Source organism: Epinephelus fuscoguttatus, linkage group LG23, assembly GCF_011397635.1.
Source record: "Epinephelus fuscoguttatus linkage group LG23, E.fuscoguttatus.final_Chr_v1".
NCBI lineage: Eukaryota > Metazoa > Chordata > Actinopteri > Perciformes > Serranidae > Epinephelus > Epinephelus fuscoguttatus.
Window position 1 is genome coordinate 17,005,688 of NC_064774.1, and position 243,582 is coordinate 17,249,269.

At 41.3% G+C, this 243,582-nt stretch overlaps 12 protein-coding genes and 1 long non-coding RNA gene across 22 annotated transcripts; all 13 read right to left on the reverse strand.

The window, feature by feature from the left end:
* Window positions 1–5,463: 5,463 nt before the first annotated feature.
* On the reverse strand, window positions 5,464–14,633 carry LOC125883934 (lymphocyte antigen 75). The gene is made up of 7 exons (XM_049568597.1): window positions 14,485–14,633; window positions 12,059–12,234; window positions 9,419–9,796; window positions 8,406–8,741; window positions 7,313–7,395; window positions 7,071–7,159; window positions 5,464–5,969 (listed from the first exon to the last, which is right to left on the reverse strand). Exons 3-7 carry the CDS (start codon window positions 9,669–9,671, stop codon window positions 5,939–5,941), a joined length of 792 nt encoding a protein of 263 aa, XP_049424554.1. The 5' UTR covers window positions 9,672–9,796; window positions 12,059–12,234; window positions 14,485–14,633; the 3' UTR covers window positions 5,464–5,938.
* A 2,009-nt stretch (window positions 14,634–16,642) lies between these two features.
* LOC125883940 (fucolectin) lies at window positions 16,643–20,995 on the reverse strand. Its single transcript, XM_049568604.1, has 3 exons — window positions 20,940–20,995; window positions 18,604–18,752; window positions 16,643–16,968 (listed from the first exon to the last, which is right to left on the reverse strand). The coding sequence occupies exons 2-3, from the start codon at window positions 18,716–18,718 to the stop codon at window positions 16,694–16,696; spliced, it is 390 nt and encodes a 129-aa protein (XP_049424561.1). The 5' UTR covers window positions 18,719–18,752; window positions 20,940–20,995; the 3' UTR covers window positions 16,643–16,693.
* An 8,350-nt stretch (window positions 20,996–29,345) lies between these two features.
* Window positions 29,346–54,206, reverse strand: LOC125884332 (uncharacterized). Its single transcript, XM_049569228.1, has 8 exons — window positions 53,859–54,206; window positions 40,975–41,122; window positions 35,432–35,803; window positions 32,797–33,135; window positions 32,472–32,525; window positions 29,828–29,916; window positions 29,656–29,743; window positions 29,346–29,511 (listed from the first exon to the last, which is right to left on the reverse strand). The coding sequence occupies exons 1-8, from the start codon at window positions 54,204–54,206 to the stop codon at window positions 29,486–29,488; spliced, it is 1,464 nt and encodes a 487-aa protein (XP_049425185.1). The 3' UTR covers window positions 29,346–29,485.
* A 6,738-nt stretch (window positions 54,207–60,944) lies between these two features.
* On the reverse strand, window positions 60,945–81,667 carry LOC125884422 (mucin-5AC-like). Of its 2 annotated transcripts, XM_049569363.1 has the most exons (24): window positions 81,516–81,667; window positions 81,218–81,390; window positions 78,887–79,123; window positions 76,615–76,857; window positions 75,990–76,223; window positions 75,030–75,269; window positions 74,400–74,636; window positions 73,775–74,005; window positions 73,128–73,382; window positions 72,504–72,734; window positions 71,393–71,563; window positions 71,099–71,269; window positions 70,888–71,007; window positions 70,080–70,250; window positions 65,908–66,078; window positions 65,603–65,773; window positions 65,392–65,511; window positions 64,288–64,458; window positions 63,371–63,541; window positions 63,160–63,279; window positions 62,756–62,902; window positions 62,551–62,679; window positions 62,212–62,297; window positions 60,945–61,951 (listed from the first exon to the last, which is right to left on the reverse strand). In XM_049569363.1, exons 1-24 carry the CDS (start codon window positions 81,644–81,646, stop codon window positions 61,850–61,852), a joined length of 4,233 nt encoding a protein of 1,410 aa, XP_049425320.1. In that variant the 5' UTR covers window positions 81,647–81,667; the 3' UTR covers window positions 60,945–61,849. The 2 variants fall into 2 exon arrangements, with proteins under 2 accessions (XP_049425320.1, XP_049425321.1); XM_049569364.1 differs by lacking the exons at window positions 63,160–63,279; window positions 63,371–63,541; window positions 64,288–64,458; ... (2 more) ...; window positions 65,908–66,078; window positions 70,080–70,250 and adding exons at window positions 69,564–69,683; window positions 69,775–69,945 and having other exon boundaries at window positions 62,756–62,875.
* Window positions 81,668–87,699: 6,032 nt separating this feature from the next.
* Window positions 87,700–107,968, reverse strand: supt16h (SPT16 homolog, facilitates chromatin remodeling subunit). The gene is made up of 24 exons (XM_049567673.1): window positions 107,534–107,968; window positions 106,355–106,447; window positions 105,998–106,168; window positions 105,649–105,801; window positions 105,403–105,549; window positions 102,518–102,669; window positions 102,106–102,278; window positions 100,754–100,844; window positions 100,587–100,660; window positions 100,354–100,466; window positions 100,171–100,236; window positions 97,408–97,506; window positions 96,880–96,995; window positions 94,831–94,984; window positions 94,606–94,733; window positions 94,218–94,480; window positions 93,976–94,094; window positions 92,714–92,952; window positions 92,530–92,605; window positions 91,503–91,672; window positions 91,213–91,342; window positions 90,634–90,760; window positions 90,267–90,341; window positions 87,700–88,642 (listed from the first exon to the last, which is right to left on the reverse strand). The coding sequence occupies exons 1-24, from the start codon at window positions 107,597–107,599 to the stop codon at window positions 88,533–88,535; spliced, it is 3,105 nt and encodes a 1,034-aa protein (XP_049423630.1). The 5' UTR covers window positions 107,600–107,968; the 3' UTR covers window positions 87,700–88,532.
* Window positions 107,969–109,166: 1,198 nt separating this feature from the next.
* On the reverse strand, window positions 109,167–124,347 carry tox4b (TOX high mobility group box family member 4 b). 4 transcript variants are annotated; one of them, XM_049567675.1, is made up of 10 exons: window positions 124,243–124,347; window positions 120,564–120,632; window positions 118,070–118,120; window positions 114,868–115,155; window positions 114,526–114,786; window positions 113,846–114,172; window positions 113,559–113,639; window positions 111,738–112,385; window positions 111,438–111,592; window positions 109,167–110,447 (listed from the first exon to the last, which is right to left on the reverse strand). In XM_049567675.1, the coding sequence occupies exons 1-10, from the start codon at window positions 124,330–124,332 to the stop codon at window positions 110,390–110,392; spliced, it is 2,028 nt and encodes a 675-aa protein (XP_049423632.1). In that variant the 5' UTR covers window positions 124,333–124,347; the 3' UTR covers window positions 109,167–110,389. The 4 variants fall into 4 exon arrangements, with proteins under 4 accessions (XP_049423632.1, XP_049423631.1, XP_049423634.1 ...); XM_049567674.1 differs by lacking the exon at window positions 124,243–124,347 and adding an exon at window positions 120,822–121,589; XM_049567677.1 differs by lacking the exon at window positions 118,070–118,120.
* A 3,447-nt stretch (window positions 124,348–127,794) lies between these two features.
* LOC125883629 (solute carrier family 12 member 6-like) lies at window positions 127,795–168,321 on the reverse strand. Of its 3 annotated transcripts, none has more exons than XM_049568068.1 (26): window positions 168,178–168,321; window positions 163,027–163,252; window positions 151,581–151,675; window positions 150,792–150,920; window positions 148,402–148,548; window positions 148,241–148,295; window positions 145,698–145,828; window positions 143,463–143,704; window positions 143,253–143,380; window positions 142,964–143,161; window positions 141,507–141,671; window positions 138,609–138,707; window positions 138,181–138,238; window positions 137,900–138,074; window positions 136,519–136,637; window positions 136,333–136,431; window positions 136,136–136,255; window positions 135,811–135,915; window positions 134,824–134,992; window positions 134,520–134,715; window positions 134,233–134,402; window positions 134,001–134,132; window positions 133,279–133,386; window positions 129,443–129,675; window positions 129,231–129,364; window positions 127,795–128,890 (listed from the first exon to the last, which is right to left on the reverse strand). In XM_049568068.1, exons 2-26 carry the CDS (start codon window positions 163,241–163,243, stop codon window positions 128,799–128,801), a joined length of 3,516 nt encoding a protein of 1,171 aa, XP_049424025.1. In that variant the 5' UTR covers window positions 163,244–163,252; window positions 168,178–168,321; the 3' UTR covers window positions 127,795–128,798. The 3 variants fall into 3 exon arrangements, with proteins under 3 accessions (XP_049424025.1, XP_049424023.1, XP_049424024.1); XM_049568066.1 differs by having other exon boundaries at window positions 163,027–163,851; XM_049568067.1 differs by lacking the exon at window positions 168,178–168,321 and adding an exon at window positions 167,423–168,134 and having other exon boundaries at window positions 163,027–163,851.
* Window positions 129,729–133,253, reverse strand: LOC125883631 (uncharacterized). Its single transcript, XR_007448583.1, has 3 exons — window positions 132,011–133,253; window positions 131,862–131,885; window positions 129,729–129,900 (listed from the first exon to the last, which is right to left on the reverse strand). It is a non-coding gene; the product is annotated as an uncharacterized LOC125883631 (long non-coding RNA).
* Window positions 168,322–169,383: 1,062 nt separating the features above from the next.
* On the reverse strand, window positions 169,384–172,927 carry nop10 (NOP10 ribonucleoprotein homolog (yeast)). The gene is made up of 2 exons (XM_049568168.1): window positions 172,707–172,927; window positions 169,384–169,827 (listed from the first exon to the last, which is right to left on the reverse strand). The coding sequence occupies exons 1-2, from the start codon at window positions 172,758–172,760 to the stop codon at window positions 169,687–169,689; spliced, it is 195 nt and encodes a 64-aa protein (XP_049424125.1). The 5' UTR covers window positions 172,761–172,927; the 3' UTR covers window positions 169,384–169,686.
* An 11,081-nt stretch (window positions 172,928–184,008) lies between these two features.
* On the reverse strand, window positions 184,009–201,671 carry lpcat4 (lysophosphatidylcholine acyltransferase 4). Its single transcript, XM_049568953.1, has 13 exons — window positions 201,205–201,671; window positions 198,977–199,340; window positions 195,498–195,610; window positions 193,390–193,450; window positions 193,111–193,169; window positions 189,879–189,913; window positions 188,506–188,560; window positions 187,288–187,370; window positions 186,112–186,237; window positions 185,867–186,023; window positions 185,447–185,539; window positions 185,176–185,311; window positions 184,009–184,632 (listed from the first exon to the last, which is right to left on the reverse strand). Exons 1-13 carry the CDS (start codon window positions 201,292–201,294, stop codon window positions 184,463–184,465), a joined length of 1,542 nt encoding a protein of 513 aa, XP_049424910.1. The 5' UTR covers window positions 201,295–201,671; the 3' UTR covers window positions 184,009–184,462.
* A 6,061-nt stretch (window positions 201,672–207,732) lies between these two features.
* Window positions 207,733–212,307, reverse strand: emc4 (ER membrane protein complex subunit 4). 2 transcript variants are annotated; one of them, XM_049569073.1, is made up of 7 exons: window positions 212,152–212,307; window positions 211,224–211,368; window positions 210,804–210,848; window positions 210,394–210,508; window positions 209,041–209,194; window positions 208,791–208,951; window positions 207,733–208,022 (listed from the first exon to the last, which is right to left on the reverse strand). In XM_049569073.1, exons 2-7 carry the CDS (start codon window positions 211,325–211,327, stop codon window positions 207,987–207,989), a joined length of 615 nt encoding a protein of 204 aa, XP_049425030.1. In that variant the 5' UTR covers window positions 211,328–211,368; window positions 212,152–212,307; the 3' UTR covers window positions 207,733–207,986. The 2 variants fall into 2 exon arrangements, with proteins under 2 accessions (XP_049425030.1, XP_049425031.1); XM_049569074.1 differs by lacking the exon at window positions 210,804–210,848.
* A 1,152-nt stretch (window positions 212,308–213,459) lies between these two features.
* Window positions 213,460–223,604, reverse strand: si:cabz01101003.1 (ubiquitin carboxyl-terminal hydrolase CYLD). Of its 3 annotated transcripts, none has more exons than XM_049568749.1 (17): window positions 223,514–223,604; window positions 223,056–223,291; window positions 221,821–221,938; window positions 221,004–221,161; window positions 220,034–220,558; window positions 219,738–219,843; window positions 218,058–218,515; window positions 217,678–217,843; window positions 217,354–217,495; window positions 216,696–216,818; window positions 216,478–216,569; window positions 216,322–216,385; window positions 215,920–216,124; window positions 215,710–215,818; window positions 215,419–215,537; window positions 214,319–214,526; window positions 213,460–214,229 (listed from the first exon to the last, which is right to left on the reverse strand). In XM_049568749.1, exons 1-17 carry the CDS (start codon window positions 223,539–223,541, stop codon window positions 214,045–214,047), a joined length of 3,042 nt encoding a protein of 1,013 aa, XP_049424706.1. In that variant the 5' UTR covers window positions 223,542–223,604; the 3' UTR covers window positions 213,460–214,044. The 3 variants fall into 3 exon arrangements, with proteins under 3 accessions (XP_049424706.1, XP_049424707.1, XP_049424708.1); XM_049568750.1 differs by having other exon boundaries at window positions 223,387–223,589; XM_049568751.1 differs by lacking the exons at window positions 221,821–221,938; window positions 223,514–223,604 and having other exon boundaries at window positions 223,056–223,184.
* Window positions 223,605–223,786: 182 nt separating this feature from the next.
* On the reverse strand, window positions 223,787–240,243 carry LOC125883922 (adenylate cyclase type 4-like). Its single transcript, XM_049568561.1, has 26 exons — window positions 239,956–240,243; window positions 236,779–238,171; window positions 234,550–234,747; window positions 234,302–234,463; window positions 233,539–233,688; window positions 232,882–233,036; window positions 232,540–232,651; window positions 232,294–232,421; window positions 231,509–231,667; window positions 231,266–231,425; window positions 230,533–230,709; window positions 230,367–230,395; window positions 230,080–230,133; window positions 229,803–229,866; window positions 229,563–229,660; window positions 229,322–229,406; window positions 228,717–228,854; window positions 228,514–228,591; window positions 227,979–228,154; window positions 226,796–226,880; window positions 226,544–226,702; window positions 225,895–226,041; window positions 225,698–225,805; window positions 225,442–225,556; window positions 225,168–225,292; window positions 223,787–225,078 (listed from the first exon to the last, which is right to left on the reverse strand). Exons 2-26 carry the CDS (start codon window positions 237,763–237,765, stop codon window positions 224,944–224,946), a joined length of 3,984 nt encoding a protein of 1,327 aa, XP_049424518.1. The 5' UTR covers window positions 237,766–238,171; window positions 239,956–240,243; the 3' UTR covers window positions 223,787–224,943.
* Between the last annotated feature and the right edge of the window lie 3,339 nt (window positions 240,244–243,582).

The window sequence follows — 243,582 nt, forward strand, 5'->3', positions numbered from 1 at the left end:
CACTTGGTGAAGTGCGCTCTGCCCCTGCCATCGGACCACATCCACCTGGGAGTCGTTCCTTTCCGAAGCCCGATCCAGCTGTACGTCACATGACTGCCCAGCACACTGACCAGCTTGTTCTTGTTGCTCATGTTGTCCACAGTGGCCAGGTCGGTGAACTTGAGTCTGCAGAAGCTCTGAGCTTCATACCAGGTCAGGGCGATGTCGATGTGGTGGTACTGCTGAGGTGCTTTGGGTAGAAGTTTAGACATTTATGAAAGGAAGCACATCCAAACTATAGTTGGTATACATTTGTGCCGATTTTAAAAACTTTCCCTTCAGATGTTCCTTAGATAGCAAGTTCACAAGAACAGGACGGACAGACAGATAACCCGAAAACATGATGCTATGTTGCGGAGGCACAACAAGGGAATTGGGGTGTCCTGAAATACCGCAGAATCAACACCTCTGTGACAGTCTCAAGACAAACTTTGTATTTACTGTATTTGGATCATGTTTTAATGAGGGCTTGCCTTCCTCTCCAAAACAGGTGGACCAGGCGATTATTGCCGCTTGAGTAAAGCAATTTACAAATCATTGCTCCTCTGAAGCTGTTCGGCATCTTGGAGGCCCACCTACAACATGCTACTGTGTGCTCACCAAAGTGTGGATACCCGACACGACCCGTCAGACCCAAAGGGGTCGGGCCAGGTTCGGATAGTAAATAAGAAATTTGGCTCGGGTTCAGCCCACTTGACATGGTGCTGTGTTGTGCTATGGCCAAGTGTTGGTCGGTTATAACTGTCTCGGACTCGGGTTGGGTTTGGTCGGGAAAATGTGTCCCAAACCACGCTCGAGCACTCACCCCATTTCTCTCATGATTTGCTCACCTTCTGATCCAGATGTTCAGGAAGTGTTTACAGCAAGCCAAATTATCCACAGACAGACAGTGACAAGTCCAACACATGCTAATGTGTGGTCACTTCTTTTTCTCTTATAACATAAGATAGTAATTCAAGAATTTTCACCGGGAGACGAATAATCCGCAAAGGTCTCTTTCTCTCCAAAACAAACGTACCAGATGATTAAAACTACAAATAGGTAAATCTGATCATTAAAGAAAGAAAAAAAACCACCCAAATACATGTATGCAGACCAGTATTTCCATGCTCTTTAGCAATGCCCTTCTAACTACTCTGCATTTTCACCACGTCTTCACATCATGTGTTTTTGAAAGCATATGGTACCTTTTGTCACGCATTATTAATAATAAAATAAACAGAACATGTTTAACAGTGGTCAGGATGTAAAATTAAATTGCTTTGAACAGTTACTCACTCAGATAAGCAGTGGTCCTCTGAAACAAAAGGAGAATCCCTATGTAAAAAAGCAGACTGTGTTATTTCCATCTTTCAACAACTATTACAGTCAATAATATGAAAAACTATTGTTCCAATAATTTATACATTGTTCTTACCAATGAAGGAGATGACACTTTGTAGCCACATTATTTAATCTGCAAACCAGAAGAATAAAAATCATACTACACGGCATATGTTCACTTATATCAGACCATAAGTATATCACACTCAGAAAGGAAGAGAAAACATAATGTGGTCCGTTATTAATATCGACTAGAACATGCTGTGTATGTGTAACAGGACTTACCGCTCCTGCTGATGAAAGCTTCTTCAACCAGCTCTGTTCAGGAGCTCAGGTGGTGCGTTAGGAACATTTATGGAAAGTTTAGTCATTTCATGCAAAACTGGATCAGCAGTGACGGGGAAACCCAAGGTGATTTGTTTACCAGATGCTGACATCTGGTTGCCCACCTTTGTGCTTGTGTTGTGCGTCAGTGTTGCTGTGCAAGTCTTACCAAGCTTGTTCCTGAATTCTAAAATATCTGACTATATTAAAAATTATTGTTGTGTGTGTAGGATTACCAGAAAAATATTAAAAATCTCAAAACCACTGATTGTGTGTTGGTTTCACTGCTGTTAATCTTCTTACTATATAATGACGAAAACTGTGTGTGTGTGTGTGTGTGTGTTCCCCGTTTTTCTCCTCACTGACTTGGTCAATCCATGTGAAATTTGGCACAGTGGTAGAGGGTCATGGGAGGATGAGAATGAAGCAATATTACATCAACTGGCCAAAGGGGGGCGCTACAGCAACTGATTGAAATCGCAAACTTTGAATGGGCATATCTCATGCCCCGTATGTCGTAGAGACATGAAACTTTGCACAGAGATGCCTCTCCTCATGAGGAACAAATTTGCCTCAAGAACCCATAACCTCTGGTTATATAGATTTTCCACCATTTTGAATTTTTTGAAAAACACTTAAAATCGATCTCTTCCTAGGAAGTTTGACCAATCTGCATGAAACTGGGTGAACATAATCTAGGGACCAATATCTAAAGTTCCCTCTTGGCAAAAGTTACTAAACCTGAGCTTCTATAAGGCAATGAATATTGCGGAGGGCGTGGCTCATCACATAAAGGTGTATAACATCTCAAGGGTTTCACCGATCACCATGCAACTTTGTAGGCATATGACCACACATAATCTGAGGGGACCCCTCCATTATTGACCCCATCAAACAAAATGGGGGCGCTAGAGAGCTAATTTCTTATCTAGGCCTAACCACCATATCGATTTTTACTAAACTTGGTAGATATGTAGAACAGGACGCCTCAAGGTGACTGGAGAAATTTAACTCTAATTGGCAACTGGGTGGCGCTATAACAACAGAAAAATGCTTAAAAATGGCTAAAATGCGACCAATCGCTGTGGCTCCCCCTGTGGCCCAGTGTTGTTGTGTTTTTCTAATTTTTGGTATGACTAAGTCATGGTATGGTATGCTGTACATAATCACGGAAACTGTCAGTGTGTCATTCTGTCAGTCAGTCATTCTGTCTGTCCCACGTTTTTCTACTCACTGACGTGGTCAATCTATGTGAAACTGCACATAGGCATTGAGGATTGGCATAGGTAAGTGACAAAGCTACCTATGGGTATGGACTAGTCAGTATTATGTTACATTTCCAAGCACAAAAACATAATAAAATTAAATATATGTATAGATCCAACAGAATTTTTGTTATCAAACTTTACTAAAAAAAAAAAAAGTTCTTAAGATAGGCCCTTTTTTATGTCAGACTTTTTAAGTGGTTCTGATGTGCAAGCATTACTCTGTGAATATTAAGATTTAACATACGAGAGACATGTGGACATAAAATGCAAAAACTAACACACAACAACACAGAGTGCACATGATCAGTGATGACCAAATGAGGCCTTATGAACCACTGTCTTTATTTTCTGAAGCCACCAGATGGCGCTGTCTGTTCAACAAAGGTTTGAAAGCACACTGCATTGCCAGTCCTTCAGCCTTTATTTTTAAACCAAGAGCGCCATCTGGTGGGGTCAGAAAATAAAGAAAGTGGTTCATGAGGCTTCATTTGGCCATCACTATACATGATGACTGACTGAGCTAGTGAGCTCTGCTTTTCAAGTTTATTCAGTTTTATTCACAATCTGTATTATAAATATTTTCATGGGCAAACATACAAGTATCTTAAATATTAAATGTTGGCAACAGTAAAACAAATGCTTTTGTTATCTATGGAGAGAGCAGGCTAGCTGTTTCCCTCTGTTTCCAGTCATTATGCTAAGCTAAGCTAACCGGCTGCTGGTTGTAGCATCACATTAATTGTACAGACATGACAGTGAAGCGATCCTCTGATCTAACTCATGGCAAGAAAGTAAATATATTTATTTTATAAAATGTCAAAGTATTCCCCTTATGTGCACGTAATGCTGCTTCTGTAATATCTGACCAATAACAAATAAATTAATTAATTAAATTAAATAAATAAGGGTCAGCTTCATCCTTTAATTTTATTGCAACTGTGTGTATAAGACTTTGGGCTGAAAAGGCACGTGGCCAAAGCAACTTAGATACAACTTTACATTCAGCTACATAAACTGCATGAAAAATAAGAGGTTAAAAATACTGCATTTGTTTACAATCTTTTCTCATCTTACTCTGCTGTCACTGTTTATTCCCTCCAGTACAGTCCACGTTGTTTAACTTCAGTCCAAGAGTGCACCCCACTCGAACATTATCGCTCTATTAAATCGGTATTAGTAGTGTTATAGATTGAGGTTAGAAGGCTCGTGCTACACTGACTAGTATGTTCAGGATGCTTTTATCAGCTATTTAACAGCTATGTTTCTTGTTATGCAGCGACATGTGTATGAGCTGCCTCTGTCAGGGATGGTGGATGGCATGACACCTAGCCTGCCAAGCTGCAGACCACTGTTCGAGAACAACAAACAACTACACAGATTGTTCATTTACGAGACATCGAAGCATTTCCAGCAGCATTTGGGTTCCCAGATGTAGGTGTTTCTTTGTTTTGTGTCAGCGTGATGACACTAGAATGATGTTTTTCTTTAAATGTGTCTAAATAATCCCATAAGGGGTTGGCCTGTGTTGAAACAGCCAGACACGAAAATAAACAATTCATTAATTCATTCATTCCAGCTGTGTTTCTAGCAGCACTTCGAGTGGCATTTTTAGCTGTGTATTTGCCCCTAAACATTTTTTTCAGCACACTGCAGTGTTTTCAGAAGTGTTTCCAGTGATGTCTCCAACTGCACTTTCAGTGGTGTTTCCATCGCCGTTTGCACCCCCAAATGCGCAATGCTTTTGGTGATAGATCGCTGCACTTCCACCAATGTTTGCCCTAAAATGTGGCACTTTTTAGCAACCCATCGCTGGTTTCAGCATGGGTTTGCATTCTTGCCCCCAGATGTGGCTGCTTTTAGCAACCCGTCACTGTGTTTCTAGCGGCACATCTGCCACCAAACTTTGGTGTTTTTTTAGGGAGTCATCACTGCTTTTCCAGTTGCATTCTTGCTCTTAAATGTGGCTGTTTTTAGCAACCCATTGCTGAGTTTCCAGTGGCATTTCTGCCCCAAAACATAGGTGCTTATTTTGCAAGTCACTGCTGCATTTCCAGCAGCTTTTGTGCCCCCAAATGTTTATTTTTCAGCAGCACATTGCAGTGTTTTCAGTGGTGTTATCAATGATGTTTCCAGCTGCACTTTCAGCTGTGTTTCCATTGGATTTGTATCCCCAAACATGGGTGCTTTTTGATGACACTTGCATCAATTTTTGCCCCATATGAGGTTTTAATAAGTCACCCATCACCGGTTTCAGCCCCCCACAGGGATTTTTTTTTTTTTGGGCACATTTACTGTGGCATTCTTGCCACCAAACATGGCTGCTTTTAGTTAGCCATCACTGCGTTGTCAGCTATGTTTAAGCCCCCGAACACTGGTGTTTGTTTGTGAGTCATTACCGCATTTCCAGCTGCATTCTTGCCCATCAACATAGCTGTTTTTACCAACCTGTTGCTGTGTTTCCAGCTGTGCTTCTGCCACCAAACTTCGGTGTTCTTTTTAACGAGTTGTCATGTAATTTCCAGCGGCATTCTTACCCCCATACAGGTCTGTTTTTAGCGACCTATTGCTGCATTTCTAGCAGCATTTCTGCCATGAAATAAGGGTGTTTTTTGGGGGAGTAGTTGCTGCTTTTTCAGCAGCATTCTGGCCCCAAAATGTGACTGCTGTTAGTGACCCACTGCTGAATTTCAAGCAGCTTTTGTGCCAGTTAATGCAGATTTTTTAAGCCAAAATATGATTTTATTTATTTTTTAACCATAACCAAGTTGGTTTGTGCCTAAACATAACCACACGTTAACAACAGCACTGTTGAAACAGAAAAACGTTTTGCCAACAGCTGTTTAATAAGATGATCACAGCATTCTGAATATACTGGTCAGTGTAGCAAGAGCCTTCTAACCTATATCTATGATGCTGATAACCAGTACTAATGCCTATTTGACTAAGTGATAACATTTAAAATGGGTGCACCACTGGAGCAGGATTCATGTTTCACCTCCCTCAGGCGGCATGTACCTGTTGGAGAGAAGGCAGCACACTCACTCTGTAGTCTGACTCCCTCTACAGGTAAACATGCAGAACAACACAGCAGAGAATGCAGACAAGACTGCCTATATTGTTGATGGTACTGAATGAAAGATTAACAGATGGTTGCACATTTATCTGTCAACAGAAAGGTTGAAGAACTAGGCCCAACTCTAATATAAGCCAACATTTGTTTTGTACTTCTGTACTGCCCTGATAGTAGACATGTTGACCTTTACATATTTATCTACAATGCCAAAACTTGTACAAGTCAGTTATATTAACTTGTACAAGTTTTACAAGTTACTGTGTTTTTTTTTCAAGTCAGCTGTATTCCACAAACAGGTCAGTGTACAGGCTTTATACTGGAGTTTTACAAGTCACTAAACAGACAAACTCTATTTACACAGCAATTTTTAAAAACAGAACTATTACAAAGCACTTTACAGAAAGACGACAAGACAAAAAGGGTGGAAAACCCCCAGAAAAAATGGTTTAAAACAAGTATTTAAAGACAAGTACATTAAGTGCATTAACAACAATATATATATATATATATATATATATATATATATATATATATATTTTTTTTTTTTTAATTAAAAGTGCAGCCTGTAACTTTGGAGAAAGACAGTTGAATGCTGAGACCCAAAGAGCGCTGGTATTTGATGTCCCAGGATTTAGACTTAACAATCAATCAACTACCTTTTTGTTGGGCTACATACAGCACTTGTGAGAAAAATACAACTGAAACTAACTAACTGAAATTAAAACGGTATTTTCCTCAGATATCAGTATTCATCGCCTTTGTTTTGACTTGTGTACGTTATTAGTTCAAACTGTACTTGCCGAACAGAAGAGACTTAAATTTTAAATATCGTTAGCTGTTGCTTAGACCAAATCTCCATTAATTCGTCGAGAAAAAATGGTAAATTATGTTTATTGTATTTCCTTCCACAAAATTTCCTTCCTTGGACAAAAGTCTCCTGGAGCAGGATTAATACACTGGGAATGCAACAGCAATAACAGAAGTGACCTAAATTTAAAAAAAAAAAAAAAAAAAAACTGGAAAAATTGACATTAAAGTCTTACTGTGGTGCCTCTTTGTGTGAAACTCTTCTGGATGTCAACCAGCGGATCTTGAAATCAGTGATGCCCTTTCTTTTCATATCTGCCTCCAGCTAGGAAATATACACAAAATATTAATCTTTACATTTATGATAGTTTAATAATTAGCAACTTAGATATGATTAGCTACAGCTCTTATAAACTATTCATCACTAAGGAAGTAGACTTTTATGAATGCACGTGAAACAATCTGTGCTCTTTCTCACCTGGTTTAAGATTTGTTGTCGGATGACTGGGTCACTCATGTCAGAGTTAATGCTGATCTTCACCACAGATCTCTTCTTATAGTCTGAAAAATAGTTGCTGGTGTGATTGCTTGTTAACATGTTTCAGTCCACTGACTGCAGTAGTAGAAGCATCACTGTCGACCAATGTTTAAAAGCACAGAGGGACTTTTAAGATTAATTTCTGATCTTTCAGGCAGCCTTTGATTCAGGTTTATTACAATGAAAATAAATTTGTTTTTGTTTTATTCTCCTTGTGCTAAGAATGTGTTTAGCTTTATCATACAGCACTTTATAAGTGTGTTTTGAAAGGTGCTATACAATATATAAATGAAGTTTATTGTTTATTATGTAAATTTTAAGGTTTACAGTCACGCATAATTAAGGCTGTGGCCTTTGAGTAAGTGACTGGCTGTCACTACAGTCCATGATTCAGATCCACTCCTTGCTTCTCCCAAACTACACCCTCTTGCCCAAATATGATCAATTCCGGCTTCAAAAAATCCAAGATGGCGACAGCCAAAATGTGATTGTATTTGGCTGTTTGCAAAACTTTTTTGACTTGCTTTTTGAAGGAGTCCAGAAGGTGGAGTCGAGAATGATACCAAGATATTTAACACGAGGCACTACTTGGATGCTCTCTCCAGACACATAGACTTCAGGATTACAGTCTGATGTAGAGTGTGTCTTAGTAAAAAACATGCAAACAGTCTTCTTAACATTTAGAGACAGGTGAGAATCATTAGGCCTTTTTTAACACTTGTCATTGTTGTAGTGAGTTTAGCAGCAGCTTGTTAGTTTTATTTGTTTTATGCATGAACATAAATTACCATATCGTCTACATACATCTGAACTTCACACCGCATGCAGGCTGATAGTAAGTCATTAATGTAAAGGCTGAACAGAAGGGGTCCTAAGATGGATCCCTGGGGAACACCCATTTCATTGCTCACAAAGGAGGAAGTTACACCTGCCACTGGATATTTTTGCTTTAAAAATACTTTTTTGTTGTTGACTAATCATTTAATTTCTTGTGCACTGATACAAAGCTTACATAAACAAGTATGACACTTACAGTAGCAAAGAAACATAGATTCGGTGTCACAGGACCTTACACTCCATTTCCTGTGGTAGACATGAGCACAGTTCGGACCCTCTCCTGAGCTGTTGTGTGGCCTACTTGACCAGTATCTGAATGTGGAGTAGCTCCCATCTGACCACTTCCAGGAGTCTATAAACAGGCCAATCCAGGCCAGCTTTCCTGCCGGTACCATGCTCTGGATTTCCAGGTTCTCAGCCTGGTTCCTCACGCTGAGCAAGTCTGTGTGGTACTCCCTGCAGTAGCGCTGAGCGTCAGTCCACTTCATTGCTGTTTCCACAAGAATCTTTGTTTCTGGTGCACCGCTTCTGCCTGAGACCACAGAAATATTAATGACGCATGGACACACTAAGAATGCCACTTGTTCCTGGAAGGAAAAAATGATAAGCTTTGGAAACTAGGTGATGATATTAAAAGGGACAGTTTACCCCAAAATCAAAAATGCATATTTGTCCTCTTACCTGTAGTGCTTTTTATCAGTCTCAATTGTTTTGGTGTGAGTACCAGAAAAACAACTTAATAGCAATGTCTCTCTCCAGAAATCATGGCTCGTTTACTCAAAATAATCCACAAACCTTATTGTGAGCAGTTTCATGTCACCACTGAGCGAGTTAACATTACAGCTCAGCTGAGGAGGATGCCATTAATGTTAACATTTCACACCGTCACAAGCCTCTCGTATTTCTTTGGCACTATGAGCACCACAAGCCGAGTGCCGTCGAATTCCATTATACTGGAGAGAAGGCAGACATCTCTGTGGCCGATATCTCCACACGTGGTAACTCACACCAAAACAATCAAGACTGATAAATAGCACTGCATGTAGGAGAACAATTTTGTGTTTTTGATTTTGGGGTGAACTGTCCCATTAAGTCATCCAAAATTTATAGTTAGTACAAAACAGTTTAGTTTTTCCTTGGAGACAAGAGACCGACTCATCAACTACAGATATCTTTTCAACAAGTGAACAATATTTTCCATAATATTACCATCAAAGCATAAGAAGTAGTGGAGTAAGTCACAGTCCTGGTCTTTCCATTGACCCATATGTTGTATGCCGGCACAATGCTGAATGCCACTCTCATTGGTGGGTTCACCATCACCCCAGTTCCTGAACTCAGCTTCACCGTCTCCATAGTGACCTTCATCTGACATAGACCACCTCCAGGTTACAACATCTTCATACAACCCGATCCAAAAGTCGGTGAAGGTATTCTCCATTTTGTCTACGACCCCGTTCATGTCCTGAACATTGCTGACGGTAGCCAGGTCAGTGTACCTCTCTCTGCAGTAGGTCTAGGCTTCAAACCAGGTTTTAGGTTCATTGTGAATGAGAATGTAGTCACGGCTGCAAGAGGAGCAGTGATCTGTTGGTATAAAAAGGGAAACTCAACAATTACTTTATTTGTTAAGATATGATGGAGGACTATTACTTGCCTGAGAGAAGTCTACAAAGCTTCTTTGCATATGACCTCATATATTGGTGCTCTGTACAGATGGAGGGCAGCTGAGCCAAGACTACCACCACTGCCCAAATGCCTAAGCAAGGGCCACTTTAAGTCCCAAAAATATTAGAACATAAAGGGGAAAAAATAAAACTCAATGAAAAACAGCAGCAGATGTGGAGCAAAAACCTCTGTCTTCAGTCTGGAGTAGCAAAGTCCACTAAAGTCAAATGCTAATGTTCAAACACCGAGTTAAGGGGGATTTATACTTGTACGGCAGACCCTACACCATAGCCTACGCACGTGGCCTACGCTGTTGTGAGCATTTATACTTGTGCGGTGGTGTGTCTGTGTCACTCTACAGTTACACCTCCAAAACACTAGTCGGAGGTTTCTGTAAGTGCTGTGAAATTTAGTTGATTCAAAACACACATTAAACACACATTAAACATGGCTTAATAGAGACAATTTCAAACACAAGTACACAAATCAGCTTCACTATAACTCACAGCATTCACAGACAAAGCACTTGTCTTTATCTGGACACATTTTCCACACATATATAACATGCTAATGTTTTTAGCACAAGCCTATGGCATTTCACATTGTATAAATTACCCTAGCGGCTAGTGGACTTCTCTCTACTCATATGAAGTCAGAAACAAAAGCAACATTTGACAAAGATAATTTTAAGGTGTAGTTACATTTCTGGGGAGGTGCACGTCAGGCTACCGCACAGGGTACTGCGTAGGCTCTACATTGACGCAGAGTCTGCGCCATAGGTATGGCGTCAATTCGATGCAGATGTATAAATCCTGCCTTAAACACACCTGGAGTTGGATGCACTTACAATATGCAGAATGACAGTTTTTTGACAGTGTTCCACCAAATCTCTGAGCACGACTGACCTAGTAGGCAAAAAAGGGGCTAAAGTAGCCTGACAGTGGTGAATCCATGTACAAAGTTAAAATATAAAAGACAGTTATACTCAAGCATATTACTCACGACCACAAAATAGTTATAGTCCATTAGACTCTTGTACTGGCTCGCCATGTAACGTTAGTAACACTGGGAGATCTGAAGGAGGAAGTTATTTGTAACAGTGATGATGTCCACGTTGAGCAAATCAGTCATGTTGTGGGAAAATCACTTGGATGTATGGATAACATCCAACATGGTGTTCAATTTTCTGACAATGCCTGCTGCCTGGACGTTCATCCAACACTTTTCTGTAGTCATGTCCCTCTGAATTTCCAATTCACATTGTATATTTATCACTCCCTGTCCTCTATCTGAATTTTGCACATCATAATAGTCACATAATTTGCAAACAAGCTATTAGGCTTTATCAAATCACTAAAAGGTCAAAGAGGAACCTTAAAACCCACTTATGCAGTTTTCAAGAAGATTCTGACATTCACCAATGATTTATTATCTGGGATTTATTCTCAGGTAAGAACAGAATCCACACACACTCATGAGCACTCTTACACACATTTTGTGCATGTTTGTGAAAAGTAATTGGTTACTGAATTTTGCTCAATTCTACAGTCGCATAATATTATAGGATATATATTACAATAATATTTTATTTGGATTATTTTACAAAAAGCATCATTGCCTTTAATAATAAACACCTAACTAACTCTTCAGTTGATATCAGTCATGATAAGCATAACCATGTCATCTAATAGATTGATTAGGTTCATTTTGTCTTCTTTTTAGAATTGTTGTCATCTAATATTTAGTGATAGATCAAGGCAGAAAATACCACTGGTGTGTCGGGCAAGAGGGACCAAAAATAACAAAGCAGCTTATAGGGCATTAAACTGTGCTAATTAGGAACCACTGGCATGTGCTGTCAACTTGGGAGGACCATGGAATTCATGATGAGAAAAGAGATGCGAACAATTCTGCTGCTTAAGAACAAGTTCTGAACCTGACGAAAACTTTGCTTAGGACATTTCTTAAGAACAAATTTAAGAAAAAACTTGATCAGAACAGAGAACAGAGAATACACCATCAACATGGAATCAGCACATTAGCCTTGATTGTGAGTTTTATAAACAAGGACTATTATCTTAACAAGATAATAATGTAAATCACAGTGTCATCTGCAAATGTGATGACCCTTTCATTTCTGGTTGGATTTGAAGATTTTGTAAAACTGTATAATCTGCCTACCATGGGGTGGGGGCCACTGAGGGAATCTGTTTTCAAAATTTTCCTGAGTGCTATAGACCTCCACCTCACACAGCTGCGGTGGTACGTCAGGATGCATGACAGTCGCATAGCGACCCACAATCCCTCTGCAATCCAGGGTCACCAGAGATTGTGAACTACTGGGGATGATGTCACAGCTGAAACAGAGATAAAGAAACAGAGAAGGTGCTCATGACACTGCTTGAATTACCTTTAAACTTGATTTATCCTTTCATCCAGACTTAAATATATTTACGTTATTATCTGTGCTATCAGAGACCAAAAATTGACTTTAATAAAATTCTTCCAATTATAACATAATGATACAGTGAGCAAGGCCCAAACTATCTGCTCTAGTCTTTTGAATTCTCCACTTTCAAAGTCCCATGTTTTGTTGAGCTGTCCATCCACCCCGACCTTCTCCTTCTGCGGACTTTGTTGCTCTTCCCGTAGGGTTGCAACGATTAGTTGACTAATCAATTACTATAAAAATAATCTGTGACTATTTTAGTCGTCAACTAATCAGTTTGAGTCATTTTTAATAGAAAAGTACTATAAAAGTACCCCAAAATACTCCTATTGCAGCTTCTTATGTTCAGATATTGGCAGCTTTACACACACTCCCACAACGGTGAACTAAAACCCTTTGGCATGAGTACAAAACAAGAAATTAGATGACATAATTTTGGGGTTTGGGAGAGACAGACTGACATTTTTCAACATTTTAGCACATTTTTCAATAAAAATGATTAGTTGACTAATCGAAGAAATAATCGACAGATTAGTCAACAATGAAAATAAACATTAGTTGCAGCCCTATCTCCCAGCAAACCTTGGTCAGATGGTGACATGGCCAAAAGTGGTCACAGTCAGATGCGAGGAAGTGCAATATGGTTATGAGGTTAGTGGTCAGATGGGGACTTTGTTTCCATGTCCAATAATGATCCAGTCAGAACTTCTCTTACAATCTAGAAAATAGTGTTCATATTATTGCTTTAAAAAAAGAAAGTCTTTTTATAATACAAGGACATTTTATTGACAGTTTATTTGTTTGGTTGTGAAATGGTTATAGTCAGATAGCCATACTGTGATGTCCACTTTACGTCCCAAAACTGCAGGATGCCCATTTTATAAATATAAAAAGCATATTTATGCCATTTATGTATGTCTACATGTAAATAATATTCTTGCCTCAACATTTTTTGCCTGCTTTGTTCATAAGAGCCAAAAGTCTTTATCCAAGCTGTCGTTGATCGCACATAGACAGGACAGAGGGATGTCGTATGCTGTAAAGCCTCTGAAGCAAATTGTTATTTGATATTGGGCTTTATAAATACAATTGATTGAAACTGAAATTGACATATGGGAAATAGCCTTCAAGACTCTCTACCTGAAAGTTGGGTGACATAGTGCAAAGGGCAAAAAAATTCCATAAAGAAACAGGAAGTAGTGGTAGATGAATGGGTCAAGAACAAGATTCTTACCCAGGAGGCGAGGTTGAGTCATGTATGAGTCAACATTCATTATCCATTTGTGTGAATATTTTATTTCGACTTTGCTAGGACACCCCAGGAACAACGTTCAGATGACGGCCAGTTAAAGTTGCAGGCGTCAGCACAACTTTTATTTTGGATGTTCAAACGACATCCAAACAGTGGCTTCTACAGTGATGCGGGTGCTGCACCAGACTGTCGTGGTGAAGAAAGCGCTGAGCCAGAGGGCGAAGCTTTAGATTTACTGATCCATCTACTTCCCAACCCTCACCTATGGTCAGGATGGCTGATACAAGCAGCCGAAATGCTTTTTCTCCGTGGGGTGGCTGGGCTCAGCCTTTGACATAGGGTAAGGAGCTTGGAGTAGAGCCGCTGCTCCTTCACATCGAAAGGGGTCAGTTAAGGTGGAATGGGCATCTGATCGGGATGCCTCCTGGGCACCTCCCATTGGAGGTGTTTCGGGCACGTTCCACTGGTAGGGGATCCTGGGGCAGACCCAGGACATGTTGAAGGGATTATGTATCTCATCTAGCCCGGGAACGCCTCAGGGTCCTCCAGGAGGAGGTGGAAAGTGTTGCTGGGGAGAGGGACGTCTGGAGTGCTTTGCTTGGCCTGATAGCCATGGCCCCAGATATATGGATGAAAATGGATGGATAGATGGATGGACGGACGTTCAATCAGCAGTCATTCAACATTTCAATGTTTGCTGGGAACATCACTCTATTTCCCTATCTTGCTCCTAATGAAGAATCATAAATCTTACTGCCACTAAAGGGCTTCATGAATTTAAGGTAAACATCCTTTTTTGGCATTTGCTGCAACAGCTGATGCTGCAGTTTTTCTTGGGGGGGACAGTATCCACTTCAAACATAGTGGCAGATGCATTCATCCAACCTTGTCCAACTATATATTTACCTTGTGTCATCCACTCGGACATTATCACTATAGCAGCAGTCCTCTCTGTAGGCAAGCTGGATAAAAGTCACTGTGTAGGGAACCAGTAGATCCACTGTCACCCACTGACCAGGTTTGTCTTCAGTTCTGCTGCAAGTGGAAAACTGACAGCCGTCAATGACCCTGCTTGCTTCACTTCCAGTTTTCCATCTTGAGGAAGATTGAAAAGCCACTCCTCTCAAAGCCACATTTTCTAGTAATGAGAAAGGTTTTAAAAGATTATTAACATTGGTTTTAAGTTGGCACTTAAGGGAATGGGCTCTAGAGGTCTGAGAGAACACTTGCTTTTTCCCTGCCTTTAGCAAGTTTTGTGGTGATAGGAAATTCTAAATAATATAAAAACTGAAGAGAAGTTGATTTAGATTTTACATAATTGTTATTTTGCACAGTTTCACATTGTAACAAAAGCTGAAAACAACACTGGAAATACTTATGAAAATTAGTTGTAGTTGTTTGGTGTTGTTTTGTAAGGCAGACTAAATGTAAATCCTCTTTCTCAGGTTGAAAGCTTCAAGCACATTTCACCCCTGCTTGGTGGTCGGTTACCACACTCAACAGTGATGTTGTGAGGTTCTGGTGTACCCCTGTACACTACACACAGTGTGTGCTTACTAATGGTTACACACATCATTGTACTATTTTAAAGATGTAAACACAGAAAACTAGAATTACAGTTTCAGCACAGTTTCAAGATGGACACCCAAGATTAGAGTCACCAATTCAGTATCTGACCAAATGTCTCCCCTTCAGTTCCTGAAATATGACACCGAGTAAGGAAACTGAGGCCAGGAAAGTGTTTTTGCAGAACATTATGATGCCACAGTGAAGCTGACCTTTGACCTTTTCAACATAAAATGTCATCACTTCATCATTATATCATATTAGACGTGTGTGAAATTTTGTCTTAATTAGCACGTAAATTCTTGAGTTATGGCAAATAGCATGTTTTGTGAGGTCTAAGTAACCTCACTGCATTCACAAGAATGAGAGGAATGCAAGATCACAATGACCTTGACCTTTGACCACCAAATTCTGATCAGTTCATTGTTGAGTCCAAGTGGGTGTTTGTGTCAAATTTGAAGAAATTCCCTCATGGTTTTTTGGTATATCACTTTTATGAGAATGACGTGGATGCAAGGTCACAGTGACCTTGACCTTTGACCACCAAAATCCAGTCAGGTAATTGTTAAGTCCAAGTGAACATTTGTGATGTGAAATTCCCTTAATGTTTTTTTGAGATATCGTTTTCACAAGAATGAGACAGACAAGGTCACATTGACCTTTGACCTATGACCATCAAAATCTAATCAGTTCATCGTTGAGTCCAAATGGATGTTTGTGCCAAACTGTAGAAGTCACCTCAATCTGTTCTTGAGACAATGTGTTCACAAGAATGAGAGGGATGCAAGGCCACAGTGACACCAAAATCTAATCCAATCATCATTGAGTCCAAGTGAACGTTTGTAAACAGAAATTCTCTCAAGGTGCTCAGGAGAATGAGACAGACAAGGTCACAGTGACCTTGAGGTTTGACCCATTACCACCAAAATCTAATCAGTTCATCGTTGAGTCCAACTGAATGTTTGTGATAAAAAATTCCCTCAAGGCGTTCATACAATATATATATGGACAGATGGACAACCCAAAAGACATCATGTCTCCAGTCTCAGTTATTGCCGGCACAGACATATGTATCTTATCATTAACAGTATATTATTACAATGTTACCGTGTACAGGAAGTAGTCAGGGAGAAAAAAATTAAAAGGTTTGACTTTTTGTTGTCATTTTGTGTACAGTACTTCTGTTCTTCCAATATGTCACACCCAATTAATAAAGCAAAAGCCTGCTCCAAAAGGGACACCATCTAATTTATTTTGATTTTAGAGTGAAAATATTTATTCATCATGGTGTGTGGAGCTTACCAAGCACAGTACCATAAACCAGCACTTCACAAAAAGTCAAACTCTTCTGAAGTCCAGGAAGAACAACATGGACAAAGCGACCTTCCATCACTCCACAATTGTAGCTGTATTTGAACAGTCCCTCAGCAACGGAGATGATAGCACACCTGATAAAAGGAGGGAGTATCAGGATGAAAAAGAGAATCAAAGTGGCTGGTGAGTATAAGAGCTACTACAGCAAGTTAGTACTCTTTTGTTCCTGTTAATATCACCTCTGGTTGCTGGTGTCACTCCGGAGGCCAATACGGACCTCAGCACCGTCCAGCTCCTCTGAGCGTCCATTGCTGATGATAGACACCACAGTTATTCGGTAGATACTCTTCAGGTCCAGTTGCCACCAGGGATTGTCTTGTAGTGATACAGAGGCACAGGTTTCTTGTGGATAACTCGGTCCAGGGTGTTCGTCAATTGCCTTATCTGGAGTACTTCCTGCAGAAGTTGGTTCTGCAGACTGCGTCGCTACTCCTCTCAGTGCTACATTATCTGGCAGGAGTGTCATAAAGGCAGTTATTAAAAAAAAACAATAAACTGAAGCAATTAAATGTTCTGGATGAAACTTTAAAGCAGTATTGATCATTTTTAATTGTCAATTGATGAGCAGGTTGTGACTTTACTTAAAAACTGAGACTTTTCACAACTTAAGCAGCCTGTGGACTGATTTCTCTGTAAAGGACTCATGCTGAAGTTCCCGACTGCTTTGCCTCTCTACAGCTTCGCTACAGTGCTAACAGTGTGCAACAGTAGCTAACGTTTGCTAAGAAATGGAATCTGCTGCTGCTGAATTCATTACGTTCCCGGATTGCTGCTGCGTGTTCACTGTGAAGCCCACGCTGGGGTTTGCACTGGGTGAATCCAAGTTGGTACGGCGACTAACAGTGATGGCCAAATGAGGCCTCATGAACCACTGTCTTTATTTTCTGAAGCCACCAGATGGCGCTGTGTGTTCAACAAAGGTTTGAAAACACACTTCATTGCAAGTCCTTTAGCCTTTATCTTTAAACCAAGAGCGCCATCTGGTGGGGTCAGAAAATAAGGAAAGTGGTTCATGAGGCTTCATTTGGCCATCACTAGCGACTAAGGTCCCAGCTGCTATCCACTCTACTACCTTGAAAGTACTAGCCTATCCTAGTGGCGGGGAGTGAGGCGGAGGGTCTGTGGGCTGTGCTAGCTACATTGTTCTTGTTACATTTGTGGTCTGATAAACAGTAAAAAAGAGTTTACAAAAGCATGCACGTCCAGACGATGAACACTAGATGCTAAACAAGAGATCATGCAAATGACAGAAAAACAGAGTGCGCACTTGGCTAAGCTCCCAATATTTACCTGGATTCCCACCAAGGTGACATTTCAAGCTTCAGGTCTGATGAGGAGCGTGAAGCTTGGAACATTACCTTGGTGGTAATTCAATTAAATATTTATGGGAGCTTAGTCTAGTGTGCAGACTTTTTTTCTCCAACAGTAAATCCATCAAACTCAGTGCCACATGGTGCTGAATAGAAATGCTAACGTCAGAGGAAGCGCTGACGTGTAAAATATTTTGTGAAACCTTGGATTTAGCTAGCCAGTGTCAGTGTGCTCACTAATGTGGATAAATTGCTAGCTAGCTGATGCACCCCTTTTCTTTTTCTTTTTCTTTTTAGAAAGGACTGCATGTTTCTTGTGTGCTCTGCATTACCTAAAAAAAAAAAAAAAAGTAAAATTATTTCAGATGAACTCAAATCATACACTGACAATAATTTGTGAATTAGATTTGATAAAGACTTGAATTTGGAAGAAAAGGATGTTCTTTCTGGAATTCAAGACATTTAGGAATGTTTTTTGTTGTCTGTAGTTTGGTATGTTGTCATAGTTTCAAATGTATTAATTTTTCACATATATTACTGCAATTATTAATCAATTAGTGTGGGCTTGTCTGTACGTTTTTGATGAAAGTTTCTAAAAAAAAATTGAATGACAACACTATAGATAAATATATCAATTTTAACTCTCAAGAAATGATTAGCATTCATAACCTGGAAACTCACTAAAAAAGTATTAATGCTACTTTACTTTCTTCATACAGAACCCACAAATTTAATCACATGATTTAATCCACAGATGCCATCGCTCAGTGTTTACCTCCTGTGACGCGGGTAGTAGCGAACACTTTGAGCTCACAAAGCTGAAGCGTTCTTTCTCCAGGGTAAAAAATGTTGACGTAACGTCCTCTCATCTGGCTGCAGTTGAAGGTCATGGTAACGTCACTGCTCACAGTTATGACAGCACATCTAAGGGAGGAGAAGGAGGGGTATATGGACCAACCTGATCTCACAGAAATATGTGAAATGACCACGACCTCTTAACACCGCATTCCGTGGTGGCAGCACGTAATGGGTTGAAATTACGTGCTGTCACCACGAAAACAATGCCAATGTAAAGTCAATTAGGATCCTCTCCCGTGGTGGACACACGGATTCCCTGATTCAATCACGTCACGTCAACCTCGTTTTCCTCAATGATATCTTTAACATTCCTGTACACACACAAGAACGCGGAAGTGTCCTTGATAACTCAACAATATGACAGGTTAATGTCAAGGCCATAAAATAAAATAAATGTATTTTGCCAGCTTTTGATAGCGTAGAGCTTTAAGAGCATTGTGCTGTGGGCGGATGGGGCGCGTTCCACTACTGTTTTGTAGCTGCTGTCCGCTGTCTGTGGGCTTCATTCCATTTCAGATTGTCATCCGTCTGCCGTAACTGAATCCAAACGGCACTAATAAATAAACAGCCTAAATAAATAAATAAGAAGATAAAAATAAGGCTGAGCACGGAAGAACCAGAGAGGAAACACCATCACATGGAGCCGTCTGCCCCTGGCAACCCGGCCACCCTCCACTCCACCAGGGGAGAGCGGACCCCAAGCCAGCGCCACAGAACCAGCGGCTGCCCCGCTGGTTATACCTCCGACCGTGGCAGCTGTCACACAAACCGCTGCTGAAAATTACACATTTTGATACAGGTAGGCTATATACATATTGCAAAACTCTGTAAAAGTACACCAAAGCATATTTTCGTTTCCAAATATTTATTTGAAAACGAAACCATTCATACGGTCAATATAAAACATTTTGTTAGTAATAAAAAACAAATGGAATCTCAATGTGACCACGCCAGCCGGCGGGACTGTGGCTGAACCACTTCCAGTGTTCATTCATTCATTCAATCGCGTGTTCAGTGTGTGTGTGTGTGTGTGTGTGTGTGTGTGTCAGAGAGGAGTATCAATAAAAAAAAGTAATTATTTCGGAGTTTATTTCTTTTATTCTTCCGTTTTTTTTTTATTAAATGCATAATATAACCAACAATTTTATAGACTAAATGTTAATCTAATTATTATTGTAGAATGTATTTAGCAAATCACCACTCTCAACTGGAGACAGCAGCAAAGAAAAAAAAAAAAAAAAAAAAAAAAAAAGGCATTATAAAAAGCCGACAAATAGTGTTAATTAACTGACGTGAGATATTGAAGAGGTGGTCTCCTACAGTCTGTAATTTTTTTTTATTTTTTTTTTTTTTTTTATCATAACTTCTCGGAAATTACTCAAAAGTAGAACATGCTAAAAGTAAATACAATAATAGGCTAAATAGTATCTAAGGAAGTGTCTAAACAATAATAAATATTATCTAAGTTATCTATTAGGCTACCATTCCACTCTGTAAATAGATTTTAAAATTTCAATATAATTTTAATATTATTTTTGCTTATTTCATTATTGTATTATTGGTTTTACTTTTTAGTAGTATTGTATTGTCTGAGGATGACTCATGTTAGTAACTATCTACAGTAAAAAAGATAAAAACAAGCAAAGAAACAAACAAAACTCATTTTATACACTGGGCCTTCCAAGTGCTCTCTGAAACTACACCTGGCATGGCTTGTGTCCAAAAAATGAAAAAATCTAAACTTTGTTGTAGAGCTAAACCAAATACATCATTGGAAAGGTCTCAACCTGGAGAGTAAAATATGTCAGTATGAAGATTCTGCATGGCTCCTGCTTTCAGCCATTGACCTTTGAACCTTGGCCTCAGTGCATGTTTGAGGGCTTATAACTCAGCAACGAAAGGGGGTACAGACATGGGACCAACTGTTATAGAGAGCTCTTGACCTCAGCTATCATGTGAGCAGAAGTAGCCTAAAATTGAATCAAAAAACATTTGTTAAATACATTTAATGGAAATACTGCCCATCTCTGAGGCTACACAGCTCTTCGCAATCGCTACTACAGCCACATCAGCTGAAAATGATGTTGATAGGACTGACCTGCTTCTGACTGGTTAGTGCAAAACAAAACAAAGCAGCCCCTCGCCCCTTCCCATACTGAAAATATCTAATATGAACACAATGTGTGAAGAATTTGGTGAAAACCAAATGGTAATCCAGTCTGATTATCAGGCAATTTCAATCAATTTCATCACCTGGGATTGTTGTTTCCATTGTTCTCCAGTGAGTTACCAATGCGGATTTCAGCCCCATTTAGAATGTTACCACAGCAATCTGTTCTGCGGATGATTACAACTGTTGAGATGTCATAAGGACCATGCAGGTCCAATCTCCACCAGGGCTCCCACTGTGTCCTAGTGGAAACACAGCTCCCGTGCCAGTAGTTTGTCCTAGGGCTGCCATCAATTGCCACGTTCGATGGATGCCAGTTGTCCCAAAATGAAGACTGCGCAGCCACTCCACCCCGAGCCACGTCAGCTGGAGAGTGAGCGCAGTGACAAAGATCAGTGTTTGCAATGCAAAATATGTAAAACATCTACAAAGGAGAGCTCTTAATGAGAAGCTTTAAAACGCTGTAAAATGAAAGAAAATCAATTTTACAACAAAAACACTACATATAGCAGATTGATTGTTCATCATTAATTGTTCATTAAAACCAAATAATCCAAACAAACAAATTAATAAGATGCCTGTTACCCTACAGTGTGTTGTTCAATCTCGCCTGCATTTACGATTGTTCATCGGCGGTGGAAAGTAAGTAAGCACAACTCTGAGGTACTTTACTTGAGTATTTCCATTTTGCTGTGCCTTATACTTCTACTGTGACCCTTTACAAAAAGATCAGTGTAGTTGGGAAACCTTGTCACATCCCAGTGGTTAGCACTGTCGACTATAAAATGAAAGGATGTTTTGCTGCCTCTTCATCTTTACTAGTTAACAGTTAGCAGCTATTGACTGAGAAAGAAATCGTTAAATTAACTGTGCCCCTCAAAGGCTACCGCCGGCAGCTACAGGCAACGTTTAAGGTGGAATGTTTTCTTGGATGTTACTCAGTGCATGAGTTCATGATGTAAATCAACACACCTTAAATTTTAATGTGACTACTGTGATCATTCCATTCGTTTTTACTGCCTTCACTGACAGGTGATGTGAGTAACATTGATCATCTTGTTACAGTGCAATGTTCTGCTGGGAAACCTTGGGTACTGGCATTCCTGTGGATGCTACTTGACATGCTCCACCCACCCAAACATCGCTGCAGACCAAGTAAACCATCTCATGGCAACAGCACTTGTCAATGGCAGTTCCCCCCAGCAGGACAGTGCACCGTGTCACGCCACAGAAACTGCTCAGGAATAGGACAAAGAGCTCAAGGTGTTGACCTGGCCTCCTGATACCTCAGATGCCAATCTGATCTAACATTTGAGGGACGTGCCGGTACCCCAGAAGTACCCCCAATCCATGGTGGGTTCTCCTTGGACCAGACCTGGCTTTGATCTGTCAAGGCATGATCGCAGGACCTCTAGGTGGTGTCTTCTAGTGTTTGGCAACAGGGTGTTAGTGTCAGGTCTTTTGAGTCCTGTTGGTTGTAAGGTAGGGTACCAGCACGTCCCACAGATGTTTGATCAGATTGGGATCTGGGGAATTCGGAGGTCAGGTCAAGACTTTAAGCTCTTTGTCACATTCCTCAGGCCATTCCTGTGCAGTTTCTGTGTTGTGGCATGGTGCGCTGTCCTGCCAGGGGCCACTGCTACTGAGGGGTGCTGTTGCCATGAGGGGGGTACCTGGTCTGCACTGGTGTTTAGGGCGTGGAGCATCCACATGAATGTCAGAACACAAAGTTTCCCAGCAAAACACTGCATTGTAACCAGATCAGATAATTGTGGAGTCATAAAATCGTGCCGTGACTTGGCCGACAGACATGACAGACTACGTGATGGTTCACACCAATTATCCCCAGTCATCTTTCACGATGTGTGTGATGTTATCGGGTTATTCTTATCCTATTTTTATTATTATTACTATTACTTCAGTCACTGTGTCTGTTCATGTGCCAGCTGAAATGTTGTTGTAGTAAGGTAAAAAGCATCACCAGAAGGCAGGAGCTACATCTGAAGCACCGTACGCAAACATGCAAGTCACTGAATCCTCCACAAGAAGTACCTGCAAATGTTTCACAATAAAAGCCCGTTAGAAAATGAAGGGATTCTCTCAATTGTAGTTATAAGGGGCTTTTACTTTGAAACAGAAACAGGAAGTGTTGAGTTTGAAATGACGGCGTGATGCATTAATTTTATGAAGACAAACAGGAGCGGATAAAAAGTAAAAATATAAAAATACAAAGGGATTAATAAATAAAATAGAATAATATAAAATATTTTCTAATTTTCTTACTTTATGTCTGTCTCCATTATGAAGAAATAACGTTGTTTGCTAGCTTGATGCTAATGGCAGCACTCACCAGGTTGACAAAGTGCCTCTGTTGTTTGACGCCATCACTTTTCCCTTTTTACTCTGTGTGGTAACGTCCCTAGAGGAAAAATCAAACAGCCTGGGGTGTTTTTGTCGTACAGTTGTCTATGGCAGCAGATCACCCAGTGTTCCTATTGGTCAAAGTGACGGCTGTGACAGGAGCAGTTGTGAACGACAAAAAGAAAATCAAGCATGCTAGACTTTCTGCTGGAGCATCGTTAGTTGTCGTTTACTATGACACACTACACAAGATTAAACGATAGGTTATCGCGTACGACAGTCATTGTCGTTCACAATCTGAGCTGACACTGTACGACGTTGCGTCTGGCTTTAATCGGGCTGATATCGTGTAGTGTGGGCCAGGCATAAAAGACAATTATGTCATCATTCAGTGTTGCATTACCTCCTGTAAGGTGGGTAGTGGCGTACACTTTGACCTCACAAAGCTGAAGTCCCTTGTTTACTCCAGGGAGGAACACGTTGACGTAGCGTCCTCTCATCTGGTTGCAGTGGAAGTTCATGATATGGTCACTGGTCAAAGTGATGACTGCACATCTGAGGGAGGAGAGGAGGACGGGAAAACGGACAGATAGTACGGGAGGAAAGACAAACCTATTCCTCCAGAGGAGGAAAGCCTTAAAGGAATACTCCGACGATTTGGGAGTTATGCCCTTTCTCTGTGGCTGGGTCTCAGCATTGTGGCTTAGCTTAGCAAATACAATTGAAGTCTATAGGGCGTCAGTAGCCTGTGCGGTAAAAGTGAACAAATAAACGTTACAGAAACCCTGAATCTGGTATTTCTACACATGCTGTAGCAGTAACTATGGAAACTGTCAACACAGTCTACACTCCACTACAAGAAACTCTTCAAAATCGCATTCAAAATCGTCCATTGCAGCTACTATAGTCCGGAGATATCGTTTTGTTTACAGGCTGTGCCTGTGCCTGCTCACCAGTGTATCCCTCCGCGGATCACAGCGCAAGACTTAAACACACTATACTACCGTGTATCAAAGTTCTTCTAAAACGATTAAAAGGGACTCTCGTTTTTCAAATTAATGTTTGAACTTGTTTATTTTAAATGCACGGGCAGAAATGCCAGATTCAGGGTTTCTGTAATGTTTATTTGTTCACTTTTACCGAGCAGGCTACTGACCCTCATAGACTTCAATTGTATTCGCTAAGCTAAGCCGCAATGCTAACCACTGAGATCCAGCCACTGGACGTGCAGACCGAAAAAAGAAATTGATCATGTTGTCTCACTATGAGCATGATAGAGAAAGGGCATAACTCCCAAATCATCACAGTATTCTTTTAAAACAGCGTAATACTTCAATGAATGTGAAAACAGCTCCTGCCAACTGGATTGGTTAGGGCAATACTGACAAGTACCCAAACTGTGAATACTGTGGTGAAAACAAAATGGTAATCCAGTCTAATTATCAGGCTGGTTTAACTGATCACATCACCTGGGATTGTCGTTGCCATTGTTCTCCAGCGAGTTACCAATGCGGATTTCAGCCCCATCTATCATATCAATGCAGCAATCTGATCTTCCGATCACTACAACTGTCGAGATATCATACAGCTCCCCTATGTCCACTCTCCACCAGGGGTCGTCCTCAATCCGAGTGGAAACACAGCTCCCACTGAAATACCACGAATCAGGTTTGCCATCAATCACCAAGCTTGGTAGATACAAGGGGTCCCACAATGAAGACTGAGCAGCCACTCCACCCAGAGCCACGTTAACTGGAGAGTTAACACAGTGACAAAGATTTGATGAGCAAGTACATGTTTGCAGTGGTCTTGAAATGCCTTTTTTTCCCAGCAAAAAACTTTTCAAGACCTGCAGATATCCTGAATACAGAAACTGTTCGAGGCCCAGAGAGGTGAAAGTACACATAAATAAATTAATATGGAACAGAAATTTCTTTCCTCAGCCATTAATCGTCTCATGATACATTAGTGCATCAGGATTATCAGTCTAATGACGATGAATGTAGTGCACGCATGCATCCATAGTTGACCTTTCGCTAAGCCCTGCCCCTTTGTGATGGTCCAACAAGCTGTCAGAGTAATAATGGAGCCCATCTGTAACTAACTGCACTCCCTGAAGAAATATTATCATATTTGTTGGAAAAATGAAAACAGTGATTTGCTGATTTTGAACCAGCTGTGTGGCATCGCAGTGTGTGCAGGTGAACATTACAGAGAAATCCAATATTCCTCTTAATACCTCTTCCAATTTCTTAATACACACAATGTTATTCATCCCTTCAACCTGATATGAAGTGTGAGCTGCACGTGAGCATTTTTGATGATTGCCTCCGTCCAGTCCTTTCCGTCTTATCGCATTTAACCATAGTCGTCTTTGTTTTTGTTGACGGGCAGTGGCGGCTGGTATGTGATCAAATTTAAGTTTGAGCCATGACTCCTTCTATTCTGGCTCCCAATAACACAACAAGACCACATTTTAAGACTCCTATGTAGCCTACAGCCCTGTGGTGGAGAGTCGTGTTTTGCCTCCAGCGAATAAAATGACATCATTGTGACGTCGGCCATAAAGGGGCAATATCTCCAACACTCGGCAACTCTCGCCAAAAGGATCTCGACTAATCAACAATAATACAGGTAAGAGGAAAAATATGTTTTTGATTTTGGGGTGAACTCTCACTTTAACTACATTTTACACATAATATTTTTGTACTTTTACTCAAGTAGGAGTTGTAATGCAGGACTTTTATTTGTAAGGAAGTATTTTTACATTGTTGCATTGGTATTTAAATAAAGGATGTGAGCACTTCTTTCACCTCTAATTACTATAATAAATATGTTCTTACCTGCCTGGTGAGTAAGCTTCACACTGAGGAGGACGGACCCTGCAAATAAACACTGAAACTCAACATACATGTTACAGTTTCATAGTAGATTACCTTGCAACTTAAAACACATTTTATTCCAAAATGTATGAATGTATGAATTTAAGAAAATCATAAAAACAAAATATATTCAAGGTCAACATCAAGGATATAATGTGTAAATTAGCTGTAAGGAATTAAATTTACAACCTTTTATAAAATATACTGAACCCTGCATAGAGCGTTCTCACTTACTTTAGAAGTAATTTTCAATAATTTAAACAATGACCCAAAAAAATCCACTTATTTAAATGTATAACATAATATTATATGACTTACCCCAAATAAAAAAGAATTTCCAGCTCCACTTCATGATCTTTAAAAAGTGTTTCATTAACGGTGTAACTCAGAGAATGTTGTAAAACTTAAATTATCTTAAATTCAAAATGTGCGGTCACGATGTCCAGACTTTGGTTCACAAAACTGCCGAAGTTGCTGACATCCTGTGTCCCTTATCCTCCCTGTGATGTGCATGTAAATTAGCCTATACCATTCCTGTGATGTCCATTTGAATTGGGCTACACACAAATAAATGCAAACCACATTTAGATCATGACACACATGAGTGTGGCTCTGGTGAATCAGAAGATTTGGCATCTCCTGACTGCTGACTGGTGTCCATATCAAGTGTGTGTTTAAAACTGTGACAGAAGCTACTCTTTAAGGAAACTGTAATGTAAATAATTATATTTCCTTAAACTGTAATGTTTAAAGAAATGTAATTACCTCCTAAAAATATTTGTTTCTAGGGAAAGTTCCTGCGATTGAAAAGGGCCTTTTGATACAGACACAAGAGCCTCTTCAAAATGAAATGGTAGTATTGGCTGCAGGGGGCTGCAGCTTGTCTTGCAGTGTCTAGTCTGTTGAAAAGTCATTGGATAACGTGAAGAAATTCATCTGCTCTGCTACAAAACAGAGCATAACAGAGTGAAGCCAAAATGGATTTTCTCCAGAAAAGGTCCAAAAGCTGCCCTCAAGCGGAAAGCGGTGATGTCTCGCTGAACATAGCCAAGCCCCAACGACCCCCCAAACAAGCATGTGTGATTGAAACTCTCCTCCCCTCTGTCTGCAGGAGACCAGAGAGAAATGTGTTTTAAGTCTCTGTGTGTTCAGCTCTCAGTACTTTTGTAGCCTCTAACTGAATCTCTGTGGTTTGGAGTTTAGTTTCTCTCCTGCGTCCTGTTTTTACTTTAGTTATCAGCTTTATTTTACTGTTACATGTTCGCTGTCCGTCGTATTAGTTATGAATTAGTTGTATGAGGTTGCTGCTGATGAAAACTCAACACTTCCTTATTTTGCTGCTTCACAATAAAAGTTTACATAACAAAATAACAGGGGACTTTTATTTTTTAAACTCCACAGGGATTAAAATATGTTTATTACAGAATTAGCGAAACTCTATTAGCGGCTTTTCTTCAATTAAGACAAGTCTTATAATACTGCAGGGAGGAAGAGTAAAAGCAGAAACAGCCACATATTTTACTTTCCTAGCTGTGTCTTTAAATTAACACAACTAGTCCATACTGAAAGTTGGTCCACATGACATGTCAAAAGTACATTATGTTTCTGAAAAATTAACATGACTGGTTTTGTTTGTAGATGTTTGCCCCAGTCAAAGTTTCTTGCAGACATTTCTAAATAATTAATGAACATTTGTCTAATTAACTGCATTAGATCCGTATAAATGCCTTTTTTTGTTGGAGGCTTCGATAAAAAGCAAAATATTAAAAAGTCTAAACTAGTCCATACCCATTGGTAGCTTTGTCACCTTCTACCTATAGATGCCAGTCCTCAATGCCTATGTGCAGTTTCACATAGATTGACCACGTCAGTGAGTAGAAAAACGTGGGACAGACAGAATGACTGACTGACAGAATGACACACTGACAGTTTCCGTGATTATGTACAGCATACCATACCATGACTTAGTCATACCAAAAATTAGAAACAAACAACAACATTGGTCCACAGGGGGAGCCACAGCGATTGGTCGCATTTTAGCCATTTTTAAGCATTTTTCTGTTGTTATAGCGCCACCCAGTTGCCAATTAGAGTTAAATTTCTCCAGTCACCTTGAGGCATCCTGTTCTACATATCTACCAAGTTTAGTAAAAATCGATATGGCGGTTAGGCCTAGATAAGAAATGAGCTCTCTAGCGCCCCCATTTTGTTTGATGGGGTCAGTAATGGAGGGGTCCCCTCAGATTATGTGTGGTCATATGCCTACAAAGTTACGTGGTGATCGGTGAAACCCTTGAGATGTTATACACCTTTATGTGATGAGCCACGCCCTCCACAATATTCATTGCCTTATAGAAGCTCAGTTTTAGTAAGTTTTCCAACTTTTGCCAAGAGGGAACTTTAGATATTGGTCCCTAGATTATGTTCACCCAGTTTCATGCAGATCGGTCAAACTGTCATGAAGTGTCATTCGGTTTTTGTCATGACAAGTTGACATTAACCAGGATGACATTACCAGAAAATGTCTTTGTATCAATCATTATGTCAACTTGTCATAAACACAAAAAGAGGTGCATTTCTTTTTAATGTTAACTTGTCATGACAAAGACAACTTCTGGTAATGTCACTTTGATTAATGTCAACTTGTCATAATCAAGACAACCCAAACAATGTCAGCTTGTCATTACAAAAACCAAATGACACTTAATGACAGCAGTCATAAACGTTTATGACATGTACATAATGTTCATGACAGGTTCATGACAGTGTCATGTCATAGTTATGACAGTGTCATGTCACTCTTACATAGATACCTTCAAGTAAAGTGTTACCGATCATTCAAACTGACAGATCCTTAACTTTAAGGCTGAGCAGGTAGGATTTTCTCAGCTGGATGTCCTTGACACTGACTTTGCTGCTTCGGGGCTACTATTTGGTTCATTCATTTGATTAAGCAAATTTGCACGCGTATGTCAAAATAATTTCACGCAAATGAATGGGTGAGCACTTTGACACGTGCAAACCAACACACACTGGCTCACTGACCAGTCATTTTAATTGAAAAAATATATATTTCTCAATGTTTTATATTCATTATTTTTATTTCTTTATTGATTACAACACAATTTACTGCAGAATTCTGTTCCTATATAATTTTCTTTTCAGAGATTTTCTCAAGACTTTATGACAAAAAAAACTAAACTAATATGTACTGCTGTCAGGATACTGCTTCAGACACACGTTCCATTTCAGGGAATTTTTTGAGGTAGATACTTCAAACAAATCAACAAAACAACAATTGCAGATTGTTTAGGAATTATCCTCCAAATGTCGTGCTCAAGTCCTCCCACTAGTTTGATGTGAGGGTTAAAAGTGTCAGTGAGGTTTTACTTTATATCCTCTCCACAAACATCTGTTGGTAAAAGACACATCAGGTGAATCAGGACCTTTTCAAACTGAGAAAACAATCCTAAAATGTATCTGCATCTAATCAGCTGTAAATGCCAGCGTGCCTGTACTGGTAATTTATTAGGTCAGTTTATTTTTCAGTCATTACCTGCCTCCGTTGGTTGTGGCTCTGACTTTATAGTCCTCCAGTGCAACTTGATATCAGTGAAGCCTTGAAAGTTCAGAGCTGCCTCAAACTGAAAAAAAAAAACCAGACATGGTGCTATGAGTGGATCAATACAGTTATCTCAAAGCAACCCAAACACAGCTGCTTACTGTACCTGCTGCAAGACTTTCTGTCTGATGGTTGGATCTGTGAGGTCAGAGTCAGTCATTAACTTCATCTTCACTGTGGTCCTTCTCTGCCCAGCTGGGGAAAAAGTGACATCATTTTATTAACCATTACTAACAGTTAATGAAACATTTATTGATGCTTAAAGGGTAACTTTGGTGTTTGTCAACCTATTTCTTGTGTTTCTGTGTCGAAGTGACTGATGGGAACAACGGTTTTTGAAAATAGTCCAGTATTGAGCGAGAGCGCTGCAGTCACCAGCAGCAATAAACGCTGCAATTAAATCCCTGGGGGCAATCAAGCACTGGCAATTTACATCCATTTAAAGTGCTTGTTTTTGCCACTGACAGGCTCAGATCATTATTCTAAGTGTCTGACAAGATTACAGAAAAGTAGTGATGGCCAAATGAGCCCTCATGAACCACTGTCTTTATTTTCTGAAGCCACCAGATGGCGCTGTCTGTTCAACAAAGGTTTGAAAGCACACTTCATTGCCAGTCCTTCAGCCTTTATCTTTAAACCAAGAGCGCCATCTGGTGGGGTCAGAAAATAAAGAAAGTGGTTCATGAGGCTTCATTTGGCCATCACTATAGAAAGGCCATCACTACAGAGATAAGCTATGTCTCAATTCAGGGGCTGCAGCTTTCGATGGCTGCATTTGAAGACCGACTGCATCACATAGGCGCGACCAAGGCCGTCCCATTTCGAAGGCTCCTTTAAATGTGGCTGAGAAATGTAGCCTTCTTTCCCAGAATTTGGAGGACGCAGCGGATGAATCCTTTGTGGCCCAGCCTATCCCAAGATGCATGGCGCATCTGTGATGATTATATGTTAAGTTAACAGTTGTTAACTAGCTAATGGTTAAAGGCGTCGTATGTAAGAATGTGGCCAAAGCGGTTACTGCACTCAAATTCAAAATATTGCTGCGAGTCGTGTCCGCCCGACACCAGCTTCTCTGCTGCTAACGGTGCTGCCGGGATACAGCAGAGGAGGAGGGCTGCCAATGCTATGTACCAGGACACTGCTAATGCTGCTTGCCGTGCTGCTAACATTTGTTTCTCACAAAAATCAGTCGGGTCGATGACCCACCTGCCCATTGGGCTACAATGTATGATGGAAAATGAGTAACAGTTGAAAGTATTCAAAATGTCCATCCCCATCTAGCTATGATGCTAGTTAGCCAACTTTAGCTAAAGCTTACCTGTCGAGGAGAAGAGTAGCCACTTCGACATCCAATTTCAAATTCTTCTCCGTTTTCAACTGTCTCCACCGTTCAAAAGCATCTCCTGTATAGACCATCGCTTTGCCTCAAGTTTTGTCTTGGCGTTTTTTGGGAATCATAACGAGGTCGTTTGGGTTTAGTTGCACCGTCAGCCATTGTAGCTCAGTCGTCACTACTGGCAACCTGGATGCTGAGACTCTACTGACTGCGTGACTGGTAGACGGCGGTGGGTGGCGCAATAGGCCAAAACACAAATTCAAAACATAAACATGATTTGCAGACTGTAAAAAAAATTTTTAAATGCAAATATTCTGGCTGTACTATTGTTGTCGGTGAGATCAGTATGTTATATGAACATTATTCCTTAGTCTCTGTGACATATTAGGATTATTTAACGACAATTTGCTTTAGATTTCTTACATATAGCTCCTTTAACTGTTGTTACCATTACTATAAGCTAAAAGCACACAGCTTAACCAGTCTTAATTTAATAAGTTCACCTGAAAATGGTCCTCCATCAAACGGCAGTGTCTCCAGCAGTGAATCATCTCCTCAAGTATTAAATAAAAATATAGTATATACAATAATAACAATCTCTGGTAGATGATTTAGGGCTAACTAAATTACTAGCTTAGTCCTTCTTTCGTCAAGTGCAGCTGGTTGCTAGGTAACAGGAACACCAACAACTCTGAGTGAGAACAACTGGTGATGCAACCAGGAAATCCTAAGCAGACCAGACTATCCCATTTCGGAGCCCGGTCAGTTTGGCTGATGCGGTCTTCCAAGGACGTGACCGACGTCGACCGCAAAGGCCATACCCTTTGAAGGCTGCAACCCCTGAACAGAGACACAGCTACAGACGTTCTTGTTAAAGAGTAAGATTGTTTTTTGTTTAACCAGAAACAGTCTGGAAACCACTGAGGCCAAGCCCACCAGACTCCATTTAAATAAACAGTAATTTTATCATCATAAAACACATTTAATTCAAAGTTGACACTAAGCAAAATAAAACTCGCAAAAACTATCTTTGTTCGTCTCTCCACTGTTCCACCAATCACCAGCTGGTTTGGTTGAAATACACCCTTAATTCACCCAGTTAGATGTGAAAATATGCTGACTCTATACACACTAAAATTACTGTTTATTTAAATGGAGTCTGGTGTGTTTGGCAATAGCTATTTCAGGGCTGTTCCTGGTTAAACAAAAAGGATCTTTAAAAAAAAAAAAAGTCTACCTCTGTAGGGATCCTTACACTTAGAATAACAACCGGAGCCTGTCAGTGGCAAATACAGATACTTTAAGAGGATGTAAATTGACCAAAACGTAATAAATAAAACTACATTTTGCTGATAACACTGTATTTTTTGTACTTAAGGCAAGCTGAGGTTTCATTTGGGATCATGTGATATACCTGGGTTGATGGTGGTGGGTTCAGGCAGCGGAGTCATAGTCACTACGGTTATATCTGTCAGAGAGAGAAAAGTTTACAAAGAAAGTGAAAGAAAGAGCTGGAGAGAGATGAATTTTCCAGTTTCCCAAATAAGAGACTTTGCTGCTTTTCTTTGAATTAGCATTTCACTGTAAACTAAAAATCTTTTTGTTGAACCAAACAAGACATTTAAGGATGTCACCACAGACTCTAGAAAATTGTGATAGGTATATTTTTAGGTTATTTTCGTACATCTCGTAAACTAAATATAAAAGATAAATAACATGTATGTAGTGTTTGGGCTTACTTTGGCAGAGGAAGTTAAATTTGGTGTCACAGTTCCAGTCGTCCCATCTCCCGCTTTGCATGGCAACACACGCTTGGGAGCTGTTCTCATTATCGGGCTGAAGGTCCCACCACTGTCTGAACAGGGAGCGGCTGCCGTCCGACCACTTCCAGGCGTCTCTGTGCAGGCCGATCCAGGCCTCCTGCACAGTTTGGTTGCCCTGCAGTCTGCTCAGCACCTCCTGGTTCTCACTCTGACTCCTCACACTGACCAGATCTGTGTGGTACTGCCTGCAGTAGCTCTGAGCCTCGAACCAACTCTGCTCCTCGGTCACCAGCACATACTGATCGTCTGTATCGTCTACAGGAGAATATTAAAAATCATGTTTTAAAGATAGATGCAAAATCTGTACTCATTTAATACATGTCAGCTGAGAGTGTGCCGTTGGTGTTGGTCAATTAAACTCATGTTTTAAAAATCTCTTGACGCAAATTTAACAAACATATTTGGAAAGTATTTTTGCAGCTGTCACAAGCACAGAGTAACAATACTCTGTGGGCAGTCCCTTTTTTGGAAGACTTTTAATGTGAAAAAATCCATAGGAAGTGTCAAGTTTCATTGGCAGTAAAAATAATCAGCAAATGAAAATGCTATAGCTACTAATAGGGCAATATCAGAGCAGCATGTTGGTGAGTGCAGTTATATGACACTACAACTACTGTTGTTGTTGTTGTTGTTGTTGTTGTACCACTTTCACATTAATATCAAAATAAAATCCATTATTAACACAAACACAATTGATTAAGATAATTATATAGGCGCTACACACTGATTATGCTTGATTTAACTTGGTAACAAACTGATACAAACATGTAGTGATGGCCAAATGAGGCCTCATGAACTACTGTCTTTATTTTCTGAAGCCACCAGATGGCGCTGTCTGTTCAACAAAGGATGGAAAGCACACTTCATTGCCAGTCCTTCGGCCTTTATCTTTAAACTAAGAGCGCCATCTGGTGGGGTCAGAAAATAAAGAAAGTGGTTCATGAGGCTTCATTTGGCCATCACTACAAATACGTAACACAGCCCAGTCGCTAGAATAAATTGTTGCCATTGTACATTTCTACAAACTACGGATATGCTACCTTTGTGTATTTCATACATATCATATGCACATTTCTACAGTGGCGTCATTCAGATTACAGACACATGAGCTGAGTTTCTCATCAGGAGCAGGGATGGTGGATGGCATCATACTGAGGTGAGACAGGTGCCAAACTGCAGATCACTGTTCAAGACCAACAAACAATAAAAGCAATTCAATTTAAAGAGACGTACGGACATTTTCAGCCATGTTTGTGGTGCAAAACTGGGTATTTTTAACAGATGTTGGGATATTTCTAGCTGTGTTTGCGCCAACAAATCCAGATAATCTTAACAAAACATCAGGACATTTCCAGCCCAACACATTCTCACTCCGACCTCGTCACATATCGGCATTTGGTCATGGACCAATGTTAAGTTCTGCCTGTTACATGCATTGTCTTCTTTCAAAATACACTTCAGTTTTCACAGGAAATTTAACGTTCACATACAGTCTCTTTCAAAATAAACGCACTACGACGGTACAACACCACAAATTGATGTTATTTTTCCTCCAACAATTTATGCGTATGGTTGGGTTTAGGAAAAAACAACAGGGTTTGGCTTTATAATCTTACAGGATGCAAACACCGCTATCCCAGTTGAAAGTCAGACCCATCCACCATCCATCCTGCCCGCCCTACTCGGACTTTCGCCGCCCTAACTTTCCTTCTTGTCCTACCGCGTTTCCCTGATGCTGCTGAGTCATTAAACCATAACAGCAACTGGCCACTGGCTACTTGGCTATTCAGAGTCTGATGGCACAAGTCACTGCCCAAGCGCTAGATATTGACTACTTTGGAGTGAGACCCAGTTGTCCAGCCATGTTTGTGGCAACCAAATTGGGTATTTTTAATGAGACGTCAAGACATTTCCAGCTTGGTATGGCTGCAAAACCGGATATTTTCTACAAGACATCTGGATATTTCAAGCCGTTTTCGTTGCAACCATGCCGGGTATTTTTAACAAACCGTTGGGACATTTCCAGCCATGTTTGTAGCGAACCAGATATTTTAAGCAGAAACATATTTTCCTAACCCTAACCGAGTAGTTTTTGTGCCAAAATCTAACCACATTTTAGTCGCCTGTGGTGTCACAACATAAAATTGAAACTGAAATGTAAAGGTTCAACATATCAGTTAAATATGAAACATACAAACTTGACATATCCGGTCTTTTGAAGAAACATACAGCCCTAACATTTACTCTAGCAGCTGGGTTGTTAGACTGTTTATCTCGTCTGACTACACTGGGACTATCATCATAACTAGTTTCTATGTACATTACTGTAGAGAGAAAGTCAGCAGTTTACTGTAGTAGTAGTCATTTTTTTCTACTCAATATTAACAACTACTAATATGTTTAATATCACAATTCACAATTCTAAATCGAGTTTGTTCCTCAAAAGAATTGCTCCTGACAGACAAGCGCTGTAATTTGTCCCTGCCACTAGAGGTCACTGTCAGACAAACATGAACATTGCCTCACATTAACACTGTCAGCAACGTCCCACCTCTGAAACAGATGAGAGGCATCTTGACTTGCACACAGTCGTTGTCCCTCCAGAAGCCGTCTTCCATCATGGAGACGCAGCGCTCGACCGCTCCTGCGTTGTCTGGCTGACCTTCCTGCCACTGCCTGTAGTCCTGCCCCTCTTCTGTGTAGAAATGTTCGTTCAACAGAGACCATCTCCAGCTGTTGACGTCATCGTACAGACCGATCCAGAAGGACATGTTATAGTTCATGTCGTTGATCCTGCTGATGTCCTCATCATTAGATACAGTGGCCAGGTCAGTGTGCACCGCTCTGCAGTAGCTCTGGGCTTTCATCCAGCTCAGCTTCAAGTCAGTGAAAAGGATGTACTCCTGGATGTAGTATGCGTAGCCTGTATGGGCAGTCATGACGTAACAACTGAATACAACTGAAAATTTTGTTCCCTTGGTTTCAATCATCTGTCAAATCTTAAAAGTTTGCTAGTTTTAGCACCTTAAAGGGATAGTTTGAATTCTTTGAAGTGGGATTGTACAGGGTTCTTATCCATAGACAGTATTTTACATACAGCAGATGTCACTCAGCACGTCTACAGTTTGGAGAAGCAGACTGGAGACACGGAAACTAAGCAATGTACCGTTGTGGATGGGTCAGCAACAAAACACATTTTAGCCACATAAAAAAAACAATATTTAGATTTTATTCACTGCTTCAATGTCAGACATTGATTTCCGACTGGAAAATGAAACCATCACTCTCTTTAAAGCCAGACTCCATTTACAAAACCAGTGATTTAACATTGCTGAGAACAGGAGGTGCTGCTCCACTTCTGCCTCCATCATGAGTGTGTTTGTCTTAATGTGTTATTACTTTGGCATTTTAAAAGGTTAGTTCAGATTCACCAAAGTCACACAATAACACAAACTAACTAACTGATAGAAGCAGCAGTCGGCCAGCAGCTCCTGTGTTAGCAAGCTAAAATTACTGTTTTTGTCAGTGGAGTCTGGTGGCTGTGATGTTAGCATAGTGATGGCCAAATGAGGCCTCATGAACCGCTGTCTTTATTTTCTGAAGCCACATGATGGCGCTGTGCGTTCAACAAAGGTTTGAAAGCACACTTCATTGCCAGTCCTTCAGCCTTTATCTTTAAACCAAGAGCGCCATCTGGTGGGGCCAGAAAATAAAGAAAGTGGTTCATGAGGCTTCATTTGGCCATCACTATGTTAGCACAGATGAGGAACTGGAGACGTTAACGGCTTCCCCGTCATGACACGCTGTCTGACGGAGAGGTAAAGCGTTCAAAATACTCTCAATATAGCGTCCGCTTTAACTGATGTTGCATTTTTTAGGTGGGACTTTTTTTAGATGGCTAAAATACATTTTGCTGTGGCCCCCATCCACAGCAGTACATTGCCTAACTTTCGGGTCAGACTATAGTTTTCTTCTCCAAACTGGGAGTGTACTGACTGACATCTACTGTTTGTAATACGCTGACAGTGGATAACTACCTTATACAACCCCACTTCAAAAAATTAGAACTAATCCTTTAACTACAAATCAAACATTTTTACTTCAGTGCATAGTGTATACAGACATAATTATATTCAGGTTGCCATTGTTTTCTATTTCTATTATCTATGTACAAGGGTGTATTTTTAACTTATTTATTAATTTATGGTTTGGGCTGAAAAATGTTTTTGCAAACTATGTTTTTTTGGGTCAATAAAAAGAAATCTTAATTTTAATATACAGTTAATATTGTTCCAGAAAGACACTAAAACTAAGTGTTGTTAAAAAATAAGATAATAAAGCACATTTTGCTTAAAAGAAAAGATTCAAACATAAAATCAAATGTTTATCAGAGAATATCAGGTATCTATAAAGATAACAAAAAAATATTTTAACCCTTTCATGCATGAATTATGACTACCTCAATCAAGATTCTTTTTTCTTAAGTGGTTTATTTAATTTTCCGTAAAATTACAAAAAATATTGTTAAACTATTGTTTAAGCACAACACAGCTGCAGTAACAGTATTAATTGTAGTTAAAAATATAGCCAGTGCTGGGTGATGTCCAGTTTGTGGACAGATGATTATCTGTAATTTCCTCCCAACATATAATCAATACTTGGAAATTCTAACAACTGTTTTACTTCTTAGATGTTACTTGATGTTACTAAATTTAATTTACCTGCCAGGGTTTCCTGTTAAAGAAGGGTTCACAAGACAGTCCAGAGCTGCACAACGTGTCTTGCACTCTGTCGGCCATCTTTGTTTTACAGATCTGTGTTGCACTTACCACCTGGCCAGTGGGTGGCAGTGTTGCTAGGGTCTGCAGTAGTGGCTTAACCCTTTAATGTCCTCATGAAGAAAAAAATCAGCGGATTTTGTTTTTATTTCTTATTTCCATGGAGCAACAATAACAAAAATCTATTTTTTTTAACAAACCCAATATATATACCACTATTATTTGCACATATTGATTCTATATATTCATCTTAGAGGATTTTAAAAACATCTCAGAAATAGTGAAGAAATCACATATATTTATTTATTTAATTATTTATTTTCATCAAATATATATACTGGAATAACGCTGAATTTATGATATTAACAAAAGGGAATATTCTTCCTTTTTTATTTTACAGAAATTATGAATTTATTATCTTAGCTTCACTACCCTTACCATAAAGGGCCAAACCAATTGTTCAGTAGGGCATGTTTTTAAAAAATGATTTGACCGTTGTTAGTTACCAAAATCTGCTTAGTAAGACCTCTAAAACTAGAATATCTTGAAAAATATGTCTACCTTGGAGAATCGCACCACACAGAGCCCTCACGTCTGGAGTGACTTTTTTTGTTACTAACTTCCTGAAGAAGGCGAACTGAGAAGACTTAAGGCCTTTGCACACTGAATTTGTTTTTTCGGATGCATTTTTTAATCTGTCATCCCAAAAAATTATCACGCACAGAAACCTTGCACACTGATTCCGATGCGTTTTATTGTCGTATTCGTTGTGAAAATTCGAAATATGTGACACAATGAAAGAAACATTCCCTCTTTTGCCTCTCTGGAGTTACCTATCTGGCTGTCACCACTCCCTCCCTGTTTTTCATTTGGCACCACAGCTGCATGAAGGGGCGGAGTTGTCCTCCCTCTCTGTCCTCAACTCGTGATGGCCAAATGAAGCCTCATGAACCACTTTCTTTATTTTCTGACCCCACCAGATGGCGCTCTTGGTTTAAAGATAAAGGCTGAAGGACTGGCAATGAAGTGTGCTTTCATACCTTTGTTGAACAGACAGCGCCATCTGGTGGCTTCAGAAAATAAAGACAGTGGTTCATGAGGCCTCATTTGGCCATCACTGTCCTCAGCATCCTCCTCCTCTTCATCATCATCCACCTGAATATTACCGTCTGACCTGTTGAACGTGAGCTATCTGAGTTATAAAAGGATTCTGTGCGACCTGTTCTACTGTCTTGTCGCGGCTGTGTCCCGTCACCGCATTGTCTTCGCAGATTCTTGGTCCAACGCATCTAAAGGCTTCTCTCAGTATGTCGAAATTGCAATGACTGATTAAAGTTTCGGACTCAGCGTGCAAATGTGATTAACACAATGGGAAGTCGTATTTATTTTTAGATGTTCGACAATTTCAGACAAAAAAAACAGACTCAGTGTGCAAAGGCCTTTACGCTTCAAAGACACAGCGACATCTAGTGGATTCTTTAAGAATAACATGCCTAAACCAAATAGTAGAGATAGCTCAGTCAGGTTGAGTTCAATGTGACACAATTTTTATTAAGATATACAGACTAAAATAAGCTCTACCAAACAGTTAAGCGGGACAGTAAAGATTTAAATGCAACTATAGCATCAAAACCAATGCCTATACAAAAAAATGGCTTTTAAATAGCTGTAAACTGTGGTGACCACCATGTGTGAAATGGTACAAATCAGAAGTTTGGATAACATTACTGGTTTTTATTATATATTATCACATTTTCATGGAAACAGCACATTTAATTTTTTTTTCTTACTTCATTGTGTCTCTTCTTGAACAAAACATACACCCTTACAATTCTGTGCGGCCCAGAAGTGAGAATAGCCAAGTGATGGAAATTTGAACAATTCTAATTAATGAAGAGGTTTGGTCATTTCTTCAGTGTTCCCTGATTTGAGATCCTCAGATGTGATGATTTTCAGCTTTGTTTTATGCTATTGTGAAGTGAAAATCTTATAAAAACTACTTCACAGATATGCAGACATATTTTCTTACCTGTCTGGTGTGTGACCCCCACAATAATAAAAACTGTCCCTGTGAATTAGAAGTAAAAATATACAGTCAGAATACAAAAACATGGACAAGAATACAAATGTGTGGATGTTTTAAACAAATAATTTAAATGTTGCACATATTTTTCATTGAAGTTGATGAAAGAAGAGTACAAACCAAAGAAGAGCAGTTTCATCCAGCCTCCCTCCATGATCTGCAGCAACGAGAGGTATACAAACTGATGAAGGTATTTCTGTAAATATGGTCCTACCTGCTCTTGTTGTGTCTTCACTTGGAATAATATTTACTCACACACCTCCTTCCCTGTCGTTGAGTTTGGATACCAAATGGTCCGTGACCACAAGTAAGTGGTTGTGTATTTTTGTTAGTGCATTTGCATCTTAGCGAAAACCTCTGTTGAGTTTTAGACAATCACAGACGGGATGTTTGTAGACCTGACAGCTGGTGTGTGTGCACTTGTATCTTTGTGAGGACTACTGTGAGGTTTTCACCTTGAGAGTGAGGATGTTTCAGCCGGTCCCCACTGCTTCAAAGGACTTAGTTTTAGAATAGGTTAGAATATATTCAGGTTAAGTTTGGGATTAGGCATGTAGACGTGATTTAAATGCAACACTTGTGTTTGTAAACACTTCTCCTTTTTGTGGATAATGGACTTGCGCTCGTAGAGCACTTTTCTGCTGTAACTACTCAAAGCACTCTAATACTACATATTACATTCACCCAGCCGCACGGTGGTGCAGTGGTTAGCATTGTTGCCTCACAGCAAGAGGGTTCCTGGTTTGAATCTCGGGGTGAGGTGTGCGGAGTTTGCATGTTCTCCCCGTGTCAGCGTGGGTTTTCTCCAGGTACTCCAGCTTCCTCCCACAGTCCAAAGACATGCAGGTTAATTGGTGACTCTAAATTGTCCGTAGGTGTGAATGTGAGTGTGAATGGTTGTCTGTCTCTATGTGTCAGCCCTGTGATAGTCTGGTGACCTGTCCAGGGTGCACCCCGCCTCTCGCCCAATGTCAGCTGGGATAGGCTCCAGCCCTCTCGTGACTCCTAACAGGATAAGCAGTTACGCAAAATGAATGAATGACTTACATTCATATATTGGTGGCCAAAGCTACCATACAAGGTGCCAGCTACTACTCAGTAAGCCATTGGGAACAATGTGGTAGTCAGTATCTTGCCCAAAGACACTCTGACGTGCAGGGATCAAACAACCAATCTGTACACAATTCCTCAAAGCTGAAAACATCCCAGTTCCTGCATGGTATGCACACTCACCACATGTCACCCACTGAGCATTTGGGATGCTCAGGTTCACCTGTGCGACAGTGTGTTCCAGGTCAACATCCAGCAACTTCACACAGCGATTGAAAAGGAGAGGGCCAACATTCGACAACCTGACTCGATGGGAAGGAGATGTGTCACACTGCAAGAGGCAGATTGTGTCACACCAGATACTGACTGATTCTTTGGGATGTCTGTGACCAAAACTTGCATTTCTGTAGCGCTAGTCATGTGAAACTCCAATAAATGTAGTTTTAAAAAAAAAAAAGTCAAACAGCACATTGAAGAGCGACCTTTTATTGTGACCATCCAGAGGCACACCTGCTGCTAATGTCAAGGTCGCTTGGGAATATTAAACAAACAAAAAAAATAAATACATCTATCAAGTGCATAAAAAAGTCTCAGATCTTTACTTTAAACCTGTGAAAACAGAAGTGTTGCGATTCAGTTTTTGGTTCAGTGTTTGTAACCCATCCCAAATACAGAAACACAAATGAGTGTGTGTTTGTGTGTAAGAGAGACGTTCCTCTGTTCACTTTGGTTTGCAGTAGACCACTGCAATGTGTACATGAGGTCTGGACAGGACATTTGGTTACTGTCGGTTATTGTTTGTCTGAACGCGCGGGGGGGGGGGGCAAGTCAAAACTACAACTTTGTTTTGAAAAGAACAGGTGAGCTGCTTGTTTGTCGTACACACAGGTCCTTCCCCTTTTCACATTTTATTACCACAGTCAGATTTTAAGAATTACAAAAATATTCACCAGGATATGGGAACCCCTGAATGTTGGATTAAAGGACAAGGCTGGTCTATATTTTTGTTACAGTCGATGAATTCCCTCGAACAGCCAAAAACCAACAATAATAGACAATTTATCCAACTAACAAGTATTATCTCTGCGGTAAAGCCTGATTGATCTTATTCATCTCTGTGCCATAAAAGCTCCATTGTCCTCCAAAAACTAGGCCCTGTTTAAGAAAGCATGTTTAGAGAAACCTCTGAGTTAGTTAACCCTGAGATGAGGGAAACTGGGTTTTCCCTTGTTTTTACATGGATTAGTGTAATGAGCTCTTACTACCACTAGATGGCACAAAAAGTGTCCATGAATGAGGACAACAGGTCTAAGTTAAGTAGAATGAAGTATGAGGCCAACTAAACCGAAAAGGTGATGTCCTCATATGAGGACATGGGGTCTCAGGAGGATGTAGTCCTCTACACAGAACTCCATAATAGTGAGTGGGGAGATCTCCTTTGGTCGTTCATGTCGCTACTGCCAAACTTTAAATCTGTTCTCCTCTCTGCTCCTGTCAGCTCCTGTCCCATTCACCTCCGGTCATCTTATCCAGAGCCAAGGACAAGCTCATCAGAGCCCACTCCTCTTCACATCCAGATCCTCAGCTTCAACTTCACCTCATCTCTAGTGATGGCCAAATGAAGCCTCATGAACCACTTTCTTTATTTTCTGACCCCACCAGATGGCACACTTGGTTTAAAGATAAAGGCTGAAGGACTTGCAATGAAGTGTGCTTTCAAACCTTTGTTGAACAGACAGCGCCATCTGGTGGCTTCAGAAAATAAAGACAGCGGTTCATGAGGCCTCATTTGGCCATCACTACTCATCTCATCACCACCACCAGTGTCTAGACTCCATATGGAGAGATCCCTAATCTACTACGTCTTTACCACCCTCCTGGAATAGATGACATCACAATGGAGTCGAATCACCAAAGATTTTTCACATTTCTCATATGTATGTGCACATGTAAATATTCTTTTCTCAAGTCAACTTAGCTTTATTTTTATAGCACCTTTCATACTAACATGCAGCCCAAAGTGCTTCGCATGGCAAAATTGGAATGACACAGACACAAGACAATAAAATATTAAAAAACCAACCAAATCAGAACAAAAAGGATGATTAAAACTCCATAGAATACAAAGAGAGAAAAGAAATAAATAAAATACAATAAACATTCACAGGAGAGATATAAGGTATAAACCAATGGTTAAAACTTAAAAATCAAGTCTGTAATGTTACTCCACATTAAAAGCCAGATTAAAAAGACAGGTCTTTAATTTACGTTAAAAAATAGAGAGAGAGTTCACCATTCAAATATCCATCCATTTTCATCCATTCATCCGAGGCCGGGTCGCAGGGGCAGCAGGCCAAGCAAAGCACCCCAGATGTCCCTCTCCCCAGTGACACTTTCCAGCTCCTCCTGAGGGACCCCAAGGCGTTCCCAGGCCAGATGAGATATATAATCCCTCCAGCGTGTTCTGGGTCTGCCCCGGGGCCTCCTACCAGTGGGACATGCCCGAACCACCTCAATTGACCCCTTTTGACATGAAGAAGCAGGGGCTCTACTCAGAGCTCCCTCCAGATGTCCAAACTCCTTACCCTATCTCTAAGGCTGAGCCCAGCCACCCCACGGTGGAAACTCATTTCGGCAGCTTGTATCTGCGACTACCCAGAGCTTATGACCACAGGTGAGGGTTGGGACATAGATGGGCCAGTTAATGGAGAGCTTCGACTTCCGGCTCAGCTCCGTCTTCACCATGATGGACCTGCACAGCGCCTGCATCACTACAGACACCACACCAAACTGCCGATCTATCTCACACTCCATTCTAACCTCACTCGTGAACAAGACTCGGAGATGCTTGAAATCCCTCGTTTGAGGCAGTGAATTCCTCAGTTTAGGGGCATAACAACAGAAAGCGTTCTCACCAGAACTTTTATAGGACACATGAGGAATATTTTAAAGTAAAGCAGTGAAGACTGGAACATAAAATGATAGAGAATCTCTGATGTCAGGAGGGGCAAGGTCATTTAAAGCTTTATAAACAAGTAAAAGAACTTTAAAATCAATTCTAAAAGATACAGGTTGGGAGTTGGGAGTCACAGTGCATATTATATTTAGGTTCCCCTAGACCAGGAACACAAGGCCAACAACACAGACAGACAGAAATTGCTTTTTATGATTTTGATTCAGATGTTCCCTGCGAATATTATACAACATTTTAAAGCAGCAGACAGGCATTTTTATAGACAAGCCAAAGTCCTTCAAGCTGTTAAGGAATCAGGTACTTGTCAGGGGTCATTACTGGATCTGTTCTTTATGCTAAGCGCTCATTAGACACACTTAGGTGGTGAACACAGTAAACCTGCCAAACATCAGCATGTTAGCAAGCTAACATTAGCATTTAGCTCAAAGCACTGCTCTAGCCTGACAGAGCTGCTGACATGGCTGCAGTCACTACGGTAAGTGATATGATAATAAAGGTTTTATGGTCTTCGACAAATCATGAGACCTTTGCTGTATTTTATAACCAACAGACCACCCTCTTGACCTACTCTGAAGCTATCACAGTCACTATCAAAACTCATCCTGACATGTGATTAAAGATGAACGCAGAGACGTGACTAGTTAACATTCCCAGGGTGATGACTGCATGTGACAGATTTTCCTACCTCGTTAGGGACTGTTTGGTATTTATTAGAGAGGAGGAGGTGGCGCAAAACAAGGAAGACATGTTAAATCATTTTTAAGACCTGGGGATATACAATAAGTGACGCTCTGCAATGTCCAAATCTGTCAAAGTTTCTCAAATATATACACAACATGTACTTAAACTGAAGTGTATTGTATCACACTAACCAGATCCTCAACCTGTAATTTTTGAACTTCTTTCTCCCTTTTTCAAAATTTTATATGTTTATAACGTGATAATTTATATTGTAAGAATGTGAAAAGTTTGACATTAAAACCTGATCATCTATATTGTTAGGGCATTAAAAGTTCCACATTATAATGCAATATTTGGTCTCGGGAGGATGTGCACCAATATACTCTGGTTGTGATTTAACACTTGGCTATTTGTAATGAACAGGCATCAACATGGCCCAAAACACGGATAACATGAAACTATACTGTTATAACGTGAAAAACCTCTTGTTAGAACAATAAACTTTTCACGCTTTAACGTAATATTAATCCATTATGTTTTTCCTGATGTGGCAACAATATGCTTCCATAGATTAGAAATAAAAAATTGAAAACAAAACAACACACACACACACACACACACACACACACACACACACACACACACCTTTAAAACAGCAAACAGTTCCTTACAGCACGTGGTTATAACCTCAGTTTAGCTCTATAAAGATGGTCACAAGCTAGCATCACCACCTGCACGTATAAAATCTGGTTAGAAAATAAGCTTTAAAAAAGAAGATCAGCTGATTTTATTTGGCTGACGTTTCTTTGTTGTAGATCACAGTACACACTTTAAAGATGAATTATGGTTGTATTTAAGAGCTTAACTGAATAATCTAATAAACTTGAAAAAAAAAACAATTTTATTCTCAGTTCTTTCAAATCAAAGTGTGTTCAGTGTTACAAGGAAACAAAGGTGACAAATGGTTTATTTTTTCCAACCACTGACAGTAAAATCCAGAGACACATAAGTAAAGTGAAAGCGATGCTAATTTTTACATTTACAGATTGTTTGTCGTTGAAGACAAGAATAGCGAGGGTGGATGACTAATGAATTATGACCCATTCTCCTTCACCAAATTATCAGTCATTTAAGTTAATGAAATTAAATGTAGTTTCTTTATTTGTCAGTCCACACAGACATGCAATGATGGCAGAGGGTCAGCAATAACATCTCAGCAGTGCCCAGAGTGTGAAGTGGCACCTCTCCAGCTGCCAGCCCACATGCCATTTCTAGACCGTTCAGGGATTTGAACCAGCAACCTTCTGGTTCCCAAGCCAAGTCTCCTCAGACTGAGCTACTGCCGCCCCCAACAGTTGACAACTGTTGTGATGCAAAACGAGACATATTAAGCGTTGGCACATTTACATTTGAAGACACGTTATAGATTTGGTTTTCAAAAGTCATGCGTTGTCGCTGGTGCTCCTGTTGTTGTTGTTGATCTTCAGAAGGCAACTTCAGGAAACAATAACAAAGGAGACCGTCCAACAAGAGTTGAAAGTTTGTGTAAAACAGAGCATTCATTAAATGTTGCTCTACAGGCATGGTGATGGTTAGCCACTGAAGAATAAAAGTGGGAGTGAAGACAATTAAAAATGTGAGCATGGCGACAAGCACAATCAGTTTCTTCCAAATGGCATTAGAAGGTGACGCGGCGGTTGATATTACACACTTTACAGGGAGTGGCAGAGCAAAAGCAACGATCATTATTTGCAACCCCGTCATTGTCCCAGCGGGTCGTAATATAAAACCAGGGATAAACATAAACCCTAATGTAATAAGGGGTAAGTAAATGCCCCGCTGATTGACATCCCGTCCTGGGTGGCACAGGAAAATGAGGCACACCCAGGTGTTTAGGAGATGTAAAAGAAATCCAAAGCTTCTCGACAGATACCACGCAATGACGACATATTCACAGTGTAATTCAGAGTTGCAGGTGGACGTGAGGAGCCCAATCGCTATAATGATTGCTGTGACTGCGTTCACGAAGTCCATAAAGAGCAGAGGGAGAAGATTGCCTTGGATTTTTTGAACTTTCTTGAGGTCGTGAGCCTGGCACGAGAGGGTTAATCTGAGACCTTCAAGCCTGCTGCGCTGCGACCAGAAGACCCAGATGTAAGTGGCAAGCCCCATGAGGACGTATCCCAGGAGAAGTCCCCCAGCCAGATTAGGGTTCCCTTCAACACTTGCTGTCACATGCAGGGCTGATTCTCGACTGTGGGGCAAGCTGCTGAAAAGATGGGTGATACTCTCCATGATGTGGTGGTCTGACTAGTTTTGTTGTCCTGATTGAAGAGAGACAAAAGTCTTGATTAAATTTTATCACAGAACATCGTCTATACCAACCCTGTTTATTTGTTTTCATTATTATGTCTTGGTAAGAAACCAAGCTGCTGGCTGAGCTGTATTCACACATGGCGTAGAAAGGTGGTCATGGCGGCACAGGAGCACAGGACATCCTAAGTCCCAGGGATAGTTTGATTTAGGCAGCAAAAGTGCTTTTGTTAAAGGTCGGAAAAGAACGTGGTTTCGATCCAGTGTCAGGAAAGTGAACACATCATGTGTCGCACTTCAACTCACTGCAGGTCGTTCCAACACTGAACCAAGACCACAGTGTTTCCTTTACCTGAACTTCCCTTGAGTGCCTAAATATAACCATACAATGCTTTAGTTACAAGTTGCAAGTAGACATCGTGGGGGGAAACAAATTACTCAACAAATTACTAAGTGGATTAAAAATAACACTGCATTTACTGCTGCAAAGTAGTTGTAACTAGTGATGGCCAAATGAGGCCTCATGAACCACTGTCTTTATTTTCTGAAGCCACCAGATGCGCTGTGTGTTCAACAAAGGTTTGAAAGCACACTGCATTGCCAGTCCTTTATCTTTAAACCAAGAGCGCCATGTGGTGGGGTCAGAAAATAAAGAAAGTGGTTCATGAGGCTTCATTTGGCCATCACTAATAAATAGAGATGTTGAGCTTTTCAGAAGATGGTCAGTACATGTGTGCTCGTAAACCACCCCTTAAACCTGTCAAACACTGCTGTTTGTGAGTGTGCAGAAATTATTTGTATTTGTAGAAAAAAATTCATTCATTCATCTTCTAACCGCTTCATCCTCTTGAGGGTCACGGGGGGGCTGGAGCCTATCCCAGCTACATCGGGCGAGAGGCAGAGTACACCCTGGACAGGTCGCCAGACTATCGCAGGGCTGACACATAGAGACAAACAACCATTCACGCTCACATTCACACCTACGGACAATTTAGAGTCACCAATTAACCTAGTCCCCAAATCTGCATGTCTTTGGACTGTGGGAGGAAGCCGGAGTGCCCGGAGAGAACCCACGCTGACACGGGGAGAACATGCAAACTCCACACAGAAGGGATCGAACCGGCAACCCTCTTGCTGTGAGGCGAGAGTGCTAACCACCACACCACCGTGCCGCCCTAGAAAAAAATTGTCTAAATTAAATTTAATACAACCTGTCACCGTGATTCTAATATGTGATACATAAATTAGCCTCACTAGATTAATATAAAGATTAAATAAAATGTCATGAATTTTTGTCAGATAAAAATAGACTAAAATTATCTCTTTCTACAATCACAGGGAGATTTGTTTTATAATTTTGCCTTCTTGGTTTTTTATTGTGAAGTTGATGCTTCATCCAATTCTGGTATTCCTGTTGCGGTCAAGTTTTTCTAGCTGTTAATGTTCAGACTGATGTGTAAAATGTGAACACCAGAAAACACTGAGGCTACTTATTATTACTTGCCAGTAGTATCAATCATCTATATTTCTTAAAGGTATAATGAGCACGAAGATTGGTTTTTACCTGATTCAGGTGTTGAGTTCTTTTTGCCAGCAGAAAGCTGTTGAGTGACTGACTTTGTTTCTTTGGGCTGCATATTTATAGCAGTACAGCACCTTGTAAAAGTAGTGCGTCAAGCCCAAGCCTTTTTATTTCCTTGTATCATCACACAACACCAGTACTCTTTTGGTGGAGTTAAAACCTTTACAACAGTGATTGTCAACTGGCGGCCTGCAGGCCACATCCGGCCAGCCAAAGCTTTCCATCTGGCCTGCAGAATATTAATCAATTCAGAAAATGTGAGGAGAGAAAGAAATGTGTTACAGTATTGAGGATATCTAGTATTTTTTTTCTTGCATGGAAGCAACCCCCCAAAACAATTGAGACGGAAATAATTTTATCAGGGCCCGAGTAATGACCACAGCCAGTTATGAAGGGCCTCTTAAAATTGATGGAATTCTTCACCTTCATCTTCTCCCTGGAAATAAATTGCTTTGGGGAGGGATTTATCATACTCAAATAAATTGCACACATATCAGAAGCAGTGGAAAAATTTTAATTTTAGGGGTCGCATATTCTGATTTGAAAAAATTTGGATGAGTAGCGCCCCCCACAAAACTTCTACGAAACAGCCCCCAAAGCTGCTTTTACCTGTAACATCCCAAGACGTACAAAATACTCTCTCAGAGCCATACCCTAAACCCAAGAGGAAGTCAGCCATTTTGAATTTTATGTACAATTTTGTGCATTTTTGGCCATTTCCAGGGTCGTACTTTAACAGACTCCTCCTACAGATTTGATCTGACTGACTTCAAATTTTGTCCGTACCATCTAAGGACTTCTGACAACAAAAGTTCCTTAAAGGGATAGTGCACTCAAAAATGAAAATTCAGCCATTATCTACTCACCCTCATGCCGAGGAAGGCTCTGGTGAAGTTTTAGAGTCCTCACATCCCCTGGGGAGATCGGCGGGTGGAGCGGCTAGCACACCTAACGGCTGACGGCGCCCCAGGCTAACGTCCAAGAACACAAAAGTGAAACCACAAATTATCTCCAACATGCTCATCCGTAGTGATCCAAGTGTGCTGCAGCCGCGACATAAAAAATTGTTTCGAAAAACATCATATGAACTCTGTTTTTAGCCTCACTGTAGCCTGTAGCTCTGACTGCTTCTCTGTGCTCCGCGCTCACGTGTGCGCACCTGCGCAAGACCAGCGAAAGCATGAGCTTTGCTCACCCGTGTTTACATCACGTGACACGTGCACTGCAGGGGGAGACAACGTAACCACAGTAGCTAAAAGATAATTTGCACTACGGTCTTTTAGCAAAGGACAGCCCAACATGTCTGAAGACTCTGAAATTGAGGAGGAACAGCATTTCTTTGTTGAGCCGTATTTGTTTGAGCCCGAGTATACGGACGGAACTCAGGATACTGGACGAAGCAGCCGTTGCAGCTCATGAGCCTAACCCTCAGCCAGCTGCAGAATACTGGAGTCGAGCACTGGAAACCTGGTGGTGTAGTTGTTTCAAATGCAAAGCAGTGCCAACGGATGAGGAAAGTCTTTGCCGCTCAGACTGGGAATTGGCGATGCCTACACTTGAGAATCTGGACATCAGTACTGACGAGACTGCTGCTCTTCAGAGACCATGCATCACCGATCACCCTGAGCGCGCACACGTGAGCGCGGAGCACAGAGAAGCAGTCAGAGCTACAGGCTACAGTGAGGCTAAAAACAGAGTTCATATGACGTTTTTTTGAAACAACTTTTTATGTCACAGCTTCAGCACACTTGGATCACTACAGATGAGCATGTTGGAGATAATTTGTGGTTTCAATTTTGTGTTCTTGGACGTTAGCCTGGGGCGCCGTCAGCCATTAGGTGTGCTAGCTGCTCCACCCTCCGATCTCCGCAAGGGATGTGAGGACTCTAAAACTTCACCAGAGCGTTCCTCAGCATGAGGGTGAGTAGATAATGGCTGAATTTTCATTTCTGGGTGCACTATCCCTTTAAAGCTTGAGTTTACGTCAAATCATGTGACCGTGGTCAGGTGTCAAATTTCCATGTTTCACCACCAAACAGGAAGTGGTTTGTAGGTCCAGCATACATGGTCTAATCTGCCCCAAACCTCATGTTCTACGAGGCTCCAGGCCTGAAGCCATCTCCATGCACATTAGGGGTCACAGTACGCCACTCCATGGAGGATATGCCATGTCACTCCTGCGTGCCGGGTCTGACGTTCACAGAAATGAACTGCCTGCAGCTTTCATAAAATGGATTTACTAATCCCAAATATGTGCGTTTCTCAAAAAGTGACAAAGCAGAGTTCTTATTAAGTTAGTAATATCTCAAGGAAACACTGCATGCAATAGTTCAACTTCCGCCGTTTCTCCCCCTCTTTCTGTCACTCTTTCTTTCGCTCTGTCACAAATGCGTTGCTCAGTTTGTGTGCCTGTCCTCAGTCCCGGTCAGGAAAGTATGTGCAGGTGCTTACAAATGCTGGGATAGGAAAAGATAAAAATTTAATTTACCTTTTTTTTTATCCCATAGTGTTGTATTTTGCCATTTAACTTTAGTATCCTTTGGGATTGTAAAGGATCATATGATTTGACAGATGTGAAAAATTTATACTTGTTTATTGTTTTGTTGAAGGATAATCTGCTGACACATTATGAGGGGGAAACTAAGGCTTTATTTCATTTAATATGTTACCTGACCCACATTTAACCCTTCTATCATCGTGTTTGTAAACATGACTTTTTTCAGTTTTTAAAGGGATACGACACTTTCACACATTCACTTCAAAAACGGCACTGCAAGTCATTAAGAAAACATCGGCATTGTACATTTCTGCAAGCCATGAATGTGTTACATGCACGTTTCATGCGTATAATATCAACATTTCTACAGTGATGTAATACATGAGCTGACTTTGTCATCAGAAGGTGGAGGGGATGGACGATGAAGCAGGATGCACCACCAACTGGGTAAAGAATCCATAACTACGTTTTACAAGCTGCCTTATGGCTTGGAGCATCAGCAGGATGATATAGGAAAACTGTGGGATCCTGGGCCACACTGCCTGTGTGAGCAGTGCATGACCGCTACCTCTCTTTTATATTTAAAAAGAAACAGGAAAAGTTGAGGTAAAACAAATATTTACATACGTTTTTTCATGTCTGTGACAACTAAAGACATTGGAATTATAGCGAAGGTCATATGATGTCATTAAGATTATCAAAGGCCTTTAATATAAACCTGCCAACAAGGAAAACACCTTCCTGAAAATCTGGAAACAGTTTCTCATTAAATGGTCTACAATCCAGCAGAATTGAATTGACTCACATCTATGGGTTTGACGTTAGGTGGCTAGGTCCTATACATGGTGTTACCAAGGTGTCTTTTTGTTTTGTTTTATTCTTCATTTCCTCTGTTGAATACTTCTATAACTTTCAATGTGTACTTTTTTATTTTATCCTTTTTTTTGTATTGTGTGCTTCTTTCTTTTTCACTGTATTTGTCCCAGCTGGACTTTATCTTGCCTCTATGTTGGATACAGATTGCTGCCTTTGCTATGAACACATTATCTGTCCTTAAAATAAAAAGAAATTAAAAAAAACTTTTTAACAAATAAATATATATATATACGATTATCAAAACACCATTTTTATTTTCTGTTTTTGTTAAAACTGTGCACATCACCTGGACAAAATAGGCATGACAATTCTCAAGGTGTTCCACAGCTAGCACGCCGCACCTTAGCAGCGCTGTTCACGCGGGCAGTGTGGCTGCACATTCATTCCACTTGGTGCTCTGCTGCTCTGTCTCCCCTTAAAAAAAGCACCCAGAGTTTGCTCTGCTGCTCCAGAAGTGGTATGTTCTGAATGACCCAAGAGTACATTACAGCAGCACTATGAATTTACAAATGGTCCAGTTTGTGCCCATTATTAGAGCCACTAGCATGGCTTGTTTAAGATATTACTGACAGACCTAAAATCCACTGACCTTTGCTCTATAAAGGTAAGCTACCAAATTACACCTGGAACGTATTAAAACTGGTTGGATATGCCAAGAAATATCAAATTTAGTTGGCATTTCTTTGTTATAGACCATCAAAAAGGAAAGAATAACAAAAAAAGTTCTTTAAATAACAGCTCATTTATTGCCAAAATCAGTTTTCCTGGTGAAGAAATCATTTTAAATACACAGGGAAATGTTCAAAGTTACCTAGAAAGCAAGGTGACATTCTGAAATGCTTGTTTTTTTCCAATCCAAAATTTAAAGACACTTTATATCTTTGGGTTTATGGTATAGGGGGTTAGGCCAATGGTAAACTATAACAGACAAAAATGTAATTAAAGATTGGAGGTGATTGGGTAAGTATGGATCTTAAAAATCAAAGTTATTTAACTGCAATAAATTTAATTTTCCTATGAAGAATTAATTTTAAATGCACCTTACCCAACCTTACTATGGAATCCAATGTGACATTATGAAATGGCTGTTTTTTCCAAACAGCGATAATAATACTGTGGAGTACTATTCATTCATTCTCTGTAACTTCTGTACTGGGTCGCAGGTGTGCAGGAGCCTATCCCAGCTGTGACTGGGTGAGAGGCAGGGTACACCCTGGACAGGTTGCCAGACTATCACAGGGCTGACATACAGAGACAGACAACCACTCATATTCACACCTGCGGGCAATTTAGAGTCACCAATTAACCTAACATGCATGTTTTTGGACTGTGGGAGGAAGCTGGAGTACCCAGAGAAAACCCACACTGACATGGGGAGAACATGCAGGACCCTGACCAGCTGGTGGGTTTGAACCACCAACTAGAGGGCAGACCAACAAAGGTGGATGAATTTTGAAGTGGGCCATTTCCCTTCACCTTATTATCTATTGTTTGCAAATGGTGTGATGCAAAATCTTGACAATTTTCGTGGTGTTTAGACATAAATGCAATTTTGTACATTATGTAATTACATTTGTGGAAACAGCAAAGTTTTCGAAACTCTGGTGTTGCTGTTGCAGCTGCCACTCTAGTAGTTGTTCTTCCTCTTCAGAGGGCAGTTTCAGGATAAGAAAACACAGGAGTCCATCCATTAGGAGATGAAAGCTTGTGAAAAAAAGAGACTTCACAAAAATTGTGAGATACTCATCAGTCGGCTCCCCGCGGTTGATTGCACTGATTATTAGGCACTGTAGAATAAAAGGGGGGGCGTAGACAAATAAGAATGGGAGCATGGCGACAAGCACAATCGGTTTCCTCCTAGCAGCAGCAGAGAGGGACGGAGCTGACACTGTGCATTTTGCAACGATGGTCACAGCCAACCCAATGGTGATAGTTCCCAGTCCAAATATTGCCACCTGGCGGTAAAATACATAAAAAGGGATCAACACAATTATCAACAGAACCACCAGTGTGTGAAAACAGCGCAATTTGGCTCCCAGTTGTGGGTTTAACAGGAAAAGGAGGCACACCAGAGCATTTAGGAAGTGTAAAGCCACCCCTATGCATCTTGATATGAACCACACAAAGACAGCATAGACACAGACCATTCCAGAGTTGCAGGTGGACCCCAGGAACCCAGTCACCAAAATGACTACTGTGATTGCATTCATAATATCAATAAAGAGCAGAGTGAGAAGCAAGTTGTGGATGTTTTGAACACCCCTGAGTCTCCCCTGCTGGGCTGAGAAGGTCAAGATGAAGGCTTCCTTAAAAGCTTTGAGCCTGCTGCGCTGCGACCAGAAGGCCCAGATGTAGCTGATGAGCCCCAGGAAGAGGGACCCCAGGAGAAGTCCTGCACACATGTTGGGGTCTACTTCAACACCTGCTGTCATGAGGAGGGCTGATTCCCGATTGTAGGGCAAGCTGCTAAAAAGGTAGGTGTTGTTCTCCATGGCGTGGTGGTCTGACTAGCTTGGTCGTCCTGTTGGAGGGAATTTAAAAAAAAAAGTAATGATTTTATCTTATCACTCAAAACACATCATCCACGGTGGTAAGAAATGGATAATCTCACACATGAACAAAGGTGTTGTTGTGGATGGTATTGGTGCAGGACATCCTGATTCCAACAAATAGTTTGGTTTAGGTAACAAAAGTATTTTGGTAAAGGGTTGAGAAAAAACAAGATTTCAATTAAATGTTAGGAAAGTAAACAAGTCATGTGAAGTCACTGCAGACCATTACAGAACTATGACATTTAGTCATAGTCTTGTAATAAAAAAAACTATGCCGAGAGTCTCTACTGCATTCTGGCAACACATTCTCACTCCAACCTTGTCTCATATTGGCGTTAGGTCATGGACCTTCCATGTCCTGATACGACTTGACAACGCACCCTGGGTAGTGATGGCCAAATGAAGCCTCATGAACCACTTTCTTTATTTTCTGACCCTACCACATGGCGGTCTTGGTGTAAAGATAAAGGCTGAAGCACTTGCAATGCCGTTTGCTGTCAAACCTTTGTTGAACAGACAGCTAGTGGCTTCAGAAAATAAAGACAGTGGTTCATGAGGCCTCTTTTGGCCATCACTAACATGGGTGCATTGGTTGTTGGTGTCCTGAGACATCGTGTCAAGTTGGGCCTGTTACATGCATTGTCTTCTTTCAAAATACGCTTCTGTTTTCACATGCTAATATTATTAGCACAAGCCTATGGCATTTTTCATTGTATAAATTAGCCCAGTGATGAGCTCATATGAAGCCAGGATAAATCACACTTAAAAAGACTTAAAATGCTATTTTTGTGGAGGCTTTATTGTCTTCACAATTTATTGTTTCTTATCTGTGAAATTAAAGTAAATAAAAGCTTTGTTTCCACTGAGGGAAATGGTTTCAGCTTACAGAAATCTGTCGCCGTGACATGTAGTTCTGGGGAGGTGCATGTCAGGGACGTCAGTGCAGAACCTACAGCGTAGTATAAATCCCTTTCACTCACTGAGACAATGCTGTTTGTGACTACCAGTAAAAATGTTTTTGTTTCTTGTTTTTTACACTGCAAGTCCCATGGACAGTAAAACATCATCGAGATAGAGCTAATAAAGCATCTGCTATCACAGCAGAAGTTGTAATGAAAGATTACAGAAGTGTGCAGTAATGTCCTACATTTGGGTATGTTTGATAAACCCAAAAAATATAAGGTTATACTGTCCTCCAAATTAAAACTACACTTGTCTTTTAGAGAGAAAGACAACTAGCCTGTTTGAACGACAATGAATCGCCAAACATGTACAGATACTTAACACTAAAACAGGACTGTGATGGAACTCCAAATGTTAACCGTACCAGTGTTAGTCTACGCATATCAAATAATTATATCTTATATATATCAGATTATTGTATATAAATTACCTGAACTTAGGTAAAATGAGCATTAACAATGATGAAGGTGTTGACCTGTTTTTGCCAAAGGAAAGCTCCTGAGTGACTAACTTTGTCTCTATGGGCTGCATATTCATGACTAAACGTTGTAAAACTAGCGCAATCCAGCACACGCCTTCTTTTATTTCCTTGTATTGTCACACAATGCCAGTACTGACCTCATCTGACAGATGACAGGGTAACCTTAACAAAAATGACAAAATGTTTTTTGTTTAACTAAATATTGTTCATTTTCTTATAACCAGAATGAGGCTGATTGCTTTTGCAACTTTGTAGAGATTTTAGTTGTTTACATTGTTGGGTAACAAATGGTAACTGACGCTTTGGTTACTTTCCTTTTACATGGATTTTAATTTTGAGGAGAATTATATATGCACAGGTTCGTACAGATGCTCTGATAAAGTTATATTGTCTGTTCTGTATCAGCTGACAATGCACTGGATCTTGTGATGTGTACTTGTTTATTGTTTTGTTGAAGGGCAATCTGCTGACATATTATGAGAGAAAAACTATACAGAGTTTTATTCCCATTTTTATTCAAGAGTATGGATTATAAATTTGAGAGCAATAGTTATTGAGTTGATTTTCAGATTTTATTTCAGCCCCTGCTTGCTTTATGCTCAGACTGTATTCCTTAACTCACATACTTCCAAAGTATGTGCGCTTGCAACACTCTGTGTCAGACAGATTGGTCAGCAACACTGGGACTCCTCGGGGGACAGTCCTTTCTTCCCTCTTCTTCACCCTTTACACCACAAACTTTAACTACAACACAGAGTCAGAAGCTTCAGAAGTTTTCTGATGACTCACATGGTGTGAGCAGAACCATTTACAACGTAATGTGACAACGACAAAGGAGCTGGTTGTGTATCTGAGGAGGGCAAAGATGCTGGTGACCCCTGTTTCCATCCATGGGGTCAGTGTGAACATTGTTAAGGACAAGAAGTATCTGGGAGTAGTGATGGCCAAATGAAGCCTCATGAACCACTTTCTTTATTTTCTGACCCGACATTTATTTTCTGATAAAGGCTGAAGGACTGGCAATGAAGTGTGCTTTCAAGCCTTTGTTGAACAGACAGCGCCATCTAGTGGCTTCAGAAAATAAAGACAGTGGTTCATGAGGCCTCATTTGGCCGTCACTACCTGGGAGTGCATACTGACAAGAAACTGGACTGGTCTAGGAACACTGAAGCCCTCTAAAAGAAGGGCCAGAGCGTCTCTATTTTCTGAGGAGGCTGAGGTTTTGTTTTATGAGTCTGTGGTGTCCTGTTTGCTGCTGTGTGCTTGGGCAGCAGGTTGAGGGTAGCAGATGCCAACAGACTCAATAAATTGATTCACATGGTCAGTAACATCGTGGGGGCGGAGCTGGACTCTTTGGTGGTGGTGTCAGACAGGAGGATGCTGTCTAAGATACGTGTCATCTTGGACAACGTCTCCCTCCCACTCCACCATATGCTGGTCAGACACACGAGCACATTCAGTGACAGACTCATTCCCTCGAGATGTACCACAGAGCGCCACAGGAAGTCATTCCCACCTGGAAGTCGTTCTGTCAGCCACTCTGAGTCAATAGACTGGCATTTGGACTTTTTAACCCAGTGCATTTATGATTCATAATAATCTTTTCGGTGCAATAGTTAAACTGCCACAATATTCTGTGCAAATTATTCATGACAGTGAGAAGTGTCTATCATTCAACACTCAACTGCATTTTCCTGTACTATGTAGTGTGAATGCACTTAGCACACTTGCACACTCAAAATATTTAATGTTTGGTACAGAAGTATGCGATTTGAGTCATCCTGTCTTGTCAGACTAGTTAATGTTACATCCTGGAATCTTAGCTGGTTTCCAAGCAGGCCAAGAAATAATCAGGCACAGAGGGCCTAACCTTGTTACTCAGCTTTTTTTTTTTTTTTTAAACAGATTAAACACACAAACTATAATAGGTTCTTGTGCTTTAGTTAGTCCTGGCATATGGACTTGTTATATCTAAGCAGAGTCAGCCTAGCTAGCATGTAGCTAAGCACTGCACTGTACGATAACAATAGACAATTTACTATTAGTGAACAGTATGGTGTTTTTTGGTGGGCGGGGCTTAGCTGGAGGCAAATCTCTGCAGACATTAGCTAGTGTTAGCTAGCAAGTTCTGTTGGCCTTTTATAGACAGTGGAGGAAGATGATATAAGTGGTGCATTCAGAAATACTCATTCCAAGTGTCAGAGCGCACTCTGGTACAAACTGGACCGTTGGTAAATTCAAAGCAGTGACGGAATATATTGTTCAGTTATCCAGAGCACCGCATGCTAAGAATGGAATGTGTGTGTGTGTTAACTTAACTGTTTGTTAGTTCATATAGAAATATACTAACGCTCTTTTTCTCAGACCAAGAGGGCTCTCATTTTAGTGTAGAGCGTCAGACTGAGGTTACGAACGCTCCATGTCAAGTCACTCACTCTCTGGGACCGTGAGTGTTACTTGAATAAGTAAACACTGACCAACAGGACCAGACTGGCCGACCCGTATGCTCTCACTCAGTGGATGGATGATGTCACAGGAAGCTTTGTGGTTGATTACTATGCCAATCTTACAAAGGAGGACGACACTTGAACGGTTTCCTTCAGTTTGTTTTGCTATTGAAGCTAACGCTAGCTAAGGTACTAAAAAGTTAGTGTTACAGAGAAATCCAATATTCCTCTTAATACCTCCCCAGTTTCTGATGAGGTGGACATGATAACCCTTAATTCACATAACGTTTTTTAACCCTACAACAGGAAATACTTTTTCCCTAACCCCTAAAACGTGAGCATTTTTGACAGTCACCTCCGTCCAGTCCTTTCGTCTTATTGCATTTAATCACAGTTGTCTTTGTTTTTGTTGACGGGCAGTGGCGGCTGGTATGCGATAAAATGTCATTTTCAAGCCATGACTCCTTCTATTCTGGCTCCCAGTAACACAACAAGACAACATTTTAAGACTGTGGTGGAGTGGAGTGTTTTGCCTCCAGCTAACAAAGTGACGTCATTGTGACATCAGCCCTAAAAAGGTCTATACAGTGCCAAAATCAGGTAGGTATGGATCAAGTAACAATATAAATCAATGAATATAAACATCTAAACAAGTTAACAGTAGGTACATTTCTTAATGTCCCATTATTACAGACACTAGCATGGCTGTTGCGGAATGTATTACGGTCTAAACAAGATGGTAATTAAGGTTTTACATTCTGCTACACATTCACAGATCTAAAATCCACTGACCTTTGTTGTATTTCATAACTGACATGCTGCCCTCTTGACCTGATCTTTAAAAGTTGCCATCAAAACTCATCCTGATATGTGATCAAAGATGAATGCAGAAGTGACTTGTTAACATTCCCCAGGTGATGACAGCATGTGACAGATTTTTCTCTCCTTTTATTGCATGCAGCCACAACCTTAGATTAGCTCTATAAAGATAAGCTACTAAATCACATCTTGGTGGAACGAAAACTGGTTTCAGATATGCTTCAAAATGATTTTGTTTGATTGGCATTTCTTTGTTACAGACCAACAAACCCCCCAAAAAATTGACATTAAAAAAAACTTGTGCACAGTTACATTTTTGACACTGGAATCCACTCTTAAAAATTAACACACAAGGCAAATCTTGCTTTTCTGTCACATTGAAGTGTTTCACTGAGCTAGCCCATAAAGTTCAGACACAATCTGTGAATGGCTGTGTAAAAAGCAAACACAAAATAACACATTGCTTGTTAATGGTATAAATTTTCTACGTTTAAGATAAAATTAGCTTGAAAATGTTAAAAAAAAAAAAAGAAAGGCTCTTACCTGATTTAGGTGTTGATGTCTTGTTCCCAGTGGAGAGCTGCTGAGTGAATAACTTTGTCTCTTCAGTCTACATATTTATGGTTATACCACATAAAACTACTGCATATAGCACATGACTTCTTGTATTTTCTTGTCAGGCAATACCAGCAGTGACCTCACATTACAAGTCAAACCTCCACATCAGGATGAGGTGGATTCTACTTTTGACTGCATACGTATGCATGTTTTCTTTTTTTTTTTTTAATGTTGGGTGAACTAACAAAAGGTGACTGAGTTCACAAAGGTTGACCTAATTAAATCAAAATAAATCCATCTTTAACACCATAGGAGGAAATCTTTTTGACCAGCAACCAGCAAACCTTTACAACATGAATTAGTGTTGAGTAAAAATATCTGAAGGTTCTTACAGATGCTTGGATCAAAAAAACAAAAGCACACACTTATGGATCACATGATGTGAGTGTTATGAAATGATTATACTGTTAGAATCTGCTGACACATTATGAGAGGCAGCTAGAGCTTTATCTGACCTGTAGATTCAGGCTAATAGCAAAAAATATAATTAACAAATATATCATGATGGATAAACATAAGACTTGACTGCTACCTACAAAAAAAGCCCCACATTTACCAGCCTCAACATTAAAGTGATAAACACATTAATGCATCAGTAGTTTTATTTGATCTGAAATGGACCATTCTGCACGATGAGTACTTTTTGTTCCTCTTCTAATTTTATCTGAGTAAAAGATCTGAGTACTTCTTATGTCAAATTAGTCTGTTAGCTCAATGCTAACATGAATGGGAATTACCATTAATACACTACTGAAAATTAGCATTGCGATAATATTATCCTTACAAATTATTCTTTTTTTACGTTCAAATGCTTAACATAAAAAGATATGTGCTCATACTTAAAGGAATGAATTCCCAATGTTTCTGGAAACCAACTAAAAGCGGATAACTTATTTCAATGACAAATATTTTTTACAGATCCTGTACATGCACAGACATTGCCCCCCTCAGTAAAGGAATGTGAAAACACTTCCACTTGCAATTTTTGCACAGATAAACATAAGTTTAGTCAAGGTCAGACATTTAAGGGGACATGAACATAAATGAAACACATTTTTGAGTGGAGGGTGACTTTAATTGTTACTGTAACTTCACCTGTTGTGGACTTTACAATATTGAGCACAGTGGATAAAGAAAGCATGAAGCCATAAACTACCAACTACCTGAACTAGTGATGGCCAAATGAAGCCTCATAAACCACTTCCTTTATTTTCTGACCCCACCAGATGGCGCTCTTGGTTTAAAGATAAAGGCTGAAGGACCTGCAATGAAGTGTGCTTTCAAACCTTTGTTGAACAGACAGCGCCATCTGGTGGCTTCAGAAAATAAAGACAGTGGTTCACGAGGCTTCATTTGGCCATCACTAACCTGAACTACCAATAAGCACTTGCAGCATATGCTATCCAACCCTGCATCTGATTAAGCTGCAAGCAACTAAGGTATCCAGGTTCATTCCCTCTGAAAGGACAGGAAAACCTGTGATATGAGAATCCATTGTGTTTTATGGAGAGCAACAACCAACAGGAATACTTTCAAGTCATCAAATCAGAAGTTGAAGCTGGTTTAAATCCAATATCCGCCCACCCACTGGCCCTGGTAAGGTTTATGAGATGATTATGATGTGATGTAAACAACAGCTGCGTTGAAGTGGTCCACTCATACAACCTATCGTTAGGAAGCTACACTCCTTGCAGTCCGATTGATATGAACCATTTCAAGGTACAACCACCACAGCAGTTCCAATAAACGCCTCCGTTAGAGACCCAACAGACAGTTATAACTCACATATGAAGCCATATCATAATCCACTAATCGATAATATTCCAACAAAAATATTCCTCATACATTCTCAAAGGTCCAGACGATCTAAATCCACTGAAATATTTAGTCAAAATAAATTATTACTTCCACAGATACGCATGGACTGCCGTTGCAACATTCCAGATGTTCATACTTCTCAACGTATTGTCCTAATAACTCCAGTTTGCGAATAAATTTGCTGACTCCTCAATACCAAAATGGTGGCTGAACCCTGACCTTTTGATTTACACCTCACTTGAGCCAATAGGAGCTTCCAACAACAGCCAATGAGAGCCTTTGTTGAAAGAAAGGGCCTGCCTCACACCCTAGGTTACAGAGCCAATCAATGGCAAGCAGTTGGCCTTGTGACGTATGGGTCTTGTAATTAATGACACTCAAATAAATAAATTCTTCTGTGGTCAAAGCAGCAGCGAGCCTCTTCATCGGTCCTTAATTTATCCATCCGTCTCAGTCTGTTTGTTACTCATTATTTCAGTGCTCTTCACACCCACTTTGATGCTCGTAGGAAGTCCCATTTCTATCAGTAGATTGCGAAACTGACAAAGAACACAAAGCACAAAGAATTAAATTTGAGCGATTTTAGCATTGTTCACGTGGCATGTCGTAACTGATCCTAACCTTTGAACTCATTGGAAAAACAAAAGAATTCATAATGTGAAACGGCAACTATCTTACAAAATTACATTATGATTAAGAAGATGAACATCTTTAAACCTCTGCTTATTTAAATACTATTTTTATCGAATATTTTGAATAAAGAATGGAAAATTGACATTAAGTGTTTTTGACATCTCACCTGCACTAATACCAGCTCTTCGATGTCGTCTTCAGTCAGCGGTGTCTGAGAGGTTAATTTCAATCTCAAGGCAACCACATGTTGTGCTAAGAACAGAGAACGTTTACTGCGTTAACTTCAGCAACATATATGCATAGTCTTTGACTGACAGTGACATCCCATAAAGGTTTCTGAAGGGTCGTTTTGGAGCCTGGAATAAGTTTACTTTTGACACAACCCTTGCAAAACACCGGAGCCACAAAAGAAATGCAAAAATAACTTTCAATATTGCCACATACACAAATAGAAGAAGAGCTTTTCTTTTTCCTATTCAAGCATCATGATAAAAATGATAGTTACCAGGTATGTTGTTTGTTTGATCCCCTGTTACAGTTGAATACTGCTGAGATGAAACCATTGTACTGCTTGAGTCTCGCTCCATGGTGGTCATTTTGGTGGTAGACAAAGCGGGCTGTTTGGGAGTTTCATCTGAAAAAATGGAGGCCTGATGTGACAGTAATGGGACAGTAGCAACACTGATAAAAATAAATGGAATCTCACTCACCAGTAATGGGTCTTGTTTGGTCCGCATGGGAGGTTGAAGGCTGCCCAAATGAGGTAGTCTCTGCACTAGCATGACCAGTGGTTGATTTTATCTCAGTGGTGGTTCTTTTATCTGAGGTCACTGCAAAGGTGGATGTGAGCAAGTTGTCTGGAATTTTGTTTGTAGAATTGAGACATTGGGGATGAAAACATATAAACCAAAAGGTCGTTCACTAAGGTAATTTGCCTTTATGTATCCTGTATACATACTTGAGGTAATCTCTGCACTGGCTGACTTAGATGGATATTTTGTTAAAGGTCATTGTGGTGGTGGTGGCACTGGCATCAGAGGACAAACCTTGCTGTTGTGGAGTTCAAAGTGTGAAATTACCAACACAAACTTAAAAAAAAGTTAATTTAACTCACTGGAGACTGCTCTTGTTTGGTCCACTTCTTTTGTTGAAGACTGCCCAGTTGAGGTTATCTCTGTACTGAGATGACCAGTGCTTGGTTGAATCTCAGTGGTGCTTCTGTCATTTGGGATCACTGTGGTGGTGGAAGGAGATGGTACTTGAGGAGTTTGGTCTGCAAATTAGAGACAACCATGACCAGTAAAACTAAAGGTAATTGAACTCACTGGTAATGGGTCTTGTTTGGTCCACTTCTGTGGTTGAAGGCTGCCCAACTGAGGTTATCTCTGTACCAAAATGACCACTGGTTGATTTAGTCTCAGTGGTGGTTATTTTATCTGGGGTCACTGTAGTGGTGTTCGTGGTAGTGGAAGGAGATGGTACTTGAGGAGTTTGGTCTGTAAATTGGACACATGGACAAATGATATATTTTGAGTTCAAGCTTTAAAATGGAGGCATGGTATTCACAGGGTGTGATGGTATCAAAACCAGTAAAAGTAAAAAGGAAAGAAAAATCAGTAATTGAACTCACTGGTAATGGGTCTTGTTTGGTCCACTTCTGTGGTTGAAGGCTGCCCAACTGAGGTTATCTCTGTACCAAAATGACCACTGGTTGATTTAGTCTCAGTGGTGGTTATTCTATCTGGGGTCACTGTAGTGGTGTTCGTGGTGGTGGAAGGAGATGGTACTTGAGGAGTTTGGTCTGTAAATTGGACACATGGACAAATGAGAAATTTAGTCAATGCGAAAAATGGAGGCAGGATATTTAGAGAGTTTGGAAGTTTATAATTGTCTCAAACCAGTCAGGAAAATGTGGCCCGAGCGCTCACTGTGGTGGTGCTGGTGGCACTGGCATCAGAGGACAAACCTTGCTGTTGTGGAGTTCAAGTGTGAAATTACCAACACAAACTTAAAAAAGGGAATTTAACTCACTGGAGACTGCTCTCGTTTGGTCCACGTCTTTTGTTGAAGACTGCCCAGTGGAGGTTATCTCTGTACTGAGATGACCAGTGCTGTGTTGAATCTCAGTGGTGCTTCTGTCATTTGGGATCACTGTGGTGGTGGAAGGAGATGGTACTTGAGGAGTTTGGTCTGCAAATTAGAGACAACCATGACCAGTAAAACTAAAGGTAATTGAACTCACTGGTAATGGGTCTTGTTTGGTCCACTTCTGTGGTTGAAGGCTGCCCAACTGAGGTTATCTCTGTACCAAAATGACCAGTGGTTGATTTAGTCTCAGTGGTGGTTATTCTATCTGGGGTCACTGTAGTGGTGTTCGTGGTAGTGGAAGGAGATGGTACTTGAGGAGTTTGGTCTGTAAATTGGACACATGGACAAATGAGAAATTTCGAGTCAATGCGAAAAATGGAGGCCGGATATTTAGAGAGTTTGGAAGTTTATAATTGTCTCAGACTTGAACAAATTATGTAGTTTGAGTTGAATCAGCAAAAATGGAGGCAGAATATTCAGAAGGTGTGATGGTACCACCACCAACTAAAGTAGAAAATAAAAGTAATTTAACTCACTGGTAATGGGTCTTGTTTGGTCCACTTCTGTGGTTGAAGGCTGCCCAACTGAGGTTATCTCTGTACCAAACTGACCAGTGGTTGATTCAATCTCAGCGGTGGTTCTTGTATTTGGGGTCACTGTTGTAGTATCCATGGTGGTGGAATGAGATGGTCTTGGTAGAGATTGGTCTGCAAATTGGATACATGAACAAATGATATATTTTGAGTTCAAGCATCAAAATGGAGGCATGGTATTCACAGGGTGTGATGGTATCAAAAACAATAAAAGTAAAAAGGAAAGAAAAATCAGTAATTGAACTCACTGGTAATGGGTCTTGTTTGGTCCACTTCTGTGGTCGAAGGCTGCCCAACTGAGGTTATCTCTGTACCAAAATGACCAGTGGTTGATTTTGTCTCAGTGGTGGTTCTTGTATTTGGGTCACTGTGGTGGTGGAAGGAGATGGCACTTGAGGAGTTTGGTCTGTAAATTGGACACATGGACAAATGAAGAACATATAAACCAAAATGGAGGCAGGATATTTAGAGTAATTTGGAAGTTTATGTATCCTGTATACATACTTGAGGTAATCTCTGCACTGGCTCAGACTTAGATGGATATTTTGTTAAAGGTCACTGTGTGGTGGTGGTGCTGGTGGCACTGGCATCAGAGGACAAACCTTGTTGTGGAGTTCAAAGTGTGAAATTACCAACACAAACTTAAAAAAGTTAATTTAACTCACTGGAGACTGCTCTTGTTTGGTCCACTTCTTTTGTTGAAGACTGCCCAGTTGAGGTTATCTCTGTACTGAGATGACCAGTGCTTGGTTGAATCTCAGTGGTGCTTCTGTCATTTGGGATCACTGTGGTGGTGGAAGGAGATGGTACTTGAGGAGTTTGGTCTGCAAATTAGAGACAACCATGACCAGTAAAACTAAAGGTAATTGAACTCACTGGTAATGGGTCTTGTTTGGTCCACTTCTGTGGTTGAAGGCTGCCCAACTGAGGTTATCTCTGTACCAAAATGACCAGTGGTTGATTTAGTCTCAGTGGTGGTTATTTTATCTGGGGTCACTGTAGTGGTGTTCGTGGTAGTGGAAGGAGATGGTACTTGAGGAGTTTGGTCTGTAAATTGGACACATGGACAAATGATATATTTTGAGTTCAATCTTTAAAATGGAGGCATGGTATTCACAGGGTGTGATGGTATCAAAACCAGTAAAAGTAAAAAGGAAAGAAAAATCAGAAATTGAACTCACTGGTAATGGGTCTTGTTTGGTCCACTTCTGTGGTTGAAGGCTGCCCAACTGAGGTTATCTCTGTACCAAAATGACCAGTGGTTGATTTAGTCTCAGTGGTGGTTATTCTATCTGGGGTCACTGTAGTGGTGTTCGTGGTGGTGGAAGGAGATGGTACTTGAGGAGTTTGGTCTGTAAATTGGACACATGGACAAATGAGAAATTTCGAGTCAATGCGAAAAATGGAGGCAGGATATTTAGAGAGTTTGGAAGTTTATAATTGTCTCAAACTTGGGTCGGGTACGGTCAGGAAAATGTGGCCCGAGCCGCGCTCACTGTGGTGGTGCTGGTGGCACTGGCATCAGAGGACAAACCTTGCTGTTGTGGAGTTCAAGTGTGAAATTACCAACACAAACTTAAAAAAGGGAATTTAACTCACTGGAGACTGCTCTCGTTTGGTCCACGTCTTTTGTTGAAGACTGCCCAGTTGAGGTTATCTCTGTACTGAGATGACCAGTGCTTGGTTGAATCTCAGTGGTGCTTCTGTCATTTGGGATCACTGTGGTGGTGGAAGGAGATGGTACTTGAGGAGTTTGGTCTGCAAATTAGAGACAACCATGACCAGTAAAACTAAAGGTAATTGAACTCACTGGTAATGGGTCTTGTTTGGTCCACTTCTGTGGTTGAAGGCTGCCCAACTGAGGTTATCTCTGTACCAAAATGACCAGTGGTTGATTTAGTCTCAGTGGTGGTTATTCTATCTGGGGTCACTGTAGTGGTGTTCGTGGTAGTGGAAGGAGATGGTACTTGAGGAGTTTGGTCTGTAAATTGGACACATGGACAAATGAGAAATTTCGAGTCAAAAAAATGGAGGCGGATATTTAGAGAGTTTGGAAGTTTATAATTGTCTCAGACTTGAACAAATTATGTAGTTTGAGTTGAATCAGCAAAAATGGAGGCAGAATATTCAGAAGGTGTGATGGTACCACCACCAACTAAAGTAGAAAATAAAAGTAATTTAACTCACTGGTAATGGGTCTTGTTTGGTCCACTTCTGTGGTTGAAGGCTGCCCAACTGAGGTTATCTCTGTACCAAACTGACCAGTGGTTGATTCAATCTCAGCGGTGGTTCTTGTATTTGGGGTCACTGTTGTAGTATCCATGGTGGTGGAATGAGATGGTCTTGGTAGAGATTGGTCTGCAAATTGGATACATGAACAAATGATATATTTTGAGTTCAAGCATCAAAATGGAGGCATGGTATTCACAGGGTGTGATGGTATCAAAACAATAAAAGTAAAAGGAAAGAAAAATCAGTAATTGAACTCACTGGTAATGGGTCTTGTTTGGTCCACTTCTGTGGTCGAAGGCTGCCCAACTGAGGTTATCTCTGTACCAAAATGACCAGTGGTTGATTTTGTCTCAGTGGTGGTTCTTGTATTTGGGGTCACTGTGGTGGTGGAAGGAGATGGCACTTGAGGAGTTTGGTCTGTAAATTGGACACATGGACAAATAAGAAATTTCAGGACAATCCGAAAAATGGAGGCAGGATATTTAGAGAGTTTGGAAGTTTATAATTGTCTCAAAGTTGGGTCGGGTACGGTCAGGAAAATGTGGCCCGAGCCGCTCCACTGTGGTGGTGGTGGTGCTGGTGGCACTGGCATCAGAGGACAAACCTTGTTGTGGAGTTCAAAGTGTGAAATTACCAACACAAACTTAAAAAGTGAATTTAACTCACTGGAGACTGCTCTTGTTTGGTCCACTTCTTTGTTGAAGACTGCCCAGTTGAGGTTATCTCTGTACTGAAAATGACCAGTGCTTGGTTGAATCTCAGTGGTGCTTCTGTCATTTGGGATCACTGTGGTGGTGGAAGGAGATGGTACTTGAGGAGTTTGGTCTGCAAATTAGAGACAACCATGACCAGTAAAACTAAAGGTAATTGAACTCACTGGTAATGGGTCTTGTTTGGTCCACTTCTGTGGTTGAAGGCTGCCCAACTGAGGTTATCTCTGTACCAAAATGACCAGTGGTTGATTTAGTCTCAGTGGTGGTTATTCTATCTGGGGTCACTGTAGTGGTGTTCGTGGTAGGTGGAAGGAGATGGTACTTGAGGAGTTTGGTCTGTAAATTGGACACCTGGACAAATGAGAAATTTCGAGTCAATGCGAAAAATGGAGGCAGGATATTTAGAGAGTTTGGAAGTTTATAATTGTCTCAAACTTGGGTCGGGTACGGTCAGGAAAATGTGGCCCGAGCCGCGCTCACTGTGGTGGTGCTGGTGGCACTGGCATCAGAGGACAAACCTTGCTGTTGTGGAGTTCAAGTGTGAAATTACCAACACAAACTTAAAAAAGGGAATTTAACTCACTGGAGACTGCTCTCGTTTGGTCCACGTCTTTTGTTGAAGACTGCCCAGTGGAGGTTATCTCTGTACTGAGATGACCAGTGCTTGGTTGAATCTCAGTGGTGCTTCTGTCATTTGGGATCACTGTGGTGGTGGAAGGAGATGGTACTTGAGGAGTTTGGTCTGCAAATTAGAGACAACCATGACCAGTAAAACTAAAGGTAATTGAACTCACTGGTAATGGGTCTTGTTTGGTCCACTTCTGTGGTTGAAGGCTGCCCAACTGAGGTTATCTCTGTACCAAAATGACCAGTGGTTGATTTAGTCTCAGTGGTGGTTATTCTATCTGGGGTCACTGTAGTGGTGTTCGTGGTAGTGGAAGGAGATGGTACTTGAGGAGTTTGGTCTGTAAATTGGACACATGGACAAATGAGAAATTTCGAGTCAATGCGAAAAATGGAGGCCGGATATTTAGAGAGTTTGGAAGTTTATAATTGTCTCAGACTTGAACAAATTATGTAGTTTGAGTTGAATCAGCAAAAATGGAGGCAGAATATTCAGAAGGTGTGATGGTACCACCACCAACTAAAGTAGAAAATAAAAGTAATTTAACTCACTGGTAATGGGTCTTGTTTGGTCCACTTCTGTGGTTGAAGGCTGCCCAACTGAGGTTATCTCTGTACCAAACTGACCAGTGGTTGATTCAATCTCAGCGGTGGTTCTTGTATTTGGGGTCACTGTTGTAGTATCCATGGTGGTGGAATGAGATGGTCTTGGTAGAGATTGGTCTGCAAATTGGATACATGAACAAATGATATATTTTGAGTTCAAGCATCAAAATGGAGGCATGGTATTCACAGGGTGTGATGGTATCATAAAAAATAAAAGTAAAAATGTAATAAAAATCAGTAATTGAACTCACTGGTAATGGGTCTTGTTTGGTCCACTTCTGTGGTCGAAGGCTGCCCAACTGAGGTTATCTCTGTACCAAAATGACCAGTGGTTGATTTTGTCTCAGTGGTGGTTCTTGTATTTGGGGTCACTGTGGTGGTGGAAGGAGATGGCACTTGAGGAGTTTGGTCTGTAAATTGGACACATGGACAAATAAGAAATTTCAGGTCAATGCGAAAAATGGAGGCAGGATATTTAGAGAGTTTGGAAGTTTATAATTGTCTCAAACTTGGGTCGGGTATGGTCAGGAAAATGTGGCCCGAGCCGCGCTCACTGTGGTGGTGGTGGTGCTGGTGGCACTGGCATCAGAGGACAAACCTTGTTGTGGAGTTCAAAGTGTGAAATTACCAACACAAACTTAAAAAAAGTGAATTTAACTCACTGGAGACTGCTCTTGTTTGGTCCACTTCTTTTGTTGAAGACTGCCCAGTTGAGGTTATCTCTGTACTGAGATGACCAGTGCTTGGTTGAATCTCAGTGGTGCTTCTGTCATTTGGGATCACTGTGGTGGTGGAAGGAGATGGTACTTGAGGAGTTTGGTCTGCAAATTAGAGACAACCATGACCAGTAAAACTAAAGGTAATTGAACTCACTGGTAATGGGTCTTGTTTGGTCCACTTCTGTGGTTGAAGGCTGCCCAACTGAGGTTATCTCTGTACCAAAATGACCACTGGTTGATTTAGTCTCAGTGGTGGTTATTTTATCTGGGGTCACTGTAGTGGTGTTCGTGGTAGTGGAAGGAGATGGTACTTGAGGAGTTTGGTCTGTAAATTGGACACATGGACAAATGATATATTTTGAGTTCAAGCTTTAAAATGGAGGCATGGTATTCACAGGGTGTGATGGTATCAAAACCAGTAAAAGTAAAAAGGAAAGAAAAATCAGTAATTGAACTCACTGGTAATGGGTCTTGTTTGGTCCACTTCTGTGGTTGAAGGCTGCCCAACTGAGGTTATCTCTGTACCAAAATGACCACTGGTTGATTTAGTCTCAGTGGTGGTTATTCTATCTGGGGTCACTGTAGTGGTGTTCGTGGTAGTGGAAGGAGATGGTACTTGAGGAGTTTGGTCTGTAAATTGGACACATGGACAAATGAGAAATTTCGAGTCAATGCGAAAAATGGAGGCAGGATATTTAGAGAGTGTGGAAGTTTATAATTGTCTCAGACTTGAACAAATTATGTAGTTTGAGTCGAACCAGCAAAATGGAGGTAGGATATTCAGAAGGTGTGATGGTACCACCACCAACTAAAGAAAAAATGAAAGTAATTTAACTTGCTGGTAAGGGGTCTTGTTTGGTCCGCTACATGAGTTGAAGGCTGCCCAACTGAGGTAATCTCTGTGCTGAAATGACCACTGGTTGATTCAGTCTCAGTGGGGGTTATTCTATCTGGGGTCACTGTGGTGGTGGTGGTGGTGGTGGTGGTGGTGGAAGGAGATGGTATATGAGAAGTTTGGTCTGTAAATTGGGCACATGGACAAATGAAAAATTTTGGGTCAATGCAAAAAATGGAGGCAGGATATTTAGAGAGTTTGGAAGTTTATAATTGTCTCAGACTTGGGTCAGGTACGGTCAGGAAAATGTGGCCCGAGCCGCGCTCACTGTGGTGGTGCTGGTGGCACTGGCATCAGAGGACAAACCTTGCTGTTGTGGAGTTCAAGTGTGGAAATTACCAACACAAACTTAAAAAAGGGAATTTAACTCACTGGAGACTGCTCTTGTTTGGTCCACTTCTTTTGTTGAAGACTGCCCAGTAGAGGTTATCTCTGTACTGAGATGACCAGTGCTTGGTTGAATCTCAATGGTGCTTCTGTCATTTGGGATCACTGTGGTGGTGGAAGGAGATGGTACTTGAGGAGTTTGGTCTGCAAATTAGAGACAACCATGACCAGTAAAAGTAAAGGTAATTTAACTCACCGGTAATGGGTCTTGTTTGGTCCACTTCTGTGATTGAAGGCTGCCCAACTGAGATTATCTCTGTACCAAATTGACCAGTGGTTGATTCAATCTCAGCGGTGGTTCTTGTATTTGGGGTCACTGTTGTAGTATCCATGGTGGTGGAATGAGATGGTCTTGGTAGAGTTTGGTCTGCAAATTGGATACATATATTTTGAGTTCAATCTTTAAAATGGAGGCATGGTATTCACAGGGTGTGATGGTATCAAAACCAGTAAAAGTAAAAAGGAAAGAAAAATCAGTAATTGAACTCACTGGTAATGGGTCTTGTTTGGTCCACTTCTGTGGTTGAAGGCTGCCCAACTGAGGTTATCTCTGTACCAAAATGACCAGTGGTTGATTTAGTCTCAGTGGTGGTTATTCTATCTGGGGTCACTGTAGTGGTGTTCGTGGTAGTGGAAGGAGATGGTACTTGAGGAGTTTGGTCTGTAAATTGGACACAAGGACAAATGAGAAATTTCGAGTCAATGCGAAAAATGGAGGCAGGATATTTAGAGAGTTTGGAAGTTTATAATTGTCTCAGACTTGAACAAATTATGTAGTTTGAGTCGAACCAGCAAAATGGAGGTAGGATATTCAGAAGGTGTGATGGTACCACCACCAACTAAAGAAAAAATGAAAGTAATTTAACTTGCTGGTAAGGGGTCTTGTTTGGTCCGCTACATGAGTTGAAGGCTGCCCAACTGAGGTAATCTCTGTACTGAAATGACCACTGGTTGATTCAGTCTCAGTGGGGGTTATTCTATCTGGGGTCACTGTGGTGGTGGTGGTGGTGGTGGTGGTGGTGGAAGGAGATGGTATATGAGAAGTTTGGTCTGTAAATTGGGCACATGGACAAATGAAAAATTTCGGGTCAATGCAAAAAATGGAGGCAGGATATTTAGAGAGTTTGGAAGTTTATAATTGTCTCAGACTTGGGTCGGGTACGGTCAGGAAAATGTGGCCTGAGCCGCGCTCTAGTGTACACACCTGTGTGTGCGTGCACGTGTCTGTGTGTGTGTGTGTGTGCGCGCACGCCGACTATAATGGTAGGGGAAACACTGCTTTCTATTCCATTGCTGTGTAAAAGATGTCCAGCTTCATATTGTAACAAATTCCAGCTAAGTAAATACTGACTGGGTTGCAAGATTGCCTCCAAAGGGTTGGGAGCAAGCTCTTCCTTATGTGTGGTGTTCCCCAGGGATCACTGTTAGTACCATTTCCATTTTAAACTAACATCTTTCCTTTGGACAACAAACTGTAATATTTTATCATAAATTCCTATTACATTGCTGTGTAAATGATGTCCAGCTTCATACTGTAACAAATTCAAGCAAAGTAAATACTGACTGGGTTTACTGAAGAAAAAAACATATTTCTGTCTCACCAGGAATTGATGTTGTTTTTTCCATGTCTGGGCTTGAAGGCTGCACAGTTGATGTGATCTTTGTACTGGAGTTTTTGTCAGTGGTGGTTATTCTGTTTGGGGTCAGTGTGGTAGAGGTGGAAAAAACGTCCTTGTTTGAAGTTTCATCACCAGATGATTCTTCATCAACGGTGGTTATTTTTTTTCGTGTCACTGTGGTGGTGGAAAGAGTTGATTTCTGGAGAGTTTTGTCTGCAAAATGGAGACATGAAAAAAATAATCATTTTTTAACTGAAAGAGATTTTTCTGCCACATACACTACCATAGCCAACGAATTTCCAACACAAATAATGCAATGACAATTAGCACTTCCAAGTCAAGCTGTTCGGAATAAAAAGAATGCAAGATTGCCTCCAAAGGGTTGGGAGCAAGCTCTTCCTCATGTGTGGTGTTCCCCAGGGATCACTGTTAGTTCCATCTCCATTTTAAAGTAGCATCTTTCCTTTGGACAACACACTGTAATATTTTACCATAAATTCCTATTACATTGCTGTGCATTAGATGTCCAGCTTCATATTGTAACAAATTCCAGCTAAGTAAATACTGACTGGGTTTACTGAAGAAAAAAACATTGATCTATCTCACCAGGAATTGATGTTGTTTTTTCCATGTCTGGGCCTGAAGGCTGCGGAGATGATGGGATCTTTGTACCAGAGATTCTCTCGGTGGGGGTTATTCTGTTCGAGGTCACTGCGGTAGTGGTGGAAAAAACTTCCTCACTTGAAGTTCCATCACCAGATGATTCTTCACTGGTGGGTGTTATTTTGTTTCGTGTCACTGTGGTGGTGGTGGTGGTGGTGGTGGTGGTGGTGGAAAGAGTTGATTTCTGGAGAGTTTGGTCTACAAAATGGAGAAATGAAAAAAATAATTGTTTTTTCACTGAGAGATTTTTCTGCCACATACACTACCACAGCCAACAAATTTCCAACTCAGATAATACAATGACCTGTTAGCACTTCCAAGTCAAGCTCTTCAGAATAAAAAGAATGCAAGATTGCCCCCAAAGGGTTGGGAGCAAGCTCTTCCTTATGTGTGGTGTTCCCCAGGGATCACTGTTAGTACCATTTCCATTTTAAACTAACATCTTTCCTTTGGACAACACACTGTAATATTTTACCATAAATTCCTATTACATTGCTGTGTAAATGATGTCCAGCTTCATATTCTAACCAATTCCAGCTAAGTTAATACTGACCGGGTTTACTGAAGAAAAAAACATTGATCTATCTTACCAGGAATTGATGTTGTTTTATCCATGTCTGGGCTGGAAGGCTGCACAGATGATGGGATCTTTGCACTGGAGTTTTTGTCAGTGGTGGTTATTCTGTTTGGGGTCAGTGTGGTAGAGGTGGAAAAAACGTCCTTGTTTGAAGTTTCATCACCAGATGATTCTTCATCAGTGGTGGTTATTTTGTTTCCTGTCACTGTGGTGGTGGAAAGAGTTGATTTCTGGAGAGTTTTGTCTGCAAAATGGAGACATGAAAAAAAAAGATTATTTTTTAACTGAAAGAGATTTTTCTGCCACATACACTACCACAGCCAACAAATTTCCAACACAAATAATGCAATGACAATTAGCACTTCCAAGTCAAGCTGTTCGGAATAAAAAGAATGCAAGATTGCCTCCAAAGGGTTGGGAGCAAGCTCTTCCTTATGTGTGGTGTTCCCCAGGGATCACTGTTAGTTCCATCTCCATTTTAAAGTAGCATCTTTCCTTTGGACAACACACTGTAATATTTTACCATAAATTCCTATTACATTGCTGTGTATTAGATGTCCAGCTTCATATTGTGACAAATTCCAGCAAAGTAAATACTGACTGGGTTTACTGAAGAAAAAAACATTGATCTATCTCACCAGGAATTGATGTTGTTTTTTCCATGTCTGGGCCTGAAGGCTGTGGTGATGATGTGATCTTTGTACCAGAGATTCTTTCAGTGGTGGTTATTCTGTTCCGGGTCACTGTGGTAGTGGTGGAAAAAACTTCCTCGTTTGAAGTTTCGTCACCAGATGATTCTTCACTGGTGGGTGTTATTTTGTTTCGTGTCACTGTGGTGGTGGTGGTGGAAAGAGTTGATTTCTGGAGAGTTTGGTCTGCAAAATGGAGACATGAAAAAAATCATTATTTTTTAACTGAAAGAGATTTTTCTGCCACATACACTACCACAGCCAATGAATTTCAAACTCAAATAATGCACTGACAATTAGCACTTCCAAGTCAAGCTCTTCGAACTAAAAACATGCAAGATTGCCTCCCAAGGGTTGGGAGCAAGCTCTTCCTTATGTATGGTGTTCCCCAGGGATCACTGTTAATTCCATCTCCATTTTAAACTAACATCTTTCCTTTGGACAACAAACTGTAATATTTTATCATAAATTCCTATTACATTGCTGTGTATTAGATGTCCAGCTTCATATTGTAACAAATTCCAGCAAAGTAAATACTGACTGGATTTACTGAAGAATAAAAACATATTTCTGTCTCACCAGGAACTGATGTTGTTTTTTCCATGTCTGGGCCTGAAGGCTGCGGAGATGATGGGATCTTTGTACCAGAGATTCTCTCAGTGGGGGTTATTCTGTTCTGGGTCACTGTGGTAGTGGTGGAAAAAACTTCCTTGTTTGAAGTTTCGTCACCAGATGATTCTTCATCAGTGGTGGTTATTTTGTTTCCTGTCACTGTGGTGGTGGTGGTGGTGGAAAGAGTTGATTTCTGGAGAGTTTTGTCTGCAAAATGGAGACATGAAATACTATATACAGTACAGGCCAAAAGTTTGGACACACCTTCTCATTCAATGCGTTTTCTTTATTTTCATGACTATTTACATTGTAGATTCTCACTGAAGGCATCAAAACTATGAATGAACACATGTGGAGTTATGTACTTAACAAAAAAAGGTGAAATAACTGAAAACATATTTTATATTCTAGTTTCTTCAAAATAGCCACCCTTTGCTCCATACATAAGGAAGAGCTTGCTCCCAACCCTTCAGTGAGAATCTACAATGTAAATAGTCATGAAAATAAAGAAAATGCATTGAACGAGAAGGTGTGTCCAAACTTTTGGCCTGTACTGTATATTTTTTAACTGAAAGAGATTTTTCTACCACATACACTACCGTAGCCAACAAATTTCCAACTCAGATAATGCAATGACGGTTAGCACTTCAAAGTCAAGCTCTTGAGACGAAAAAAAAAAAAATGCAAGATTGCCTCCAAAGGGTTGGGAGCAAGCTCTTCCTTATGTGTGGTGTTCCCCAGGGATCACTGTTAGTTCCATCTCCATTTTAAAGTAGCATCTTTCCTTTGGACAACACACTGTAATATTTTACCATAAATTCCTATTACATTGCTGTGTATTAGATGTCCAGCTTCATATTGTAACAAATTCCAGCTAAGTAAATACTGACTGGGTTTACTGAAGAAAAAAACATTGATCTATCTCACCAGGAATTGATGTTGTTTTTTCCATGTCTGGGCCTGAAGGCTGCGGAGATGATGGGATCTTTGTACCAGAGATTCTCTCGGTGGGGGTTATTCTGTTCGAGGTCACTGCGGTAGTGGTGGAAAAAACTTCCTCACTTGAAGTTCCATCACCAGATGATTCTTCACTGGTGGGTGTTATTTTGTTTCGTGTCACTGTGGTGGTGGTGGAAAGAGTTGATTTCTGGAGAGTTTGGTCTGCAAAATGGAGACATGAAAAAAATCATTATTTTTTAACTGAAAGAGATTTTTCTGCCACATACATTACTGTAGCCAATGAATTTCAAACTCAAATAATGCACTGACAATTAGCACTTCAAAGTCAAGCTCTTCAAACTAAAAACATGCAAGATTGCCTCCCAAGGGTTGGGAGCAAGCTCTTCCTTATGTGTGGTGTTCCCCAGGGATCACTGTTAGTTCCATCTCCATTTTAAACTAACATCTTTCCTTTGGACAACAAACTAATATTTTATCATAAATTCCTATTACATTGCTGTGTAAATGATGTCCAGCTTCATATTGTAACAAATTCCAGCAAAATAAATACTGACTGGATTTACTGAAGAATAAAAACATATTTCTGTCTCACCAGGAATTGATGTTGTTTTTTCCATGTCTGGGCCTGAAGGCTGTGGTGATGATGTGATCTTTGTACCAGAGATTCTCTCAGTGGGGGTTATTCTGTTCCGGGTCACTGTGGTAGTGGTGGAAAAAACTTCCTCGTTTGAAGTTTCGTCACCAGATGACTCTTCACTGGTGGGTGTTATTTTGTTTCGTGTCACTGTGGTGGTGGTGGTGGTGGTGGAAAGAGTTGATTTCTGGAGAGTTTGGTCTGCAAAATGGAGACATGAAAAACTATATACAGTACAGGCCAAAAGTTTGGACACACCTTCTCATTCAATGCGTTTTCTTTATTTTCATGACTATTTACATTGTAGATTCTCACCGAAGGCATCAAAACTATGAATGAACACATGTGGAGTTATGTACTTAACAAAAAAAGGTGAAATAACTGAAAACATGTTTTATATTCTAGTTTCTTCAAAATAGCCACCCTTTGCTCTGATTACTGCTTTGCACACTCTTGGCATTCTCTCCATGAGCTTCAAGAGGTAGTCACCTGAAATGGTTTCCACTTCACAGGTGTGCCTTATCAGGGTTAATTAGTGGAATTTCTTGCTTTATCAATGGGGTTGGGACCATCAGTTGTGTTGTGCAGAAGTCAGGTTAATACACAGCCGACAGCCCTATTGGACAACTGTTAAAATTCATATTATGGCAAGACCCAATCAGCTAACTAAAGAAAAACGAGTGGCCATCATTACTTTAAGAAATGAAGGTCAGTCAGTCCAGAAAACTGCAAAAACTTTAAATGTGTCCCCAAGTGGAGTCGCAAAAACCATCAAGCGCTACAACGAAACTGGCACACATGAGGACCGACCCAGGAAAGGAAGACCAAGAGTCACCTCTGCTTCTGAGGATAAGTTCATCCGAGTCACCAGCCTCAGAAATCGCAAGTTAACAGCAGCTCAGATCAGAGACCAGATGAATGCCACACAGAGTTCTAGCAGCAGACCCATCTCTAGAACAACTGTTAAGAGGAGACTGCGCGAATCAGGCCTTCATGGTCAAATAGCTGCTAGGAAACCACTGCTAAGGAGAGGCAACAAGCAGAAGAGATTTGTTTGGGCCAAGAAACACAAGGAATGGACATTAGACCAGTGGAAATCTGTGCTTTGGTCTGATGAGTCCAAACTTGAGATCTTTGGTTCCAACCGCCGTGTCTTTATGAGACGCAGAAAAGGTGAACGGATGAATTCCACATGCCTGGTTCCCACTGTGAAGCATGGAGGAGGAGGTGTGATGGTGTGGGGGTGTTTTGCTGGTGACACTGTTGGGGATTTATTCAAAATTGAAGGCACACTGAACCAGCATGGCTACCACAGCATCCTGCAGCAACATGCCATCCCATCCGGTTTGCGTTTAGCTGGACGATCATTTATTTTTCAACAGGACAATGACCCCAAACACACCTCCAGGCTGTGTAAGGGCTATTTGACCAAGAAGGAGAGTGATGGAGTGCTGCGGCAGATGACCTGGCCTCCACAGTCACCGGACCTGAACCCAATCGAGATGGTTTGGGGTGAGCTGGACCGCAGAGTGAAGGCAAAGGGGCCAACAAGTGCTAAACACCTCTGGAAACTCCTTCAAGACTGTTGGAAAACCATTTCAGGTGACTACCTCTTGAAGCTCATGGAGAGAATGCCAAGAGTGTGCAAAGCAGTAATCAGAGCAAAGGGTGGCTATTTTGAAGAAACTAGAATATAAAACATGTTTTCAGTTATTTCACCTTTTTTGTTAAGTACATAACTCCACATGTGTTCATTCATAGTTTTGATGCCTTCAGTGAGAATCTACAATGTAAATAGTCGTGAAAATAAAGAAAACGCATTGAATGAGAAGGTGTGTCCAAACTTTTGGCCTGTACTGTATATTTTTTAACTGAAAGAGATTTTTCTGCCACATACACTACCGCAGCCAACGAATTTCCAACTCAGATAATGCAATGACGGTTAGCACTTCAAAGTCAAGCTCTTGAGACGAAAAAAAAAAAATGCAAGATTGCCTCCAAAGGGTTGGGAGCAAGCTCTTCCTTATGTGTGGTGTTCCCCAGGGATCACTGTTAGTTCCATTTCCATTTTAAACTAACATCTTTCCTTTGGACAACACACTGTAATATTTTACCATAACTTCTTATTCCATTGCTGTGTAAAAGATGTCCAGCTTCATATTGTAACAAATTCCAGCAAAGTAAATACTGACTGGATTTACTGAAGAATAAAAACATATTTCTGTCTCACCAGGAACTGATGTTGTTTTTTCCATGTCTGGGCCTGAAGGCTGCGGAGATGATGGGATCTTTGTACCAGAGATTCTCTCGGTGGGGGTTATTCTGTTCGAGGTCACTGCGGTAGTGGTGGAAAAAACTTCCTCATTTGAAGTTCCATCACCAGATGATTCTTCACTGGTGGGTGTTATTTTGTTTCGTGTCACTGTGGTGGTGGTGGTGGAAAGAGTTGATTTCTGGAGAGTTTGGTCTGCAAAATGGAGACATGAAAAAAATAATTGTTTTTTCACTGAGAGATTTTTCTGCCACATACACTACCACAGCCAACAAATTTCCAACTCAAATAATGCATTGACGGTTAGCACTTCAAAGTCAAGCTCTTCGGACTAAAAAGAATGCAAAATTGCCTCCAAAGGGTTGGGAGCAAGCTCTTCCTTATGTGTGGTGTTCCCCAGGGATCACTGTTAGTTCCATCTCCATTTTAAACTAACATCTTTCCTTTGGACAACACACTAATATTTCACCATAACTTCCTATTACATTGCTGTGTAAAAGGTGCCCAGCTTCATATTGTGACAAATTCCTGCTAAGTAAAGACTTGCTGGGTTTACTGAAGAAAAAAACAATCTATCTCACCAGGAATTGATGTTGTTTTTTCGACTTCTGGGCTTGAAGGCTGCACAGATGACGGGATCTTTGTACTGGAGTTTCTCTTAGTGGCGGTTATTCTGTTCGGGTCACTGTGGTAGTGGTGGAACCTTGCCCAGAGCACCTCCAACAGGAGGCTCCCAAGACACATATTGATCAGGTGCCCGAACCACCTCAACTGGCCCCTTTCAACGTAAAGGAGTAGTAGCTCTACTTCGAGATCCTCACCCTTTCCCTAAGGCTGAGCCCAGCCAATCTCATTCTTTCGTTCACTACCCAGAGCTCATGACCATAGGTGAGGTTTGGGATGTAGATGGAACGGCAAATCGAGAGCTTTGCCTTTTGGCTCAGCTCTCTCTTCACCACTACAGTCCAGTGCAGCGCCCACATCTCTGCTGACTCTGCACCAAATTGCCTGTCCATCTCACACTCCATTTGTGTCCACTTGTGAACAAGACCCCGAGATACTTGAGCTCCTTCACTTAGGGCAGTAATTCTCTCCCAAACCACCGTTTTCTAGCACAGGACTATGGCTCCAGATTTGGAGGGGCAAGCCACCCCAGTGCATGCTGGAGGTCACAGTGTGATGAAGCCAGCAGAACCACATTATCTGCAAAGAGTGGAGTTGCAACTGTGAGGTCCCAAAACAGACACCCTCCTCCCCTCTGCAAGGCACCAGGTCTGGATGAGATTCACCCTGAGATGCTGAAGGCTCTTGACATTGTTAGGCTGTCTTGGCTGACATGCCTTTTCAGTAGCGCTTTTTAAATAGGAATTGTGCAAATTTGCAGGAAAGCCCAATCAGTCTTCGTTCAGCATTGGCAGTATAAAAACAAAATCGGGGAATGCGGCAAAATGCCGCCTACCTACTTTTGTTTATACAGAATGTGCCTTTTTCGGGGCAATGGGGGACGTGAGCAAGTAACAAAACGTGTAGCTCAGCGTGTGACGTAAACAGTGACGTACTCCAAGGAAAGCCGCGGCTGGTCAGTCCTTCAGCGATTCTCTCATAAGTTGGCCTGTCCTTCACCGTCTCCATCATTTGACGGTTAATGGCCTCTTCATTTGCGAGGACAAGGAGGTTGCGCAATTCTTTGTCTCCCCAGTTGCTCATCTTTACAGTGTCTGTCAGGTTTGTGTTTCCCTCTTGCTACTAGCTGCTCGTTAAATCCTGCTATCAGCTGTTTCCTGTTTATCCACTGCCAGTGGGTCGCACGTGTAGTGTCATCAACAGCTTCTCCCACAAGTCATCAACAGCCCCTCACATGGCGGAAGAGCGCTTTGTTTGTTTTAAACCAAAAAGGTTCCGCCAATATGACTACCCTACAAGGCGGAAAATTGGGCACCCCGGATAAACTCGCCAATCCGGCTCTGTGTGTCTAAACCCTCGCAGCTTTCCGGCAAAACGGCCCAACATTCGCCGAAAATCTGGCAGTGTAAAAGGGGCTAGTGTTGCATGAAGGTTGGGCACAGTGCCTGTGGAGTGGCAGACCGTGGTCGTGTTCCCATGTTTAAGAAAGGGAACCGGAGGATGTGTTCAAATTATCGAGGTATCACATTGCTTCTCCAGATCTTATCTACTGATTCATGCCAGGTTGGTGTCATTTACTTTTTTTTTACTAAATAAAATGAAAACCTTAGCACAAGGAGCTGTAGCTGCCAAAGCAATCACCACACCTGAGACGGACCCACTCACCTTGGTCTTCATAGCAGATTAAAACGAGCTCCCTGCCGCACCATTCATCCAACCACAGGCCCGCATTGCCCAGATCTGTCACAGTGCAGTTCTGCTGCCCTGCGACATTATCAGGCTGTCCGTTTTTCCAGTTCCGGTAGGTGGAGTTACTTTTATCTGACCATTCCCGCGTCCTTCACAAAGAAACAAAGGTCTGTCACAGAATATTCTGGAATGTTTTTTATCATGTTTTTAGAAAAATGGTTTATGAAGAAAATAACAATTCATCAAACAAAGGGACACATTACACTTTCCAGACCTATAGAAGCCAATCCAAACGCTCCTGTTTTGGGCCAAACGCTGTATTTCCTCATTTTCTTTCTCATCTCTAACACTGGCCAGGTCTGTGTAGCGTTTTCTGCAGTGAAGCTGAGCGTCAGTCCAGTTCATCTCCTGCTCAACAAAAATGAAACGCTGAGCTGTACCGGTTGTCCCTGAGGAAGAAAAGAAAGAGAGATTGGAGAAAAGCATTCATGAATCTGACTTTAACATCTACAAAAAGATGTCATGAGCTGTATTTGGAGCAATTGGCCCCCAACATCTAAAATGTCCTGATGCTGCTTTAACATAACACAACACACGAAGCCATTCATGTGTCCATCTATGGATGTATTTAGAAAATGTGAAATGAGACCATCATAGCAGATGAAGGGGTTTCTCAGGAAGCACTGCGAGTCGTCCCACACCCCTCCACTCCGCATCGTCACACACATCTGGTTCCCGCCAAAGTTGTCAGGCTGACCAAAATCCCAGTTTCTGTAGTCGCCCTCATTGTCTCCATAGTAATTGTCTCCATAGTAACTGTCTCCATAGTAACTGTCTCCATAGTAATTGTCTCCATAGTAATTGCTGTCTGAAAATGACCACCTCCAGCTGGTGAGGTTGTCGTGTAGCCCAATCCAGGCCATCCCCGTAAAGCCTCCGGTGGAGTCCTGAGCTGAGTTCACCAGCCGGTTCATGTCCTCCACATCAAAGATGGTGGCCAGGTCAGTGTAGTGCTCTCTGCAGAACCTCTGGGCCTTCAACCAGGCAAGAGGTTCATTAATGAAGTGATACCGAGGACGGCAGGAGGCGTGATAAAACAGCCCTGTGGATGGAAAACATTGCTATTTATCAGTAAGAAGCTACTCATCGTCTTTGCCAGTGGTTCCCAACCTGGGAGTCAAGAAAGGGTCCCAAGAGAAATTTCAGGGATTTGCAAGATGGTTAAAAGGATCAGACAGACGCTTAAATCAAATTTAGTCATCTCTTTTTGTCAGCATGTTGTGAGCCACGGATCCTATTCCCCCTCTACCTGAGGCCTATAGGATAATTACTAATAGATGTCATCCTGCTGGTTCTACGGGTCCAAAAATAGCAAACTATATCTTAATGACAAGTGATATTTACCTGTGAGGAACAATAGTACAGACAGTATGTTCTTCATGTCTTGTAAGCTGTCTCCACACACTTGTTTTCCTGCAACAGACACGTCACCATTTTTCAGCACATTATACCAGACACTTAAGAGAGTGTACTAACACAGGAATCTGGGTCTGTTCACATCAGTGCAAATTGAGGTACTTGTACTTATAATAATTATAAACTCTACTGGTAGAGCACTTTTTAAAAGTTACAAAGTGCTTGACAGGAGGATTTAGAGACGTAACTTTAAAACATTTCACAAGGAAATGTAACTTTTTTTTTTTTTTACTGTGCTATAATTGTTAGACAAATTTTACATATAAAAACCATAACTTAAAATATGACGCTTCACTGGACTGGACAACCAAACTGTATATAAACCAGATAAAATAAGCACAATGCTACCTAAATATTAACCAGTAATAATAATAAAAAAACTTTTTGAAAGCAGGACTTTTACTTTTTTAATACATTATGTATTGCTACTTTTACCAAAATAAAGGATCTTAAAATGTCAAGTTTGTTTAAATGCCCAAAAATCACAACAGGCCTTTACAGGCTCATCATTACTACGCCCTCGATTTAGATACAGTAAATCTGAGCAAATCACTACAATACTATTTTAGTTCTGATTTGCTCTTGTAAGGCAGTTTCATTTGTATAGTACATTTCATACATCAGGCAATTTTAAGTGCTTTACAGAGCGATAAAATATTAAACATAATAAGGGTTACAGATTTACAATAAAAATAATGAAGTCTCTCAAAACCAGTCAAGAGATTCAGTAATTTAATTAGCAGAGCTCTTAATATATTGATTTTTTAAATGTTAAACATTCAAGCATAAAAGGACAGAGAGAAAGAAAAATTCCAGCATTTAAACTTAAAGCAAAATATCACATAATAGTCTTCACTTACCTGTAGCTTTGTAGAGTTTTAGTTGTTTCTGTTCTTCTGATCACAAGCGTGCGCTGTTGACGTTAAACTGTGTTTTGCACAAGCAGGATGTGCTTTAAGAAAAGTTTTTTTTTCTGCAAAAGTGGAGCAAACTTTCTCACCATACGAGTTTCTGATCCCTAACACATACTTTCTCTGCACCGGGTGACAGGACATGCTTTTCTCAAGCAGAACAGGTTTGGCTGTAAGGAGCAAGCAGCCTCAGGGGATGGGGTCATTAAGCCACAAGTCACTTTTCACACCCAACTTTTAAAGCAAAGATGTTTGGTGTCAAAAGGTCAAACTTGGGGCGTCGGTGGCTTAGTGGTAGAGCAGGCGCCCCATGTACAAAACTGTTGCCACAGACTCAGCCTGTGGCCCCTTGCTGCATGTCACTCCCTCTCTCTCTCCCCCCTTCACTTAACTATCCTATAATTAAAGGCAAAAATGCCCTAAAATTATCTTTTAAAAAAAAAAGGTCAAACTTGCCTGACCTACAAAAAACCCACCACTGATAATCATTTTGACTTTAAACTTCTCAAAGAATTCTTTGTGTCAAAGACGAATGCTTGTGATTCTTAAACGATGATCTTATACAACACATGATGCTTGAACAAAGGATGACCTCCATGTCATAACCAACTCTGCTGTTAGGTACTGGGATGAAATCCTCAGAGCCACAGTCAGACCTTACGCTGGTGCAGCGGGCCCTGGGTTCCTCCTGGTGCAGAACAATGCCCGACCTCATGTGGCCAGAGTGTGTAGGCAGTTTCTGGATGACGAAGGCATTGATGCCATTGACCCGCCCTCTCGTCCCCCTGACCTAAATCCAATCGTGCACAGATGGGACGGGACAGCTAATCAGAAATCCAGCAAAGCAATTATGTTCAGTAATTTTCCACCAGACAACAGTGACACAGTTGATGTGTCTGCTGCTCTGTACATATCTGAGACAGCGCTTCAGAAATCCAGTGTGTAGGATTCAGTGACATCTAGTGATGAGGTTGCAGAACTTAAACTTCTCTGTGTGCCAAGCATGAAGAGCAGCGGTCAGCACCCTTAAATATCAACAGAGCAATTTTTGGCCAAAGAAGAAGAAAAACAAATCTGGCCTACAACAATAAATGAAAATCAAAATGTTAAAAAAATAAGTTATTCATTTCCCTAAAATTATCTGTCAAAGCCACAGAGAGCCACTGAAGAGGGGCCGAAGAGCCGCATGTGGCTCTGGAACTGCAGGTTGGCGACCCCTGGTGTAGGGGAACTACAGTGGCCAATGCAAAAACACGAATGGCCCTCTCTAGAGCCAGTGTTTTGTTTGTCCGTTCTGAGCAACTGCAGAAACAACTTAGCGGACTCCGTGGAGGAGGACCCGCTCCGTATGTAGATATCAAGAGCTCATTTTAAGGTATCAACAATACAGTTCATAGTTTCAGGTGATTATAAACTAAAGAAATCATAGTTATGAATATTGTATTCCATTTCTGCCAACAAATGCTCCTAAATCCTATACATGGTACATTTAATGTCCAAGGGATGTTTTTAATCAAAAATGTTTTCAAAATCTTAATGTTAAATAATCTTGAAGGTTTTTTTAAACCAACAACTGTTTTAATGCAATTGAAGTGGGATTAAAAGATAGATTTCTCTTATCTTCAAAATGTCTTGTTTTGGAGGCTGAAGTTACTGTCTATAAGAGGCTATGGTGTGGCTCACAACCTAGAGCATCTGTTGGTGCCAACCATGTTGGCATACATTGGCGGCTCCAAAGTTAGGCTTATTTTAGCAGGGGAACAACTAGCAATGCGATTTTCAAAGGAGTCCCTTTGAACTCTCACCTCAAGATATCATTGGATGTGCTGAATGTGCATATTAATACAGTACAGGAGGAGGTGCACGTTAATAATCCTCCAGGACTGTAACATGCTCATGTTTAACCCAAACAATGTGTCATGTGACTGCAGTTGATTCAGATCAAGGTCGGAACACGTTCTCACCACAAACGAACCGCACCAGAGTTTGTTTGTAACCAGACTGAGACCGCCTCTTCAAGAAGGTCTTGGGGTCCGTCCCAAGTCTCTTAAATTACTGCTAGTTATCTTACCTAGCTGACTTTGCTACCTGTTTAGCCCCTCCCGCCTAGGAAAAAATGCAAGGAGCTAGCACTAGGAGCAATGAGCGAGCATTGTCAGTTTAAGAGACATGAGACGGCCTTACTCTGAAGCGTCACGTGAAGCAACATCCATTCCTGATGACGGCGGCACCGCTGGATCTGCTCCGTAAAGCAGCCAGCGTCTGGCGTTACTATGGGTACATCCCAAGTCTCATTATATTCGTTGATCAAAGCCGTAACGACGGACAGACGTGCAATAGATGTCGTACAGAACAGATCAGCATGATAAATTAACAGTAATCCGTATGACACAATGAGACAGAAAGAGAGATACAGAGAGACAGAGACAGAGGGGGAGACAGTGAGAGAGAGAGAGAGATGCAGGACAGACGGTAATGACAGTAGCTTACAACAACATGAAAGTAATAATATTAATTAATATTAATATTAATAGGCTAATTAATATTACCAGCAAGCTATTAAACATCCCACTCACATGACATGCAGGACAATTAATGATGAGCAAATGTGTTTGGGTGTGTGTGTGCACGTGGTGTTATATCAACACGTGTGGTTCTGGACATGAGCAGCTGTACATTTAACAGCCACACATCACTGACAGTCCGCTGAACAACGCAACGGGTTGTGAATGAAATAAACTTAATCACAACATGACAGTCTTGCACAAAATATCATTAACGTTACTCTTTGTAGTCACGTAGGCATGTGAATGACAGCGTTTCATTGCAAAGAATGCATGTAACGGGTACACTTGCGCTGTTTCTCCGCCATCTCGTTCAAATGGGCCAGATGTAGGGGGCGGGTATTTATATGTCATGGCCTCAAGCTGAAAAAGACTTCCTATTAGGAACCTCTCGACCATCCTAGCTCGTAGCTGCTTAAAGCTTGCTGCTAGCTCCTAGCGCTAGCTCCTCGCTGCACAAATAAGAGACTTGGGACGGCCTAGAAGATGCCGGACCTCGAACGACTTCCTAGCTAGCAGTAGCAATATAAAAATAAGAGACTTGGGACGCACCCCTGGTCTGGTTGTTTTGGTGCGCACCTGAGTGTGATTGCTGTGTTCACACCTGCCCAAACAAACCGCACCTAGGGGCAAACGAACTTGAGTTTGATTGAACCGAACCAAAGATGGCAGGTGAGAAAGCACCCCATGATTTTCAGTGGGCTCCATCTAACACCACTATGAAGAAAATCTGAGGTGCCACTTTACAACAACAGTTCAAGTCTCCCAAAAATATTAAATTTACAATGACATAAAACAGAAGCATTAAATGTTCACTTTCGAGAAACTATGATCGAAATAGTTGTGAATTAATTCACCTCTATGGAATTATCTATTTACTGACTAATCGTTAATGGCCTGAAATAACCTGATTTCATGCACTCCAAAGGTTAATTAAAATCCAGTTAAGTCTTTGACATGGCAGTGACAGTTTCAGCGAGGGTGACAAAATTTCTTCACCCAAACAATCCATCAGTGTCCAGAAAACAACAATGCATTGTGCTGCTGTGCATGTTTAAGAAGTTGATTGGTTGATCCAACTTGTTGGACGGCAGGTTTGAAACATTTACTTACACATTCAGTCCCTCTAGGAATTCATGTTGCTGCGATCGCAACAATTAACACAAATTCAACCAATCTCTGTGAATTCTGCACAATCATCGCAACTTTTCTGCAGTTTTGACCAGCCTCCCGTGAGTTCCACCAATCATAGCAGTCCCCACGCAAACTCAATGGACGAAAGTTACCGAATTCACTTCCTTGTTTATGGTTTGAAGATGCAGACGTGTGCTTCCCAACAATACAAAAATTACTGCTAAAGATTCCGCAACAATCTCGAAAAAAGCCTGCGAAATCATGGAGGGACTGAACATTTTACACCCAAGTGCATTAACGACATTAAAGTTCCCAAAAGTGCAGACAGAGAAGAGTGTTCCAGCATTTAGAAAGGAAACAGAACATTCGTAACAACAGTTCCTTTTAATTTTATTACAAAAACAAAACAGGATTTTCAGAATTAACAGTACAACAACAAATCTACTGAGAATAAACAAAAAAGGGGAACAGAGAGGAGGACAAGTGCGAGGGAGACAGTGTATGTGTGTGTGTGTGTGCATATGTTTACAAACCCCATTAAAAAAACAGAAGGAATAATCAGAAAATGTATCTGCCCCCTTCAGAAAAAAAAAATGTTCCATCTTATTACTACAATTTAACAAACACTGAAGAAAAAGGGGGACGAGGGGAACGTGAAACAGAGGAGGAGGTGGAGAGGGGAGTTTCTCAGTTTTGATATAAAAACACTTGGCAGAGGATACGTCAAGCCTTTTCTTTTATTATTCATTAGTTAAGAAACTCGTCTTTTCAAACAGAAAATAAACAACGCTCGCAATAAAAACCCATTTAAACACACATGCACACACACAGACGAATGAACATGAAACCCTGATGAATGGATGGAGATGGGAGGTGGAGATAGAGAAAAGAATGAGGAAGGAATGAAGAGGAGAGAGGAGAAAAAAACAACATATTGAACAAAGTGTGTGTGTGGTTGTGTGTGTGTGTGTGTATGTGTATGTGTGTGAGACTGTCCTGCTGGTTCTCTTACCATTTCAACATGACACTTCACTGACCAACACGAAGATAAGGGGCGTCTACGTCTATATACACATCGTTTGTCTGAGTGTATGTGCGTGTATTCATGTTAAGTGTATGAGTCAAAAGAGCCGGTTGGGGTAGAAGGGAGGGTGAAGGGTCAACTATGTTTGGCAGTATGTGTGTGTGGGTGTGTGTAAAAGACATTTAGGACCGTCGCTTCTTCTTGCTGGGCAAGTTGCTGTGAGAGGATGGCCGCACCTTTCTCTTCTTGTTGTTGGAGGTGTCCTCGTCCTCGTAGTGGCTCTCTCTGTCAGCTGACGGACAATACGTGACAGATTTAGCATTTGGAGCTCAACACGGAATCTAAGCAATATACTGTTGTGGGTAGTGATAGCCAAATGAGGCCTCATGAAGCACTGTCTTTATTTTCTGAAGCCACCAGATGGCGCTGTCTGTTCAACAAAGGTTTGAAAGCACACTTCATTGCAAGTCCTTCAGCCTTTATCTTTAAACCACGAGCGCCATGCGGTGGGGTCAGAAAATAAAGTTGTTCATGAGGCTTCATTTGGCCATCACTAGCTGTGGACAGGTCAGCAACGAAACACATTTCAGGCACTGAAAAAGTCAATTTAAGTTTAAGTCTACGCTATATTTTAGAATATTCTGACTGCTTTACTTAACTGTATGACAGCAATGTCCAATGGGGAAATGAAGCAGTTATATCACTCTCTTTAAAGCCAGACTTCATTGAGAAAAACAGGGATTTAATGTCGCTTAACACAGCTGCTGCTGGTCTACCACCATCACTCAATCAGCTTGTTTGTTATCGTGGGACTCTGGCGTCTAGAATGGTTACCTCGGATTCTACAAAGTCACATAATAACGATAACTAACTAAGTGGTCAAGGCAGCAGTAGACCAGCAGCTCCCGTGTTCATCGAGCCAAAATTACTGTTTTTTGGCAATGGAGTCTGGCTTTGACGAAAGCATAGATGGGGAAATGAAGCAGTTGACGGCTTCCCCGTTGGAACGGGCTGTCTGACGTGGAGTCAAAGCGTTGAAATTGCTCTCAATATAGCATACACTTAAGCTCTTACAGTCCTGTCAGTAGTGATGGCCAAATGAGGCCTCATGAACCACTGTCTTTATTTTCTGAAGCCACTAGATGGTGCTGTCTGTTCAACAGAGGTTTGAAAGCACATTTCATTGCCAGTCCTTCAGCCTTTATCTTTAAACCAAGACCTCCATCTGGAGGGGTCAGAAAATAAAGAAAGTGGTTCACGAGGCTTCATTTGGCCATCACTACCTGTCAGTACGCCACTTCTTAAAACTGGGGGTATGCCAACAGACACCTACTGTATGTAAATATAATGACTATTGCCAAGTACCTCATACAACTCCACTTCAAAAATCCTGAACTATCCCTTTAAAGGCTTTTTGGAGGACATTACTAAAATGAGACGACAGGTCTGTTCCAGTACCACTCACAGTATTTGCAAGTACTCTTGTGGGATGTATTTGAAATTACTGGAAATAATTTCCCTTCATTGCCACAAAGCCCCTTAAGACTGAGAATGTGTTAAGGGTTTATCAGAGCCCATTGGGACATGTTTTATTAATAAGGACACCCTGACATACTGTACACAGCATAATCCAGATCAGATTAATTGTTGGAACAAATAAGTGTAATTAACCCCACATTATAAAGCTACTATTAGATGAAAGTGTTAAAAATCATCACATTACCTAGCTGCATTTTCACCAGCTTCAGATACTCAGATTTTTTTTTTATTCTGTTTCTAAGTTTCTTAAATTTTACAGTTCTCGTTTCTGTTTGTATTTTCTCTTTATAAGTTGATTGTTATGCATCAATACACCAAAGCAAATTTCTCTGTATGTGGAAACCCTATTTGGAAATAAACTGGATTCTGATACAAACCTTTTCTGGCCTCTTCCTCCAGCTCGTCCCAGTCTTTCCCACTTTCCTCCTCGCTGCCCACTGACGCACTGTAATCTACAAAACACACCATATGACAGACAGTAAGAACTCTACATGTATGAAAGCAGGACTAAACAAGTATAAAAAGGGAAGAACTAGGCAAATATGGGCAATTATTTTATGATACTGTCTGACAGGTTGAATTAACAGATAAAACAGTTGACATTCAACTTTTAGATTCCTTTCTGTACACGGTCATGACACAGGTAGAGCGAGTACAAAAAGTACAACAGTTTCAGCAAGGCTGAGATTTATTATTTCACCCCGTTTTATGACGCATGACAAAAAGAGCTGCTTAAAATCATACCAGAGTCCTCTGTCTCCGAGCTGTAGTCCTCATCGCTGTCTTCCTCCTCCTCTTCCTCTTCATCTGCAGACGGGTTGAACGTTTCATCCTCTATTTCTGACTCTGAATCTTCCTCTGCGCCACTTCCCTGAGAACAAAACAGGACACAGTTAAGTGGGATTTATACTTGTGCGTCAAAGTTTAGTTGATTCAAAACACACATTAAACACACATTAAACATGGCTTAATAGAGATAGTTTCAAATACAAGTACACATATCAGCTTCACTATAACTCGCAGCATTCACAGACAAAGCATTTGTCTTTATCTGGACGCATTTTCCCCACAAATACAACATGCTAATGTTTTTAGCACAAGCCTATGGGATTTACACTGTATAAATTAGCCTGGCGGCTAGCGGACTTTTCCTCTACTCATATGAAGCCAGGGACAACAGCAACATTTAACAAAGGTAACGTCACAAAATTCGGCTCCATTACAACTCACAAGGTTCACTGACAAAACAACTGTCTTGCCTCCAAACTTGTGACATGTCTTTCCACGGCACAAACTTTTTTTTATTCATTGTGCTGAACATACCTCGCTCTCTGGGTCCAAGAAGGACCAGCCTCCCTGCTCAAAGAAACCCTCGGGATCATCGACGATGGTCTTCATGATCTTGGTCCAGTTCAGAGACTGGACTCCTTCTGTGTATTTGATGTCACACGAGCTGAGAAAGATACAAAGAACGTTTTAATATGCAGGAACCAGAGCACCCTATGTGACACTCTGACTGTATTTCTAAAGAACCATCTAAAGACTAGAGGTCATTCAGACTTAACAAGCAAATATTATATCGATTATTGTCTTCGTCGTTTAAATAACTTTACTTGAGCCACTCTTTGATGGGGTCGAGGGAGTTGATGGGTACGGCGTTGATCATGGTGACCTTCTTGTTGTAGTCCTTGTAGACGATGACCACGTCGAAGTTCTTCAGGTGGAACTGCACGCGCTCAAAGTGGACTAACTCCACCTTGTCCAGAGTCACCACAAATGGCGGCTAGATACAGACAGCAAAGATTTTAAAATAAAAAAAGTGGACTAAGAAAAAGCAATAAGTAAAAATCCATTAATAAAAATGTTGAATGCTTTCAAAGAGTAAATAATTATATTTTGTTTAAACCTGAGATTATTTTTTTTAATTCCCAGAAGATTGTTGATATTTTGTTCATTAAAGTTATAGCCATCCATTTTCATACGCCTATCCGAAGTCATCTCACAGGGGCAGCAGGCCGAGCGAAGCACCCCAGACGTCCCTCTCCCCAACAACACTTTCCAGTTCCTCCTGGGGGACCCCAAGGAGTTCCCAGGCCAGATGAGATATGTAATCCCTCCAGCGTGTTCTGGGTCTGCCCCGGGGCCTCCTACCAGTGAGACGTGCCTGGAACACCTCTAACAGGAGGTGCCCAGGAGGCATCCTGATCAGATGCCTGAACCACCTCAACTGACCCCTTTCGACGCGTAGGAGCAGCAGCTCTACACCGAGCGCCCTCCAGATGTCCGAGCTCCTTACCCTATCTCTAAGGCTGAGTCCAGCCACCCCACGGAGCAAACTCATTTCGGCCTCTTGTGTCTGCGACCTCATTCTTAGGGTCACTACCCAGAGCTCATGACCATAGGTGACGGATGGGACGTAGATGGACCAATAAATCAAAAGCTTCACCTTCCGGCTGAGCTCCATCTTCACCACGACGGACAGTTAAAACATTACTAAAAATGTTCTTTATCTAAGCCTTTTCTGTTCCTTTTTCTTACTGCACAGTATCTGAACAATTTTCAGAAAGTTAAATCACGTATATCAATGTCAATATCTAAAAAGTACAGATAGATAAAGGCCTGCCCAGTTTGCCCACTCACCCATTCAGTGACATTGACGAGGGAACTGGACGTGGGTTGTAGCAGGCAGGTACTCCTGTAGGGGGCACCCTGGAACCTACAGAGAGCCACAACAGTCAGTCCACCTGCTCACAGACATTACCTCTTTCTCTATCTCAGTTTTACATTCAAGTCACTCAAAGCATATCCTGTCTAATTTACTCACCCGAGGTCTCTGAAAGGCACCTCAAACTCCAGCTCCTCCTTAGTCAGCGCCTCCACCTTCTCCTTGAAGTTCTTGAAGGCCGACTTGAGCTTGTGCCTCATCTCGCGCTCCATCTGCTCAGCGTACAGGTCGTCTCGGTCGTGCATGTGTTGGTGTTTGCCCAAGTCTGTGGTGATCTCCCCGACCTCTGTGTAGAACTGGACATCCGTGTGGCGCCTCTTACCGAACATAATGGCGTTCTGGAAGGGGAAAAAGTGAGATGGGGAAAATGATCGTTCGGATTTGAAAAGACTGCTAATATGAGGCCACAATAACAGAACAGATGATTGTAACCCTGCAGAAACCAGGAATTAGACTTTGATACAGAGTTCAGTACAGAGTTGAATAAAACTGTCATAGAAAAATATTAATGCAAGTAGTTTAAATGTAAACAAATGCAAAGTGAAGTATTGTAAATAAATGTAAAAATAAGAAAAATCAAATAAATGTAAACAACTGCAAAGCAGGACAATCAAAAATATAAAAATGTGAAGTGTAGTGTAAATAAATGTAAACAAATGCTGAGTGAAACAGAAAATAAGTGTAAACAACTGCAGAGCAAAGCAGGATAAATACAGGTTAAATGCAAAGTGAAGTAGTGTAAATGTAAACAAATGCTACATGAATTAGTATAAATGTAAACAAATGCACAGCAGAACAGGGAGAATAAATGTAAACAAATGCAAAGCAGGATAATTCAAAATATACAAATGTAAAGTGTAGTGTAAATAAATGCTGAGTGAAACGGTAAATGTAAACAAGTGCAAAGTGAGGCAGTGAAAATAAATGTTAACTGCAAAGCAAAGCAGGGTAAATACAAAGTGAAGTAGCGTAAATGTAAACAAATGCAAATTTAAGTAGTGTAAGTGTAAACAAATGCACAGCAAAGCAGTTTTAATAAATATAAACAAGTGCAAACTGAAGCAGCGTAAATAAATGTAAACAAATGCTAAGCGAAGCAGTGTAAATAAATGTAAATAAATGCAAAGCAAAGCAGGGTAAATACAAACCCAGGGTAAATACAAACCCAAAGCGTAGTAGTATTAATAAATGTAAACAAATGCAAAGCGTAGTAGTGTAAATGTAAACAAATAAAAAGTGATGTTATGTAAACAACAGTAACAGCAGTTTTTTGGGACCCTGAGGATACTGAAGTTAGTTGGAATACATTGAATACATTTATACTGACACAAACTCATACAGTGTTGAACCACTGTGGCTACCTTGAGGTGAAAGTGTAGTACGATGATCATCTCCCCGTCACACGGCTGGAAGATGGCGTGTTTGATGTTGTTGTACAGAATGTCCACTTTATCCCCGCGGACCGACGTGAAGCGGAAACCTGCGCAGGGAGGAGGAGGAGGAGGAGGAGGAGGAGGAGGAGGAGGAGAGGGATTTTAGGCTTCATACTGTTACACACTCAACTTCACCAGACTCCTGTTGATCTCAGGAGGAGCTGTCTCACCATTAGTATGTGCCTCCAGCGAGCCCTGCATCCTCTTCTGTGCGATGTTGGGTCTGATGTAAAGGTCTTTGAGCTTGGGGTTGCTGCGGTTGAGGTTGATTATCAGTGAGTCTTGCTTGATGATGCCCTCCTTCTCCTTCTCTTCGGCCTCTCGCGTCTTGTAGCGCTTCTGTACCTCCTTGATGATACGGAAAGCGTTCTGCAGGTTGGTGGAGGGTACCGATGTGTCCCCGGGAGCTTTGAGGTTGGATGCTCGGTACGTGCTGAACGGAAACAGTGAAAGGAGTTCAACGAGGTGTGAATGAGGGAGTTGTTCAGACTAAACTCTGGCGCCCTGATCCGAAATTCAGAGCATACTCTCATTATTCTGTAAATTCTTAAGACTCACATTTCTTTGACAAACGTGGCGTCGGGGTTGGGGAAGATGTTTCCCTCCTGTCGTCCCAGAGAGCTGCCGGGGACGTAGAAGTTGATCCTCAGGTAGGTGTAGTCTCCTTCTACGGACATACTGATGTTCTAGATGGGTAAGAGAAGTCAGAAACATCATTCAGTATGAAAGAACAAACAGAAGGCTGGTGGATGGTTAACCTAACACAAGATAACCTCTGTTTACCTTGATGGTGGCGATATGGAACGGTGTGGCGATACCAAAAACGGGCATGACGACGGTCTCGTACTTCTTGTCGATGAAGATCTTCATTTCTCTGATGTCCTTTTCTCTGGGCATCTGAGAGACGTTCTTATAGGACACGTTAGATTTTCTGGCCCTGGAGTGGAGACGAGAGTGGAACTTAATTAACGGACAAAAACTTAATTACGTGTGTGAATCTGTGGCTCTAATGCAGAAATATTGAAGTAGTTCAATAAAACAGGTCTCGGCCAATTACCAGTGGAAGTTCAAATGCATTAAGATTCAAATTTCATGTGATGTCAACTTTTAAATGAAGTACTATGAAGCACAACCATACAGGAAAAATCCCCGCAATTCTACAAACAACACCACACAGCTAACTGCAACTACAGTGCTTACGGCACTACTTTCTGAGTCAAGTTTCTATTAGCGAAATTGATTAATTGGACGAGTAGCGTGGCAGCGTAAGGACAATGAAGAAGAAGTGAAGAAGTGTGGCCCAATCTCATTTCTACCCCTTAAAACTTCCACTTGGTATTAAGTGCCCTCATTTGCGAGATAACCCTTGATGAGAGAAGTGAGAAATATTTGGGTAGAGGTCTTTCCCTAAGAAACAAGACACCACTTCATGCAAATCAGTGTGGCCGTCACGTGTAGTAGCGACGCAAGATACCGGTAGTCATTCAGGTTTGAAAATGCCGGCTCCAGCACTTGCTTTGTGGCATGTGCTATGTTTATTCTTCTCCATCTGATGAATCAACGGAGGAGAAATGCTGAAAACAGGAGGCGCCTACAACGTCCTCTAGTTCTCATCGATTTTGTTTGGGTAAGTCGATTTGTTTAAATATTTTGACGCTTTTCAACCGAGTTGCTGATGAGTTTACACTAGTCCAGCCATCTGTTCTTTGTATAGCCTACATTACGATCGTACAGTAACAAACTGTTTTCCAAAACTTGCCGAAGTTGCTGACTTCGCAAGGTGTTCTGGGAAATTTCATCTTCACATTTCGTTGAAATTGTGGGTCGGGGCTCCCTTGGAATCTAGGGTGGATTTTAAGTGTTGGAAACCACTGTTTTGGGACACCACTAGCCAAAACGTGAGCGTGCACAACCAAGTGCAGGTGGGTATTTCTAGGGGAAGTGTGGGTATTGGGACAGGCTCTGTGACTGGCACCAGCGGCAACGTTACAACATTCAACCTCCTCATGAAGTTATTTTTAGCGTGATTGTTTTGAACATGGATAAGAGTGCAGTGCTACCCCACAACTGAATTCGCCACAAACCATTAGCTATAGTGGCTGTAAGGGTAGTCAACTCTTCTATCGCTAACGCTAAGTTAGCAAGTTAACGTTAGGCTAGTTAAAGTTAGGCACCATTTTATTAGAATGGAATGACATAACGTTAATCGACGGGGCTAAACGTAATGCGATTAAAGCTTTTCCATAAACATGATTTCTCCCTGATTTGAGTCTGATAGATTTTTATGAGCAATGAATGATCATGTTACTTCATGATGTCATCAAAGTCCATCACTTGTCATCATTTTGATTGAGAAACAGCAGAAATTAAAATGTAATCAGTTCATGTAAAGTCCAAATTTGTAGACATCCCCTTAAAGCGTTCTTGAGATCACACTGACCTTGACCTCTGACCACCACAATCAAATATGTTTGTCGTTGAGTCCAAGGGGACGTTTGTGCCAAATTTCCGTCATGGCGAGAGAAATATCGCGTTCAAAGAAGGGCACGGACAACCAGAAAACATAATGCCTTCAGCTACGGCTACTGCTGGCACAGAGACGTTTAAAAAAAAAAGATAGAAAATGGAAACTTTTGCTTGCAGTATTCTGCCAACGGCAAAGTCCCAAATGCCATCTGCAACATTTTAATCTAGCTTCAGTTCTCGTGTAGTTCCGATAGCTGACAGCAGAGAGCACTGTGTGTCGGACTAGAGTTAAAAACTAGGTTTCTCCAGGAACTTGGGTAGAAGACGTTACACAAAATGTCTTGACTTGTAAGTGTTTAAACTCACTTCTGGATCTGCTGCTCTCCTTTCTGCTCCGTCAGACGGCGCCTGGCTTCTTCGTTCAAATTATTGGCCAACTCCTTCTGGTGAGCCCGCCTCTTCTCCTCCGCCGTCATCTCATTCTGAGTTCAACAAAACAGACACAACTGAGTGATCACACACAGAAACACCACAGTCCTTGATGTTGTGGTTTATTTATTTATTTTTTTTTACAAAGAATGGGAAAAAAATAACACACATGCAGAATACGGACATGTGTTACAGGCTCTAGATGGTTGGGAAAAAATTAAGACACACAAAAAAACAACTCAAATCAAAAAAGGAACGACAAATTTGTCCCCATCAGTGCGTGGAGTCTTGAAACTAAACCAGTTCAGCTGATGAGATTTTAGAAAAGACACTGAATACTTACCTTCCCAAGTAGCTGATAGAGTACAAAAACATTCACACTCTTAGTTATTAAAACTCCGTCAAGGTGCCAAATAAACACTGATCACCTGTCACATATGAAACCGCGCAACTGTCCACACTTACTCTGGTTCTGTCTGCGAGCAGGGCGGCACTCCGAGCTCCTTTCCCCAGCAGCTCCTCGGCATCGTCTCCTTCTTCCTCCTCATCTTCCTCGTCATCATTCTGAAAAAAGAGTCACTACGTCACATTTCCATAGAAATATTTGGATAAAATAGAAAAAGCACTAAAATCCCATATGAAGAAGTGTATCCTGTGTAGTAGTGATATATTGTGAGATTAAATTTGAGTAAATGCAATTTGTTTTTTTTATATTAAAATATTTATATAAGAGAAATGAATGAGACATTAACAATAAAGATAAGTGTGCTACTTGGGACCAACTTATAATTCTTATCATTTAACTAAAATTGGCAAATCTGAGTGAGGGCACTGAAAAAGACATCAGTTTTATGTTATTTAAACAGTGAGTAGGCAGCAGTAACAAGTTACATGCATCGCTGCATGTAGAGATGAGTTTAACGTGCACAGCTCAAATATTCACCATGTTGAGCGCAAATGAAATGGAGCTGGAAGACCCGGCCTACAAGTTCCTGGTCAGCTACAACAGCAACAGCATCACCCACAAGTGCAGATCACTGGGATGATAAATGCTTAAAAGTGTCTGAATATGGCTGAGGTGGAACCAACTGAAACACTCCATCTAAAAGCACAGGCCTTGTTTTCCATTATTCTATCTATTTTGATAGTTTCAGTATAATAGTATAAGAGATGCTTTTCAGATCGAGGTCGGGACACATTTTCAGCACAAACGAGCCACACCAGAGTTAGTTTGTCCTTTGGTCTCCGTCCAGTTATTTTGGTGGGCACACCTGCCCAAACGAACCACACTTAGGGGGCAAACGAACTTGAGTTACACTGAAACGAACCAAACACGGCAGGTGTGAAAGCAGCCTTACTTTTATGATGAAAATAATTTACTTAAGTTGCAAGTGGGCAAAATGTCACCTCACTTCCCAGCAAGAGTATTTTGTCTGTCTTTTAAATGTGCACTACTCTGTGTTCACAATAAATGAAAAGAGACGTATCCAAATTTGTTAGGGTTGTTTTCCGCTGTACCGAAACCAAACTTAAACTGTGACTCCTAAACGCTATGAGCCAGACTGTTTTCTGTGGAGGTCTGGAAAAAGGTAAGGTGACTTAAAAAGGGTATGAGCCAAATTTTGTGTACCATCAGGGCTCAACAATAAGGATTGCCCGATTGCCCGGGGCAAGTAAAACTCAAGGTCGGGCATGTAAACTAACAACTCACTTGCCCGATCGGGCAAGTTGCTAAAAATAGTACAAGTTATTAACTAATTGATAAAATAAATGTATTTTAAAATGTGCTCTTCTGCTCTGATGCAGCGGTCTCTCTGCCTGAAGTCACAGGAACAGCTGTGTAACAATGTCCTGCCCACAGCCCCCATTGATATTATTTTGCGCGCCGAACGCTTCATATAATAACATAACAATATACTATTAATGGTGTTATGTCATCGTGTCATTTCTGTCTCTACATGCTCACACGTTAACAATTCTCCTCTGCTCTCTGTATCGCGCACGGCAGAGTTCACGCTAGAGCGGCTCGGGCCGCATTTTCCTGACCAAACCTGACCCCGAGCACGGTGCTGTTTGTCAGCTGACAAAGTTATTGTTATGGACAGTGTGTAAATAACCATCAGACTGCTGTTACGCACAGACAGACACGCTGCACTCCGAGCAGCGTAGCAGGACACTAATGCTGAGCTTGTGTTGCGTTCAGGCGTTGTCACGTAAATAACAACTTCCAGCACTTAAATAGGTCATAGCACAAAACAGCAGCATGTCATGTGACTTTTTACTTTTATCATATTCAATACAATTGTATGTTCCTAAATCTTGAGACACCTCATATGTAAGCTAGACAGACATTTCACCTGCACATTACTGTGCACACATGTACTGTATGTACTTAGTCCTAAAGAGCCTTTCTGGTGCCAGTAGATACACAGAAACATCCCAGTAGGCTGTGCTTTGCAAGCATACAAAAAAGTTTCACGCAAGTGAAAATTATTTTTCATGTGTGTGCTTCACCTCCGCTGCTACAACTCCATCCTAGGGGAAACACTGCTGTGTGCGTTTTGTGCAACAGGTGGATGTGGTAGTCTACTGGTAGAGTAGAGAGAGAGCTAAGTAGCATTGTAGTAGAGTAGAGCAGGGCAGAGAGATGGAAGCAAAGTATATTAAACCCGGTGTTAATACAGCAGAACTGGAGAGAGGGGTGAAAAATAAATAGAGGTGGGCATGGCTCAAGTAGGGCGCAAAATTACAGACGGAGAATGATAGACACATTTTTCACTTTAAGCCCTGACACTGTCATTTTTGTGTAAGAATTAAGCTACAATACATATGTTGTTTTAATTAATAAATACAGTGTGAATAAAGATTACATAACATGAAAATAACTGCAGTCTTTGTTATTTGATAGCCGCTTAAATTAAACAATTTTTATAGGGCAAGTAAAAACTGACTTCAGGCAAGTGAAAAAAAACCTTAGCGTTGAACCCTGACCATTATTCAACTACTGTTGAAAAACTAATCTCTACTTTTATAAGACTACCACATAAACAATATGCAAAATTAAAAAAAACAAACAAAAAAACACACCTATAAAAGATAAAAACACAATTAAATATGCACAGTGATTTCCCTTTATGTTATGTTACTGACACATCAAAGTATTGTGTTGCCCATGTCAACCATTTCCATTGTTTTCTCACCATTTCAACTTTTTGCAGAGTAACGTACCTTCAAGAAGATTCCCACATTTTTGATCTTTTTCTTGACTGGTGTGAGTATCGTGGCCGCCTCCTCCTGTTACACAGACATTTCAGGTTGTGATGAGGTGCTGCGACTTTTTACTGCTGCACTTTGTGGTTTGGTTTGGCAATAATATAAAATAATAGTTAAAGCAGGGAAAGTGCATCTTACCTCATTGATCTGTATTGTGTCGCCAATGAACAAGGCGTACTTTTTCTGCTCTTCCTTCTTGCCGTCTTTGTTCACGAGGTCAGCAAAACCCAAACTGATGCTCAGCACCATGCCTGGAGGAGACACACCCACACACAAGCTTTGGTTAACGATGATGTCATTTTATATAATTTTTATATATTTCTTTTCTCAGTATCATGTGAAATGCAATCACTTGATGTGCTGTTACTCACCTTTTTTGAGTTTGTACTGATTTTTAGCGTTCAAAACCAAGGAGCCTTCTCTGAACTCAATGCCCATTGCAAAGCTACAAAGAACAACAACAAACATAGATGTGAGACAAGTGGATAAATTTGAGTGAGCCCATGAAAAAAAATAGATTCCATTTGTGTGCTTTTACCCGAGGTTTTTGGTCAGCTTTGCTGCGAGGTCTGGCTTCTCTTTCTTCACGTACTCCAGAACAGCGTTGTAGGCCTCGCTGATTTTTACACCTGTGAAGGAGAGAGAAAATGTTTAAGAACAGCAACACATACAAATATTCCCAACTAGGGATGTCAACGGTTAATAGGTTATAAGCCAAGAATATTTTGGGCCGGTGACGCATGTGGTCTGTAAATTAATTGGGCTCAATTTTGTGCCTCAAAATAGTGATGGCCAAATGAGGCCTCATGAACCACTGTCTTTATTTTCTGAAGCCACCAGACGGCGCTGTCTGTTCAATAAAGGTTTGAAAGCACATTTCATTGCAGGTCCTTCAGCCTTTATATTCAAACCAAGAGCGCCATCTGGTGGGGTCAGAAAATAAAGAAAGTGGTTCATGAGGCTTCATTTGGCCATCACTACCTCAAACCCCTTTTGGCATTATTAATAACTGTTAGCAGCATCAGCACCGCTCATGGTGCAAACATACTTAACAATGCTTAAGGGGTTTTACGGCTTCAAATGAAGCCGCTTACTCACTTGGGCGACCAGAGGGTTGCCACCATGTTTCTACAGTAGCAACCAGCAGTAATCTCCAAATGAGTGACACTGCTAGCTAGCTCACACCAGACCTGGTTGGTTGTGATGGCCAAATGAGGCCTCATGAACCACTGTCTTTATTTTCTGAAGCCACTAGATGGCGCTGTGTGTTCAACAAAGGTTTGAAAGCACACTTCATTGCAAGTCCTTCAGCCTTTATCTTTAAACCAAGAGCACCATCTGGTGGGGTCAGAGAATAAAGAAAGTGGTTCATGAGGCTTCATTTGGCTGTCACTACTGATTGGTGCACAGCGCAGAGCAGCCAAGGCTAACGTTTGCTAGCCAGTGGAGACTGGATGGTGGACAATGAGCACTATGTTTCCGCATGTTAGCACAGCTGGCTGGCTGTCAGCACAGCGTACAGAAAATAAAATGAAAGACATTTACATCACCACCTCTAAACCGAGTGCGCTTTGAAATGAGGCGCTGAAGCTCACCGAGTCAATGGAGAGTCAGACCAGCGTAATTTTTCTCTTGAATCAACCAGGTAGTTACAGGTTAGTGGGTGTCTGTCTATTGAAAGCAAATTAACTGAACCTGACATCCCCATACAGGACATTGCCCCTTTTTTCCTTTATTTGGCCACAGTTGGCTTGCTGTTCATAACACCTTGCACCTTCTGTCGATTTTAAAGCTGTAAGTAGTGGGCATTTTTCTGAGACGCTAATATCACAAATAGTGGCTTTAAGAAGTACCCAAGTCCCCCTGTTCCCAGCGTGGTCCTGAACCCACCGTGTTTGAGCTGTTTGAGCAGCTCCTCTTCCACCTGCAGCAGGAAGTTGTAGTTGTCCTGCATCTCCTGAGGGGGGTCCACCATGAGGGTGCGCACCAGGTTGGAGCAGTACGACTTGTAGCGGATCCCCATGGCGCACGTTATGGCCCCGAAGTGCATGTGGTTCTTGTCGCTGGGACAGAATGAGGAGAAGTATATATTAAAATCATCATCAGGGTAATAGTGTATGACTGTCTAAATTGTCTTCTCTCTGTTTCTCCTGCTTCCAGTCTTTGTGCTAAGACTTCAACTCAGAGCAGAAAAGCACCCCACGTCATCTCCACTTTTATCCCCACTGTCCAGTCGGATGATTTCAGAGGTGGCCCTTCTGTGGAGGTCACGTTACAGTGACTCTGAGGTGAGGCGAGTTACCTGACGACGCTGAACTTGAGGCTGTAGTTGCCTCCGCTCTGGATGATGGGAGGATAACACATCTCCACTGTGGAAGGATCTGCACCACCAAGGTACTTCTTCTCCTCGATGGCCTTCTCCACCGACTCTGCCAGCTTACTGTGACGCACTTTCTGTTGGGGAGAGGGAACAAGACAGGAGTGAAGTTAATGGATATTTACCTTACACTGACACTGTGGACAAAATAAAAAAATATGGATATGCATAATAGGTCTTATTTTTTCATTTACAATGCTGTACAAAAAACACTGCCCCTTTGAGGACTTTAAAGTCAAAGTGTAAATATGAAATATGACTTTGATAAACAGGATATTTTCCACAAGCTGTCGTTCCTGTTGAGTCCCAAACACTGCTTCTAAAAAGCTTCATTATTCAGTCCTGAGTAAGGCTAAGGTGGTGTGAAAATTTTCAAACCGGTTTAATATTCAGCCAAACACCAGATTGGTATACCAAATTTTACCACTAGATGGCGCACTTGACTCAATAGCCTTCTTTTACACTGCCTGTTCAAGGCGGGAATATCGCACCATTATGCCGCCTCACTGTTATATAGGTACGATCGTGGAATAGGGGGACAGAGTTGTCTCGCCTGAATCAATGTCTGTGTAAACCAGACAGCTGGCAGGACGGGATTATGGGTGGCACGGGTATGACGTTTTGATGACGTACTATGTGCAACACACCGTGGGAGATTTAAAAAGAAGCTAGTAGCAGCTAGCAGTTTACTCAAAGAAGAACAGCGTCTGAAAATGTCTGCAAAAATCAAAAACTTTACCCTCCAAGCAGAGAATGAGATCAGCCGCCATACAACAGACAGGGTAAATGATTGTTACTGCCATATTACGCCATTGTTAGTCTTTATAAGCTCTGCTGACACGTACATTATGTGTCACACTAGAAGCCAACGCTGTGTGGTTCATGTCACACCTGTCACACCTTATTTAATGCGGTGATGCCGGCACGCTATCTAAAATCGAAGCATAATGGCACCATCATTTGGTTCTATGTCAAAATGAAATCCGGCTTAACAGCGGAACAACAATGGACCCCCATCCCTGTTGGTACCTTTGACAGAACAGCTGCGTGGAATAACGGCAAAACATTTCCACCTTGAACAGATAATATAAAAGACTCTTAAAAGAACCCTCTTGTATCATCACCCAAAAAAACACGACCTTTCTAGTAAACAAAACACGCACTGTGCACATTTTCTCCCCTTCTTAGTTCATGTTGTCAGCCATGGCTTGGTTGCAAGTTGTAATCACGTAATTAAATAAATGTATGTATTTATATATTTTTTCTGATTTATCAACAACTGAAAGTAGTGATGGCCAAATGAAGCCTCATGAACCACTTTCTTTATTTTCTGACCCCACCAGATGGCGCTCTTGGTTTAAAGATAAAGGCTGAAGGACTGGCAATGAAGTGTGCTTTCAAACCTTTGTTGAACAGACAGTGCCATCTGGTGGCTTCAGAAAATAAAGACAGTTGTTCATGAGGCCTCATTTGGCCATCACTAATTGAAAGCAGATTAAAAACTAACCATCTAATATAATACATTTCAAATTATAGCAATTCATTCTAAAAGTGTTAACACTGGATTTTATTTTGATGCAGCTGCCACAAACGAAGGCCTTGCAGGAGTGTCGACTGTTCGTTGACACATGTAGTTTCTTTTCACCAAGCGGGAGATGATGTTGCTGTCAGAAATCCCAAACAATCCGACACTGAATTGCAATTAGGAGGCTGACGGGGACAGTTTTCTAACTTGGTTCCTCATAATTAAGGTGATAAAACACAGGATGATGAATGTTTCTCTGGACATCTAGCAGCTGGGTGTCTTTAGAAGTACAACTTTCAAAACAGGTCGGTGAAACAAAAATATCTGTGCCATTAGGTTTTGTGTTTTTTTTTTATAGCATTTGAGCAACTGAAAGCACACAGCAGTAGAGAAGACAGAGAGAACAGAGCTGCAGCATGCCACAAAACCAGCAATAGTCCAGTAAACTGGTATTAAAGTCATCAATTAAACATTAATCTGCTCCTTAAGCAGGATTTAAACCTCTATGTCAACTCAACGTTGTACCTATAACGTAGGCTCTGTGGCTGTCTTGTGTGTGATTTATCCTGGCTTCATATGAGCAGAGGAAATCTCCACTGGTTGCTAGGCTAATTTATACAATGTAAAATGCCATAGGCTTGTGCTAATAACATTAGCATGTTATATTTATTTGGAAAACTTGTTTAGTGTAAGACAGTTGTTTTGTCAGTGAACCTTGTGAGCTGTAATGGAGCCAAAATTTGTAACATTACCTTTGTTAAATGTTGCTGTTGTCCCTGGCTTCATATGAATAGAGGAAAAGTCTGCTAGCTACTAGGCTAATCTATACAATGTAAAATGCCATAGGCTTGTGCTAAAAACGTTAGCATGTTGTATTTGTGGGGAAAATGTGTCCAGATAAAGACACTTGTGAATGCTACGAGTTATAATGAAGCTTTGTGTACTTGTATTTGAAATTGTCTCTATTAAGCCATGCTTAATGTGTGTTTTGAATCAACTAAACTTTACAGCACATCACAAATTATCTGTCTTTTGTCTGCCGACACTTCAGTTTTAGAACAAGCTATTTGAAATGAATCAATCTACAGCAGAGCAAAAGGTGAAGTATTGAGTTAGAAACTATTTGAAGATTAATTGAGACACCTTTGCCAGCAACCACTAAAATCAACAACATGGATGAGGGTCAAGTTGCAAAGCCAAACACAATGACACAGCTGTGTTGCATAAAATTAACAGGAAATGGCAGTTTAATTATCATAATCACGACAGCGCTACTTCTCCTCACCTCATCTGCATCGACGATCTCCATGACGCGCTCCTTGAAGAACTTGGAGTAAACCTCGCTGGTGATGGCCGCTGCCTTCTTCATCAGGCTCAGCTCTCCGTCTTCCTTTACCGCCATCGTGTATGCGACCACAGCGCTGATATCGACCTGCAGGCAGGAAGCAATGTCAAAAGGGAGCGGCGATGACCAAAACAGGGATAGAAGACGCAGGGATTTACAGAAAAAACGCTATGGATACCGTCTTACCTTCTCCAGCCCCTCAGCTGTGATGGTGTCATTCCAGCTCTTCATGTACTCTCCGGGGAATTTGTCCTTGCTGAAGACGCCCACCACCTTGCCCTCTTTGCTGCCTCTGATCGCCTCGATCATCTTGTCAAAGTTGGCTTTGTTGCTTTCATTCTGAGAGACACATGACACCAAACGGCAATAAAGAATCAGACTTTAGATCTCTGACGATGACCTACAAAAACACAAAGTTAACTAAGAGCAAACTGCCACTGCTACACACAAGCCCATCAATCATAAACAGCTCATACCCTCAACTCATGTGTTGATAGTGTACAAAAAGGAGCAGCTGTATCTTTACACAGGTTACCTTTTCTCTGGTGAGCAGGGTGATGGGCGGCACACCGTTGGCGTTCTCGTTGCCTTTGGTGACAGCCACCTGTTTGAGGAAATCCACCTTCTTCTTGCTTGCGAGGAAGATGATTTTGGTGTCGCAGAACACCATGATGGTGTCTGTCAACTCGTAGCCAAACAGCCACGTCTGAGGAAAAAGGAAAGAAGAGCTGGGGTGAACTTTGTCCCTTTAGCTCTGGAAATGCATTCAAACCTTCGCAAAAAAACCCATCTGACTGAGAAATTGACTTGAAGCAGATCATATCATGCAGCACATGACTGTATCTGCATCCTGAGTGACCTCATCATGCTGCATGTCTGGATATGCCCTTACCTGTATGGCTGTGGATTTGGCATACACGATTTCCTCATCCACTCCGACAGACACCACAATGGCATCGACTTTGCCAAACTCATCTTCTCCTTTCTGGGAAACAAAAAAAGCACATATAATTTAATGTTATGCATGCAAAGAGCAAAATGCAACACCATACTGGAGGTGCTCCTACTTCATCCACAGTGACCCCCCCCCGCAGTAGAAAGTGCAGTTGCTACAGAAGCCAGGTGGCTAGCTTTGTTAGCATCACTGAAAAGTTCATTTGTAGCACTCGGGGCTGCGTTAGCAACATCAGCACCTGATGCTGCACCACCTGGCTACACACAGGAGGGTTTAAAGCATCGCAAAGCTCCTTTAAAGTATCTAACTGGCAGTTAAAATACACATGACGCGTCCTTTAATGAACCATTTATTAATGTGCATGATTGGGCTGCGATATCATGTGAAACCTCACCAAGAAACATGAAGTTTAAACTTCTATCAATGAGTTCAAGGCGTTATAAAGTAGCTATAATGCTACGTTAAGTCGTTTCAAACGTGTAACACTTTATATAAAAGTGGTTTCTAGAAGCTGCGGGCATCCTGCACATGTTACAGGGATGCTGGCGTTACTCTGATGCTAATTAGCCAGCTAGCATTAGCATGTAGCGAGCGTTACAAACTGACATTTACGTTTAACGGCAAAATGTCGAGCACCTCTACGTGACATATTGTGTTTTTGTAAACACTTGAACGCGAATTATTTGTGTTTACACGCTGGTTTATTTCACGTTTAGCCGCTCGGCTAGTGGTGAGTTAGCTCGGTGGCAAACTTACCAGCTAGCACGCAAGCTAACGCGGTGAATGGGCTGATAAGTGTGCTAACATGAGTTAGCTCGCTAGACTGTTTGTGTGACACAAGGCTAAGTGGAGACATCTTCCAAATACGTCCAGTTGAAAATGAGTTTCGGGGTAAACAAAGCGAGTCAAAGTGGCAGACTGAGGCCTGGTCGTCGGCCCTGGGTGCAGGCAGGGATACAGCACCGCTCACGCCGACAACACAGTCAACTCGCTCGGGGGGAAAACGCGGCTAACTTAGCGGTTGGTGCTTCAACAGAAAGCCCACTTTCTCCACGTTAAAAATACCCACAGTGGGCACCTTCCCTCCGCAGCACGCCTCAGATAGCTCCATTTTACCTTCCAGTTGCTGTATAATCTCTTGATCCGGCGGTAGTACGCTTCCTTGTCCAGGTTTACCGCCATGGCGAGTCCTCTGTTGCAAACTCCAGCTCCCGGCTACGCTTCTCAGCAGGCCGGATGATGATGATGAAGATGATGAGTGTCAACTAACAACGCACTTTCTTTCCACGCCTGCTGAGATCCACGCACCACTACAAGATGCTACTGCTGCTGCTTCCCTGATGATTTCACCACGGAGGCCTTTTCCCCACTGAGGATTAATGTTAAAACGAGCAACGCAAAAAACCTAATCAGCTCCCACTCGGGTTAAAACACGCTAAATTATTAAAAAATATAATGTAATTTGGCTTTTCGCCACACTCAACCACGCACACACCAATCTGTTATAATTAGTCCTCAGTCCCCCCCCCTCCTTTCCTTCCTCCTGTGCTTCTTTTTCCTCCTCCTCCCCCTCCGAGTCTTCACATATCAGCTTTTATAATAAACAAACGTTATTTAAAACCAACATGGCGCCCAACAAAACTACTACTTTACTTCCTATAAAAAATATTGAACGGAAAATAGAAAAAAAAAAACACGAGTCCAAATGCTCGGTAAATACTTCCTTTTGTTACTTTGTAATTTTATTTGATGGTTTGTGGCGCATTTGCATGTAATTTGTAGCGCTGCAGTGCGCAACAGCGCCCCCTGTCTTGTGTTGACCACGCTGCTTTTTCCCGCCATGGTGGGTTTTCCCGCCACCGTCATCAAACACGTCTACTGACGTTAAATCTCGCGATAGAAAGTGGAAAGATGATATCACGTGTAGAACTTCCATTGTTGTGCCTTTTATCATTTAATTTATCATTATCATGTATCATTAACATTTAATGTAACATTTTATACTGTTTGGTGTCCTATTAATTTCAGTTTTTAATTTTTCTGATTTTCATATTAATTAATGTAAATTTACAGTTAAAAAGCCCATTTTTTCATAAAGGATTTAATTTGGTTTTCTATTGATCTAAATGCTGTAAGTGAAATTAAAAAAATATATATTTTCTGTTTAAAATAAAGTGTTGAGTTGTTGCTTTCTATATACTGTATGATTAACCTTAAACTATATTGTATGGTACACTCATTGGCCACTTTATTAGGTACACCTTGCTAGTACCAGGTGGGACCCCTTTCGCCTTCAGAACAGCCTTAATTCTTGGTGTCATAGATTCAGCAAGGTGCTGGAAACATTCCCAGAGATTTTGGTCCATATTGACATGATAGCATCACACAGTTGACGCAGATTTGTCGGCTGCACATCCATGATGTCAATCTCCCATTCCACCACATCCCAAAGGTGCTCTATTGGATTGAGATCTGGTGACTGTGGAGGCCATTGGAGTACAGTGAACTCATTGTCATGTTCAAGAAACCAGTTTGAGATGATTAATGCCAGGACCCCAGGTTTCCCAGCAGAACAATGCAATACAACAAGATGATCAATATTATTTCTTCACTCGCCAGTGGTTTGAACGTTTGGCTGATCGATGTATATATGTATAAATATGAAGGAAAAAAACGTACACCTGTGGAATTAATCAAACAAATGCCCCTGTGGCTGTAATTATGAAGCCAAAATGTGCATCACAAAATGTATATTAAACATAAAATATTTTATTTCACCATTAAAAACATTTCCAGGATATCTACAATAAACCAGACCAGATCACTGCATCAATTCATCCGACTGACAACAGTTTTTTTTTTTTTTTTTGGAAGCAACTATCCCATTCCTTTCAACAGACCTGAAAGCAAATTTCTTAAATTAAACATTGCCGTGTTAAAAAGTAAAGCTTTTTTAAATGTTATATTTCCTTTCCCCTTACAGTAGTGTTGTCAGAGCTGGTGTGTTTCATTTCATTCCAATATTTTTTTCCACCAAATTTCAACACAAATGTTCCTCGTGAAACAAACGATGTGTCACATATTTAAAAAGCTCTTAAGCTGCGGGGCATTTCAGCAGAGAGGAGAACAGAGAACGCTGAAGTTGTATTTTAGCACCTGTTTTGAAAGTCTGAATTAAAACCCTTTGCATGATGGGAGTTTTCTGTCGACCAAAGTGGCTTATAAAGGTGACAAACAGCATTTGGCTGGTGGCAGATTAGTTTCCAGTTTGTTTCAAAAGGCTTCTCGCAAACGTTTGACCCTTTCCTACGACTTCAAACTCAATGAGGTCGTTTGTGCTTTGCCCAGTTGCTGCTCGGTAAATCTCAAAAGTGGCCGCTGACCCCCTTGATGCCAAAGCACACGCACGTTACCAAACAGTTAAACAAAAATCGCTTCTTAGATTTCATTCACATCAATCAATCGTCAGTGTAACAGTAAAGGGAAGAGCATACACGTATTAAGTGGAATTTTTGAAATTGAAAAAAAAAAAAAAAATGAACTCATGATTCAAGATTTCCTTCCTGCACTTTTTTTTCTTTTCAAAATAATTAAAAACACCATAAGTCCATATAAAATGTTCTTTTTTTATCAAGTCCATAATTCAGATTCACAATAGATTGGAAGTTTCTCTTTCTGTTTGTTCTTCAGTCTTATTATTCGTCCGTCCGTCCGTCCGTACTGTGAGCAGTCATTTCCACTGGAGCATTCCCAAAGGATTCAGGGTTTCTCTGCTCGAGGGTCGTTTGTGCAGAGTAAACGTTTCGATCACAGAGGAGTACAGAGTTTCCCGTCTCTGCTCCTGATAGAAAAAACCATTATGTGCCGATACCTGAGCCTGATCATTCATTCCTGTTCATTTGCATTTCATGCATTATTCTTTGTCCTTTTCTCTCCGTGTGGCGCCCTTCCTTTGTCACGCGTGTCCTTTCCCTATGTGACCGTAGTGGAGTTCTGCCCTCGGATGGCGCACCAGGCCATGAACACATCTCTGTGAAGGAGAAAAGATGAAAGAAAAGGATCAATATCACTCTGCTTTAGTCATTATTGACATGTCATGGTATGCAGGATGTAAAGTCTGGACAAGATGCACTTAACTGATTAAAATTTGTAAAATAAATACACAGCTTCAATTGGGGGAGCAATTGTGGCACAGCGCTCAACAAGGCAGAGCACACAACATAACAGGCAACATGCTGTCTGCCCCTGCCACCCCCAACCATAAACTAGTGATGGCCAAATGAAGCCTCATGAACCACTTTCTTTATTTTCTGACCCCACCAGATGGCGCTCTTGGTTTAAAGATAAAGGCTGAAGGACTGGCAATGCAGTGTGCTTTCAAACCTTTGTTGAACAGACAGCGCCATCTGGTGGCTTCAGAAAATAAAGACAGTGGTTCATGAGGCCTCATTTGGCCATCACTACCATAAACACCTACTCCAGTGAGACACGCTGAGAGGCAGCTACGGTAGGCTAGCTCACTGCAAGATGGTTAGTGACGACATTGCCACACCAGAAATAGAAGATCCTCCAATAACCTACAGGTCCGGCGTTTGGAGCCACTTGGGCTTCACTGTGAATTATGAGGCCATAGTGGTAACACTCCAAACATGTCAATTCATTTACGCCAACGACATCCCGGTGTGTCAATGGGTGGAATTAGTCGAGAACAAGGAGCAACACAAATGCTACAAGTTAACGTTATCACAACAGTTGAGCAGCTGTTCCCAACGGATTCAAACAGGGAAAAAGAAATCACCGTGGCAACTGGTAATGTTACATTTATATCTGTGTATATGAGACTCTGGTCAGGCTTTACGAACATATTTAACGTAACTGAGCCCCGTTGAACACACACAAAAAACATCTCACAGCAATGCTCTCAACTGTAAAACTGTAGTGACACAAAAGCTGATGATCAAAAATAATTTCACAAAGCTCGAGGACCCAGATTTGGTTTGCATGTTGTTGGCGCACACACCTGCAGTGTGTGGCGACACACTCATTACTACAGTACTCCTTGTCCCAGTCTTTGCTCTCCACAGCGGGGTTGGTGCAGCCCGCGCGCACACAAATGTTACGGCTGGCGGCGGTAGTCACACTTGGGATGGGGGCAACGTTCACCTCAACCTCCATCTGAGGGACAAAACAAGATAAAGTTACATTTGAGGTATTTATCGACCGTCACATTCAGAGCTACGGACATTAAACAACAGCTGGATAAACTAAACTTCCTGTTTTGGTATAATGCAGGTATCAACAGGGCAGGATGTGCACTTACCCCTTCCTCTGCCTCCGCCACTTCCTCTCCTCCCGTCACCATATCAGCCGACTGTCCCACCTCTACAGTCAGATCTGCGGAGGACACCGACGTGGGCGTTTCACCAGCTGACGTCACAATGATCGGCGCGGTTGAATCCGACTGCCGCGACGATGGGACGACCTTGATCTGCAGCGGAGGTGGGGCTGTGGCAGCGTTCGCTCCACCGCCTCGTGGTTTGGCCTGCAGAGGCGGAGGGGCCTGGGCGTGTACCATCTGCTGAAGCCGAGGTGGAAGAGGAGCGCTCTGCATCTGCTGCAGTGGTGGCGGCTGGCGTGGCGAAGAGGCGGGCGTCGCCGTGACCGAAACGCCGCCAGAGGGCAGCTGCGTCTGCTTGATGATGATCTTGGTGACAGTGGGCGGGTTCGGCGGGGTGGGAGCGGGCGGAGGTTGGGGTTTGATGGCACCGGTGCAGGAGCGTGTGGTGACCCGAGGCAGATCCAGGATGATGTTGGAGGTACAGATGTTGGTGATGGTGTTTTCCTCGGGGTTGTAATGCTGTGACCTGGTGGTGCGAGTGGCTAGGGTGGAGGAAGGTGTGGCTATGACAGCAGGAGCTGGGGCTGGAGGAGGCGGCGATGGAGAGGTGTCCATGACTTCAATAGGAGCCTGAGGAGAGGATGGTTAGACACAATAAAGACATATAAGTAAAGATACTGCTTGGGATCAGTTTTACTGGTTTCTGTGGTTTAATACCAACCTCAGTATGCAACACACATCCCTGACTTTACCATGCAGAACCTTAGTGCCTACAAATACCAGTTACTGGTGGCTCTTTGCTTCTATTTACAAACAAAAAATAGTGATAATACTATTCAAAGTTTCTGATCAGATCTCAGTGACAAAGCTATTTCCAACCAATCATAATCCTTTAGAGGTGCAAATCCCCAAACATGCCCAGCAGGGTTGGTTACGTAAGCACAACACACCACATACTGTTGTTTTGGTGTTGGTAATTGGATTAGCGGAGAAGAGCGCTCAACTTAGGTCGCTTGTCTCAACAACCACAAACATGAAGACATGTTGTAGATAATCGCGACTTTGTGGTGTGGTGATACTTTGGCTACTTGAAGCCCTGTTGAGCCACAGAGAGGATGACACAGTCTGGGACAGGGACACAAAACAGACTGGAGATGTGTGTTGTTCACTCTGCTGAAAACCCTGTGCCATCACAGCAGAAAAATACAACCGACCATCCCATAAATAATGAAATCATGGGGACAGTCTCAAACCCCAGCAATTAGATCCATCGCCTGGAGCGAACAGAGAGGTACTCAGATAAACCATAATCTTAAGCCCTGTTTCCACTGAGCAGCATGGTTCAGGACGCTTTTTTCCTCATTTCCACTGTGGAAAGTTGTGGATGGTACCAGTGGAACTGTTCCATACCGTCCCCATTTTTCTTCCCCCCTGTTGGGGTACCTGGCACACAGATGTGGTACTAAAAGGTGGAGCTGTGAACATGATTTTAGTAATGAGTGGATCTTCAAGTGTTTATATGTATTAATGTATTAATTTCGGCAGGGCTACGTGAGGGGAAAAAAAGTGTTGTGGAGCATCGTTCCTGTGGGCTACAGCAACACTAAACCCCTGAGTTTGCCTGAGAAGGACTAAATGCATAAACCTGCTATTTTTAAATATCCAATGGAGAGAGACTCACTGCAGCCTGTTTTATTTTGTTCTGAAAATGTTGGCCTGCAACCTCGTTCTATGGATAATAAACAAGGTGCAGACTTCCCTCTGTGTCACCTGAGTGATCTCTCTTCAGTGAGAGGCACTCACCTGAGACATGTGGCCGGCTCTGTACTCTGCCAGTGCCTTCAAGTAATCTTTCTTTGCCGCTTCATTTTTCCTTTTGTAAACCTGAAAACAAATCACGCACTGAAGTTAGGACTGTGTTTGGATCAAGGAAGTCTTTAAAGAAATCGTCATACTTTCACAGCTAAAAACACCTTTCCTGTTCAGTATATGTGTTGTTATGAGGGTCCAAAATCTTTATCTGTCAGATTACAACACTCCTGTTTGACTGGATGAAATCCTGGGAAGAGATTCCTCCACTTTCCTCTCACCTGTTTCTGCTCCTCCCCCAGGCTGTCCCACATGGACGCCACTATCTTAGACACCTCTCCAAACGTAGCGTTAGGGTTTTGTCCCTTAATAGCTGCCTGTGTGTCCCTGAAGAACAGAGCGTAGGCCGACACAGGTTTCTGAGGCTCGTTTGGGTCTTTCCTCGGCTTTGTCTTCCCCTTCTTCCCTCCTCCCGCTCCTCCTTTCCGCCTGACCGCTGGAGAGATGCTGGACGCGGGGGCAGAGAGCGGGGACTCGGACAGGGAAGGATCGAGGGAGATGACTCCCGAAGAGACAGCCAGAGAGACCGGAGATTCCACCAGGACGCTCTGATTGGAGGGGCAGACGACACAGATTAAAATAAAGTCTCTGAGTCGAGTCACCTTTTTTTTTTTTTTTATACGGCACATTTCATACAGCCACAAGAAATATGAACAACATTAAATAACACATAACTACATATTTCAAGACATAAAAACATAGACTCCTGTGTGCACACGGCGAGAGAGGAGAGTAAGAAACTGTGCTGCTGCCAGAGGAGCCGCTGGCTGGGTTCCCTCTGAGCAGTAACTCAGAGTCTGAGAAGTCCTGGGCTGTTCATAAAACATTTAGGACGCCACAGTTTATTCCACACTACCGAAGCTGCTCCTCTTTTTGGAACCATCAAGGTGACTGAACTCACCCTTCGGAAGTCATCCATGTCGTCATCCTGAAGTGAACTGGTGGGTGACGCCGTGGCTGACAGAGGGTTATCGGGCGACTGAGGGCGCTGCAACATGTTCCCGCCTCCCAAGCCAAGCCCCAGTTGAGCGCTGAGCTCCGACTGGTCAATTGTAGTCAGCTGGTTGGATCCAAGCAGGCCCTGGCTCATGTCACCCAGCGGGACGTCGATAGTCACCGGGGACGAGCTGCTGAACTGAGAGCCGATGGGATGACCGAGATCCTGGGTGTGAAAAGAAAATGTGAGCGAACTGCTAAACTGGTGAAAGTGAGATAACGTCAGACAGTTCAAATGTCTCCTCACCATCCCCAGTGACGAGCCCAACAAAGCACTTCCTCCCGACTGGTTGATGACTCCCAGACTCAGGTGCTCCAGTCCTTGTGAGGGGGCGTTGACGAAAGTGGAGGCAAACGAAGGGTCGTCTCCTTCAACCACAGCGTTCCCGGGTACCACCACGCTACCCGAGGGCCCGGTGTCCGACAGCTCCCCGAAATGGGACACCACATCGGACACAGTGAGGGCCGAGTCTGGATCCAGAGAGATGGGAGGTATCTCGAACTCCTCATCGCCAAGGCTCGGAGTGTGGAACGTCTGGAGAGAAGATGGCGGATGAAAGCAAAGGTGGGAGAGGAAAAGTGGAAAAAGAAGACGATAGAAGTAAAAGAAAAATGGAAGAAGAGAAAACAAGTTTGTGAGAAATTGGGGTGGAGAGGAGTAAACAACATTTTGGAAAGGAAGGTCAGAGAGCCACAAGAGAATTAAGAGAAGATTAGTCAGTAATTACAGCTCCAATAAACACAGATTTATTATTCTGGACATTAGACGCACTCTAAGATTCACTGTACTACTAAAATATCTGTAAAATACTGTTATGTGTGTCCGGAGTGATCAAGTCAGGTGCGGAAAATTGCTTTCAGTGCAACATTTTCAGTGTTCAGCAGCCTGTGTCACAAAGCAAGATGAGTGGGTTAGCTTGCTAACTTTGGAGTTAACTGAGGTTTTCTGATGTCACATAGCTGGCTCACTTTTAACCAGGTTAGATCACCATGGTAACCTACGCTGCGGGGCCTCTGGAGCAAGTACACTTCTCATGATCAGATCAAAAACTGTAAACAGCTGATTGCTGAAAGAACCCCCTCCTTATCTCAATATCTGGATATTACTGACTCATGTTTCTTGACATTCTTATTCTACTCTGGTTGTGTGGCTACATTAAATTTCTATTTATTAGGGCTGTCAATCGATTAAAATATTTAATCGTGATTAATCACTAACTGTCCATAGATAACTAAAATTAATCGCACATTTTCTATCTGTTCTAAATGTACCTTAAAGGGATATTTTTCAAGTCTTTAATACTCTTATAATGTGGGAGTGGACAAATATGCTTGCTTTATGCAACTGTATGTTTATATTATTGCAACAATCCAAAACACTGACAAATACTGTCTGAAATATTCTCCAGAATAACCTCTAAGGTACTGCATGCTCAAAAAATATAGTGATTCTATCACAATGTAGTGTCCAACGTTACACTTGTAAAGGTTAACTAAACAAACCCTGTTTTTAAAGCAGCTTGACGTACTCCGGTGGTAACTCAATTCACACAGACAGTAAATGCAAAATTGCTTTGGTGTTGTCGGGAGAACTGTCTGGCAGGGCTTTGAAGCTGAACTTGACGCTCAAAAGACTCCTCTCTTTATCCATTCTGAACTCTTAAACATGAGTAGCTCATAGCTGGATAGGAAAACCCTGAGGTAACTGAGCCATTTGATAACCAGCTCTGTGATGCCAGGATCACAGATGGCTCAATGAAGCAAGGTAGCCCAAAGAGGGCAAGATTAATGCAGGATTTATACTTCTGTGTTGCATTGATGCTGTAGTCTGATGTGCACCTCCCCAGAAATGTAACTACAAGTCGCGGCAACACAGATCTCGTTTGTAAGCTGAAACCATTTCTTTGGAAACAAAGCTTTAATTTACTTTAATTTCACAGATAAGAAACAATAAAGCCTCCTCAAAAATAGCATTTTAAGTCTTGTGTGTGATTTATCCTGACTTCATATGAGCAGAAGAAATCTCCACTTGTCGCTAGGCTAATTTATACAATGTAAAATGCCATAGGCTTGTGCTAATAACGTTAGCATGTTATATTTGTTTGGAAAATGTGTTTAATATAACGCAGTTGTTTTGTCAGTGAACCTTGTGAGTTGTTATAGAGTCAAATTTTGTAACGTTACCTTGTTAAATGCTGTTGTCCCTGGCTTCAAATGAGTAGAGGAAAAGTTTGCTAGCAGCTAGGCTAATTTATACAATGTAAAATGCCATAGGCTTGTGCTAAAAACATTAGCAGGTTATATTGGTTTGGAAAACATGTTTAGTATAAGACAGTTGTTTTGTGAGTGAACCATGTGAGCTGTAATGGAGCCGAATTTCTAACATTACCTTTGTTAAATGTTGCTGTTGTCCCTGGCTTCATATGAGTAGAGGAAAAGTTTGCTAGCAGCTAGACTAATTTATACAATGTAAAATGCCATAGGCTTGTGCTAATAACGTTAGCATGTTATATTTGTTTGGAAAACGGGTTCTGTATAAGACAGTTGTTTTGTCTGTGAATCTTCTGAGTTGTAATGGAGCCGAATTTTGTAACATTACCTTTGTTAAATATACTGTTGTCTCTGGCTTCATATGAGTAGAAGAAAAGTCTGCCGACTAGTGTTTTGGAGGTGTAACTGCAGAGTGACACAGACACACCACCGCACAAGTATAAATGCTCTTTACAGTGCAGCCCACGTGCGTATGCTACAGCGTAGGGTATAAATCCCCCTTAAGTTGAACTTGCTTTGTGATACAGGCCCCTGGTCATGCACCAAGAAAACAGAGCGTCACAGCTGTACATTGTGCTGACAGGTGACCAGAAGGCAGCTGTTAGTGAGAATGCTGATGACTGCAATATCACTACAAAGTATGTGCACAACAAAAAAAAAAAAAAAACACTGCAGAACAGCATGAGGTATGAAATATGTTTGGGTATGAGGAGTGTGGGTAGGTGATGTGACACTGCACGTGACGACACTGATAAGCCCATACCTGCACAATGATCTCACACCTGTTTGTAGCTGTGTTTCGCACTTACATTTTTATAACTACAATTAGAAATTAGATGCACTCCAACACTGAGAAGTTTGCTCCTCCCTTTGTGGTGTTTCTGTCTATTCTGATGACATAAAAGCATTTCAAAGATGTATAAATAAACTTTTACAAGCCTTAAACTCTATGCCTCTGTGTGCATCATGTGCCTCCCCTCCATCACCCCATCATGTCACTAACTCTTTGGATGAGTCAGCATCGCAGATTGTTTAGATTGCATTCTGATATGATGTTTGATGATTCGCTCTGCAAAAAGATTGTTTCCTAAATGACAATATTAATTTAAAAAAAAAAAAGTGGCTGAATTTAAGCAGGAAGGGTAGTGAGATATAAAATATTTATAAATGATTCATACTCCACCAGCAGGTCCAGCGAGGTTGAAGAGGTCAATGCGTTTAGTGGCACACTAAAAAATGTGAGTATGTCAGTCAAGTGCATGTTAATTACATTTGTCATGGGTCATATTTGTGGCAGTAAGACTGTTTTTATATGTACTGACATGAAATGACTCATACACACAGAACAAAGGCCTTATTTTGTATGATTCACACATGATAAAATCAAATATGAACATGGTTGAAATGCTAGAAAACATAATGTGCAACTGCGAGGTACTGAGCTAAAGATGACTGAGTTCAGGCATGAACTCAGTCATCTTTTGGTGGTTTAAAGCTGCTGCATGAGACTGATACACCTCTGGTTGTGCCGCTAATGTATCACTGTTACAAGTCACAGAGCTAAGCATCCATTTTTCCTCAAACATAAACACCTGGTGATCTTTGAAAACCTCAAAAAGGGTCGTCTAACAATACTTAACGATTCACTGAAGCTATTTCCAGGATCGTCAAAGACTCACCTGGATAAAAAAAAAATACTGAGTCTGCTGCACAACACATTAGATTGTCACTTTATTTCCTAATCCAGGACATCAAAAATGATCCTATCTCCTTGCTAGTTTCGTACAACGCAAGAAAAATAAATGTGTCACACTGCATGACAGTATAAAATAGCTACTGAATAGCCAGGTTGGTAAAGCAAGTCACCCCAAATCCATACGATGCATTTATAGAAACTACTAGTAGTGATGGCCAAATGAAGCCTCATGAACCACTTTCTTTATTTTCTGACCCCACCAGATGGCGCTCTTGGTTTAAAGATAAAGGCCGAAGGACTGGCAATGAAATGTGCTTTCAAACCTTTGTTGAACAGACAGCGCCATCTGGTGGCTTCAGAAAATAAAGACAGTGGTTCATGAGGCTTCATTTGGCCATCACTGGAAACTAGATGCCAACTTAAAGAATACTTCAACTGCAAAATGTACATCAGCTACTCACCACATGTTACCTTGAATCATATGGCGAACGGAGAATCCAAAAAAGCTGAACATTGCTCATGAATTAATATAATCAGCGTTCACAGTTAACAACAGCAGAACTATATCAAAACATCTGTTTACACAAGGCTCGTGCAGTGTAATCCAAGTTTCACTTATCCAGTCGTATGCTCAGTACTTCCCAAACACATGCCTTTTTTACTAAAAGTACTACAAGTAAGGTGCCCTAGGCATGCCTGGGATCTAGCATGCGTACTGTTTGTACTGATGTATTTTAAATCGTAATGTGTTTGGGAAGTACTGTGCGTATACGTGGATGAATGAGACTTGGATTATATTGTACGAGTTGTGTGAGAGTTTGTGAACGGATGTTTTGATATAGTTTTGCTGTTGTTTAAAAACAGTCCCCTTTTAATTCAGTTCATGTAGACTGTTTGCCCTTTTTTGGATTCTCCGTTCACTAAGGAGGCACGCAGGAAAAACTTTTTCTTCATAAATTTAAGGTAAAATACTGTGAATAATTATTATACAAAAGATCATTTTGAGGGTGGGGTATTTATTTAAAGCCAACTTGGGTTTCTAGACCCACAAAAGGCGCCAGAAAGCAGACGTTTTGTCAAAATTTGGCTATTTTTCTCTTTTGAATTACTGGAAAGACATCTACAAATTAGTCAAATCTAAAAAATTAAGAACCATTCTTTGGTTGAACCAGTTATTACACATACAAATTGTGTCAAGTGTTCCCGAGTAGATATCGCTTTGTGTTAATGTGCCTCAGCTCGAACAGGTTGGTCACTAGTCGCTTAAACAATTCCCACTCTTACTAACTATTTTGCTGTGTTAAAAAAAAAATAATAATTTTGCCCTTTCTCCCTCAAGCTTTTCATTGTATTTCATAAAAGTGTATATAGTCTCTGTTTTAGGCTAAGTACATTGCTTGTAAATTTGGTAGTTAAAAATATTTCAGTCATAAAGCAGATGTAATATCTTTCATTTAGGTGGTCAGAAGAGTCTTTGAGGACTCTGGGAACATCTTCAGAGCTGTGAGTTGCTGAACAATCTTCTCAGCTTTGCAAAGATCGCCAGATACTGAGCACTCAGAAAAACAAACTCTTATGCCGTCAAGACAGAAGTATGATAGCTTTATTTAGTGTCTAGATCCATTAAATTTGGGTTTATTTGGGTTTAATCCCATTACACGGTGGATTGTAGCTGATGTAGGAGAACCGGTTTGTTTAGTTTTAAGGCAAATCCATATAATGTGCCATGTTAAGTGCCTTGTCGGTTACGTTTGAGCATGAACACAACCTACAATTCGGGAACTTGTAAGTCCTGTAACTTTGATATGGCATGAAAGCAGCGTTAGCTCTGTGACTCTAACATATGGTAATACATGATGTGATTCTGCTTGATCGTAAGCCAGAACATATGTCCAAAGGAAGGGGGCTCCTTAGAGATAAACAGAAACCTGTCAGAGATAAATTTAATGCCAGGTAATCTAGATGTTAAGGCCTACCTCTGAGGAGGAGAGGAAGGGATGGCCGGACCCAGAGATTGTCAGGTAGTTGTCACTGCCTCCAGGGAACTGAAACATTAAGGTGCACAAGTTTGGGAAAAGATAATGGCCTTGGAAGGAAGCAACAGTCAATCAATAGGACTACAATCATAACCAAAACCAAGCAACCAAGACATATGTACACTGAGATGCGTTTAATGGCAGCCTTTAGGTAGTTCACATATGTACCATTGTGTCCCATTCATTAGACAGAGTCACCTTGTTGTCAGTGTCAAATCCATTGAAAGACTGCGGGTCCAGGAACTCTGGATCACCGTCGTGCTGCCCAGTACCGTCCGTTAAATCCGAATAAAAATTCAGGTCCATCTTTTCAACTGGGCCTCATATGGTAGCTATGAGGCCCCTCTTCAATTCAACCAGACGTTGCGCAATTAACCGATATTCCTAATCTTTTACCTATATGTGACAATGCGAGTCGTGTCAGATAGCTAGCAAGTGATAATACCGACCCCCGAAATATCGAGTCTAAATTATCTGTAACGTTATTTCTTACGGAACCGCCAACTGACAGCTTTGGCACAGATGTTAGGCTAGCGTACGCGACTCAAACGGAGCATGTGTACGCAAGCAACCGTGCCAAAAATAACCTGCGTGCTGGCTGGCTAGCTACCGGGAGGTAACGTGGCTGCTGCCTGTCTATCTTGCTGACTTGTCCTACCACGGTTTAGCTTTAGCTGGCTTTGACGCAAGGCTGCAGTACTCCCCACTTCACGACCAGCCTGGCGCCCGTTTGTCTGTCGGTCCTCGAACGTTACATTCAATCAACGGCTGCTAGCGTTAGCGGACGCGGCTAACGTACGTTTAACGGACTAACGGCTAATGCCGCCACGAGATGTCTGGGAAACGGCAATGATTGATTCAGGGTGTCTGACAGGAGGGAGGCAGGCGGACCGAACCCCCGTTTCTGCTTCGTACTTGGCCCGGGCCAGGCTGCTCAATGGATCCCGAGCTATGGATCTTGGATGGGATAAACCGACCGGAAGGGGTCAAGATAAACGAGGGCACCACCGGAAGTTGAGCGATACGGGTTTCAAAATAAAATCAGCTAACTCAGGGTCGCCACAAATTTTCATGGACAAAATTTCCAGACTTTGCCACAACTTTTTAAGGACTTTTTGTCTTGTCTCACTTAATTAATTAAGAATTAAGTCAATTAATTTGCTATTATGTTACATTACGTGGAAGGTTATCCATGGACAATTTCATTATATGCAACAGGACTTTTCCAAAACTTTCACTGACTTTGACAAATTCGATGAATTTCTCGAGGCCTGGAAAATTAGACTGTGAAATTCCATTACTTTTCCAGCTTTTTCATGACCATTTGCACCTGGCTAACTTTATATTTTTCACTATTTAGTTGTCAGGATGAAAATCCAACCAACAAATTATTTATAAACTGAGATTTGGTGGACTTAAAACATTTAAATACGAATATACGAATGAATAAATTAATATATAAAGTAAAAAATAAGATGCAAACAGAGTCAGTCGATGTAGATGTGAATTAAGAATATGTTTACAAAAACAAATATTAGAACAAATGCAAAACAAAAGATGTATAACAGACAAATGAATTGAATTTTAGAATACTTTTGAAAAGTTTGCATGTTCTCCCCATGTCAGCGTGGGTTCTCTCCGGGCACTCCGGCTTCCTCCCACAGTCCAAAGACATGCAGATTGGGGACTAGGTTAATTGGTAACTCTAAATTGTCCGTAGGTGTGAATGTGAGCGTGAATGGTTGTTTGTCTCTATGTGTCAGCCCTGCGATAGTCTGGCGACCTGTCCAGGGTGTACCCTGCCTCTCGCCCGATGTCAGCTGGGATAGGCTCCAGCCCCCCCGCGACCCTCAAGAGGATGAAGCGGTTAGAAGATGAATACTTTTGAAAAGTAATTAAAAATGTGTAAAACACTTTATAGATTCAAAATAAATATTTCAAAATAAGATGATTAACAAATATAAAACTGAGTTATTAAAAATATGAATATATGCATTTTTGTGTGGGACTTGGTATACATAATATACATTATGTTTAAGTGGACCCCACAAAAAATGAATGTAGGGAACAACCAAAATACACTTCATTCTATTCTAACCGCTTCATCCTCTTGAGGGTCCAAAATACACTATTTTTTAAATTTAGTTTAGTGTAAGAATAGCGTCGGAATATTGAAAACATTACATTACTAACCCCAGATTGAACTTTCACTGACAAAATCACAGCCAGTGACAAAATATTTGTTATAACCATGGCTGGATTAACCTGTTCGGGGACCCCACACACCTCCTAGTAGGCGGGGCGATACCAAAATTGTGGTTTTGATCGTCACTGATTCCAATATCTTTTATAACTAAACACATTTAATGTTTTGTCATGTAGGGGAGAGTCCACTCATTGGAGCTCAATCTTGATCTCAATCAATCTCAATCTGTATTGTCAGCTTTGCATGTCCTGGGGATGTATGGAATATTCACAAACACTAAAAATCAGTCTCTTTTATAAATGTGTCCTTCAACTGTGCCCCATTTTCCTAACTTATAACGACATATTTTATCGTCTTTATCAAGATATCCACTATGAATGTTGTATTTCACATGTCTTGTTGCTTATTGCTGATCTGCATGTCTGCTGTTGTTGCCTGCTCGCCTATATGCATGGTTACATGCACTGAAGAGTGGATATTGTTAATATATTCCTCTTAATATGTTTGTGTTTTAATGTATGCGCCAAAAACCAAAACAAATTCCTTGTAAGTCAAAACCTACTAGTCAATAAATCCTTGGCTAAATCTGATTCTATATTACCATACAAATGTTTTGCTGTTTCCTGTTGCTGTATTATTTTTTAAACATCTCACTTAAGAATTAAAGCTGAATATCTGAATATAAGGCACATTTACACTAATGTTGAATAATTTGCGTTAACATTATGAATAAATAAAGGAGGTGAAATTGCAGATTTTAAGCCGATTTTATTTTGAAAGCCGTAACCGGAAGTCGTCCGCCACTCCGTTCTAATGTACTCTAATCCAGTGGGACAGATGAGTAACGTTAACTGGACTACAGCTGCTTTAACACGCCTCTGGTTTGGAGTTTAACTGCGACATATATGAGATTATGTCACCCAACAGATTATTTTTAAGTTTTAACGAATTAAACGCCATTTATTTTATCGTTTAACGGCTGACATTAAGCTTATCTTACCTCCTGTTCGCTCTAATGGTTCGTTCCAATTCAATCCTCAAACTAAGTAGTAACTGAGTGAAACGGACGACCTCATATTTCTGTCGACTAAATAACCGTTAAAAAGATAAACGTCGATACAAACTGTTTCGGTGGCAACGGTAGCTTTAAATACTTGAATTTAACGTGTGATAATTGGTTTGACAAAAGCAGCATAAAGTTTGACACAAGCCTGAGAGTGAAGGGTTAAATAATTGAAGCGAAGTCAACTCAACCGATTGAATAAAGGGCTGATGAATTAAGCAGGTCCGCCATCATTGTGTGTTGTGACAACCACAGATCATCGTGTGTTTTAATTGATCATCATATATGAAGACACAGGTGATTCTTTTTTATTTATTAAGTCGAAAGTGTCTAGTATCAGCTACTCTTACCTCCATGGTCACCCCCGAAATCTGATTTATTTTTGTTTTTAATCCCACTTTGGCAAGTGAACTTCGCCCAGAATTGATTTCCTCAAACATCACAAGGCAACCGGCTCCCGGATTGTACGTACAAGTGGAAGTGACGTCATGGCGCAAATGTAGCGCTGGCGTTCCAGAATAAAAGACACCTTTTTTCTTTATGTTTTTTACTTTGGTGACCTTTTCAATTATATATATATATATTTTTTTTAACAAATTTATGACTGTAAAATTAAAGTAAGTCTTCTGTCAATGTGTCCAATGTGTTTTTCATTAAAAAGCCATTTATAAAGCAATAATTAAAAAACAAAAAAAATATACATATATAATTACCGCCTCACTTTGTGCACCAGTCATGTTGCAAAGAGAGTTAAGCACTCAGTTTCTCCCCAGCAGCACAGTTTCAAGGTGTGCACTAAAGATTAGTGTCACCAATTCAGTATCTGACCAAATGTCTCCCTCTTCCGCCCCGAAATATGGCGTCAAGTAATGGCTAGAAAAGTATTTTTGCATAACATTATGATGTCACAGTGAAGTTGATCTTTGACCTTTTGGATATAAAATGTCACCAATTTACCATTACATCCTACCAGACATTTGTGTGAATTTTCGTCATAATGAGCATATGAATTCTCAAGTTATGGCCCAAAAAACATGTTCTGTGGGGGTCACAGTGACCTTGACTTTTGACCACCAAATTCAAATCAGTTCCATTCTTGAGTCCAAGTGAACATTTGTGCCAGATTTGAGGAAACTCCTTCAAGGCCTTCTTGAGATATTGTGCTCACAAGACTGAAACAGATGCAAGGGCACAATGATCTTGACCTTTAACCATCAAATTCTAATCAGTTGCATTCTTTAGTCCAAGTGGACATTTTACCAGGTTTGAGGAAACTCCCTCAAGGCCTTCTTGTGAGATTGCGTTCACAAGACTGAGACAGATGCAAGGGCACAATGATCTTGACCTTTGACCACCAAATTCTAATCAGTTCCATTCTTGAGTCCAAGTGAACATTTGTGCCAGATTTGAGGAAACTCCCTCAAGGTGAGATATCACATTTAAAAGAATGAGGCAGATGGACAGATGGACAACCCGAAGACAGGAAACTCTGAGGAAACTCCCTCAAGGCCTTCTTGAGATATTGTTCACAAGAATGAGATGGATGCAAGGTCACACTGCTCTTGACCTTTGACCACCAAATTCTAATCAGTTCCATTCTTGAGTCCAAGTGAACATTTGTGCCAGATTTGAGGAAACTCCCTCAAGGTGAGATATCACATTTAAAAGAATGAGGCAGATGGACAGATGGACAACCCGAAGACAGGAAACTCTGAGGAAACTCCCTCAAGGCCTTCTTGAGATATTGTTCACAAGAATGAGATGGATGCAAGGTCACACTGCTCTTGACCTTTAACCACCAAATTCGAATTAGTTCACCATTAAATCCAAGTAGACAATTGGATCAAATTTGAGGAAACTCTCTCAAGGCCTTCTTGAGAAATTGCGTTCACAAAAATGAGACGGATGCAAGGTCACAATGATTTTGACTTATAACCACCAAATTCTAATCAGTTCCATTCTTGAGTCCAAGTGAAGATTTGTGCCAGATTTGAGGAAACTCCTTCAAGGCCTTCTTGAGATATTGTTCACAAGAATGAGATGGCTGTAAGGTCACAATGCTCTTGACCTTTGACCTCCGAATTCTAATCAGTTCATTGTTTTGTCCAAGTGGATGTTGGTGCCAAATTTTAGAATATTCCAAATAAATCCAATAAAAACTTCTTTAGATGAAAAGTGTCAAAACAGTAACAAATGGACATTACAATTTTCCATGCCCCAATGTTACATCTTAAAATTATATACATGTCTATAAAATAAAAGATATTCACAATTACAATGGTATAAAGAGAGAAAAAAAAAATCAAATTGCCACATTTGAGAAGCTGTTTGGTATTTTATCCAGATCAGTGACTTCAGTTATTGTGTATCAAAATTCCTCCCAATCAGCAGACAAATAAATCTATAAATTACAGTACCAATATCAGCCAATGAAACCAGACATACTTCGTCATTGTAATGTGACAAAACAAAAGGATAACAACTCGATTAACCTTTCTTTCAAAATTGCTTTATTTCTTCCCGTATTTTTTCAAGCAAAGTTTTTTATGACTCCTTTTTTATATTAATGTAATTAAAAAAAGATAAAACTTGGGATCTTTTTTTGTCTTTATGTACAAGCACGAAAAAAAAAAAGTTCAGGAAATAACAATGAACGTAAAAGAATCCCTGCACGATAACACTGTAAAAAAATGAAAGAGAACAAAAAGCATTAGAGTGGAATCAAACACCTCTAGTTTACAGCTCCTTACTTCAGCAACAAGCTCATGTTCACACACACACACACACACACACACACACACACACACACACACTTTCAGACAGACATACACGTGATGTCAGCAGGTTAGTTTAGGTGAATGGTGAGGTGGAGAGTTTCAGGGCACAAGCTCACACTACACAGCGCAGCCAATATTCTCAGTTGAAGAGATGAAAACACAATAACAGACTAAATCATTCATGCACACACACACTTCTCTCCAGGTGACGGTGACATTTTGACAGCATGCAGTGCAGTGGTTCTCCCCACGATGATCCAGTGTGTCAGCAATACTGTTTCTTTCTTCTCTTTCCGAGGCCTTCACAACAACCACGACGACGCTGCCATCATTTACTCAAACACACGAACATGACACATGCAGTCCGACGTGGGCCAGTTTATAGCGTGACTCAGAGAAGACCGATAGTTTTCTTATCGTTGGTTTAATTTCGGTTTTCCTGGGATCTTGGCCGACATCACAAATCCATAAATGTGTAGCATAAAGACGTCTCGTTCCTCTCTTGATATAAGTAATGGAGTCCTAATGTCCATCGCACAGTTGACACCATTAACAGCAGAGCACACTGCTAAACGCTGACTGTTTTGCAGATAAAGATATGTCACTTGGTAAATCTGTAAATTTGTTTTCATGAGATGATGTCACAGGTGTATAGGAGCCCATTTTTTACTAAGAAAGGCAAAAAGACAGAGTGACGGAGTCAGAATATGAGATTGAAAAAAGTCATACTTATTATCTCATTAACTGGACTTTTTTTTTCAAAAATTTGGAAATTTTCTTTCATTGTGTTATTTTATCTAAATAATAGTTTTAAAATCCAATTTGTGTTTGTATCTCAGAAATTTAAGTTAATATTTAAAAATCTAAATAAAAATCCTTTTCAAAAATATTTTTAAAATTTGTCTTATTTAAATCTCAAATTTGTTGTTGTATGAGAAAAGCTTTTTTTAAATCTCAAATTTACTTTTTTCCCCTCAAATTTGCCTTTTTTAATCTCAAATTTTAGTTTTTATATCAAATTTTTGTCATTTTAAGTTTTTTATTGACTATTTTATTTCATAATTCCTACTTTGGAAGCCAAATTTATAGTCCAACTTTTGATGACTGAACATTAAGAGATACCAATTTTTTTTTTTTTTTTAGCATTTTTATTTCCGTCATGACCAACATTTCGTTTAGATTTTTTTTTTACTTTTCCTGGCAAAAATGGGCCTCCATACAAGAGAACAGATTCTGAGAAAGAGCAGCAAGTTCAGACCAACACACAAGAATTAAAACATAATTCAGTCTCCACTTTGAGCTTCACTTTGAATAAAACAAATTCTGAGGTCTGTGCATATACGACTGTATATGGTGGATACGCAAAGAAAGGAGGCCACTAATGATATGTAATTAAATGATAACCATTTTCCCTATATCTCCTAAAAACGTTACAGTTTCTAGTGAGGAGACGGCACAGACGGACACTGATTTTTCCTTAAATGAACCATTAAGCAGGTATAAAACTAAAGGCTCCTCACTTCATTTGATGCAGAATTACGTTTCCAGTTTTGATGTAGCATTGTAGTAAACTTCACAAGGAGAACAAAAAAAACAACAACAAAAAACACACCAGTCAGACATTCAGCCTCCTCTCAGCACTCACATCCGCTTCCAAAATACATTCTGTACAAAAAGCAACCCTGAGTCTCATCAGTGGAACGACTGCTCCGTTTCTGGGACGCTTCACATTTCCTCTCATTCGCTGGTCCACCAGCCCGAACGCACCTGAAACAACACTGGTCCCCTTCTCCGACAAACCAACCCTCCCTCAGGTGGATGACTTTCACACATACACACACGCGCGCACACACACAGCTGATCACTCTTATTTTTTTGCTCGTTCGTGGAATTGTGTTGGCATTTCTGTAGCTTGACATAAGTGGAATGGAAACCCTGAAAGATGAAAGTAAAAGGGCTGAGGAGTGGGGGAGGTGTTGGGCGTGACGGCTGACGCTGCAGCCAATGACAGTCTCTCCTCTTGGGGCAAACGCCCCCCCCTAAGAGCACATAGGCCCCCACAGTCTCCCTTCACTCACTCCTGCGGGACTGGCTGCGTCTTTAACGCTGGCTTCCTCCATTTTGTCCAATCAGGAATAGATAGTGATGACTTCACTTCCTCCACCTCTGACCAACAGGACACGCTCCAAACCTTCTGTTAGGACCTCGAGGAACTCCATGTCTGGTCAGCGAGTTAAGGAGTGTTTCTGTAGAGGTTCCTCTGTACTATGTGAGTGTGCTGATGATCTTTGTAACTGTGAATATGGTCAACAAGGAGCCGCTGAGGGCCGGGTTGTGCTCAAAGAGATGTAGTTCATACAGTGTCGTAAACAGGTACCCCAACAGAGGGGGGACCAAAAATGGGGAGGGTGCAAAACGGTTCTATTGGTACCATCTACAACTTTTCACAGTGGAAACAGAAAAAATGCGTACCAAACTAAACTGTAACTACAAATATAAAGTGTGAAGACAGTGTTTGGTTAAGTAAGTGAAAGAGTGCAACCCTCAGTGTTTAAGGATACAGTTCTCGTCTCCGTCCGTGTTCTTGGGTGGTCCCGGCATATTGAGCAGGACAAGCCGGGCATCGTGGGATTTGTTGACTATGACTTCGTTGAGCTTCACAGCGGTGTGCATGCGCCTGACGTTAGAGTGGTCCCTGAAGGAAAACAAGATGCATTCAATGACCTCTTTCATGAACTACGATGCTATGAGAAATATTGTTACTTCCACTCACGGTCTGATGCTGAGCATGTCTCTGAAGCCCTCCGGTGTGGAGCAACCAGAGTGCGTGGCTCTGTACTGCGAGGTCTTCTCTTTGGTCCAGGTCATCTGAACTCTCCGATGATGCTCAGTGCTGCCACCGGCGCTCGTCGTCCTTTCGCGCTCCCCGCCATCTGTGTCGTCATCATCATCCGATCCGATGCTCGTCAGCCGCAGCATGGAGTTCCGGTCTTTCACCAGCTGGGCCTGGTTTAGCACAGACACAAACATGTTCGTTCTCAGCTCATCTCAACTTTCATTCAACCTTATTTGTGTCGTCCTGATCCTCAACCCCTCTGCTCTTCCTTCCCCAACTCCTGTCTGTCTCTCTCTCTCTCTCTGTCTTTCTCTTTGTACCTGTCTGTCTTTGTTTCCTTTGGAGGTGTTTGAGGTGCTGACTCCAGTACTCCAGTACCTGGGGGAAAGATACACCTACGGACAACACAATGTCACCTATCTCGCTAATACAGAAGACAGGCTGCGTCTACTCTAGCAGAAGCACTGGAGGATGACTACGGGGACAACAACGTTAGTGTTCCTGAAAAGACCTGAGTCAAATGACAACTTAAACTCAGAAGGGAGTGATTAAAAGAGTAGAGGTGAGGTGAGGTGAAATGAAAGGAGAGACATTACTCTTTTTTCAAGTTGGCCAGGAGACAGAAAGTTTGTTAAGTAACAAGAAGTACATTTGACCCAGATCTGCATTTATTAACTTCATTATTTGACAAACTCTTCATTGAATCCTTCAGATAAAGAACGTTTTAAAGAACTGAAAATTTCAGATGAGAGATGAGTACTCCATTCTCATTTAGTTCGCCCCTTTTTCACCAAAGAGGTCACAGGTCAGGGTCAACTACAGTACAACTAACAAGCAGCAGTAAGTGTCTTTAAGCAAGACGCTGCTTAAAGACACTTCTCATTCACTATGGCGCTTCTTCTGAAGGATTCAGAGGTATTCACTGATCTAAAACCATGTGATCGAGGAAACTTCTTTGCTTTAAAGCCCAGTTCAGACCAAAAATTCATGATGAGACGAATCAGTGTCAGAACGGCGCAGAGAAAAAGTTGTGTGAACTGGTGCGTCTCAGTTCGACTCCAGTTGGCTGATGTTGTCATCGAGTGGCTGGTTTTAGAACGAAACGCAAGTCACCTGTTGTCAACAGTCGAACAGCTTGTGGCAAAGTCTCCTGGTCGAGTCAGTTACAAACTGTCAGCTGGGTGAAATGTCAGAGTTTTGGATGGAGGAAAGAGACGATCACATCATCAGTTTGTCTGAGGAACAGCCATGTCTGTATAAGGGATGGGCATTTTAAGTAACTTCTATTTGAGCACTCACATTAAAGCTTGCGTTAAATTATTATAGAGTATTTGAGTACTCAAAAAAAAAAAAAACAAAAAAAAAAAAACTACGATGTACAACGGAAAACAAGTTGTAGAGTTTCCATTAATTCCACTTTCCGCACTACAAACTCTTTATGCTGCCACACTTAACGTATTCAAAAAACTGTTTGCCTCCCTTGTCACACACCTGCTGCTCATCCCATGTACAAACAACAACACTGCATCTATTTACACAAAGTCACCATTGTTTAAACAAGAATCAAAACAAATACAAAGAGTGTTATTGTGGCTCCAGGCTCTCAGGAGTCCTGAGCCGCTGTCCTCCTGGTCAGTTCAACATCTGCCCATTTAGCATGAGCTAACACAGCAGCAGTGGCTAACATCCAGCACCGAGCCGTTTGACAGTCCCAACAAACTTACCGACATTGAAACAACTCGCCTCATTAGGTAATGTTAGCCATATGATGTTAACAGTTAGCCCTGTCACTGTTTGTGTGTGTGTTTGTGAGCAGGCAGACTCTCATCGATTGTTCCCCAGTGTGGAGCTCACACTCCTGCAGTAGTCTCATGATAAACATGTGGGAGGTCGGGCAGTGATTACGCTATACGTTAAATGAATGCTGGCATACAAATGGAATACTTGATTGCTCATGCCCATCCCTAGTCTGTGTGACTAAAGCCTTAAACTTTACTCAGATAAGATCAACAAACAAACTGCTCAAGGGGCGGGGGTGGGGTTGAAGGCCTTATTCAGTCAACCTGGCACATGGAAGGTTGTTTAAGTAGTCCAGAAAGGGCTGCCACGCCTTGACTATCTATACTACATCTCAGCTCTTCTAGTTTTAGGTGTGCCGTCACCTCTCTGAGGGTGGACACCTGTCCTTCCACTTCAGGAGAATTAGTCGGCGGGCCAGAAGCAGTTGAAAGTTTCGACTTAACTCATCCCAAATCTCTGGTCTGAACTGGGTTTAACAAAGTATCCGATGGTCACTACGTCTAAACTGCTCTACATCGTTAAATACAGCTGATGCTCTACTACTCAGTGAACTCACATCATCAAAACTCCAGCGCACCCGCTGAGGAGACCAGTGAGAAAAGGAGATGAACATGAGCTGGACTGGAAGTTTCATGAAACAAAAATATCTAATTCTGTTACACTTGTGTGTAATACACCTGGAATTAATTACTAAAAGCTAAATACCTTGCATTATCCAATTTCTGTATCAAATACAACTCTCTCTTCCTGTAATGTGTTTAAATAAATCTCAGAGGCATGTATAAATTCCAGTCCTTAAAATCAAGACTTTGCCCCTTTTAAGTCTCTCTAACAACTGGTGTTATGTCGGAATCATGGGAGAAAATGAAAATGAGCAAATTAAGGGGGATTTATACTTGTGCGGCAGACCCTACGCCGTCAGCTTCACTATAACTCGCAGCATTAACAGACAAACATTTGTCTTTATCTGGACACATTTTCCCCACAAATACAACATGCTAACGTTTTTAGCACAAGCCTATGGCATTTTACATTGTATAAATTAGCCTAGCAGCTAGTGGACTTTTCCTCTACTCATATGAAGCCAGGGACAACAGCAACATTTAACAAAGTTAACATTATGAAATGCGGCTCCATTACAACTCACAAGGTTCACTGACAAAAAAACTGTCTTTAACTTAACATGTTTTCTAAATACATACAACATGCTAACGTTATTAGCACAAGCCTACAGCATCTTACATTGTATAAATTAGCCTAGCAACCAGCAGAGACTTCTTCTACTAATATGAAGGCGGCAGGTGCACATCAGGCTGCGGCATAGGGTACAACATCGATGCAACGCAGAAGAATAAATCCCTCATTAGTCATCATTACTTAATGTTCATAATTTGCCAAAATCAGGACTTTTCAGGATTATTTTCTCATTGACTTTTTAAATTACATTTAACATATTATTTTAAGAATTTCCTCTGAGACAACAATAATGTTATAGGTTTCTGTAATAAGTCTTTTTCTAAACTATCTTACAAGATAGTGAGCTTCTGTTTTTAATCAACAGATAAAAAATTTAGAATAGTTTCTCTGTACAACTATCTTTAAACTGTATAAATAAAATCCTCTATAATTATTAACTCTTCAGTTTCATAAAACTCATGACCTCACAGCTAGTCGTATCCACTAACCTCACCTGAGACCTTGTAGCTCCACCTGCTTTTGGCCTACTGCTGCCGCTACCAGGACTTCCCTGATAAAATGATGCACGACAGTCACAGACAGAACAGACGAGCATGTCATGACTTGTCTCGCATACAGCTGATGTTACTACGGCCCAAAGTTTTTAATCCACCGGCAGGAATAATAAACATGGAGTAAAGAAAGAAAGTTAAAAGTGATCTGGTGGGAACCATTCAGTGACCTCTTTTTTCATACATGACAAAATTAGTGTCTGTTTGCACTTGACCTGAGCTTACCTCTTTTTCCCGGTCTGATTTAGACAGTCGCATCTGTCTGAGCATCTGAGACCTCTGCTCCATCATCAGGGTCCTTTCATAGGTGTATGCACTGATGTCGCTGTCATGCTGCAAGGAGACGAGAGACATATTAAGACATACTGAGGGAAGAACATAATTATTCTTTAACAGTTAATGTAATAGCACCAGAACACATTTTGGTGAGCTTAAAATTTTTTTGCAGATTTGTTACTGGGTTGTTGAAATTTTACAGCGTGACATAAGGTTGGGTGGTGTATTGAAATGGATGGGGGAAGAAATTAAGTAAGAAAAGATAATTTTCATTTTATTTCCGTGGAAAAGAGCGTGTTAATAATGTTCATTCATTCATTTTCTGTAATAGCTTATACTTTTAGAGGTCGCGGGGGTGCTGGAGCCTATCCCAGCTGACATTGGGCGAGAGGCAGGGTACACCCTGGACAGGTCACCAGACTATCACAGGGCTGACACATAGAGACAGACAACCATTCACACTCACATTCACACCTACGGACAATTTAGAGTCACCAATTAACCTGCATGTCTTTGGACTGTGGGAGGAAGCTGGAGTACCCAGAGAAAACCCATGCTGACAATGCTAACCACTGCACCACCATGCCGCCCATGAGTGTTAATAATATTTCCTTCAAAATTCAAATAAATGAAAAGGTCCTGATGAACCCCCAGCTTTGTGTGAAGCGTACCATCTCGACGACTTCCACCTCAGCCTCAATGCGCAGGTGATAAAGGAAGGTTGCCAGATCCTTTTTCATCTGGATTGAGTTATCCTCCATCTGGGCCACTGTGAAGATTCGCATCCCACACTTGCGCCACACCTGAGGAGGAAAGGATATTCAGATTAAGTGATGCAGCAATATTCTCGATGACGGACGGACAATTAAAAATGTATCAAAATGAAGAAAAACATTCTCCTACCTTGTGTTGGCGCAGCAGGAAGGGCAACAGCATCAGCATCCCCCCATCGTGGACGATCCACCAGACGTCAATGTAGCCCTCTGTGCAGGGCTCGCTGTTGCTGGGGAACAGAGAGATGTTTTTGGGGACCAGCAGGGCCAAGTGGGCTGCCGTGGTCACCCGCACTGTGTCTGGAAGGACGAGAGGGGGCGCTGTTAGCCTGCTAACTCTGAAACAAAATCTCACAGATCAGAAAGAGACACTAGAATTGGAAGGTTGAGAATAATTTTCCATCTTCTTGGACTCACTGATGAAGGTCTTCCAGGACTGTGGGTCCTCGCTCTGCCTCCAGGCATGAGGCCAGCCCATCACCACCGTGTTGGGCCTCATTCCTCCCAGGCCGCTGGACTGGATCATGTGGCTGATACCTTCGCGGGGCTTCTGAGCCACGATACACTGACAGAAGCCCTTCACGCGCTCCTTATCCATCAGATGCTTCAGAGTCTGGAACAGGAGAAATTCAGCTCATCTAAATATAACTACATCTACAGACTGACAAAGCTTCACATGAAACTCTTCCAAGTTTCAGTGACCTAAGATAGAACTTCCCACCTGTTCGGCAGCGAGGGCCTCGCCGTAGCTTTGTAGGAAGTTGCCCGAGACGACCGTGCCAACAATGGTCAGGCCCTTTCCCGCCTTCAGCTGGCTGGCAAACGTCAGCAGGCGAGGAGATTTGACGTGGGCGTCCTCGTCCAGTTTGAGTAAGACCAACACCTGGGGCCTGGAGAAGAGTGGGCGAGAAGACGAGGGTGCGTTAATGGATGTGGATTTTTAGAATCAATAGCAGCAGGTTCTCTGACACAATCTATGACGGCATTATTGTGCACACTTAGACAGCTCATATAATGTGAAAAATGACCATGATCAGCTGTGTAGCTCTTGTTGTTCTGTACCGTATACTCTAGGGCTGTAACAAAGACCCTTAATTACGCTGGCTTTGCTTTTTTTACACAGAACTAATCATGTGGCCTCAGTGTGTGATGTCTGATAGCATGTCAGCGTTCTGGGAGCAAAAGAGATGTGACAACTGTGACATGTAACACAACAGCCTTGGCTTCTTTGGTGACCTGCCATATACATGTCAGGCGGCGCCTTCTAAACAATAACAAAAACATTGACGTGGCAACAAAAATCATTCACTGCCCTGTTGTCCTCTGCTCAGAGGGTAAGGCGCTCCTCGACCTCACTGTCTCAACTATTTTCAGACTTTTTCGGCCGCTGCTCTTCTGCTTTGCGTTAAAGATTGACCGAAATTGGATTGATAACGATAGTTTGGAACAAGAAAAAGCTGTTTGCCAATTAATCAGTTGATACTAATCCATTATCACAAAAAAAACATTTAAGAGTGTCGGAAATGAGCTGATCATGTAATTCAAAGTAATAACTTTCTAATAACTATTTTTAATTTTTAATATATCACCCAACTCTAGCATATTCTTGATATTAGATCCTTGTTATCTTTAATGTTAAGCGCATTGGCACTGCAGTGTTAGTGAATGTGATGATGAGCTGTGAAAGAAGTGAGCTTCAGTACTCTACCTCCAGTTCTTGGTGTGCGGTGGTCCCTCTTCCAACCTCAGGAGGGCATATCGGGCAGCGCTGAGCGAGAGACCGCGAATCCCATCTCCCCACTCTTTCTCCGCTCTGATACACACACACACACATGGAGACATGTACGTACTGCATGCTATGTGCTGTGTTTGTTGAGCCCTCCCCTGACACACCCCCACAAAACACAAGGATGATTCACACTGGCAACAGACACGCAGATACTTTTAAAACACACTCTTTTACACACACCACTCTTGACCATGCTGTACATGTACCATCATGTGGGGGGGAACACATCTCCATGGCAACATACCCGTGGTACTCTATGTACTTGTAGATCATGCCGGCGATCACCATGGCAACGATTGCGTAGTACCAGGAGGATATGAACATGAGCGCCAGGCAGATAGTCATCCCCAAAAACGACAAAGTCCTGGACACACCAGAGGGACAGATCAGTGTGTGTTTTTATCTGTGTACTTATGTGTGCAAGTGTGTGTGTGGTAGTACCAGTGGTAATAGGAAAAACGTGGCCTCCAGTTGGGTGTCCTCAGGAGGGTCTGGAGACCACAGGCCAGGTTCACAAACAGATAGCACATCAGGAAGAACCTGAAGACAGAAAGTAAATTAAAACCGAAGCCTCAGAAGGGGAAAGATACAAGTTCTGATAACACACACACACACACACAGTCTCACATTGTAAGGATGGGAGCCACCAGGTCCAGGGAGGCGATGAGAATCCCCAGCTCAGCTATCAGGGCCGTCAGCAGCAGGGCCCAGGTGGGCTCCCCATTAGCCTTCCCATGGCCAAACACCTGGCAGAAACACACAAAGGGAAAAGAGTGAAAACATATACAGATGCGCCAAAAAAAAAAAAAAAGACTGAAAATACGTGGGAAAATACGTCAGCAGCTACAGACAATAAATTCACCTTTATGTTAGATTACATGGAAGGTTATCCATTTAAGATTACTGTCACAATTTCATCACACACAAAAAAAATCTATGACTTTTTCAAAACTTTCAAGGATTTTCCATGGTGGGAAAACAAGATTGTGAATTCCATGACTTTTCCAGGTTTGTCATAACTGTGGGAACTCTGTTCAAAGGCAATGCAGGAAGTATTTTCTCCTAAAATTCACTGGCTAACTGTCTTATCCCCACAAACTCTGCAGGGCAAAAAGTGTTCAGCAGAAAGTCCATGGATTGTTGTACTTATTATCATACAGGAACTGAAGAGAGACAAAGGTCTGATCACAAAACAAACTGAGCTCCATGACTTAAACATACAGAAAATATCTCCAATTTCAATAAATTTTACTGAAACTACCAGAATTAATGGATCACACTTAGGGGTGTGTCATCTCGTTCAGGATTATCCGATATAAGTTTTAATATGATATGAAAAATCCATATCGTGATACTCGCGATATTTCGACTCGACATATTGATGTCATACTGTTAGCCACGGCAACAACAAGCATGGCTGAAAGCGAAATTATTACAGACTCTGCGGGGGTTCCAAAAAGAGGAGCAGCTTTGGTAGTGTGGAATAAACCGTGTCCTGAATGTTTTATGAACAGCCCCGGACTTCTCAGACTTGCGGCTCCTCTGGCAGCAGCATAGCACGTAATTTAATGACTTCACCTTGCCATGATTGAAATTCTTTTTTTCAGCTCTGCTCTGAGGAAATGAGGCAGAAACTCTCGATCTGCTCTAAACTCAGACCTCAACATCCCACAGCCGCAGACTGCCTTCAAACAATCTGCTTTTTCATGTACGGTTATAAAACATTGAAATATGCTTCGAGTCGTGCTTTAACACTCGCACAGACTTTCACTCTCTTTCCCACGGTGCAGAGAAAAGGATATTGAGCAACCATTCATGTGCACATTAATCTGATTCATGTATATAATCGTAATCTGTACCTTTTAGCAGTACTGGATGAATGTGCTGGTGTTTAATGTTGAATGGACGAGACTGGGGATGTGCCGTCTACTGTAAGTAATACACTGACTATAGTTAAGTAACTCATACCCTTTACTACCCCTTTAAAAATAATATTTTCAGCTCTAACCCGAAGGAAGGGGATGATGTTGTCCTTGGCGATGGCTTGCAGGAGTCGGGGAGCGCCTGTTAGCGACTGGAGGCCTGCGCCACATGTTGAGAAGAAAGAGCCAATCACAATGACCCAAGGGGTCGGCCACGCCAGAGTCCCCACCACCAGGTTCCCTTTAACTGAGTCTCCAAACCTGCAGGAGGCAACAGTACATACAGGTATTTAGAGCAAACACCTTACACGTAACAGGACATAAGACAGATATATATATGGTCAAATAAAAGAGCAGATGTACTGACTTGTCTCTGAGGACCACCCCGTCGATGCAGGCTCCGAACAAGATAACGCTGGTCAGATCTGAACGGACAGCACTCAGGAACACAACACTCAGCAGTCAAAGCTAAGCAGATCAAATGCATCCTAAGTGCCTTTTAGACATAACAGAACCACTAAGCAATTAATTTAGCTAAAGTGACGAGCCGTACAAATGAAATAGATAACTCCTCACCAGCATAAACAGTATGACACACTGTTTCCATTATAACACAGAGAAAAGCATTCTAGCATTTCTTTAGCAGGTCATTTTCAAATATATATTCTCTGCAAAGCTGTTGTGCTGTGTTGTGATTGTAAACCCACTGAGGCAAAAATGTGTGAACGGTGCATTGAGTTGTTTTTGAATTAGGAGTGCCTGAAAACTGATTCATAATATAGCATGAAAGGATACAGACGATGGAGGTGGTGAGGATGGCGAGAATGGTGCCGATGGGGATGGAGCGCTGGGCATCTTTCAGATCCCCCGACCGGTTGGAACCAGCCATGATTCCTGGGGACAAAGAAAAAAAAATCATTTTAAGGAATGGGACTGTTAACAGAAGCATTACTGGTGGTATTACGTAGTGGTGTTTTATTACCTGTGCCGAGGAGGTTAGGTTTTCAGTTCGGTTAGTTTGTTTTGTTTGTTGTTAAGCTAATTTATACAATGTGAAATACCATAGGCTTGTGCTAATAACGTTAGCATGTTGTATTTGTTTGGAAAACGTGTTTAGTATAAGACAGTTGTTTTGTCAGTGAACCCTGTGAGCTGTAATGGAGCCGCATTTTGTAACATTACCTTTGTTAAATGTTGCTGTTGTCCCTGGCTTCATATGAGTAGAGGAAAAGTCTGCTAGCTGCTAGGCTAACTTATACAATGTAAAATGCCATAGGGGTGTGCTAAAAACATTAGCATGTTGTATTTGTGGGGAAAATGTGTCCAGATAAAGACAAGTGTTTGTCTGTGAATGCTGCGAGTTATACTGAAGCTGATTTGTGTAGTTGTGTTTGAAACTGTCTCCATTAAGCCATGTTTAATGTGTGTTTAATGTGTGTTTTGAATCAACTACACTTTACAGCACATCACAGAAACCCCGCCGACTCGCGTTTTTCGAGATGTAACTGCAGAGTGACACAGACACACCACCGCACACAAAAAATATATACTGTTGCATTTTAGTTTTGGTTCGGTTCCTGTTCACATTGAGTTCTACTGACTGACAATTAACTCTTCGATTGGGCAGCTTTGATGTTTGTCATCCTGCATCCTCGTGGACCCACGTGGGGAAATCAAATTCTGATGATTGACAGACGTTTATGCAACAGCACTTTAATGCTTCTAAAGTGTTTATATTAATGTTCTTTAGTCTTACAAAGGCTATTATTAAAGTGCAAATCAATCACGTTGACTACTGACTAACATAGAGACAGGATGAAAAGAAGGCGTCTTGTACAGTAACGACTTTGGGCTTAATACTGTGGGATCACTGTCACACACTTTTTGATGAACTTACTAAACAGACACAGTAAACAGAGTCGGATACAATCATGACAGTTTGTATGCATTAGCATGAATAGATTATGGGATATACATGGCCTTTATCAGGATCAATGATGAGATCATGGACAGATTTCATAATCAGCAGATGGAATTATTATTGGTTTAGCTGCTATCCTAAAATCCAGTGGTTGGTTAGTATTCTTTCACACCACGAACGAACCACACCAGAGTCTGTTTGGAAGCAGACCGAAATCCACCTTTTTGAGCGGTCTGTGGTCCGCACCGGGGTTCGATTGACAGCTTTCCCACCAGCCCAAACGAACCATACCAACTGTGCAAACCTACCTGAGTTTGTTTTAACCAAACCAAACAGGTTAGGTGTGAAAGCACCCTTAGTAGAAGGATGTAGCATGAGCCAAAGAAGAACCCATTAAATTATAAAGTGGCTTCGAATCACAGGGTGGATACACAAATTATTTTCACGTTCATTAACATTGAGAGATATGGCATGTGGCCTTGGTGGACGTCTGTGCTCTCTGGTTAGGAACCCCCTGATGTTAACGTGAATATTGCACTTGTTCAAAATGTATCTTATGAGTGTTGAGAGGTTGCGTTAAGCCAAATAATGTGAAAATATTCGTTTCATATAAGAGAATCCATCTGTTCTGAACTGTTTATAAGATCAAGATAAAATATGAAAATCAATCGAATAGGGCAGAGCTGAGTATTATTGAATGAAGCGAGTAAAAAGGAATCCAAGAATAGACGCCTGACGGAAGAAGAGTCATGACAAACACATGATGTTCTTGATCCTGGAACATCGAGAATCAATATCACACCTACTGTGCTCTTCCTGCCAATAATGCATTTTCGTAACATAACAGTGGCAACATTATGTTTACATTTCCTTCATGTTTCTATGTCTAAATTATCCTTAAATGGATAGGTTCGATTTTTTGAAGTGGGTTTGTATGAGTGTATTACCTTTAATAGATCAATATCAGTTTGTAAGCTATATTTAGAATATTTTCATCACTTTACCTTGGTGTCAGACACCCCCTTTCTGGCGGGAACTGAAGCCGAAGTTGTCTACACCCTGTTCAAAGCCACCAGACTACTGGAACTAAAACAGTAATTTTACCTCACAGAAGACAGGAGAGACTGGACTATAACTGCCTCCATCTTTTGGTCTGTGTGTTAATGACAGCCACACATGATTATGTTCTCCCACTCAACACTCATTAGTTTGTTATCTATACGGGTTACTTTCATTTATGGTCAACCTTACCCAAACAATTCAGAGTTACCGTTGTTGTTTGGGGAGCTCCCTTCCTGGTGGAGCAAAAGGCGTACCTGAGGGCTGAGGACTCTTAATTCCTGGAGCCTACTCATGGGATCAAACCATGTGCTGCCACGTCATGGGGGGGATTTGGATTTAGTTAGTTTTGCTTTGTATTTAGTTGTAGTTGCCATCTATTTTGGTTGCCCCTTGTGTATTATTGGTTTGGCCACACTACTATATATGCTCTCTCGTGTGTCTTTTTGACGGGTCAGTTTGTCAAGTTAACACCTTGTGTAGTTATTGTATTGAGTATAGTGATGTTATGTTGACCTCTCCTATAGGCTTTTTTTGGAGTAAATAAAAACCCACGATTGTGTCAACAACTGCTTGGTGCCTGTTTGTGTTATAGTATGAATGTGGTCTTTTACAGGTTGGTCTGGATTCACAAGTTACACAATAACATGAACAAAGAAACCTATCCATCCCAGTTTGTTTAGCACACGAGGAAGGGCAAGAAAAAGATGTACCTGTGACAGAGGGGAAGAAGATGCCCACCAGTAGTGTGAAGGAGGTGGTGATGTCAGCAAACACGTAAGGCCGCTCAGTGGTGGCCGGATGTGCATCATGAGAGGAGCTGAGGGAGCTTTTCTCCACCACGTCCCCTTTGCTGGGGTACGAGCTCCACAGGTTCTCTGTGGGGAAGAGATTAAGTACATGCTTGTTAATTATTCTGTCGTCCCTATGAGCAGAGTTCAACAGTAACCATTCACTGATAGACTCCAAAACAAACATGGATTGCATGGCAGACATTACATTACATTTCATTCAGCTGACGCTTTTATCCAAAGCACTCACAGTAAGCGCATGTGGATACAACCCTAAAAAGTTTAATCAAAAATGGTGATCTACTGCAACTGCTACATTTAGAAACAACAGAAGATAGAGCAAGAGTTTACTTCTTTATTCAAGGTGTGTGTGTGTATATGACAACAGAGGGTAAAAATTTAATTTCCCCTCTGGGATTGATAAAGTATTTCTTCTTCTTCCTCTTTGTCTTAGTCTTCTTCTATTACCCAGAGGAGCTGTATGTAAGAACGCAAATGTCCAGACCGGACAATGAAGGGAGTTTACCCTGCCACCTTTCTAGTACAAAATCTGTGAATTGAACCAATGTGTGAAAAGAGCAGGTTATCGTCCGTAGAATTCACAGTGGGCATGTTGATGACGTTTCTATCATGCGACTGGTGCGAAACTGGAAGAATACGAGCATCCCATGGTGAAGAGGGGTTATTTACACAAAAACGCCAACGAAAATGTCAAAAATGACAGATGACGAACTTCAGGAACCTTCTGGTTTTTAAACGCCCGTTTTGAGGCTTTGAGTTCGGCATTTTCGCAGATGCAATCTTCATTTTCTGGAGCCAGAAGTGACCATATTTGGACGAGATTTTGGTGCTGTGTAGGTGCTAGCGTTGGATCTGACTGAGATTCCAAGGTGATGCCTCACAGATAGCCTGTCAGTCAAAGCAACCATGCCCTTAAATATGAGTTTATGCCTTAATAAAATGTAAACGGGTGAGATATAAAAATTCACGCCCTGTACAGTTGTCAGGAATGTTGAAATTAGTTACAGTTAGGCTGTAAACATGTTTAATTCTGCTGTAAAGTTGGGCATTTTAACACGGGGGTCTATGGGGATTGACTCACTTTTGGAGTCAGCCCCAAATGGTCATTAAGGGAACTGCAGTTTTTGGCACTTCCACGTTAGCTTCATTTTCCAGCCCTGGACGTTGCTGCTTGCTTACACAGCGTACTTTTTGCAGCATTTCCTGCCTCCTGCATGCTCTATCTAGGCGTCACCCCTTGCTTAAACCAGCAGACTACTCCCAGAAGGTGAGAACTCGTCTGAATCAGACAATCTACTGCCGTGTGCTACATGTGTGAAAAGGCAATGTGTGTATTGTCACAAACTCACACACTTTACCTGAAATGATCCCACTGGCCATTCCGGGGATCCCTTCGATCTCGGTAAAATTGTTGGAGTTAAAGTAATCGTCACAGGTAGCGTTGAGTTCAGGGCCCTGGCAAAAATGCTTCCAGAGATATGTGGTCTTCTCCACCAGATCAGGAGCAGGGCTGGGGTCAAAGTTCGGACCCACAGTCGGACCCACAGTGCTGTTTTCTAATGGGAGGAACACAGAATGTCAAAAAAAAGCTGAACAGGTTTGTTTGACTTAGATAGGAACAAATATCAGTCTCATCCTGGTACCCACCACTAACAGTTGTGAAGTTCTTGTCAGTTCTCTCCACTGGCTCTTTGATCTGCAGCAGGACAGTTTTCGCACACTGGTTGTCGTCAATTTCATGGCCGCTGATCGTTCTGTTTCCCAGCATGCACACACTGCAGACAGAAGCCATTCAGTCAGTCAAAACCATGACAGTTAAAAGGATCGGTAGGTGTTGCATCTCAAATCAACACTTACGGGAAATGTGGCGGTTTGAAGGCGGAGACCAGCGCTCCGACGTAGATGGAGATGATGGAGACGATGACGCAGGCCAAGAAGATGGAGGCCAGTTTGTTGACGTACTTCACGCCCACAAAGACCAGCAGGGACATCAGGAGGAGACAGATGGAGCCGTAGACCCGCATGTTGTTCAACATGGCTGCGCCTTCGCCTTCAGGGTGCTTGGACTCGAAAATGGCTGCCTTAGGTGCTATGTACATCTGGAGGAGGGCGGGAGAGGAGAGCTGAGCAATGTGAAGATTTTTATTGTGTAATCCCATCTTTTATTCATACCATAAACACTTTCTAAACTGTCTAAACAGCAGTGTCTTATAACATTTATTACTCATCTATTTATGTGTCTACAGGTTACTATATGTTAAGGCAAGCTGTTTGAACAAATTGTCCCCGGTGGGATAAATAAAGTTGTCTGAATCTGAATCTAAGCTCTAAGCATTATAATGGAGATGTGCTGATATACTGTCAGTACTTGAAGCAACTATCTCTAATAGCGTCATTGGCGTGATTATCACTGCTGTTTGTTGGCGTTTAAAGCTTTATCAGCAGTCATGTTGATATAACAGGGAATGCGGTTTTACCAGTCAAACAATGACACAGCAGTCACCAGACGTTGTTTTTCAGAGGCCTTATGATGTAACGTGGTCCATCACTATTGTAACGTTCTGACTCAAAAAACAGCACGTACACCAAAAAACTAAATACACCACATGTGATGTTTCAGGCACCAGCCTTTCATCAGACATTCATATTCAGTCCTTCATATGTCTGATGAAGGGCGGCTGCCTGAAACGTCACATGTGGTGATACGATTACAATTTCCAGAAGGAGCAGTTTCTGGTGTGCGGACCTGCTTTTGTATTTTTCTTTCACAACTATTAACACCCAAAGGGAAATTAGAACATGCATGAAAACATAAAGAATCTGAGAGAAACAAACATTTCCTGGCAACTGTCTTAAACTTCAAATAACCAAACTGCTTTTGTTTACGGTGTTTTTAGTATATTTGATGTTACTTCATTTGAGTCACACAAAGTTGCATAACACACTTCCCTGGCCAGTTTGCTAGGTTTGTATAACTCCAAGGCAACTACTGCATGAAGCAAGCTCATCCTATTTTAGCACTAGTGGTCAGGCCCACCGACATTGTAGGGATCAAAGGGTACAGATGACCCCAGCCAAAGGCCAAGGGGGGCCCACGGAAAGGTCTATGGTTGACCCTTAAATGGGATCAAGTACAACATTTTACTTACCGACTCAAATCACTGACAGTACAAGCTATATGTAGTGATGGCCAAATGAAGCCGCATGAACCACTTTCTTTATTTTCTGACCCCACCAGATGGCGGTCTTTGTTTAAAGATAAAGGCTGAAGGACTGGCAATGAAGCATGCTTTCAAACCTTTGTTGAACACACAGTACCATCTAATGGCTTCAGAAAATAAGGACAGTGGTTCATGAGGCTTCATTTGGCCATCACTAGCTATATGTATTTTAATGCGCCATCTGATACGCCCACCCTTTTTAAATATGTCTGGGGTCCCTATACAGTCTTGAAATTGCATTAATTGGATATGACTGAAAAACTGAGACTTGATAGCCATATACTCTTTACACATTTCAGTTCTGCACATAAACTGACCAATATTTAATCAAAGTAGCCTCAAGATTGAATGAATAAGTGAAGAAAAAATGTGTGTTTACTCCTGATTTGATCTTTTGATTTCATACCATGCAGTGCTGTATAGGGATCCCCCCAGTTGGGTGTGGATGAGGGGCCCACTTTTGAAAATGTTGTCCCCCTGCCCATATTTAACGGCTGGCCTGCTAGTGGTAGTATTTCAGGACATCAGGACCATCATATTTTTTGCCTCATTAAGCGCAGCATGAAAATTTGAAATCAGAACATCCCTATATCCGATATTGATATCACAATGTAATTAAATTAAATTTACTGTAAACGACTTTTGTAAATGGATCCATACTCCCAGCACTAAGCTAAATCGTGATGACACACTGACATTAAGTTTTTAAATAAGAAAAAATACTTTCATGATTACAACAAAACCACAGCTGAAACATTGGAAGCTCTCATTAGTCCTAAATTATCACTGCTACATAAAAATGTAATTACAGTTGAATCCTAGCGAAAGCAATGTAGATAATGATTATGATGATGATGAAGCCAAAACCCACCAGAAGGATCTCGATGGCTCCCAGGATGTACATGGCTCCGGCGAAGGTGGTGCCCAAGTAGAAACACAGGCCCACCGCCCCCCCAAACTCCGGACCCAGAGAGCGACTGATCATGAAGTAGGCACCTCCCGCTGGAGGGGGAGGAGAGAAGAGGAAGAGAGGAGGAGAGGAGGAGAGACAGAGAGAGTGGGGCAGGTTGTACATCAGGGTTGAGAGAAGTGGAAATGGACAGAGTGAAGAAAAGCAGGGTGGTGAAAGAATCAGAAATGGGAAAATTAAAGATAGAAGAGAAAAGAAGAGAAGGATGGAGAGAGAGAGAGAGAGAGAGAGAGAGAGATGGTGGGCAGGAAGAGGAGATGGGACATAAAAAAAGAGGGAGAGAGAGGGATGGATGTTAGTAACATTATGATGTTAGGAGGTGAAGAGAGAGAAAAGAGGACAGCTCATGAGAGAAGTCATCCTATGCTTGAAGGAATAAGCATAATGTTCTACATGACATATTGGAGTCAGAAGAAGACAGAGCAGTTCTTTGGTCAAATGGTATCTGCAAGTGACTCTTTACAACTGTTTTTTGCCTCACTCTGAGTACAAGTACGACATCTGAAGTAACATCTTGGCTGTTTTTGGGGCTGGGTGTCACAAATCAGTACCTTTGGTTCAATCCAAAATGAAATGGTATTGAAAAATGACTGGCGCCAATTGACCAATCAGACTGATAGTTCTGTTTACTTGTTCTCCCATCTGGAGATATTTTGTGCTTTCAATTATGTGTTTTTGGACGTTTGAATCTGGGGCACCATAAGCCTCCATTAGGTGGAGTTGTGTTGCTACCCCCTCTCCCCTTGGATCTCCGGAAGAATTGTGAGGACTCTAAAACTTCACCTGAGCGTCCATCAGCATGAGGGTGAGTAGATAATGGCTGAATTTTCATTTTTGGGTGCACTATCCCTTTAAGAGGCTCTTACACTCTGCTCTGATTCATCAATTGTTTCTCTTACTGGGGAGAGCAGGGACCAATGAGCAAACACCAGACTTAGAAAGCATTTTTTTGAACATTAAAAAATAGTTATTGATTTGGTTTTATATTTAAGTCTTTTTATTTTTACTAATTTGACAATTTTTAATATTACTGGTCTTTGTTTTACTTTCTACGGTCTTTTAATCATCTAATTTTATTGTCCTTGTTTTTATGTGTTGCATGTTTATATTATTGTACAGCACTTTGACATCTCTTGTATGACAAGTGCTTTTTACTTAATATTGTTTTAGTATTGGTGTCAGAATCAGGTATCATACTGGCACCACTATAGACAACTTATAACTAAAACCCAGCCCCAATTTGCATTCTGAACTTCCTGGTGCACACGGCACTGCGTTGTGTTACTGGTACCTCAAGTGAGCTCAAAAAACATCAGTAATCAAATTTTGCTGATACAATTTGAACCAGTTATAAAAACAGAGCACATGGGAGAATCATACAAGGAAGAGAAGCTACAAATTCACTACTGACTGTGAGCTCAGAGTTCAGTGTTTGGTTTCCAAAATGCAAGCAAACCAGGAAAAAAAACACAGCACTCGCTTATTTTCTGTACAGTGGATTAACACATAAAAGTAAAGTTAACAAAAAAGTGGGCATGTGAATGTGAATGAATGAACGCCCCCCCACCCTCACTGTCACTGAGAGGTAGCTTCAGTGTACCTGGGTCTGATGCCTGTTGGGTTAACTGTTGTTTTGTATTTATATGAAACAGCTGATACAATGAGACAATTGAGACATTTTTTTCCTGATAATAAAGTGCAATCTTAATCAAGGCACCCAAACTACAAAAACTGTCTCTGCAGTCGCCTCACTGAACACGAAAAATTCAAGTGACGCTGCCCCTGGTTAATGATTTTTAGTGCCGAGCCGTATTTGGGAAGCCAAACACCTCTGATTCCTCCTCCTCATTAACCACAGTAACCTACATACATACAGTCACTACCATCTGAGACTAGATGGTGAGAAAGCATGAGAAGCTGTTCAGATGAGGAAACAAAAAAAGACAGCATGGGATGAGATGTCTGATGCCAAAAAAGACACGTTAGATTAATTCTCTATGTTACCAAAGGGGTTTCATTCTACATTCAATTATCGAAATGTCACATGCTAGTGGAAATATCACACTACTTTGACATTTGGGATATTCGTCTGGAGGCGTTCCAGTGAGAAGTAAAGTCAATGGCGGATAAATATCCTAGGTTTTTAAATGTGTGTACAGACAGACAGGGAAGAGGTGGACAGAGGGAGAGACAGGACAAACAGAAATAGCACTCATTAGAAAATACATGTGCTGCCAAAGCTGGAAGAGGAGGGGAGGGGAGACAACCTGGAAAATGCATATGAACATCTACAGAGGTCACATGGCTGAGACAACTCAAAATGGTCGCCATAAAAATTGAAATAAGATGCAAATAGCTGCGTGAGAGTCAGATTAAGAGATTACCACAGCACACCAGTGCTATTTAATCCATGTGTAGGGAAAGCATGGAAGGTGAGAGAATACCTGGTACAACTCCATTAGTGGCGATTGCACTCATCGATATTGCCGTCAACAACGTCTGCAGAGAGACAGGAAGACAGACAGGTTCTTAGTAAATTTAGAGTGGTTTAATTTGTGTCTCATCACACCCGTCTGCTAACAAAGCTGGACACTGAGATACTCACACAGCAGCAGCATATGAAGACAATACAGAGGCCCTGCAGCACCCCAGCAGTTCCCACCACCCAGGTCAACCTCAGGAACAAGATGACGCCAAAGATGTTCTGCAGGCAGGGCAGGTAGACTCCCATAAACGTCCCCATCTGTGGCGACTGGAGGGCGGACACAACAGAGAGATGGTAGGAAAATCAAGTTCAATTTATCTTTGCCAACAAAGACCAAACATCGGACATAATGTTAAAGCTTTTAAAAATGCAGGTGGACAATCTCCTTTTCTTTGTCATTTTCCTCCAAGTAAACAGTAGCTGGTTAACCTTTTCAGCTGTTTAGAAATTACTACTGGCTAATTATTACTTCTTCCTCTTTTTTTCTTTTTTTTTTTTTTTTAGAAATTGCTGCAAGTTAATTATTTCAAGTGTTTAGAAATAACTTAACTTGTTAGAAACTGCCTCAATTTCAGCTGTTTAGAAATTACTGATAGCTAATTATTCAAATTTTTAGAAAATGCTGCAAGTTAAATATTTCAATTGTTTAGAAATTACAACTGGCTAACTATTTCTTTGTTTTTTTTAAAAATTGCTGTAAGTTAATTATTTCAAGTGTTTAGACATAACTTAAATTTTTAGAAACTGCTGCAAGTTAACTATTTCAGCTGTTTCGAAATTACTGCTAGCTAATGTTTAAATTTTTAAAAATTGCAAGTTAACTATTTGTTTAATTAACACCAAGTTATCAATTTCAAATGTTTACAAATTACTGTTAACTATTTCAATTTTTTTAGAAATCACTGCCAACTAATAATTTCAGTTGTTTAAAAATCAAGTTAACTGTTTCAACTGTTTCGAAATTATTGCAAGCTAATTGTTTCAATTGTTTAGAAATGAATGCTAACTAATTATTTCGACTTTTAAAAAAATGACTGCTAGCTAATAATTTCAACTGTTTCGAAATTATTGCAAGTAGTTAATTATTTCCACTGGTTGCAAATTACTTGTAGTTAACTATTTCTACTGTTTAGAAATAACAACAAGCTAATTATCTAAGTTGTAAATTAATGCTTATTAATTCTTTCAACTGTTTAAAAATAAGGTGCTGGCTAATAATTTCAGTTGTTTAGAAATTAACAGCAAGTTAACCATTTCAACCATACTACAAGTCGTTTACTGTTTAAACTGTATAGAAATTACTGCTAATTAACTGTTTCTGAATTATTGCTAGCTAATTATGACACTGTTTTGAAATTAGTGTCAGTTAACTATAGTTAACTAATAGCTTAAGTTGTTTATAAATTAAGTTCAAGTTAACCATTTCAAACATGTACAAATTATTGATAGTAGTTAACTATTTCAACTGTTAAGAACTTACTTCTACCATGTATCCATTACTTTTTGCAAAATATTTAAACTTCTTCACTTGCCTTTTAACTTAATTTCACACACTGTCATACTGCACATGATTTATGGTGTTATAAGTAACTCTCATGTTGGTGGGAGGCGTGTATTGTGCTGTCAGTTTGCTGGTTATTACAACAATACATTAACTGAAGATCCTACTTGTATTCCTCCCTGGTTTCTGTTTTATTTCTTGTCACAAAAATGTGAAAATCTCTTTTAATTTAATTTTCAGTTGTGCTGAGCCACTTTACAATCTTTCTACAACCCCTCTGGTGAATGCAGAAGTATCCTTCAGGGTACACACACCCTTTGTTGGGAATCACTGCACTACACCACCCTGATGCACCAGCCTTATGTTAATACTTAAAACTTAACATGAAGTGTAGCCAGGAGGGAAGATTTAAAATGTTTTGGTGTAACTTTGGCAGCCGCTTGTTGCCAAATCTGCCGCCAAATCAGAACAGGGTGGAAACAGGAAATTACTCTGAACCACCACAACAGACCGTCTTATCTGGGCCAGCCAGCAAGAATTGAAGTTCAGACTGGGGTCACTGCTTACTGTACTTTCACTTTCAGACGCTCAATGACCACATGTTAAAAGGATAGATAATAAACTTCATTTGTATAGTCCTCTCAAAAGATGATGAATTGTACCTATAATCATAATCTTGATTACGAGTGCTGTGATAGATTGTACTGGACATCAAAGTCCTACAGTACACACAAACAGAAAATAACTCCATAGCTTTGTGCAGGTGGCGCATTACTACACTGAGATTTTCCGAATTTTTTACTAAAGTATTTAATTGCACAGAAAGAGAGCTCATAAAATATCGCTGTCAGGACAGTTGCATGTGTCAATATGAAGTCTTGGGGATTGAATCAGCAAAGACTCCTATGACAGACACTGTCGATGTTACATTTTTGGACTGGGTGTTTTACTGCAAAATGAAATCCCCTTAAGGGTTTAAACAAGGTGAGTTTGGCACAGTCTGGTATACCTTGCCAGGTTTCTTCTTCTCGCCGATGCTTTCAGCCTCTTCGTGTTCCTTGGCCCCCTGCGTCAGGTTGGTGTAGTTGGCCAGGCGATTAAGCAGAGAGGACACCTTCGGCCGAGTGTCCATCTCCTCCTGACGAAGGGAAAAAAACGGAGGGGAGACATAGGGTGGACAGAGATAAAGAACAGAGGTGGAAAGTGGGCGAAGGAGAGCAGATAAGAGTGGAGGAATGAGATAGCCGGGGGGGATATAGAAGAAGGGGAACGAGAAGGGAACAGACAGACAAAAGGAAGGGATATAAAGAGTAAGACCAGGGAGAGGGTATAGAAATAGCAGGCAAGCAAGGAGGGAATAAATGTAAGTGGGTGAAGAAGAAGAAAGGTGGGATGACAAGCACGGGGAGAGGCGGCAGATAAGAGGTAAAAGAGCGGGAGATAAAGAGGCATATTGAATGGCTCGTTAAAGAAGTGGGAGACAGAAGACAGAGCCGTTTCTAGGGAACTTCAACATCTATAAAAATCGAAATTATCCGCACCCACCAGCCAAATGCTGGTTTATTTTTGTCTCTGGCTTAGCAGACACATTGGCAAACAAACAGCCATCATTTATAGGCTCTGTTTTTGCCCATGTGCAGTTAAACAAAACAAGAAAAGTGAGTATTTTAAGGGGAGCAGCAAATATGGCCCAATTATGGTTTTCTCTCTTCAATACAAATCAGCATTCTCAGCACGTTATTAACATGATTATGATGCTGTCATAGGATAACAGTTCTGTAAATTATGTGTTTCGAACCTCAAATAAGGCCAAGTTTCTGTCGTAGAAGTCATCGTCGTCCACCCCGTGAGTGTTGTTGATGTACACACTGGAGATTTTGGAATTTCCGTCACCTAGACACAAAGAAAGAGATTATTAGAGGGAATGTGGAATCTGACTATCTTTAAAGGACAGGTTTAGAATTTTTCTGAGGCTTAGGGTGCTTTCAGGCCTAGAGTTTGCTTGCATTGGACTAAATCAGAAACCAATTTTGTTCAGTCAGTCAAACCGATCAGAGCTGATCAGGGCAGATCGCTGTATAAGAGGAGCAGTTGCTGCAGAGGCGAGTGAAAGCTAACTTTTAGACCCAGTTCAATGACCAGTTAAAGGTGCTTTCAGACCTAGAGTTGTCTTGCTTCGGTCCGAATCAGGGACTAATTTTGTTATAAAGTTGTATAATTGCCTAGAGTTGGTTCGTGTTCTCATGGCAGCATTTACAAGTGGACCAGATCAAATGCCTTGTGTGAGAAAGCTGCTCTTGATTGGTCAGAATTTCCATGTGGGAAAAATCCAGGAAGTAAACTAAACGCTGAAGAAGAGTACACTTGCAAGATAAATGTGACACTTTCTAATGTCACAATGGAGGGACAACTACGCAGGTTGATTTTAGCGCTGCTCATCGTGGACTATATTGCTGTCATTGTTCATTTTAGTCAAACCATGCGACTGCAGTTGGTTTGGATCGAGGTTGGAACACGTTCTCACCACAAACGAACCGCACCAGAGTTCGTTTGCAAGCAGACCAAGATCACCTCTTCAAGAAGGTCTCGGTCAGGTTGTTTTGGTGCACACCTGAGTGCGATTGCTGTGTTCACACCTGAATAAACGAACCGCACTTTGGGGACAAACGAACTTGAGTTCAACTGAACCGTACCAAACAGGGCAGGTGTGAAAGCATCCCTAAAAACACAAGCCAGGGGGCCATATAAACATATAAAAAGATTTTACTGTCTGTAATCCTCTTGTTCATACTGGCCATTCAGTAATCCTTTATTAATGTATTCCAAAGTTTTTATGATCCCTCTGTTGTTTGTGTCTGGCTTTATTGTTGTTTTGAGTGCTGTTGCTGTTTTTTATCTACAGTTTCGTCTGTTAAGTACTTTACAGGGTGCTATATAATTAAGTTGATTATAATGTTTCCTTGTTGAGCTGCAGTGGAGGGATCATAATGGGAAAAAGACTTTCGAACAAAAAAGACTGGATTTTGTCCTTTTCCCTGATCACTCACATCAAAAGGTGATTTCAACATAAATTGAACGGATTCCTTTGAAGGAATGACTATAGCAAGCGAAATGGAGCTGAAAAGATTAGCAGGGTTTACACACGTAGGCAAATGGATTTCCATGACCAAGCATTCTGTGATTGCTGAGTATACCGCACATAGGGAGATAAATAGATCAATAGCAAAGGAAAATACTACCGACTGATAACGACTGCTATCAGAGAACAACTGAAAGAAGTAAAACCTTACTGGAAAATCTGTTGCTGTTAGTGAGCTATTCCAAGTAGCAATAGTGTTGGCACAACTGTCACAGTGACAACCGCCATTTCCTTAAATTCTGCAGATTTTCATTCTGGATCACTGCTGAAAACTGTAAAATAAAAATCAAATCTGCAGCTACTGTTTGGGTCTGCTTATGAAGGTAGTAAAATAATAACACAGACTCTGTTGTGTGAACCAAGACGGCAAACTCTATCGCCTCCCACACTGTCAACATTGTTGCGGATGTAGTTACCCAGCATATGAAAATATCAGTGGCCAAAATGTTATGTGGGAAATATGCCAAATCAGATATGTTTCCAGGACAGTTTTATTATGCAGACCAGACTCAAGGATTTTAAAACGGACGGATCTATTCATACACCAGAGCAGTCTAGAGTGCGTCCCCACATCTTCGGTAGTCACGCACTTCCCCAGAACGTTCTCGGTATAGTTAGGTGATGGATCAAGTTCTCCAGGATAACTTTGAATACACTGCGGGTCTCCTCATAGAACAGAGTGGACATAAGCTTCACTCAACCAAGGCAAGCCAGAAGGTGGTTAGCAGGCTTGGTGATTCATGGTGACGCTTGCCACACTGAGTCTTTTCCTACTTTACCTCTGGCACTAAACCTACGATCAGTCACCCTGTCCAATATGCCGCTTCTTTATTAAGCTTATTTTCGAGCTATTGGGGCCCGAGTACAACTTGCCTTTTAAGGGGGCAAAAAGCCTCTTGGAGCCATGCCGCCAACCCAACAGGAAGTTTGCAATTTTAAATTTAACGTGCTATTTTGGTGCATTTTTGGGCCATTTCCAGGGGTCGTACTTTAACTAATTCCTCCTACAGATTAGATCCGATTGACTTCAAATTTTGTCTGGACCATCGTAAGACCTTGGACATCAAAAGTTGCTTAAAGCTTGAGATTTCATCGAACCATGTGACCGTGGCGAGGTGTCAAATTTCCATGTTTTGCCAACAAGCAGGAAGTGGTTTGTAACTCCAGCATACATGGCCCAATCTGTCCTGAATGTCACGTCTTATAGGCTCGAGAGCCCGAAGCCATCTACATGCATATTAGGTGTCATGGCGATTGCACCACCTAATGGCAACAGGAAGCTTGTTTTTTCAGACACTACAAGAAATTTACATGGTGGGGTCTACAACTGATTTACAGCAACATGACATGTAATTACTATGTCCTGCAGCGCCACATTGTGGAATCAGGAAGTAGTACAAAATGTAAAATAGGTCAGTGCAGCGCCAACACTCCATGGAGGATACGCCATCTCACTCCTGCTGCATCAGCCGGCATCCTGCCAGCGTCTCCGAGTTGCGCAGAGGTGTGAGGGCGCATTCATCGCAGCTTTAATTTAATATGAAGTTTTACTGCCAGTTACATGTAGGCCGCTGGCTATTTAAAACATATGTCAAATTCTGTATGAAAAAAGTTGAGCTTAAACCCTGCTACCCATAGCTACAATTGAAAACAAGTGCTTTGGTTGTGCTTTGATTGCCGCGCTTCCTTTGTGCTGTATATCAAGCCTTCACTTTCCCAGAAGATTGTAACCCGCAGCAGATAGAATTGCAGATGGTGCCATTATTCTACAGCTGTTAGAGTGAGCAATCATTTACTTCATAATAATAAGATTAAGCGAAAAACTTTTCTATTTCCGCTTTAATTTATCTGATTAATGTGATTCATCAATACGTAAAAATAAATGTTAGAAGAAGTCTTAAAGCAATGCTTGTTTCAAACTTCACATCGATACTTGACTGTTTAAAAACTGCAAGCCTATCTTTTAACTTTTCTCCCCCATAGACACACACACACACAGTTTGATGCAACAGCCACCATGTCGCCGGTTCAGTTCCACCTCAGTCAGCACAGACCAGTGCATCAGCAGCACCTGAGTCAGCAACATGACTTCCCTCCCTGCTCCGCCACAGTCACGCCAACGGCTGCAAATGGCCGTGTGCAGGGTCACATTTCACAGAAGGTCACTTATACGTGCCGTGACTTGAGGCCCACCACAAGTTTGGGTCATTTTGTTGAAGAAATATGTGAATAAATAAATAAAAATCTTTGTTGCTGTGCTGTCCTCCCTCTCTGACGCACTTCCTGTTGTTCTACAATTTGGTCTGACTGAAGTGAAAATTAATATCCTGCAACCATGTTGATGCTGCACATACAAGGGCAATTGATTTATTTTATTTAAAGTATCATGTTCCTGTCTGAATTTCTCCTGAGCTGTAACTGTAGAAGTGGTTCTCAAGGAGGGGGTCCCATGGTGACAACAGATGATCAATTAAAGGGATGAAACAGACAAAAAAAATCTCCTACAAAAAATTATGTAGATTTTTTTTTTAACTCTTTGCTTTATTTCCTAGTGAAATACTGAATTGTTAAATGTCTTTGGCCAAGTAAAAATCTGGGGGTACAGATATTCTTCTTTCTACCCTACATTATAACCATGAATGAAAGCTTTATAGTCCAGAAAGAAAGCTGTGTGGCACACCAGCTCGTGAATCCCAAAATGCATCAGCAACTCTCACCATCTCACCAACAAACTACATTTTTAGACACACTGAGGAAAAAGTCAATAGCCATGTGAAGCAAAAAAGAGAAACAGCATTTGGCTGGTGGGTGGCAACTTCCCATCCTGCTCGCAGTCCTTCATTTGGCCACAGATAGCGAGTGTGAAACTGACTCCACACCAGCAAACAAAAACTAGCCTGTCTATATTCAGTGGCTGAAGCTACTGGTGAGGTAGGTAAAGATTAACCAACAAGCTAATCTGGCCTTTTCAATTGTTTGTCAAAAATTGAGCGGCTGATCCTTTACATCATATCCACCGGTCAACACATGCTCTATTAAAACTCCAAAAATGCTTACTAAAAATAAGAAACAAAGACATTTTGGATAAATAAAGACACACATTAGTGCACGCACACATTCAGGCATGGGATCTTCCCAAGCGTGTTCAACGCCTAACCTGTTGATCAGGACGGACTGCATATCATGGATGTGAACAATGGACTCCTGCCTGATCACACCAACTTCTTCCCCACCACATACAATCATACCCAGGGCTGCAAAAATTAATTAATTAGTCAGTCTAAGCAATTTGTTACTCCTCTATGACAATAAACTGAATATTTTTGGGTTGTGGGCAAAACACGACATTTGATGACATCATCTTGGGCTTTGGGAAACACTTAATGACCATTTACAGACCAAATAACTAATCAATTAATTGAGAAAGACAAATTAACTGTTATATTTCACTGACTCTGTGCTAATTTTGATAATTTGATGTCAAGTTGTTACAATTTATTGGTCAGGCAACAACAGCAAAATTATAATTTTTCATGTTTTTCCTGACATTTTATGGCCCAAAAATGTTGGAAATAAAAGAGCATTTTCTGCATATTAATCAACAATGAAAACACTCTTTAGTTGCAGCCCTTATTTTGAAAATACTCCGAATCCAGCCTCTTAAATGTGAATAGTTTCTGGGAGGGGTTTCAGTCTTCTATGTTCGTTGACAGTAGTACGGCACGGTTCATTTCGGTACACTTTTTTTCTGTTTCCACTGTAAAAAGTCGTGGATGGTACCAATGGAACCGTTCCGTACCGTCCCCATTTTTGGTCCCCCCTCTGTTGGGGTACCTAGCACACAGATCTGGTACTAAAAGGTGGAGCTGTGAACACTGCAGTCTGTTGATTCAAGAGTACTGTTTACAGTGGAAATGCTAGGGTCTAGGTACCACGTCTGAAGAGTTACTTCTGGTTCCCTCTGCAGAAACTTTGCCCTGCTTGTATTTTGTTATTTACTGTGTTAGGGATGTTTACGGGTGTGTACCCCCACAGCGCTCAAGTGAAGTCGGGGCTTTATAAAAAGGTAGTCATCTGGTGCCAGACCGTAAGCAGCAGGCAACCAAGGGACATAGCACTAAAACTAAAATAGCGAGGCGAAACACCAAACAAGGCTGAGTCTGGGGTTGGCTTTTACTTTAACTTTTGCTGGCGAACATGTTTACGAACAGTAACCGACAATCCTGCCTAGTGTACCTTTAAAAGGAGCTCACTGACTCAGCATGATCGCTAACTCAACCTGATTTTCTAAGGCAGATTGTTCCAGAGCCTTGAGGCCCTGACTGTGAACACTCCCTTTAGCCAGGTCACTGGAACAGACAAAAGACCTCTGCCCGAGGACCCCTCGAGTGCGTAACAGTGCATACAGTATAGTAATTGGTCAGAGATGGAGAGAGGCCATACAGAGCCTCAAAGGGAATTTATAAAATTGTAAAATCTTTTCTAAAACATACTGGGAGCCGGTGTAAAGAGGCTAAAACAGGAGTGATAAAAACAAGACACCATTTGCTGACATTCTTTCCATCAAGCAATTCAGGGTCTCCCACACATTTGTAATTTAAGTTATTGCGGCCCGCCACAATATCAAAACCTGGTGCCACATACTGATTTTCTATTTTTGAAGCTGGACTGCTCATGAGGAGCACTGTTGGAATATATGAACCATTCAGTTATCCACTGCAACAAAGTCTCGGAGCGCAAAGCGTGCTCTGGGCACAGACTGAACAGCACAATGACTCAGTGAAAGAGTTAGGATACTTTCACACCTGCCCTGTTTGGTTCAGCTTAATCCACCTCAAGTTTGTTTGCCCCCAAAGTTCGGTTCCTTTGGGCAGGTGTGAACACAGCAATCGCACTCGGGTGTGCACCAAAACAACTGGATCGAGACCTTCTTGAAGAGGTGGTCTCGGTCTGGTTACAAACGAACTCTGGTGCGGTTCATTTGAGGTGAGAACGTGTTCCGACCTCGATCTGAGCCAACTGCAGTCACATGACACATTGTTTGGGTTAAACATGAGCATGTTACAGTCCTGGAGGATTATTAATGTGCACCTCCTCCTGTACTGCCTTAATATGCACATTCAGCACATCCAATGCATCAAAACAATGTTTTCTAGTTGGAGCCGCGCCTCGTTTTCAAACTGTATGGTTTGACTAAAATGAACAATGACAGCAATATAGTCCACGATGAGCAGCGCTAAAATCATCTTCAGCATTTTGTTTACTTCCTGGATTTTTCCCACATGGAAATTCTGACCGATCAAGAGCAGCTTTCTTTGATCTGGTCCTCTTGTAAATGCCGCCGTGAGAACACGAACCAACTCTAGGCAATTATGCAGCTTCGTAACAAAATGAGTCCCTGATTTGGACCAAAGCAAGACAACTCTAGGTCTACAGGCAGCCTTAACCGTTCATTGCACTGGGTCTATAAGTTTCCTTTCACTCGCCTCTGCAGCAGTTGCTCCTCTTAAACATCTATCTGATTGGTATGGCTGATCAATTATCAACCCTGACACTAAAAATGAACAATCTGCTGCTGAGGAATAACAAACTCATGAAGAGTTCTGCCTGTGCTGCATTCATGGACCCACAAAAACCTCTGAATTCAAAGAGGGGACACAGAATGATACCATAATGCCTCAGCTACAGGGAGGCAAATTATCAGTTAATTATCACTTAATTATCAGTAATAAGTATTCAAACAGATTTATTGAAAAATAAAAGTGCCATTTGTCCTAATTTGATGAAAACCACAATGAATAACAGTAAAAAAAAAAAATCACCGCTAAAAACTATCCAGTGTTACTTTCAGTTATTACTGCAGAAAAAAAACATTGTGTCGCTGTTTAACTGCAGCGTTCACACTAAGGTTAACACAAGGGAACACAGCTGTCGGTTCATGTGTATGTTCCCCAAGAGAAGTGCTCCACCTGAGTTAAACACATCTGAGTGTAACGCCTTTGTATGTGTGTGTGTGAGGGTGAGCAACCAGTGAAGCAGAAAGCCACTGAAGCCAGATGCGTGCGTGTCTGCAAGCTGTAAGCACATCAAATTCAATAGCAAACTTTATTGGTGTCAAATATGATGGATCACAGAGCATTTGGCCTTTCTGAAAATAACCCTCCGCTCCTTCTGCCTCCCTTCCCCTTCATCGCCTTTCAGGATCTTGACTCATTCACGTCAACAGGAGCATTTTTCTTGTCAGCGTGCTGGTTTTCCACGGGCGTTTTTCTCCAGCCGAGACCACTGCTGTGCAATTCTATCTCCGACAGTCTCCCCTCTTTGTTTCTGTGTTTAAGCAACCGCAGCATCGCTCAGCCTGATCGAAGCTCAGTCGGATTAACCGGCTCCATTTCTATTTATGGAAGCTTATTAAACAACGTGGGGCATCCTCACTACTATGCAACCGCTTAAACGGATCAGCGTTGCTAATACAGTTACATCTCTCCACTGTTATAACCTCCCGTGTTGAGCCTGTGAATCAGAGCAGCTATTCTTAAACACTTTTGGAAAGTGAGTTACTGCACGCCACACGACACCTGCACAGTCACAGAGGTCAGAGGAAGACTGTTAACCATTTTACTCATCGCAGTGTCATGGCAAGCTACACTTACTAGCTGTACCTGCTAAAACTGAGTCCATGTGAAAAGGTTTCTGCTGTCAGCTCCCATTAAGTAAAGAACTGAATCACTGTATCTGCCCTGCTGTAGGTGGGCCGATAACAGCAGTGGGGGAAGTGAAACCTACACTATGATCACAATAGGCATACATTACAGTCATCCTATTGTTCTCAACGTCGGCTCAGTGCAGATACGTTGAACTTGATTTGGCTGTGCACCCCTGAAGTCAACAAATAAAGAGCTTTATGATCCAGAGACTTTTAAAAACAAACTGTTAAACTTGAGACAAGCATGAGGAGACACCCAAAAGCAGGCACTTCTCTTTTTACTTCCCCTGTAACTGACAGTTTGGACATATAGCTGTCTGAAACCCCTGACTGGCCCACTCCAGAGAATACAATGTGTGGGAATCCAGTGCTCCTAGACTACCTCTATACAGCCAACAGGACAACATGAGCCAGCAGAGCCAGTGTACTGTGACAGTGTCTGTACTTGAACAAAGCGCAACCACTGATGACAGAGGATGTGAGAACTCCTGACTGAAAACTGTTACTAACCAGTAAAGTGCAGATCTCAGCCTGGTCGCCACCTGAGACGATCTCAGACACTCTAGAGAATTCTTGTAATTCCAGCAGACGCCCCACAACACGTTTGACAAGAGTCCCAGAAGCTAACAGAAATACACCCCTCGTCTATTTTGCAAAAAGCCGTAGCACGTTGCACATAGCTGATCGATTTCTCCTGCTAACAGGCACTGTATTTGAAATGTAGATACAATATCAATATGAGCACAAAAGTATTTTTAATAACTAAAACACAGCCACAAATCTTTGCTCTATCATGTCATCTTAACTGGACATTTAATGTTGTCAACTTTGTCTGTAGCTACAGTACAACAAAGTAGGAAATAACAACAATAACCACAATTAAATGGACAAAACAGCTTCCGCTCGTGAAATACTCCAGGTGTGGTAGGCTATGACGCCATGCGGCAGACGGAGCAAAACCAGGTCGCAGCCATGGCAGCCGGAAAACAGCAAAGCTGCGCCCAGTGTAACTGTCCCTCACACCTTCATTACAGTCAAGATGGCAGCGAAGACAACAAAAAAAGGGACTTATTCATCTCATATTGTGTCTAACGTAGTGGATCATAACATCTGCAGATGCTGCTGTTCAAAATGAGACCATACTTTTTTTTGGGATGTCAGTTCTGTGCCACAACAAGGGCCAAAATGGGGCCTGCAACAGACCGTAAGGCTTGTTCTTAGTCGAGCCGATTTTTGGAAATCTTGCAGCTCCTACTGGCCAAATAAGAGGAGTGAGGAGTCAGCAGTCAGTGACGGTATAAAACAATCAATAAAACATGTTTTATCAACATCTGTGAATCACTGCAACCACGAGAGGTCATGATTGTGCACACAAAATATTAGGCTGATTGGTCCAGTAGCAAACAAACCAAGAAGCAATCTCTGTGGCTAAAATATGAAGCTAACATTAAAGTGCCAAAACCTGCAGTTCATTAAATGGCCACTTGAGGCTGACCCCAAGAGAAAGTCAATCCCCATAGACCTCCAAGTCTAAGTGCCCAACTTTACAGCAGAAAAAACATGTTTACAGCCTGGTACAAAAAAACTGTTTTAGTCTCTACAGCTAATGTCAACATTCATGACGACTGTACGGGGTGTGGATGTTTATATAACTCACCAGTTTACATTTTATCAAGGCTTAAAGTTACACATAATTAAGGGATACTTTGAGTGGCAGTCTATCTGCCGATAGTGTCCTTGGCTCACCCCTCCACAGCACCACCCACTCACCTAAATATGGTCACTTCTGGCAACAAAAAAAAAAACAAGATGGCAACAATCAAAATGCAGACTTTGAAGTTTCAAAAAGGGAGGCCCCACACCAATCACGGTGGTTATGTCCTTTATCTTTACTGTCTATAAGCCTATTTGGACGGGAGTAGTATAACATGGAGACGTGGGGTAAAGTAATTATTACCAGGGATTTTAGTCCCATCCGAACGCACCACTGCCTGTAATCATTACGGATAATGTCAGTAAAAATTACGGCGACTTTTACCTTCTGTAAAACGGTCCGGAGAAAATACATCAGGTAATATTAATCCTGTGCGAATGCAATCCTGTAAAAATGTATGTAAATATTTCGTCACGTCCTGTTTACAACCATTTTTCCGCGTTTACAAGTAGTTTTCCGCGTTTTTCCAATGATGGCGCTTCTTCTAATGATCACATAGCCCTACGTGGGAGACCAATCAAAAAGGTCAAGAAGACAGCACTTTTCAGAGCCATGAGACTTCTGGTTGTATTAGGTAGGCCCAATATAAATCCATATTGCTAATCGTTGTGTACACACAATCCTGATCATTGGCAATATTTCATATTGGGCTAATCATTAATTATTATTATCCTTCAGCTGGTGCTTACAGGAAGCAACGCAGCATGCACATGCACACAGGGAGGTGACGCCAGGGCGCAACCCGAGTTACCACTCCCATCTCTGGTAGAATTACAGAGATTTTTTGTCCCGTGCAAATTGGACATTTATATTACAGACATCCTGCGGTAAACTGACATTAGTCCACATCCCTATGTCAAACTAATGCCGTCCGAATAGTACTTATGGAACAGACGGATGCAAACACACATGCACACACACGACCTGGCGGGGGATAATAACCTGTAATTATTACACTGATGGTTCCCATAGACTACATCATGCCAATCTTAAATTCCACATCCTTGAGGCTTAGGTTACCATCAAATGTCAAGTATCCTGGATTGTTGTCTCCACCTTTGTACCACAAGTATTATAACTCACATTCATTAACCTCAGAGATTAATTTTGCTTTATAGCTGTGATATGGTTTCTTTAGCAACTTAGATGCAGTACGTGATATGTTGCTTTGGGTAGTAAAACAATTGTAACCTCTGACTGACAAATAACAGACTTAAAAGATCCTGAATCAAAATCTAACAACATAATCTTGTTTGGGTTTTTAGGGACATTTTCCACTTAACTGCCATTGCTTTTTCTACAAAGAGTTTCAGCAACATGGCATTCAAACTGCAGCCAATCTGTACAAAGGATTTTTTTAGTGTTCAGGAGGGGACCACATTACATGCTTTCTTCTAACGCAGCGTACCAGGAGGGAGGAGTGGCTGTCTTACATGTCTCAAACATATGGATTAAAGAGTGAATTCACTGAGGCAATCTAAGTAGCGGGATTAGACACAGAGTGACAGGTTGGTATGCAGGCTGGGTGCGTGATCTGCTTTTTATTTCTCAACGCAGGAAGCACTTCACTCACTCCACCATGACAATAATGAACACGCCTAGAAAGGTATATTTTAAACATGTCAAGTCTTGTAAAGAGTACCTTAAAACAACACATCATGTGTACATGGGTGTGTGTTCTTCACCTTGATCCACATTGCTGTGGTCCGGCGTTTCCGCCCCTCCTGCAGTCGTCGTCCAGCCTCCAGACGCCTCACTGAGCGGGTCACTTCGATTGACGCTTTCCCTGGAGCCGAAGCGCACGCGGGCACCGGAGCGGGAGCTGATGTCAGGCGATGTGTCGGACAGCCCCGGGAGGTCCTCCGCCTTAGTGGGCGTCACCGTGAAGCGCACCGATGCCATGGCAACTCACTTGGAAAAAAGCAGAGAGGGAAGAGGGGGGTGTTGCGTGGGACGCAGGAGGAGAAGGATGGGGTTGAGGAGGAGTCAAGGACGAGCTGGCGGGGCTGTGCTGACCTGAGCTGAGCTGAGCTGAGCTAGGCTAGGCTATCTCCCAGGTGATGCTGAGGTAACGGCGGCCTCTACAATTTGTTCTTTTGCTGCTGCGATTCTCCATTGGAGCAAAGTGGTCGGCTGCCACCAGGCATGTGAAAGAAGATCTGCAACAGGTCTCGTTCTGTGTCTCCGAGTGTCTTTCTGATAGTGTTTAAAATGTAGTGGATTACTGAGTGAAACAGAAGTACAGCTTCTTTAAATGTGTGAATATGTAGCGTACCAGCTCAAAGCAGCATCAGAGATGATAAGTACTCAAACACAAAGAGTTGAAATCTTTCCCTTCTTCCAATTAAACAGATATGAAATAGTGTTTCTGTGCTTTGTACAGAATCTTCTCTCCCTACAGTGTTTCTTGATTCCTGCGGATGAGGACTACGGCTCAGGATAGCAGCAAGCTCGGCTCCCTCTGTGCCTAAAATCTGTCTGGCATGCACCTTGGAGATAAAAATGTCTTTCTAATGATAGCAACCAACAGTGGACCAAACCAGGGAGGGAAATGCCATTGTGGGAAGAAAAGTCATCAGAGGGAAATGGTTGAGATAAGAGAGAAGAAAGGAGAGCAGAGATTAGTTTACACAGCAAAAACTGGCCCAGATGTTAGTGAAAGGAACACAGTATCTTGAAGTGTGAGTAGGTTACATAATGGTGAATAAAAGAAGAAAAAGCCGCAACAATCTTTGTATAACTACTTGAAAAGATAATCAGTCAAACACAGTATTACAATGCTTCCTCTGTAGTATCATAACATAAATCCATGCACAGAAGAAAAGGAGCACTGGAGGTTTTCAAGGTGTCTACAGGTATCAGACACTTACATTTAATGCTTTTTAAGATCATTTTCAACCAAATTAAAGGCTTATTTTGAGGGATGCATGTTAGATTTCTTGCCGCTATCTTTTTTGGCCAATAACCGATACTGATCAATTTATCCACTTTTTCCACCACCTAATTTTAAGCCCTTTTTAGACAGGAATTGTGCAAATTTGCAGGAAAGCCCAATCAGGCTTCGTTCAGCATTGGCAGTATAAAAACAAAATCCGGGAGTGCAGCAAAATGCCACCTACTTTTGTTTATACAGAATGCGCCATTTTCGGGGCAATGGGGGGCGTGAGCAAGTAACAAAACGTGTAGCTCAACGTGTGACGTAACCAGTGACGTGGGAGGGAAGCCGCAGCTAGTCAGTCCTTCGGCCATTCTCTCGTAAGTTGCGAGGACAAGGAGGGCGCGCAATTCCTTGTCTCCCCAGTTGCTCATCTTTACAGTGTCTGTCAGGTTTGCGTTTCCCTCTTGCTACTAGCTGCTCGCTAATTCCTGCTATCAGCGGTTTCCTGTTTATCCACCGCCAGTGGCTGGCACGTGCGGCGTCATCAACAGCTCCTCCCACAAATCTTCATCAGGCCACCTCGGTCTTTTTAAACCAAAAGGGTTCCGCCAATATGACTACCCTACGAGGCGGAAAATTGGGTACCTCGGATCAACCCGCCAATCCGAGTCTGTGTGTCTAAACGCTCACAGCTTGCCGGCAAAATGGCCCAACATTCACGGAAAATCTGGCAGTGTAAAAGGGGCTAGTATTTGCCTGTTGAAGTGGATCGGTCCACCTTGCAGAAAAAGATGCAGTGGGCTACAGTTATTAAATCATTATAAACAATTCAACTGTGTCTTATAATAAAGAGATACTGATGGATTCCCATTTATTTTCCTACCCTACAGGGAGGTCAAAGGTCAGCCGCAGAATGACAGAACTTGAGCAGGTAGGGATTTTGAGTCTTGCTCAAGAACACCATCAAACCACCCCACCTATTTAAAAGTAGCCTACCATAAAAACTGTATGTAACCAAGCTTCTTTAATCTATATAGTATACCTTAATAATTATAAATATTGTCCAGGAGTCTTTAAACTGTTACTAAAAAACCCAGCCTTCCACAAAAAAAGAAAGAAATTGGGATAAATAAATAATTAACACTTCAAATACGAGACTAGACTTTCATTTGAAATAAATTGTTCTCACTTAACCTGGGGCCATTTATGTTAAGAATGTCTGAAAAGCGGATTAGGTTGGCTAAATAGGGATGTTTACCTTAGGCTTTTATGTTGGAATATGGTTATTACAGTTCATCTACATTTCGCCAACAGGTGAGTGCAAATATTCGTAAAATTCAGTGGTAAATTCAGAGGTTTGTAACACCAGAAGTCTTAATAGAGAAGAGCTTCACATTTTCGGACAAAAAGACATTAAAAGACTTAATATTTGTGGCGATTAAGACCTCACAAATTCAAAATTTGGACTATTTAATGAGTTCTAAGGCCCCTATTTCAAAGGACCTACAGACCTCCTGTTTCCTGGTGAAGGATCTGCCGATAACAGTCACTTCAAGTCCGCCTGTGTGCTCTAAAGGCAACAAATGCAGGCTTCAACATGCCCCTCTATATGACAAAAGGTCACTAAAAACTGGGCGCTCTGAATATCACACCCTTTATTGATTTTATTCATGTTCAGTCTCCTTTAACTTTCATGTATCTTGTAATGAATTAACCTAGCTACATTTTTGACAGGATTATTATTCTTTCACAACAATATCTCTCTGAATGAAGTTGTAAAACAATAACCAGTATGAACCACCACACTGTCGGTCCATGTGCCTCGCAGGTGCAAAGTCAACCACGCAATGCACCCCTTCGTCTTGGGGAAGAAAGTGACAAGACAGGTGGGTACAACGGAGCTGTTGTTTTAGCTCAGTTCATAATTTAATTATTAAAAGGAGAGCGGTTCCAACCGGTTGTGCCAGTAGCTGCTGGCTGTTTCCTCTCGCTCTGCATGCAGAGGCACAGCACATTTTCCAGTTTTATAATGCTCCCTGCCTCACGCGCTTTGTCCGTCCACACTCGGGATGGACAGGAGGCGAGACGGCCGGATAAAGGGAGCAGTGACACTCGTCTTTCCCGTTCAACTGGAAAAGCTCGTTGGGAATGGGGGGGGGGTATTTTCACAAACTTCCACTCAGGTTTGGGCGACTCAGTGGGGGAGCAGAGGCCTATCCCAGCATGCATTGTGTAAAGAGGCTGTGAAACACCCTGGAGATGTTATTAGTCTAGACAAACACATTCACACCTACGGGCAATTTAGGAGCCTCCAATACAACTCAATGGTCTTTAGACTGAGCTGGACACATGCAAATCTCCCCACTCTTGTTATCTCCTCCCAAACATCTCCACTCTGTAACACACTGTTCCAGCCACACAAACCTGGTGATACATCTAGGCGCATTTTCCCATGGTGTGTTATCAATACCTTGGCACAGATATCGCAACACATGTGACACATGAGGCAAGGGTGTTTCCTTTTTTAACTGCACACATTTGCTCCCTCCTCCTCGTGTGCTAATACAGACGTGATTACTATAAAACCTCAAGTTTCCTCTTTCTGTCTATTGTTGGTGTAAGCAGGACTAATCCAGCTTGAAAGCTTCTGAACATTTTGTTCTTTTTTATGGCCATTCAGCACTGACTTTTGCTTTTTTGATTTAAGATGTTTTTTTTGCATGCTGGAGGGTTGTTTTGCTGCTCGGTTACACAAATGTCACACTTGTCTTTTTGCATATTGCAGAGCACCAAATTAGCAGGAGAGGTGGTGCTGTAGTTCCAAAGTGGTCAAGTGTAGTTCCCTAACACCTTAAACAACTTCCTTTGGAGGATGTGAAATTAATATGTGAGCTGAAACTCATATCACCTTGCACAAAAATATACATATTGTTAGAAAAGGATGTTTCCTGTTTCTTAAAGGGTGTTTTAAGGGTGTGTGTTGCATAATTTCTGACTTTTTATCTGAGTTTTATGATGAGTAAATGGTTGTAATGCAGCTGTTATTTCACATTAAGTTACAGGTTTTTCAGCATATGCATCAGACAGTTAATCAGCAGCCCTTAACTCAAAATACCGCACCACAGCACCAGTATAAACCCCAAAATACTGTCGCAGTTATTATGTATAACAAAAGTCAAAACAAGGAGATGATGCAGTCTTACCTAGCTGTCAATGCTGTCACGAGTAGTCACGTTAATTCAGCTGTAATCAATATGACCCAGAGGGACACACATATAGCCAAACACGCCTTCATTCATTAGGATAAACATCCCCTTAATTAGTCCCGAGCAGCAACTTAAGCAAAGCCCCGCTGATAGTGATCCTCGCTTGCTAACTGCCACTCAGTTGCCACTGTAAGCCAATTAAGCTAGCCATAATAATTCTGGCTTGAACCGGTCAGTAAACACCTCCCGATATTAATACAGGCACAGGAGCTGACGTTGTTGTCGTTATAATCAAATTGGGAGTAAATGTTTCGACTTGAGCGTGGAGCATTTTCACGTGAGGGGGAATGCGGCATCTGTCTGGAGCTGCGGTTTCAGGGTTCAGCTCAGAAACGCATTTGAAACCGGCTAAAATCACAGAGTCGCGCAGTTGATATGGGGTAAACTGGTGGAGTAATTAGCCTGTTATTAGTGAAGTTGTGGTTTCCGTGCTAATAAAGCGTCACGTAATGGATAGCGGCAAGCCAGGCGCTGAGCCATCACTTGGGTAGCTGTAGGTACCCGGGGGTTGTGTCGGGTGAGGTGGTCTCGGGCGCTTCGCTCCAGTCGGTGCAGCTAGCCGAAGCTAACGTTAGCCAGAGGCTAGCCATGCTGCTGATAAACTCCGCGGACCTCCAGCTATTTCACTGACAGCGACAAACCGCCCACTGAAAAATGTCAAACCGTACACGTTAGTCACATAAAGCGCATACCTGGCTCAAGTTCCCGTTAAAGGACGCTTCCACCATATGGCTGTTTTCAGTTACATCTGGGAAAATTTGGCTCCTCTCCCAGGTTTTCTCGGCACTTTTTTTTGTCCAACCGACCCAACAAAAAAACATTCGAGCGCGTTTGGCTCGTCCTATTTCACTTGCCGTCGTTCCAACGGCCGGCGCATGCGCGATGACGAACAAGCGGCCGACGCTGGTGGTAGATGTAGTCTTTAAAGGTTGGACAATGATAAGCTCGGTTTTAACAGCTTTCTAGTGCTTCTTGCTTTGAATTTATCTCTTAAATTCAATAATATATTATAAATAATTGTAATAATGATGACGTTACTGCCAGTTTGAATAGAAATATGAGAGTAAAGCGGATTAATGGTACAAAGTAGTGTCACCCCTGGTATATGTACTTGAGCATCTCCGTTTTATCCTACATTATAGTTGTGCTCCGCTACATTTATCTTGCAGCTGTATTATAAAACATTTTTAAAAAGTGTAGCCTGTGATTAGCTTACAAAATACAATTTTAAGTGCCCCCCCAAAAAATGTCACTTACACATTTTTGCATCAGTGTTTACAATCCAATAACGTGATATATCATCATATATGAGTCCCTGTGGACATTTTGTAGCAGAAGTAGTACATAAATTGATGATTCTTTAAATATATTTTTGCTGCTGATAATTCTGTACTTTGACTTAAGTAGGGTTTTTTTTACAGTGGTGTTTTAGTTTACTAAAAAAAATTGAGTAGCCTACTTCTTCCACCAAGTTAATGTGTATGTGTAGTTCCTTAAATCCTGTGAGTAAATTCTTTATTTTACTCCATCGGGGGAATTTTTCAGAAGTCAACATTGATCGGAACATATGCAGGATATAAAATATAACAGCAGCATTCCCCCCGTTATCATAAAAATCTAATTATGACATCTTTTGCAGTGCATGTTACCACAAAAATATGTAATACAAAACTTGGAGGCGTTCTGTAATTTGTGTATTTCTTAAGGAGACTTAAATGGGTTGAAATGTAGTGACTGTGAAGGCCGTGACATATGATTCACACTGTTGTCATGGGCTACTCATAAAACTGTTCACTACGCCCGCATGCTTTGTATGAAAGCATCTGCATTTTTAATGTTTATACAGTTTCTATTCTTTAATCTGTCATCCAGCTGGATTTATGCACACACACAAACCATTATAAACCATTATCAAAACATTTATTCAGCATTAAAACAAAATGATCCCATTATCCTTAAATGAATACCAACAAATAGCAGTAATAAAAAGAAGACCCATAATATCATCAACAGCTGATGACCATTAACTGAGCATTAACAGCCCCATACATTTGGGTGAAACTGAGGACAAGTCCTGGTCGCACGTTCACAAGTTGTGATCCTGAATGTGTTGTTTGACTTTCTGCTTTACAGTCCCATCTTCGCCTTCATCCCTCCATCCATCCCTCCATCTCTCGCCTCCATCTCTCCACTTCTCTCTCTCACAGGACAGGTCTGGGCTGCTGGGTGAGCAGAAGGCCGAAGCGTTTCTTCACTACCACCCGGTGTCGGGAGAACTTGTCATCTGGGGAGAAGCGAGCCGGGTGGGCTGAGCTGGTGGGCTGCCCATCAGGACTAATCTTCTGTTGGTGACGAAGAAGGAAAGAGAAAAGAAAACACTTGATTTCAGCGCTTGGAGAACATTTTAAAGTCTTTTTAGGCAACAACAGATCAACAAAACCACTTTGTGGTGTTAAAGGTCCAGTTTGTAGGATTTACGGGGATATATTTGCAGATATGGAATAAAATAAGTGTGTTTTCTTAAGTGTATAATCACCTGAAAATACGACTCATCATGTTTTAATTACCTTAGAATGAGCCGTTTATATCTACATAGGGAGCGGGCCCTCATCTTCAGAGATTTCCATGTTTCTACAGTAGCCCAGAATGGACAAACCAAACACTAGCTCTAGATAGGACCATTCATGTTTTCATGTCTGCCACCATAGTTAGCAGCCCCTTTGTGAGGAGCGTGTCAGGAAAAAAGACTGATTTTTAATGTGAAAATGCTTCATTTGGAGTTTTTGCCAGTTTAAATAACCCAGTCCATTTTTATTTTTTTGGAGAGGAAGCAATCTCTTTGGATAATTTGGCTCCTGGTTAAAAAAAAAAACTCCTAGATGTCTGGATCTCAAATTATCAGAGAAAAAGGTGAGCACACATTTGCAGGTGCTAGGCTAGAGATCTATCTCCAACATGCTGAACAGTGTTGTAGAAACAGGTTTAAAATCACTTGGTGTTTAGGAGAGGAAGAGACTTCTCTGGATAATTCAGCTGATGGCATAAACCTCCTGAACAATGATCACTGAAGGAATTCTAACCAGGAGAAGTTTTAGCTGGTTGCAATCTGCAGTCCTCACCACCAGGTGTCTCTAAATCCCCCTAAATCGTACACACTGTTCCTTTAGTAAGTAAAAGGGTGTAAAGGGTGCAACATAAATGAATGTTGAATGACATGTTCTTTTGCTGAATATTTATCTGTTATGTTATTATATTTTATGTTACTTTATTCCTTATCTCGTTGACTTTTTTATTCTGCTGTTATTTTCTCTATCTTTTGCCTGTGTCTTAAAAGGTATCTATCGATAACATATAATTATTATTATGTACTATTTGTATATTGTAGGGCTGCAAGTATAAATTTTATTAGAATTAAGTCTGTCCGGAATTCTCTTGATTAACTCATTAGCCCCTTTTACACTGCCAGATTTCCAGCGAATGTTGGGCCGTTTTGCCGGCAAGCTGCCAGCGTTTAGACACACAGAGCCGGATTGGCGAGTTGATCCGAGGTGCCCAATTTTCCGCCTCGTAGGGTAGTCATATTGGCAGAACCTTTTTGGTTTAAAAAGACCGAGGTGGCCTTCCGCCATGGCAGGGGCTGTTGAAGACTTGTGGGAGGAGCTGTTGATGACGCCGCATGTGCGAGCCACTGGCGGCAGTTAAACAGGAAACAGCTGATAGCAGGAATTAGCGAGCAGCTAGTAGCAAGAGGGAAACGCAAACCTGACAGACACTGTAAAGATGAGCAACTGGGGAGACAAGGAATTGCGCGCCCTCCTTGTCCTCGCAAACAAAGAGGCCATTAACCGTCAGATGACAGGGACGGTGAAGGACGGGCCAATTTATGAATCGCCAAAGGACTGACCAGCCGCGGCTTCCCTCCCACATCACTGTTCACGTCACACACTGAGCTACACGTTTTGTTACTTGCTCACGCCCCCCATTGCCCCGAAAAAGGCGCATTCTGTATAAACAAAAGTAGGTAGGTGGCATTTTGCTGCACTCCCTGATTTTGTTTTTATACTGCCAATGCTGAAAAAAGACTGATTGGGATTTCCTGCAAATTTGCACAATTCCTGTTTAAAAAGGGCTACTAATAATTTATTATATAAATCTTGAGAAAATAGCCACATGTGCCTTTCACAAACTCTTCAAATCCCTTTTTTCCCCCAAATTTTATTTATTTATTTAATTTTTGAAGACCAACAGGCCAAAACCCCAAAATAGTTTATTTAAAATGACATAAAACAAAGAAAAAACTGCTAGAAACACAGAATGTTTGGCATTTTTGCCCGACAATTGATTCAAACAACTAACTGATTACAGTAAAATATGTTATCGATGAAGTGTATCAGTCAACAATTTGTTTCTGCTCTCGTGTTGTTCTGTAATTACAATAACTTACTCTGCATGTAATAACTTCCATTTAAGTCTGTAATGTAGCAATAAATTATATGCCAAGCTTGTGTGTGTGTATGTTGTGTTAATTATGACAACTTCAACATCTGACTTCAAAGTTTTTGTGATGTTTGCAATGTGAGTCTTTATTTCAGTCATAGTCGTTTGCCTCAACTCTAAAACCATGTGAGAAATCCTTATGTGATGGCATGAAGAAGAATCTGATTATAAGATGATTACAAAGTACAGGATGCTGTGGAGATATCAATGTATTCCCAGAGCCTATCATCTTTATATCATGGCACTGACATATGTAGCATGTTTTACAGATTATATGACAAGCAGCTTTTTTTTAATAAAGCTAAACATGGTTTCTGTCAGCTTGTAGTGTCTATTTATATGAATGTTTAGACATGCAAACAAAATTAAAATAACTTTCAGTTGCAACCCGACTATTCTGTCAGCTTTGGCTCATTTCATTTAATACTTTTTACCTTATTAAAGACAACACTGTCTGAGGATATCGCTTATGATAAGCTTTAAAAGCCCTCTTACCGTTTTATTCACGTTTGTGTTTGATTTTAACAAGATAGCTAGCTGCTAGCTGACTAGCTAATCTCAAAATAACGTGTATCAACGTTCATTTAAAGCTCGAGGAATGAGTTTTATTTCTTCAAATAAGAACCAGAGCATATTTAAACTGAGGTGAAACTACTTTACAAAGGAAGTAAACTGTATTAAAACAGAGTAAAGTTGGAGGAAGTAAACACATGGCTAACGTTACCTTCAAAGTGTAGACTCTGTCTCCGTTCTCATTCAGGTAAAACTGCAGAAACATCTCGACGATAACTTGTTTTAAAGCTTCAAAATATGTCGACGAGGTTGTTTTATAGCGACAAAATCACACAAGTTGCAAGCAACACGCTTTTTTTCCTTCTGAAATCCACGTGCAGCGGAGTTTCTCCTCCCTCAGAGCAAAGCGGATATCCGGTGTAGAGTTCAGGGCGCTCGGCATCCTGGGAAATTGTGTTTTATAATATAACAGCGTGTTAAACGCCACAAACGGAAATTTCCAAGTTGTATGTGAGACAAATAAAACGCTTTTGATTGTGAGGGTTTGTTCTTGAGTTTGGAAATAGAAGTTATTAACCAAAACTCCACTTTCTGGAGCTTTCAGTCACATGTGTGGTCTTCACCGGGATGAAGTTTGCCCAGTTGCTATGGAGGTGGTCAGTTGTCATCACGTGACCTACGTATGGAGCTTTTCACACGTAATATTATATTTAAAAAACAGCCTATAATATTTTTATTTTTAATATAAGCAGAATTCTCTAAAATGCATTTTTAAAATTTTTATCTACGCAACAAAACAGTAAAAAAAAAAAAAAGTGACAATTAAATATCACCTGGCACATCAATAACTTTCATCATTACAACCACATGTGCATTTTGTGCCACTTCATACATTAAAAGCATAGGAGTAAATAAGTTAAATAATAAGAAGTTAGCTTCCTGAACACAAACATGAGAATAAAAAAAAATGGTTGCCATTTGAATCAGTGCACACACTTTAAAATACAGGAGCAATACTGTAAAAAATAAATAAATAATTATATTTTTAAACAGAAGTAGATTTTCACTGACAAGTCTGTATGATGTTTAAATGTTAACATGAACAGAACTTTCAGGTGTAAGAAAACAAATCAGCCTGAGTCCAGTTTATGTTGATTTTCAAACTTACAGCAGATGCAAACTGATTGTACTGACTGAGGAATAATCAGCACCTACATGAATGGTAAGCACTATGAAAATATTTGACTGCCTTACAATGTGTAGCTCCTATTTGTCTCTGATAGTTAAAATAATAGTTTATGGACAGAGTTACAGAGCTGTCATTTGGCATCGAAGGTTTGCAGAAGTGTTGACATAAGTGTGACTTGTTGGTGACAGGCACCTGCATACAATGTTTTAGTAGCTTATGTAGTGTAAATGTCATTTAATGGAAACTATTCATTCTGTCAATCATTTAAAAACTGTTTAAATCAAGACATATGACAAATACTGTATAAATCAGGGACAATATGAGCCTGATGACTCCAGAATCTCACAGAAAGCACGTGTGCTCGACAGTGAGAGCAGATAAACTAAACTATTCATCATGATGAAGACCCAGGAGCCACGACATTAAAGTTTATTGTTATAGCCTTGAAATTAACACAGTAATCTGACAAAACAATCCCAGCTGTCAGTAGCCTAACTAATAGCTTTTTTTTTTTAGATTTCTATCTCATCACAGTCGGTTTAGCTTCACAGTATAGTATCACAATAATGTATCAATACACACATGCCGAGTATTGATATTTTATCTTATAAATTATTAATTCAAATTAAACGTTTGGTAGCCTAGAATAATAAAATAATTTGCAGTTCAGTAAATTTATTTTGCTGCAATAAAAATGACTGAAGTGAGATGAACAAACCGAAAACTTTATCTTATTACATGAAACAGGTGCTGACAATTTGTTTTCTTAGTTTGCAGTCAAAATATGGTCATAAATTGCAACATGTCGCAATATTTGTTATTGCAAAACATTAAAAATTGCAGTAATATTATATCATGACCTTAGTATTGTGATAACATCATACCAGGGGGGTGACTCCCACCCCTCGTTTTAGTCGTTAACTACACAGAAAAATGGCAAAAAATAATCTAGCTACTGGAATCACCATGCAAATATGAATGTAGTTAAACTGCCAGCGAGCTACTGCAAAATGTAGTTACACTACTAGTTTAATTACATGAAGCTCACGACTCCCTAACACTTTATTTTTTTGACTTTTCTGTTCAATAATAGAGTTACTTTGAATCCTGAACAAATTGGTTTGACTTCTTTAGGAAAAAATGGGGGAAAAGGCAAGAAATGTTCCATAAATTGCAGGAAATAAATAAAACTGTGACAAGAAAATGACCGAAAAATTGTAAAAAGAAAAAAAAAAAGTAAATTAACTTAACTTAAATGAGCTTAAATCATTTAACTTTTAAAATTATGTCACGGAAAATAAATATAATAAATAAATATGAATAAATAAATAAATGAATAGAAATTAGAAATAGAAAATAGAAAAAAATAGAAAATAAACAAATGAATAAAAAATAGAAACTAAATATGTATTCAATAATATTCAATATTAAATAAATATGTATTCAATTTAATGTCGAGATCTTTTTTTAAAGGAAATGTTCTTTTCTTTTTTTGCTTATTTTCACAATTTTCTTGTTTGGTTTTGTTCTTTTTTGTTTTAACTTTGCTTAACTTTTCTCATGTAGTTTCTTACTTTGAAACCTGAAGCGACATCACTTTTCCTGCTGCTTTCAGCCACGTTTCACAAGTATTTACTGTAAACCTTTGAACCTTTAAGCAAATTGGTGCAATTTCCTCCAATAACTTGGTAAAAAAAAAATGTCCCACAAATTGCAAAAAAAAAAATAGATTTAGAAAATTATTCAAAAGGGGAAAAAAAATAAAAAGTTAAAGAAAATTTAATATTATCATTATGACACATTTGAAATTATGGCACAGAATTATTATAATTTTAAGCCTTTTTTTAAAAATGATTTTCTTGTTTTTAATTTGACCAATTTCTTGCAAATATTTGGGCCATTTCTTCTTTTGTTGCTCATTACCTTCTCCCCATGTTCCTGAAAGAAATGAAGCCAGTTTGCTCAGGTTTCAAACGGTGAAACATGTCCTGCAGGTGTGGTTTGGTCAGTCCTTCAGCTGATTTCGGTCACAGCTGATTTTTGGTTCAATTTGCTAGATTTTTCTCCCAGTAGCTCTCAGGCAGTTAAAAGAAACCCTTTATTTTCTTGCCCTGAAGCAAACTGAGCTCACTCTGAGCAGCTGCTCTGGTGATTGCAGAGAGGATAGTATTATGAAATACTCTGAAACACTGCCGGAGCTTTGAAGACATTTTAAATAAACATACGGTTCTCACATGTGGTTTGTGTCATGATGTCTTTGCTGTTGGAGCTGCTGGGATTAATATCTCACTTTCCTCTGACAGCTTCAAGCCGCAGACGTACGGAGATTAAGGATGTTTCCCAGCCTGAGATCTCTAAATGACAGAGAAGAGCCTGATTGCACTCAGTCGGGATCCGTGTCCTTATCTAATTTCTCCCCACATTATCACCTACTGCTTTCCACTTCACAAGAGGAAGTAGACCTTCACTCGCTGTCAGAGACGTGCTGTGAAATCATCAGCCGAGTAGAACAGATTTCATCAGGACCTCATCTCATGACGTATGAATCTGTGTTGATGAGAGTTGCAGAGATGCCCCAGTGGAGCGCTGATCAAAGAGAAGACACCTCATGGACACTCTGGGACTTAAACCAGCAATGTGTGCAGCATGTGATCCCGAGCCTGATCCAACCCCATGTCCTGAATGTCCTGCCAGGTGTTTGTCCCTCTCTGCCCAGCCTCCAGACTTCACCCCTCCTACGAGACCTCATAGTCGCCCCTTGGTTTCCACAAGACTCCTGCTGGCTCAACATGAGCCCCATCACCTCCACGCCGAACTCCAGCTTTGCTTTTTGTCCCAGTAATTGGGTTCCCATCAGCAGCCTGACAGAGTTCTTCCACAGCAGTTCACTTCCTTGTTCTCAGCTCCTCATGCCTGAGGTTCGTCCCAGCTGGTGCGTGTGTCCACTGGCAGTGCCCGTCCAGCAGCCCTGGAGTCCAGACCTGTGAGGGACACACAGCAGACTACATTATAGTGCATTTACAAACACTTGTGATACTGTATCTGACTTCATTATCTTGACCCCAGGGTCTGGAGAACGGCTCAGCAGGTCATTGAATCAGGAGGGCAGATTCAAGAGCAGGCCAAGTCAGAAGGTCAGAGATCAAGGATTTGTATAGATTGGCAAGGAGGGGACATGGAGGTCAATTTTTAGCCAGGACCACCACTTTACTCCAGAGGATGAACCCCTCTGACTTTAACCCTTTGAAACCTGAGTAAATGGCCTTGATTTCAATGAGCAACTCAAGAAATGGCCTGAAAATCAGTAAGATTTTAAAGTTACAGGAAGTAACTCTATTAACGAAGAAATTACCTGAGAATAAGCCAAAAAAGAAAAGTTAAAAAAAGAACAAAAGCAGACAAGAAACTAATGTGAAAATAAGCAAAAAAGAAAAGAAAATTTCCTTTAAAAAATCTAGAAATTAAATTGAATATGTATTTATTGGATATTGAATATTATTGAATACATATTTATTTTATATTTATTTTTTCTATTTTTTTCTATTTTCTATTTATTTATTTATTTATTGAATTCATATTTATTTATTATATTTATTTTCTGTTACATAATTTTAAAAGTTAAATAATTTAAGCTAATTTAAGTTTTGTTTAATTAATCTATTTACTTTTTTTTTCTTTTTACAATTTTTTGGTCATTTTCTTGTCACCGTTTTACTTATTTCCTGCAATTTGTGGAACAGTTCTTGCCTTTTTTCCACCATTTTTTCCTAAAGAAGTCAAACCATTTTGTTCAGGATTCAAAGTAACTCTATTAACTAAGGAACTGCACCCAAAGTAATCCAAAAAGAAAAGTAAAAAAGAACAAAAACAAACAAGAAAACTACAATTAAGCAAATAGAAATTATCCGAAAAAAAAAAAATCCAAAAAAGAACAACAAACTCAGCAAAAAATTAAGCAAAAATAAGTGAGGAGGACACCATTAATGTTTACATCTCGTACTTTCACATCCATGAGTAGATGCACTCTTCCTTCTGCACGGTGATACAGTTGGCAGGTGTAGTTCGGTAGAAAGAAAATAATTCCTACATGAAACAGCTCACAACAAGGTCTGTGGATTATCGTGAGTAACCAGGTCATGATTTCTGTAAAGAGACATTGCTGTTGAGTTTTTCAAATGTATTTTTCCGGAGCTTTGAGCACCACAAGCTGAGTGCCATCTAGTTACATTATATTCAAGAGAAGTCAGACATCTCTATGGCCGTTATCGCCAACACTCGGTAACTCACACCAAAACAATTTAGATTGACAAACAGCACTACAGACAGGAGGAAAATATGTATTTTTAAATCCTGAGGTCCCTTTAACATAACTGCTAAAAATTAGCATCTTAGCACTGTAACTATGCGTGTACGCAAATGAAAATGGTTGTAACTGATGTTTTGTGCCTATTATCTACCTTTTTTAAAATCCTTTTACTGTCTTTCCAATAGAAGAACATCAGAAGAATTACACAACCAACAGGGATAGACTACAAGGAAACAATGAATATGATATATGGGATATGGGATCTCTACTCTGTTTGGACGAAGAATCACTGGCAGAACTCGCCTATGAGGAGTACATGATGATCTTGGACTCCATCAGTCCCAAGGTCGGCTACTATTTTTCAAAGATAAAATATGGGGGAAAAAGATGATTACTTTTAGAAACACATGTAGGAGATAGATAACTTCATCGTCCATTTACTAAATGTTTTCAAAGGTACCAAAAATTTAAATGTTTTGTAAATTTGTATACACTGGAAATCTTACGGATTATAGGCTACCATGGAACAAAACTGTCCAAAATAATGTCTTTACTGCAAAACTAATGCACTGTTATCACCCAAATCTTTGTTCTGGCTTCCCTCAGATCCAGGAGAGCGTGAAGGTCGAACAAAATGAAAATGTGGAAGATAAAGAGATGAGACCAGAGATAGAAAGTGGCCCCTTTTTTGAATATCTGGATGAACTGTGCAATGATGAGGAGTTTGTCAGAGATGTAAGTTATCAGTGGCATTAACAGGATATGTCAACTGTTATTCCATCAATATGTTTGTTGCATTTTCAAGCATTTCGTTAACTTACATACGTTGAATCACACTGCAACAGGATCTCATTTCGAAGTCTTGGAAATCCAGTGCTTGGGCAGCATCAGAAACCAATAGAAAATAGCGTCCATTAACATTGGCATGATATCCGGCCGGTTGCAGTTGTAGTTTAACGCTGCCCGGTGGAAAATGTGGTGGGACAAGAACGAAAGTTAAGGTGGCCAAAGTCCAACTGGGGCGGGCGAGAGGGTAAAACAAACACAGACTTTCACCCTAGAGAGCGGTGTTTGTGTCTTGTAAGATCCTTAAGCCAAACCCTGTTCTTTTTTCCTGAACCTAACCACGTGTGCTCGTTGTTGAAGGAAAAACAAACGTCAATTCATGAGTAACTACTGTGTATTAAGTGAAAGAAAATGTCTTATTCTCACTGCATCTCAATCGCTGCTCATCTCCGTCCCTCAGGTGGAGCTGATACTGGACACAGACTACCTGGACTCCCTTCTTTCTACAGACCCAGAGCCCAGTGACCTTCTTGCACTGGAGAAACGACAAGAGGTGATAACACAATAGTCATCACTGTAAATGTTGTGTTTTGTTGCCTTGTGAGCAGGAGGTTGATCCAGGACTAGAAGATCAAGCTAATTTCAGCATTTTAAAAATACTAATGTGAGTTCTGTTTTTGCAGATGACGTTTCAGGAGCATCAGCGTTCTGCGGACGCCAATATCAGTCCAGTAAGTGACGTCACATTTCCCATCTGTTGCCAGCTACTCATGTCATTATAGGGGTGAGGGGTCAAAAGCAAATAATCAGCTCTATGTTTTAATATCTCACTGTTGGATGAAAAGATACTAAATATTCCTCTTAAGGACTATGTTAATAACTTTATCTAATCCCTACCTAGTGTCTACAAGACTTGTAAAAAACTTTTGGAAGCCTGAACTCTGACACCCTTTCACATCTAAATACAATGTGACAATGTTTTAATCATTCATTATATGAAAATATTAGGGATCTTGCAGGGTCGCTATTTGCAAGACTACAACTAGATTCTTTTCTGAGATGATTTAGTGGAAAATGGTACCAAACTTCATCATATTGAGAATATCCTTGTCAATTTGGCATCAGTATAATCCAGATGGATAAATTGTATTAACATACAAACGCTACATTATGGATTTTGTCACCTTAACTTGCTACCAGTCTCCGTTGGTTTAGTGGGAGTAGAACGTGGGAATGAGAGTCAAACGACTTCAAAAATTAAGATTCCTCACTAAAATAAGTGCTGATTGGTGGATCAGATACACCAAATTAAAAACTGACTCTTGCTCGCTCCACAGCTCTACCAGTTTGTCCTCCTTTTCCACAGTACAACAGAACCAAGACTTGTTCACGTTCTTGCGCCTCCCTTGAGTCCCCTTCGTGTTTACCATCTACCTGGTTTGCTGCTTCCTGTCTAGTGTTGCAGCAGTTCTTCAATATTTGCATAAGCTTAGACTTACAATATTAAACATGTTCGATTTTGTTGGAACATCAAGACAAGAAAAAGACTGACTTAAGACAGCTTGGACTGAGTTTTATGACCACCAGATTTAATTCTAACATTGGAAAATGTGTCTGCGACAGTGAAAGTCATTCGGTGTAGAATACAGGGTTTTGGGATGTGGCTCAAATTAATGAATAAAATAATAGCTCAGCCTCTGTTTATTGGAGATTGCTTTTTAACTCTGTCCCTCAAAAGCTCCCCAAATTTATGAAAGTGAAATTAAAAACTGCTGTAGTGTCTCTTTAATTTCTTCTTTCTCTCAGTTGGGGTCGACACCAAACACAGAGTCGCTGCCTCTTTTACAAGAGGTAATATAATAACAAGATTTTTGTAGCCGTGACTTGTTGCTGTGTTATAACGGATAAAAAGGCCAATAAAGTAATTTCTTATTTTGTTTTTCTCTTGGTAAACAGCTCATGGATATGATCCAGCAGCAGCTATCATGTCGACCTCCTGCCAACTTCAACTGCATTACTATTGTAACTGAAGAAATACCCCTGGCGACTTTGCTTGTTGAGGAACCTGCGCTGCTCCCAAGAGCTCAAGCACCCATTTTGGATCCTCTGGGCTCACAGTCTGACACAAATCCAAACTACGATGGACTTCTGAGAAATATAGGACCAACAGAAGATTGGACTCGATGTTCTCCCCTCCTCACCTTAATCCCTCTTGATGAACCACTGCCAACCGATAACCCTGTTAATGCCACATCTCCTCTGTATCCCAACGGCTCCCTGATGGACTGCATTATTTCGTCTCTGCGGTTGCTTGCGGATACCTCCCCAAATACCAGCCTTGCCTCTGATTTCGAGGCCAGAGACAATTATGCGTTGGTAATAGAACTTGCAGCCACAGAGGATGAATCAAAAGATGCCTCAACATCCCTCCCAGACCTTGGGAACACACAGTCAGCTCAGACGTCCCAAAAACTTCAGGAAGGACCTCTATCTGAGAATTCTCTTGCCTTTGAGTCCCGCTCAACCTCCAGTGATTCAGGGTCAAAAAAGGACCCTCGTACCACTGTCCTCAAGGATCCTGCACCTAGTTTCAGAGCCGATTCGTTGGCTGCCACCTCACCAAAGTCAGCCGGCCGTCCAGGTCTGAGTGTCCCGGCTTTGAAAGCACCTCTTGAGGAACAATGTTGCCCCCAAAACATCAACTCTTGCCTGGAGGCAATTCCTGTGACAGCCGATTCATCCTTTGTGGCAGATTCCCATGCAGACCCTTGTGATATCCCAGTTGATGGCGATTCATCAGCTTCGGTGTCAGGAAAACTGACAGTAGAGCCACCAAAAGATTTGCAAGTGTCCAAAGTGTTAGCATCCTCTGAACTTGGGGCAGGACAGCAAGGTGAAATGCAGCGAAAAGACATTGCGATGCAAAAGCAAACAGTTACTAAAGCAAGAGAAGAAGAGACGACTAATATGACTTTTGAAAGGAAGGAGGAGAGTAAAGACAGTAAGACCAATCTCAAGGGAATGACAAAAACAAGACGCAGTCAGAGGCTGTCAGGTATAGAGAAAGCAAGATTAATTGATGAATTCACAACAGAGAGAGTAGAGGAGAAGAAACCCAGTAAAAGGAGTGCCAAGAAAACAGCAAAAAACACTCCGGAGAGCTTGTACGAAAAACAGAGGAGACGGTCCTCTGGAGAAAGGCAATTATTTAAAAGAGAGGAGAGCAATTTTGAAGAGTGGGGACATGCAACAAAAACAGCAGCAGAGCAATTTTCAGAGATTGGAGAGAAGGAACATCGAGAGCTCTCAGGAGAGATGCAGAAACTCAAAGTGGAGGAAGGGGAACAGAGTGAGGCGAAAAACCCCAGTGTGAGCACTGACACTAGAGCAGAAAATGATGCTTTAACCCACATCCCACAAGAGGAGAAAAAGTTGAGTGAGGGGGAAAGAAACAAGGAAGGGATGCAAATGTCTAGTTTTTTAAAGAGAAGAACTTGGAGCATGATGACTAAGGAAAAGGTGCTGCCTCTTCCTGCTGCTAAGGGTGAGATCAAGTCCTGGCGAAGGAGGAAGGAGGGTGACACTGACTCACCGACTCTGCTGGTTTCAAGTCCAATGAAAAGAAGCAGAAACAGGGGAGATACGAAGGATAGTAAGGAGAAGGCCTATGATGTTAATAACACAAATTCTTCAGGATGCAAGACCAACGAGAACAAGGTTTTTCTACCTGAATCTTCTCTGCAGAGTCCAAAAGTTCAGACGGATTCTCATCCAATAAAAGAGTCACCAGAGGAGGGATCACTGGATGACATACGTGAGTCACCTTCTGTGAAAACCTGTGAGAAAATCCCAAATCTAACCCTTGCTCTGAGCCCAGAGGCCCAACAGATTAAAGTCAGGGGATCGGAAACTTGGGACTCAAGGTCACAAAATGGGTTGAGAAGGACAGAACATAATAGGACATTGATTCAAAAAAGCGAGGCAAGCGAGGTGACAGATCAACCATCAAACCCCAAAGCAACAGCAGAAATGAAAGATGAAGGAATAAATGGACAAGGGGCAAAACGCCTGAGCGTTATGTCGACTCCAGTGAAGAGATACATCGGAGTCAACGATGAGGGTATGACGAGGGCAAAGGAGACAGTGGAGACTGGCACAGAAATGATGAGTTTAAGTCCAATGAAAAGAAGCAGAAAGGGGAGAGATAAAGAGAAGAGTAGGGAGAAGACCGACAATGCTAGTGACACAAATTCACCAGGATGCAAGACCAACAAGGACAAGGTCTCTCTGCCTGAATCTTCTCAGCAGAGTCTAAAGGTTCAGACAGGCACTTGTTCAACAAGAGAGTCGAGAGACGAGAGAAGCAAGTCACCCTTTGTGAAAACCTGTAAGAAAAACCCAAATCCAACCTTTGATCTGAGTTCAGAGACCCAACAACAGAACAAAACAGTTGCATTAAATGGAAGTGGAGCTTACAGACGATGCGGTGAAGTCACGGGGACTGAAACTTGGGACTTCTACAGCTTAAGGTCACAAAATGTGTCGAAAAGGACAATAAATAGTAAGAAAGGGATTCAAGAGAGTGAGGCAGCTGAAGAGACACATCAACCATCAAACCCCAAAGCAACAGCAGATGTGAAAGATGAAAGAATAAATGGAGGAGCAAAATGCTTGAGCCTTCTGTCGACTCCAATAAAGAGATACAAGCATGAACGTGTTGCTTCTGAAGACAGGGAGACAAGGGTGAAGGAGGCTGAAACAAGCCCGATGAAAAGAGGAAGGTGGAAGAGCAGAGAGGAGGTAGACACAGAGAGAGAAGAAGGGCAAAAAATGACTTCAAAAAAGAAAAGCAGAGAGCATCCGCGAGACAAAGACGAGGCACAGGACGAGGCTGAAACATCTAAACCAAGTCCACCCTCAACCAGAAGCAGCACGAGGGCTTCGGATGGAAAGATTTCAAATGTATCGGTCGGACAAGAATCTTTTAAAAAGGCCGAAAGCAGCGAGATAGAAACCAGAACAAGCCATAAAAAAGGCCACAGCCTACGTTTTCCTCGTAGAAGACCAACTCAGTTTTCCAAAAAGTTACCCACAAAGTGTAAAGACTTTATCTTGGGCAAAACCAACAGAAACACACGACAGCTTGATAAGAGGAACGGGAAGGTTGGAAGAGGAAGATCCAAGATAAAGAAAGTATGTTGACAAGTCCAGAAATGTGACCACAATGAAAACTCCTTAAAAGAATTCACAGTTTAATCAAATGTTAAATACAAAAAATATAAACACACAAATGTGAGAATTCATTGACATAAAATAAACTTTTTGGCTTTACAGAGTTTGTTTTGCACATACCTTTGTCCCGTTTAAAAAACATTTAACACACACAAGAGGGAATCATTTACATGAGACATTTTATGGCTTCAAATGACAAGAGTAACGGAGCAATCTTTTGTGTCATTAAAAAAGGTAAACTGGTACACACTTCAGAGAGCCGCTGTCGTCAAAACTTAAGTATTCTTTGGTTTTACAATTTTAGCGTGGTCGACTGCGGTAAAAGTTTTACAGTAACATGGTTTTAAAAATACATTCATACATTTAAACACACTCACACATGCACCAGACGTAAAAAATACAATCCTTTGTCAATCGACGAGTACAAACGCGACTGAACGTCCTGTAAAACTCCTCATTCAAACTTCTTGTTGTAGTGGAGGGATCTGTTGCTGTTGTGCATGTCTCTGTTGTTGTTCACAGCCTTCCCGTTGGCCAGAGTGGAGCCCGACTCCTCGGGCTGCATGTACTCGTTCACCACTCTCTGATAGGTGGGGTGGGTCGTCAGCACCCGCAGCAGATTGTCTATGGAAAACATTTAATGAGGATTTGAATCAGTTACCTACGTCAGTTACCTTTTTGCACCATCAAGTGACTAAAACATCTGACACAATCAGAAATACTTGATTAAAGTCTTCATTTTAAAGATTTTAAAGTTTTAAAAGATTTATACACAGTAGGCCTATGACTCAGCATTTAATTAATGCTGCTGTGAGGAAAACTAAATGAAATAGTATGTTTTTTTCAAGTTTAGATTATTAATCGATATATAAGCTAATAAAAATGTCACAGGATAAGGGCACAATTTCATCCTGCATTAGACAAGTGCATAGTTAAAACAACCAAAGAGCTTATAAACTCTGAATTGTTAAAGGAGAAGCCTATTAAATATTAAGAATGACAATTATATACAACAGTTCCTAAAAATATCAGGAAAACCCATCCGCTGCAAGATGCACTGTTCTGTTATTGAATACAGATAAAATGTGACACTTTCCATTCCAAGTTGTTTTAATAATCTTTCAATATAGATTGTAAGTGTCCTAAAATCCCCTCAGAGACACTCACCCTCAGTAAGCTGGCCTTCGCTGGATGCCTGAGTGTAGAGATCTGCAGTGTTGCGCTGAGGGATGCCCAGCAGCGCCCCCATGAGGCCCGACAGCTCCTCTGCACTCAGACTGCCTCGGCCCTCTCTGTCAAACAGCTGGGAAACAAGACAGTGCGTTTAGAAAAGAAAGTTTAAAAGATATTGAACTTCAGTAAATAAGAGAGGTCGTCTGCATTTAGAAGATGAAACAAGAAATGAAAGCAAATGCTGTGAGGAAACCAAAGGACTCACAGTGAAAGCAGTGTGAAGTAGTGACTTGAAGCTGACGAATCCTGACAGAGCTGCAACACTCAAATAGATCTGCCTCAGGTCCACAGTTTCATCCTGGAAAAAAAAAAACCACACATAGTATGACAGGTTTAGGACACAGCTTACTTTTTTTTGGTGCTTTTTTTCAATAGGTATTTTCTACTCTATCTCACTGTAGAGGTGTTTTATTGGCATTTAAAACTTAAAAACAAGTGGTAGAACATACAAGGATTCACTGTGTGACACACTGCTTTGTTCACTCTGAATACACAGAACAGTGTTGTGGATAATAGCCATCTCAACGTGTTCTGCAGTTACTGGTAGAACACACACACACACACACACACACACACACACACACACACACACACACACACACACACACACACAATCTGATTCTACCTTGGAGTAGAGGCCACAGATGGTGACGGCCGTCTGTTCATCCGTCAGCCCGAGGATAGAGGCGAGCTCCTCTGCACTGGCCTTTGACCCCTGAGCTCCTGACTGACACCTGTCAATCATTCTGTCCAGTGCTGCTTTCACTTCATGTGCTCCCAGGCTGAAAGAGACAAAGAGACGAGGATGTTGAGAAAAGAGGAGAGTACTGAGGCCAGGCGCCAAACATGAACACACATCTTCTCTCTTACCCGTTTCTGTGTAGCAGCGACAGTGTTTCTCTGGCGGGCGACTCCAGTGGGACAGAGAGACCACCGAGCTTACTGACAGGAACTCTTCCCTCCATCACATAATCTGTAGCTGGGACTCCGAGGGCCCTGAGACACAGCAGAGAAATGCATTAAGAGACACATCATTCTTATGGTTGTCTGTTCTTATGTTATCTATCTGAATATTGCTGAACAGCACACAATGGACTTCTGAAAGAACTAATATCTATATCTATATATCTATATGTTGCTGCTACTATTCACACCACTAGAAAAAGTAGTGTACCACAGATTTAGTTTAGATATGACCTTTGACCTGCCATCACTTCTTCATTTTATGCTATTCAACATTTCAGTTAAGTTTTTTTCATAATTAGTGTATGAATTCTTGAATTTTGGCCAAAAAACGTGATTCATGAGGTCACAGTGACCTTGACCTTTGACCTTCAACAACCAAATTCTACATAGTTCATTCTTGAATCCAAGTGGGTGTTTGTGCTAAATTTGAGAAAAATCCCTTGAGGCATTCTTGAAATATCGCGTTCACAAGAATGAAATAGATGCAAGGAAATAGTGACACTGACCTTTGACAGCCAAAAATCTAAGTAATTCAATGTTGAATCCAAGTGGATGTTTGTGCTAAATTTAAGGAATATTTCTCGAGGCGTTCTTGAAATATCTCGTTTACAAGAATGAGACGGATGCAAGGAAATAGTGACACTGACCTTTGACAACCTAAATCTAATTAGTTCAATGTTGAATCCAAGTATATGTTTGTGCTAAATTTGAAGAAAATCCCTCGAGGCGTTCTTAAAATATCGCATTCCCAAGAATCAGATGGATGCAAGGAAATAGTGACACTGACCTTTGACAACCAAAATCTAATTAGTTCAATGTTGAATCCAAGTGGATGTTTGTGCTGAATTTAAGGAATATCTCTCTAGGCGTTATTTAAATATCGTGTTGCCAAAAATGAGATGGATGCAAGGAAACAGTGAAATTGACCTTTGACATCCAAAATCTAATTAGTTCAATGTTGAATCCAAGTGGATGTTTGTGCCAAATGTGAAGAAGTTCCCTCGAGACGTTCATGAGAATGGGACGGACGGTCATCACCCACACGGAGGCATAAAAACAACTGCATATTCGGCTACTTACTTGGCCATAAGTTTCTGAACATTGTCTGCATACAGGTTGGGGTCGTTCTTCTCCTCCTGGGACGGGTTGTAAACTGGCAGGAACTGCGGCATAGCAAAAAAAAGAGCCATTGTTTTCTTTCCCTTTTATTCACAGCAGCAAAACACACACCAGATTTTTAATACTCACACATGCAAAACATTTAAAACGTAGCTTCACATCAAGCCAAAAAGCACTGATCTCTCCTGTCTGAAAAATGTTCAACACCTCTGTTCACACCCCTTGGAACATGATTAGTCATGCTACACCTGTTAATGCACCCAACAATGTTGTCAGCGTGTACTGAACACACCCTGAGTACATTGCTGCATGAACCTCGACTGCAGGTCAAAAGGCACACTTTAAGCACGTGCTAAGTTAAAGGGACAGTTCACCCAAAAATCAAAAACACATATTTTCCCTCTTACCTGTAGTGATATTTATCAGTCTAGATTGTTTTGGTGTGAGTTGCTGAGTGTTGGAGATATCAGCTGTAGAGATGTCTGCCTTCTTTCCAATATAATGGAACTCGGCTTGTGGTGCTCAAAGCTCCAGAAAAACAATTTTTAAAAAAGTTGACAGCAATGTCTCTTTCCAGACATCATGACCTGGTTATTCAAGATAATCCACAGACCTAAATGAGAGCAGTTTCATGTAGGAACGATTTTCTTTCTAACAAACTAAATCCACCAACTGCGCAGAAGGAAGAGTGCATCTACTGCTAGTTCACCTAGCACCACTGAGCTAGCCAACATTACAGCTCAGTCGAGGAGGACGCCATTAATATTTACATCTCGCACTGTCATGAGCCTATTGTCAGTGAGTAGATGCACACTTCCTTCTGCTCCGTGATGCGGTTGGGGTTGTTGTTCGGTAGAAAGGAAATAGTTCCTACATGAAACTGCTCCCAACAAGGTCTGTGTGTTATCTTGAGTAACCAGGTCATGATTTCTGGAAAGAGACATTGCTGTTGAGTTTTTCAAATGATTTTTTGGCGCTCTGAGTTCCATTATACTTGCGAAAAGGCAGACATCTCTACAGTTGGTATCTTAAACACTCTGCATCTCACACCAAAACAATCTAGGTTGATATATAGCACTACAGGTAAGAGTGAAAATATGTGTTTTTGATTACGAGTGAACTGTCCCTTCCTTATTATTGTCATTACTGTCAGGTAGATTATGTGGTGAAGTATCTTACCTCGATAGTACTGTTGGTGTAGAACTGTGAAGTTGTGTGCCACAGTGACTCAACCCTATCAGACAAAGAGACAGTTATATTTCAGACAGAAAAGTCAATACTATCAGTGTGCGTAACTGCTACCACTGAGATGTTTAAACCTTGATACAATTTAATAATAACCCTTCAAACTTATGACAACAATGATGTCCACTTATTCCCTAATGATTTCTTGATGTTTCTATTGCTGAAGTTTGAGTTGCACTAACTGCACTCAACAGGCCTCATCAAAGATTATTAACAATTTGATATTTAGTTTAACCCTTGACTCAGAAAACCAGGAAAGCAGTAAATTTGCTCGAGGTTTGGGGTGGGCAATGTGGATGAAAATTTCTGTTGTGGTATATAATTTGATTTTGATATATATAACTTTCTGGAAAGTCTATTGAAAAATCTTTAATGGTATAAAATAACCGAAATCCAGCAAATTATACACCTGACTGATCAAAGTGCATTGATACAATTTTTTTTTTTTAAGCAATACAACCATAAAGCAGGTAGTACTTTGCAGCATTGCCCACATACGGCCGATATACTGAGGAGATATTAAAATATTAAATAGCTACCGAAGTACAAGTAGTGTGGTAGAGGTGCATATATTGTTATGTTACCCAACACTAGCTAGAGGGAGCTAAACTTTTGCATTACACAAACTTCTTCTGAAGCGAGCAGGGTGTAGGATTTAATGGCATATAACAGTGTTCAGGAGGCTTTTTACCAGGAGACAAATTATCCGCAAAAGGTCTCTTCCTCTCAAAAAAAAAAAAAAAAAAAGGTAACAACAATTCTTAATGTCAGGTGATTTCACACAAAAGAAAACACACTTATTGTATTATATTCTGCATCATCCTTAAGCCTACACACTGGACCTTTGATGTGTCAGTTTATTAGGTACACCTACTGTAGTTAAACCAATGCAGTCTTGCAATAAATCCTTCATGGTGGTTATAACACTCAGTTTTTGTTTACAGTGATTTTGGTGTTGATTCAGCTGTATAGTCATTTTGGAGGCTACAGTTTGTGGTATTACTTAACTGTATTGTGTTAGACCAGAGAGATGTTTCTGGTAATTAGCTCATTTAGCCTCCAAGAAAAACTTTAACAGGAGAAAACATACTGTAACAGCTGTGTTCCTTCGCTGGCAACTAAGAATATGTCTTGAAAAGTTTTGTTATGGGGTCTTTCAGAGTGAGAACTCAAGTCACTGAGCAGACTACAAGTGAGAATTTAAAAAGTAAAAGTCCTGGAAGTTGTTAAAACCCATTTTCAAGCTTACTGAACTTCCTGCCTGTAGAAATCCAGGCAGTCATACTGGTGATGACTGATGAACTCACCAGGTTGTTCCTTTGTATGTCCAGCGAACAGTATCCTGTGGGAGAGTCATAAAAAGACTGTAATCAAACAGTGGACACAAGCAGGTGGAACAGAAACAAACCTATCCTTCCTAACAGAGTGGGTGGGGAGGTTTTTTATTGCATGTGTAAATCCAGTCACTTTCACCCACTATTACACACCCTGACAGGCACTGGTATGCAAACACACTGGCCTGGACAAATACTGCTTTATGCTCATAAACGCACAGAAACTACAGCCTGATGAAATGTACAATAGTGTAGTGTCAACACTGATCTGTGGCCAAGGACGTGACAAGGAAGACATGACAGATACAAATGAGCGCTGAGCTGCGTGTCAAAACAGTACAAAGCATGCTCTGTACATGCATCGCTATGATACCGATTCAGGTTGCTCAACTTTTAAAGAGAGGAGAGGTGCACGTTCTCCTGAGGACAGTGTCTGATCTATTATTGTGTCAAATTATCTCTGACATCTTAAAATTCATATCTGTAGGACTTCAATCTGTTAACATGCAGTAAACAAAGTGTTGACAAACACAGAGTTAACCTCTGGTCTGGTTTTGTTTTTATTTATTTAGTCACCACAGTAAATGCTTTTTAATTTCAGAAACGTAATGAAGCAATGTGCCTTTAGTTGTTTGGGAATTAATTCCTTCTCTTAATAACTGAGTCTCCTTGATTATTAATATAATATAAAAGGTAGAACTGCCTTTATTTTGTCTGTGGCAGTTTTCATTTTGTTTTTGTTTAAATTATTTAATCACATTTTAAATGTCTATGTAAAGCACTCTGTCGCTTTTAAATGTTTAAGAAATGCAATATGTGACTTTTAATTTAGCAGTAGAACATCCCCAGACTTTTATTACACAAAGATTTGTTTTATCTGGTTTTCAATTATGTATAAAATGAAATATTGTCTGTTCTTGAAGTTTCTGGACATTAAAGGAATATTTCACCTGCAAATGACCAGTTGTATATTCATCACCCATCCCGTGTTATATTCATAGACTGTATGAATAATAGGGCTGTCAACGAATATTCTAAATTCGAATATAAATTCGAATTTGAAGAAAAAAAAAATAAAAAAAAATGGACCTTCGAATGTGAAAATTGATATTCGATTGTGGAGGGAAAAAAACCACCGCAGCTGTCCTCTTTGCGAGTGGGCGTTGGCCTGGGCTGCTGCACTGAATGCACTGCATAAGGCCACACCGCCCGCGGAGGTGCTGCGAGGCGCAGCACACCGAAATTCTCACACGAGCCGGAGCACTTCTGTCAGACGCACATTTCTCCATGCTGGTCAACAAGTGGTTCTGCTCCCAGCTGTTGTCTCCGTCACCCGGCTTGACACATATGCTCGCGCAGAAAATAGACCAGAGCCGGCCACGGAGCTGCGTGGCGCTGTGCGGCGCGGCGCAGCGCAGCCGGTGTGGATGACAAAATCGGTTAACATGGGCGCCGAAAGTAAACTGGCGTCGCTTCGAGGCTATTTGCAGTGCTTCCGCGAGTGGTGTGGCCTGACAGGTTGGAGAGGGGGGGCAAGCGAGAGGTCCGTGGTTGTTTATAACGTAATGTTATAGATAATTGTTTTATGTGTTTTAATGTGTAGGTATGTAAATGTTTTCAAAGACGTTTATGTTGAAATAAAAATACCTACAAGTAGTTATGTTTCCTTGTATTAATACATATACAAGTATGTTTCCTTCTATTAGTTTGCCCTCTTGTGGACATAATGCGAAAAAAACAACAACTAATTGTTCGAACCTATGAGTTATTTTTAGAAGGAATATTCGAATGTCATTTTTGAGCAATTTTGACAGCCCTAATGAATAAGGGACCTAACTACCGTGACGTCACCTATTGGTTTGTGGACTGCCGTTTTGAAGCCTCGAGTTTGGCATTTCGGCACCGGCATCTTGTTTTTTTTGGAGCCAGAAGTGTATTTGTACAGTGGAGGAGCAATGGGTGGATCTGAATTGCAGACAGTCACTCAAGCAACCCTGCCCAAAAAAAGAGTGTAAATGCGTGAGGTTTTTTTTTTTTTTTTAAATTCATCCCATTACAGTTGTTATAAATGTTTAGACGCTTTAGAGACCAAAACTATTTTTTGTACCAGGCTGTAACCATGTTTATTTCTGCTGTAAACTTGGGCATTTTAACATGCAGGTCTGTGGGGACTAATTCTGTTTTGGTGCGACCCTCAAGTGGCCATTAGAGGAACTGCAGGTTTTGGCACTGGCTTCATTTTTCAGCCTCAGTTCGCCGCTTGGTTACACTGTCATTTATCCAGTCATATGCTGACTCGTTGGTGTTTTAAAGGGTTAGTTCAGATTCACCAAAGTCATACAATAACACAAAGTAACTGATCATGGCAGCAGTTGACCAGCAATTCTCGTATTCAGCCAAGTAAAATAACTGTTTTTGTCAATAGAGTCTGGCTTTGACGAGAGCATACATAAGTTTCACTTTCAGTTCAGTTCCCTTATCAGAACAGGCCATCTGTCTGTGAAGTAATGAGCATACAATTTGATAAATAAGACTTGGATTATACTGACCGAGTTGTGTGAGAGTTTGTAAACAACACAACAACAATACAACAAGAATTTCTCAGTTTTTGGATTCTTCGTTCACCATGGAAGCATGCGAGAAAAACATTTCTTCCTGAATTCAGTGTAACATAGGGTGAACAAGTGATATACAAAATGTCATTTGTGGGATCAAGCATTTATTAAACCTGTAATAACTGTTTTTTGGCCACCTAGGAGAAGCAGAAAGCAGTGAAAACAACACTGACAGACTGTCACCTTTTAAGTTGATATGAAGAGCTTGGTCGAAAAACAGTTGTCTCTTTACAGATTCAACAGGTGCAAAGCAACATTATCATTCATTTGGTGTCATGTTTCTGTCGACCTGTCCAAAATTAACTCTTTTAGTCTGCCAACTCCTGGGGGGGAAATATTAGGGTCGTTAGCAGCTAAATGCTCCACTGAACTGTCCCCTATGACTTCAATTTATCACGAATTTTGGATTCTTCGTTCACTGAATGCATGCAAGTTTAAATGTGAGTGTACTCCTTCCTTAGTCACCCTGGATAAAGAACACCTTTAGAGTAAAGTTATGAATGGACCCCTGTCTTGCTCTTGACATGAATGACAGGCGGATGTTGTGAGAAACTAGTAGATCAACCCACGACCCCAATGACTTCACTCACCAGCTTATTGGGGTAATGCAACAGAACAGGTTGGACCGGGACTCCGGCGAGGAAGGCACCTGAACACAGCGAGAACAAATGAGACAGAGTGGACAGACAGGAATGAGACAGTCACGCTGTAGGTCTAAAAGTAGTTAATCTGCCAATAAACAATCAGCTGCTGCGCCCTTTTCCCTGTGATGCCACTCATTCTTAAACTATTTTTTACAAGCGGTGAACAATGTGTGGTATGAGTCGGACATCAAGAAAAACCAGAGGGCAGCCGCTGCCTGCACTAACCTGGTTTGAATTTGATGAGAGCGCTGCCGTTAGTTGTGGTTCCCTCAGGAAACATCAGCATCTAGGCAAAGGTTAATAAATGAGATTTATGAGTTCGGACCTGCAGCTCTGAGCACAAGCAGCAGGTGAATCTACAGGCTTTGAGTCAACATTCACCGCCTGTCAGATTCAAACAAACAACCTTGTATTGACAATAAATCTTTAGGCCAATCTGCCCACTGTGGTTATGTACAAATACACTAGCTGTAATATGAACTCCTTCTTTTCCTGAGGTTGTTTTCACAATTTCCAAACTGTGGTTAAAGGATTCAACAAGAAAAGTATTCCCTGGAAGCAGAAAAGTGTGCTGATCCCCTCTTTACAAATCTTGAAGATCACGTTCCAATCCCAAATACTTTATCTAATCTTGATCAGCTGTGTGCTTGAGCTGAGATCTTTGAAGCCACCACAAGAAGAGACTGTTTCAGTAGGCGTTGTACTGTTGTTGTTGTTAGGCCTGTCACCATTATTATCAGCTTATCGTACAATATGCTGACATGACCTTGATCATTTAAGTGCCTGTTGTGTTTACATGTATGTTTGTTTACATAAGAATGTCACCAACATTTTAGCCAACATGATGCCAGAATACACAGCAAGGTCTTCCAGAGCACAGAGATTCTCTCTTTTCTGCCCATCCACATCTACTTGTGAGAGTCCGAAGAAGAATAAAATACTTAAAAGACAGCACAGCGTAGCTTACCGGTAGCCTACATTTTGTAGTCTAAACTGGTGGTAGCTGTTGCTGGACCCTGAGCTATACGACTGGACGATATGCATGGAAACGGCCATCATGGATGCGAAGCTCCTGGACCAACTGGTGGTACTCCCCATGACCCACCCTCTTTTTTAGGGTCTCATGTACCCACACAGATCTCTGTTTCCCTGTGCCCAACAAACTATTTACTGACAGCCTCTCACCCTCAACCAGAGCTACAGCAAGTACCCTCTGTCTGAACATTTTAGGAACTAGATACTGATTACTGTGGGGGGAAAAAAAACAACCAAAAAGGGTAGATTGATTACAAGGGAAAGTTAGGGTAAGGAGATGATGACTGAGATCAAATTCCAGTAGAGGTGGGCGGGGGAAGCAATGTACATTGTGTTTGTTTACAAGAAAGCTCATGTGTTTTTTGGGGTGACAAGAGGAGACAAAGCAGAGTTAGTCTCTCGTGAAAACTGCAACAATAGCACAGCATTTAGGATTCGAGGCTGACGAAAGAGGTTTCCTTACTCGCTGCAAATGACGCGATGCACCATTTTGAGCTGAGCTTTTCTTGTCCTGTCGCTGGCTTTGAAAGCGCCGCAATTGAAGATGAACGGCTGGGTGATGAAATTGAAATGAGGAATTATCTGTAAGAAACGTCCTTATTTCACTACATATACCTAAAAAAGGTAGCAGTTAGCTGGAGAGAGATTGCCAGAGAGCTCAACTTTTCTGGTAAGGTAAATGACCGTCGCTAATAACAAGCTATTCTGCTAGCTGTTGGGTGTCATTTCCAGTAAGTATCACAGTATAAAATGTGTGTTTTTTGTTATCAAAAGTCACATAACAAACATAGGAAGATAGCACGTAGCCAACTCACCCATATTTAAAGTAATTATGTCTCCAGTCTAATTGCAAGAGCTCCGTCGGTGGTGCACAATGGTTTACTTACATGACGTAACATAAGTGCATATTTAAGTATTCAGTGGAGACAGAGAGCTCTGATATTATGCAACGAGATAGTCTGACACTGGTTATGTGCCACTCAGGAGTGGCTGCTGAGTCAAGTGTGACACCTGGTGAAATTCGGTGTACCAGCCTGCTGTTTTAATATCAAAATGGTCTGAAATTTTTTACACTGGCCCAACCCTAATCATGACAGGCCTAGCTGCAATCATTGACATTCCCATAACTGTTTCAAAATGTGACTGGATAGATAAGTAATTGCCAGTTCTGTAAACAAGACTACAGCCAAGATGGAAGCAGATAAATGATCTGTCTTTCCTTTAAAACAAATACAAGGCTCAGCAAATTATCTTCTGGGAACAGGAGTCACACGTAAGAGCACTGAGTGACATCTCACCTGAGGCCAGTAGCCGTCGGAGGTCAGCCTCTCTGTGACCTGTGCGATGGCCTTTTTCCTCGACTCTGGATCCTTTCTACTCACCAGCACCGCCTGGTTGAACTCCAGCAGAGCTGAAACACAAACATGCACACACAAAAATTACACAAGAACAAAAATCAGAACCAGAACCGAAAGGGAGGAGCCCAGAGAGAGTCTGCCAAGACAGCAAGACAGGAACTCCCAAAGCAGGCAAAGCAGATTAGAAGCCAAATACAGTTAGTCACTTGTTTATCTTGGAGCTTCCTTGCATACTTTAAAAATCCTCTACCCCTCTATTCCAAATATTTCTCTTGTTTTTTTGCCTAATACTGTAGGTGGGCAGCCAAGGGTGAGATTTCCCATCGATGAGCACACCGCACTGTGCCAGCCAATTAAATGAGAAACTAATTTGGTAAAACATTATGTCATCCAGGCACTCTGAGAGTGGCACAGTTACAAACAGTACTAAGGCTTTGGCAGTGTGAATACTCCATTTCCTCCCATTCCTCACGCACCAAAGTAAAACATTGACACTCTTCCTCTGCCTGCCTTCTATTGTGCCTCCCCGAAGTGGTTTTCCATTTCTCTTTTTCCACTCATACACTTCAGATTTTCACAGCTTCCCGTCTGCTACCTGGAAAATGATGCTGATATGAGGAAAAGGAGGAGGACAGTTCAGTTTTGATGCTTTTTAGTTGACTCAAATTTGAAAAAACATATTCTGTATCTGTATACAAAATGTGTGTTTTTATGAGATGTGACAGTCAAATCAACAACAAATAGTTGAATTTACAGCGATAAAAAATACAGAAAGGTAGCAAATGTTCACATTAGGGAGGCTCCAACAAGCCAAGGTTTTGTATTTCTGCTTGATCAAAGACAAACAATAATTTAAAGGTCAACTATCTGTGTTCATTTCCAGGTTTTTCAGACGGAATCACCCACCCATCCGTTAGCAAAAAGCAGCAATGTACGTTAGAGTGCTGACAATAATAACTTAAAGGGATAGTGCAGATACTGCAGTGGGGCTGTATGAGGCATTTGTCCACAGTCAGTGTATTACCTACAGTAGCTGGTGATCGGCACGCTCCTAGTTTGGAGAAGCAGGCAGGAGTACTGACACAGAAGCTAAGCAATGAACTGCTTTGGATGGGGGCAGCAGCAAAACATATTTTAGCCACCTAAAAAAAAATCATCAGTTTCAGTGTACGCTATATTTAGAATATTTTCACTGCTTTATGTTGCCGTCAGAGCCCTTTCCAACGGGGAACTGAGGCTGTTATCGCTGCTCTCTTCAAAGATGGACTCCTTTGATGAAGACGGTTATTTTACCTTGCAGAACACGGAAGCTGCTGGTCTACTGCTGCCTCGATTTTTTTTTAGTTTGTTTGTGTTATTGTGCCACTTTCGTGTCTCAACTAACGTAGCATTGCAGTACAATGTACAATGCTTAGTACAACGCTTAGCTCCCATTCTGGTGAGGCCCTGTCTACGTGTATACAATTATTTTTCAAAATGTATTTTTTCCTCTATGTATTGGCCCCTCGTCCACTCGCAAACATTCTTATAGGTCACTAAAATAGAGATTTTTTTTAAACGCCTTCTAATGATGTTTTCACACTGCGAGCAACGCAGCAACAGGCAACAAGTCATTTTCAATCAAAGCAAGTGACATGAAGTAGACAGTGGGACAATTTAAGAGTGGGATTCCTGTCGATGAGGAGTAGAAGGAAAACTTTCGAATGTCCAAAGCATGTTCTAGTGTTTACAGAGATATTTTGCAAAGCGAAGGTCATGTGTAGACAAGGCCTCAGTCATGAAGAGCCACATTAGGCAGGCTGGGGTGATTAACATATAGCAGTGTCATCATGCAGAAACCTCATCAGGTTCTGTGGGGAGACGTTTTCAGAAAGGCTTGGGAAAATAGCATTTGATGCTAAAACATACGCACTTCAACAACATTTGAATCTGAATATATCCACCTTATTTTCAAACACGGAAGTAAATAGTGATCAACTTCCGTTTTTTTGTGCGTGACTTCCGGTCAGCCGCTTTCCCTCATGCTTTCCCTTACCGGAGTTAACGGTGCAAGCTATTTTTTTTTTCAATTTTTAGTTGTTTATGTTAGTCAATCAGTTAGTTAGTTAGTCTGTGTATTTTGTATAGATAACTGTGCCCACATTTCCGTTATAATGGAAATTTATTCCCTCTAAACACGAATAAATCGCACGTCAATCATAAACTATGAACCAAAAAAGCACCATCTTTCCCGAGTGAGACAAACTGCTTGATCCCTGTCTCCAGTGTACCAGCAGAGAACCTGCAGAACCGAATCAGCAAAAAAACACACCGGGCTAAGCCTCTCTACCTGAGCAGCTGAAGCTGCGGCTCGCACCCTCGACACACAGACGGTGCTTCTGCATGCCAGCCACACGTGTGCTCAACTGTGAGAAATAAATATGTGAGGTGTACGCTGCTTTTCTATCTTTTTTCCCTTTTCTTTCTTTCTTTCTTTCTTTCTTTCTGTCGGCGACATACACTCCTAACACAGGACAGGTTGTTTTAATTGACTGAGTTGATCATTAAGCCATAGTGATGCGCGGATCGGCTCTGATAGCACCTGAATCAGCATGTACACACCAACCATCCAGCCGTTACAACATGATTGAGCTAGCAAAGCAGTTTTGTGTTGCTATGTGTGGTATTTATTCAGTTTTGGGAAATGACGGTATCTAGAAAGCATCAGTGGCTGCAGCTGACAGGGACAGCTAACGTTAACACTAGCAGCAAAGCTAACATCAGGATCGCCATCCGTTAAAAAGCCTCCCGTTGTCGGCCACGACATGAAACTTCTCCAGTTAGCTCAATCATGTTGTAACTAAGACATCCGCTGGAGAAAATATTTTTTTCACGGGCCACTTTGTGAATTTAGTGAGTTATTGCAAACACGGCTAACGGCTAACAGCTAACAGCTAACAGTTAGCCCAGCTAATCTACGATAACCATGTTATTAATTACACACAGAGAAAATACTAATGTTTGTTCAGTCATTGTGTTTATGGACTTTACAAACATCAGATTAGTCTAAACAGTGATATAGTGACGTGAAAAATGTGATATATACATATATATAGCTAAACTCAGCAAGGTAAACAACAAGGTGATTCCCATTTACACAGTGGTAAGAGTGCTGGACCGGAAGTGTCGCACAAAAAAAAACGAAGCTGGCTGCGTTCTGTTTTGCCTCCGTGTTTCCGTGAAAAATAAGGTGGATAAGGAACACTACTGGGAAGCACAGAATGATATAGAAACCTCAAAAAAATCATGGGCTGGCCCTTTAAATTTTTTTGGGTTAGAAGATCCAGCTACAGTGATGGAAGCTGTAACAACCAACGAAGTTGGATCGTAGGATCGTCTCTGTGTGTGTATCATAAACTCAAACAATCACAGCCCCTCACCTCCTATGACTGGCAGATTCCTGTTCTCCGACCGCGACACCACCGCAGCCAGGTTGGTTCCAAACAGAACCAGCATGTCCAGAAAGCCACTGTGAGGCGCCACCACCAGCACTGGCGCCTCCCTCAGGTCTGCCCTGCGACCTTTGACCTTCACCCACAGGAAGCCCAGGCAGAAGTAGACGCCTCGGCTCAGCCGCATGACGATCCAATTGAGGAGCCAGTACCTCCAGCCCTTGACGGGCCGAGAGCGTTCCTCCTCAGACAGGCCGGCCAATCGTAGCCGGGCAATCGGCCACATGAGGAGGAAGCAGATTGCCGCCAGGATGACACGAAGAGGGAAGAGGATGCTGCCCAGGATGATACCCTAAGGACCAGAGGAGAAAAGAAGGTACATTTAAAACATCATTTAGGTCTGCAGAGGTGAACACCTCAAGTGCGTTCTGAATTGTACACTTCTACTTTTTACTTTCAGTAGGTACTGGAACTGCTTGGAATATCCGAGACCTTCAAAAAGCTAAACATGACACAGCAGCGTTTCCCTCACAACAGCTAAGAAATTAATTCTCATGTGGACGAGCACAACTGTTCCTATCTCTTAAGATGTGGCTAGAGGATTTAACTAACACACACCAACAGGAAAAGATAAGATGTGCCCTGAAAGACCCTCGTATCATATCTTGCAAACACAAATCTAGTACAACAGATGAGATGACTGAAGAGTGATGGGTCTCTGTGGGTGGAGGGAGGTGGGAGCAGTGGAGCTGCTCATTCAAAACTCTGCAGCTCGGCTATGAACCAGAACCAAGAGGAGAGAGCACATCAGGCCAGTGTGAGCTGCTCTGCACTGACTTCCTGTTACATTTAGAATTGATTTTAAGGTCCTCCTATGTGTATACAAAGCCCTACATGGGCTGGGACCGAGCTACACTGCTAACTCACTTGTTAACCATTTGCCTCCAAGAACCCTATGATCATCTGCTGCTGGTTTCTTGGAGGTTCCCTGCAACAGCCGGAAGAAGATCAGGGATGCGGCTTTTGTCAGTTACACCCCAAAGCTAGGATCACACTACTTATAGATATCAGGGAAGCTAGCTTGCTAAATATTTTTTTAAAAGAAAGCTAAAAACGTATCTGTTCACTTCAGCCTTTAACTTGCTCTGACTTTCCTGATGCAGGTCTGACACTCTTTGTTTTTACGCTTTTATTTGCCACACCACAAGAACTGCTCAGGAATGACCTGAGGAACGGGACAAAGAGCTCAAGGTGTTGACCTGGCCTCCAAATACCCCAGATCCCAACCTGATTGAACATTTGAGGGATGTGCTAGTACCCCAGAGGTACCCCCGATCCATTGTGGGTCTTCCTTGGATCAGACTTGGCTCTGACCCGTCAAGGCATGGACACTGGACATCTGGAGGGTGTCCCATAGTGTCTGGCACCACCATGTTGGCTTCAGATCTTTTGAGTCCTGTGGGTTGAGGTGGGGTGATAACACGCCCCACAGATGTTTGATCAGACTGGGATGTGGGGAATTTGGAGGCCAGGTTGATGCCTTGAGGTCTCCGTCATGTTCCTTGGGCTACTCCTGAGCAGTTTTTGTCCTTGTCCATTGTCCTGTTGGCGGGGTACCTGGTCTCCACTGGTGTTCAGGTGGGTGGAACATATCAGGTGGCATCAACATGAATGTCAGAACCCAAAGTTTCCTGACAGAACATGTATGGGTAGTATATTGACAGCTGTGCATGCAGTTTCATCAGCATGGCAAAAAATACTCTTACACAAGTCAGCCATGTTGCCCAGCCCTAATCATTTGTCAGTCATAGTTGTGCAACACTATGGTATGTTGTCATCTGTCATACCTGCCTATGCCTGAAACACGTAGGACTTGGCTGTTTTGCTTATGCGCCACAGTGAGACAGAAACATGACTGACTCTTTGTTCTCTTAAAGTTCATATGGAAAAACATGAACACCACAGAAGGGAATTTATATCGACGTCCAAATATGGACATGGTATCTCAGTGGCCCCCTATTAACACACAAAGGGAGTGTGTTTTGAGGACAACTCTTCCCAGTGTCATTAACTGCCTGAGTAGTTTCAGGTGGCAGATTTGGGGAGCTGACTGAGTGTCAACAGCTTGTTTGACTTCTGTCGCTCTCCTATTAAAACCTACTGTGAATTAGCGCAGTTTCCGCCATTAAATCAAACACTTTAAGAGTTATAATTACCCTTATCCTCTGTGTCCTCGTCAGCTTCACTTTGTGGATGAACGGATGTGGATACTCGTGTGTTGCTGAGTGATAGTCGTGCCTCTCCATGGTGACGGGGCAAAGCTGACCAGCAAGTTTAACTTAAAAAATATAGTTATTAAAAAAGGTAATAAAAAGTATTTACACTGCCGTATTATCGACTGGAGGTAAGTTGTGTTGAGTTGTTGTTTGCTAACCACTGCCCACGTTTTGTTGTCTTTGAAAAACCGTTAACGTGTCTCGCGCAGGAGTGAGATTTTAAAAAACAGAACGTTAACTAACAACAATGGCGGACTCCGACCGAAAAGCGGCGAACACAACAACTGACGACGATAAATAAACGAATTAAAAACGAACTTTTCAGCTCTCTATCCTCCACATGGCGACGCAGACACCCTGGGGAAAAGCCACCCATACTATCTTTCTTGTACACTCTCCTCCTCACCTGTCCCGCCCCTTCACAGCCTGACAGCCCGGCCCACCGCTACTCAGGGCTGGGTCAGGCAAGTCAGACCGGCCCCTGAAACCAAGCCACCGGTATGAGGACTTTTGGGGTGATGAGGTATGTATGGAAGCTCAATTGTTTAAAACCTGAATTTAAAAAACATGAATACAGGGTGCAGTCAGGTAATTTGGAACACTTTTTAACAGAGATTACCAAGAAAACCACCTAAAATTTTCAACTTGTTATTTCCTCCTGAGACCCTGTGTTCTCATATGAAGACATCACATTTTGGGTTTACTTGACCTTCCACTTCATTCTACATAACTTAGACCTGTTGTCCTCATTCGTGGACACTTTTTTGTCCCATCTAGTGGTTGTAAGACTGCAATACACTAATCCATGTGAAAACAAGTCAAATCCCAATCCCAACACAAAAGTGGACAAAACCTGATCAAATTTTATGGATGAAACTTTTGTATTTATGATTAGTAATGTTTGTAGTTTGATATGGCAACAAATCTGACCAATTTTATAACAGTAAGGAGCTAAGACACTGTTAATTAGGAAGAACTTGTTAGAAGACATTGGGACTTGATTGTCTTCTCATTGGAGGACATTGGGACTTCATTATCATCTCGTTTGAGGACATTAGGACTTTATTATCATCTCATTTAAGGACATTGGGACTTCATTATCATCTCGTTTGAGTTCATTGGGACTTTATTATTGTCTCATTTGAGAACATTGGGACTTCAATATCCCGTTTGAGGACACTTGGACTTTATTGTTATCTCGTTTGAGGACATTGGGACTTTATTATCATCTCGTTTGTGGACATTTGGACTTTACTGTAATCTCATTTGAGGACATTGAGACTTTATCGTCATCTCGTTTGTGGACATTTGGACTTTATTGTTATCTCGTTTGAGGACATTGGGACTTTATCATCATCTCGTTTGTGGACATTGGGACTTTATTGTCATCTTGTTTGAGGACATTGGGACTTTATCATCATCTCGTTTGTGGACATTGGGACTTTATTGTCATCTTGTTTGAGGACATTGGGACTTTATTATTGTGTCATTTGAGGACATTGGGACTTTATCATCATCTCGTTTGTGGACATTGGGACTTTATTGTCATCTCGTTTGAGGACATTGGGACTTTATCGTCATAGTTTTTTCTACTTCTCAGGTCCTACTGATCCTAAATAGCTACTGTAGGAGTAATTAAAAATACATACCAAACAAAAGTTCGGTTCTCAGGAGGATATCTCTGCTATATTTCTGTAAAGAAAATATGTTGCCAAGTAAAATAGATTTAACATTTTGGACCCTGAAACCCAAGGAAGGGTGTAGGTTTTGTTTCAGAACTGGGGGGGTAGGACACTACATAAAACACACCTATGCTCAAACCAGAGGTGTGGCACTTTAGTCACAAATTCATTGACTTTAGACTTGCAACTTGACTTGCACTTAAATGACTTAACGTGGACCTTTGACTTGAAAATACTTAATACCTTTCCCCAAAGTGCAAAGATTTAAAAGTATTATTTAAAAGTTGTCTCATGAATCAATTAATTTTCCATTTGTTATTCCCAGCAAGTCCTCTTCCCCAATAATTTCCACAAAGTCACTTAATATTTGGACATCAAGAATTTCGATTTTCATATTTCCTACATTTAAATCTGCCTACTGCTGTTATCCATGATTTGGAACGTTGGATAATTTGTGTAAATTTCCATCCTGCAACAAAAGCTGTACAAGCTGTCTGCTAGTACTCGTCTATGGAGGCAAGTAAGAGACGTAAGTATTTAAAACTAAATGGCCACTGAATATTTATATTAAAATGTTAACACCGCCGAATTTCTTAAATTTAAATTTTTGAGATCTGAATACGTGAACATTGAAGCAAATAAATTCAGCTTTTGAAACTGCCAATCCAAATTTCATAATCTAATCTAACATTTACATTTCGTTGCCATGATTGTCACACTTATGTATATGTATACGTAACATTTTCAGGTACACAGCATACACGTGTCTGCTATCATAAACCACTTGAAGTTTTTCAATAGAGAAAACATGTTGCGAGGAATTAAAGTGAAAGTGGACGCAGTGTGATGTTACGTAAGAAGCACATGTGCGCCGTAATTGTGGCAGCATGAGTTGTAGTTGTAACACAGCTGAAAGAAACAGCATAGTTTTCATGGTAAATCAACAATTTTTCAATCAAGCACCTGTTTTTACGTTGTTTTCATACCAAGCATGTGATCAGATCATGGATAAAACATAATGATAATACTGAAACTTAGCAGATATACCAATTGGTGCATTCATGTATTTCCTTAATGGCAAATGCACTGATTACACCTACATGGTTTCTGATTGTTGGAAGTTGTAAAAATACTGTACAACTAATCTTATGTAGAATGTACTGACTGACATCTGACTGAACACAGTGCGTCTGTAGTTTGGGGAGGTCATGTGAAACTGCACTGACCCAGTGAGGGTTAACAGTGTAGCAACACCGCAAATCACAAGCTCGGGTCCTCTACCAGACGCCTGGGAGTTCGAAGGTTCTTCCCAGCGTCTTAGCTGTTCCAAAGACCGCACTCTTCTGACCTCAAATGTTGTACCTGGAATCTGCTGGAGCCCCTCTCACATTTTGGGGGTCACAGCCCCGAGTTCTCTGATTACCACTGGCACCACTGTTGCCTTTACTACCCACATCTTTTCTAGCTCCTATTTCCTCGTGTTCCTTCTTCCTGTCGATTGGGATTGCTACATCTATCACTGCTGCCTTCTTCTGTTGTTTGTCCATCAGTCTGGATCTGGAACACATATCCAGTCTGGACCCTTGGGCAAGGTCCTTAATGCTGCTAGCCTACCGTAGGAAGAGTGAAACCGCAAAACAAGAGTCATGCCGGCTTGGACGTCGCTCGGGTCAACAAGGTCCACGTCAGGTGTTGGGAAACCAGGGCAACCTGATGAGAAATGGGCTACTGGAACAAAACATATAGATGGACTAGAGCAGAAACGTTCCTTACAGACCAGAACAAGCCCGCATGACATGAAGACTATGCTAACTGACGAAGAACAGATTTCAGCTCCACAACCTACAAACACAACATAACATTAAATAAATACCCCTTGAACTTTTTACTTTGTTAGTACCAAACTGGCTTTCCAGCCCTCGTTCCCAACAGAGAGGAATCCTGTTGATATTTCTGAGGGAAGTTCACTACTGCTGGTAACGTGCCAATGTGATGACATCATGATGACATTTACATGGCAAGAGGAAACTTGCATGTTGCAACCGTGACGCATACATTCAAGTCGACTCTTCCCTATGTGGTTTTCAAAGTCAAACTTCTCAAAGCCATGAATTCAGCTGTGTTTACATTTCAGTGGCTGTTAAAATTCAAATACTTGCGTCTCTTATTAACTTCCATACTCGCCTCTCAGGTTTTCCCTCTGCCCTACCTGACTGCTTTTGTTATCCCTGCAGGGTGTTGCTGCTCACACCCAAGAACGAGAACATTAACAAGCAGGAGGAGGAGAAAGCAGATTATTTTATAAAAACAGCTTTTTAATTCTGGTTGAAATGAACATAATGGTAATGTACTGCACATACAGTAGATTGTCAGTACAAGTTGTCACACTTTTGGTTGGTCGTAATAATTAAATGTACCCTGTTTTGGCAACTTAATTTTGCTATTATAGGACTGACCTGTGGAAGCCCGGAGCCGCCGTACTTGCTCATAGCATTCATTTTAATTTAATATTTTTCTTATATCAGTGTATATCATCACATAGTTTTTTTTTCTTGAAAACCAATTGTCCAACAAAATTAGCAGGTAGAACCATCTATTTTTGGCTAAATCAACAATTTAATTACCTGAAAATATACAAACAAATAAGGTACTTCCTCACATTCACTCAAATTAACACGTCAACCAGGATCAGACTCAGAATAACCACAAATAACCCTTTCCCACCAACACGAAACTGGTTACGCTCCAGTTCCTGCACCTAATTTTGAAAAGTTCAAAGCATTTCAGCCAAAAATAAATTGAAAAGTTGGTTGTAACCTGGAACCTCATCTGCTTCTCTCTTTAGAAAATATCAGCTTTTATCAGTTTTTAATGTGAACATACACCACACTTGTGTATTCATGTATAAATACATCTCACTCATGACTTGCAGAGCGTTTTCCACAACTTTTTAAAGTCTTCCTCAGATATTCACTCATATTCCGCCAGACACTCGAGGGACTGTTTTAACTTTTCATTCCTTTTTCCTGCATTTTCTATAAATGTATGTGCAACTTAACTAAACTAAACTAAACCAAAAAAATAGCATATTTAGAAAAAAAGTTAAGCCATTATTGGTTGGTCCATGCTTGTTTTATTAGAAACAAATATTTGTAGAACATGGTCAGTGTTGGAGAATGTGCGGCAACATGTCTGCTGGTCACTTTCGTATCTTTTGGGAGTGTCCTCCTGTGGTTACAGAGATCAGATCAATAATGAGTTTAGAACTGGATTTTAACTTCAGTATAATGTATTTGGGAAATGTGCCAACTGGACTATCAAAGCAGGACAGATATTTATTACAAATTAGCAGGTTCTAAAAAAGCAATAACCAGGAAATGGTTGAGTAAAGAGTCTCCGAATGGATAGAAATAGTTAAGGAAATTTATGTTATGGAACAAGTGACTTTTCCCCTGAGACACGCCACTGAAAAATGTGAACAGTATTGGAAAAAATGGAAATCTTATAGACTTTGAAGTGATCTTTTCTTTGTGTGTTTGTTTTGTTTGATGAATTTTGTTTTGTCCCCCTACGTGTTGGAACATGCGAGATGGATGGTGGCTCATAGATGACTGGAAGATTTCTACCCCCCCCGTGAAGGGGCTCTGGATTTCCAGTGGTCAAGTTCTGGGATCATAGGGACCTTTGTGGTCTTGAGGGACGATAGTGGACATGGAGGACGTGTTGTCAGTGGCACTGCAGTGTAGCCTTGCTTCTTCTTTTTTTCTGTTTTGCTCAATGTTGGGCATTTCACCCTTGCCTATGATGTCCCTGCGGTTAACTTCTGTTGTGCATTCTGCTGCGCCCTCCATTACCGATGCATCCTTGATTACAATGGTTCTGCCCAAAACTGTTGGAAATGCTGGCTGGTTTGCTTGATAGCGCTGAGGTTCTACCAATCAACAGAACTGGTTCAAAACTTGGAGCCTATTTGGGGAACAGGGTTAAATGAGACACAACACCACCACAAAGTCTGTGTCTTGTTCCTATGTTGCAGCAGTGGTGAGGCCCTTTGCATATCTATGCCCAGGGGCCATTATCTCATTATTCGCGTTTGTATATGCCGTCATATTGCGCAACCTTGACTTGTTTAATCGTGTTATCTTGAGTTATCAATCTTTGTTTTCTTGTGGTTACCATCTTAAGCAAACAAATTCATGATTTTTACAAGTTGCCAACATGATTGCTCAATCAATGTTTCTTAAGAGTCTCTACTGTAGACATCAGAATGAAACTGTGACACATGTTGACACCAAAACTCCTTCATTTCCCCTAAAGTTGTTTGGTTTCTACTTCTCCACATCTAAAAAAAACAAGCTGCCAGTCGCTATTAACATAACAAGTATAGCAAAAGAAGTAAATAATACAAATGAATCTCAGCGTACAAACAAAACTCTTTTTCATCTGACACATTTACTGACACAGTTGAAAGCATTTTATTTCGGATTTATTTTATAGAACATTTTCATTTAGCAAATCAGTATAACTTAAACAGACTCATAAATTAAGCAGGTTAGTAAATGCTGCTGGTTGGCATGCTGAAATCATGTAACTACAAACTGAGAGACAAAAAAAATGGATAAAAAAACCCTCCTGCGATAAAACCTACTAAGACTTCATTCCCTGACAAGGGAAGGGTTTTACAGAGTTTTACTTTGATAAAGAAATGTTTTAATGATGTTAATTCTTTATTCTAATAACCTCTTACTGTTGTTTTACCTAGAAATAAAAATACAGTAGTTCAGCGTGATGATCTGCTGGCATTTAAACCTTTATTAAAAGAAAAATGAACAACAGAGGTTGAAACCATGAAGCAAGGCAGCAGGATGGGAAATTAAACGTTAAACAGAGTGTGTGTGGCAGAAAGCTGCGCCACACATCCTGCCGCTGATTTATTAACAAACGTGTTGTAACCTGTCGTGAATCTGAGCAGAAGGAGACTGTACAGTATATAACCTCTGTAAATATCTGAATCTATTCAATGTGCGTGCTCCGTCGTCTTCACAACACCATCCCTCCACCCATGATCTCCATCCTCTGTTGAGAAGAAAGGAAAACAGTTATGTTAAATCTGTGTTCGGAGGACACTATTGAAACTACTGTTTATTATTATTATTTCACAAGAAGAGTCACATTTTTTAGCGTCTAAATGTGATCGAAAACTCAGAGCTCTGCACATGCATCACAACTGCTGAATAATTTGATATTTTTTGGGCCTCATGCTCAAGTGGGACACAGTGGCTCTGTAGTGCCCCCTTTAAAACTAAAACTAAAAGTTGCCTTCTGCTGTTTAACGTTTATGAGTGATGGCCAAATGAAGCCTCATGAACCACTTTCTTTATTTTCTGACCCCACCAGATGGCGCTCTTGGTTTAAAGGTAAAGGCTGAAGGACTGGCAATGAAATGTGCTTTCCAACCTTTGTTGAACAGACAGCGCCATCTAATGGCTCCAGAAAATAAAGACAGTGGTTCATGAGGCCTCATTTGGCCATCACTGACTTTTACATACATAAAGAAATCAACATTGTAGTACTTCTTAGATTTCAGACCTGTTTACATGACTTATGATTCATGAATGAATGACAAAATGGTCATATTCTGCCCTCTACTGGCATACAGGTGAACAGCAGCCACACGAGTTGAAACCACAGAACTAAAAAGTTTGATTTATTTAGGAGGTGGTGGATCAAAATCAAAGATTTAAAACAGTCAAATGAGATTAATACGGACAATCTGCAACACCACAGACCACAAATTCCATTTTTAGTGCCATTTAGTAAAAGAAATAAATCTTATTCATTTACCTGAGGCGGTTCTATGAAAGCCAGCCAATCGGACGAGTGTGTTGGGAGCAGTCCCATCGACTGACACTTGTAGATGGCCAATGCTGAGCCCAGGAGGTTACCCACCAGGTAGACGAGGCCCTGGAGCCACTGCTGGCTGGAGCTCTCCAACAGCTTGAAGGCTGAGACACAAGAGGACAAAGGAGTGGATGAAATGCCAGAAAGAGCAAATCAGGATTTACATACTGAGTTGTCAATGCTGGATACTCACTGGCAGACATGGACATGAGCGCCTGTATGGGCCTCCAGGCCATCATGCAGACCATCATGATGGGGAAGATTGAGATGGTGTTGCCTGACATGTACATGATGAACAGGTTCATGGGGATCTGTTTCAGGGGCCCGAGAGCCACGTCCCAACAACGCTGTACGACAGAGCAAGACAGAGACAGAGATTGTTACATTAAGTTGAATCTAGGCTACTTTATGCAAATCAGGGATGTCCACAACGACCCACTCACCGACTTTCATCTTTTGCATCACCTTAAATGTTTTTTATTAACACATTTCAGCGACCTATTTTCTGCCCACAACAGCAGACTGCCCACACACCTAGTGTCGCACCCATCAAGTGTCCAATACTGGGAAGCGACGCGACCCCTCGCTTGATGAGCGTGACACTAGCCCCCTGGGCTGTCTGCTCTCCTTTCATATGAGCACAGGAAATTTCCACTATTTGCTAGGCTAATTTATACAATGTAAAATGGCATAGGCTTGTGGTAATAACGCGTTTGGAAAACGTGTTTAGTGTAAGACAGTTGTTTTGTCAGTGAGCCTTGTGAGCTGTAATGGAGCTGAATTTTGTAACGTTACCTTTGTTAAATGTTGCTGTTGTCCCTGGCTTCATATGAGTAGAGGAAAAGTTCACTAGCTGCTAGGCTAATTTATACAATGTAGAATGCCATAGGCTTGTGCTAAAAACATTAGCATGTTGTATTTGTGGGGAAAATGTGTCCAGATAAAGACAAGTGTTTGTCTGTGAATGCTGCTCCAATGTGGCTTTGACTTGCACCTGAAAACATGTAGCCCATTTCGTAGAAAATACCGAGATTTATATCATGTATTGCCAGTCAGCCTGTAAATACTGAGATATGAATTTTTGCCCATATCGCCCAGCCCAGCTGCAGAAAAATTCCGTTATTAGCACACTTGACACATTTCCTGCAAGCTGTGCCCACCACTGGTACAAGTCAAACCCACCAACATGACGGCTATCTCTAAACTGTGCTACAATGTTATGTAATAAACAAAAAGGGCCAAACGTAGCAATAAACCACTTTATAATGCAGATGGGATTCACCTTGTAACAAACGAGATGACCTCTTCCCATCAACCTAACCCCAACCATAACCACCTCTTTCTTACTGACAGGTCATAGTTAGCCAAACACTAAAACTGAGCGCTAATATCTTGCTCATCTTTTGTTCGTGAGGACACAAATCTGAATATAGCCTGACTGAAGACATAAGCAGGACACCATGAGGAGAGAAAACACCGGCAAAAGAGAGAACAATCTCTACATCCAAACAATAGAAAGAAAGTATATATTCTCCTCCATTTTCACCTTCTCCACCAGGTTCTTGTCCGTCTCCTGGATGCTGGTGTCGGGGACGGGTTTCTCAGAGTAGCCGATGGGGTAAACGACGTCCCCCTGGCCACCCTGACGATCACTGCGACTCCTGCAGCACAAAGAGTTACGCTTTAATTCCCTGTGAACGACCGTAAAATCTTTTTACGTGTTTTGTCCTTTTAAAATATGGAGAAAAGCTTCTTTGACAAAGAGCTGCTGTCACTGTCAGTTACAGATCAGTTTAAAGCATATAAGCAATGCAGATCACTAATTGGTGCAGTGAGCTCCAGTGCCATGCACAGGCATTTTGCAGGTCAGGTGCCTGAGTGGAAAAAAGGGCATCTTTTCCACAATTATTTATCTATTTATTTATTGTTTGCAAGCACACACACAGTGCGCCCTGCCTGGAGAGTTCTCTCTGCCAGCACCGGGTTTCTTGAGCTTGATGCCTAAGAACAAACAGAACATTTGTGCATGTAATGAGCAGGGAAATTTCTGCTGCGACACATTTCTACTTTCTATCATTCATTTTTAAGAGGTAACAACAAAGAAAAAAATTTGGGCGTCATTCAGCAAAACCCTGCTTCATATCTTTGATAATCTTTGTCTGTTACGTATCTGGCTGTGGGAGTTTTCTGTTGCCTTTATCGCTATACATGTCACGGTTGCCACAGAAACCTCGGCCACGTGGATTTGTTTTTGTGTACCGTCTTCAGCGCTTATGGCCTTCGATTTCCATGTTCATACAACAGAAACACGTCTGCCATTCAGGTGTTTGTATTTCCATCATGAAAGCGAAAAACATTCCACACATTGCTGTTTACCTGGTGTTGCCCAAGCTCAGCTCCAGAGCCCACTTCATCCTCCTGGCACCGCTGCCTCCTCTCGTTGACACAGCTCCTCCTCCTTGTCCCCCTGGAGACGCCATGGCAACTGGCTGCACTGCTGGACCTCAGAGACAGAAAGCACCTAGAAAAAGACATAAAGTACAACAGAAATCAGAGGGACAGAGCCTTTTTGTTCACCATGTAGTGGTCTCTGGTCTTCCTGTGTGTAAACAGCTAATAAACCATCTAAATATTAACAGATATGACTGGTTACATAAACCAATATAAGGACAATATGAGCCTTAAACCAGTGACGGATCCAGTTTAACAGCAAATAAACAAACGTATAACTGACATTTAGCTGACTTTATGTTTCATTCTGATTTCTTTTCAATGTTTTATGTTATACTCAGTGAGTTTTTATACCCTGGCCCTGAAAAAAAAAACAGTTATCCAGTTATATTTGCTATGGTTTAACTGGAAAACACATTTATCTCAACTCTTTGTGACAGGAAATGCTCCAACTGTTTTGCACCTGTTCCCATAACTAATTTCATCCATTTTAAGGCTGTGTGTATTGACCTCACAAGCTCAATAAACATATCACGATATTCCAGTTATTTAAGGGTGTCTGTGACATTTGTGCCGTTAAACAACATAAAAAGCCGTAGAGAGGCTGTTACAAGAAAGATTATTGATTACTAATAAAGCCGATTTGTTAGCAGCAACGAGCAACATCAACCGGTTTCTCCTTTACAAGTAATATCAACGCCACAACGACAATTCAAATGAGAGACAAATAAATTATATAAATGCGATGCAAATTAGGATGTTGCACTCATTTGACGTCGCTGTTGTTAAGCGGCTAAAACATGACGTTACATCGAAAATAAACGAACAAAGCGTCACATAACATTGAACTCACCTTATAGACACATCCAAACCACTGCTGTCTGCTTTATTTGTGGTTATTTTGCGATAAAATGAGCAATAATATCGCTTGCTCTGCTAAAGAACAAATTGACCCCTCGTCTTGTCGAGTGGGGCTCGCTGGTTCCGGAGCACGCAGCGATGACGCAGTTACGCTGGCGCACCGGATATTATGTCACGTTTGCGCTCAAGGAGCACTTCCGGAGAAATACTTAAGTTAATCGTCGAAATTATTCATTTTTATAGAAAAATGCTTTAATTTAGGACAATAGATATATTTTATATGAGATAAATATTAATAAAAGTTACGTTTTCGTTCAACAGGATTTCAATAAAATTTCACGAGTCGGATGCAACTGAAACAGCCGTTAGGAAAATTAGTTTCTCGCGAGTAAAAATTAGACGCTCTATCAGCTGTTTTGTGTTATTGGAAATATATTGGTTATCAACAAGCTATTTCCTGACCAACAGTATTAAAGAGATATATTTTTAAAATATGCAGGTTTTATCCAATCAGTTACAATTTTCAGGAACTGGAGAAAGATGACAATGTAAGGTGTAGTTTTTGTGGAAACCTAAAAAAATAAAATAAAAATGAAAAAAATGAAATCAAAATAAATAAATAAAAAAATAAAATAAAAATGAATTAAAGGAAAATAAAAAGCAAAGAAAATTTAAAAAAAAAAATGGTGCATTTGTTTTAGTTTTGCCTTTATGCAAAACAAATGTGGAATTTTTTGGGGGGAAAAAACCCTTTTTGATTTATTGAATATGACAAAAATTCCTGTGCTCAGCAGTATTTTCTTTTAATTCATTTTTATTTTCTTTTAATTTTATTTATTGTTAATTTAATATTTTTTATTCATTTTTATTTAATTTTATTTTTTAGGTTTCCACAAAACTACAACTTATATTATCACTTTGTTATTTTAACCAAACTTTTAATTCATAAATCAAAATTTACTAGCAGGAAATCAAACTATTCTGAGCTGATTATCTATGTCAACTACTACATTTAACATATCCTCCTGAGACCCAAACTTTTATTTGGTATGCATTTTAAAACAACTAAACATTGTCAGTGATAATAAAGATCCAATATCCTACAATGAGACGATTATAAAGTCCCAATGTCTTCAAACAATTACTTTCTAATTAAGTGTCTGATGTTACTGTTGCTAAAATTGGTAAAAAAAAAAAAAAAAAAATTAAAAAAAGTTGCCATATCAAACCACAAACGTTATAAATCCTAAATAAACAAGTTTCATCCATAAATACAAACACAAATATAACCAAACTAGAGGAGTGTCAAAGTATTTATTTGTTAGGACACTGTCCCCATTCTTTGCAGTTGTATTATATTAAACCATAAGCAATACAAAAGTTTAAACATCTGTGTGCAATCTTCATAGTCAGTTTAAGGCAATTCTTTATATACACACACACTGACATGTGAGTAAAGGAGTGCAAATTGAAGTGTAAAGTGTGTGTTACATGTTCCAAGGCACAGTGTGTCACAGTGTGTGAGCGTCATTAAGGCACAGGCACTGACAGAAATGTAGACTAGTGTACAAAGCTCTTAATAGAACTACAGGCTGTTTGTTCACTGGTACATTTGATCAGACCGCTCTTCTCACGTACATTCAGCTGATTGTCACGTTTTAAATAATCTGAGAGAAAAATATATTCAGTTTTTATCTGTTGGAAAATCGGAGGCACAAACTGTGGCTAGAATAACCCAAGATGCATTTCACTGCCGAGTGTGAAGAGGACTTCAGAAAAAGGAAAGGAAACTTTGTCCTTCAGCTTTATGAACATTTCAGTGACAGATGACACTAAGACCCTGAGGACAACACTTCCGTGCTCAGATCTGTGTGTATGTGTTGTGTCACTTGTACAGGCTGAGCTCGGGGTTGTGGTACAGACACATGTAGGAGTCACAGAGCAGGCGGCGGACGGACTCCCTTAAGGAGGTGGGGTCGACTCTGCTCAGCTCCTCCTCTGACAGGCTGAGGTAGCGGCCTACCTCTGGACACGCCTTCACATGGGGGATGTTGAAGCCGTTCTCGCCACCTGGGTGAGAGATGTGAGAGCGTTTTAACAGTGCTTGTTTAAGTGTCTTTATCCTGTTACTTGAATGTATCAAAGTGAGGATAACTCACCTTCCCGGTCGGCCATGCTGTCAAAAAACAGCCAGTCGGATGGGAGGGGCCCGTGTTTGACGAAGCTCACGTAATGGCTGGTCTCGATGCACGTCACGGCGAAGAGAGACATTCGCTGGCGGGTGCAGTGCAGGGAGCCGGTCCATGGTTCCCCGGGGACGGCGATCTTCACCGGGTTGTGGGACTCCCGCTTCCGGTGACTGTGGACCTGATGACACAGAAAAGACACATAAGAGTCAGAAAACTAAGGTCAGAGTGCTTTACATATTTATTTAATCCTGCAATAACAGTTTTCTGTCTCCACTATGGTCTCCAGCTGTTAAGGGCTACACAGGCAGCATAATTCAGAGCTTTATTTTCTGGTCTGCTCGCTGCATCTGGAAACAAAGCTCACGAGTGCAGTGAAAACGAGCCAAAAATAGTAAAGCCAAGGACCAGAAAACCAAAACAACAAGCTGAAAGTCATCAAAATGCTCTGCAGAGCTGAGAGGAACTTCAGCTTTCTCATAATTCAAAATTCATTTTCAAGGACACAACTCAAAGCAAATAGGTTAATTCATTTCCAAATGTAACTTTTTACTAAACATAAATAAATGATATGCAATGTCTCACTTCTAAGGGATGCGTTACTTGTAGGGCTGCAGAGTTAATCTTAACATTATCAAAGCAGTAGTATGGCCAAACAAAGACCACGCAGACCTCCTGTCTATGTATGTAAGCTGAAACCATTTCCCTCAGTGGAAACAAAGCTTTTATTTACTTTAATTTCACAGATAAGAAACAATGAACACATATGAGCAGAGGAAATCTGCACTAGATGCTAGGCTAATTTATACAATGTAAAATGCCATAGGCTGGATGCTAATAACATTAGCATGTTGTATTTGTGGGGAAAATGTGTCCAGATAAAGACAAGTGTTTGTCTGTGAATGCTGCGAGTTATAGTGAAGCTGATTTGTGTACTTGTGTTTGAAATTGTCTCTATTAAGCCATGTTTAATGTGTGTTCAATGTGTGTTTTAAATCAACTAAACTTTACAGCACTTCACAGAAACCTCGCCACCCATGCACAAGTATAAATCCGCCTTAAGAAGTGTGTACCTGTGTGTTGCAGGTCTGGCAGTACTGTTTGAGATGACCAGGAGTGATGTCTGGGTCCTCATAACACTGGAAACATTCCCACTCAGCTACAGCCTGACAGATACTGCACTGTCGCAGAGCTGGAAGGACAAAGACAGACAGACAGTGAAAACTTAACTGCCACCAACAAACACTGGACACAGTTCAACATAAACTGAAGTGAATGTGGGGTCAACTGAAACTACACGTGTAGAAAAACCAAAACCCCAAACAAATTAAAATGCTGCTAATATGTAGAGAAGTTGTTCTCACTGTCGTCCAGCAGGTCTGTGATGTCCAGGCTGAGGGTGGGCGAGATGGCGTCAAACATCTTGAAGTCCTTTCCAAACCGAGGCATGAGCAGTAAGAGGCAGGACGGAGCCTGGTGGGGTGATTAGCAAACATAGACTGATACTTAGGGGTGTTTCAGGTGACTCAAAAACTAATTTATTTTAACGACATGTAACAAACTGCTTTTGTTACCTCGACAAACTTGAGGCCAGCGTGGAGGAAGGAGGACTCCAGCAGCGCCTGGACGCTGGCGACCCTTATCCGACTGTGGGATGGCGAGGTGAGAGGGATGGGGGAGTGAAGTGGCGAGACGGGTAAGGGCGAGGTGGGAGAGGAAGGGAGTGTGGGTGGGAAGAGCTGGTAGAGGTGACACTCCTGAGGCTGCTGAGTCATCGATCTGACAGAGAGGAGACGACAGTACAGATTTTAGACATGACAGGTTAAGAGGAGAGTGGACGAGAGAAGATGAGGAGCTAATGTTTGATATCGAACCACTGTGGAGAACAAAATAACTTCCTGTAAAACCACAAACAATAGTGATAGTGAAGCTGTGTGTGAGTGTGTGTGTGTGTGTGTCAGCGGCAGTGACGTCACCTGATCTTGAGGAGTGGCTCCACTCGGAGGAGCTGGAAAAGCTTGTTGAGGAACTCCTCAGGATCTGACGGACAGAACGACAGCGGCATGACAGCATTCCTCAGTCTGATCACACACTGCTGTGTTTATGGAGGGTAACACCAGCGGCACACGTACCTTTCTCCTGGTTGGTGAAGCCCATGTCGCTGTTCGCAGCCTCCAGCTGACGTCTCAAGGCCATGGTCTTACTGGCACACACGTAGCCATACCTTAAAAATAACATCTAAAATCTCAGTAGCAGAACTAGCAGTAGCAACACTGTGTCACCAGTAGCCAACAAAGCAGTGTGGTTACTCATGGTGGTAAAAAACAAACATTTATACACATTGACAGACCTCCGCAGGGGGTTGACGATCTCACAGCGCAGCAGGTCTTGAGCCTGACTCGCGTCACGGTCAGTTTCAGGGTCAGAGGGCCAAAACAACACCCAGTCTGCTGAACTGCAGCAGGAGAACAGACTGCAGAGAGAAACAGACACACAGCTGATGACAGGGGGAATACAGTAGGTATGCATACCTGTGTTTGTTGCTTGATTAACCAATATTATGTGGTGGGCCACACAGAGTATATTTTGAAAGACAAGCTGTGGGCCATATAAAATCACTCCCCAGGTCACAATTGGCGCCCAGGCTGGACTTTGGACATGACCGGCTTATGGAAATTCTAGTAGTAAAGGAATTCGGGCATTTCTACTGTTAATCTCTAAAAGTTAAACGGGGCTGCCCCCTAATAGTCGACCAAACCTCAGACACAACCTGCCACTGTGCTCCTCAAAGCTGGCATAAAAAAGGCACAAGAGTAGCGCCCAGCGCCTGACCTCTTGTTTTCCAGGAGGTTAAAGATGCAGCATGTGTACAGCCCCTAATTTCCAGGGCTGGTACCTGTGGTTATTCCACAGACTAGTTAATAACATGTCGGGCAGGAAATCCAAAGTGTGGGATCATTTTGAGAAGGTGAAGGACGAACCCAAGGTCCACAGCCTCAGATGTTTACCTGAACAGCGTAGCGTCCAGGTAGCAGGAGTTGAGGTGACCCTGGATGCCTCTCTTCCAGCCCTGGTAGAGCTCACCAGCTTCGTCCCCTTCCAGAGGAGGAGTGTGCTCCTCCACACGCTCACTGCCCCACTCTGCAAAGGCTGGGAGCCACACAGGAGACAGTGTTAGATAATAAAACTACACAGGTATATTCATATACACAACCTGGCGTGACACACAAATGTCATAGCTGAGTGAAGAAGTACTTTTAGGTTCGGTTAATCTACTAGTCAACGCTGTTTTCACATTCACTTTGTCAGATACCACCATCATGCTTTCCCACCTATTGAGTTGCACCTCTCCACTTGATTGACAGGTTTCTCAGGTGCCGGAAACCTTGAGTCCCGTCTGCAGTTTCGAAGCTTGACAAACAGCCCCTTGTTGGCCGGGCAACGGAAGTGACGTTCACCGAGGTAACTGCCATCTGTTCCTGCAGACAGCTCCTGGTCCTGACACACACACACACACACACACACACACACACACACACACACACAGTGAGTTTGTTTTACATCAGTGTGATAAACTGCAGTAAAATATTACAGTCAGGACAGTCACTTTAGTTTGCCTTTGTTGGCAGAAGATTATATCGGAGGAAAGTTCTTTGTGTCACAGATGTTTGACATCGGGACATTAATGGGCTCAGGTAGGGTCAGGGCTTACCAGCTCAATTCCTGCCACTGGCTCTGTGATCCCACTGATCCGTCCGATCCAGCGAATAACCCCAAAAAGCGGTGGGTCGTTGACTTCAACCATCGACTCCACTTCCAGCTCGCCCTCCTGTCCTGCCTCTTCGTTCTCCTCTGCAGCTTCGCCGTTGTCTGGAGACCTCAGCGGCAAAGGAGGGCTGTGTGCGCCGTTGGTGTGTTGCAGCTGGTCGTTAGCGGGCGGCGACGTAGGGCTGTGGGGTTTAGGAGGCGGGAGAGGAGGCAGGGGCTTGTGGGTGGGTTTGGGTGGCGGCAGCGGGGGAGGTTTAAGTGCTTGTTTGCCAGGGGGCATCAGGGCAACCTTGGGAGTAGAGGCAGGTGGTGACGGAGGGCCTGGTTTAGTGAGACGGGGCAGCACTGGCTTCAGGATGGATTTAGTGATTTGTTGAGGAAGGTTGTGACGGGATTTAGACTCTGGGGACAAAATGGAGTAAGAGTCAGGGAAAATAGTTACAGAGTGGTGTAAAGTCTCCTGTACATCTTTTGTGTTTCCATATTTTTATGTGTTAGTGTGTTGATTATTTGTAGCTGTAGTTCACACCTGGTGTTAAATTGTGTCTCAACATGCGTCTGGAGAGACCGCCTGTGATCATCTCTGTGCAAATAAACATCTTTTCATTAGGAGACTACTGCTGCGGGAGTGTGAGCTCCAAGCCAGGGACAGTTGGTTAGAGTCTGCCCACACACTCACTGTGACAGGGCTAACTGTTAGCATCACACGGCTAATGCTACCTAATGGTTGTTAATGGGTTTGACGACAGAGGAAAGCCGTTTCGGTGTTGGTGAGATTGTTGGGACTGTAGCTCATGCTGACGGGACAGACGTTGAACTAACCATTCGCTGGCGTCTAACCTGTGTAACGGCAGCAACAGAAAGTTTGCTTATCTGGCAGGGTGTTGTATAAGCTAGGATGTCAGCTGAGTGGGCGGTCCTACTTTTACGGCTGTTGGGAGAAGTTTGCCTTCAGGTCTTTTAGCCAGACAGACCTGAGGTTTTATGAAAAAGATGATGGTTTGGGTTAAAATTAAAAGACTTCTTCCAGAAAGGTCTCTCTGGCAGAAAGCCCTGAAGGTTAACTTATCGCATGTGCTGTTTAATGTGTGTCAGTGCAGTCAATTTAAAAAAAACGTTACTATTTACATTATTTATGTGTAGTTTTTATCTTTTATGGCCAAAAACCTTCTGTAACAGACTGTGTTGAATGAGCAGATAAGATCGTCTCATATCGATTGCAGGCCCCTAAATTACATCGAATCGAAATCGTATCGTGGCAGACTTTGTAATATGACAAGTCCAAATATCTGCTGGGAAGAAGGTCCAGCAAGAGCTTTGAATGCTTTTTACTGGTGGATAAACACTTGAGTGAATTACTGTATTCTTACTATCTTTACTAATAATACTACCAGGCATTTTTATTCGAAGAACAGCAAAATATAAAGTACAAATTTTGCTGAACGAATCATTAACACAAGGTAAAAAATAACTACAAAAAACTTGAGCAGATGATTCTGAGAAAAGGCCAAAGGTTAATAGAAAACAAGGTTTCCAAAGTTTCCTCTTAAACAGTGAGCTCATGTTGACTGTTGACGAATGCACTGTAAGTGTCTGAGGCCTTGTTGCGCAACAGTTGCCATACCTGAGGAAACCTTGGTGATCGGCAGAAGTACTCCATAGAGGGGGTTGGGAATGTGGCAGAGCTTCTCTGCCTTATAATGCCCGTCCCAGTTACCAACAGGAGCGTCCTGTAAGGGATCACACAGAGTCAAACACAGAGCTGCACACAGAGAAGAGACGAGATTCAAATCTAACACAATGGCTGCAGCATCCAAGAACTCAACTAACAACTTAAATTACTAGAATTCTAAACTATAAAAACATAATTTAGAATCAGGCTCTTCACATAATCAGTTTTATTTCCCGTGTCGTACTGACCAGCAGGACTCCGACGTACGTCCCTGCCAAGGACTGGCCTGGCAGGACACCACAGAAGCGCACCTCCCCCCCATGAACCTTGTCCTCCAGGGGAAAACGCACCCGTTGGCCCACGTGGAATGGAGGAGGCGAAGCAGGGCCTCGAACCTGGACCTGGTTTTGAGCTGCGATGGGGGCCGACTCCGCCGTTCGACTGAGGATGCCCAAAGCATGCAGCTTAGGTGGGCTGCTGGGACGATGCTGGTGGAAACTAATGTGACGACCGTGCTGCTGCTGAGGGTTCGAGCGGTCGTTGTTGCTATGGTGGCCGTTGCTGGGGTGATTGCCGCCGCTGGTGCGGTGATGGTGGTCTCGTTCCCGGTCTCGCTCGCGGGCCCGTTCGAGTGCGTCTGAGCCGTTGCTGCGAGACCAGTTGCGGAGTCTGATGTGGCTGACTGGGAGGAAGAGGGCGCAGGCTTCGGGGCAGGAGAAGAGCCGCTGGCCCTTAAAGGACCCGTTGCTCACTCCTTTACCTGCGGCTGAGCCCTGCGGAGGATACGGAGAGGGTAAAAGACAGAAGAAGGTATTTACAGGTAAACTGTCTGACCAATCACAGGTGATTAAGCGTTCTTTCCCCTGCATGTGTAAAGACACTGCATTTTCTATGTGGGTATACATGTTTTTATTTGGATATATGCTGCAGTGACATTAAGCCCAGTCTTTGTTAATGTAGGAGACTAATCTTTGCATCGAAATAAGACTTGAAATAAGGTTGTTGTTCACCTGAATTCAGTGCATCTCCTATGGATATCTCCTATGCATATCACCGCTGTAGTTTTTTATCTACTTTTTCTTTTTACAGTGGTTCTTGTTTTTAATTCCTTCCACTGTCTCACTCAGGACTGATATGTGAATAGTGTTATCAAGTTAAATCCTCAGCTCTTTGTGGAATGCTATAAAGTTTCCACTTATACCCTCGACTCAAGTTTACCTTGAGCTGTACTCCGAAAAACACAGCGCTGCTCCCTCTGGTGAGCGGCCCAATGTATTTAAGCTCTGCCTCCGCCAGCTCGTCCGGTTGGCCGATCTGGACCCACAGCGGAGCATCCATAGGCAAAGACGCCAAATGCTGCAGCTTCCCAGGATTACCTGGAAAATATAAAACAATAAAAACCTTACTACAGAGGGAGGAAATAAACAGTTACATGTGCTGTTTTCTGTGAGCATTAAAAATATGCCTGTTCTGGAGTGACATAAAATGCAAGCTGGGTTTACTTCCTATGTTCCTCTTTATAGACCCAGATATAAACTCTGTCCTCAGAGTATTTTAATGTCATAAAGACGGCATGTTCCCCATTCAAAATATATGTAGCACTTCTATTTAACCCTCTGAAACCTGAGCAAAGCGGCTTGATTTCTTTCAAAAACATGTGAAGAAGGCAATGAGCAACGAAAGAAGAAATTACCCCAAAAAATTAGCAAAAAGAAAATTTTAAAAACAAGAAAATTAGTCCAAAAGAAAAAAAAAAAACAAGAAAAAAGAAGGAAATGACCTAGAAAAAGTGCTTTGAAAATTATAATAATTCTGTACCGTAATTTTAAATATGTAATAATAATTATTATTATAAATATACTTTTTACCATCTTCTTTTCCCCTAGTTTTTTAAAAATAATTTTCTAAATCTATTATTTTTTTTGAAATCTGTGGGACATTTCTAATCAAATTGCTAATTGTCTTTTTCCCCGTCTTTCCAAAGACCAAACGCTCACACTGCTTCTACTGACCAAATAACGATTTATGTAATTACTTAGCAGTTTTAGGCGAGCCTCTGGATCCTGCACGGGCTCCAACAGGCCCGTGAGGTCAGTTGGAACTTCGTGCAGGAACTTCCTCTCTATTCTGGACATAAAGCCATTGTCTAACACCTGCAGAGAAAAACAGGAGGTGGAGAGAAAGACAAATACAAGGGAGGGAAGAGGAAAGAAATTAGGCGTGAGTGTGACATGCACCACAGAGTATGTGGTGGATACTTTCATCCAACAGTGCCATGATGGGGGGGACATTTGAGGATGGGTGAGTCTAAGGAATGGACCAAAAGTAATGATAATAAACTGATCATTGATGCTAAATGGAAATTACTGCAATACTCACAATTGAAGAACTTTGTGAAACATTTTAGGAGAGATTAAGTGTACATATAAGCGCTATATATCGGGGAGACTTGGCGAAGGATTAGAGAGACAAAAAGAAATAAATAAAAACAGGGAATTCTGTAGTACTGTAGATTGTAAGGGTCTTATGTATTTAACCCACTTTGCCCAGAATTTGACAAACACATTTTGTTTTGGGGCTTTTTCTTTGTATTCATCCGTACTGACATTTTGTGTCCTAAATCTTTCCCCTATTGTTATAACTTTATCTTAAAATTACCTTAATTTAGTCTTGCTTATGCTGTTCTGTAGGACTGATTGGCTTTCTGTTGTTAAATTGCCTTTTGAGCACCCTGTTTCTGCTTTTGCGTTCCTCATCAAAACACTGTGTAAACTGTTTTTAAAGGTGCCATAAAAAAATATAATTATTTTATTGGATTATCTAATTGTTCTGTCCATGAATTGTTAGTTATACTTTATTGATTCTTACAGGAAATTACTTTACAGGGCAGCTACATGTAGAATCAAACACATGGACAGGAGACATCAAACGTAGAACATACACATCTAAAAACTAAGCACAAAAAGCTAAAATAAATTAGTAAAATAACCTAAATCGTACCAATAAAGCGATAAAAACTATATGTAATCTATAATAAAGATGTGTTTAAACATTCACAGACTGTAATGTGCAATGTGGCTTCTAAAGATTTGGAAAAACTTCCTTTAAATGCCCATTAAACCCAAATATATTCAATGTACAGCCTGAAAAAAAGATAAGCTATTGATATTTATGCTTGATACGTGACTGAAACTATTTGTTCTCTATCAAAACAACTCTTAATGTTTCATCCCTGTGTAGAGTAAATGTGATTTAAGTTTGTGTTAATACCTTGAACCAAGGGGCGTCACCTCTGCTCTTGCCCGAGTCTTGCTCCTGGCAGATGTACCCCCGGTGCAGCCGAATGGTACCGTCCAGATCGTCCTGGACCTTCAGGTCGGTCGAGAGCAAAAACATTTTCGGGGGGCGGCGCTTCCTTAAGTGCTCGTGGGACCCTGACATCTTATGCTCGGTTTTAAAATGTGGCCGGTTCACAGACAAATTAAATCCTTCATTTTCCTGTAAAACTAACACGTAGAAATATTTATAAATAAACAACAAGTGTCGAAGTGTGTCCGTCCACCTATCGTGACAGTTGCGACAGGTAACGGCGGTTACCTACCTAACTTTCTCCTCTTAACATGAAAACCGTTAAAACAGCTACCAGCGCTACATTTCTTCCCTTCTCTCGACTTACAAACTGCGTAGTTAACTTCACCGAGAACTGTAGGCGTTCATGAAACACTCACCGACTTTATGTACTCCGGCCGTCAACATTTCCCCTCACATTTAAAGGCGCTACGCTTCGACAACAAATCGCATCGTGAAGCAGGAAGCAACATCGACTGACACCTGCAGGAGCCAATGGGAAGTGAGGAAAGTTCAGCGGGGGGCGCTCTTAGCCAATCAGAGCGCATGCGGGCGTTTCCGGGACCAGGGGGAAATTCCACAGTTCTTGATGAGCAAATTAGGTACACATATTATGCATGAAAGAATCCGGTCCACAAAAGACATCACATGGTTTTTTTTAATTATTATTATTAGTTTATAAATAGAATAGAAAAATATTTCCCTATGCTTAACATTCTTTTACATTCACACCTCACTGAAATATAAAGAAAAGGAGAAATATTCAATAAACAGTAATGCAGAACTCCATTTAAAAAAATAGCGCATTTGAGAAAGTGCAAAGTCAGATGTGCATTATGTGACGTTTCATGGCACATCATTATGCCTGCGTGCAGATGTGATACAAGTGTCAGTTTTGGGCAGGCGTGAGTATAGAAACCATGGTTTAAAATTACATGGCTGCTTTAAATCGCTCCAGGTCCAGCGGTGAGCAATCAGAACATCAACCATAGTCTCTTACCTTACTTAGTTATGACATTTGACATACAGCAGAGTCTACTTTTACTTGTTAGTGCAGTGAGAGTTTTTTTTCATAGGAATGTAATACATTTTATACAGTACAAATTTTTCTTGTCTTCTACGCTGTGACTCCACTTCCGATTTATCTCACCACCTCTTGGAAGTTGGGAACCAGCTGAGAAGACCAATCAGTATCACAAACCGTTTCAAGTACACACATATCTGCCGCCTACATTCAAAGACACAGTGTTTTGTACCAACATACTATGACACATAATATTCAAACAACAAAAAAAGGCTAAATCATAAATTCTGTACCATAGTGAAACCACAATGGAGTGAAAAAATATCTCTATATCCTTCATAAAACAATAAATCTTCGGCACATCTCAGATGGATACCATACTTTTTCCAATAAATTAACCGTACATGAACACTGTTGGACAGCGCATGTGATTCAGCCATGTTAAGTGTACCATAACAAAATGCATCATTCAGATTATATGTTCTCAGAATAATACAGTAAGAAGAAGTGTGTGGTGGGGGACTTGACCCACCCACCTGTAGGCTCACAGGATGACCCACATACAGTACAGATACGGATAGAGTGAGCAACATGCTTCGCCATTAAATGGTCCATGAGTAGAAAGCTCTCTGCTTTCAGTCGCCACTTGTAGTCTTCATTTAACCGGTCAGGATTTTGTTTAATGTCTCATCCCAAAGACAAAGGCAGCTCTAGTGTCAGGTTAGACCATCCCATGTGGTACATGGGTCACAAGTTTTGCAGCTCGGGTTTTGACCCTGTGTGAGGTCAGAACTGAGGAGACGACTGGTCCGTGTTAATAAAGTAGGTGGTGAGTTGTCCCTTGCCCTTGACGTTGACGACTCCTCTGAGGGTGACGCTGTATCCCACGCTCTCCACCATCTGGGCCGTCTCCTCTGTCACCTGGGAGCAGAAAGCGCAAGTCACATGTCACATTTAATGGATCCACAGTGAACTTGTACATTTAAGCCACCTCTATTCCACCGACCGACCTGTATCTTGTCCTCCACTCCTGTGCTATCCATCCTGCTGGCCACGTTCACAGAGTTCCCCCAGATATCATACTGAGGTTTATGAGCTCCGATCACGCCCGCAATCACTGAACCATGGTTTATTCCTGCAGGTAAACAACAGGAAGGGTTTATTAAATGTTCAGTAACATAAAACATACATTATTCTTTGTTTTAAAATTGTTTGTCTCAGTATGAATGGATCCAATGATTGAAATGTTACATGTGTGTCAGTATTAATCCAGAACACACTCACCAATCCTGAGTTTGAAGCTGTTAAAAGAGTGTGTGTTTATGAGCTCCAGTTTGCCCATCAGAGCGATGGCAAACTCCACCATGGAGCGCACGTGGCTGTAGGACATCTCAACTTTCTGTAGGGGGAGCCAGAGATCATGTTAATGCACGGCAGGGTCTCTTAACTGCAGCAGTAGTAGGTGGAAACACTTTGATTTGATTTCAAGGACTGTTTTGCAGAAAAAGGCTAAAAGTTATGAAGACATCTGCAAGCAAACCTTTTGCTCATCTCCTTGAGGCGCATGTGTCAGCCCCGCAGCAGCCATGTACGTACTGCCGATCGTCTTTATCTTCTCCACTGAGCAGAATTTGGGCTTCGAGAGAAGCTGCATGAAAAAAAGGAAACAGGATTACAGTTAGAGACACAGAGTGAATGTCACACCGGCTGTATATAATCACATCTTCTTCCTCATACCTCGTCAAAGTCTGATATGATCTCGTTGAGGAAGCGCAGACACTCCAGGCCATCCCTGTTGGCGCTGCTCTCGCTGTAAAACTCTTTGAACTGAGGCACCGAGGCAAACATCACACACACACAGTCATAGGACTGACTGTACAGGTCCTGCAACACAGTTTTTAATAGTAAAAGGACTTAATTCTAAGATATCATGCATCCTGATCTCAACTTTTCTTCTTCCTCCTCTTCTTCAGTTTCTATTTTCCTACTTAGACCTGGTATTAACGTGTGTTACGGTCATCCAAACACACAGAGCATTAGCGCGCTGTCACCAAAACAACCACCACGTCCTGCACTGATGATGCAGTCCAGCATGGTGTTAGTGTATATGCTACAAAAGATATGTGGTCAAATGCGTCCCAGACGACCTCTGCAAGTGGTTTGAGTCATCGATCACAACGCGTCGTGGTGGCTGTTTACACTTGTATTTATAATATTGTAATCACTTGTGATCAGATTGCCCAAATTTTAAATACATTTCACCCCCTGTATACATTAAAAATGATATGTGGAAGTTAGCATGGGTAACAGAGGGGGCAGGCTAACCAGGAAACAAAACCGGCAGATTAAAAAAGTGCATCTTTTTGCCGTGTCTTATTTTCCATACCTGGTTGCGAATAGTTTTGCCCATGAAGAAGGAGGCGACGTGGAGCGGCAGGACGTTCTGAAGGAGGAGCTTGTTGACGTTCTCCATGGTCTCCATGTCCTCCTTTTCAGTCTGGAAGCAGTGATCCAACAGGAAGTCCACACGGCTGCTCAGCTCGTCCTGACAGAGAAAGACATATAAGTACATTCTGATACAAGCGAATTCTTCTTTTCCTCATTAAATGATACAAAAGACATACAAACACACAAACACCTGTCTGGCCAGTATGAGGCATATGACGTAAAAGATGACAAGCCAAACCCCGGACATGATCTGAGGGTCCTTCAGCACTCCCGGCCTGCAGAAAAACACACACATGCACATATTTAGAGCCAAACACTCAAATAATCTGCACGACTAAATTACCATCACTCTGTTTTCTCTTTCCATTACATAATCCCTGAGACAAGAGTGTCTTGTGTCCCTCAGTCAATAGGGCCTGCACCCCCAGGCAGGCCTCTTGCTATGGAAAGCTCTTGAATAAATGACGGCGATCTGAAACTCCAGACAGGGATTCACAATCTAGACTCTGAGTAGCCGACAAAAGGCAGGAAATTTAACACCTTGGCTGAGCAAGACGGACAATGTGATGACTATAGATAGCGGTGAATGAATGCGGACGAGTGGAAAGTGAACTTCAGCAGGATTACTGAGGGTCTGTGTGACTGTATATTCATGCCTGCACACTGTCATGCATCTTATTTGTAACAGTTTGTCTATTAACACAATGTAACATAGTAAGATTATTACTGTGTTTTACCTGTTCCCAAATAACTGAACAGTACAATGTTAGAATTGAACGGCTTCAGTTCCTCATCTATGCTCTCGTCAAAGCCACCAGACTCCACTGACAAAAACAGTAATTTTACCTCACATAACACAGGAGCTGCTGGTCTACCTCTGCCTTCATCATTTAGTTTGTTTGTCTTACTCTGTGTCTTTGGTGAATCCAAACTGACCCTTTAAAACACCAAAGTCACACAGTAACACAAACAAGATAACCGATCCTCCAAACTGTGGAAAAAAACGCCCATCACAATTTCCGAGAGCCGAAGTTGACGCCTTAAAATTGCTTGATGTGATCAAAACACTGTACAAACCCCCAAAATATTCATTTCATAATAATCCAACTTTTTGGCAGTTTTTCCATGTTCATGATTTAAATGTTTAGTGTATTAGAAAGACATCAAAAATGTTTCTGTCGATCAACTCATCGATTAACTGAGTAATAATTCTACCACTAGAAAGCTGCTTATTGCTGTTCAGGAGGCAGCTTGGATTCACTCCTCAAGTTTCTTCATCAGTACGTAATTTGGCAAACAAAACAATGTTCAGACACGTAAAGCTACGTAGAGACCCTGCTGTTAAAACGTAATTGCACTTCAGCGTCGCTCACATGGAGTCGTTGTGAAGCAGGTCGATGAGGCAGTAGGACCTCGGGGCGTAGACGTGGAGGAAGAGGGCCAGGTAAACCACCACAGCCAGGGTGAGCAGGAGCGCCTTCAGAGACAGGCACGTCCTGACGAACACAATCACTCCCAGCATGGCCAGCAAGCAGCAGTACAGGTAGTACTGGATGTTTGATGAGAGGAGGAGAAAGAATGTCAATGTTATGACAAGGGAGGAGCAATCAAAGCTTGTACTGAAGCTCTCAACATTCAAACTCATAAAGACACACACTCTTTTCTGTGTGTGTATCTTTGTATGTTTTGTTGTACTTCTCCTGTCTCATGCATGTGAAAAATTAAAATAACTTAATAAGTAAAATGTGCAAAAAATGCAGCATTTATGGACATTTAAGTTTTTAAATGTTCAGCTCATTGGCAGGATTTATCAGGGGGAAAAACAGCATCAGTATACTTTACCGCAGCAATTAAAAGACATATTACAGATGAAGGATGGATAAATAATAACAACATGGAAGTACTTACAGGCACGGTGTAGAGTTTGAGACCCTCCAGCTCTGTCTGGTTGGTAATCGCCGTGCAGTTGTGTCCTGGGAGGAAAAACTGAGAAACAAAAACAAGAAGTCAAAACCTGACTGACGGAACATCAAATCTATCTATGAATGACATGAAACAGGAAAAGACAGAAAGCGATAACACGATATCTGAGAGGCAGGAGAAGAACTCACAAAGTTGAGGATGGCCATAAGCAGGGTGATGAGCACGCAGAGGGTGACAACAAACACTCGTAGCACCGCCCTCGTGGAGACGCCGCGGGACAGCCCCGATATCCACTGAACACTCAGCGGCATCTTGGAACGCCACTTCTGAAAACGAACGGACATTCAAGCATTTAACACAGATATAAAACGATACTAAAATGGTCCGTTATAGAGTCTACGTGTAAACTTGATTGACACAACGTGAGGTCATAGTTATTCTTAAACATCTGACTATTTTGGATGAAAATACCGACTTGAGGCCTTTGCACACTGAGTCCATTTTTTTTTGTCTGACATTGTCGCACTATTCAAGTCAATTAATCAATAAATATGACTTCAAGTTGTGTCAATCATGTTTGCACACTGACTCTGTAACTTTTCGTCTGTCATTACAATTTTCAGATGCGTTTTTCGTATCCATCAGAAGCCTTTCGAGACGTCTGACCAAGAATCAGTGACGAAAATGTGGTGGCAGGAAACAGTCGTGACAAGACACGGGTGCACAGACTCATTTCATAACACAAATACTGCTCAGTGTTATTGCAAACACACCACACAAGTGTTTCATTTACCTCCAAGTATCCAGTGAAAGCGATGGACAGAAGCAGCACCAGCACAGGGAAGGTCACACTGTACGACACGGCTATCTCAAAGTTTCTGGGAGGGGAGGAAACAAATCATTTGCACTGTTAAGTGAGCAAATAAAGATGCGTGTATGTGAGCTGGTGAACAAGAGATTTACTTTGATTTAATTCAGGACATGAGTTTAATTGAGTGAAAATGAAGCGTGAATCTGACCAGAGTCCTACTCACTTCTCAGAGACGAGCATCTGGACAGCGAAATTAGTAACGAAGATCAAAGCAATGCAGCTCATTGAATGGTGCAAACCTTTTACTTCTGAGAGGCGGAACTGGAACGCAAACACGGAAAATAAGACCGACATTTTAGAAATAATTGTTTTGCAAACACAGAGACACAGGAACACAAATAAATTGTACATCCTGGATTCATACTGTTTATGTTTCTCACGTGAAACCGCAGAATGAACCCACCTTTCTCTCCAGGCTCAGGTCGTTGAAGAGCAGAGTCAAACAGTTGAGCTTCTTCAGCCTCCTCCTTCATGGGAAACAAAAAGTCAAAATCAAAAAAGGGGACGGACGAGACACTGACAGGTTTAATCCCAAATTAAGACGTGCAATATGGGTAAATTATCACAAAAGTCATAAGTTTTCATAATAAAGAAGTTGTTAAAAAGCAATCTGACATGTTTGAGAAACTGGTAAATTGGTTCTACCAACTAAAAACAGTTTACAACAGATGAAAACTTACCCTGCACTGTCCAGCGGGTCCAGGGATCCCCTAACATCATTATCCACAACCAGACTGGGACAAATCAAGAACACAACAGAAACAGCTTTAACTAAAACAACACAGATTCAACAAGTGAGTTTCCTTAAAACCTCAATCTAACAAAACAAACAATGCGTAATAGCCAAAGAGAAAACAGATGAAATGTGTTGCTTCATCGCAAACAGCTGCATGCCGTCTTCTAATTCTCCCTAAGTAAACAAAGCTGTGTTTTGCTGTAAGTGCTGTTCATATATCTGGGAACTTACCAGCTGTTCGTCTGGCAAAGTGGTCTTTCCTGGAGCAAACACACACACACACACACACACACACACACACACACACACACACACACAAACAGTCAGAAAATACACAACCTACAATAACAAGCAAACACAATGATTGATCTAACTTCTGTATAGTGCTAATACATACTGCAGAGAGCTGCGACTGGTTCATGGCAGCGTTAATGGGACTGATTGGCTTCTTGGAGGACTTGGCGTCAGGGTTACTCAGGTCTGCGAAGGGGTGGATGCTCCGCCAGGACTGCAGGTACTGGGACATCCGGACCGACGCTCGCTGCCTGTTCTCTCCTGATGAGAGAGTGTTTCCCTGAAATCAAGATGGAGGTTACGTTATTGCACCTTACTCTGTTCCCTGCAGGAACTGTCATTTTTCTGCATACTCCTCATCTGAAGCTATCGATACAGAGAGCACCAGCACAGAAATTTTGATTCACTCAGTACCTTGCTAAAGAGCACATCTGCAGGGTTTGTGAGCACCACAGATGCCCATATAATACGCACAGTAATGGCGGAGCTGCAGCTACTCTGAGGAAGATTGTCCTCCTTTTGTTTTAACTCAGCTTTTCAAAATAAAAAGTTTATTTCATGAAGTTGCATACTTAATTAGCTAAACAGAAATTTGATACCTTTGATACCTTAGATTGTCAAGTCTATAATCAATAATAGGAACAATTTTAAAAATCAAAACTCCTATTTTTCTTCCCTATGAAGTTTCGCAAGTTCAACAAGCACGGTAAATAATCTTGAAAGTGTCCTTTGGGTGCTCAAAATTTGTACTTTAGCTCAAATGAGACAAAAAAAAGTTTTCTGAACACACATCTGACACTATCTGCATTCACACACACAAACACGTGCACACCTACCGATTTAGGTCTCCTGGAGATGCTGGCCGACTTCTGTGGGTCAATCACGAGGTAGGTTGTTCTTCCTTGAAGCAGAGGATCCCGACTCCCCCCGTCTCCAATCTCCACTTCATACGCCCCGTTCAAGTGCTGCAGAGTCTCCTCTGTGATGTGGACTCGCCTTTAATAATAACAGTATTAGTAACAAAACATAAAACACATTTAAGCTGTAATATCGCTGAGCAGGTTTTAAGATTTTCTCACTCAGGTAGACCTCCGGACTCCATGTGGTTGGCTAGCGTGACGTCGTGTGACCACACGTCGTACTGCCACTTCTGCAAGCCAATCACACCACAGAGCACGTTGCCGGTGTGAACGCCGACGCGCATACTGATCTCAACGCCCGTCGCCTCGCGCAGTTTACTACAGGGGAGACAAAAGTGTGAGTAAATATATGTTGATGTACGACGATAAAGTTCTCACTTTTTTATTTTGGAACAGCGATGAAACAAGTAAAACTTTTTGTCCAGTTAGTGAGAGGACAATTTTAGACACTCTGATAATAAATATGATGAAGATCATTGCGTAACAAAGGGAGCATATGGTCTGAGGACTGATGCACAAAATATGTTTCTTTTTCATCTAGTTTTTCCCACATAAATTAAAGACAATCAGTTTTAACATAAAGCCAAACACAACAAGACCACGTTGAACATATGCACTTTGAGAACATTATGGTCAATTTGCATATGATGGTGCTGTATGTACCCTCTGTGTGCTTTGAGCTGTAATAGTTTGGTTTCAGTTGTAGAGGACAGAGTAGTGAAACAAAGGTGTCATGAGATCTACGAGGAAGTTACACAGAGTACAGTCACAGCAGATGCAAATGAAGAGCACTGAGTAGCTTTAACGGCTTCAAAACAGAAACCAGCAGGTGGGAGGCACCTCAACACGATGTTAGACAGAAAGAGAGCACAACACACATTTATTTTATAATCAAATCTTAAATAACTACAGAAGAGGATAGATAATGTTGGGTAAAAACTGACCTGATGGCCGTGCACATGTCCAGCCCCATCTGAACACAGTTCCTGGCGTGGGTGGGAATAGGGTCAGGTAGGCCAGACACACAGTAGTAGCAGTCACCAAGGATCTTGATGCGAAGACACCCATTCTTCTACAGATGGAGAGAAACAGAGAGAGGGAGTCAGTCATAACACAAACCTGTCCTTTGTACAGAAATACAAGTGCAATAAAAGTTCAATATTTGGGGTTGGATGTGCTGGTGTTGTCACCTTGGCGATGTCGTCAAATCTGCCGAAGAGCTTGTTGAGCACAGCGACCAGCTCCTCTGGTGAGCAGGTACTCGCCAGCTTTGTGAAGCCTACAATGTCCGCGTACAGGATGCTACATAAAGCCGCAGAAGGAGAAGACACAAATATAAGGGACGTATTCAGACGATGACAGCTGCACAATAAATACAGTTAATATATAAATATCTTTGCTTTATCCTCAGCACAATTGCAGGTTAGAAGTCTATACTATGCACCCTCAATTATTTTTTCTCATGAGAGCAGACGGGAGATGTATTGGCTCTGACACGCTCAACATCACCTTGTAAAAGCTGTAACAGTCACCTGACATCTCTGTGCTTCCGTATGTAGAGGCTGTGAAAGTTGTGGGATTTGGATTCATTCTCCTCGTCGCCCTTGGGCTTGACGAGCCTCTTTATCACCTCCGTTTTCAGCTCAATGGCGATGTACCGAGGCAATATCGACAGGAGGAGCTGCTCCTGTTGCCGAGGACACAGGAAAAAACGGGGGGGGGGGGGGAAAAATGCGTGTGGAGACATTGTGTGATGTTTCAAGACATTGAACACTGGGTCATTGGATTTCTGTCTTACAGAGGTGACAGTCTGTTCACAAAGGCACAAAGGCTGCCCCTTTGAAGCGACGCCATGCTTACTTAGTGGAGCGTGTTGCATCTATTTGTTTACTCGCCGTGAATAGTGTCCACTTGGGTTTGCCTATTCTATTGCAGACAGGCCTCAGACAAGTAAATGATTAATCTATTGACCTAATAGCCAGAGAAGCATACAGTCACCAGGTAAAGAGCCCTTTAATGAGAGTGATTGTGCGTAACGATTTTAAATTCAGAGTAACTGAAACAAGCAGAAGAGACCTAGATTATATTGCTATAAATAAAGCAAATAAACACAAACCAAAATCTAAATGAATCTGTGCCATTTAAATTAAAGCTACTTTGTCAAAAGAGTTTCAAGCCTGTGTTCTAACCTGCTGATATTTCCTGATTTCCTTCTGAGAGCGAATGGCGCTGAACTCCTCTCTCTTCTGATTGGATATCCTCAGATCGTGCTCGGTCATCCACAGGTGAAAGATCCCGACGCAGTTCACACACACAAACAGGACTGCATTTGCCACCAGCTGAGTAGGAAGTCAGAGAAGAGGAGATTATTGACTTAATTAATTGTCTCTATTGTATCGCCACCACAGTAAGAGCAAAGTAGTAGTTGTAATATGCCAATTAATTAACGACACAGTTGCAAAATAAGGTCATTATCACTTTGAATTTGTGTACATTTTTCATTCAGTTATGTAAAACTATGTGTTTTACATAACTGAAAACCACACTCTGCTATTTACTCAAAGACAAACAACAGGCTATGTAAACCAGGTCTAGGACTTCTCAGGTAACCAATAAACACTGATGCAGATCATTTGCATTTTTTCCAGCAAAAGTGTAAAACACTGCTTGTCCCAAACCACAAGTCCGTATCATGCTCACCTCAGCTTCACATGACATTTGAATCTGTGTGTTATTTCTGTGGCACATGCAAAACGTGCTCATCTCTTTAGACGGGCAGGTCATCTGCAAATATTTGTCTGCATTCACACTTGACGCTCGTATTATGTGCGGGTGTTTGTTTTTAAACCAACTAAACTATGCATTCATACCGACACAAACGTAGATGTGCTTACACATCATATACTTTTTAATAAACAGCAAAGAGTTGATATACGATATAAGCGTCTTTACCTGCACAGCTAGGTCCGGTGTCTCCGGGCTTGTGACGGGGACATAGACACTAATGATGATGATGTGTGAAAGGCTGGTCCCAATCCCCACCATGAGGGCCCAGGCCATAGACAGAGGCAGCACTGTGTACACACTCACAGAGAGGAAGAGGAAAAACGCCACCTGGGAAGACAGATGCAAAGAGTCAGCAGTTAACAAAAGTTAAAGAATAAAACAAAACTCATATTCGCCTTTTGCGTCCTTCTCACCTGTTCCCACGTAGTGACGGGTCCCCCAGTGAAGATGAAGACAATGGCGACGATGTACAGCGTTCCCCAGACGAAGAGGGCCAGGGCTCCTCCGCAGCGCCTCACCGTGGCCAGCCAGGGCAGGCAGATGAGCAGGGCGGCACTCAGACAAAGAACCACACACAACACTGACAGAGCACCCACATGGACGTCGATTTTCTGCGCAGATGGGCGAAAATTACAAGCTGAAAAACACGTTTTTATCCATGTTCTTGATTCACTGTGAACTAGGGCAGTGTGTGAAACCTGGAAAAATTTAAACGCAGAAATATCCTCAAAGGTTTTTAGTGCTATGTTAGAAAGAAACATCACTACAGGCGCAGACAGAAGCAAAGGAGCGCTTCATGTTAATATGCATTGTCCTATTTTGATTCAGCTGTTTACTACATTCAAAAAGCACCTGTCTGCTCTGCACTACGGACCAAAATTAAAATGCCTTTATTCATCAGACATGAAAGCCTTTAAAGCTTTAAACAGCTGGTGCAATGCTTTTTTTTAATCTGCTCCTGCCACGTGAAGTAAAGGTATTTCAATTTTTGCAGTGAGACAACATGACGAGTGAGTCTCCTCTTGTTTCTTTTTCTCCAGAGACTTAATGCTGATGTCAATATTCTTTTTCAAAGTGTCGAACTGATTCATGAAATTCATAAAATGTGGAACAAAGGGATGAATAATTAACTGCATCTAAACAAATACAATATTTGCATTAAATACTGCCTATAATTCTACAAATAAAGGATAAAACTCTTAGAGAACGTGTACCTGAAGCCAGATAAATGCTTTCTTACAAACATTTCTATCGACAATAAAAGTTAATAACGTGTCTTTTTAATTGCAGGATGACGCGGATGACCTATGTATGTTCTGTCGTCATGTTCCCCACTGTTGCGTGGCGATGAGAAGTCGTGTAGGCTTTCTAATTGAAGCACAAGAATGTTCTGGTGTTTTGGAAGAACTGGTTTAAGGCTCTGTGTCTGTTTCCTTCTCCTCCATCGAAGCTGGCTGTAAAACTGTGCAGCTAAATACTCGTGTTGATGCACTGGTTTTTTTTAGATATTTTCAATATCTCTAATAGTTTTAAACTGTAAGCTATCAGCGTGCAAAATATCACTGCCACTATCCTCACACTCGATCACTTCTAGATGTGCATCTAATAATTTTGTTCTAATTGATTCCTCTCTCATAGAGCCAAATCAATCAATAGATTAATCAACTGGTTGATGGCTAGAAAAATAATCAATTCTTTTGGTGATTAATTCCTTTTTTTTTGTCATTTTTAGCAAAAATATTGAAAGAAATCTCTTGTTTCCGCTGGATATGATGCACACAGTCATTTGTAGCTCCACAGAAACACCACACAGCTCCACCAGCAGTGATGTACAGTGTTAACCCCATTTTTTTCTTTTTAAATTTGGGTTATTTAACAGAACCGGTTCTGTAACACATTGCCACATGTCATCCATCTCATCATCTTTCAAGGTTTCACTCCTCCAATTGACTTGAGCTTGCTCTTTCGGCAGATGGGTCTTAAGCTGTGTGGCGAGATCATGAGTCTCCTGCACCCAAAATTCTGTCAAAACTGTCTTTATAATTGCCGACACAACCTCCGTAATTCTCAACCAGGAAAGAGGCCAGAACAAGGAGTACAGAAATCAAAATACCTGTCGATACCTATTGACACAATAGGTAATTTGCGCTAAAATTTTTGTGTGACAAATTACGGATTGCGCTGGATTAAGGTCACAGATCAACCCGCAATTATTAGAAATTACTAGAGGTCCCCAGGTAGTGTAGTCCTGTGCAAACAGGACTTAATTAATCATAAAAATAATCAGCGGATTAATCGATAATGAAAGAAATCAACTTGATGATTAGTTGTTCTGAAATGTGTAAATAAAAACACAAGTTCATAGAGCTGAAGTTGACATCATTAAAATACTTCAACCAGCAGTCTAAAACACCACAAAAATTGCATTTACAATGATATAAAACAAAGAAAAGCAGCAAATCCTCACATTTTAGAAGCTGGAACCAGTTACTGTTTTAGGGTTTTTACTTGATAAATAAATAAATAAAAAAAAAGATCATAAAAACCTATATGTATTTGTCAGATATGTGGCAGGTTGTGAAATTTAAAAGTTTAAAACAGCACACCCGTTCAAACACATACACACACACTCCATTTCTCACCCTTCCTGTGGTGGGTATGAGGACGATGATGGCCACACAGAAAGCCAGAGACAGCACCAGTCCAGACAGCATGGCCGGAGTCTCCTCCACACACTGCAGACAAGCCCTGCTGAACGCCTGATAGCAGCAACACATCCCCTCTTTCACACTCTGCCTGGACCGGGTGCTTCGCCTGTCCTCGCATTCGTCATCGTTTCCGTATTCGTCGTCCCACCTGACATCGATGCTGCTCCTTGTTTGAGCGAATGAAACTTCGGTATATGCGGGCGAACTGCAGCAAGGTGAGTCCACTGATTTTGGTTTAACAGGAAAGTCTGTTTTGGAATCGCCTCTGTCATCGTCTGGACTGTTTTTGGTGTTTTTAATAGAGGAGTCTAAACTGGGCTCTGAGAAATTGACAGGAGAGGTATGGTTCGTCTTTTCACAGGAGCTTCGGTCGAGCTCGGATAACTCCTCGTCACAGAGGTCAGTGCTGAAACTAGTGCCGTTGTAACCAGGGCTGGATTTTGCGCTGCTGTAGTCAGAGTCACTGTAGCCGTTCGTTTGCGCTGAGCTACTGGTGTCACTTTGTAGCCTATCAGAGGATGATTTGTCAGGGGAATCATGATCCGTAGCCTGCGGGGTCACACCTGTTGCCTTCAACAAAGAATCGGCCTTGAGAGGTTCAGGTGCGTGTGCTGTTTTAGCCACACCGACCTCTACGAAAACCTGGGAGTCACTGAGTCCTGACTGGCTCCCGCCTGTGGGATTGATTGCATTTAATGCGGCATCACTCCTGTCGTTTGCTTGCAAAATGTCACTGCTTTGTGCTGACTGTTTAACCCCGTCTTCTGTTTTACCAAAGTCGTCAAGCTCCAGGATATTGCCTCCAGGGATTTTGCCCTCTCCATCGCTGGAGATGACCACAATGTTGGGTACTAAAGACACCTGTGGTGCTTCCTCTCCAGGCATCCCCTTTTCCTGAAAACCTTGCGACTCGTCTGGCATTCTGACCCGTGTGAGTGTGAGGGATCTCGCCGTCTATCCACTTGTCACTTCGCTTTTTCTGGCTGTCTGTCACCTCGTCTACATGATAAGTGCAAACTGGGATAGTGTTTACTTCTTTGTCTTTTCCTTGTTTATATCTGTGCACCTTTGCCTGTGTGTCAGATTAAATTAATTAAAACACAAAGAAAAATCTGGCAATTTTGCTCCAACAAGAGTCCAGCTCCTCTGTTTTGAATCCTCTCCTACAAGCTAAAAAGATATCAGCAATATAGATTAAGATGATGTCGATGATGAAGATGATCTGTGGTTACTGATCCGTTACGGTCCCAAAGATCGCTGGTAAGGAATCTTAAACCACAGCAAAATCTCCTTTGACAAGTGCTGATGCTTTCTGGATGGAGTCTCCCTGCCAAAAAAAGGGAAAAGATAAACTAGAATAATTACATCACGATCACAGCAAAGAATAAACAAAAGCTTAATGTATAAATTTACTGCTGAACATTTACTTTTTTAGCTTAGAGGCTGTGCGACTAGTAAAGTCCAACAACGAGAGCAGGGAAGTTATACCTGTGCATGGTTTTAATACCATTTTAATGACAAACCTCCTCTAGTCATTTCCCCATTATGCACAGAAACTTGTTAGTCTAGCTTTGGGCTCTTCCCCTGCAACAAACACACACACGTACACACAGCTCAGGTGTGTACTGTAATGACATGTCAGCGACGCACCCAGTGCACATTAGAAGCATTTTTTCCAGTCACCACCTACACTCAGTGGTTTGCTCTGATGCTTCTTCCTCTTGTCATCTGACAGCGCAGACTACCTTCGTCATACCCAGCCCGCTCCAATGTCACCATCAATTCCAGGATTAAAAAAAATCTCTTTAATCTGTCTCTTCTGCTACAGGTACATATCTGATTTAATATGAAAGTCGCGGAGGGATTAAACAGTAAATCATCTGATTCATTCGCTCACCGTGACTGACCTGTCCAGTCAGTGTAGCACACAAACCTCACGCTGTGCCCTTTTACATGACAACAATCTGATTTATTTTGGAAGCTTTCACGAAAAAGGAGGCGCTGCGTGTCTTTTTAAGGCTGACCCACTTTAAACTGTGACACTATGTGGTCATGACAGTACATTTATTGTTGCTCCAGTGGTGTCCCTTTTCCTTGTCTGCTGGTTTCACTACTCTGTTCTGCTTGCCTGCAAAACACTCTGCAAAAAAGAAGAAGGGGTTTTCCAACTCTGACTTCTTTCAATCAAAACTAGAAACATAGTATGTTTATTGAATATCATTTAAATGTTTCTGTCTTCTTAGTCACCAACCATATAACGCACAATAACAGACATTTGCTACTGCACTTGAAGCTTGAGCTGCAACTCCATTTTCTAATATATTGATTAATCTGTACATAATCTTCTCAATTAATTCATCAGTCTAATTGTTTTTAATATAAAATACAACTTCCAAGAGCCCAAAGTAAGTCCTCCACTTGTTTGTTTTGATCAATGTAAGTTTAAACTCCCAAATATTTCGGTTAATCTCATCAATATCACAACAGACATACAAATGCTGCAGATCCTCATATTTAAAAGGCTGCAACAGAGGTCATTTTCTGTGACAAAAAGGGTATTTTTCATGCAAAATATCTCTAATTTAGGGTAAATAGAATTTATAAAAAGCCTGTTCAACCACACAAGTAACAAGTACATATCTCCAAAGTTGAATGTCGAGTATGAAAAGGTAGATAAAGTTGAATGACAGTTTCAACAAAGCTATCTTAAACATCTAACTTGCTTTAAATGTGGCGTGACGGATGATAAGCTTTCATAAAATAAATCACGTAAACAATCTGCTAACTTAATTTGTTGTAAATTAGCTAGCTGGTTACACATAAAAGCATTGAGTCGTCTCTCATCATTGAAATAAAGATTTAATAGTCACACAGGACTAAAAACTACGGTTTAAAGTTAATTTTGTCCTGTTTAAGTATCGATTATTAAACAGTGAGCGGTTAATAGCTCACTTAACGTGTCAATATTATCGGTTCAGTCACTTATTTCACGTTAATAAAAGTTAACTGTGTCACAGGACATAAAACAAACAGAGTTTGGACGTCAAAATAAAAGTTGAAACACGAGAGAAATTTAAATTAATGTAAATATTAAAAAGTATATTTTCTTACCTCATTATTGTCGTTAACGTCTCTGTGGTCGCTCTCCCCCTTTAACTCAACGCAGGTTAGCTTACACACGATATGGTTAATTTCCCTCTGCGTGTTTATCGCTCAGCTTCCTCCGCCATCCTTTTATTGTCGTCGCAGAGCAGTAAAAAACACTTTAAACCGTTAAAAACATACAAAAAAGTCCAAGTTATCCTCTTAAAGTTTCTTTTTCTTCTCACAAAACAGCCGTTAGTAGGTCTGCAGCTGGTTGTGCGCACGAGCCAGCGTGTGTGAGGTTCGAGCGCGAGGCAGGCAGGTGAATGCGGGGGCGTGCGCACACAGGCACGAGCGCTCTGGTCCGGCTATGCAAATAGGGATGAGGTAAACAGAAGGGCAGAGGGATGGAGAGGAAGGGCAGGTCAAAGGTCACACTGCAGGTGTTTCTCTGTTAAAAACACAATGTTAAAGCGTGTGTAAATCCGTTTACAAATCAAGAGCTCTTCTTAAGTGCAAATTCAAGTCAGGTACTTTCCTGTAATATTTCTTCCCACTTCCTTTCCACATCATTTTAGGGGGGAATGTTGTGCTTTTTACTTCCCTACATTTATCTGACAGCTCGAGTCGCGCTATAAATTAACTTATTTTGCATACCAAACACACAAAGAGCTTATAAAATATGATGTTTTGTCATTGATTCAACCCCATGGTATATACAGATCCACAAATATGAGGCTCCTTTCCTTTAAACTGTTTTTTTTTTAATTTATCTTTCCTAATTTTTGGAATTTGGTGCTATTGTTTGGGCGGAACAGGGACAGGCAGGGGTGTAATATGCTGGGGGACACGGGGGACCTGTGCCCTTCACTTTTTCAGAATGCAGTATTGAAGTCCTCCACATTTACAGTCACAAAAAAACTAATGTTATATCTTAAGAAAACAAACAGCTTTGTGTCTCTGTTGCATCTCTTTGTGGTCTTTTTGTGTCTCTCTGTCATTGTTTTGCCTGTTTTTGTAGCTATTTTGTGTCTCTTTGCAGTTCTGTTGCATCTCTTTGTGGCTGTTTTGTGTCATATTGTTGTCATTTGTCTTTGAGGTAAATGTGGGTCATTTTGTGTCTCTTTGTAGCAACTTTGTATCTCCTTGTGGTTATTTTGTGTCTTATTGAGGTAATTTTGTGTTTGTTTTTTAGGTAAATTTGTGTCCTTTTTTTGTCATTTTTCATCTCTTTGTGGTTGTTTTGTGTCTCTTTGTAGTCACTTTGTGTCTCTGTGTGGTTATTTTGTGTCTTTTTGTAGTCACTTGGTGTTTCTTTGTGGTTGTTTTGCCTGTTTTGTAGTTATTTTGTGTCTCTTTGCTGTTCTGTTGCAACTCACTGTAGCCTTTTTGTGTCTCTTTGTAGTCACTTTGTGTCCCTTTGTGTTTGTTTTGTGTCTCTTTGTAGTCATTTTTCTGTCTTTTCGTTGTCACTTGGGTCTCTTTAAAGTCATTTTTGTGTATTTTTGAGGTAATTTTGTGTCTCTTTTGGTCATTTTGTGTCTCTTTGTAGTTGCTTTCTGTCTCTTTGTGGTTGTTTTGTTTTTCTTTGTAGTCCTTATGTATTTGCTTGTGGTTCTGTTGTGTCTTTTTGTCGTCATTTGGGTCTCTTTGAGGTAATTTTGTGTTTTTTGAGATAATTTTGAGGTGTTTATTTGTCATTTTATATCTCTTTGTAGTTGATTTGTTTTTCTTTGTAGTAATGTATCTTCTTGTGGCTCTGTTGTGTCTTTTTGTAGTCACTCTGTGTCTCTTTGTGTTTGTTTTGTGTCTCTTTGTAGTCATTTTGGGGTTTTTCTGTTGTCATTTGGGGCTCTGTAATGTAATTCTGTGTCTTATTGAGGTCATTTTGTGTCTTTTTTTGTTCATTTTGTGTCTCTTTGTAGTCACTCTGTGTCTCTTTGTGTTTGTTTTGTGTCTCTTTGTAGTCATTTTGGGGTTTTTCTGTTGTCATTTGGGGCTCTGTAATGTAATTCTGTGTCTTATTGAGGTCATTTTGTGTCTTTTTTTGTTCATTTTGTGTCTCTTTGTAGTCACTTTCTGTCTCTTTGTGGTTGTTTTGCTTTTCTTTGTAGTCATTTTGGGGTTTTTCTGTTGTCATTTGGGGCTCTGTAATGTAATTCTGTGTCTTATTGAAGTAATTTTGTGTTTTTTCTTAAGTAAATTGGTGTCTTTCTTACACATTTACCTTGGAAAACAAATGTAACCCCTCACTTTACACATTTTGCTTTCTTGCACCACCGTCCTTGTTTTTGTGCAAAGTTTCTCAATCAGTGTGATGGCCTGAGCTGTGCCAACATAGCGTATTACCTTAAATACATGTAACTTTCTTTTGGAAAGGTGTGTGTGAAATTCCTGCCAATGTATTCAAAAGCCTATAGGCTCTAGTCTATAACAACCCCTCCTCCACCACCACACTATCGCCAGCATGGTTTCATTCCACACTTTTTCACCTCAAGTCAAGTCAACTTTATTTGTCAATATCATCATATACACTGGACAATTGAAATTATGTTACTCTCAGACCCGTATTGCAGCGATGTACACATAAATCTAGACCTAAAAATAGAGAAAATACCTGTGGGGTGAGTCAATATATTGATCAAATTCATCATCAAAATTACAAAATAACATGGCCGTGTTTTGTTCTACCTCGAGTAAGGGTAAGGAAGCATGTCAAAGTACAGAAACAGAAGGTCCCACAAGGAAACATTCCTTGTAATATAGTGACACATTTTTTCATAGTTTGGGCATTCTAAGAAAAACAAAAGGGAAGTACTATAAAAAGAGCACACAGTTAATCTTTAACCAACCTACACTGTACAAATACTGTTTTTTTTCCAAATCAAACATGTGTATTTGTGGAGTAATATTCCCCTATATTGCCAAACAAGTAATTTTTACAACCTCAGCAAACACACACTCACACTGGTGAGAGGATTGTGCAGCTGCGGGTTTTAGTGCCAGATGAAAGCCGTGGATGTCTCCATGGTGAATGCTGCATGCACTGGGATAGTAATGCCAAGCTGAAGTCGGTGGTGTGTTTGTGTTAGATTTACGCTGAGATAGCTGGGATTTGTCCAGAAGGGTTAAAGTATTCATCAAGCTTCTGAAGGAGTTTTAAATAAGCATTTTGAATTTATAACCCTGTTGCTGGCCTGCACTTATTATTGTATGGTATGCAAATATGTTAGTGGTGCCACAAAGACACAACAGACCGACAGCCTCCACCCTCTGCATCTACCTGAATCAGACATCACTGGTCCATTGAGTCTCCTGTGAAAATTCAATGTCTTGCTCAGGATGTTCCCAAAATAGATGTGCTGTCTATTTTCACTATTGTTCATAACTCACCTAGCCGGTTATGTACCCATCTATTCTCAGAAGGAGGTGACTAAACCATCCTCTGTGAAGTCCAATCAAAGAAACAAGGCTCATTGTGCTCTAATTCTATTTTCCTGTGTAAACACAAACATTTGTATTATGTAATAATTCTTTATGTGCTCCAGACAAGCAAAACACAGAAGAGTCACAATAGCGAGAGGAAGCGGAAGAAGACAAAGACAACAGTTTGTAGATAAATACATGCAGCTGCCTCCCTTTATTTTGTTACTT

Coding starts and splice junctions, on each gene's coding strand:
- lpcat4 (XM_049568953.1), bottom strand. CDS start 201,294: ATGGAGAGGCACGACTATCACTCAGCAACACACGAGTATCCACATCCG. Junction 186,238..187,287: donor GTTCAGAAACTTATGGCCAA/GTAAGTAGCCGA, acceptor GCTGTGTCTCAG/GGCCCTCGGAGTCCCAGCTA. Junction 184,633..185,175: donor CGAAGGCCAGCTTACTGAGG/GTGAGTGTCTCT, acceptor TGTTTTCCATAG/ACAATCTGCTGCGGGTGCTG.
- LOC125884422 (XM_049569363.1), bottom strand. CDS start 81,646: ATGAACTGGACTGACGCTCAGCTTCACTGCAGAAAACGCTACACAGAC. Junction 71,008..71,098: donor CCAAACAAGACCCATTACCG/GTGAGTTAAATT, acceptor CCACCACCACAG/TGATCCCAAATGACAGAAGC. Junction 65,512..65,602: donor CCAAACAAGACCCATTACCA/GTGAGTTCAATT, acceptor CCACCACCACAG/TGATCCCAAATGACAGAAGC.
- tox4b (XM_049567674.1), bottom strand. CDS start 120,929: ATGGACCTGAATTTTTATTCGGATTTAACGGACGGTACTGGGCAGCAC. Junction 120,633..120,821: donor GATTTGACACTGACAACAAG/GTGACTCTGTCT, acceptor TTAATGTTTCAG/TTCCCTGGAGGCAGTGACAA. Junction 112,386..113,558: donor GAGCCGGCCACATGTCTCAG/GTGAGTGCCTCT, acceptor TCCTCTCCTCAG/GCTCCTATTGAAGTCATGGA.
- nop10 (XM_049568168.1), bottom strand. CDS start 172,760: ATGTTTCTGCAGTTTTACCTGAATGAGAACGGAGACAGAGTCTACACT. Junction 169,828..172,706: donor ACAGAGTCTACACTTTGAAG/GTAACGTTAGCC, acceptor CGTCACCAACAG/AAGATTAGTCCTGATGGGCA.
- emc4 (XM_049569073.1), bottom strand. CDS start 211,327: ATGGCGTCTCCAGGGGGACAAGGAGGAGGAGCTGTGTCAACGAGAGGA. Junction 208,952..209,040: donor GCTCATGTCCATGTCTGCCA/GTGAGTATCCAG, acceptor CTTGTGTCTCAG/CCTTCAAGCTGTTGGAGAGC. Junction 208,023..208,790: donor CTTTCATAGAACCGCCTCAG/GTAAATGAATAA, acceptor TCTTCTCAACAG/AGGATGGAGATCATGGGTGG.
- LOC125883629 (XM_049568068.1), bottom strand. CDS start 163,243: ATGGCATCGGTGCGCTTCACGGTGACGCCCACTAAGGCGGAGGACCTC. Junction 145,829..148,240: donor CACTAATGGAGTTGTACCAG/GTATTCTCTCAC, acceptor CTCCCCCTCCAG/CGGGAGGTGCCTACTTCATG. Junction 134,133..134,232: donor TCCTGCTGCGCCAACACAAG/GTAGGAGAATGT, acceptor TTTCCTCCTCAG/GTGTGGCGCAAGTGTGGGAT.
- LOC125883934 (XM_049568597.1), bottom strand. CDS start 9,671: ATGAACGGGGTCGTAGACAAAATGGAGAATACCTTCACCGACTTTTGG. Junction 7,160..7,312: donor GACAACAAATCTTAAACCAG/GTGAGAAAGAGC, acceptor TATATTTCCTAG/CTGGAGGCAGATATGAAAAG. Junction 5,970..7,070: donor TCACACAAAGAGGCACCACA/GTAAGACTTTAA, acceptor TCTCTCCAACAG/GTACATGCCGCCTGAGGGAG.
- LOC125884332 (XM_049569228.1), bottom strand. CDS start 54,206: ATGGAGAACAACACCTACCTTTTTAGCAGCTTGCCCTACAATCGGGAA. Junction 41,123..53,858: donor CCACCTGCAACTCTGGAATG/GTCTGTGTCTAT, acceptor TGCCTCTTGCAG/TGTGACACATCTCCTTCCCA. Junction 33,136..35,431: donor GCCTCTCATCTGTTTCAGAG/GTGGGACGTTGC, acceptor ATTCTCCTGTAG/ACGATACAGACGATCAGTAT.
- si:cabz01101003.1 (XM_049568749.1), bottom strand. CDS start 223,541: ATGTTGACGGCCGGAGTACATAAAGTCG. Junction 221,939..223,055: donor GTGACGCCCCTTGGTTCAAG/GTATTAACACAA, acceptor TTTTCTCTGCAG/GTGTTAGACAATGGCTTTAT. Junction 217,496..217,677: donor GGAGAGGTGCAACTCAATAG/GTGGGAAAGCAT, acceptor TGTGGCTCCCAG/CCTTTGCAGAGTGGGGCAGT.
- supt16h (XM_049567673.1), bottom strand. CDS start 107,599: ATGGCGGTAAACCTGGACAAGGAAGCGTACTACCGCCGGATCAAGAGA. Junction 105,802..105,997: donor CCCTGCTCACCAGAGAAAAG/GTAACCTGTGTA, acceptor TGTGTCTCTCAG/AATGAAAGCAACAAAGCCAA. Junction 96,996..97,407: donor TGCTCGCAGACAGAACCAGA/GTAAGTGTGGAC, acceptor TGTTGAACTCAG/AATGAGATGACGGCGGAGGA.
- LOC125883922 (XM_049568561.1), bottom strand. CDS start 237,765: ATGCCAGACGAGTCGCAAGGTTTTCAGGAAAAGGGGATGCCTGGAGAG. Junction 228,592..228,716: donor TTATGGCCATCCTCAACTTT/GTGAGTTCTTCT, acceptor TTTGTTTCTCAG/TTTTTCCTCCCAGGACACAA. Junction 226,881..227,978: donor CTGCTTCACAACGACTCCAT/GTGAGCGACGCT, acceptor GTTTTTCTGCAG/GCCGGGAGTGCTGAAGGACC.
- LOC125883940 (XM_049568604.1), bottom strand. CDS start 18,718: ATGACCTTCAACTGCAGCCAGATGAGAGGACGTTACGTCAACATTTTT. Junction 16,969..18,603: donor TACTACCCGCGTCACAGGAG/GTAAACACTGAG, acceptor CACTCCTGCCAG/ATAATGTAGCACTGAGAGGA.